This window comes from Thamnophis sirtalis, unplaced genomic scaffold (genome assembly GCF_051295495.1).
Source record: "Thamnophis sirtalis isolate CommonGarterSnake01/CBP01778 unplaced genomic scaffold, rThaSir2_p1.2 scaffold_7, whole genome shotgun sequence".
Classification (NCBI taxonomy): domain Eukaryota; kingdom Metazoa; phylum Chordata; class Lepidosauria; order Squamata; family Natricidae; genus Thamnophis; species Thamnophis sirtalis.
Window position 1 is genome coordinate 27,560,110 of NW_028261387.1, and position 288,358 is coordinate 27,848,467.

Below are 288,358 nucleotides of genomic sequence, written 5' to 3' on the forward strand. Positions count from 1 at the left end.
ATGTATGTATGTGCATGCGTGCAAGAAAAGCAGTGCATGTGTATGTGTGTGTATTTATGTGTATGTGTGTATGTATATATATATGTATGTATGTATGTATGTATGTGTGTGTGTGTGTATATATATGTATACACATACATACATACACACACATACATATACATACATACACATATACATACATACATGCACTGCTTTTCTTTTTTTTGTCATCATCTTCTCTCCTCTTCCTCCTGCCTTCGAGAACTTATTAAATTTATGGTAAACTTATACTACAGTTGTTAGGACTATTCACTTGGTTTGACAACACACATTTGGTTACAAGTACAACATAAAATAATAAAAGACCATAATGTTGTCAATTTTAATGGGAATATAAAACATCTTGAAGAATAAAACCATGTTTACAAAGTAGTGCAAATAATTTTTATACTATTTCTGTACAATTCATTTTCTTTGCACAGACACAAGCATGTATCATACACATTAGAACCTGGTAAGTCTAAAAATATCTGAGACTTACTATTTAAAAGAAAAAAATTAGTAGTGCTTAAAAGTATGTCATCTCAAGCAAATACTTACTGGATAAAAACATATTTCCTCTTAATAAAAAAACATTAGCCTTTTCATTGATTCTAAGTACTGCTTTAGTCAAATAAGATTTGCTTTTAAAATAAAAGCAAATTTCTGTTTTAAAATGTAATCTCTTTATATAAGTAAAATAGCCCATTGTATATATAACCAGAATGTCAATGCATACGTTATACAAGTATGTATTTTGGAATCTAATGAAAATATTCACATAATCAATATAGAGAACACATAGATAAGTTAAATATTCTATATTATGGGAAACAGTACTAGTGACATAAAATCAACTAATTCACTAATTTAAAAAGAGTGAATTTGTAGAATCAATTTAAAAAGATTCCAATTGGTTTCATTTTTGCTTTGCTAACTAAGAAAGAGGTATAAAATTCTGGATTCAATTGCTTTGATCAGTTATTTAAATTAGATTATTCAAAGGAGGTAGATTATATTTTGAAATAAGTGCCGTACCAAAAAGGCAACTCCAAATTCAGTTGCCAAGAATTATTCTAAACTATAAGGATTGTCCCCAGACTTACATTTTATCATCCTCAATATTCAGAAAATAAACTGTAATATCCTAAAAGTTATTTGTTATTGTTGAATGTGGAGAGAAACACGTATTATATGTATATCGAAGTGTGAGGCACCCATTCTGCTAGGCTGCACATTAAAGTCTATGTACAGTTTACAGTCTACATGCATATTTAATTATTTTTAGCAATAATTTCACTAATATCACAGTTGAAAAGTATCACCTGTTATATCAATTCTTATAAAATGAAGCAATTAGGAAGACAGAGCTACAAAATCACAGACATTTGGTAATATTAAACTAGTTTAGGATTACAAGCTAAACATGGCTGAGAGTATTGCTACCATTACAAGTGAGAGCTGATTAACTATTTCTTCCATCCCTAAATATTTGAATTTATCTTGAGGAAATATATTCTAGATCTATTGCAGATGAAGGGGTGAGACATTATATCAAAAGAAAAAGAAGTATTTTTAGGGGCAGCAATAATTATATTTACTGTGCTATCTAATTTGGACTTTTTCCTGATAATACAAATTTTCTATTACATAGATTTTTAAAAAAATTAAAAATGAGTTTGCTTCTTTATGTTTTTGAATCAAGTTACAGTAAAGATGTACAGTAATTCTGAACCAGTAAAAAGCTATGTTTTTCCTGGTTCTTTAACACAAAGATTTGTAAACTGAAATAGTTAAGCAGCAGAACTATACTGGCCAAAACATAACTATCAGACCATTATCTAACTCAACTGTTTAACGCAAACAGCTTTTAATAGTCAGTCATAAATATTTTAAGTTTCTTGCTTCCAGTAAGATGAACTTCCAAGTTTTCAATATTTCTCTACATTCGTGAAATTAGGTACAACTCTATTTACCAATAGTAGTCAGGTTTTGTCTCCACAACACACATTACTGTGACTGAAACATATTTGAGCAAGATTGTGGTCTAGTAAATGTTGGCTAGTACAAGCAATGGAAATGCCTCTGAGAACTACCAAATCCCAAAGAAGAAACAGAATGCAACCAAAGAAGAAAACGCAAGCGACAATCAACAAATATATAAAACACTGAGAACTGTAAACTGGCGGTGGGCAGGGGATGAAATTATTTGACAATACATATAATTGCAATTGTATATGTACTTGTTTGAAAATAAATGCCATTGAATTCATCAAGATTTATTCCTGAGTCATTATACCTGTTGCAATGCTATCAATTTTATTCTGTTTAAAATGAAACAAAAATGTTCCAAGTGACCACTCATTCAGTGACCCCTAGAATTTGCAACAGTGCTAAATGAGTGGCAGTTACAACCAAGTTGTTTGAAGTTCTGATTACTGCAGTGCCCTTGTGGTCACATGATCACAATCTGGGTGCTCGGCAACTGGCTTGGATTTCTTACTGTTGCAGCATTCTGCAGTCATGTAATCACGATACGCAACCTTCCCTACCAGCTTCTTACAAGCAAAGTCTGTGGAAAAGCCAGGGGGGAACCACCCTCATAAAGTAACAGAGTCATATGACATTGCCCTTTATGACATCACTTAACAACAAAAATTCCAGTCCTAATACCCCTCATTAAATGAGGACCACTTGAAGTCAGGCTTGTGGTAGTGTATCTACACAAAATCATTTGATACTGAAGTTATTTGCACAAACCAGTTTTAAAATGCAAAATTAGTAAAACTATCACTACAATTTCAATTATAAATTTGGTGCCCCACAATACAAAAAGCATTATTTAAAAAATCCCAGCTTATAGGCTTCATTTTACTTGAGGTGTATGAGTTCAAGATTGTATTGCATTATAGTTCAATTTCAAATAGAATAATTTCAACCTCTTCCATTGTGTTTAATTTGAACATGTGCATTTCCTTTAAATGGAAAAATTAAATTTACATCTCATCCCTTCAGTAAACACTCATGTGTTTGAAGTTCCTCCTCATATCTTGATCAATATTTGTGTCATGGTTTTTAAAAACTAACCTCCAAAACAAACTCAACCATTAAGAAAAAAAAATCTTTATGAAATAAAATAATGATGAAGTTATTCTAAATCTAATTAGTTTTTGCTGAATGGAAGAAGGGCTTGGGGAGAACGCAACAAGTTTACAGCTATACTGATTAAATCAATTATTTCACTCTACTTTTGGGAATATGGGAGGAACTACTTGCCATGAATCTTGAAGAATATTCATGAGTTTTCCAGTATTTAAAGAATAAACCAATATTAAATAAAAAGAACTGTGTACACCCATTACTAATGAAAACCATTATTAAAAAATAAACTAACTTTAAAGAAAAAGAACTGTGTAGACATATCACTAATGAAAAATATTCTTATTAAAACCAGTGATTAACCTGGAATGAGAATTTTTAAGTAGAACTTTAAATACGGACAGTTTACACATCTTTATATACATACAGTATAATATAGAATGACAACAAATATAATTCCTTTAAGAACTGTGCTTTTAAACATATCCCCAATCTTTTTAGAATCCTAAAGGAAACATTAAATGTTTCTTGTTTCTTATCATCTGGCTAAATTAGGTTTACCAGCATATAGATCCCATTTGTAAAACAGCTGATGTCCTGCATCATAGTTTATTCTTTGTCTGACATTGTAAAACAGGAATAGTAAAATAAATTAAGGACACTTTAGGGCAAACTGTCTTCTATGACCTAATCTGATGATGTAGGTGGTGCTTTAACAGGGAGATTCCTTCGGCTGTTGGTCAGTCGCCGTTGTTGAGCAAGGAAAGACTGTGCAGGTGGGTATGACTGACCATCTCTGTAGGCAGTATTCACACGGAGAAGTCTGGATTCCATTCCTAGTTTATGAAATGCTAAACTCTGGAAGAAAATAGAATAAACTACTTAAATCCATGATGCTCTTCATTCAATCTAAAACAAAGCTAATAACTTTGATGGCTGACTACTACTGTATTGCTAAATAATTCATGCATACATTATTTTCTTTTTTCCCTGGCTTATTGAAGAGATATATTTAATATCTGGCATAGTAAACAGGCATTAAACATGCACAGATAATATGCTATACAATTGATCCACAAATTATTCTGGAATAATTTCCAGAAACAGCTCAGTATCACATTTGGAATATGGCTACTGAAAAATGTATGGCAAATATAGATTCTAGCACTGCAGGAATGGACAGTCTATAAAACTCACAAGTTCTGGCATCCAGCCCACTTCAGATCACACCACCACTCTGGCAACAAAATAGGTAGCACATTTTTTGATATTACACACACACACACACACACCTCTTGCAGGAGACTTAGAGGCCTAAAGACCATTAAGTTGAATGCTCAGTATCTGCTATGGGAGAACAAACAACAATACTGAGGTCAAGAATAGCTGAGAAGATGAATAACATTAAAAATGAAGTAAAATGTTAAGTAAAAATTAAGGCTTTTACTTAGGAGGAAGAATTCAAAGAATTCAAAGCCCTCCAGGGCTTCCAGTAGCTTCTTAAAATTTGCTCCATAGGTTAGGAAATCATATTTGGGGACACACATGAGGACTGCAGGATGTGGATTGCAAAATCTGCTACAGGAGGCTGCCTCCATCAGTAGAATATATTTGGATTCCACCTGTTTACTAAAAACGTTTCCATGTGCACAAATACAGTAACCCACCTGGTTATACCATGCAGATACAATTAACTTTTCTTCATGCTCCTGAATCCTGGATGATTTACACTGACCCTAAAATGAATTTGTAAAATTTATAATGTAAGTAGAAGAAATTATATGACATTCAAAGCACAAAATGATTACTATATGTATAATTTTGTAAAAGAACACATAAGCCTAAAAAAAACAAAAAACATTTTACTGCTTTATATTATCTTCAGTAATGAACCCAGATTTTAATCATATTTCTTCTGGCCTAATTTTGCCAATTTCTTATGGCACCTCTTAGTTCATTAGCAGTGTGTCTCAACCTGGGCAACTTTAAAAGATGTGGACTTCAACTCCCAGAATTCCCCAGCCAGCAAAGAAGAAAAACATATTAAAATTGCTTTTAGTTTTACTGTTTAGTTTAATATTTTGTTCTATTGTCGTAAATTCCCTTAAGTGTTCACAGGACCAGAAAGCAAGCATGCATGTATTTAATAAATATATAAAAACACAGTTGCCTGATGGTAAAATAGGCAGCATATAAATTGAATGAATAAATAAAATACCTCAAGTGTTTCAATTCTTTTGTCTTTTTCTACCAACTGTTTCCTTAGCAACATTATTTCAGTAGATGCCGGCTTTAATTTGGGATCTAAAGTTTTTATGACCTGCAGAAAGAACATACATTATGGTTTACAATGATTCTTATCTAGTTATAAAATCAACTCAGAAATAACATATGCAACAATTACATCAATCAACTAGACTAAAATTTGCTACTCCAACTGAACAAGCCATTTTTATTAAAAACATTTGGAACAATTTTGTACTGCGACTTCTATTCTTTCTTCCAAAATGTTTTTTCAAACACCTAGTCTAGCCTATAGCTTGTCTATTGATTCTATTTCCTTTAATTTACATCAACAAATTTTCTCTGCTTCTCTTGCTTTTATGGGTTCAGTCTAGCTGAGAAAAAGCTTTCTGATGCCTAGCGTATGTGATGTTTATGACATAGTTTGAAGGGATTAAACATTTCTTATTAATCCTTCATCTCAATGGAACACATATAGTGCATATATTCTTTTGATTTAGCAATCAGTGATAGAAGTAAAAATCCAGAGTACAATAGATTTTATTCTATTTCCTTTTTCCAGGATGAGATAAACCTTTCCTGGAAAAGCAAAGTAAGCAAATGTTGGGGGTTGGAGTGTGTTTATTTTGTTTAACTATTTTAGATCACATGGAACAATTGCAAGCCATTTTGCTGTAAGCATCAGGCTTGAAATTGGGAGTGTGAGTTCGAGTCCCGCCTTGGGCATGAAGCCAGCTGAGTGACTGATTCAGTTATTTTTTCTCAGCCCTAGGAAGCGATGGCAAATCATTCCTGAAAAATCTTGCCAAAAAAACTTCAAGGGTTTGTCCAGACAGTCTCCAGGAATCAGACACAATTGAATGGAAGAAAAAAGATTAATTAGACACTGCCACATAATTAACTAAATTAGGAAACTTAAGTATGGAATAGAGAACTAATCTAGCTTTCAAAGAGTAGAAGTGGGAATGGAACAATTTTCCAGTTCAAGGGTTCTTAAATAATTCATTGGTTTATAGAAAATAATACTCACAATTCTTGCTTTTTCTAAATACATCTTATATCTCTCTTCCATTGATTTCATATCTTCATCTTTCTTATGCAAAGCAGCTTCTAATTCTTCTATTTTTTGTGCTATTATTAAAAAAACAATGTAATAATTATTAGAAATAAATATCCAGATCTGGAACAACTGATAACATGTGAATACTGTTAGTTCAGGAGGCCTACATGATCAATAATTAATTGTAATCCATTAAGGTTACATATTGTGATCCCATTAATGCCGATAAAATTTGGATTTTAATAAAAAATCTGAAGGATCAAAAGGTCCTCATTTTGCCTTATAACCAGCTGCCTTCACTGTAGTATTCAGAAATACAGCTCAAACTTATCATACATACTGCATTTAATAAAATATGATGTTCGAGAACAAAGAAAAAAGGGATATATCCTTCCATTTATATACTTGCAATATTTTACCAATATACTGGGTAGTAAAAGACATTGAATAGAGAAAGTTTAATGTCCTCCAAAATTTATATATGCAATAGCAATAAAGTATACCTGCAGTAAAAAAAAATATGAAAGGAGTAACAGATCACTTTACCATTTTGATTTAAATCTGGTTGAAGGTCTGCAAGAAGAGCTTCCTTCTTCTGCAGTTCATCATGGACTTCATTTAATTTCTCCCTGAAAGGATATGGCTTTTTTTAATTAAAAGGCAATTTAATTGACTTACTTTATTTTATATTTTAAAAATTGCATGTTACCTTCTCACCTTACAATTATAAGAAACACTAAAACACAGCATCCCATCACAAAACCAATACAATGCTATTAAAAAACAAATGAAGGTCATAACATAGTTAAGAAGCACATAATTATCCCAACAGCTATGAATTCCTGAACAAACCCAGACTCTCCCTCAAGGTTTTGGAGGATGAGTGCATCCTCCAAGGGGAATCCATCATTATTGAGTTACAAGATCAATATGTCTGGGAAGGCAACAGAGAATACCATATAACAGCAAAAAACACGTTTGTCCATGATCCCCCACTTTACGTGCATATTTTACTACTAATAAAAGCATCATTTTCTTCCAATTCCACAATGGTGTTACAAACCAGAAAGGGGTTAATTAAACAAGTCTTTTAAAATACTTTTTTTCATGTCTGCTCACATGCATACAAACAAATATGAATGTATCACTTACATGTGGGCTGCTATCTTTTGTTTCAATTGACTGGACTGCAAATAATAAATAACAGTGATTAGAAAGTTATTAGATCACATGATATCTCACACACACACACACACACACCCCTAACTTTGATCAATCCCACTGCAGAGCAACATTAAAAACAGTGAGTCTTACTTCATTACATAACTGGAACAGACCATGTTTCAGGGTCTTTATTCAATGTCAGATAAAAACAAGGAAAATTATATTCAAGTCTGTATTTTTCCCACATCCTTATTGCCCTGTGATTTTTAGGAATGGCCATGCCTAAACCATTACATTGATTCCTTTTTTGAAATCTCTGAAGTCGTTCCTGAACTGATTGCTCTCAACATTAAAATATGTCATGTACTTGTGTTTGTGCTTAAGTAAAATGCATGTTTTAATTGCAATTTACACAAAAGCCACAAATAAATATTTATTTTGAATTTAAGATATTCCACATCCAAAGAATGATTAAAAATGTACGTAAAATTATAAACACATTGTCAACTTGCGAAGCATCCCTGCTCTCTAGGTGCCATACAAAAATTTTGCACCAGCTTAACTACTTGTTAATCAAAGTTGTCAATTCCCACTGAAACCAAGCCTGAATATTCCTTTCTTGAGAAAAAATGAACTGACTGTGCATACTTGTATACTTATATTCCTACATGCATTTTTATGCTAGAATTGGCCAGAGGCCATATTTCAAAAGAACAACTCAGGATCAAAATTTAATCAGCCTTAATATGAATCACTATTGGTCAGAATTACTTCTCTGTAAAATGAAGTATCCCATTAACAAAGTTAATTGATTCTTGTATGCATAGACACAAATAATCTTCTAACTGGAATAAATTATACATGTACTGTCACACAGAGGAAAGTCTCATATAGCAAACACCTGCATATTCTTATTCTGTAATAACTTAAAGTAATTACAGAGTACTTGTAACATTTGTTTTATTATGAAATATAGGTGGTCTTCCACTTCCGATGAAAATTGTGGTTGTAGAGTACAATGTCACATAACTGCATTACTTATCAACGGCAATTCTGCCAGTCCTGATTGCCATGGTTAAGTGAGGACTGCAGAGGTCATGAAAACAGAACCTTTTGGAATTCCAACTTCCTGCTGGCTTCCCCACTGACTTCTCTTGTGGGAAGCCAGCAGGGAATAGCATAAATCGCAATCACTTGACTACAGACACACTGCAGTCACAGTCGCAGTTACAATACAAGGGCCCGCTGTAAATACCATCTGTTCAGTACTGTCATAATTTTGAAGTCACTGAACAAATGGACACAATCCAAGAACTATCTGTATATTCCCATGTCATACCTACCCTTTCTCTTTCTGACTTGGACTCTTGCTCCTGCAAGGACTTCTGAAGGTCTTCAATCTGCTGCTGCAGCTCCCCAAAACGCTCCTTGCTCAGTCTATCGTGAAGCATTAAATGTAAGACTATTAATAGAATTCAAGTGTTTAGGCATGAAATCATTGTTCTTGCAAGATTTACATCCATACTCTAGTTGGCAGCAAAAACATCCTAGACTGCCTCTCTGTTGAGGTACTTATCCTTCCTAAATGAATTAAGAGATAATCCTCAGGTTACTGGAATAAATAGAATTGGAATTGCTGTTGCTAAGTAATGCAGTCATGAAGTGCAACATCCTGTGACTGCATTGCTTAGTGACATTCCCAGTTGCTGTTATAACTGTAAGATGAATGAACCTTTAAGCAGAAAGCAGCAGGAATCCCAGGTAAGGACCAAAGGGATGTCTTGGGGGAGGAAAGATGAGGGCTGGTATATGCTGTCCATTAACTGTGGGAGGCCAGAAGGGGTTTTGAGGCCTGGTGCAGACCACATCCAAGTATAAGAAAGAAGCTGCAGGGTAGATACTACGGCACACGTGCAGAAAGCCAAGGGGGCAGGTGGTGCAATGTGATGCAAGCACAGGAAGACCAGGTGGACTTATCAGAGCAACATACAACTTTTTCTGCTGGCTTTCCCATTGATTTTAACTTGTGGGAAGCCAGTCGGAAAAGTCTTAAATAACAGCTATGTAACCATAGGAGACAACCACCATTGGAACTGCGAACTGGTGGCCAAGCAATAGCAATGGCATGACTGCTGGGGCACTGCGACAGTTGGAACTAGTTGTAAGCACAACTCACTCAGTGCCATCACAACTTTGAATGGTTGCTGAATGAATGGTCAGAAAGTAAGGAACACCTGTACTTTGTTATGCAGGAACTGAGAGGAAACCAGAGGGAAGTGCAGCTGAGAGTAGAGATCCACTCAACAAAACTGTCCGGCCCTACGTTTTAAGCAGCTCTCTTCCCCAGTGAATCACAATCTACTTCCTTTTGATAGAGTTCCCTCTTTAGCATTTATAAGCAACTCTAGGAGTAGACTGTGTAGGAAAATCTGCTTTCAATCCAGTTGTACCCATCAGTGTGGAGCCAATCAGTCATTCGTGTGCTTTCTATCGTTCTTCAGTATTTTTCATTCCCCATTCTGTGTCTCTCACCCGTTTTTCGTATTTAGGAAAAAATTAAATACATTTATGTGAAGGAGAATCACCTGTTTTCAGTTTCTAATTCATTTATCATTCGATTTTTTTGTTCCAGTTTCTCTTGAAGCCCTGCAATTTGTTCATTTTCTGATCCTTCTTGTTGCAAATGAAGCATCTTGTTTTCATGCTGAAGCCGGATGAACATGTCTCTGAGATTTAAAATAAAATTTGAAAGCAGACATATTTTGCAAAATACTACATTTTCCTCCAACATTATAAAACATGGTTTGCCATATATTACAATACAATCGGCAATCTATGTGATATTATACACTAAATTCTGCTTGCAGCCCTAGTAATGTGTTAATTTCAGCAGAAAGGCCTAAGAAAGCCTCTTAAAAATAGCAAATAGTACATAGATTATAGACTTCTTCCTCAAAAGCAGCCTCTAACCCCATGATGGCGAACCTATGGCACGCGGGCCAGAGGTGGCATGTAGTGCACTCTCTGTAGAGACGTGAGCCGTCAACCCAGCTCAGCTCCACCACGCATGTGCACACACCTCCCACCGGGCAGCTGGTCTTGTTTTGGAACGCATGCTTGGGGGGCACATGTGGAAGGCGTACGTGTGGGGGGGGGAGGGCAACTGCATGGGGGTCACGTGCATATTGCATTTTGAGGGTTTGGGCGTATGCATGCGCACCCTCATATACACATATGATCCTCTGGATGGGATCTTACCAGCAAACAAAACTATAAAGCTATATAATGAAATCTGTAAAAATCCAGTTTCATTTGTAACCAGAGATACAGGCTTATGTTTATCGCTGTATTTATTATATTGATTCTTTTTAATTGAGAGTATAGATTTTTTTCTAAATTGATTCAAATTAGAAATCCCCGATTTCCAATATTTAGGGTTTTATCTTTGTAAGAATATGGGATTCCTCTATTGTCTAATATTGTATATTACATACATCACATTACAAATAAGATTCACAATTCATTTTACATGCGTTTATCTCTGTTACCTAAATTCCACAGGCAGAATTTCAGCAGCAAGATTTTCATGGCTTTTCATAGTAGATGCACCTGATAGTATAAAACAAAATCATAAGGCTAATTTCCATGGAGTCTAAGCAAAAATGATCCTAAATATTATTTTTTTTGAAGTACCTGTTTGGTTCATATGATCCTGCTGCATTTGTGAATACCTGAGCTCTTCATTGGTCTCTTTCAATGCATCACGCTGAATTATCAATCTCTGAAAATAAAAAGTGATTTGATAATGGTAGATGCATATCTAAATACGTGTGTTAATATTGTATGAGAGCTTTAATTGCTTCTCCACCTGAAAATGACATCCCAGAATAGCTGTTAATAACAGAACATGATTCTGTTGTAGCACACAGAACATCATTCTCAAAAAGAATAAACCAGTTTTCATAATGGGCAGTAACATCTATGATGGCCTAAAACAGTCCTGTTAATCTGACGGCCCACGGGAGACTTCCTGGGAGGAGCTGAGACTTCCTGGGAGGAGCCTACTGGTGGTGGCAGCAAAAAATCAGCTGCCTCCGAATTCCTGGCTACGTACCTGTTTAGAGGATCTTCCATCTGACGTCTTATCAGGTTTTCTTATCCTTCAGGCAAGAAGGAAAGAAGAAACTGTTTTGCTGGCAAATGCTCTTCGATTTTTGCAGCTTTTGTGCTTGCAGGGAAAGGGGGGCTAGCCCAAGGCAGAACGGCTGTCCGTGCTGGGAACTTCAAACTGCCTTGTGCAGGACAAAGTAGGTCTCCCCCACTCTGTTCAAAGTTTTGTTTGATTTAATCTTATCACGAGCTGAATCCGTTTGCGTGGACAATAATTGTTTATCAACATTTTAGCTTCTTTTCTTTTTCTCCTCTGAAAAATTATTTACTTAGAGGCTTTTAAAATGGCGCCGAGCAGGCTGGTTTCTCCAGTAATAACGAACACTTTTTCTTAATTCTCACAAGAATTCAAAACAAAAGAGATTGCTTATCATATGTTTTGGTTTCACAACAGGCCAGCAGAAGCTTTTTAATTAGTTTCATTTCTACAAGAATTTTACTCCTTCATTAACCTTGCTTATCTGGAAGTTAAATGGTGATGAATCTGCTGAACGGTCTTGTTACAATGTTTACTCACTGAAAGTTTTGCCAAGCCTTAAACTTCAAAATAAAAGGGGAACTCAGCCTCTTTACTTAAAACTGCATATTCAGGCAATAGAGTTTTATTAACTGCAGGCAGATAAATTTTGAAATGGCCTCAAAACCAAATATTAACTTGAAGTCGTCACCCTCTACTTCCAGGGGCACATCCTCAGTGCCTGGCACAAAGCTGCAGCCTCCGCTTCCTACGCCCCCTGCTGGGGATGTGTTAACGAAAGAATTTTTCCTGAGTAATCTAAGCGAGGCTCTTAATGCACAGACAATTAAAATGGAAGATAAGTTTAGAGATAATAGAGAGGTGGTAAAGCAGGAGAGAAAAGAGGAAATAAAAGAAATGAAAGAAGAAATTAAAAGTGAAATAAAAGGACTTAAACAGGAGCTGTATGAGAAATTTGATGCTAAGGTTGGTAAAATCAGAGACGATATGCTGAGACTTGTAACTGTATTAACAGAACATATTTCTGGAATGGAAGATACTCTAGAGGTTCTTAATGATGCCAATGCTAACTTGACATTGAAAACAGAGGTGGTGGAACAAAAAGTGGAAAATGCTGAAAAAGAAATTATTATGATACAGTACCGACAAATGGAGTTCGCATTAAGAGTAAGGGGGCTGCGTGAGGAGAAACAGGAGAACCTGAAACAGATCCTATCGGAAGCTTTTGACCGCCTGATGGGGAAACCAGGGACCAACCTAGACTGGCAAATTGACAAAGCTTACTGCGTTAACTCCTGGCTGGCAAAGCAGAAGCAGCTTCCTCGAGACATCGTTATATATTTTACTACAAGAGAGCTTAGAAATATGGTACTGCAAGCGTCTTATAACACTAAGCTTCAAATTGGCGGTCAAGACCTGGCTGTTTTGAAAGAGATACCACCTCAAATGTTAAGAGCCAGGAGAGACTACGCTTTTTTGGTCGAAGAACTCAGAAATCGTCAGATACAGTATAGATGGGATGCACCATTTGGCATCATATTTACATTTGATAAGCAAAGGTACCGCCTCAACTCTGTATGGAAAGCCCGAGATTTTTATTATAATATATTGAAGGCCGGACACCCTGCACCATCTGGACCTAGAGAAAGACCACAAGAAGGACAGGATAGACAGCAAACTACACAACCACCAGACAAGATGGAGCATCTCTCTTCTCTAGAAGTGCAAGGTGCTATGGAACCAAGACCTAGCCGCATGACTACTAGACGTATGGAGAAACAAGCTAAAAAGCAACAGCATCAACAATCATCGGCCATCGATCAAGGAACTACAATAACAAATCTGGAAGCAGTGGGAGGAGCTAGACCTAAGGTTAAACAGGCCATGCAGGAAGCTCTACAAATGCTTCAACCAACCAAAGATGACAACTAAGATTTTAACATGGAATGTCAACGGACTGAATTCTCCACAGAAGAGGAAGAAAATATTTCATTATCTCAAACAGTTTAAGAACGATGTAATTTGTTTGCAAGAAACTCATATCAAGTCAACTGATCAAAAATATTTGATCAACTCAAAACTTGGTCAACATTTTGCAGCTTCTGCTATGGAAAAGAAGAATGGTATAGTTGTATACTTAAGAAAAGATATGAAAGCTGAATTAATAGAAGCAGATCCCTTCGGAAGATATATTGCTTTAGACTTAATCTTAGAAGGGAAAAAGACATTACTTTTGGGAATTTATGCTCCCAATCAACAGCAAGATAGATTCTATAGAAATCTTCATGCTAAATTAGTACAGTGGGACTATAGTTCCTGTATACTATTGGGTGACTGGAATGGAGTGATAGACACTAAGAGAGATAAGAAGATTTCCCGCCTAAATACTAAGATGCGAGCAAAGTTACCCAAATCTTTCTTTGACATTATGGATGATTTTGAATTGAGAGATATTTGGCGAGAAAGAAATGCAGAGGAATATGACTTCACTTTCTTCTCGGACAGGCATCAATCCCTTTCAAGGATTGATTTTATTCTAACCACTAATGATTTGCTTTCTAGGGTCAAGAAAACAAAGATTGCGGCTAGGGTCCTTTCGGATCATAACCCAGTTTGGATGGAGTTGGGAAGGGTAGTGCAGGCAAGAAGGTCTTGGAGATTGAATGAAAACTTATTTAGATATGAAAAGTATATTAATGATTGTAAAAAATTACTATCTGAATATTTTGTTTTGAATATGAATAAGGGTACATCTATGGAATTTGTATGGGATGCAAGCAAAGCGTATATGAGAGGAGTTTTGATGAATATAAATAAAACACATAGAAATAAGCAAGGGTTAAAACGAACAGAACTGGAAGAGGAAATTAAGAGAAAAGAGCTGGAGTTAACAATGAACCCAGACGATACAAAGGTTAAGGAAGCTATTAACATATTAAAATCTCAATTTGACATGTTGATCTCTGACCAGGTAGCTACTAATTTATTATATGCAAAACACAATACTTTTTGTAATGCAAACAAACCTGGCAGATGGTTAGCTTATCAGATTAGGAAAAAAAGGAAATCTGACGGCCCACGGGTTGATTACGGCCCGCAGAGGTCACGCCCACCCCGGCTCCACAAAGGCAAAAAATGTTGTAATACTTCATGTTCCAACCTGCAACGTGATCAAGTTTGATACCCCCGGCCTAAAACAACTTATCATTTACATTGCAGTTTTTCCGAGACTCAACATTCTAAGTAACCCACTTCTTCTGCACCATCCACATAGATATCCTGACTACCCAATATTTTGAAAACTGTATTTCCACCACATTAGTAGAAACCTCACCTCTTTCTCTTTAATTAATGTTTCGTGCTTCTCTTCTAATTGTTTCATTTCAAAAGCTAGTGCATCTGCTCTTTTGGATTCTTCAGAGAGCTTGTTATGAACTTCCTGGCTCTGGTTTAAAAAGAAAATCAATTAATGTTTCAGAACTTGGTAATTTGAAATGAATTCTTCTGTAATATTGGATTTCATTATCTTCATGAGAACCGGTGATCTTTTTCATCATTAGCTGGAAATCAATTTTTCCCCAGTTAAATGGAATATATTCGCTACAAGTAGTCTTTGGCTTACAACAGTTCATTTAGTGACTATCCAATGTTACTACGGCACTGAAAAGAGTGACTTATGACCATTTTTCACACTTGCAACCATTGCAACATCTACATAGTCACATGAACAAAATTTGGATGCTTGACAACTGGTTCATATTTATGACCGTTGCTGTGTCCCAAGGTCATGTGATCACTTTTTGCGACCTTCTGACAGGCAAAGTCCATGGGGAAGCCAGATTAATAACCAAGTTATAACTTAACAATGTCAGTGATTCACTGTGGCAAGATAGACTGCAAAATGGGGCAAAATTCACTTAACAAATATCCGTGTTTAGCAACAGAAATTTTGGGCTCAAAAACTGTTTGTAAGTCAAAAACTACCAGTACTTGATTTTTCTCCTGAAGCATTTCATTTTAGCATACATCATTTAATGCTTAGAAATTCAAGTCATCAGATTCAATTAATAGAACATAGGTCTTATAGAATTATGGCATAGTTTTCATGATTCTACTTTTAATCCAACTAACTGCACAGTTGAAGACATGCCAGTGTTACTGATAACGCTAAATCTACCAGTAAGGCTATCTTACTCATTTCAAACAAAATAAAAGTGAAGTGCTGTTGATATAAACAATAAAAATGTTTGCAAGGACAAGTTAAGGAGGAAGTCACTTTTCATTCTCAGCTTTTTTAGACCTAAAAGTGAAGACTTTTATTCGACTGAAATAGTACTAAGGAAACACAAAAATTCAAACAAGAGGAAATGAAACATTTCTTACCTGCCTTTTGTAAGTTTCCAACTGTGAACGGGCTGCATTTGCTTTCTTTAATTCTTCTTCTAGGCTAACTGTGTTATGCATATACATCATATTTGTTTCCTGAAGTATTTTCACCTGTCTCCGAAAGTCATTCAAATCTTCCAACTTTTTGCGATACACCTCAACCGTCGACTCCAGTTTATTTGTTTTATCAGCAACAGTCCTATAATAACAACATATGCAGTTATTTCAAAAGCATGCTTGAGCCATTACCAGACAATAAAATGCAAATACTTACTTAAGAGAAAAGTAAGATCTTATTTATTAAATATTTTCTCTCAGGTTCAAATTGCCGGCGTGATAAACTAAACAGAAAATAGGACTTTTCAGTTCTATATAATTAAAACTGGAACATCAACTGCAGTCATGAATGACTTCCTACTTTTACTAGGCAATCCATGGTACTTCAGGGTAGGCTTTCCTTTTGAATCAAAGGTCTTCTAGCATGATCAGTTTGAAGGAGGAAAGCCTAAAATAGTCACAGGTCCCGCAGAGAGATCTCATACATTTCAAGAGGCTATCATGAGGGAATATAGAAATACTATGAAAGCTAAAATGCAGCAACACCCAACTGAAATTAGGTTTGTTTAGCAGAGTTAAAATATTCCTTCAATACTTAATTCAAAATTAGTATCTTAGCTAGAGATTGAATGATGACCTTAGTGTATTATTTTATACAACAAATGCTACTAGTTATAAGACATGCAAATAAAAGTAATTTGCAATTTCCATATTAAATATTTGTTATTCTAGAACAATTTTAAGGATTACTTATAAGAACCTATAAGAGAACAAAGTATATTGAGAATATAAAATAAAAACTTTTAAGTGTTGGAAGCACAAGGCTTATTTTACTTGCTGTATTGTTTAGGAAAAAGAACCAAATACCTAGGAAAAAATTGAATAGGGAGCAAACGAACAAAAACAAAGACAGTCAGAACTTAACAGTTTGCTGCCAAATTTCAGTGGCAGAATCTTGGGTGTTCTGAATGTTGCAAAAAAAGGAAGGAAATCTTAATTTATTGTATTATGTCATAATGAAAGCTCTTCCATACTTCACTTAAGTTGATGCATCCCAAACATGTTAGTCTGCCTCCCTTGAAATTCATATCCACTATGCCCTAGTAACCATGAATCCTGAGATGAGAGTATCTGGAAGGCTTTGAGTTGGGCAATAGTCTCCAATTTTGCGAATGTCAGTACTATAAAACACACTATACCCACTTTCTCCTGTAATTAATGCCATTTCTGTAATGACCTCATTGCACCAATGATATAATTTTAAGTAAATGACAATAGCATTTGCAAATAATCCTCTCAATTAAACTATTAAAAACAAGTTTCGCTGCAAAGGGAAACAATATACAATGTATTATTTTGGTCTAGTGGTTAAGGCAACAGGCCAAAAGCCAGGAGACTATGAGTTCTAGTCCTGCATTAGGCATGAAAAGTGGCTGGGTGACTTGGGCCAGAAGCTCTCTCTCAGGAAAGACAGAAAATAAAAATAACAACTGATGGATCTCCTTTTACCGGTCCACAATAGGAAGCTTCCTCACTTATTGCATCACGGAATGGCATGCTGGTTTCACAGCCATGGATAGAAAAACATTACAGAGGGTGGTGAGCACAGCACAAAATATCATGGGCTGTCCAGATTCCACTAGATGAGATCACTAGGGCTTATTGCCTTAGAAGAGTGAGGAAAATTCTCAGGGACACTCACACCCTGGACAGCACTTCTTTACCCTCCTACCATCATGAAGGAGATATAGAAGTATAGCCAGCCGCAAAACAGGCTGAAGAACAATTTATCCGTTGGCTGTCAGACTCCTCTATGCGAAATAACATCCGTAGGATGGACTTGCAGGGGCGGTGCAACGTGTAACATGTTCATACTGGTACAATAGGACTGGATGTCTGTTAATATGGTTTATTGGGTTAGGGATTTTCTGTCTTCACTGTGAGTTGTATTGTGTTGGGGATATGTGCACTGAGGGAGCTCAATCAATCTCATTGTACATATGGTGTGCACTGACAAATAAATAATTATAATGAATGAAGGAAGGAATGAATGAATGTGGGAGAAGGGCAGCAGCTGAAAGAGTTTGGTATATTCTTTGGGAACTCCAAGATGATAGAATACTGCATATTAAAGAGATAAGTAACATAGGGGACTGGATTTATTCAGTATACCTAAGAACATCAATTTCATCCTTCAGAGCCCGGGACTCTTCTGCCAGAGACGTCAGTTCATCATTTCGATGTTGCAGCTCAATCAATTGTTTTTCAAGTTCTTCACAATGAACACGGTAATCGTCTTTTGTAGTTTCAAGCCTTTGCAAAAACAAAATTAATAGAAAGGGATTTACTATCAACTTCCTTAGTATGAAACATTATGGTATCATTCATAAAAGTATATGGAAAAGTTTTAGCACAGAAATTTGTATAATTTCTCGTATGCAGGCATATTGGGGGCAAATGAAATGTAATCTTAAAATTGTAGCTTCTATGTCAGTTTTTACGTCATAGTGTTACCAATAAAGAGAAAGACCGTAAACTGCATTATTAAAAATTAAACATCTATTCTAGAGCAATGAATTTCAACCTTTATAAAACATAAAGCAAACTCAGAATTGGCCCCATAATACAAATTTAGGATATGTAACTACTCAGTAATGACACATTACTCCCATGCTCTGTGGAACAGTCTCCACCTCCCTAAGATCTGGAAGGCACCCATCCTTCTAGTTTTCCAAAAGTTCTTTAAAAGCTGGATTTTCCCCCAGGCATTGAGACATGTTAAGGCTGGAGTCCAAAGATTGTATTCTTGTTTTAAAATATATCTGGGGTTGTGTTTTAGGGAACCCAAAATTGCAAAGGGGGTGGGATGTTGAGTGGGGGGGGGGATATATAGGTATTATTATTTGTTATATTCTTGTCACTGCTTCTGTAAGTTGCCCAAAGTTATGGCAAATAAGATAGGTGATCAGGTAAATTTTTAAAATAAAATTGAAGGTTATAGATCTTAATCATATAGTAATGCAAAATTATGTACATAGTGTCATTAAGATAGAATGAGGTAAGCAAAGGCCCAAAATAAAAGATTACAATAATAAAAAGCAGTATATTACACAAGTGTTGTGACTCAGCAGATTTCTGCTGTGAGTTTTTTCGGGATCAAGATTCATTATGCAGTTGGGAGTGGTTAGAAGCAAGTTTGGAGATAAAAGGACGGATGCTGCCACACCCTAGTCATTGGAGTCATACGTTCCTTCGTGCGTGCCTTGGTTTGTACAACATTGTTTGATCATCAGTCGTGGTTTATGTAAGATTCACTTGGATAAGTGCTCTGTATGTCTGTAACCCTGATTCATAGAGACTTTGGGAAGAAGTGTTTTGCTTTCGTTTTGTTCAAAATGAGTTGCCATAAGAAAGATTTGTTTTCATTACGTTATCTGGTCAAAGACTTGTATTTATGTTATTTTTGGGCTCGAAGCCAGTTTGAACTGTGAACTGATAAAGAAAGACTTCCTTTTAAGTTGCCTGCCTGCGTTTGTTAAGAGCCGTGAGGAGGGGACAGAACACACATGTATTATACTACAGTAGGGGGAAAAAGATGAAATGAATGTAACATCTCATCAATGAGATCTAGTACTGGTAAAAGAGCAAATAATTAATAAACTAGTTTGGGAATGACTTGAGAAAAGCCTCAATGCTTAACCTAATGCTTGAGAATAAAATAGAAAAAGCTTTCTAGGGGACTAAAACTGCAAACTCAGGGCTTTTGTACCAGAGGAGAGGAAATTGACCCCTTGTTGATTTCTGACAGTTACTCAAGATTGCTCATTAAATAAATCAACAACTAAAAATGCTAGGTCGCTACAGATATGGGTTATGACATTAAGGGGTTATACTGCCCTTTTTCTGTAATAAGTCAATTATATAAGATTTGTCTTGGCACTCTCTGAGGGTAGAACCTTGTACTTCATCCCTTGCATAGATCAATAAATGCAGCTCAAGCAGATCGTATGGACTCTACTCAACTGGGAGATGGTATTAGTTAAAAGAATGCTCACATAATAGTCAGTAGGAACAATCCAATGTTTTACACATGTTCATAGCATCATTCCAACACATGGGATGGACTATATTAGTTTTGTAATGATCTCTCTGGAAATTGCACCTACAGAATATGTGCAATCACTGAAGAAAACAATATGAATCTCTCTGGGATACAGATAGATGGGCAAGGCCTTTTCAGGAAATAGTCATAAATGAACAGAATAATATAAGAGAAGGCTGGCCTCTGACAACTCGAAGCCTAATAGACCCATAGCAAGTACTGCAAAAGCTACAATAAAAATCTCAGAAATATGTAACATAGTCAGAATAAAAAATGGGGAATGTACAAAGGCTATACTGTAGTTTTTTGCATCAAGCAGCACTTCAGAAATATTTTCTATTTTGTTTCAGTAAACAACTCAAGATACAACCGTGATAGATAAAATAGCTCAGTTACATTAATTCATACCTGAAATTTTCTTCTTGTAACTGTTCTATTTGTAACTGTGCATGAAAATACTTTTTGGCAACTGCTGTGTTTGTATCATCAAATGAACCATCTAACTGATCCAATCGGTCATTCATTATTTCATTTTCAGACATTAAACTGCATTTTTCTTCTTGAAGGGCAGCCACCTAAAGATCAAAAATCCACTTCAGAATTATAAAGTCACGAAGATCATTGACATTCAAATATTGGCACAAGGGATTTTATCTCAGAAAAAGTAGTAATTAACCCGCAGTCAAATTATCTGCTTCCTAAATTAAAGTGTGCATACATACACACAGATTAGCAGATAAGCACAAAAATGATTGCATTAATGTACAATATACAACTAAATAACATCATGTCCAATTCTTGTTATTTCAGTCTATGTATTTTTCTTGCACTTCTCTCTGTGAATCCACATATAGAACCATCAGCTGCACATCCATCCTCTATCTGCAGCACTTCCGTTCTAAATCAGCAACATCTTAGGACTTATACAATCAAGGTTATCAGTCACAGTAACAAAGCAGAATCAATATGGAAACATCCTCCAGATTATTATACGCAGTGGCGAATAAGGGAAAAACTTCAAAACAGTTTTAAATGATATAAGAGCTGAGCCAAGTAGATTCTGGAATGATCCAGCAAGACATCTTTCCTTCATCTGACATAAGAACACAAGAACTGTCTTGTTGAATCAGATCAAAATCCATTCAGATAAAATTTCCACATTTCTGGAAGCAGAAAAGGGATTAAAAGGGAAAGCATAATTAGAATGTAGAAAAATATTGGTCAGTTTATAAACTGAAGACACAAAAGCAGAGTACTGAGAAATATAATATTTAGTAGTGAATAGTTGTGTAAAAAGCAATTCCAAGAGCCAAAACAAGTAGCATTATGTAAAATTTAGACAGCATCACATCTATAGATCAATGGATAAAAAGATTCATGCATTTTGCAAATATTTCTGAAAATATCATAAGCTAGAAAGCAAGAGCATAACAATACTGTAAGTATATTAACAATCAAAGAAGGATTCTCATATTAACAAAACAGCCCTTAAGTATCTTTTGTAGTGAAAGCCACTATGTTAATTGTAATACAGCAAAACATCACAGAATATTACAAGTTAGTTCACTGATACTTAAAATGCAAAGTACTCTTTGGGTTATGTCTTCCTGAAATAAATATAAACCTACCTTTCTTAAATTCTTGTAAAATATCATGGGACACAGAGACCTTACAAATGAATTTATTAACAATTAGATTAAGCAAGAAGTATGTATATTTTGACTTTCAAATAAATACTCATATTCAATATTGCACAGTGGTATTAAATTATATTGTCAAATGACATTTCAGATTTCCTAAGCTGTAAAAATGAACTGAAATCAATTTTAGGTCTGAATACAGATTCAGAATCATTATATTAATTTATATTAATAACTGTTGTCAGGGACAAGTATTATAGCTTACAATAGATTTATATTTTAAATATTTTTCAAAGTATTCTAAACATTATATATTAAACCTATAGATGAAAAAGCTACAAAATATTATTTCTTAAATCTGCAATAAAACACATTCAAAATAACAGTGAAAGACTGTGGACATTAATTTTATAGAAAAAAGTGCCTAAGTACCAAAAATAACATGACTATCATAACTAATATAAACTATAGGAAAGCAAAACATCACAGAATTTAATCATGGCACAGTAGAAGATTTTTTTTAAGACAATCTGATATTAGGCATTTAAGGTTAATATTAATCGATTACATTTTCTTTAATGAAATGGACTTGGAAAAATGTGGTTACCTGCAAATCTAGTTCTTGACATCTTTGCTTCAATTCTTCTTTTTCTGCTATGACTTCATTAAGTTCTTCCACTGCTCTTTTCAGCTTTAAAAACATTGAGATGATCATTTTCAAACATTTAAAAAAACAAATTCCTAAAGTAAATGTGAAATTTACTTACAGGTATTCGAGGTGGGGGGAAGAATGTTGATTAAGTAGAAGGCAAGTTGGTAATGATCATACCTTCTAAATCAGTGATGGCTAACCTTTTTTTGCTCGGGTGCCGAAAGTGCGTGCTCACACCCATAATTCAATCTCCCACATGCCATCCCCATGCATGCGTGTGCGACCCCCATGCTGCCCCCCTGCCCCGTTTTGGGCCTAGCAAGCCTCAGTGAAGCCTCCAGAGACCAGAAACGGACCATAGGTAGGCCCAGTAGGCGCGTTTTCCGTCCTCCCCAGGCTTCAGAGGCTTTCCTGAAGCCTGGGGGGAGCGAAAACTGCCTCCCCCAGCCCCCCCGGAGGTCCTCCAAAAGCCAGAAACGACTCATTTCTGAACTCCCAATAAGCCCATTTTTCACCCTACCCAAGCTTCAGACGCTTTCCTGAAGCCTGGGAAGGGCATAAATGGCCTCTCCCGGCCCTACAGGGGCCTCTTGAAGACCAAAAATCAGCTGGCTGGCGCGTGCATGTGTGCTGCATCTGACCTAGGGCAACGGCTCGCGTGCCCTCAGACATGGCTCTGCGTGCCACCTATAGGTTTGCCATCACAATTCTAGATAATCAAACCTGTCTCTGTCATACTTTCTTGGTCCTTGGAACCTCTTTCTTATGATCTTTTTGTTCTTTAAAATGATCAAAATATTACTATCTCTCCAAAATGTACTTTTGTTATTAACACCAGCAAAACCTATTTTGATTTTTAAATGCTTTTCTTTTTCTCCTATTTTTATCTTTAAAGAAGATAGGACAGCACTCTAGATTAATAGTTAAACAAAGAAGTAAAATAATGTTTATATAAGAATGCAAATAGTTTATAAAATATATAAACTAGTTTTTTATATAATACATCTATATTCCGTCAAATACTTATCCTACAGAGCTACTAAATATATTTCTAAACCTGTGTTGCTGCAAGATGGAGATTTAGGACTCCCAGCTTCTCTCTGACCTATCTTTCCACCTCACTGCCCCTTCTCTCCTTGTTCCCCCTTCTCTCTGAAATATAAGGTGGGACAAGGCATTGTCATACTGAGATTTGCAGTCACTGCAGTCTCCTATGAAGATATTAACTTAAAATCAACTTATTCCCTTAACAAATACAGTTGCTCTTATTTTTCTTCCTCTCTCTCTCACTGCTGAGCAATCAAACAGAATGTATTGTAATAGATTGAAAAAACCTAGGTGATCTGTATTACAAAACAGAATGTTTCTTCCAGTACTCAAGTCCTATGAGGTTTTGTAGCAACCCAGAAATGAAACAGTAGACACAGTTAAATTCATTAACTAAACTTTCATCAGAAATTACAGGAAAAGATTACTAAAACTGAAAAGATAGTGTTATCAGTTACCTGTTGCTCCACATCACCAGATATATCACTTGGAACAAAGCCCAAAATCTCTTTGCTCATTAACTGCAACAATAAAAAATTAAGGCAAAAATGCATAATTATCCATGGTCTAAAACAGGGTCATAAGAGTGAGAGATAGTATTAAAAGATTAGTTGATATTATTTTCTTTTAAATATATGAAATAATCCACATTCCGTACACATTTCACTTTTTTTTCATACATGGCTTTTCCCTTCCAACTTGATTATACATAACATTACATAATTTAAACTAACATGATATGTACATATGAAAGACTAGAAACTAAATATTTGAGAAAGAATACTAGTTGCCTTATTTCTACCGCAACACTAGGTAACTCCAGCCCCCTCCTTTTTTTTGAAAAAGGAATCAATTCCAATTTTTCTGTTAACTCTTTTTTTCTTACCTCTTGGATAGCAGCCATGACGACGTGCTGAACAGACTCCTCTAGTGTCATTATGACTTGTATATGTTCTACAAAGCAAGAGTTGTTTCCAAATGAGATATCCCACACAACAAATAAAGACCCAGGACATGTTACACATAAATGGAGAGTCTTGTCTTCAGTTCATTTCTGAAGTCCTCTCTGTAGTTGAATCTTAGCTATCTTGCCTTCTGCGGTTCTGTATTACTGTAATCGACTGAAGAGCTTAAACAACATACTTTGCATTGCAGCCAATAATATCCATGTGCTGATGGACGGTATCTGCCAATTGGATAGAATTCTGCTTCCTGATAGGAGAGGGGAGCGCATCAACCAGAAAGACACTGCTGTAAAGTTATACTAAACCATACATTGGTATGGCATGCTAATGCAGCTAAGATTAGCTGGGCTTTTGTTTCTAAACGGGCTTAGTTAATTTTCAAAAGGAATTTACTTTCCAAGAATACATGAAGGATTGCAGTGGGCGTGACTGGACAACATGGCTGTAATCATAAATGTGCAAGCACATCATCTCCCCAAATACTTCAAGTGCAAGCTATCAATCACTTAAATACAGTACTAATGCTTTTCTTGTTGGAATGAACCAGGAGGGGTTCGTTTTGTTTTCCTTGCCTGGCTTTCTCTTGCTTGGGCAAAGATTAGGTGACAATGCATCTTAAAAATATTAACCAGAATTTCCACATTAACAATGTATTTATTTTGCTTCATGTATTACATGCTTTCCAAAAACATGCTTGAGATCACCTTTCAAGCCTAAATATCTAAATATTTAAAAAGTGTAAATGCTACATTTTTTAAAACTTTGCTTCACCCAGAAATGAAAGAGTTAACATTTCGGTTTTGCTGACATAAAAGACAAATTGAGCTGTTTATTCAGAGGAGAATATTTACCTTGCTTCTTTTCACAGTTGACTGCACAGCCTAAAATGAGCTGCAATAATCTGCCAAGCTCTACTGGATTAGAATGTTCAGAGATTTGGTTTAAATCAGGAAGAAGATCTTCTGAGATTTGCTGAGTCAAAAACTGTAGAATTTTTTTTAAAAAGAAGCCCAGAGTTATAATGAAATGTAGGGGTTTGTTGTTGTTGAATTTATATCCCAGCTTTCCTCCTCTGAGGATTTATACCACATGCAGTTATTTTTTCCCCTTTTACAGCAATTACCCTGTCAGGACAGGTTGATTCAAGAGATTGTGCCTTTCCCAAAGTCACCCACAGAGCCTCAATATCTGATAGACTGAGACTCCTTGGTCCTATTTCAACTCTTTACTCAATATATCTCCCTGAAGAAATAAACTGAGTTAGAAGGAGAGTAAACCTTAGTTTTTAGGATTTCTTTTTTAAATTAGAGGGCATTTCTTCATTCATGTTTATACCTTACATGAATGTTACATTTACTGAAATTCGCCAGTAATCAGTACTGCAACTGAACTTTAAAAAAAAAACACTGAATACTGATCATTATAGCATAGCACCTAAAGTTGGAACAGATGGGAAAACAAAAATACTTTCTAAAATATTTTCCTTTTCAAATAAATGCATTTGCTTATAAAGTGTTCATGGAATAAAATACTAGTAATAGAACATCAAAGTTAAATTCATCCACATAGATTTTACATGCATACTAGACATGAAAATAATAGATTAAAATATTCTGTAAACTGAGATTTATAACTAAAATTATAAAGAAGAAATTGCATATTTTACAAATTGTTATGGTTTTTCATACCTCATGATAATAATCCATAATTCCTTGAAGAACTTTCTTCAAATTGCTAGCCTAAAATATTTAAAATGACAATTGAGTGAAAATACACTATTTTCATATATTTGAAAGTTATAATTAACTGAAATGCAGTCTTTACTCAACAAATTTACCTCCTACAAATATAATCACATTAGTTGCACATACCATACCAAATGCAATATACTACTTAAAATACCACATTCTAACAAAATTCACCTCTGCCAAAAGAAAACTTAGCTTTACGGATGTGATAAATCCAAGCAGAGGGAATAAAACCAAAGTAAAAACCAAAATGTAACACAATGCTTTCATAGAGCAAGCAGATGCTTAGCCCTAAAAAAATTTTATCTGCTTTAGAATGGAAAACCTTATTTGATTTATTAGGGAAAATATTGAATTGTTTTCTATTTTGTTAAAACTTTCAAATTAAAACATTCTATGATCTATGGTGTCTTTTTCTCATCTCTTTATTTTTCCCTCAAGCTTGCCTTTCACAAGATGTATAGGAGGTAAAACTATGATGGAAAAATAATGTTAGGTGAAGCCATCTAAGTCACCCTTCAAATAAAATGCTTGCCCAATGTCAATCAGGTATTGGGCCCCTGGATGGGTTGAATTCGTTGATATATTACAGTCAGGGTTCAAGGAAACCTTTGCTATATTTTGTAAAAGGATTTTATATGCTGTTTATAATTGGTGTTTACTATAAACAGCCCATTTATACTAAACAATGTAAATTTATGTACCCAAATGTGAACATAAAACAAAATTCAATAAAAAAAGAAGCAAAATAGCTTTGAATGTACTAGCATGTCTTATATTATCACATAACACAGGTCTGCGACTAAAAAGCTGCTTGATTATTTTCATCTATTTTCCATGTATTTTGGTGTGCTGAAAACAAATAAAATATTGAAAAAACTCCTAGACATCATGATTTGCCACAACATGCAAAATTGTCTTCAAATTTATCATTTTTAAAAAATTTTGGTATTTTTTTATATTATGGGTTTTTAACCAAATTTAAAGTCCAAATTACTATTAATTAATTCACATAAGTGCATTAAGATATAAAATGCCAAAAAAACCTTAAAGGGTTTGTCTGAGTTATGTAAAAAAAATGTAGTACTATAAATCTGATGGTCAGCAATATATACATAAGCTAAGCAAGTTTTAAGTCTGTGCTTCTAATGGTAGAAGGGATTAATCTTTCCTGAAGAATCTAGTGGGAGGGAGACACAGGGCAGATAGCAGCATCTCCAGTCAGTGCAGGGGGCGTGGGCAGCACTGTGACGTCTTGTGTACAGACACAGAGCTACTCTCTCCTGCATGCCACACTTGTGCACAAATCATCATCAGGTTCTTGGTTCTAGGCTGTTCACACTTTTTCATCGCAATTCATGTTAGCTCGTCATTCTTCAACCATTATGTTATGGCTCCGTGAAAGTGTATTAATTCACCAGACAGTTTCTGATTCATCTGTGGTGAATATACAGTGTTGAAGCAACAGCAGAATATTACAGACTTTGTGAAAAAAAAAAACCTCCATACTTTGGACTAAAAATTGGAGATCAAGATAAAGTTTAGACGCCTCATAAAGTGTGCAAATAGTGTGTTGAGGACCTCCGAAACTGGTTCAAGGGTAAGAAAAAATCTTTCCTTTATGGGATTCCTATGGTATGGCGAGAGCAAAAGAACCATAGTAATGACTGTTACTTTTGTTCGTGCGATGTGAAAGGATTTAATTCCAAATGGAAGCATTCCATTTCATACCCCAATCTTCACTCAGCAATTCATCCCATCCCCCATGGCACAGATATACCAGTACCCAAGCCTCCTGCTACCTTGGAAGAGATACCTAGCTCCGATGAAGGTGAAGTCATACCTGAACCAGATGAGTTCTGACTCTCAAGTTCTGACTTTGAAGATGATACAAGACCAAAATTGTTTTCTCAGGAGGAGATGAATGATTTGGTAAGAGACTTGAACCTTCCCAAAAGATGCCGCTGAGTTACTCGGATCAAGGCTGAAAAGCAGGAATTTATTGTTGCCAAGAGTGTCATCTTCATGATTCAGACATCGTGAAAAGGAGTTCGTTCCTTACTTCGCCAAGGAAGACAAGTTGTGTCAGCCTCTGTTTTGCTGCTTGCTTTCGGCTGCCATAGAAACTGGGAGAGGGGGCATTGTATGTGGGTAGGGAAGTGTCGGCACAGGAGTGACTGTAAATAGGAGGTGTTCTCACCATCTATTGCGCATGCTGCAGATAGAGGATTTGCCGCCATGGCCAACTGTCCGGCATACCAGCCTGATGATGCTTTTTGAAGATGTCTCCCACGTGACACCTGTGGGGTGTGCTGATTGAACTATGCGCTGAGGTTACCACGGGGAGGGGGTTGGGTCACATATTGATATCTATGCTTACGTGCCTCAGACCTTGCTTTGCCTAGCTATTATCTACTTATGACAAGTAAAAGTACTCTTAATTCTGCAAAATGGAGTTGAGTGGTTTCTTTCTTGGTTACTGAGTGAAGCAGCCCATAAGAAGTTGGTTTATTGCACCGATGTTGAAGGTCTGATGGGTCAATTTAAAATCCAATATGATTCAGAGCAATGGCGTCTTTTTATAGATTCTTCAAAAAGAAGTCTCAAAGCAGTTTTACTCCACAACGGTTTTTACGCTTCCATACCTGTAGGTCATTCCTTACACTTGAAGGAAACCTACAAGAACTTGGAATTGGTTCTTCGTAAAATTAAATATGAAGACCATGGTTGGCAAGTGTGGGGGGACTTGAAGGTCTTGTGCATGCTGCTCGGGCAACAAGTTGGGTATACCAAATACCCTTGTTTTCTGTGTCTATGGGACAGTTGAGACAGACAAAATCACTGGACCAAGAAGAGTTGGCAGCCGAGGGTGCTAACAGTCGGTGAAAAAAATGTCTTCCGAGAAACTTTGGAAATTGAAAAAAAAATAGCAACTGCCCTCAAAATAAAAGCAATGCAGTTATACTGCATACATGGCTTGGAGGGATCAGTCCACCAGGCCTTCAGTGGTCATAGGAGGGATTGGACTACCCACTTTCTGAAGTGCGAGAGGCGGTAAAGAACCTTCCCCCTTATTGGTACTTCTGGTACCAATGAGGGAGATTTTATTAAATAGTAAAATCCTATTTAATTTCCAAGCTGAACAGGGACAACTGAAGGGCTGGATGTCTGTAAAATGTCCAGGTCTCATCTAGGGGTTTCAGATGCCTTATCAACAGATGTCATGGTTACTACTTGAACCCATAGCCTCAAAATAATACAGCAACCTGATCTATAGGAAAAACAAAAACCCATGCACAATCTGATACTTCTATGTTTACTGTTCATATACTCTCCAAACCAATCTGGGATCTTTCCCAAAGATATAAAGAAGTTTTAACGATACACGTAGCATGTTTCGTCTAGGAACCCTTTGAATCACAAGCAAGAAATATCATATACCGTAATCTAAAATATGTTTATTTGTATTTTTAACTTCAGCATTATAACCTAGGTAAATACTGTATATATTGATAAGATATTCCATTACCTTTATTCTCCAGCTTTCACCAGCATCTTCTTTAATACGTCTTAGCCAAGCTTTGTCAAACCAGGCAGGATCGCTGAAATAAAATCAATCTCTATTAATTTTTTTGGGTGGTGGTGGTGATGAAACTGAATTTCACCGGCCAGCTTCAATCTTGTTTCGCTGCAATAAACAGGAAACAATCATGTCTTATGTAGCAAAGCAAACTGGACTGTATCTAGTGATGTAGTGCTTTGCGGTTTAGGGGATACTTCTGAAAATTGAGTGGTGACAAGCACATGTGACTTTCTACTATATGCACCCCAGAATAGCTATGAAGTGACAATCGCCTTGAAGAGCACTAAAAGGTAAAAGGTAAAGATTCCCTTTGCACATATGTGCTAGTCATTCCCGACTGTAGGGGGTGGTGTTCATCTCCATTTCAAAGTCAAAGAGCCAGCACTGTCTGAAGACATCTTCGTGGTCATGTGGCCGGCATGACTAAATGCCGAAGGCACACGGAACACTGTTACCTTCCCAGCAAAGGTGTTTCCTATTTTTCTACTTGCATTTTTACATGCTTTCGAACTCTAGGTTGGCAGAAGCTGGAGCAAGTAATGGGAGCTCAATCCATTACGCAGCGCTAGGGATCGAACCCAAAAACTGCTGACTTTTCTGATCGACAAGCTCAGCGTCTTAGCCACTGAGACACTGGATCCCTATAAGAGTACTAAAGGAGTATCTTTTCTTCTAACTTGCAATTTAAATTCAACTGCAAGTAGAATCTCCTATTTTCCTCCACAATAAAGAATGTTTCTCCCTAGGAATTTAACCAGCCATGCCCTTCTTCAGGATACAGAACTATAAACTTTAGGAAACTCTAGGAAACTAATTCAATTTTTTCTCCCCTTTCTTTCTATTATGTTCTCAACATACATCCAATATTTTATGGTATTGTAAAGTTAATAACTATGTACAGTTTTTACTGGATAGAATAATAGTCTTCAGGGTTTTCCATATAAGTTTTTAAATATTGTTTTGTACTTTTATAAGTGATCTTAGCATGCTTGTATCTCCTCCATCTTCCCAATCGCCTATGGGGCCCAATTTCTGCAATTGTCATTTTCTCCCTACTTGTTTTCCCATAGAGTAATAGGATAACACATGATATTTTCAATTTGGTAATGCATATTAATTTAATAATTCTTTTAAATAATTAACAGCCTGTCCGAAGTCTTTTTTCATTTAACTGAGTCCATGCTTTAATATAATTTAGATAATTTTAAATTACTCAAAGTTGTCAAACTTCGCAACACACAAAGCCCTTAAAAGTGTTAAATGAATATATGCATCCTCCACAAGTAAAACTAAATATGTAATTACATTATGATTGGCAGAAGGTTCACTTCTAGCTATCGCTCATGTTTTGTTCAAGATTTAGCTCCCTATTTGGCCTGAAAAAGCCCACTTCCAGCTTGCCCACCCAGTATGCTTCAGTATGCCTATGTAATACCTCTCCTTCATGAGATGCACTAGTTGTCAGTCTGTTTCTGGGTACATGTCAAGGTATTGGTTGTTACCTATACAGCTCTACTTGGCATTTAGCATAGTTACCTGATGGATTGCCTGTCTCCATATATCTAGCCAACTGATTCAGCACTGGTACATTCTAGTTCCTTTGATTAAAGAATATCATCTATTGAGAAGAAGTGCACCTTTTCTGTAGCATCATCTATTCGCTGGAATGAAGTGTTCTCCTTATTTTGCTGTTCATTAGAAAAGCTCTTCAACCACACCTTTGATAAGGGAATTGAGATTCCCTGCTTCATTCTATCTGTTCTGTCATTCTTGTCGCTTCTTTTTAATTGTATTGAAATTTCACTGTTGGGAACCAGGTGGCATGTAGGTTCAATAATGAAAAATAATAACAACTTACATTTCATGAAGAACATATGCCAGAGCTACACCATTTGTTAAGTCCTGTACTTCTCTGCAGGATTTAGCAATATTAAATGTCTGCAGCTGGAGGAAAAGAAATCACAAAGTGATTAGGATAGCAAGCAAATAAAAAATAATGTCACCATTATACATAAAAGTAGCCCATCATACTGCGGGTGCGAAGTAGGCTAGCTGAGTGGTCGATTGGCAAATTATATGTAGAATGAATCTTTGCTCAATCAAATTAATAATCTCAATCCATCTTAATAGAACTCAAAGCAAACATTTCATCTGTACAGATATATTAAAAGGGAGGGTACTAAACTTTGTTCAGACTTTGAGCAGATTTATGAACAAGAATTCTTGAAATTTTAATAGTCTCTTGGGCATTTTTGAGACCAGACTTTATATGTGTTAAATGTTTCATTTACAGACTGACAGATAAGGCAGTCATGGCAGACCTATGTGTCTGATAATTTTGATTAAGCTGGAATGAAAGACTATACTTCTGCCAAGTGATTTTTTTTCTCAGAAGAGTAATTTTTCTATTATTAAAAATATTTCCAACAATATTTGAATATCTGAAAGTATTAGGTAGAATCCAATGTTCCACCAAATGATTTTGTGTTTTCATCGTTCCTGCTGTCCTTTCCTACTTTCTTGTTGTAAACAGAGGGATCTGCAGATCCTAAGGAGAAGATTCATCTAAGGACAACTGCGAGAACATTAATCTTCCCTCTTGTATTATGCCAAGAAAATCAGTTTGTACTAGTAGAAATACACTTTCAGCTCATAGTTTTATTCTTTGCCTCACTTAAGAATATTTGGTACTGGATTGCCATCATACTATAAACAGGATCTGAATACTTAGGATGTACATGTATTGTTCCAATACAGGGCACTGAAAGGAACCTGTTCATTACAATCATGCATATGCTATAATATGCTTAGGTGGCAACAGCTATTTCATTTGCACTAATCTGAAAGTATCCAAAGTTCAATATTTTAGTTTCCTCAGCATTCCTATATTCTTATAGTCTGTTTGTTCTTAGGCAACTGAAAATTATTCAGATACCCTTAGTCCTCATTCTAAGCATACTTTCTGATTAAAACTATATGTTCTATAATGCACATGTCTCAGGGGTGGGTTCCTGCCAGTTCTAACCTCTTCTATAGAAGAAGTTCCACAAATCTAGTGCCGTTTAAAACCGGTTCCAGCTCCCTCCTGTCCGTCCACACATCATCAAGATGAAGAGCAAGAGGAGGAATTCGGGAGTTGAAGTCCACAAGTCTTAAAGCTGTCAAGTTTGAACACCCCTGGGTTTTTTTTTCTAAAGGGTTAGGGGTGCAAGGGTCTTGTAACTTGACAGCTTTAAGACTTTCACGCTTCAAATGCCCAGTTTCTAAGCCAACATTTTGGTTGCTAAGCAAGAGAGTTGTTAAGTGAATTTCACCACATTTTACAAGTTGGCCATGCCCACCCGGTCACATAGCCAGCAAGCCACTCCCACAAAGCAGGCGACACCTACATAAGAGGTTCTAAAAAAATTTGAAACCCACCACTGTCATGCCTCTACAGAGAAACAGTAATTATTTACTCTTAATATTTTTTCATGTTATTGGCAGCCACTTTCCTCCAGAGTTTTCAATTTTTAACTCTTAGCAAAAGCATACATTTATACTTAAAAAAAGAAAATATGACAGTATATCTTCTGGAAAGTCTATGAAACATAAATTGACACTATTGGTTTGTTATGATGGTTAATTTATAGCTTTTAGTTTTTTATGGATATCTTATTATATTTGTATTACTGTTTCATTGATTGCCAGAAAATTATTAACTAATTACAGTTTGGGGCAGCAATTTACTTTCTTACTTATATGATGAGACCATGACAAATAGAAGTACACAATCCACACAATTATATACAAAATTTCTGCAGTGGCCTCATAACTGGATGCCCAATTCAGCTATCCAGGTAATTATATTAGATTTGCATTTGCAGCAGGAACAGCAAATGCAAATCTAATATAATAAAGATGTGCAGCTTATACTATTTTCCTGTAAACAGTATTGTTTTTTATTCTATAGGAAAAAAGATTAAGGTTCCCTCCCCCCAAAAAAGTAATTCTGCATAATCAAGAATTACATGCAAGTATTAAGATTGACAAGAAATGGTGGGAAGTTCAAGTGTTAAAAATGTGCACTACCACCTAACTATCTATTAGGATGAAAAAAAATGCAAAGGGATGTAAAGTGACAAAAACTGTTAACAAACCAGTTTTCTACCTTTTCATTATACCTTTTCACACTTGGTTTCCTTTCGTCTAAAACCCAGAAACTCTTTCATACGATACAAAGAAATATTAAAAAACAAAACAAAAACTGGTTATAAACTAATTTGAATGTTTTGGGAACAGCTAAACTAATGTTTTTCAAATTGTGTACCATGGAACATTGGCCTTCTGCAGAAATGAATACAGGTGTTCATTTCAAAATCTTCACTAACTGTCTAATTGCTTGGAAATTAAGAATTTTAGTAATTAAAATTAAATTTAGGAAATTTAAGTAATTGGCTGAGAGAGAACATGGTTTTGTTTTTGGTTTAACCTTAAAAGTATTTTTCTGCTTCATTAGATTTAGAAGCACCAGTCATTTTCATTTATTTCTCTATTATAGGAATTCTAGAGTCTCTTGTGAACTACAAAACCACCATCTGCAGCCCTTGAGTAGTAAATATTCCCTTCTTGTAGAATACTGTCAGATTCTTTTGGGTTCAAAATCCATTTATAATTATAATCAACTCAGTCAGTGGTAGTCCATGAATAAGAAAATCTGACCAATTTAATTTCCAACTATTATCTGAAAAACAAAAAATGAACCTAGTTCCACCAAATGGTTTTGGGTTTAAATCAAATACACTGTTCAAATGCCTATATATTTGTATAAAAAAGATTTTTTGTACTATGTTGTAAAAAAAAAAAGCAGGCAAGGAAACTAATCAGTAAAGTTCCAAATTAAAGTCACAGTTGCTTAATTTGGACTGTATCTTATTTCTGATGGCATGGCAATAAAAATAACTAACTAGTAGCTTTTACTTGCTAAGTTATAAATTACTTATCTCTAACAATATGAAAGTATTTCCATAAAAAAACTATTACTGCTCTGGCACAATGATCACTTTAAATTACTCTTAAAACCTACAGTTAGTCATCAGAGCCCCATCACTGATGTTAAACCTGTCAAATTTTATGTCCTGCATTTGTAAAACAAGTAATAAATCAAATATAATTTCTTCCTCATCACATATAAGAAATAATAAAAAGATAACAAATATGTATATTATACATACATACATGCACATGCACACGCACACATACATTCTTTTTAGAACAGGAATCAGAATATTTTTAATATGTTCCAGTGTGTACACAGAAAAAATGACAATAAAGGTTATCTCATCTTATCTCTTAAATCAAGCTTCTAGTATGCATACTGTAAACCAATTTTTGAAATATTTTTATCTCACTTTTATTATTTTTATAAATAATTCAAGGTGACAAACATATCTAATACTCCTTCCTCTTCTTATTTTCCCCCACAATAGGTGAGTTGGGATGAGCGAGAATGATTGGCTCAAAGCCACACAGCTGACTTTCATGCCTAAAGCAGAACTAGAACTCAGTGTCTCCTATTCTCTAGCCTGGTGCATTAAACAACTAGACCAAACTGGGTCAATGTAAACTTTTTTTTCCATAATAAAAGAGCAAAGGGACAATAATGGCTTATTTATCTAAACATCACCAGTAACTTCATTATTTTAAAAAGACAAAGCAATATTAAGCTGATTACAAGTATTAGATAATAAATGAAACAGAACTGAGTGGAATGCAAGTTACAATAAAGAATTGGGTTATTATTAGATTATTTGAATATTGTTTTAAATATAATATTGTAAATGAGATTTGTGCAGTATGCAAATATTTAATAAGGAAGATTGATAACAACTTTGTTGATTTCTTGATTTTATGTTTTTTAACCACCAACACTATAACTTGTGGAGGGAAAAAAACAATCAAATACCTTGCAATGAAAGTTTTTAAAAAAGTTTCTAATTCCAAAACAAGATAGAACCTGTTTCCGGAAACAGCAGACAGGCACATCCTCTATATACACCCTCAAAAATGCCTGCTTGAATATTCACGTTCTCCATATAAATATTTTCAGTGTCCTTATTTTTAGATCCTGCAGAGTAGTAAAAGTCATCTTAATTCATATAGAATGTATGCATTCCTGTGGTATATAACACAGCTTAACAATTCACTCTTCTGTGGATCCCTGGCAACCTGGACATAAATTGTTTCAACTCCTACCCTCAAAATGACAGTATAGAGTACTGCACACCAAGACAACTCGACACAAGAACAGTTTTTTCCCAAACGCCATCACTCTGCTAAACAAATAATTTCCTCACCACTGTCAAGCCATTCACTAAGGTTGCATTACTATTACTATTAGTCTTCTCATCATTCCTATCACCCATCTCCTCCCACTTATGACTGCAGGACTTGGTCAATAAAGAATTCTATTCTATAAGTCTTCAGGTGCATGTTGTTGGTCTATATTCCATTTCCTACAACAGCTAGTAAAATGTCTCAAAGTTTATTTTCAAAACCAAAGAAAAGCTGAAAGACCTACCCTAAGTTTTCCATTGGCAATGTATTAAAAACCATTAGTGACAGCTTTAAAAAAAAGTAACATTTTCACACAAGCTTTGACAGAACCTGAAAGGATACTGGAAAGCTGCTGTCAGCCTTTAGATTTTTCTCCTGACCCTTTAACAAGTACGTGTCTCTAAAGGAGTCGGGATTCATATCTCTCATATTATCTTCCATGATTTCCTAGCACTGATTCCTAGAAAACTCTGATATGGAAGGAAAACAAGATTCACTCCATATTGATTATTGATTGAAAGGTGGCATTGGAAACCTGTGTGTCTAAAACCGCTCTGACACAGAAGCCCATTTAGGGTTCAAATGTTCCCCCTTTCCCCCTCCCTCCCTCCAAACAGGTTACACTGGAGAATTGCTCACTGGGTATCCCATTGAGAACCATTTTTAAACTTTTATCAACCCACCAAAGGGAAGTTCTCCCTGCAAAGAGGCTCTCAATATAAGCGTAACCTATAGGCGTAAAGTGCACCCCAACGCACCCCGGGCTATTTTCATGCGGAAGGGAGATCAAGGCAGCGTTAAACACTTAGGCCAGAGAGGCGGGTTTGCGGGAAGCCAGATTGCAGCTCCAAGATAGACCGTCCGTGACCGTCTGAACACGGCAACCCACATTGAGTCTGTGAGAAGAGCAAGAGAAAGCGAAGCGAGAGAGGAGCGCGGAGATCTCCATATTGGATTTGCAACTCCGCTCCAGGGCGATATTGCCGTCACCTGTGCAGAACGGCGCCTTCCCACAACACCAGCCCTCCCCAACGTCGGGTGGTTTCCCGACGGCGAGTCCGAAGGGCGCGCGGAACCGGCTCGAGGCGACGAGGAAGAGGGTAAAGGGAGGGGGGAGTGATGGGGGCTCCTGCTCGAATTAGACCAAGAGGCGGGGGGGAGGGTCCCCCTTCCCTCCCCCTGCCCCCCCCCGCCACTTACCCAAAGGATGAGGCTGTCACACAGCAGCTGGTCGGCAGGTTTCCCTTCCATGACGGCGGCCTGTCCGCACGAGATGACAACCGCGGCGGCAGCAACAGCGCCGCCACCAGGATTCCCTACGCAACGCACAATGCGCCAACGCCGAGAACAATGCGCAGGTTACGTGTCAGCGGCGGCCGGTGTTACCTTAATTTTAACCACTCCCCCCCCCTCACCAGCCAAGCATCTAGCCCCTCCCCTCGTCAGGTTTGTCCCTGAGGATTCGTACGGGTGTTTGACGCGGGAGCCAGCCAATTAGGAGTTAGGAAAATCAGGCCGGTACGAGGCTTTATTGGGAAGCTTCCAGTCTCTTTGGAGTCCATCCAAAAGGCGGCTCCCGGGGGACGTTTGCATCGAATAGGAAAGGAGGCAGGAGGGGGGGGGGAGAGAACCTCGCAGGGATTGGCTACGGCGCCCCCTGCAGGATTGATGCGGGAGCGCTTGGTCTTGCGGAGCTCCTAATTTGAGGGGAAGAAGATGAAGCTATTCCATGCTCCTCCCTCGACGATCCTACCAGGCATTCGCCGGAGAGTTGTGGACCGTTCTGTCCATCTGTCCTACCTCCCCTTCCAAGTTTTTTTTTCCTTCTTTGGGACGCTTTTCCCTCTCTCGCACCACCTGATAGAAACCCGATGGATTGCAAACCCAAGCTCGTAGGCTTTTACCTTTTTACCTAGGAGACCTAGGTGGGGAATCCACTTACTTTGGGGACCGTGTTTGGGAGTCTCTTCCTTACCGCTGAGATTAAAAACACTACCTTTCAGCCAGTGGGAAAGCCCCCCTAACAGAACCTCTGTCACCTATTTCTGTTCTGCCACAATTATGATGCCAGCAGGCGTTCCTGTCTGTAGAGTGTGGTTGTGGGCCATGTTAATGAAAGGAATTAGTGGTTCCCTTGGCTTTGTTTCACTTCCTATGGGACATCGCCTGCTGGAGGAAAGCAACTCTAAAGACCCAAGCACCTCTCCCACCAGCCATCAGCACCCAAATCAGCACCCAAGGTTCACATCAGACCAACAATCAAGTAAACAATACCCCAACCAAGAAACTGCCAAAAAAGCCAAAGGCAAACAGCCCAACCAAAGAATCTCTAAGACCATCCCCCACAGACACTGACAGGACGAGCCACCAGAATATAAACTAACATCTAACTGACACTCCTTACTAGCACTGATGATGTTAACCTAGTTTGGATAACAAAACATCTGCAAGAAAACAAGCAAGCTCAGAGAGCACCAAGGACCCCTCAGCTCTAAATCACTATAATGGGATGTGGCAAATTTAGACCGATGTTTAAAACAGCTGGTACAATTTTTGTGTGGATATATCTGCCTTTGGGTCAGTGTTGACTCCTGGCAATAGCTTGGACAGTCCCTGAAGTATACTTGGCAATATTTTTTAAGTGATTTGCCATTTTTTCCTTCCTGAGGCAGAGAGAGAGAAAGTGACAGGTCTGAGGTCATCCAGCTGGCTTTGTGCCTAAATAGAGACTAGAACTCACAGTCTCCCAGTTTCTAGTGTGGTGTTGGAGTACTGCACCAAACTAAGTCGTATACACTGGTGCACATGCACACACATATACATGCAGAGAAACATCAAGTAATAATGTGATGGAGATTTTAATATCAAGTAATTTAGCTTAAGACAAAAACCTTTATTAGGAAATACATACCTTGATTTATTCTATGCCCTTCATTCATTTTTTATTTATTGCTAATGCTATATTTAACCTTGAAGAGAAAGTCAATCAAAATTATTGTAGCATTAATATCTGAAATCATAATGATAGAATATTCAGAATATAGAAACTATACATACATTGTACTAAGGAAATACACTTAATACTTTTCTTATTAAGTGGAGAGTGCATGCTACACACCATTACAAAACACTTAAGTTTACTCTCATTAGGATCTTTACCAGGAGTATAATAAAATATACTGACAACAACCATAAAGATCTATGGAAATTAAATGTCAGTTTAATTAATTATGGAGGAATTTGATCTTTCACAAGTGGGTTTTTTTTCCATTCTACTGAGCTGCCAAAACTAATCCAAGTATTGAGAGTTATTAAGTAACTCAAAACCACACCACATAATACAATACAATACAATAGCAGAGTTGGAAGGGACCTTGGAGGTCTTCTAAGTTCAACCCCCTGCCTAAGCAGGAAACCCTATACTGTTTCAGACAAATGGCTATCCAACATCTTCTTAAAGACTTCCAGTGTTGGGGCATTCACAACTTCTGGAGGCAAGCTGTTCCACTGATTAATTGTTCTAACTGTCAGGAAATTTCTCCTCAGTTCTAAGTTGCTTCTCTCCTTGTTTAGTTTCCACCCATTGCTTCTTGTTCTATTCTCAGGTGCCTTGGAGCAGTGGTCCCCAACCCCCGGTCCGCGGACCGGTGCCGGCCGTGGAGTACCTGGCACCGGGCCACGCAGCGGCCGGGGGCCATGATCGCTGCTGCCTCTTCACCCACACGCGCAGCCTGAGATCAACCCCGGGACTCGAACCCGAGAGCCGCCTCTCCGGTCCAAACCCCACTCCCACCCCGGCCGGCCGCCCGGCCGCCTTGGTAGCCCGTGGAGACGGAGCACGTTCGGTTCGCCGCTACCTGGGGGCGCTGTCCCCATGACGTCACCGGGGAGTCCTCGCCTCCTTCCCTGGCGAGGCTTTCTCCCCGCCAGCCAATCAGAGGCCAGTCCCCGGGCAAGCGGGGACAAGTTGCTGGCCGGTCGAAGCAGAAGCGGGACATTGGAGGGGGAGGAGAGAGAGAGAGAGCGAGAGAGCGAGCGCTGGGCGGGTGGCAGCGCGTTCCACAGCGGACTAGGCGCGCCGCGGGCTGCCAACCCCCCCCCCCCCCACACACACACGTACACACACTGCCTCTCTGGCAATTGGCTGCCCAGGAAGGGAGCGGGGAGCTTTCACAGATAGGAACGTGATGGGGTTTGTTTCCTTCCCCCACTCCTGAGCCCTTTTTTTTTTTTTTTGCTTGCCTTCTGGGGTCTCCGCTGTGGAGCAGCCGAGGTCAGATGGGGAGGCGGGGAGAGAGAGAGAGAGAGAGAGAGAGATGGGCGGGTGGCAGCTGTCTGTGAAACATCTTCCCCTCCCCACCTCCTGGGCAGCCAATTGCCAGAGAGGCACGGTGGGGGGGGGGGTGGGGGGGTGGAAGGAAATAAAAAGAGAAGTTGCCCTTTCATTTTGCAATCTCTCTCTACGACCTTGTTTCATTCTCTTCCCTTTTGTTTCGTCCTCATTTCTCAATCTCAGCAACTTTAACACTTTTGGACTTCAACTCCCCAAATTGCCCAGCCAGCTAGAATAGATAGATAGATGGTGGATAGGTGATTGATAGATAGAGAGGGATGGATGGATGGATGGATGGATGGATAAATAGATAAATAGATAGATAGATAATAGATAGATAGAGGATATATACACATACACGCATACACACATACATACACAGAGAGAGACAGAGACAGAGACAGAGACAGAGATGGATGGATAGATATCACAGAAGTGAGTACACCCCCTCACATTTTATCAATATTTAAGTATATCTTGCAGCAGTTTAGACATTAATGGCTGGGGGCCATGATCGCTGCAGAACAATGCCCCCTCACCCCTGCGCGCGCTCAGCGGGCCACGGTAAAATTATCAAAGGCTGACTGGTCCGCGGTGATAAAAAGGTTGGGGACCACTGCCTTGGAGGATAATTTGACTCCCTCTTCTTTGTGGCAATCCCTGAGATATTGGAACACTGCTATTATGTCTCCCCTAGTCCTTCTTTTCATTAAACTAGACATACCCAGTTCCTGTAACTGTTCTTCATATGTTTTAATCTCAAGTCCCCTAATCATCTTTGTTCTTCTTCTCTGCACTCTTTCTAGAGTCTCCACCAATGTTCCCTCTAATTTTTTTTCAGTGTGAGCGGAAATGTATAGTGTTTGAGCAGCACATTTTCATGCCTGAGCACCTGAATTTTTTTCATAGATGCCACCCAAGACAACAAAATCAGTGTTATTTGAAACTCAATTCTACCATGTAAATATCCATTAAGTAAAGAAATCTCCCTATACAGGTAGTCCTCAATCTACGACCATAATTGAGCCCAAAGGTTCTATTGCTAAGTGAGACATTTGTTAAGTGTGTTTTGCCTCATTTTACAACCTTTCTTGCTACAGTTAAGTGAATCACTGCGGTTAAATCAGTAACCTGGTTAAGTCAATTTGACTTTCCTTCTTGACTTTGCTTGGCAGAAGGTTGCAAAAGGTGAGCCCAGGAGTCCTGCAACCCTCATAAATATGAGGCAGTTGCCAAAGATCCAAATTTTGATCATGTGGCCATGGGGATGCTGCAATGATCATAAGTGTGAAGAACAACTGTAATTCACTTTTTTCAGTGCTGATGTAGCTTTAGTCATTAAGTGAACTGTTGTAAGTTGAGGACTATACTTTCCCCCTTACTATCCAATAGTCTGCAGTGATATTAGCAAGTTATGAATAAATTACCAACTGATGTAGATTAGCAATTGGGGCACTTAAAGAAACAAACAAAGAGGGGAGAGGAGGGAAGGAAGGAAGGAAGGAAGGAAGGAAGGAAGGAAGGAAGGAAGGAAGGAAGGAAGGAAGGAAGGAAGGAAGGAAGAGAGAAGGAGAGAGAGACAGAGACAGAGAGAGACAAAAAAGGAAAGAGGAGAAAGAAAAAAAGGGGAGAGGAGGGTGGGAGGGTAAGAAAAAGAGGCAGAAAAAAGAAAGAGAAAGAGGAAAGGAAGAAAGAAGGAAGGAAGGAAAGAAAAAAGGAAGAAAAAGGAAGAAAGAAAAGAGGAGAGAAGAGAAGGAATAGAAGCCAAAAAGGTAAACAAGGAAAAATAGGGAAAAAACTTTCACTGGAAAACACTATTTTTCCATCAGCGCAAAACTTTCCTAAACAAGGTTAATTTTCTGGATTTTGACTTTCCGCTCCAGGCGGACCAAGAAGCCTTTATTTTCTTTTTCTTTTTGAGAAATAAAATCAAATAAAATCTGCGGAGCACCAGCTCGACTCCCCCTTTCTGCGAAAAAAACCTTGAGCCCCAATGCTCCGAACGCAGAGGCTGGATTCAGACAACATGTGCACACCCGGTGTGGGTTTCCACTTGCTTGTGTGGTGAGCGCCTCCCACCACCTGCATCTCGGAAGCAGAGCCAACTGCGGGGAGCCCAGCCAGCCATGGGAGCTTAGCTGACAAACCGCGACGGAAGCCTGCTTTGCACGTCCCGTGGAGAGTTGGCTGCTGCCGTTGCTGCTGCCGCCGCTTCTTTCCTCAGTAACTTTGATCCAGGAGGGAACGACCTTCCTGTCAATCAGCCATACACCGGGGAGGGAGCCCAATTGTAACCCTAGGCGGCCACATTTCTGTTGGCCAAAGGCCCGCCCTCCTCTGGGTGTCTCCAGGCACTATAATATCCCGGCCCAGCTGACAGAAGCCTCCTAGCTCCCTGCAGACTAAAGTCCATCATGCTAAAGATCACTGCGCGGCAGTTGGAAACTGCTGCACTGTGTTTTGTTGCCCCCTGTGCGGCAGCGCACCCGTGCACCTTAGAGGGAACAGTGGTCTCCACATCTTTTCTACATCGTGGCAACCAAAACTGAATGCAATATTCCAAGTGTAGCCTTACCAAGGCATTATAAAGTGGTATAACACTTCACGTGATCTTGATTCTATCCCTCTTACATAAAATAGTCACTGTCTCTGGGAGATAATGTGAGTCAAATTACTGATATCAGCTATTAGAAGTCCAAATAAGATCAGAATTGATTTAATCCTACTTTTCCATGCGAATTCGACCTCTAGAAAACAAACTTCCACTTAGTATTACTCACCGACTGCTTTTTCTAATTTCTATTTTCTATCCATATTTTAAGATTCATATTAAATCCTAATAATTTTATAAAGGGGCCATGCAAAAGTCATATTGCCCAGAGGCAGAAAATGCATTTAATCCCACTACTTCCATTTAGAAATATTAAGTTTTAGAATTTTTTAAACAGGAGCAACTTTAGAGGAAATTATCTTTGTTTTTATTTTCAGCAATTTTTGTTATCCTCTTTTTAGTTTCATTTTTTGGGTGAAAAGCAGCATTGTATTGCTGGACAATATGTAGCAACTTTATCACACAATCTCATTGACATCTTTTCCAAAATAATCTTAGATAGATAGGTTTAAGGTAGTGGCACAATCTTTCAATCTTTCTTAATTCTCAAGCAAGCAAAAATATTTGGCTATTTATTACTTGGTGGGTAGATAGGCTCGGCTATTATGGCTGCATTCCTCTCATTTCTCCCTAAATAATATAAGGCAGCCAAATTACCAGAGTTTATTTTAACATGGATATTTCAAATTAAACTACTGTAGATCAAATTCAGAATTTCCTCCCCCCTCGCCACTTTCTCTTATAGCAAGCAAGAATTATTATATAGTTGCTTTTTTAAAAGCTTAAATTAGCATTCCAGTCTGGCTATCAACTATTGAAGCTTTTTCATATCCAATAATATACAAAAAGGAACAAACAGTTAGATATGGTGAAATACTGAATGCAGTGGGTGAACTTAAATCTATGCAAGACTTGGAACAGGAAGGGATAAAGATTGGTTTTCATATGTGCAAATACAATCTAAATACAATAAAGATTGTAAAACAGAAGGTTTCTATGATAAAATGACTTGAGCTAGATAAAATTTTGACTGATGAAAAAGTGATTAAAAAATTATATGGACACTTGCTAGAGGTTAAACTAGAGGAAGAACAAGTTAAAGAACCTATGCTAGCTTGGGGGAAAAAATTTGGACATGGGATTGAATTAGAGAAATGGCAGAAATTGTGGTCCCAAACCTATAAAATCACAATGTCAACAGCATATAAGGAAAACTTGTATACAATGTTTTTACAGGTGGCATTTACCCCCTACGAGAATAGCAAGAATGTTCAAGAACAAATCTGAAAAGTGTTGGAAATGTCATCAGATACCAGGCTCATATTAACATATGTTGTGGACTTGCACAGAAGCTAAAAGATATTGGACTAAAATTCACACGTGGTTGGAGAAAATGATACAAAAACATATAGACTTTAAACCAGAGATTTTTTTATTGGGAATTATACCGGAAATATACAACAAAGACTTGGAATATTTGATTGTAAATGTCTTTAACGGCTGCTAGAATTGTATTTGCAAAACATTGGAAAAATGAGAAAATACCAATGCAGAAGGAAGTTATTCGAAAAATAATGGAATGTGCTGAAGTGAGTAAATTGACATTTGAAATTAGAGAACAAGAAGATGAACAATTTTATTAGGTATGGGATTTGTTTTATCAGTGGTTAGAAAAAAAAACATGGAAATGAAAAATGTTGGAGAATTTTTTATACTGTAAGAATAATAGAATGATATAGGTGATATTATAAAGGCATATTATTATTAAATAGACTAAGAGTGATGCAATTATATGAACCCAATACCTAGAATATTTTTTAATGAAGTAATAACAATTATAACTAAACAAATGATGTATGATGATAATAAGGTATCTATGTATATTTGATGAATAATTTGTGATTTTATATACAACTGAAAGTGGTGATTATGGAAAGAATACACAAAAGCCTGTAACCAAAGGGCACACTACATGTAATGTAGATGTAATTGATGAAGGTTTTATGTTTTATGTTTTGTTTGTCTTTGTCTGTATAAAAATAAAAATCTTTTTTTAAAAAAAACTTAAATTAGGGCCAGTGAGAACTGTATTGCACAGGGAATCAAAGTGGATGACACTAAAAGCTACAATCTCCATGCCCAACCTCTTTCATTAAAAAAATAAATAAAATGGATGTAAGCAATATTGAGCTCCTGGAAAACTTGTGTCATATAGAAATATTACAATTCCTACATTTAAGATGTCAGAGAAAACTAGGTTAGAACATATTCCAAACCTCATCACTCTACTTTTACACATACAGGAAACTAAAACACACATGTACACGGGAGCCCTAAAATGTTATGGTACCCAAATTGGCATAGTCTATTAGTAGAGAAATCTAGCTATTGATTAAGTGTGACTTATTTGCTAAAATTTGCAAAAAAAAATTCCTAATATGTTTACTGTATTGGAACTTCCCATGTACAAAAAACATAATCATGATTATCTTAAGTACATCTAGCTCAATAAATTGAAACAACAAATAACAATGTCTTCTGGGTTTTCACCTATTTGAATGTGTAGTCATGTGAAAAATGGCTTCTCCATGTTGGTTTTCTTTTTGTATAATATATGATGACATAGTTTAATAAATCATGTGTTGTTATTCATCTGAGATAGTATTTACCTACTTTTAAGACCTGCTAAGGACCAGATGATTTTTTATTATGTCCTGGATACGTAAAACCATAGAATTCAAAGAGGGTGTACTTTTTTTTGCACATGACTGTGAAAACTCACAAAGGCTTTCTTGTGACTTGGAAGGTTACAAGAATGAATTGTATCCTGCTTGTTCCTTTGGATATAATATAGCAAGTCAGAGCAGTACATTCTGAATCAGTTCTATTATAAACTGATCAAAAATGGTGAAAGAGAACAGAAGTCAAATTAAAAGATTTTGTTGAGTAAAGATATAAGTAGAAATTTTGTATATGTAATATGGTACATTTGATAATCTATAGATAACATTTTTGTGCCGATCTAGATTACAAATAACTTTATTTATATTAATATTACGAAGTGAGGAGAGGCAACATTTTGAAGTCCACAAGTGAATGTGAATGCATTCAAAAATGCTGCTTTGCAAACAGGTTTTCCTATTGATTTTTACTTGAAAAGTCTATGCAGATTTTCAGGTTGTACATCAAATAACAGCCTGAATATATAATCCATTTTTCCAGAATGCCATGGTAGTATTTTGTATCCAAAATGCTACTCGTAATACAAAACCATTACATCATATATTACCATCTTGATTTTGGGGTTTTTTTTAGCCCAAGTTGTATCACACTATGCTTCCCAAGGACTACACCTACTTATCACTGCTCTCATCATAGCTTATGACCAGTTTTTCTAAACGCCTTCAAATGTGTCAGCTGAATATTTTCAAAAATGTGCATACACTAAAAATGTGTCATTCAGCTTGCTTAGTGGAAATGTTAATCCTTTCCCATTAGGTTAGCCTCTTCAAAAAATGAAGTATGCCATGATATTGAATTAAATGCTTTTATTTTTGTAAGTGTTTTTTTATCTTCATCCTACTGTGCAGTAAACTGATGGATATTATGAAAATTGCATATCAATCCACGCCAAATAGTCATTTCACGTGCTTCTGGAAAAGATAGCTAGTTGGCTGGAGGGAAAGTTAATGCACATCAGAACTGCAGTTATTTTCCAGTTCTTCGTATAAAAACACATTAGAGAATTAGCAGTCAATGTACGTTTCTCTTTGCTAGATCACCAATAACCACTGAGACTCCACAGGAGGACTGAGAGAATATATGTTCTTTATTCAGCCCTGATTCTATGAAATAAATCTCATATTTTATGCTCATATTACGTACAATAGTATTAGTAATAGATGGCAGTTCATTGGACCCAAACCACTACTTTATTTATTTGAATAGCAATATGGTAAGGCATTTGTTTCAATATGATTCATAATAACTTATAATATGATTTATTATAATAACAGATATTTTATATGAATTTTGGGGTCTCTTTGGCAAATAAGCAGCTTTTATTCCCAATAAAGGTGAAATTTTTTTCACATTCATATCATATGTCAAGTTACTTTGAAGTCAACGTCTGATCTCTGATTTTGTATCTATATCAAATAAATGAGATGTACTATATAGCTAAAAAAAAAATTGCAATGTGATTGTTTCCTTTAAATATAGACTTCAACCGAAGAAGAGTGCTTAATATTATTAATAATTTACTTTTTTAAAAAGTCATCTAATTTTCATGGGGGATTCACTGGTAATAGTCTATAATTTTATTTGGAAAAGAGTTCATCTGTTTCCAGAAAAGGTAAACCATATCAAGACAAAAGGAAATAACCTGGGATTGGAGGCAAGCTTACCATTCACTGCCTGGTATATTGTGTAGTGCAGTGTTGGGATTAAAAATGTTTTACTACTGGTTCTGTGGGTGTGGCTTAGTGGTTGTGGCAGCGGAAGGATACTGCAAAATCCCCATTCCCTCCCGATCAGCTGGGACTCGGGAGGCAGAGAATAGATGGGGGCAGGGCCGGTCATAGGTGGTATTTACCGATTCTCCAAACTACTCAAAATTTCTGCTACCAGTTCTCCAGAACTGGACAGAACTGCTGAATACCACCTCTGGTTATATCTCTCTATAGTAAACATTTTGTGAATGGGCAAGCAGCCAGATTTGCAGGAGTCTATATGATATACTTTCAAATGTTCACATGTGTTTACTAGTTGTGTGGATATATTATTCAGGGTGTACCAAAAGTTGGTCCCTGTAAGCCAATCACAGTATATTAATTTTATTAATAATTTATTTTCAGATAAAATATTACTATACTTAGGGATATTCAAAAGTCATGTGTCAATCAAGTCAGGAAAAGTTTAGAAAAAAATGACAACCAACTTGAACAGTGGTTAGAGTGCAGTACTGCAGGCTATTTCTGTTGATTGCTGGCTGTCTGCAATTTGGCAGTTCAAATCTCACCAGGCTCAAGGTTGACTCAGCCTTCCATCCTTCTGAAGTAGGTAAAATGAGGACCCAAATTGTTGGGGGCAATAGGCTGACTCTGTAAACCGCTTAGAGAGTGTGGTATATAAGTCTAAGTGTTCTTGCTCTTGCTATTAATGTATGTAATAAATTATCTATGGGGCTTGATTTTTGGTATTCCATTTTTGTATACATACACACATACATATCCTATACACATGCACATGTATACATCATAGCTATCTGTTCTGACAGTTTTGCATAGAATGATAAAGTATCAGTTCTGCAGTAATCACATCTGTTCTGCCATAGTTTGTTGTAAATTCTAATCAAAAGAGAAGCCAAGACTCTATTCAGAGCTACAATTTTAGCAACTGTAAACACAAAAAAGGCTGTGAGGAAAAAAGTGTCATTTTGTACCTCCTCCACTTTGCAAGTGCCAAAAGATAGTAAGAGGAAGTTGTGAAGGATGATATGGTGTGAACTTCCTTCATAAATTCTTTCAGCATTTGCAAAAAACTGGAAGAGGTTTTCCCACAGGTGCCCTTGCATCATTTCCCCACCCCCCAAACTGTGCAAGTATTTGAAGAGGCTACAGAGGGGCTATGAAGCACACTGAACCAAAGCAACACCCTTTATTCTTGGCAGCAAGGTGGTTGAAACCCATTGTGAACTTGTTTTGAGCTGCTGCTCTCAAAATTTCATTGAACCAAAGCATCTCCACAGATGTTCTCATCTGTTTCAATTTGTCTTGCTGACTTAAAATGTTAGATATGGATTGGTTTTTATTTTATTTGATAATGTAATAAAAAAGAACCAATCCATATCTAATCTTTTTAGCTTTGTTGGATACCTTTGACAGGATGGATTTTACCCCACCAGGATGCATTTTTTCCATACAACATGAATAAGAGACTTTTGTTCTTGGGACAGAACTCTGAAACTTCGCAGGAGGACTGGGGGAGAGCAAAGCACTGTAATTGTTCATAATGCCTCAAGCAGTTTATAAAACTTTGCTTTATTGTATCCCAGCTAAGAAGCTCAAGGAAGCTAGCTAAAAACAGGGCTTTAGAATGGATAGACCAAACAGATCTAGTTTCTAGCAGATGTAATCACTTTCTGTTCTTTGGAGAGCTTGGTGCAGGAAGCAACAGGTTGTGCAAACTCTGTTTAAAGAGTACATTTCTCACATGAGAATTGAGAATCGGGGGATGGTTGAAGAACAAGTTGATTTCTTAGATCTATCTTTGCTTGCTGCTGACTCTAAAATCATTCTGAAGCTACACAGACCACCTGAAGGCAAGTAATAAATAACCATTTAATCCATCCTGGGAATAATCAGAAATAGGTAGCCAGATAGCAATAGCACTTAGACTTATATACCACTTCACAGTGCTTTCCAGCACTCTCTAAGTGGTTTAGAGTCAGCATATTGCCCCCAACAATCAGGGACCTCATTTTACCGATCTCGGAAAGATGGAAGGCTGAGTCAACCTTGAGCCTGGTGAGATTTGAACTGCCAAATTGCAGGCAGACGGCAGTCAACAGAAGTAGCTTGCAGTACTGCATTCTAACCACTGCTCCACCATGGCTCTTTGTTACTCTATGGACTTCAAATCTACATTATAAGGTGCATTGATCCTTTTTCAGCAATAATCTTTCCCTGCAAGTAGCCTGTTTGTATTTATATGTATTCTAACTCCCTTGGCAAAGAGAATGAACTATACCTCCACTTTATAATGATGCAATTATTTGGAGATCTAATATCCTTCTTTTGAAGCTCATTTGATAGCATGTCTTCTTATTAAATTTGCAAATATGTCCTTAAAATAGACATGTGCGTTGTTTCTAATTTAATATCTCTTAAGATCTGGAATCTTTCTGAAAACACTAAATCATAGGGGTTTTTTTGTTTTTTTTTTAATAAATTTTTTATTTTCAAACAAACACAAACACACAAAACATATAACATAAAAACCTCTTCAACTGCATACAGTGTGTTGATTGGTTACAAAGTCTTTCTGCGTCCTTTCCATAGTCATCACTTGAGCTTTATAAAAATTCACATATTGTCAATCAAATATCTTTGTATACATTATTATTATACTTCATTTGTTTGATTATCACTATTTTAAACAAGGTATTCTAAATATGTATCCATTTATATTATGATTCATTATATCATCTTCAATATATCCAATAATAAAGAATTTTTATATCCTATTCTAAATCATTCTATTATTTTAATATTGATAACATTCTCTAATAATTTTCAATTCCATGTTTTTTTCCATTATTAGTATCATCAATCTAATATACATTTATACAAATTGCTATAATTGTTAAACATCCGTTAAGCATAGCTATTATTACATCCTTTTTATATGAAACATATTAAATTTGAAGTAAATTTATATTATGGCATTTCATTACATCATCCTGAAATCATCCAATGATTAGTAGTTTTAATGATTTAATTCTTATAAATATGAGGAACAAATAGTTCCACGAGTATTTGGAAATCCTACAAAACCTTGACATTAGTCAAACATGTTAATTATTAACTAAATTAAATGGTCCACCTTAATAAACTATGGGCTGTGACCTTCTATCACAAAACTCTGCTGTCACCCTAACCTAGAGAGAAGAGCAGAAGATTTTTTGGGGAAAAAGTTGTCCCTAGGCATCTACTAAAGTGTGGTAATACATAATTCCTTGTGTGCCTCGTCTGGGACCAGGTAAGTTACCAAGATGATGTGAATTTAAGTTAAAATATGTGTTTTTGTATTTTCTTTTGTATAAGGGGGGGGGATTTTCATTTAAGTATGAAACTAACTTTTCTGTTTTTTTGATATCAGAAAGTAAAGATGGAGCATTTTATAAAAAAATATTAATTTCAATTTTAGTTTAAGTACTGGAGGTCTTATTCATTCTCTGCTAAAATCTTCCCTGAAATTATACAGAAAAAGTGAACACAATTTAACTCTAACTTAGCTGAACTTTATTCAATTTTTATTTATTTCGGGGTGTACTAAGCTGTATCCAAAGGGGAGCTGTTTCAGCTTATAGAAAATAGGTTGATCCTTACTCATTGTGTACTGGCTTGAGAGATCTTGTACAGTATGAGTTACAATACAAAAAGCTGTAACAAGAAAAACCCAAATTGACTACTTCATAGATCTATTGACATGCATTTAAAATCAGGATGTTCTTAGCAGTAGTGAAGTTGGATATCTTGATCTGAGAACAGCAGATCTATGATTTGAGGTACTCCTGAATTTGGAGGTTCTATAGAGCAGCAGATGCAGGCCACGGCCAGAGAGCACTTTGCCAAGATGCCTTTTTGGAGTGAAAAACTGTTATGAGAATAACTCATGCCCTCTTCACTTTACAATTAGGTTACTGAGATTCATTATACATGGGGCTGCCTTTGAAGATAACTCAGAAGCTAAAGTTGGCTCAAATATAGCATAATAAGTTTAACAGTGTAACCCCAATGCTTTCATTTATGTACTGGCCACTCATCTGCTCCCAGGTCCAATTCATTGGTCATGCTCTATGAAGCCCCACACGGCTCAACTCCCAGGAATTGTCAGAACCCCCTTTTTCAACTACTGTTGAGCCCGTCCTGAGGTTTGATTGCTTCTGTATAACAGAAACATGCACAACTAAACTATAACCATAAATATAGAACTTTATTTTGTCATTTCTCCACCTGTCACCCAATAGTTATTCTCCTGTACTATTGTATGCCAGGAAGAAAGACGTATACAATTTGCCCTTCAGTTATTTCTGCTTTTCTTGTCTGGTCTCAGGATTCTTTAATCCTATGTAAGAACACATCAATGTACAATGTTCTTACAATGTAAATCTTAATGTCAAGGCTTGCTCTTGTTATGATTGCATGCTGAATGGGGAGTGTTGGATTTAAGTAAACAAACAAACAAATCCGCACCACAATTTCTAATAACTGGTCTAGTAGAGTATTTTATATGCTTGGCATCGGAAAATTTCCTCTCTAGAGCTCATTGAGGTAAACAGAAAACAAGCCTGAATCTTAAATTCAAACTTTAAGCAGAGAATATATTTTTTAAAGTGTACTTATTTTGTTAATTTAATAGCCTCTAAACCAGAAATCATGGCAAGTAGTATTAGCTCTATCTATGTACCAGTATGTACATGTGCGTGTGAGCACACACATGTGTACATAGATAATATATGAGTGCCAGTGTGGTGTAATAGTGAAAAGCTAAAAGTCAGAAGACTGTGAGTTCTGGTTTTGCCTTAGGCATAAAGCCAGCTGGGTAACTGTGGGCCAGCCACCATATCTCAGCCCTATAAAGGAAGCAATGGCAAACCACTTCCAAAAACCCTGTCAAGAAAACTGCAGGGACTAGTTTAAATAGTCATCAGAAGTGAAGATTGACTTAAAAGCATTTGTACAGAGAGACAGTGTGGGTGAAGGTCAGCTTGCTGACTTAGTCTTTGAGGAGAGATGAAGAGATTTTTCAAGAAGCATGCAAATGCCTCAATGAATCATTAACTCTGTGTAATACCAATTTCTTTTTATAACTCATCTGGGATGCTGGACATAGCGCAAAATAAACAGAGGGCAGCTCCCATGCTTTTTTTAAACCAGACGTCATTTAAAACTACAAATGGGGTCTCGGGTCAAAGATAAGGAAGCAAGGTTTTTTTGACCCGCTCTGTCTGCTGATCGGGAACTGTAAATGTCCACAAACCTGTGTTAAGTTGCTTAAAAAGAATACTCCAGATTCTGTTCGGATTGCACAGTTAAAAGAGTGAACTGTCTCCAACAATATATCAGGTTAGTTAACCAATGATAGACTCTAACAAGTTATTCCTTCAGTATGGAAATAGTTCAAAATGGAAAAAAAAATGTTTCTAATATAATCACTTCTGGTTAATATGAACTATTAAAAGAATACAAATCAAGATTGTGAACACATCTAGGTCCCCACTTTTGCCCAATCTAAAACTATATAATTTATTATAATTTTAAATTTTTAATTTAAAATTTTAATAATGAAATGGGCGATGTCTAAATTTGATAAACAAATGATTTCAGTCAAAATGGGTATTTTTAAATTTCAGAGAGAATGAAATTAGCTATATACTACTAAGTTCTGAAAAAAATTATTTAGAAATATACTCTTGCTATCACCTCATAGCACATTACTTTGTCTACTTGAGATACGTCCTACTGAGGATTGCAGGTATATAAAAACGCGATATAAGCACTTCAAAAACTCTATTCCTAATATCCTTTACCAAAGTGCCACTAATTGTCATTTTTATAGTGGGGGAAAATCCTGCTATATTTATTATATACAGGGAATAATTATATTCCCTATATAGTCAGTTAACTAAATGTAAATGTAATGAATAAATTAATATATTTGCATGCATTGATTTTTTTTTAATTCTGAAGCTGCCAACCTTTTGCTCTTAGCAAGAGTTCCCTTCCCACCAATGTGGTTTTGGTGCCAAAATTATGTAAAAGAGTAAATTTCTGAAGATACAGGATCACAGCCTGAGATATTTAAGTATCTATTTAGACTGAAATTTATTTTAACCTCAGCAGTTGAGCAAATGTGATAACCTTGTGCCTCACTGAACTGGTATAGGATTCTCCATAGACTTCAGAATATGGGAAAGCAGTAAGGATTCACAAGAATGTAGAGTCTTCAATGCATTGGAGAGAATGGGATAATGCATTCGCCTAATTAGTCCTACCCATCTAATAACTGAAACAAAAGAAGTTTGAAGATGATCAAATGCTTAAAGTTATACATTGAAGTTTCATACATTGAAGATGATCAAATTACCAGTTAAACTTCAGTACCTGTGTTGAAAATGCCTAGAAAAATATGCATTCAACAATTGAAAAGATATGTGCAAAATGCAAATGCCATTGCTTTGAAGAAAAATTATCCTTGAGGAGGAGACAAGATGATTTTATGACTGTAGAATAAACTATGAAAGCATGGAAGTGCATGCTATTATATAAATATTCATTGTGCTTATTTGAACTGCATATCTACCTAACCAAATCTGTCTCATCAACAGCCGCTCTTATCAAAATTATATCAAGTATTACTTATTTTATAGAGTTCTCAACTTCAAGAAATGAGTTCTTTGGAAAAGAATTGTGTTCCTTCATCCTCCAAAATAGTAAGTTTACAATATCTCTTAAGCTACATAATACAAAATCCAAAAGATGTGTGCAAAAATCGTAGGTATCAGGAAAGTTTTCAAACTTCTGCTTATTTATCCTTCAGAAGAATTGAATATCACTGAACCCAGAATTTTGTGGCAGTTTAATTAGAAACATATGGTTCCTGTTTTGGTAAGAGATGAAACTTCAAAAAGAAGCAGGATTAGTTTTCCAAACAGAGGCTTGAAATATGATATGCTGAATTTATAAAAACAGAATGACTCCATTAATCAAGTTTTCATGTATTAAAGGGATTGCCTTTAATACACTACTATGCTTCTTTCCCATCCTACCACTTTTAAAAAAAAAATGGTGCTTACATAACCATTTTCAAAGGACACCCACAGTCATATATCAACTACTATGGCAAATTCAGAAATATGTAAAACTAGTAAATGCTCTATTAAGTATTGTACTACTTTTTCATAGTTTTCTAGGGTCAATGCACAATTATTAAAGCCGCTAAAGCATTTCTGGAATTAACTGGAATATCTTTAAACATAGCATTTCCCTCCTCTCTTAGGAACGTCTTCAGCAGTGGCAGCAGTGCTACCCCAGTGATTTGAGTTGTCCTATCTGTCTCCAAACCGCTAATTTCCCTGTAGAAACCAACTGTGGACATTTCTTTTGTGGCAAGTTAATTGGGCTACTACTGTTTCCTCATACATTTTATTTGCAAGACTGTAGTAACATTAATATTACATGAAATTATAGAATTAAACAGTAGAGAGCATATACATTTTGCTAAACAAATGCCCATTTGTGGATGAAATGCTTGTGCAAAAGACAGCTGATAGGGGCCAAAGTTTCCATGAAATAAATCATTACGTAACATTTGTTGGTGATCTATCTCTAAATATGTTCACACTACCAACTTTGAACTAATCTTGATTATCTATTGTAAAAATGCATATACCCATCACTATTTTTATTATGAAAAAAATAAATGAAGCAGCACTTTTACTTCAGCTATTGTATAGTACCACAGACACTTTATAAAGTTTTGCAATGCTCAGGAAGTCTTGTGGACAATTAAACAGGAAATTTATACTTTTGAGACCAAGATACTGTACTTACTTAACATTTCCATTTGAGTCTTTGAGCTGGCAAAAGGCCAACAGAAACAGCTATATCAAACAAAACAAAAACAATTGGCAGTCAAAGCTTTAAGCTAATTTAATAGCAAGACTATGAATACTGTTGCCTTGAGAATTAAGTAAATTAAAAAAACTACCTCCTGCCATCTGAAAAAGGCAAAAAATAAATAAATTAGAAGTATTCCAAATCTCCTAATTTTTGTTATTAAAAACACTCTAGAATTTATCCACACTTTAATGTTTGCTCTGCAGGATACCACATCATGCAATCCTACAGTGTTCAAAAGATGTTTTTTTTTTCTTTAGTTAAGCAAATTTTTCCACAAAGTTTTCCATCATGTAGAAAGTTATTTGTGGGTTTATGCTTAGTAATATTTTGAGAAATTGCATGAACATTTTTGCCAACTGAAGTCAATGTATATATGAAAAAAAGAGTTGTGGTGTCTGGCAACATTAAAACATAACAGTAGCGAATTACCAAATAACTTGTAATTTTATTCTAGCAGAGTGGTGGATTTGCATCTATTTTGATACAGAAAGTAAAATAAATATATAAAGGTTTATAAAGATTAATTTATAAAATGTGTATGGCTACTGACATATACATATTCTCTGCATGGCTTATATTTCTAAGACAATTAAAATAAAATGTTCAAAGTATTTTTAAAGCAATTATTAAAAACAGTGAACACACACTGCATAAAAATCTCATTTGTGTTCAAGGACAGCGTAGAACACCCAGGAAATTTATCCCCAAAGAGCAGTGTAGAATAGGATTGGTGTCAAGATTTTTCATGGCAGAAATTGCTCCCCAAAAGTTTATATCAAGGTGCATATGAAAAAAAAATAGTAGCATTCCTAATGCAGCAAAATAATAGGAAGACAGCTATTTTTCTGATAATGGACACGGTATCAATAATGTAACACTTGCATTTTGCAGTGTCATTCTCATGAGGCTAATATTTATTTTTAATTACTAATAATGTTTCGGGGGGGGGGGGGGCACTAAAAGAAAGAATAGGAACAAACATGATTGAAAGATCCGATGTCACTTTGAAATGTCTGAATCCGCAAATACCCTGCCATGAAAAAGGTTTGCTTTCCCATCCTTCAAATCTGCTATACGGGAAACAAACGCAAACCTTGTCCATTAAGTCTTCAAACAATGTTTAATTTTGTTTTCAAATGTGTAAATGGATTCCATTTAATTACTGGCTGACATGGAATTAAAATTTCAGTGTATTGAGCACCTTACCTACTTCTCTTGAGTTTTTATTGCCTTCTTGAACAGTGTAATTACTCCTTGCTAGGTCATGTAATATAGAAATCACCTTTTGATGTGAACAGCTATAAAGTTGGCTGTGGTGTTTTCCCACTATGCAACGTTTGGCTTACAAAGACATGTCTTCCTTTCCTAGGCTACTGTCTAATTGAATACTGGAAACATGGGTCCTGGCTGAGTGCAATCAACTGTCCACTTTGCAGACAAAAAGTAAGAATTTTCATCTTTTCTTTGAAGTTACAAAAGGAGGTAGAAAAACGCCAAGAATAACTGTCTCATATTTCAGGTTTTCATTCCTTAATATAGATAACAGGATTTCTAATTTCATACTTGTCAGATCAAACAACTATCAATGATTAAACAGTGTATCTGCAATAGATTTTTTGATTTTTTTAACATGGTTGATTGCCTTCAAAGAGCCATTTTAGAGTAATGGTTAAAGTGCTGGCCTAGAATCCAGGAGACTGTGAGTTCTAGTTCCACCTTAGGTAGGAAACCCAGCTGGGTGACTTTGGGCCAGTCTCTCTCTCAGTCCAGCTCACTTCACAGGGTTGTTGTTGTGAGGAAGGAGTATTTTGTAAGTTCAGTTATTGGGTTATTTATAAAAAATAATAAAGGCAGGATAAAAATCTAATAAATAAATAAGTTTGTTCTTTCTCCTTATACTCCAGGGGTCCCCAACCCCTGGCTATTGCCCAGTACCGGGCCACAGCCTGTTGGGAATGGGCTGTGCAAGCAGTGGGCAAACGGGTGAGCACACAAAACTCAATTTGTGCAAGATGTGGGCTGGCGCACTTGCCTGCAAAGCTCCGTTGCACTGAACCATCCCCCCCCCCCACACTACTGCTGTTGCCATTGCCGGTCTGCAGAACCGGAAAGACCACTGTTATACTCTACTGAGCTTCACCTGTTGACTGTGGAGTAAAATCCACAATGGTCTCAGCGTAAAGAAGAAAGCTTGCTAGGGAAGAACTAGACCTCAAAGGGTAAACCCAGAAGCTCAAAGAAATAGCAATCATGAGATGGCCTGCTCTGGGGTCCTGTTGGGATGTTGGCAGGTGGGGACCAGGATAGCCTTTTCTGCTGAGCTGCCCAGCCTTCAGAATATCATTTCCTCAGGTTAGACTAGCTTCAATCAACCCTGCTGGATTCTCATATGGCTGTGAAATCCTGATTTTGTACCCGAGTATTTTTAGTATTTTTTAGTATTTTATTAGGATTTATAGGCCGCCCTTTTCCCTGAGGGGCTCAGGGCGGCTTACAATCATAGGGAAGGGGGTGAAATGCAAAAACAAACAATATGTGAATAAAATAAAATGATAAAAACACAACTTGCATTCAACACTCAACACTCGGGCGGGGTGAAATTGGAAACCTATCCCCAGGCCTGTTGGGATAGCCAGGTCTTAAGGGCTGTGCGGAAGGCCTGGACGGTGGTGAGGGTGCGTATCTCGACGGGGAGGTCGTTCCACAGGGTCGGAGCTGCAACAGAAAAGGCTCTCCTCCGTGTAGTCGCCAGTCGGCATTGACTGGCGGATGGAATTCAGAGGAGGCCCAGATTCTGGAGCATATTCTCAGGATGTGTGATAGAGCCAGTGGTGGGATCCTCCCAGTTTAGTAACCAATTCAGTGATTGTGTGATTTGTTGCGCGCACGTGCTTGTAGTTTGAGGAAATCTTCACTTTCGGGTTTCTTCGGAGGAGTAACACAGTTGATTCGCATGGCATTCTGCTCTGCTGTGCGAATCAGTTAAGAAGATAACGGTAGGAAAATAGCACGGGTGGGCTCATCTGATCATCGGAGCTACCAGTTCACCTGAACTGGTCCGAACCAGTAGAATTCCACCTCTGGACAGAGCCCATATCCAGGCTATGTTGATAGTTGTTTTATAATCCTTAATGGTTGCATGTTTTCATTTTTATATAGTATCCATTTATCTATTTAATTATAAACCATGTAGAGTCATGCAGTGTGTAATGGGTGGCTATTTAAACCCATATAATTAATTAATTGGGTCTTTCTATCTAGCAGAAGACAAACCTACACTTTGGTTCTCAACATCGTGTTTTTCCCCCCCAAGGTTGTTTTTTTGTACACCTGTTCTGAAAACCAGCCTGACAAGAAAAACAAGCGAACTTTCTATGACATCAGAACTTACAACAAACGCTTCTCTGGACAACCTCAGTCTGTAAGTGATAACATTTTCCACATCAAGAAAATTGATCCCATTGACTTACATTGATGAGATGCCATGAGTGAAGTTGTGGTGGCTATTCTCCCAAGGAGAAGTTAGATTACACATATTGTGATTTCTTTTAATGGGGCATTAAGTAGGCGATATGATGGCTGTCATGCCAAAGGAAAACAATCTTTTGGGGTGATCCCAAGTAAGAAGGGTGAAAAGAGTGCTGCCTAATTAATTATTTTGCTTTGTTCAGTTTTAATCCATGGAGTTCAGCAATGGGCAAGTCCCCAGCTGTAAAATTCCTTCACCTAAAATCAGAATAATTCAAATTAATAGTAGGTGCCTAACTTACCCGATCTCTGTGCTTAGTTTATAGATCATCTTTATGACATGCCATTTCTTCTCCCTGTTATGCTAAGAGGAATCTTCACGCTAGCTGCCCTCATGTGGATCTTTCTCTTCAGAGTTGTCGTCTGTTTTTTTGGAACGATCATGTGCACAACCTGCCCACTTGAAGAGACGCTTGAACCTCTCTGTGGAATCTTGCACACAGCTGATAATTTAGCTGTCATTATCTTACTTTTGATTAGCTTTATAAACATTGGCCCTCAAATGGAATCAGAAGGTGCAAACAGGACGATCTCTAGGGAAGAAACCATTACCGTGGCATCATAAGGGAGGGAACTGTATTGTCTCTGAAAAGTCAAAATTAACCAGCCATGACACATTTTAATGGACTAATAGTGGACTTAGTTTGAAAAAGTGATTAAGGGCTAATGTGCTGTATTGAATTGTAAGCAAATAATAGAGAATATATTAGCAGGATGCTCTCATGCTAATAAAGGACTTAAAACCAGTGAGGTCTCTGAGTCTTTAAACAGGCATTGCTGCTGTTTAAAGAATACATTTTAGAGTAGAGAAGACCAAATAGTTGATATATCCCTGATTAGGATATTGATGCTGATAGTTAGGAACAGGCACAGGAATTAGGAAACAGAGGGTACTGAGAAAATAAGTCAGTGGCAATACAGGATAAAGTTTATATCTAAGTCTAGATGTTAGTAGAGTAGAGTAGAGTACAGTAGGACCTCGAAAAGATGGATGGCTAAGTCAACCTTGAGCTGGTAAGATTTGAACTGCAAAATTGCAGGCAGCCAGCAGTCAGCAGAAGTAGCTTGCAGTACTGCATTCTAACCACTGTGCCACCATGGCTCTTATCCAAATACTGAAATATTATTTTGTGGTAGGACATTGAAAAAATAATAGGTTAATAGACCATAAACAAAAAACACATTATCTAGTTAACAATAATAAGAAACCTAGGAGATTATCAGCTGGAACAGGGGAATTTATCTAATATTCTTCTAAACTTTTATTTTTATCTCAAAGAGCTTTGAATAATTAAGCAAATTTCAGATTAAAATGATTAGTTAAAATAACTGAATTGAGATACTAGAAAAAATGTAAATGATCGTTACTAATTTTGATAAGAACAATAACTGCAACACTACAGAGCCAAACCTTGAACAAACAATGCATTTATTAAACCCAGAAATCAAGGACATTAGAAAGAAACTTAAACGAATTCTGCCTTAACTCCATGGATACAAAAAAGATGGATAGGAAAACACAACCAGATTTTTAACAAAAATCAAGATTCTCCAACATTCTGTTTCCTGACTTAGTCTACATTGAAGGACTGACAAATGAGTTTTAAGACATTTAAAATTACACTGATAATGAATTGAAAAAATATGGTGTAAAATTTTACCTAGCAATTCTTCTTTGCAGCAATTTATTCTACAAAGTTCATTAAGAGGTATTTCTTCTTAGTTAACTCTTGATTCTCATAATGTCACATTATGACTCTTGATTTTATTACCAAAAACAACAAGAAGCAACAAGAATGAAATCTTTCTCCAATTTAGTTTTTGATATTAAATAGAAAGCCTGACAAATGAAGGTACATTTACTGTATAAATTTGATATTCTCTTTCCCAAGCTTCAGTTTATTTTCACATAAATTTACAAATTTTAAAAAGTATGCATTTTGCATATTTCATCTATATATTCCCTTTTACACATTTTTGCCTAATACATATTTTTGAAAGCTTTTTAACAGATTATGCAATTCTGAAAAGTGTGAAGGCTGAATGATAGCTGCAATTCTGGTTAAGACACTGATTCAAGAAATGTAGATTTGACAAGTTTGTTTCATGATATCATCTTAATAAAATACATCTCTGTTCATATTCAATAGACTATAAAGTATTTTTAATTTTTACTACAATGTTTCTCATTAATGTAAATAGCTAATCAAAAAAGTCAAAGAAATCAGTCAGACCTCTAATATGAAAGATGATTCTTCTTTATGCTGTCTATGCATTCTGCATGATGGATTTATATTTTCTTTGATCTTCTGCAAGTTTTAGAAACACTTGGTATTTCTTGTCATAAAACCTATGGAAAAAGCATAAAGCCCAACAAATATTTGGCAATATTTATAATCTAAACACTAAGAAGAACGCAATAAGCCCCTTCTATGTTAAACTCAATGAAACAAACAAGAAGTACAGATCAGTACAATATTGCTGTGATGCTGCTCTGATTCAGTTACCGTATTTTTCCATCTATAAGATGTCCCCATGTATAGGACATCTGTCCCTCCCACTTATCCAAAATTCAGAAATCAATATTTTAAACATTAAATAGAAGACATTTATTTTGCAGATTAAGACATTTGCTTACTGGTACTGATATTTATTTTTTTGTTTTCTGACATTTGTATGGGCTCAGAACGCTCCGATATTATCGCTCCCTGTTGCACGTGGGCATTGGCTACACGCTCTCCGCAGCATCACCTGATTTCAGTAGCATAAGACTCATGATTGGAGGGAACCTGTTAGCAATCGGAAGTTTCACTCATGTGGCCAGTTTGCAGAGATAAGGTATTGGCAGTTTTGCAACCATGGTTCTCCTTTTGGCCCCATGTGTATAAGACGCCCCTCCATTTTTAGGTAAATATTTTAAAGAAAAAGTATTGTCTTATAATCAGAAAAATATGATAGATGGGGGCCGTCTGCCTGAAGTTTTTGACAAATTGCTCTAATGAAACACCAAAAAATACCATTGGATTTGCTTTAGATGGGACCTTGGTAATATGTCCGATTCCATTTTATTTTCTACTACAGACTATAAAAGGGTGAGAGAAAGATTTTAGCAACTGTTGGATTGTAGAATTGCAAAGGAATATGAAACTTGTCACTTATTAAATGAGGCACTACAGCAAAATTCTGCCCCCCCCCCCTGGCATTCTTCCTGAAACTGTATAAAATTCTATAGCTACACTAGATAAAGTAATGTAAAAGGAAGCAGCCAGGAATTTTGCAGTAGTTAAATGACCATCACAGATAAGTTGTTTCAACTCTTATTGTATTTATTTAGCAGTTTGAAGGACAATGTCTGAAGTATACCCATTGTCATTCTATAGCAAGCAAATATTTGTTTTTAATGTTACAATGTTGTACAATGTCCTTTTGTCCTTTCAAGCCATTGAGTTTGGACCCCACCATGGTCAATGTAAACACAGAGATGGCATTTGGCTCCACAATTACAATGCTATCTTGACATTTTAAACTCTACCCTCCACTGATTCCTGATGCCCCTGATTCAAAGTGTTTGATTGTAAACCAGCAAAAGGGTCACATTCCTCTAACAAATTATTAATGTATCCAGTCTTATGAAGCACAAACGTATTATGTGGGATTCATTTCAATGATTCTAATCCTCAGGCTCTTATTACTAGAGTCATACATACAATATTTCTGTTATGAGTTATAGACCGAAGTAAGCTAAGAATTGGTCAATCAAGAGACTGAACTATAACTGAGCTAATCTAGGTCATGAATTCTACGGCTTTACAGATCAGGTAAATACATCATCTTGTATTTGCTGGCTACTCATGCAAAGTGATGATTTCACGATCTGCAGTTATTGGGGTTAACAACCACAAAAATCACCAGGATTACTTTCTTTCAGGTTATCATATTTCCAGAGAGTATCTGGTGTGTTTTAAGAATTCTTGTTTCAAAACAGCAGCTACTATAGTTCATATCAAATATCCATTGCATTCAGTGGGAAACTTAATCCAAATGCATTAGAGAGGCTGTGCCACTTTCTAAAAATAGAAGTTACACAATGTGTAAACAAGAAAAAAATCTTTGGCGATTTCAAAAGCAGAGAGTATTGGTTCAAATAATCTAATCTAGGCCCATCCCTTTGTGACCTTTTATTTCCTCATGGCTAATGACCTCGCTCCTTTTGATTTTCCAACTGCAAAAGAAAATTTGTCAGGGTGTCCTGACTGGTAGATTTAAAGTAACTGGAATCTGAATGCATTACAGTAATGAAATTCTCCATTTGTTGAAAAAATGTTTCACTGTCACTTTTTCTGAGACATCTTAAATCTAGATGCATTTTGCCAGAGTTCATTTTGTGTCCACATTCTTATTTCATAAACAGATTAAAGTCACTGAAAATAGCGAGGTAAAAATAGGAGAATTCTATGTAGACTTTATATGTAAAAACCTGCAGATGGCACCAACGCTCTTCTTCAGTAAGTTTCCCTACTGCTTAATATTTGAAGAGACTTTCTTTGAGCCCAAAATAAATTCACTTAAGAAACTTCATGAAAGGAACATTCTCTCAGTGTGTTCTGCCATCTTGTTGGAGGCTGGTAACCCACTTCAGGTTCAATCCTCTGCTTTCCATGTAAGCTGAAAGCAAGAAATATTCTGGGCTCCGAGAGAGGGTCTGATACTTTGAACCACTCATCTTTCATCCTGCCGCCGCTGAATGTATAAACGCAGAGGGCCCTCAGCTCAAAAATACTGTCTTCCAATCAAAGACCACAAAAGAGATGACAAGGATTAAATTCTTCATTTGAAAATATGTGATATTCTTGTTGGGAATTTATGGTGTTTAGGAATCCTAATGGGGGTCCAAATTTGTTTTTTGGGATAGCTTTTCCTCCTAGGCAAAACCAAAGAGTTTGTTGAGCCTTGGCAGGAGGGAAGGAGAACCTAGTCCAGTCTTAGAAAAAAAGTGGAATCTCTTGTATCTAGGAAATTAAGCATGTTAAATAAACAGTATACCAGCAGAATAATTAGAAAAATCATGGAAAGGAAAGTGTCAGGAATTTTCTCCAGAAATCTTGGTTTATTAATTTTACAGGTTACAATGAAGACAGAAGCTCCAAGCAGTTTTGTAAACACAGCCTGTTAGGCATTGCAGAAGTGGAACGGAAGCCCAGATCCCTAAAAACTTTAAAAAGTAGACATTTTCTATTCTCCCATCCCTCTGGAAGGAAAAAAATGGTAGTGAATGCCATCATCCTTGCAATTGTTTTCCTTGGGGGAGCAAGGTTTGGCTTCCTGTGTATGGTGGCAGGCTTGTGCCTTATCATCACCACATCGAGTCCAGAAGATCTGGGCCCTCTCCCCATGCTCTGCTTAATAACCTGTGCATTCACTTTACAAGCACAACTGAAACAGCCAGGTTTGCGGTGTTGAACAAAGTAGTCATGCAGTACCTCACTTAATGACCACGTTAGTAAACGAGTGAAATTCCAGTTATGATCGTAAGTGGAGAACTATCTATATGTGAGTTGATAGATTCTTTCTAGCATCAATAGCTATCACAAAAGACAGTGATTTGAAAAGCAGGGCTTGACCAGCCAGTACTAAATGAAAGTGAAGAAGAGACAAATAACAAAGTTGAGTCGTCTCCTGGTCTCCATTAACTCTTGTGGGCCTTCTCTATTCCATGTCAGGGCCAGGAGTAGAACAGAGAAAGAAGGAAGATTGGAAGGGGGAGGGGGATGTGTTCACAATAGGTAAAGGTAAAGGTTCCCCTTGCACATATGTGCTAGTCTTTCCCAACTCTAGGGGGCAGTGCTCATCTCCGTTTCAAAGCCAAAGAGCCAGCGCTGTCCGAAGACATCTCCATGGTGATGTGGCCGGCATGACTAAATGCTGAAGGTGCACAGAACGCTGTTACCTTCCCACCAAAGGTGGTTTCTATTTTTCTACTTGCATTTTTATGTGTTTTTGAACTGCTAGGTTGGCAGAAGCTGGGACAAGTAACGAGAGCTCACTCCATTACATGGCACTAGGGATTCGAACCGCCGAACTTTCTGATCGACAAGCTCAGCATCTTAGCCACTGAGCCACCGCATCCCTGTGTTCACAATAAGCACTTTAAAAACAGTACACAGTGAGCACCATTAATTCATATGGCCCCACATGAATACAGAAATCCCAGCAATATTTTCCAGTGAAAATCAAAAATAGGGAGAGATTTGCAACAGAGAGGGGGAATTAACTTACTTAACTATTGTCAGTCTCTAAATTCGTCTACTTGCTGCAACATAGATATTGTTAAAAACTGGTGAAATAACAAAGTGCAACTATAGAGAAAGAGAATTAGCTTTCTTTACTCCACAAAAAGCTCTATCGCCACCTCAACAAGTTAGAATGGAGAAATACACATGGGTTTTCTAGCATGATCTGATCACCTGATATATTATTCAGAATAGCATCTACCTTGGTTTTACTATCTTTTTAAAAGCATTTTACACATTAGGTTGCAATCTTTTGGCCACATGTTACCACGTTATATCTTAAAAATGGATATTTAAGAACAAAGGGATAAAAAATTCATTTCCCAGCATAAATAGCTTTATGCAATTTTATAACTCTCTAACAAACAAAACTCACTGAAAAATCCTATTACCTTTTATCCTTGTGGTTTGGCAGCACAATCCGGCCAATTTTCTCCATTTTCTCCATAGCATCCTGTTCAAAGATCAACAGAATACAAATTTGCCTGTTTCAGTTTAACATTCTTGGTTAAAAAAAAAAGCGATAGATGTTTCAGAAATTAAACAGACCACTGACCAGCTTAGACAAGAGCATGTGAAATATAGTTTTTCCCACTCTACAATGGCAAACAGACTACTCAAGTAAGCCAAATATTCTGGAACCATGAAGTAATCTGATTTTTTTTACACCTTTTTTTTAAAAAAACAAACAAACATAGGGACTAATTGAGAATTTGAATAAAATGTGTTGTGGAAATTATTAAAAATAAAGGCTTCTATCCATGTGACTGATAATTTGGAAAATTAATATTTTTGAAATATCTTGACTTCAACCAAATTAAAATACATTTGGCCAAATTTCACTGAAAACAGATTTGGGTTAGTTTTGATTAATTCCTTCTGCTGATTTCAATTCAAGACCTATGGGCTAATTTGTAGCATGCACACATGAAGCTCTTTGTTTTTCAAGAGCTGGACTGCTACTATCTTCTGTTAGTGCCATGAATCCTTTCTCTGCCAAGTGAATGAGGTAATAGTAGTCTTCAAATATATTCTGTTGTTTTAACGAATTAATATGCAGAAAGCATTGGGAATAAGTGGACTATATCTCCATCTGCTCCAACCAACACTGTCATCAATGATTATAGAAAATACAGTCCAAAACCAATTATAAGGCCAGTTTCTTTGTGCCTACCGGACTGTCTACTTCTATAAAATCTACTTTAGGTTCACAGACCTTCAGTGGGGCACCTTTGCTACTTATGCTTTGGATGAGTTTTACATTGAGGGTCAATACTACTATTTTTCCACCAGAGTACTAATTTCTTGTGGAAACAATTACCAATGGAGTTGAGGCTTTCTCCATCCTAATTATAACTTAGATGTAAGCCCAAGACCTTCCTTTTTACTAAGGCCTTTAAGGGACATTTTAATAATGAACTTATCATTTTTTCTTATTTACATATTTTCAAGTCACCCAAGTGTCATTTGAGAAGGCATCAAATATACATTTGTAAAATGAAACAAAAAGTTATAAAAGGTCAAAACAAGAAAAACGGTCAAGCAAAGCCTGGATAATTTATTGCCTTTCTGAACTGGACCGCCATAGTGATGGATGCATGCGTAAAGCTGCATTTGTGAAAGCTGCATGCACACACATGCAAAACCATTCCATCCCTCTGGCCTGACCAACTGTTGCTGATGCTGCATCCGCTGGTCCGCCAAGATGAAACGGTTGGGGAATGCTGATCTAGACAAGTCCCTGGTTCTGTGGGAGCCCCAGACCTGCTCTCCTAAGCAAACCCTGAGATATTTCCATAATATTAAAAGGGATGGAGCTAATCTAATTTTGGGAGGAAGAATGTTCCTGTTGTGTCCCGCCAGCAGATTCGCATAGTGAGGAGGCTGGGGAGGAACATGGGCCAATCCTGGAGTCTGGGGAAGACTCTGATGAGTGTTTTGCATTGGAGGCAGAGATGGGGCTAGAGTCATCTGAAAATTATCAGCTGCCGTCAGAGTCAGAGATCAGTGAGGCAGACGAACAGCTGGAGCCTGTTCCCAGTGTGCGCATGGACAGAGTTGCCATACAAAGGAGACAGCTAAGGAACAAGGGTTGACTTGGGAATAAGGCCACAGATGGCCCCTCCCATAGGGAATAAAACCGGAGTGAAAGGGGAAGGGTGTTTGCAGGAGACAATTAGTTCATTCCTGCATTCTTGCCAAGTATTGCGGCGACTGAAAGATATCAGCCTGGCCACTCTCCAAGACTGATATACGTCAGTAATTGTGAACTATCTTGAAAGACTGTAGGAGAGGAAAGACTTTGCTGGAGAGGAATTTATTGTAAATTAATTAAAGGGGGTTTATTGGGATGAGGACTCAGCTTCATGCTGCTAGGTCAGAACAGTTCCATAAGGCAGGCACCACCGCAGAGAAGACACATCTCCTGGGACCCAACAAATGTAGGCCCTTAGTCGATAAAAACAGCAGCATGCATTCTCTTCCAGATGTAGTGGAATGAGCTGATTATAACCAGGGAAGAACCTCTCCCTCAGATAGCCCAGTCCCATGCCATTCAGGGCTTTAAAGATCAAAACCAGCACCTTGAATTGGACCTGTCAACAAACTGGCAGCTGATGCAGCTTGCAGAGCAAGATGTGACATGCATTGTTCAATGGCCATGCCATTGTGTTTTGTACCAGCTGAAGTTTCTGAATACTTTTCAAGGGCAGACAAGTGTGCCCCAGTTTGTGTTTTACCTGACTTCCGGTCTTTTATTAGAACTCAGTATGTTTTTCATTCTATATCATATATTGAAAAGTAAGCACTTCTGAAATGATTTTGGTTACATCCATGTGACATATATTCTGCACATATGAAAGGGTGAAGTGCCGGTGGCTTGTCTGATTGTGTATTATGATGGTTTTAATTAGAATGTTAGTTGGTTTCATCTTAATAGGAAATCATATCTATGGCTATAATACCCATATCCAGAAATATAAAAATGGAGTTCCTACAAGATGTGTTATTGTATCGCATGTCCTGCACACAATAGACACTATCCCAGAGCCTTAAACAATGAAGCCATCTCAACAATTCTGTTTCTCTGAGATTTGCAAGCCTATTGACATAACCACATTTTGAAGAACTTCTGGACGGCTACCAAGAATGGGACCAATCTCACTTGGGCTCTAATTAGCTGAAGTTTAATTAAGGATAATACATATTTTTTGCAGATATTTGGAAATAGCAAAATACAAGAACATCAGATTCAGGGCCAACAACCCTACTTATCCTCTTTCTTTAGCACATATAGAAGGAATGTATGAAAGAAACCAATATTACAATAATACAATTTCTACTTAGATATTCACATTCTGCCTCTCTATGTCTAGGATGTTTGTTGTATAATTGCTTTCACGATATTATAAAGAGTGTTCAATCTGGCAGGAGTATATGAGAGAACTGACTTTGCAGAAATGTTCATAAACATTTTGCTTAAAGGAGCATACAGCCCACAATTAAGTACATTAAATCACACATCTTAATTTGCTTAAGCCTCAACACTCTCATATGTTGTCATCATTATTCATTCTTAAAGCAGTTACATTTTACTTGTTTAGTATACTAATTCTCTTGCTACTTCCTCAAATTGCTTGGTTTATAGCCCATGCTTCCTTTAGGAGCATCAGACAGTACCTGTAACACTCCCTCCTCCAAATATCTCCCACTACAATTACTGTGTACTTTGAGCTAGTGAGCATCTATGGCTGAGGCTAGATCAAAATCAGGATCTGCCCTTTACCAGTCCAAGTTAACTGATGCACTGATGCATTTAAATATAGTCAGAAATGAAGAAGAGTGAATCAAGCCACAGTGTGACCAGAAGATTTCATTAGCTACTGTCAGTCACAAAGAGTCATTTTAGGGTAAGACATTTGAGAGGGAGGAAAAATCAGGAAGCTAGTAGCACCTTTTCCAACCAATGGATCTGGATCTCCATGATAGCTTTCTATCACCTTAATAACTATAGTATGTTTCATTCATGACATGATAGCAGTGTTCCAATATCTCAGGGGTTGTCAAAAGAAGAAGGGGTCCACCTATTCTCAAAAACACCCAAAGGCAGGACAAGAAGCAATAGATCAAGGAGAGACGCAACCTAGAACTAAAGAAATTCCCTGACAATTAGAACAATTAATCAGTGGAACAATTTGCCTCCAGAAGTTGTGAATGCTCCAACACTGGAAATGTTTAAGAAAAGATTGATCAACCATTTGTCTAAAATGTTATAGTTTGTTGGTCTATAGAGGGGGTTGGTCTAGAAGACCTCCAACATCCCTTCGCTCTACCCACCCATATATATATGATTTACACTTCTGCAATAAATGTTAAAGTTTATTAAGAACAGGGGATAGGACTATATAATTTCCAACATTCCCTCCAATCCTTCCATTATTCTTGCTCCAAAATGGGATTTTTGTGCTGGCTTCACAAACGTTTTGGCCCACCCTGGGAAACACTCCACTGGAATTTAACTACTGTAGTGGTTTCAGAAAAGCACTGTGAAAATTGGCTGCCAGGTTAACTGTATCATTGTTAATGGCAGCTTTCATGTAAGCATTCTCTTTGGAGGTTGAATGCTGTTATTAACATCCATGATGTCGTAAACATTTTTCATTAGTTCCCCACAGATCCAGAAAGCCCCCAAACCCTGCAGTTTAAATATAATGCCTTAATAGTGGAGGGAAGAATACTTTTCATAGACATTATATTTTGCTTTGTGTACTGAAAAAGATACAATGTCCTCAAAACCCAGAAGAAGCATTTCTTTGTAGAATCCCATAACATCTCATACTACGTCCCAAAGAAATAACTATGCATTTGTTGCACTACAAAGCGATCATATGGAAAGGTGTTAAGTGATTAGAAAAGTAAGGAATGTAATGGGGAAAGACCAAAACAGCTAGCAATTCCCTTCTGCAATCCATTTGTTCCTATTTAGATCAGAAGAATCATACAAACTGAAAAATATTCTTCTTAACTTAGGTACTTGTTATTGTTTTTGAGACATCTAGTATTTTCACATAAATAAATGCTTGCAGAAGATTTATTTCAAAGCAGCTACTTACTCACTTAACTTCTAAAGCTGTCCTTTCCTTATTTTTTCAAAAGACGAAAACCATCACACAGTGGATAACAACTCAAAAAGAAAAAAAGAAAAAAATCTAGGAGTGCAGTTAAATTTCTCTCTTTTAGAGAAGAGAAAAAAAGAAAAGAAGCCAGTATCATCCTTAGGATTTCGTTATGGATTCGACCCCTAAAAACAAACAGAACCCTGGAAAGATGAGAGAAGGGCAGATACAGTATTTGCAGGCACACCAAGAAGGATCTAGGCAGTATTGACTGTGTCAGGATTCAAAGTAACATTCCCAACAAAAGAAGACCCTGAGGCTTGAAGTTCCTCAAAGTTCCATTTTATTGGAGATGTCATATTGGCACATCTGGGAAAACCTGAATCTGAGAGTTCCAGTTTTCCCCACCCAAAAGAAAGTCAAAGATCTATCCCCTGCACCTACAAATCCATCACATGGTCCAATCAGTTCACCATCCCAACTAGAGACAACCCCCACTCACTCCCATCCAGGTGCAGGCCGAATGTCCTTGATTCCCAGAGAAAGGAATGTTGTTATGGCTAATCCTCCTCCACTCCGTGCAATCCCCCCTCCCGTTTTCCCAGGCACTAAAGGTGGCAGCCCTGAAGCTCCAACGGTAAAGATGGCTTCCAGGGCTGACAGACTGTTGAAGATTTGCTATTTTCAGGAGAGCCTGGGTTGAAGCTCTTGAAGTGATTTCACAGGAAGGAATCTAAAGACCCACTGATGGAAGAAGACCACCACATGAGACAAAGACCACTCTTTGGAGAGATAAAAAAGCTATCTGGAGAGAAACTATGCCAGGGAGCATAATAACCTCTTACTTCTTAACACTGAGTAGGAAGTAGGGATATAACCTAAGAATTACATCCTTGTATTTACCCAATACTATAAACTCCATAGATAATATAAGTTTCATTAGATACAGTACAGGAAGCTTTACTACAGCAATAGAGAAATGTTTCTCAATCATCCAGGTCATAGTTGTCCCAAATGTTAGTCCCAGTACTTCAGAACTGAATCAGCGCCTTGGAAGAGAAACGAAATGTTTTCAAACAAAAAAACAAGGAAGTCCACTTACCTTTTGGAAAAAGTACCTTTGGGAGCACAATTGAGAAACCGCCCATACATTTTAACTTACTTTAAAATGTATGGGTGGTTGCTTCTAACTCACAGCTGATTCCATTATTCCTTCTATTATTTGTTCCAAGAAAGTAGAAGAGGAAGAATAAATAAATACTTTTTAGAAACTGAAACTAAAGACTTTTCTTGCTTTGTTTACTGAATAAAAGGAGGAAGCATCGCCAATGAGATCTGGTATGCTGTCTTAAATCAAATTCCCAAAGATTTGCAAAATTACATACCTCTTATAATTATAGCTACAATGAGCAATCTTAAACTGTCTGCTTCTTAAAAGGGATGAGATTTTTCAGACACTGTTAACTAATTCTAATGACAAGGTACAACATATATAAAATTACAGAAGGCAGTGACACCCCAGTGCACTGAAGTACAACTTCCCTATGTGAAAATTATGACAACCTATGTTATCTAAAAAGAGTAACATGCTGGATGCAAATATGACAGCATCCTAGGGATCTGTGGCTGGTAGCAGACTGTCAGTAGGTGAAAAGGTCTTTCCCATCATTCTTTCATAACCCATAATTATCAGGGAGAGGAAAAGGGAGAGAGATAAGTAGCATGATTGCTTAACATTTACGCTTTCCTTGTTTTGTTTTTTTCTGGGAAAGGACTGTACCAGATTTCCCGGGACCTGATATGACATTTTATTCATATTGATATGGTTAATGAGGGTGGATTATTGCACAGACAATTCCAGATTCCACATGTCTGGAGTTATAACACTGGTTAGGATGAAAAAAAATGTGGTTAAGCATGTTCTCAAATGGACTAGGATTTTATACGTTTTTCCAAGTAATAATCTTATTGAGAATTTGCTCCTTAGCAGGTTGTCTTACAATCTGGTTGTCAGATAGTTCTGTTCTGCCCTTTGCATTTCACTGGATTTAAAACATTTTCAGTCCCTACTTGCTTACTCTTATTCAAAAATAAGCATTATATAACTGTCTTCTACTATTATTTTGGTTCCAGAGTAAAATACGTTTGTTGTACCTGAGCTTTTTTTCTCATTCCATGTAATTCTCCTACAAGATTTTATGCCACTTTTAGATTTGCTTCTGGGTTTCCCCCCCCCCCTGTTTAAAAAATCTATTTATTATTGTATTTTTGTTCTCTCTCTCTCTCTCTCTCTCTCTCTCTCTCTCTCTCTCTCTCTCTCTCTCTCTCTCTCTCTCTCTCTCTCTCTCTCTCTCTCTCTCTCTCTCTCTCTCTGTGTTTGTAAAGCTATCCTTGAAAATGATGGAAATGCAGAGGTGAAATTACAAAATACATGTACATTATGAAGGAAGTACACCACATCTCTGAAAACTTAAAATGTCTATAGATCCTTTATGAAATCCCAAAGAATAATTATGTAGAATACCAGAAATAGAAAGCTTATATATAGAAGACATTATATCCTCACTTAGGGAGAAGTTAATAGTAAGTAGAAGAAATTCTCATTTCAGCTGGTGCTCAAATAAAAATATACTCAGTTTAATTTATTGGTTTCTAATATATCACCATAATTGTCATGGAATCTTGGAGGTTAACAATAACAAAACATTAACAAATAATTCAAAAGCATTAATACTAATAATCCCTAACAGTGCCAAATGGTGTCTGGAAGAATTCGTTTTTTATCAGCTTCCAGGAGGTCATGAGAATGAAAGTTAACCAGAGTTTAGGAGGAAACTATTTAATAAACCAGAGACCATCAATTGAAAAATGTGGTTTTCAAGCTCTTCCCCCGAGTTTCTGAAAACAGGACTACTTATATATTAGATGTAAAATTACATATTGAATAGAACAATTCCTCTTGGAAAAGGCAATCTTACAAATACCTATGAGCCAACCCATACACAGATAGAACTTTTAAAACTAGAATATTATATTGGATTTGAGGATAGCATATGAACAGTTAAAACAGGCAGATAGGAAGAAGAGAAAGAAGGTGATGCATGAATCAACATGTGTGTGCAATAGAAGTGAGTGAGTTGATGGAAAAAATCAGAGGACTAATGTTTTTTATACATATGCAAAATGGGGGGAATGGATGAAACTTTTTAGATAATAAGACAAATAATTTTTGCAGACACTCACTCACACATACAAAACTGATTACAAAGTAAATTGGGAGAAAAGTTATTTCTGATAAACATTTATAGGATTAACGTAACTTAATAAAAGAAATCAACTTGTTTTCAAGCAGCAGAATAAGCATCAGCTCACAAAGGCTATAGAAACTAGTCTTGTATATAGTTTGTCACATGATCAAGACGTTCACATTTTGGCTTTTATCTTGTTTGTAGGAATATTCCATAAATTATACAAATACAATAAACGCTTTCTTTCACTCACTGATTCACTCACTCACATATTCCAACATGGCTTTTAAAATTATCTCTATTCCCCTTTCCCGTAAAAGTTGTGCTAAAATTCAAATATAAACATTCATGTTTGACCATAATTTGATCATGATTTCTAAAGACAAGGCAACATGCAAGTGAATGGATTTTTCAGACAAAAATAGAGGCTCTGTATAATAAATAAAAGGATGCATTCATAGTTTCAAGTCTTTGTTATAATGTCAAAGCTGAGAAAGATACAAACCAGTAAACAGACTAGTCAGCAATGATGATTAAAACTGCAACAGTCACTTTTCTATATATACAGAAGAAAACTAGCCCAATCAACCATGATTTTTAGATTAAAAGGAGGAAAAAACATGACATTTTTTAAAATGCGTGCCCTAGCTGCTTGCCAGGCCTGTACAAAAGGTTGTAAGAGTATGCGGAGAGAAACTCCGACCAACGGCCCATTCTAGGGGACAAGATGGGTGGGGTGGGGCGGTCCCCTGCGATTATGCCCAGTAATGGCTTGTGATCAGTTACCAGTGTGAAGTGGCGGCCATATAGGTAATGATGGAACTGTTTTACGCCCACTACGGCCGCGAGGGCCTCCTTGTCCAACTGGCTATAATTTCGCTCTGGTTTGGACAAGGTGCGGGAGTAAAAAGCGATGGGTAGTTCGGTTCCATCAGGGTAGGAGTGACTAAGGACGGCTCCAATCCCGTAGGGGGATGCGTCGCAGGCCAGTAGCAGGGGTAGGTGCTCATCATATTGTACTAGCACCGGAGCGTTGGTTAATAGTGCTTTGACAGCCGCGAGCGCTTGTGCTTTGTGGTCTGTCCAGATCCAGGGGGTAGATGTGTCAAGGAGACGGTGCAGAGGTTCTGCAACTGTGGCTTTGTGGGGGATGAATGGGGAGTAGAAGTTAAGAAGGCCCAGAAAAGCCTGGAGCTCTTGTTTGGTGGTGGGAGTGGGGGCGGAAGCGATAGCTTCCACCTTGGAGGGGGTGGGATGGATTCCCTTGGAATCCACCAAAAACCCTAAAAATTCTACTGAAGGCACGCCGAACTTGCACTTAGATCGTTTTAAGTGCAGTCCGGCTGCGCGAAACCTAGAGAGGACGTCCCTTAGCGTGTTGACGAGTCCTGATCGGTCCTTAGCGGCGATCAGGACATCGTCAAAATAAGGGACGACCCCGGGGATGCCGTGGAGCACTCGCTCCATAAGGCCCTGAAAAATTCCTGGTGCGACACTAACCCCGAACTGGAGGCGGCGGCATTTGAACGCGCCTCTGTGCGTAATGATGGTTTGTGTGGTGGCAGATGCCTCGACAACCAGTAGCTGTTGGTAAGCTTGGGCCAGGTCCAGTTTGGCAAAAGTCTGGCCCTGGCCCAAGGAATGCAGGACATGCTGCACTACCGGCACGGGATAAGGGTGGGCTTGCAAGGCCTTGTTGAGCGTGGCCTTATAGTCCGCACACACCCTCAGTGAGCTGTCGGCTTTGAGGGGTAGAACGATGGGTGTCTCCCAGGGGGCGTGGTCAACGGGCTCTAGGACGCCTTGCGCGACGAGCTTGTCGAGCTCGGCATCCAGGGCTAAGGGAACCCGTCTGGCCTTCAAATGGATGGGTGCCACCAAGGGGTCCATATTGAGGGTAATGGGGGCGCCATTGTAGCACCCTAAGGCATCTGAAAAGACGTCATCGTATTCCGCTAGCAGGGACTCCAGGGAGGGGGCTAACTGTAGGGAATTAATGCCAGAAATTCCCAGCCCTAGGGCTCTAAACCAATCCATGCCTAATAATGAGGCTAATGGGGGTTTGACCACTATGATAGGTAAACGACCCTGGAATTTGCGAAAGGACACGGGGAATGTGCTGCAGCCCAAAATAGGGATTGCATGTCTTGATAGTCCTGTAGGAAACAGTTTGCGGGACTCAATTGTGCGAGCCGGAGGGTTGGTATAAGTGCCCTCAAGGTGTCCCATGAGATTATTGTGCGGGCTGAGCCTGTATCAAGCTCCATCGTGCAGGGGCGGCCTGCAAGTAATATGCGGAGGTGCATTTTACCCTGGCTGCCGTAAGATGAAGCAGCAGCCGATTCGGTTTGCCAGTCGGGCATCGTTGGCTCCGGAGTGGACACGGCGTAGCAGGTCATTCGGCCTGAGGAGGATCCCGGGGTCTGTCGGCGGCCGGCAGGAGGTTGATTCGTCATGGGAAGGGTAGACGACATAGAAGAAGGAGGAGGTCTCGGGTTCCGAGGGTCTCCGGCGGATGATTTGCACACATTTGAAATGTGGCCTTTTTTACCGCAACGGCGGCAAGCGGCCATGCGGAAATGGCAAAATGTGCTTGGGTGGTGGCCGCCGCAACTCAAACAACTGCCTCTGTCCCGTAGGGGCTGTGCCCTCATGCGATCAACTGTAGCAGTGGCGTCGGCACAGGGGTCGTTGGACAGAATTTGGCTTTGCACGCTGAGTTGGGCAGCCCTTGCAGTGCAGATGGGGGCAGTCGACGATTGTCTGGGGTTGAATGGCCAGCCATCTCGTACGCTCGGGCCATGTTAACAGCAATTTTCATTGAGAGGACGGACTTCTCCAGGATCTTCCTATGTAGATTTATGTCTGCGAGTCCATAAATAAATTGCTCCAGCAAGGCGTCCTCTAAGTCAGGGAACTCGCAGTTTATAGCGGTTGCCCGCAGTTCTGCGACGTATTGGGCGATTGACTGGCCCTGTCGCTGGATGCATCGCCGGAAGGTTTGTCTGCGAGTGTACTTCGAGGGAGCCGCCTTGTAGTGCAGTTTAAGGCGCTCCATCAGGATGTCGAGGGGTAATGAGTGCACAGGTGCCGGGGCGGCTAATGCACGGGCTGTGGCAAACATTTCTGCCCCGCAGTAATGCAAGAATCTGCTGCGTCTTCTCCCCTCGGGGAGCTCAGACAAGTCATGGGCCATAAGGAAGACCTCGAACCTTTCCAGGAATGCATCCCACGACTCAGCTTCTGGACGAAAGGCAGTGAATACTGAAGATGGTGCCAGAGCTGGCACTACAACGGGGTCCGTTTCCGACATCATCGTCGCCAGTTTTAAATAACGAGGCGAGAGTCGTCATTAAAACAGTAACGTTTTTTTCCGGTTTATTAGTAACAGGTCTTGCAACTTGGAGGATTCAGAACGCGGACAGCTCCTGACCAACTGACAGCTCTTTATATACTTGAGCTGTCAGTTGGCCAGCCAATAGACGACCGGCGCGTCTCCCTCCAGCTGGCGGGTGCGTCGCAGCCAATCGGATGCCGGCTGCTCCAGCCCCTCCTGTCGGCTGGCACGGGAGGACGTAACAGTAAAAATATTGGGTTTCTGTTGTGATGGACTCTTGTGATGAGCCGATTGACAGATAATGGAAGCAATTAGCTTCCTCCCATAATTGGGGCATACCAGGGGTTGTGACACTAAATATATACCTTCTTCCCTGGCTTCAGCTGATAAGGAGGAGAGTCTGTGGCTTAATGGCTAAGATGTCTGCCTAAGATGTAATTAGCCCAGGTTCGAATCCCAGTAAAGGTATGGCTAGCTGATGAGAGCTAAATAGCTTGAAATAGATCTATACTAGTCTCCCTTTATTTATTTATCAGCACAAATACCCCCCCACAGACAGACAGACAGACACACACACATATATATATAAAGTCACAACCCCTGGTATGCCCAAATATGGGAGGAAGATCACTACTTCCATTCTCTGTCCTTCGGCTCATCACAAAAGACCATAATAAGCACAAATATAACATATATATATTCTTGCAGAGGGATGAGCAAGAATCATTGCCAACCATAGTCCACTAAAATTGAGCAGCTAATACGATTAAATAAATAAATATTGAGATCACATTTTCCTCCAAGTAAATATGATACATTAAAAATAAATAATAAATAAAATATGCAAAGATATAACAAATGATAAGCAATTTCTATTGACCATCTATTTCTTTCCTTCCAATAGATCCTCCATTAATGTAATCCTTCATCTAGCACTGCAAACCCTCCCAACTCATTCCATTTCATGTTTGACACGAACATTGCATTTTGTCCAATATAAAAGCACTGTAAAGGTATCACTAAAAAGCCGTTTACCCTTTCCCTGGTCTCATCCTATCCCTAAGCAATGAAAAGAGGGGAAAAGATGAAAAAAAAAGGTTTATTTATTATTACTATTGGCCAGTGAGGAAATAGGCACAAGAGGAGAAAGAATTTATTTATTAAGGATCAGCTACAGAACAAAGCAGCTTTTGGAAGACATCAAATGTGTCAACAACCAATCCAGGGACTGTCCTTTGTGTAAACAGATCTATAGATAGATGGCAGCTGGGTGAAATCAAATGGAGAAAAGGGTCAGTGTAACTGGAGGAAGAGCTTTCTGGCATTCCAGCCATGATGTTACTCATTTATTAAAGAGGCTAAACTTAGAAGCAGAATGAGCCATACTGATTGTCATTCCATCAGTCCTCAGCTGTAAAGCCTGTCTTGTGTCTGTTGCTAATATTAGACTACTGCTTGTTTCACTTGTTTTACTAGGGCCTCCCCCGCAATATCCCACAATGAACAAATAATTAAGTAATTGTATTTAGTGGGCAACTAACACTTTTGCCCGAATTAAAATGGGTCGGATGCCAGTCTGACTGCCCGGCAGTGGGAGGCTCAGCTTACGTGGGCCATGAAAGAAGCCCAAGAGCTTAATTCTCTTTTCAGCTCCCAAGCTTTGCTGGCACAAGGCACAATGTTTCATGTGTGTTGATCTCTGACTCAGCGAAAGCCAGCTTTGCACAGTGAAAGGGACAGGTGTCCTTGAACTGGACTGTGACTCAGAACTGGGAAGGGTTCAACAGCATATGGCAAGGGATTATATTAAAATGTGGGCAACCAATGTCTTTAATCTGTGAAAAAGCAAGAATGGAAAACCACCACGGCACCGTTCTATCCATAGTCATGCACTGTTGTATAAAATTCCCATTGTATTATTTCATATCTGCTAGAATTCCATAAATTTGTTCAATGCTGATAAATCTATTCAGAAAGGTTACTGATTGACCAACGATGGCAATGTGAAACTCAAACTACCATTTACAAGATACCAAAGTATCATGTTAAATTTCTAGTTACATTGTTATCACCCTCCCCCCCAAAAGAACCTCTGTAATAACCAACTGTGGAGGAAGTGAGAAAAGGAAGATCTACATATTTTCTAGTTGATCATTTTATTCAATTGCAAGTGATACATTTAATATTATAAATAGTTTGATCCTACTATCAGAGCTAGCTGGGTAAGAAGAATTTAGGATTATAATGAAATCTCCTTTGAACTGAGTCCCATTCATTGTGAATTCATGGGAAGTTTTCTTTGCAACAATACTAACCAGGTTCAAGCTCCTTTAGTATTTTATTTAAGTACCGGTATTTCAGTATTTTATTTTGTAAGTATTTTAGTATTTTAGATAACCCAATAATGGCTAGGTGTTTTCAGTCTTTTTCTCCCCTTACTTATGGCTCCCTAATAAAATCAGGGAAGACTTCCATTAAGGAATTAATATACAATATATGCTCATTACTGCACATACTGTTCCAAGATGGAACTCTCAATAGCATACAAATTTATTTATTTATTTATTATTTATTTGTTTATTCGTTCATTCATTTATTTTATTAAATATATTTATATGCTGCCCAATCCCGAAGGACTCCGGGCGGCTTACAAAAAATAAGAAAAAAAACACATAACGAGAAAAGAAACAGTTTAAAAACAGCAACACCCTCATACATTCATTCTAATCGGGGCTGGACCTCAACAGTGAGGTCAACAGCCCCAGGCCTGCCAGAACAGCCAAGTTTTTACAGCTTTCCGGAAGGCCATGAGAGCGGGTATGGTCTGGATCTCCGGGGGTAGTTGGTTCCAGAGAATCGGAGCAGCCACAGAGAAGGCTCTCCTCCAAGGGCCCGCCAGCCGACACTGTCTGGCTGACGGCATCTGAAGGAGGCCCAATCTGTGGGATCTTACTGGCCGCTGGGAGGTATGTGGCAGCAGGTGGTCTCGAAGGTACTCTAGCCCTAAGCCATGTAGGGCTTTAAAGGTGATAACCAACACCTTGAATTGAGTCCAGAGACCAATTGGTAGCCAGTGCAGCTCACAGAGGACAGGTGTAACGTGGGTGTACCTCGGCACACCCAAAATCGCTTGTGTGGCCGCATTCTGAACTAACTGCAGTCTCTGAACGCTTTTCAAGGGTAGCCCCATGTAGAGGGCGTTGCAATAATTCAGCCTCGAGGTGACAAGGGCGTGAGTGACCATTTGAAGTGCCTCCCAATCCAAATAGGGCCGCAATTGGTGCACCAGACGAACTTGGGCAAAGGCCCCCCTGGTCACAGCTGACAGATGATGTTCCAGTTTCAGCTGCGAATCCAGGAGGACTCCCAAATTGCAAGCCCTCTCTGAGGGGCGTAAATTTTTACCCCCCAGAGTTAAGGATGGACTGTCCAAGCAGTCCTTCGGGGGCAACATCCAAAGCCACTCAGTCTTATCGGGATGGAGCACAAGTTTGTTCGCCCCCATCCAGATCCTAACAGCCTCCAGGCATCGGCACATCATGTCCACTGCTTCACTGAGCTGGCAAGGGGCAGAAAGATATAATTGAGTATCATCGGCATATTGATGGTACTTTACCACATGCTGTCGCATGATCTCACCCAGCGGCTTCATGTAGATGTTAAATAGGAGGGGGCACAAGACCGAACCCTATGGCACACCACATTTGAGGGGCCTAGGGGTCGACCTTTGCCCCTCGACCAACACCGACTGCGACCTGTAAGAGAGGTAAGAGGAGAACCACCGTAAAACGGTGCCTCTCACTCCCACCTCCCCTAGGCGCCACAGAAGGATACCATGGCCGATGGTATCAAAGGCCGCTGAGAGGTCAAGAAGCACCAGGATAGAGGAATATCCTCTATCCCTGGCCCGCCAGAGATCAGGGCGACCAAAGCGGTTTCCGTTCTGTACCCAGGCCCGAAACCAGACTGAAAGGAGTCTAGATAATCCGTTTCATTCAAGGTCCTTCGGAGTTGAAGCGCCACCACCTTCTCAACAACCTTCCCTAAAAAAGGAAAGTTGGAGACAGGATGATAGTTTTTCAAAATAGCTGGGTCCAGGGAAGGCTTCTTGAGGAGGGGTCTTACCACTGCTTCCTTTAATGGTTGCGGGAAAAACCCTTCCTGCAAAGATGTGTTGGTAATCGTCTGGAGCCAGCCTCGTGTCACCTCTCTGCTGGTCGAAACCAGCCAGGAGGGGCACAGGTCCAGTAAACAGGTGGAGGCACTCATCGCTCCCATGGCCTTGTCCACTTCCTCAGGGATGACAAATTCAAACTCATCCCACAAAATCTGATTAAGACTAGCCCTCGGCATCTCGGCTGGTACTGCCCAAGTGGAGTCCAGGTCTGTCCAAATCTGAGTGATTTTATCCGACAGAAACTGAACGAACTCCTCAGCTCTTCCCTGCAAGGGTTCCCCCGCCTCCTCACCTTTCAGGAGGGAGCAGGTCACCCTAAACAGGGCGGCTGGGCGAGATTCCGCAGATGCAATAAGAGCGGAAAAATGCATACATTTTGCCCCCCGTATTGCCACTAGATAAGTCCTAATAAAGGCTCTTAATAGTGATCAATCAGACTCAGAGTTACTAGCCCTCCAACGTCACTCTAGGCGTCTCTTTTGGCGCTTCATCTCCCGGAGTTCCTCGGTAAACCAAGGTGCCCTCCTGGATCCACTGACGCGGAGAGGCCTCAAAGGCGCAATCTGATCCAATGCTCCAGCCGCCGCAAAGTTCCAGGCAGCGACCAAAGACTCGGCCGGATTGTGGACAAGGGAGTCAGGTATTTCTCCAAGCTCCCTCTGAAATCCCTCTGGGTCCATCAGGCACCTGGGGTGGAACCACTTAATCGGCTCCACCTCCCTGCAATGGGGGAGTAGCGTCCTGAAGTCAAGCCTCAGCAAGGAGTGATCTGACCATAACAAGGACAAGGTCTCTATTCCCCTTAACTCAAGATCATGTCTCCACTGTCCCGAGAGAAATACAAGGTCAAGCGTGTGTCCCGCTCTATGAGTCAGACTTTGAACTACCTGGGTCAAGTCCATGGTTGTCATGGAAGCCACGAACTTCTGTGCCCCATCTGAATGTTCACCATAAGACGGCAGATTAAAGTCCCCCAGTACTATTAGTCTGGGGAACTCCACCGCCAACCCGGCTACTGCCTCTAGCAGCACAGGCAGGGCTGTCGTGACGCAGCTGGGAGGCAGGTACGTCAACAGCAAGCCCAATTGAACCCTTAGGTCCAACTTCAAGAGGAGAGACTCACACCCCACAATCTCTGGGGCAGGGATTCTGCGAGGAACTAACGACCTTCGGACGATAACTGCTACTCCCCACCCCTTTCCCTGGTGTTGTGTTGTGGTTGGTGGAGCACCTGAAACCCATCTGGACACATTTCTGAGATGGGGACTCCTCCCTCTTGGCCTAGCCAGGTTTCGGTTATACATGCCAGGTCTTCCTCCTCATCTAATATTAAATCCCGGACGAGGGGGGCTTTGTTCACAACCGACCTGGCATTTAGCAACAACAACCTGAGACCAGGGCCCTGTACTCCTCTGCCACCAGGTCCTTGAGTTGAGCCTGAGGGGCAGGAACAAGCAATCACTGTAATGTAGCGAGTCCTTCTTCCCCAGTAATGGCTAGCCCTACAGCTCCTGTCATATCTGCCCCTCCCAGTTGTAACCGAAATGCTCCGACATCCCCCCTTCCCCCCCCCACATGGCCCCCATTCTTCCCGGCAAGCCACGTATTCCATTCACATCAGGACGGGAGATGAGTCTGGACCCCCATCCACTTCTGCTTCTGCATTCAGTGGAGGGGACTCCAGGTCGCACTCCCGGTCCTACCATACTCACCAATCAAACACTCTCTTCAGACACACCCCACAATAATTATTAAAATACAATAAATTAAATTAAAAGTGGGCACATTTTCTCTCACATTCATACACCCAACAAACTGGCTAAAAATGTTCCTAAATAGATGCCAATTAAAATAATTTAAGAACGGTAAAAAATTGAATGTCCCAAAAGGGAAAGAGGGGGGGAGGGGAGAGGAGGAGGGGAGGGAGGGGAGCTGAACTGAGATGGAGGCAGATCTGCAACCTGGGTGCCTGGCCAGTCCCCCCATTGTTATCAGCCAAGCCTGGCACTTGGGAGAAAGTAGCTTGAGAGGCAGCACTGAGGCTTCCGATGTTCCAAACAGAGAAGGAAGGGCGAGGTGTCTCAAGGCGGGCTTCAGCGGTTCCAACAGTTTTGTCCCCAAAAAGTCCCTTAACTGCAGCAGGGGAACCTCCAAGCAGGGGGTGTTATCGACTGCTTAGGGGAGAGCTCAGGTCGGTGTTTTCCGGGTCTCCGATACGGGGCTCTCCTCCGCTGCCTCCTGCAGCCTGGCCTGAGACCGGGCCTTCGTCTTAACCCCGCGGGGAAGGTGCTCGGCATGAGTCTGAGGCAGTTAGGGCAGCCAGCGGCAGTTGGGGGGTGAGCTCCTCGTCCTCCTCCTCCGCGGGGGCCTGGAAGCAGCGCAGGAAGCCCAGATAGGCGACCCCCTGCATGGCAGCAGCGGGGACGAAGTGGTGGGCGGGCTCGCTCTAGGACCCAACAGTGGCAGCAGCCCGCCGTTGACTGTGGTCCCAGTGCTCCCTCTCTCTCTCAGTCCCTCGCAAAGCTGGCTCGGCTTCCCAACCAGGGATGACGAGGACGAGGACGACCAGGAGTGAGGGTTAACCACGACAATGGCCCACTGGTTAGTCGTTCTCATTCTCATTGTCGGAAAGTTTTCTCACTTGGCTTTTTCAGCCCTCACAAGGCCTGTGGTGGTAGAGCTCCAGGCAGCCATCTTCCAGCTTCCAGCTCCCTGCTTCCTCCACTGCTTCCCTCTTTAAGTCATACCAGCTAGCATGGTTCATATCAAATACTATGAGAATCTTTTGGAATGCCAACTTTATATCTCTGGAGGTTCTGTGTTTAAAGTCTTCTGCGCCCCATAAGCTGTTTTTCTTTTTATATTGTGAAACTATGCTCTGAGTGTTGTACTGCTTTATCCTATTTTCTTCTTCAGAAATTATAAACAGATATACATATGTCACCCACATGCATTTTTTTACGGCTTCATAGCTGTGAGATGCAAATTATCTCAAACTTGGTAGTAAATTTTTTGTGACTTTTAAAAAAAAACACGAATTCAGTGTATATGATCAAAATACAATATTAGTATTAGGATTTTATTTTCAGTGAATTTCACTTTTTAAACTGTTTATGAAGGAAATTCCATGCAATAAAAAGTCAAAGTAGGAACTATCACATCTTATGTAAGTGAAGTATATAAGTGTGGCCTATCCCTATCCAAATGTAGCAGCAGTCATGATAATGTTGGATTAAAAAACTTCTTCAGATTATAACTTGCTACCTTTAAAAATTAGTAATTCTTCTTAGAATACCACTATATTCAGTGGATGAACCGCTAACCAAGAATACCTTTTTTTCAAATAAATATTCTTCACCTAGCAACTATCAAAATTAAAATATTAATGAAACAATAACTTTATGACCAACCCTCACATTTACGACCTTTGCAGCTCTGTAAAGGAAAGGAAAGCTGAAGTAAGCACAGTTGCAGTTTCACTTAACAATCAAGTTGCTGGATCCAATTGCAATAGATAAATGAGGACTCATTGTATGTGGGAAGAACGCCAGCAGCTGGGAATACCAAACCACAGAAATCTACTGTAATACAAAATATACAGAATTGTTCATGCAGGAATTTTACGACATGCAAAATTATCTTTTGTAAGCTGTAGCTATCCAGTTCTACTTGCCTATGTATAACTTCCTTATCAAACTTTGTATTCATTGATTTAGTAGCCTGAGTATTAAAATCCTTTCCACAATGCACCAAAATATCCATTGTTGTTATTGTTAGTTGCGAAGTCGTGTCCGACCCATCGCCATCCCATGGAGTCCCTCCAGGCCTTCCTGTCCTCTACCATCCTCTGGAGTCCATTTAAGCTCACACCTACTGCTTCAGTGACTCCATCCAGCCACCTCATTCTCTGTCATCCCCTTCTTTTGCCCTCAATCTTTCCCAGCCTTAAGCTCTTCTCCAGTGAATCCTTCCTTCTCATTAGGTGGCTAAAGTATTTGAGTTTCATCTTCAGGATCTGGCCTTCTAAACAACAGTCAGGGTTGATCTCTTCTAGGACTGACCGGTTTGATTGTCTTGCAGTCCAAGGAACTTGCAGGAGTCTTCTCCAGCACCATAGTTCAAAGGCCTCAATTCTTTGGCATTCAGAATATCTGTTCCATCCTTTCAAAAGCAACTCTTCTTGAATAATTGATGTATATCTTCAAAGGCTACAATAATACTTTCTTCTGTTATCACAGAAAATAATAACTTCCCTCCAGAGATACAGCAGAGTTGCTACAATGACTTGATTTATTTTATATGTTAAAGATCTTCTCAATGTAGTAGAAAAATCTCCCAAATTCTACAGACAGAATTCTGAAGCACGTGATTCCTAACAACATGTATTAGCTCCTTCTCTTTCTTTCTTTTTGAAGAAGATAATACAAACAGGTTGGAAATACAATACTAGCCGTAAGTGTTTAATCATGTGTAGTTGGGAGAAAAATAATTTCCCACTGAGCTACATGTATTATCCTGTTCCTTTATCTGCTGAATAAATGTTGAAAAGTTTGTTAATTATTTAAAAATATATTATTTCTAAGTAACTTAGATTTGGGGGTTTCAGTATTTGTAAAAGAAAATAAAAATGTTCCTTCTCCACTAATGTTAAAAACAAAAGCACCTCTCCTACCTATATTTCACAACCTGCCTTGAGACCAAATAAAGCAGGTGTTCAGCAGCCCAAGTGTATCAACAACATACTTAGAACAATTTGAAACAAGATATAACATCAGTGGTGAAATTCTATTTTTTTTCCCTACCAGTTCTGTGGGGGTGGCTGGGTGGGGGTGGGGTGTCATGTGACTGAGTGAGCGTGGCCAATTTTACATCACTCATGGCAACCTACCAAGCCACGCCCACCAAGCCAAGCCCACAGAACTAAGAGAAAAGTTTGGCCGGCCAAGTCTTCCAGCATTCAACCTGGCTGTTTCTCGCTTTTTTCTTCTCCTACAAGATTCTGTTCAAAGATAATACACTAATTTAATTTTTCCAAGGCAGATGAGGGTTAGCAATAGAGAAAAGAAGACAGTAAAGAAATGAGGTGTTCCACTCAAATACTGGATAGATACTTGGTTCTGAAAGCTACTGAATTCTAAATTTTATGAGAAGCTACGACCAAAAGTGCAGAATGAAAGTTTACCCCAGCTATTTTTTGCAACATTCATGGCATACATTTTGCTTTCATTGTCTTCAAATTAAAACATTTCTTCACCATCTGGTGACCGGGTGCTTAAAAAAATCAGTTATTTACTTTATGATCTACAGCTATAGCACTGTTTACATATTAGAAGGTTTTCACAATTCCTTCCATATGTTCATTTACTCTCTCATAAAAATGCTTTCCATTTAGCCCGTTTACAGGAATATACTCTGCTCTGTCAAATATTTAAGCACGAACCACAGTACAGCTCTTCTGAATATCCAGCTGCGATTTTATCATGAGAACCATTTCACAGCCCCTCCCTCACTTTATTACCATAAAAACCCATGAGCATACTGTTACGTTTCCTAACTTTGTGCCCAACAAAACAGTCTAATCATTCATCAGAATTCTGGCTGGAGAATTCTGGGAATTGAAGTCCACAGGTCTTAAGTTGTCAAGGTTGGACACCCCTGCTAAAGGATATGCTGTTCTGCTAAATTTGTACTATTATTATGGCTCACCCCATGTACATTTACATGATTGAATAGGTATAGATGGGAGAACTGATCTTTTTATTTAATTTATATACATTCATTCATGTACATTCATTCATACCTTCATTAATATAGTCCTTATTCCATTTAATATTTTTAACCACTTAAGTATATGTATATTTTTAGGAAGATATATTCTTCAGAAATCAATACTATCTGAATCCACAAACATATTCCTTTACGAACATACTATTTTATACATAGATGACATTAACTAGCTCGGAAAGGAAACAGACATTAGAAAAGAACATTGAACTACCATCACTTTATTTTAAAAAGGCATGAAGCAAGACTATATGATGAGCAAACATTGAACAAAATGTTTCCCCCCCCTAAGTACTTGCATAGGGATTATTCTTTATACCCGGAATGGCGAACCTATGGCACACGTGCCACAGGTGGCACGTGGAGCCATTTGTTAGCACACGTGAGGCGTTGCCCTGTCAGCTGGCCAGCATGCATGTGCGTGCTGGCCAGCTGACTTCAGCCTTCTTTTGAGGCCATTTTTCACCCTCCCCAGGCTCCAGAGCCTTTATAGGAGCCTGGGGAGGGAGAAAACAGTCCCCCGCCCCCCGGACGCTTCAGGAACTTCTCTGAAGCCTCTGGAGCGCAAAAAAACTGACCCTATGGGCGAACCGGAAGTTCAGGAACGGACTTCCAGTTTGCTCGTGGGGCCATTTTTAGCCCTCCGGGGCCTTCAGGGGCCTTCAGGGGTCTTCCATGAAGGCTCTGGAGGGCAAAAAACCACCCTATGAGCAAACCGGAAGTCAATTCTGGTTTGTCCATAGGGCTGTTTTTCATCCTCCGGAGCCTTCAGGGAAGCCTCCTGAAGGTCCCTGAAGATTCAGGAGGACTAAAAATGGCCCTACAGACAAACCAGAAGTGACTTCCGGTTTGCTCGTAAGGTTGCTTTTTGCCCTCCAGAGCCTTCAGGGAAGTCCCCGGAAAGCACCTGAAGCCTGCAGAGGGCTAAAAACGGCCCCACAAACAAAGCAGAAGTCAGTTCCCGAACTTCCGGTTTGCCCGATTTTTTGCACTCCGGAGGCTTCAGGGCCTCCAGGGGGACAGGGGAGGCTGTTTTCGCCCTCCCCAGGCTCCTATAAAGCCTCTGGAGCCTGAGGAGAGCAAAAAAAACATGCCAAAAATGGGGGGAGCACTGGTCATGCGTGCATGCACACTGGGGTCATGCACATTGCATTATGGGTGTGGCATGCTCACGTACGACCCCTTGCACTCCCCCCAAAAAAGGTTCGCCATCACTGCTTTATACTATTTTTGTTCTTTGTATTTTTTGACATGGATTCCACCAGTAAGACTAAAACCAATTTTGTTGTATACATGATGTACAATGACAATAAAGGAAATAACGAAGGAGAATTATGCCCTTTCACAATGGAGGAAATAATCCAAGAATTCTAAGACCTGTGTTGATGATAGTAGCATATGACTAGCCAAGGTATGCTGAGATCCCTTCTATGAAAAAAGAATAATAAATATCTTTCCACTGTGATCTCCAACTTTTTATGAAGTCAGGTAAAATGATGAGAAAAATCAAACAAAGTGGTTCTCTAAGTTCTGGCCTAACAATGTGGCTAGCATGGAGTATTAACAGCCAGTGTGACAAACAAATTAAACAAACTATTAGAACTATCTTTTGGTGTCTTGTAAAAAAATGCAATTTTCTCAATAAATTCATAATGAATTGAGCATCTGATGCTGGATCTCCCATAAATATAAGCCAAAAATGGCTTTATATTCAGCCCATCCATGCAGACAATTCAAAGCTTTCTGCATCTATTGTGAAAACTGATGGAAAAGTAAATGGCATCTTCCCTTGAGGAGGTAATGCCCTGGTAATGGTATGCTGTTTAGTTCTGAATGTTATTATTTTGTTGTTTGTCATTTAATTTACTATATTGAGTTATTTGCAAATCACATAAAATTGTTTTATTGACTGGCATATAAGCCTAAGAAACAAACCAACACACCTCTAACATTCCAGTAGTTACAGACTTGAACTCGGTCATTTGAAACAATAAAATGTATGCAACATTTTCAGAGACAATTATTTTTCCAAGTTATGGCATTCCTCAAACCTATCCAGGCAATACATTATGGCTTATAGGTTTTTCAGAGAAGATTACAAATAGGGAACTTGTCTCTTCTATTTGTGTAACCTTTGTCTCTGAATTTCTACTTGCTTTTTACAGACTTTTGTATTTCTTGTCTCTATTACACACTGCAGAAGATTATGGGAAATCTTCTGAGGTAAAAGGTTTTACACATTGCCTTTATTTCTCTTTTTTTTAAAAACAACAACAACAACATTTGAGACAGGGAAAATGTCCTGGATTACATTAATTATAACCATATAAAACTTGCTTTTAATGCTGAGATCTTCACTTCAACACAGTTTTTGTGGGCACATAGAAGTATTTCAGAATATTGGATGCATCTAGGCTAGAAAAAGGAGAACATTTGAAAGCTGACCAAGTTAGGGCAGTAGAAATTGTGTGAACGTGCAGCATGAAGGATTTTGAATACTGAGAAGATATGACAGGTCTCTCACAAATGCATGCCGTCAGTGGAGTCTGACATTTTGTCCCTTGCAGCCTCATTTAACTTGGTATCAAGTTCCTTAACCCTCAACAGTGAGGAAGAATTCCCTACGCCTAGTATATATCCAAGGTACTTTACAACTGGTGGTTATTACAACAATTGTTTGTGTGTTTGCCAGGTCTCTTTCTTTACATTAGATTTCTGCTATGGAGATATCTGATTTAAATGTATTATTTTAATGCGGAACCCTTTGTCCACCACAGCAAATAATAATAGAAATTGTCTTTCCTGTCCATATCATTTAATTCATATTTGAAAGTAAAGTAAATACAAACTGCAGGTTTCCTCTGATACAAATGATTAATAGATTATTTTATTAACTGTCTTATTACATTTACTGAAGTATCATTACAGAACAAATGAGAAACTATCTCCTCAAAGATTACTGTGTCCTCTTTCAATAAAACCTGCTATTCTACTCCAATATAGATAGTGCAAAAGTGGTTTTCAAAAACTCGGCACTAGAGAGCTCTATTGCCATTCAAGTAGATAAGTATCTATCTAAACATTTACAAGATGGGAACTAATAGTATCACCGTGTAGCTATAAAAATAGCATCAAGGAAAAAGTTATTCATTTGCCATTAGCAGAGGCCCTAACTTAGTGTTTCTCAACCTTGACAACTTTAAAATGAGTGAACTTTACGTCACAAATTCCCTAACTAGCTAAGACTGGTGGAGAATTCTGGGAGTTGAAGTCAACATATCTTAAAGTTGCCAAGGTTGAGAAACACTGCCCTGGGTGAATATAATAATCCTATGACAAGAAGTCATTCAAAATTCTATTTGATCCTGGCATGAGCATTCTACCCTATGCTACATAATTGTTGTCATTTTATGTTCAAATGCTTGGGCATTCTTTCATTCACTGTAGTTAAAGAGTTTTCCAGAAAAAAAGATGCATAATAAAAGATTAGGAAGACAATTAAACAGTGGAACAAAAGAAACCTTTAATGGCACCTTTCTATGAAGGTGTTACCATCATGTTACCACCAGTATTCAAGAGAGAGAATCTCAGTGTGTCTGAGGGTCCAGCAATGGTGGGGAGATTTTATGATGGCCTTATTGACCTTGACACAATGATGGGCTTTGGCCGCTGATCATGTTCACTGTTGTTTTCTATGTGGTTTCTGATTATGTACAGTATCTGTTTCTATATTGGTTTGCAGCTTTTTAATTGGATTGTTGTTTTTAACTGTTGTCAGCTTCTCGGAGTCACTTGGTAGATTAGACCGGTAGCTATAAAAATTGAATGAATGAATGAATGAATGAATGAATGAATGGTTTCAGGGAGACCAAAGTAATATTATATTATTAGACAACCATGTCCTCAAGGGTCATTGTTACAGACATACAAGATTCCTTTTCAAATTCCTCAATGCTTTCAATGGCAGAGCTTCTAACGTACTGGAAAATTTCATAAAAATTCAGGGAGATATTCAGAGATGTCTCTACCTTGAAAGTAGAAGTCCTTTGCTGAATTGTATAGCACTGTCAAATATCAACTATTGATCACAGGAAATGTTTTATGACATTTTGCATTGTGTCATAAATGCTTTATGATAATTTTATATAATAAAATGTTATAATTTAATAAACTGTTTATTATTAAATTTAAATGACAAATTTGATAAGATTTATAAAATTTGCCAAATTTCAATTCCACAGGAGTCATGAGTTCAAGATTTTGGATGCATTCTGTAATTGAGTTCATTTGAGATACCTTGTTCAAAAGATTTTGTCCTATGATGTACCATTTCAGCCAGTTAAAGGTTACAGTTTTAGTAGTATATATAGCTTGCTCTTATACTGTGCCTGTAGCTTTTCAATTTAGCCACTGTCAGAACAGATCGTATAAAGGTCTCTGGTCTAATCCAGAGTGTGCTTGTTATGTTTCATATTAATGTGTTTACTTTCATGGCACCGGTTCTATTGCCAACTTACTGTGATCAGGCACTAATCAAAAAGAAGAAATTTCAGTTGGTATACCGTTAACAGCATGTACACAGATGCGCCCGTGCACGCGCACACACATACACACAGAATCTGCTTACACTAGTTTCACTTTACATTTGTATTTTGTATGTAAAACAGTCGTGAAAACTTCGTACATTTGAAATATTTTAAACTTTTGAGAACTGAGTATACATTTCTGATTTTACAGATGTCTCTGTCATATTTCATAAAAATACAGATCATTCACCTGGGCTAATTTTCATGGCTATAATATGGAAGTATATTAGGTAGACCAGAGGTCCCCAACCTTTCCAGCTTGGTGGACCGGTGGTGGTGGGAGGGAGGTATCCCTCACCTGCCACTTGCATGGCCCAGTTCCAAATGGGCACAGCCCAGTAATAGGCCACAGGCTGGGGGACCCCTGAGGTAGATGGCATCCTATATCATGGAAGAAATACCTGAATAATTTATGCTACATGTTACTAAAACTACTGTTTGGGAATACATTAGTAATAGCTTATATTGGTATCAGGTTGCTCCACAACTGAGCATTCATTCTCAAAAATTTTAAAATACAGCTGAAAGCAGCTGTGTATGTTCATGTCTTCTATTTCCTTATTTTTTTCTCAGCTAGCAGTGGCAGGTGTCACTTGATTTATTACATATGATAGTCTGATTCCTAAAGCTAGAGCAAGACATTAAAAGCAAATGGGGGCCTCTAATGCTTTTATTGCTGTCACATTGTGGAACTTATTGTGAGAAATTCTAGGCCGCTTTAATCACTGAAACCAAGTTTATTTTTCCACTTGAAAGGGTGCGTGTTAATACAATATTTATGTTAAACTTCCAGTGAGATCTAGATGCTAAGTAGGGTGATAGGAAGAGTAGCATCTGAAGAATTTTTAGAACTCAGAGAAAACATAAAAAAACATTTCTTGTGTTAGTAGAAGGCAAACTCCTCTTGATTTTCTTTGTGATACTTTTTAGCATAGTTTTTTTGTATTATCTTGCTTATTCCTAATAAAGACATTACTCAACTATGTATTTCAATTCCATGTAATTTTTGCGGATTTGCATATGTAGAGGATGACTGGCAGTGAAAACTACTACTTTTATACTCTTTTACAGGAAATGAAATTAAGGAATGTCATTCTATTGAGATACATTTTCTGACTCTATCAAGATGTCACTGTTTGAGGCACCTATGTCATATCTTCACATTTTGCAAAGAAAAGAGATGATTAGGAACATAATAAAAATCCCCAAGTAATGCTAAATCAAAATTTCAGTGTGTTAGAATTTCTGAATTGGAGATACGTATTTCAAGCCATTTAATTCTAATCTGTGTTCTTTTTTCATATCTTTCTCTGTTTGACTATATAGCACATACAACTAGTCTGAAGTAAATATCAAGAAAATGAAGAAAAACAATATATTCATTCTGTATTTCAGGGATGAAATGCTTCTAAATGGAATGAATAAATAATATGAATAATTAAAGCTTATAATTTCAATAATTATGTAATAATGATAATTGATAAAGCCAATTTGGTCTAGTGGTTAAGGTATCTGGCTAGAAAGCAGGACACTGTGAGTTCTAGTCCTGCTATGAAAGCTGACTGGGTGACTTTCGGTTAGTCATTCACTCTCAGCCCAACTTATCTCACAGGGTTATTGTTGTGGGGAAAATAGGATGAGTAAGATGTGTTGGGTATGTTCAATGCCTTGAGTTAATTTTAAAAATAATAAAGGTGGAATACAAATAAATAAAATAATGTATTATAATATTTTATAAGTTTCCCCAATATCTGAGAAACATCCCATATTTGTATAATGCAAGTCTGATTTCAGATAATGAAGGAATAATCTACAGATGTCAAAATTTTCATCTGTAATAAATCAATACATACTAAAAATAAAAATGTACATGTTTTTACTCATGTAAACATTTTTTTACAATGAAAGTTATATTAATTTTTTCCTAAGTCGATTTTAAACAACGGTGATAGTTTTTGAAATGAGTTCTTATACATTTTTTTAAACAGGAAATGTTATAGCATATTAAACTAATTGAAGTGGATATAAAAACATTTTATGTTATGTTTTTAGAGAGGAGTTGCTATATAAACTTTACAAAGAAAGAAAAAAAGACAATATATCAGAGCATGTGCATAAATAGCAAATGTAGACCATACAGCCAACCACCAAAGAATTGCTATGAATAATGAAGAAGAAATTATTTTTGGCAATGCAGTCTAGGAGGCAAGCCCTTTCATGGAGTACGGAAAGAACTTTTCTGCACATTCAATTGTTGGGTGGAATAAAATAACTTCCTTTCTTACACTTATTGCAGTGTTTACCTCTTTGTTTCCTTTCCTTCTCAGTGCCATGAACAGAAAGCTGCACAGTTTAATAAAAGCAGCTTGATATTTCCAATGTCAAATTAGCTGTATTGTCTGCTTTGGCCTACTGTTAATCTGGATGTCCAATTTATGGCTGGGGCTGCTATAGCTAGATCATGAGATCATAGAATAATTTTGAAATATGATTTTTTTTATAAAGTAAGCATTTCTTAATGAGCAAACAGTAGTACAGTGAAGGTAGGAACGGATCCGTTGGGACAACAGAAAAACTATGGGCATTATAAAATAAGTACTGACAGAAACAAACTTAGTTTTGCATTCTTACTGGGGCCATTAAAATTATCCTAATGCTTTAAAGTCACACTTAAACTTTTTGTTTAGCAACAGGCTTATGCAGAGGGAACCAAAATCATCCAATCTATTTGTGACAAAGGGCAATGTTAACAGTGAAGATTACCAGATAAGCATTGGAATTTGAGACAATGTTCTCATAAATTCAGTGATCTGCTTGATATCCAATTAATACTAAATAAAGATCATTAAGTTCATACTATCCAACATATTTCAGTTGACTCCTAACAATGTGCCCAAGAAAAAGAAAAACAGTCAGTGGAAGTAGTAACGTCTAAAATTGGTAGATTTACTAACTTTCTGACCTCAATGAGCCACAATTACGGGCAAGAGCTAATGTTACCGCTTTGGTGTGGCTATTATTCTAATTAATACTTATGTTACATTGCCAAAGAAGTGTGTAAACCATACTGTGAGCTTCATCTATTCACCACAGGCTCTGGTCATTTACAACAATGAACATTTAACATTCAACATAAGTGCTGCACCTTATGATTCTTGACGAATGTATCTTGTCTTTTTATGTACACTGAGAGCACGTACACCAAAGACAAATTCCTTGTTTGTCCTATCATACTTGGCCAATAAAAATTTCTATTCTATTCTATTATCAGCTGCTATCATCTCATATAATCTTCTAAGTGAGCTTGTGCAGATTACGTTTTAAATTCAGATACAACATGAATAGATATGGGAATAATATTAATCTTTTGTCCAGTAAATGCAATCCTGCTATTTAATAGAGCTTAAATACCATTTAAATTAAGAGCATTTCTATATGGGACCAATTCCATTCCCTAATTATTCCAAGCTGTTTTGAAGCCAACTATGAGCATCCTGACACTTGCTGACTTAGCTTAACCCAATTATTCAGATCACCATGAACCTGTCAGCACATTACACCAACCAACAGAAGAGCCCAAAGTAAGTTATCATATAGCTTCTGCCACAACAAGATTAAAATCCCATAACTAGCGGGGGAATTAAAACCATTAACATCATCCAATCTTCTACCCACATTTTCAGAAGAGGTGCATATTTACGTTGAGCTGAAAGGGGTTCATCCACAAGTCCTGGCAAAATGAATACAAAACAAACCAGTACATTCATTTTTGCTCTGGTTTCAAATAAGCCCTTATTGAACTAGAAATATAGTCAATTCATTCTGAGTATCTATTGCGGGGAGGGAAAACATATATGACTGCCATTACTTATTTATGTGTGTTTTACCTGGGAATGCAACTATAGTACCCTAGCACAATCACTAGCATTTTGGCATCGCTGCAATTAGCAGTGAATGCTGCTTCAATTAAACCCCAGAAGTGTCTGCCATTTATGTGAATGGACAGTTTGGGGGTTATTTCTGGACTGACACCAAGATGATATATGGACTTGCCCGCAGTTATTCCTCCCTTGCAAATTTCACATCTCCCTGTGCAGAAATTACTTGTTTAAAACATGGTCACAATTTAAAGATTAACTGGAAAAATCAACATACGATATTTTAAAGTGCACTTCAAATATCGTTCCACAAGTGGAGCTGCTACAATATTAATAGTAAAATTATCCACATCATTGAAAATACAGGGAGAAACAAGTAATGGTGACTTTCTTATATACATTACACTCGAAGTAGGAATATTATTCTGTTTCTTATGTTGCCTCTTCAAGGCAATTAATCTTCCTGTTCCCCATGGCTAAATGCCTGATCACATTATAAAAGAGAACAGATATCATTTACCAGCAATGTTCAGCTCATCTTTCCTTTCCCCCTTCTCTTGAAACCTAATCTATGAGAAGTTAGCAGAAAGATTGTAAGTTATTTTCTGCCGATGAATGAAAATCGCTTGGACAAGTATTTTTTTAAGAAATGTATTATCCTTTGAAAAATTGCAGTACCCTATAGGTATTTTGTGGAGATTAGAATGGTTTTGTGAGATAGAATTGTTACAACACTGGAAAAGCAAATTAAAGATCTCAAATATGCTTAATAGATTGATCACTGATTCAACTTAAATGCAATTAAAACCAGTTTTGAATAAACCTATCCAAAATTAGGGAGTAAAATGTGAAAATGGTGAAGCCCAATTCTCAGATTAGTTTTTATTTTCTATAACAAATGTAGGAAAAAGGGGAGAAAATTGGTCAGAATTTAGATAATTTAGGTCTCATACTGAAATCATAGAGGTCTCTTGCTATTTTAGCCAGCTAATAGCAAAAGTGATTTTAATTCTTCCCAGACTCTTTTTATTGTTATATGCAGCTTCTGTAATCATTTTTCAACATATCTTCAGTCATTGCTTTCTCATAGCAAATATTTATGAGTCTGGGAGAAGCAAACGGGCAGATTTGTCATTCAGGGAAAGGATCTGTAGGTTAATTGAAATGCTTTTTCTGAATCTGTTTATTATGCTTGCGATGCTGAAAGAGTCTTTTCAGGCAGTATTTCAGCTGTAACACTTACAAAGTAGCTAGTTGCAACATGATTTTTTTCTATTATGGAAAATAACCACTTTCATTGTATCATTTCCAATAGAGATGGGTAAGATCTTATTTTACTTTCTTTAAAAGATTGATCAAACATTGCAATTTCTTCAGAAGGAATGAATAAGTTTGGGAGAAAATGCAACTGCCAAATGTATCAATCTTCACCAGAAAACCAACTACCTGCCACAGAAGTTTTGGGTTACCCCCAAAGCTACATTATGAATTCAAAACACTTAAATAGATCTACTCAAAGGTTATGTGGAAGCTAGCAAAGTTTTTATACTGTTTGCTTTAGCGATCCGTTTAGTGTAAGATAGTCTTCCGTAAAGGATATTACCTGCCCAATCTTAGAGCCCTCATTTGTAATAAAGAACAGAACATTCAAGGCAGCAAATGCCTTCATGAAGTTAAGCTTGCTGAAGGTTCAGTCTGTTGGCATTAAATCCTCAGATGAAATAACTCTCATGTCCTTTGAAAAAAAGTCTTTAAAAAACCCTAGGCATATCAGACGGCAAGTACAGTGATTACATGTGTTTCCTTACAGAACACTCTGATCTCCCACACTGGCATAGCAAGAGTTCAGATCCCAGATGGGGAATTATTGCAGCGGATTGAGTTTCCAACTCCCAAGCACATGTCTTGGAAGTTTTTCTTCAGCTTGGCTGGAGGGAAGGGCGGCCATGCTTTTCAATTTGCCTGCAATGCAGCACACATAATTAAGGAAGACATGCTCTGGGAAAAGGAGATGGTAAATTTGGAGGAGCTATAAAAGGTTATCTTGCCCTACCTCTTAGGCTTTCGTAATTACATACTTTTTCTAGCCATTCGAAAAATGCCTTTAATTGTAACAGATTAGAAAGGAATTACGTCTGTCTAGAGAATCTGGTCTGCATGCAAAATATGCAGGTTTTGAATAGCTTAAAAACAAGGACCACTGTCTTCCCAGTATGCTTCAAGGAAATTAAACAAAGCCAACCTAATTACTTTAATGTAAATAACCTTTTGTACACACATACCCTTAACTCTTTCAAAGTAAGCAGTGTTATATAGATCATAAGAAATAATGTGCCAAAGAAATAAGAGGTATGAGAGAAGAAAAAAGTAAATCTTGTTTACATAAAACCATTTTTCTTGCAAACCATCCTTGTTTCCAGCACATCCATATACTGCTTCATATTCTGCCACTTGAAATTCAAACTGTTCATCTTAGTCTTTATGAGAATTTTACCAATTCCTCTTCATCTTGAATCATTCTTCTTTCATGCATTTAACTTAGGTTTTTTTATTTACACTTTACTATCTTAATATAAACCTCCTTGGGTCATGTAAAGTAGATATGATTTTTCATATACGCATATAAACCAACAAATACTGTGATTAAATCTTCATTAATTCTTCCTTTAAGATCTTAATAGAGTTTATTCCTATTGATCACTGGTTTTTGTATTCAGTTCACATGCATTGAGCACACATTCACCCTTTAAAACAACCTTCTTTTAAATACCCATTTTATCTGCACTGAACTCACATGCTTCTCCTGATATACATAAGCCTTTATTTTCAAATATCAAAGTGATCAGAGGTATGCTGTTATAGAAAACTCTGTTTCTTTCAACAAATATTCTACATTTCACCATCATTAGGGAAATGATCACCAAGATCACAGGGAAATGATGGTACTGCTGTATATTGCACTAGAGCCGAGGTGGCGCAGTGGTTAGGGTGCAGTACTGCAGGCCACTTCAGCTGACTGTTATCTGCAGTTCAGCGGTTCTAATCTCACCGGCTCAAGGTTGACTCAGCCTTCCATCCTTCCGAGGTGGGTGAAATGAGGACCCAGACTGTGGGGGCGATATGCTGACTCTGTAAACCGCTTAGATAGGGCTGAAAGCCCTATGAAGCGGTATATAAGTCTAACTGCTATTGCTATTGCTATAGTGAGGCCACATTTGGAATACAAGTAAGTCCTTGAATTACAATAGTTCAGTTAGTGACTGTTTGATGATACACTTTGAAACAAGTCCCCATAGCCACATGATTAAAATTCAGACGCCTGGAAACTGACTCATATTTTTGACCGCTGCAGTATCTCAGGGTCATGTTCAATTTTCTGACAATCAAAGTCAATGGAGAAGGTGGATTCACTTAACAACCATTGTACTAATTCAATAGCTGCAGTGATTCACTTAACAACTGTGTCAAGAAAAGTCATAAATTGGGGCAAAACTTACTTAACAAATGTTTCATTTAGCAACAGTAATTTTGGGCTCAGTTGTGATCGTACATTGAGGACTACCTGTACTATGCCCAGTTCTGGTTATCATTATACAAAAAAGCTGATGAGATCCTAGAAAAGAGGGCAGAGAAAAGAAACAAAGATGATGAGGGGTCTGGAAACTAAATTACATGATGAATGGCTGAGAGAAATAGTTTAGCATAACTAAGAAAAGGCTTAGGGGAGACCTGATAGCTGTCTTCCAATACTTGAAAGGCTATCACAGGGAAAAGGAGGTTGATGCATTCTCCATAGCACTTGAAGGCAGGTCAAGAAGCAGTGGGTGTATACTATTCAGAGGAGATCCAACCTGGACAGAAGGGGAAACTTCCTGATAGTGAGAATGATTGCTTGCCTCCTAGAGTTGTGTGGGTATTCCATTGCTGGAGGTTTTCAAGGAAAGTTTGGACAACCTATTTTCCAGGATGGTATAAGGACTGCTGCCATGGAGTGGGGTTCCAGACCTATGATTCTATCTGCATATGCAATCACTAATCAACACTTCTCTAATGCCACTAGTATTTCAAATATATTTATTCATAAATACATTGAGCAACTGACGGGACATCCCACACTCTCATCTTACCTCCCTGCTCCCTACTTTACTTCACTCACTAAATATTCCATTTATTCTCGTATATAATTTACTTGTGAGTAAATCTATGCCACGCTTATCACACCTAGCAAACAAACCTCAGCTCCAGTAAAGGTAAAATGTCCAGTAATTAAAGCCTATTCATTTTCTCAAGTACTTCCTTAAAATAAGCAAATGTGCAATAAAACTTTCTTTCTCACATTTGTACATTTCTCAATGATTTCCTGAGCAGAAAAAAAAAATGTTGTGCACAGCCCCTGCCTAACATAAAAATGCAGTGCGGTTCACAAATTCTGCTTATTGTCACCTCTTGTACCCTTCAGTAAGAAATTCTGCCAAACACCTTCCCAGAAACACTAAACAAGCTAATCTCCTTTCAAATAAGAGAACAAAAGCAGCATTCTTCCTAACATCAGGGACAGATGTGCTCTTCCCAGACACGCTAAAAAAGTCACACAGCCACTTCATAGGCAAGCCACGTCCATATTTTGACATTTCCCATTATATGTTCTACACCTGCAGATGTATCATTTTTCAACATTCTCACAGCTCCTATTCAACATTTTTTCCCTTGGACACTTAACATTAATAGCATTTGTTTCAGTTTTATTCTTTGACATATTACAGTACAAATTCTTTGACATATCATAGCATTTGAGCTTTATTCCCTTTAGTTTTATCCCAAACCATATCAACATTTTTATGTTTAATTACGTTCACTTTCTGGAGGCTCTTCTTTTAGTTCTCTTCATCCACTTTTTTAATTTCTTTCAATATTGCTCTGCGCTTTCACTATCTCTTTTAATCTTAACTATTCATGGGGGGGGGGGAAACTGTGCTCAAAATATTAAAATATATCCTTTGTTTATATTTTAATGTAATTACTGACATTTTAATTCAACTACAATGATTAATATACTTTTTAATAATAGTTATATGTATATCTCCATCTCCAAATAATTTATAGTATCTATAGATAGGATAACTGAATGGTTTTAATTGCAAAACCTCATTTCCAATGTTTTTATTGGAATTAAGGACAGCTCTTGCCATTGCTGAAGCTAACAATAGTATTTTGTACCTAAAGTTTCCTAAAATGAATACAGGTATCCCTCCTTTAGTGACCATAACTGGAACCAGTAACTTGGTCATTACAAGCAAAGTGGTCACTAACTGAAACCACAGCTGTACTTACAATCTTATTTCAGCTTTCCTTTATTTTAAAGACATGCAAAAGTCACAAACGTGGGCACTGGTCACATCGCTGCCATAATATCACATGTGTATTTCCTGCAGTAAACATGTAATATATAAATCTGTTTTCAGTAGGTTCAGTACAAGACTATTATGTTACTTCAGGAATGTATATCAGGGCATAATTTGAAGTCTTTATTCAAATTTAAAGTTACGACTTAGGAAGAAAATTTCTGCTGAGTCTTCCTTCATGTGAACTTCGCATGTGGAAACTTTTCTCTTTTCCCGCTTGCAAATACATGTCCCTCTCCTCTACCCCAGATGTCTAAATTCAGATTACAGGCTGCTTAAAATCAGATGTACAATTTTGGTTGAAAATTCAACTGAACATCTTCAGCACTTTTGAAGATGTTTCACCAACAATGAGACTATTTTTAAAATAAATGTGTAGGATTAGAATGTGTATGTATAACTATACTCTTAACTATTCAGATGCCACATTTAAGTGATGATATAAATTGCCAAAATCTAAAGACTTTGCTTTAAAACTAGAGAATGACAAAAAACCCAAACTAAAAATAAGTTAATTAAACTAATATAAATTAGAATCTGGACTGTTAGGCTAGCATTTCAACTTGCATAGTACTTATTATGCATCTGTATATTATTGTCATTGTTAAATTAAACAATAATAAACTAACATAAAATAATTTACTATTTTGGCATTTCTCAACATTATTCCAGCATTTCTAAAAGATTTTCCTGATTGCTCAATGCATCACTATACAGTATTACATAAATAATCATACTCTGTGGCTCTTAGAAATGATAAGTGATAGTAAAATATTGTAATTCTCAAACTGAATTAATAGAAAAAATAAACAAGCCTGATTTTAACTCCAAAAAATAAGCACCCTTTCAATTCTATCCAAACAGAACATAATGTGCGGTTTCTATCACACTTCTTTAACTATAAACTTGAAAACCTAATTACATAACATATTCATGAGAAAGTGGCATCAAAAACACTAAACTTTCTGGGTCATGTCTTATAAATTGCTGCAGCTATTCTTTAAGTGCCAAGATGACACAATTATTGTTAAGATGGGCACTAAAATTGTGTACAGCAGAGTAATGGGACGTTCCTAAATATAAAGGTACACAGTGATTTAGCATTATATTCCCAAGTAATTAACCTCAGATTCTTGAATAAATTTGATACTTCCATCTGGCTAATTTAGCAAAGAACAGGGGACATGGTACCAGGTTTCATTTATCAGTTGTGGGGGAGGGGATCAGCTTTATAGATAGTATAAACCTTTGCATGGTGGACAATTCCTATTGAACTGGTTATAATAATGCACCCTACTGAATAGGATGGGATGGGATGAGAGGGGAGAAAAGGGGATAATGAGGGAGAAGGGTAACAGATGTCAATTTCTATCATATGTCAAGTAAACAATAAACGCACATGAGGCTAATAAATTTAGCCTGCCTGTGAGAATATTATGTTAGCATAATATTAAATCTGCAAATAATAGAATATTCCCATCATTCCCCCAGGACAGTTGTTCCAGCCAAGAAATTAATACATTGTTCGCTCTATACCATCTCACAAAAGAAAACTTAATAAGCCAGTTGTATCACACACAAAAATTTAAATGCCGGTCCAATTAAAATTATTTGACTGATATTAGAACCAGCCAAGTGTCCATTTACACCCGAGGGTCCTGTAGATACATGCTATCTGTTACCATTATTACATGTGCAGAAAAAAATGCACACATATATATGTGCTATTCTTGTCTGAGTATGCAGTGATATTAAAAATGTTAGGTTGCCTTGCACCTTGTAAGGACAGACATCATCCCGCAGAGGTATTATTCAACCTCTCTTACTCCTAGTTCTCTTTCTTCTTAAGACTTAGTTGAGATATAAAAGGCAGATTGCTCCTATCCCCACCATTTTGATCAAGACACAAGGGCATTGGCATCCCATAATTACTGTACTTTTTGGCATGCCCCACTTTCTTGGGCTAGTCAAACATTCTAGATATTGGGACTGAAATCATTCCACAGAAGGAAGTGTATAAGAGGACTGCTGCAAGATATGCTTTTTTGGTTTCTGATGATAAATTAATAAAGTTAGCATTATTATGTATTTGCTATCTCTTATAGTCAATTGGGCTTTCTCCCAATTAATCTTTCTTAATGTCTCTTGTGTCATACTCAAAATGCAACCAGAATTCATGAGTATCCATGTACAGGTAGTCCTCAACTTACAATCACTTGTTTACCAACTATTACAAGTACAACAGCAGTGAAAAAAGTAACTTATAACCCATACCTGTACTTACAACCATTGTAACATCCCCATGATCACACAATCAAAATTTGGGTGCTTAACAACTGGCATGTATTTCCGATGGTTGCAACATCCTAAGGTCACATGATCACGATTTGCAACTTCTCAGCCAGCTTCCAACAAGCAACGTCAATCTAGGAAACTGGATTTGCTTAATGACCGTGTGATTCATTTAATTGCAGTGGTCTGCTTAACAACCATGGCAAAAAAAGGTTATAAAATCAGGCATGACTCACCTAATGATTGCTTTGCTTAACAACCGAAATTCTGCTCCCAATTGTGGTCATACGTTGAGGGGTACCTGTATCACTTTTTAAAAAAAACTTTCATTTCTTGCCTCCCTTCTAGTCTTTGGGAAGAAGATCATGAAGGCAGGGTAGAAACTAAAAAATAAAATGCAGCAACTCTCTAGAACAGTGATGGCGAACCTTTTCAGCACCCAGTGCCAAAAAGGTCACGTGGAAATGGCGTATACACACTCATCTGGAGAAGCCGAGCTTTCAGGTTCTAGCGTGCATGCATGCCGGACAATCAGCTGGCTGGCATGCATGCACAGTTCAGTTTTCGGCAGCATCACACATGTGAAGGAATTGCACTCTGGAAAAGCTGAACTTCCGGGTTCTGGCACGCATGTGCACCCAGAAATCAGCTGGCTGGCGTGCATGCGCACACCAGTTTTTGGCAATGCCTTGCACATGAAGGACAGCTTATCATCCAGAAACCCGGAAGACAAACAGGCAAGGCTGCATGTGCCAGGCGACATGGCTTCATGTGCCACTTTGGTTTACCTTCACTCTAGAATGAAGGTTTCTTGAGCCTTGCTTGCGTTTTCAGGTTGAGATTAGACTTCCTTAATATTAATCTAACTTGAGACAAAAGGTTTTTGCCCACAAAGATGCGATTAAAGTGAACCTGTTAGGCAAGTCTAGGCAAAGTTTTCTTTCCACCCCACCCCCCTCTCCTGGCACTATCTACATATCTAGACACCTGGATATATAGATTGGATGGATCTGGGTTTTGTTTATGTGCAGCAAAGTCTTGGGTGAATGTCGGAGGCAATGTGAAGGTTTTGCAATTTCCTGCCTAAGTAATTGTTTCCCCGGGCTAACACAGAGGATACTATACCATTGGTTGTGAAAATCATTTTTACTGAACATGCTGTACAGATATTCCCCGACTTATGACACAACTGAGTCCAAAATTTCTGGTGCTAAGTGAGACATTTGTTAAGTGAATTTTGCCCCATTTTACAACCTTTCTCGCCACATTTGTTAAATAATCACTGCAGTTGGTAAATTAGTTACACAATTGTTAGGTGAATATGGCTTCCCCATTGACTTTGCTTGTCAGAGGGTTGCAAAAGGGGATCATCAGCTTTAACTGACATAAATATGAGTCAAGCATCAGAATTTTGATCATATGATCACGGAGGCGCTGCAGTGGTCATGTGAAAAAAGTCAAATCACTTTTTTCAATGCCGTTGTAACTTCGAATGATTATTAAATGATATGTTAAAAGTCAAAGACTACCTGTATTCTTATTCTTCTTCATGGTATGCAAAAGAATATTTTCATTTTCCTCTTTGTTCTGAAGATAACAAACACAATTTCCAAACTCAAATCAAAAACTCCCTTACATAAAAAATAGATTTTTTTAAAAATTCAAGATGATCTTTTTTGAAATTTTTATTTTATTTTAATTGAACAAAAACACACACACACACAAAAAGAATTATCCTTCATTACATCTTGTAGAAAGCGTGTCGATTGGTTACAGATAACGTTCGTGCATTTCTTCTACAGTCATTACTTATAATTCACTTTGTCAAAAATCTTTGTATATCTTACTATCAATGTACCACAATTCTCATTTGACTACAATTATTTGAACATACTTTTGCCTCAAATCATTCATACTTAAAGACACAACCACATAATGGCATTCATTAGCTATTTCAAAAAATCCTCCAATGACACTACACCTTTATAGCATCTTTTAAGTAAAAGTAAATAGATAACATTTTAAAGCCTTCCCCCCCATCCCCCCCAACTCACTGACTAACATTTATTTCTGTTACTTTAGCCAATACCATAGCATGTATATATTGTTAAAAATGACCATTAATATTTCCTTATTATAATTGGCTAAAAATCATTTACTATTTATGCCGCATCTCCTCTCATCAGGGCCCCCACCCCCCAAAAAACCCTTATACCTTTATAACAAGATCTAAATGAAAATTTGTTAATAAAATTTATAGGTCTTTTTCCCAAGTCACAATTCACAATTTATATCCAAATTTCTTTTACTAAATTGTCAATACATGTATATATCATTATGCTGTATCCATTATAATTTCATTATTATTATTTATGGTTAATTGTTAGCGAGTAAACATTTAATAACAATCTAAAACAATCTAGGAGTTACAAAGTTCCTACTTATTAATCACCAATAATAAAAAAAACTAGTTTTTTATTACCAACTTTCATTGTCAACCTATATCTTTCCAGTAACAAAACAGTCTTCTCTCTCTTATCAATTGTAGAGTCAGTCTTCTTTTTGTCTCCTTTATAAGGTTTTTATAGGTTCTCTCCGCATTTTGTTGCTTGAAGGGTCTCTCAGATAATCTCCTTGCCCACCAGTTGCTACTAAAGTTAACTTGTCTTTGTTTGCCAATCTTGCTTCTGAAAAAAATTCTCTTCTTATGTCTATCATCATTAGTATTTTTTTTTCTTCTGTGTCCTGGAATCTGGGGTAGAGCTCCAGTTCGTTGAATTCCCTTTTCCATATTCCCTTTCCATTTTCACCCACATTTGCTCCATTACTAAATTCATCTATTGTCTTATCTTTATCTTCTATATCTTCATTCTCCCCTTTTAATTTGGGGGGCTCCAACCCCATCATCTTTTGCTGTGAGGAAGACTAGTCTTTCCAGCTTCTTCTCAATTCTCCCATATCCTTCCAATAGATTTTGAATTCCAGCCAAGATATTTTGGAATTTTAAGGTTTCCTCATCTAAGTATTGACCCATGTTTCCAAAACAGAAGAGAGAAAGAAGAAGAAAAAACCAATAATGACTGCCAGTCTAGTCTTCTAGGCCTCTCTTAGCTTTTATTTTAAATTGATTTAAACACAATTTTTTTATGCTCTTCAAAGTGGAAGGGTTCTGTCCCCTCTTTCTTTTTCTGCCAAAATAGTTCTCAGAGGCCCCTGTGAAAACAGTTCATACCCTTGTTTTTTTGTCAGTTTCTGTAAACAAGTTGCAAACCCTTCAGCTGCAAAGTTAGTGAAGTCAAATAAAGAGATACGTTGTTTCAGAAAAAAAAAACTCCGACTGGCAGTTAATTTTCATCTTCTGTAGGAAACAAAGTTCTTTAGATTGCTTTTAGTGTGATTTAATAACAAGTAGTAGGAAGAATTGTTAAAATAAAAAGGAAGGTTTTAATCCAGAAGTCAAAAAATAAAGCAAAAAGAAGCAGAAGAAGAAAAAAATCAATCCGCTCACTTTAAGAGGAGAAATGGAGAACGTGACGAGCATTTCAATCCACAAAGTTACAATGACAAAGGACAAAAAAAAAAACCTTTCCACAGCGATCCCATTAGGATTATTTTCGCCGCTCAGTTCTTTTGTTTAAGGATCAATTTGGCTTTAAGGAAACATTTCTTTGGGCAGTCTTTAGCAAAATAGAAAAAAATACCTCACCAGATGGACTCACTTTCTCTTTTCACCTCCTTTCTTCCGGAGCATCCCGACTTCATCAGCCTAGGGGCTGCCTGTCCACCGTGGGCTTGAAGCACTTCCCTTGGGTCTATCAGGGATTTTGCGATATCCCTGAGACCAGCAAGGCTTTGTCTTCCTGATCACTGTCTCTACGGGACAGTTTAGGTCTCAATAGACCCCCCCCTAGCGGCAAAAGTGTGAACGGCAGTCTCAAAGTATCAAGGCCACACTTTGTAATGTCGCAACGTGGCTCCTCCTTCTCAAGATGATCTTTCTTAACTCTGCTCTAAATTATAGGATGACATTGCACGTATAAACCTAGCACAATTCTTTTGGCAACGAATGAAATAAGACAATTAGAACATCTTAAACTAGTTCTCCCTGCTGGTGTGAACTTTCAGAACTTCATCTCTTCCTTTTGCCCAGTTAGCAATTCCCTGATTAAAGGAATAGAAAATAAAACATATCAAGAGCCATTTAGAAAATGCATTAATGCAAGCCAACAAAATGATTCATTAGCTTTACCTTTTCAATACTATGTTTACACAAGATGATTACACCAACTAATTAGTATTTCTTCCTAGTTTATATAAGATAATTTTTTTACATTTTTATAATGAGACGAATAAAGACCTATACCAATTTAATTGAGTCAAGTTAATTTAGTTTCTAAATGTGATCTATAGTTATTAGCATAAAGTATTTATATCTTCATTCCCCTTAAAGGTGTACAACTGAGCAAAAATGAATCAGTAGAAATGGCTAGACAAGAACAGAATTGTTTACATTGGGAAAATATAGGCGAAGTTTATATGTCTTGATTATTCTGAGATTCTGGTTTGGATTTCTGCAACTACTAGAATCTGGGGGAGACAATGTGCACTTCACATTACAATGGAGAACAATTGCTAGGCTTGTGTTGCCCAGGTAGCTAGGTTCAAATAAATATTAGTTTGTTAAACAAACTATATTTGGCTGGGTTTGCAAACATGCTAAGACATAAAACTGGTTTTCCAAGTGTACTGGATTCTTCTTCTTCTTCAGAAGGTCAAAGTTGCTTGCTTCATTTTATCGCTGAGCCGAGACACACAGCTCAGCAATGTGTGTCAATTTCCATTAGCTGAGGATGTCAATTTCCATAGCTGAGGATGATCAAACTAGTCTCTCAATCCTACCCTTATCCTAAAAATACATAAGAAACCACAGACATCAAAGACACGCTATATATCTTCCTGGGTGCCCACCAGAATCCCAGCCCCTCTTTAAATGTGTTAAAAACTTTATCAAAATACTAGCTTCCAGAATTATCTTTATATTCAAGAAAATCCTTTGATTCCACAAAGATCCTGTGGGTGTGCTAAGAAAAATAGAGTAAGGAACTACAGTACACCTCAGTGCATTGTTGGGAAAATGGTCATCTTCTAAAAAGAAAATTAATAAATAAATCAGAAAGATAAAGAAAGGTTAATATCGATGGAGGGGCTAGAATAACTCACTTTGCTATCACTTTGCCTTTTGATGTTCTAGTGTTTTGTGACTAGCAATGGTTCACCATAGCAACCACATTGTACATGGAGAAGAGCATCATAGCAGGGCTGTTTAGCTACGTCTAAAGCAAGGTTTTCCCAATAGGTGAAGGAATGATCTCACTATGCATTGAAATGCCTCAGCAATCTAGTGCGAATGGTTTACAAGCAAAGGCAGTCCTCAGATTATGACTGGACTAGAATTTCCATTGCCAAGTTACGTGGTCATAAAGTGGGATGTCACATGACTGTATCGCTTAACGACAGTAAACCTGGCAGTCCCATTTGCCATTGTAGCCCCTGGAACTGTGTGGGTCATTAGGTAGCAAGAAGCAGGAATCCCAGGCAGGCAGGAACACGGATGTATGTGCAGGTGCTGCAGGGGAGTGGAGGAGATACCACGGTAGGGCACTATGGAGCATTGGTTGGCTGACATGGCCTGCAGGTACGCTGTGGTGAGCACCACAAGTGGGCAAGGGCCACACGGGGCACTAGAGAATGCAGACATGCCAATGAGGCTATGGGCACAAGGATGTGCCAAGGGTGGGGCTGTGGGCCAGAGGGATGTGCCACGTGTTATGGAGTGTTGGCAGGCATACAGCTGCTATATAGTACAAGATCTCATATTTCATAATGGGGTTCCCCAGAAGAAAGGAATTTAGGGGAGCAACTTGCAATCTTCTTTGTCAGTTTTCCCATTGTCTTCCCTAGCAGGAAGCCAGAAGGGAAGGTTGCGAATGGTGATCACATGACTTTGGGATGCTTCAACTCTCATAAGTGGTAGCTGGTTGCCAAGTGCCCAAATTATGATCACGTGACATGGGGGGGGGGTGTCACCTGGAACTTCAGGGACAGGTTGTAAATAACATTCATTCAATGCCATCATAACTTTGAACAGTAACTGAACAAGTGGTTGTAATCCAAGGACTACCAATGCAGATAATCCTTGACTTACAACCATGTATTTTGTGACTGTTCCAAGTTGCAACAGCACTGAAAAAAGGGACCTATGGCCATTTTTCACACTTACAACCATTGTAGCATCCCCATGGTCATGTGATCAAAATCTGACCACTTGACAACTGGCATATATTTATGCCAGTTGCAATGTCCTGCGGTCATGTGATCACCTTTTTCAACCTCTTGATGAGCAAAGTCAATGAGGAAACCAGATTCACTTAACAAATGTGATAAGAAATGTTGAGAAATGTGCAAAACTCACTTAACAACTGTCTCGCTTAGCAACATAAATGTTTGGTTCAATCATAGTGATAAGTTGAAGACCACCTGTACTGGATAAATTTCGGGGAATATCATTTCCTGGAAAAGCTGGAAACATCCACAGAAGAGCAGCATCTGTTCATTTACCAGGTGTCAGAGAAACTCTGCATTTACAACCTATTGTATGCACAGCACAGCTCATAAACTGAAATTTAAAGGGTGATCTGTTTGCTTGCTTATATATACAAGCCAAATTGCCACTGTCACTGAGCATCCTTTCACAGGAGAAAACTATTATTAACTATTTTAAATTATAATAATAGCTTAACAGAAGAGCATCAGTGGTTCACAATGAGGAAAAGATTTATTATTGCAGGACTGATACACTAGCTAGGAAGGATGTTGCCAAGCCATAATTATCTTATTAATACAGAATTGTCATTTAATGTAATTTTGCACTTCAGCTATTTTACACTTTCTAAAAAAAAAAAGGAGCAATATTTCCTCTTCCCTGTAGGTAGGTCTTTCCTATTTTAATTAGCAAAGGCCAGTCCAAGTGAAATCGCAAAGAAAGCTATCATTGGCTTCCATAAGGCAATTGTTCTGATTAATATACAGTAAACAAACAAACTGTATGACTTTTATAAACCCATAAAAATTATGGCCTTGAGTGTAAACTCTGTCAAAAATAGTTATGGTGAGTGATAAAACTGGGAGATTGACAAATAAAGAGTCCCATCCCCTCCCCAAATATATTTCCATTTAAATGCTATGCATTTGACTCATATGACCTAACTGCATTTTGACTCATACGATCCAACTGCATTGTTAAACTAAAAACTGTGCCTCTGTTACACTTTTCAAATTGAAAATAATTCACCTCTACTATATGCTTTTAAAATTCACCCTCCCTTTTTCCTTGTAACATACAGCAGAATAATATTATTTTAATAGCACAATAACAGTGAATACAAAGATTCTTTTCTTCAAGAGGCACCTGGCACCTTGTTTTTCTTTGAAGATGTTTCACTTCCTATCCAAGAAGCTTCTTCAGCTCTGACTAGACGGTGGGGAATGGAAGGATTTATACTCCTTGCAGGCAGGTGGTCATTTGCATTCTTTTATGGAGTCGTTGAGGCCATTGGAGGTTTATGTGTGTCCTCAGGGTAACCTGAGTAGTGCAAATGGACATGGAGCCTTCTTTGAACTGCTGAATGAACTATGTTGTAGACTGATGATAGATGATACCGTATCCTGCCCCCTCTGTTGAGAGAGGGCTGTTCAATTTTGACATAGATGGCCTCTTTGATCCATCTTTCAAACCAGGGGTCCTCTCTGTCCAAAATGTTGACTTTGTTGTCTTCAAAAGAGTGGCCTTTGTCTTTGAAATGCAGATGGATTGCTGAATCTTGTTCTCGTGGGTTTGTTCTCCTATGTTGTGCCATGCATTTTTGAAGTGGTTGCTTTGTTTCCCAAATGCAGTAAGACATGTGCAGATCTGTACATTGGAGAAACAAAACATCCCTCTCTCAACGAGGGGAAAGGATACGATATCTATCTCCAGTCTACAACAGTCGTTTCAATTGTTCCAAGAAGACTACACACCCATTTGCACTACTCAGGTGATCCTAAGGACATAGATAAATCTCCAAGTGGCCTCAATTACTCTTTAAAATAATGCAAATGACCAGCTATCTTCAAGGAATATAAATCCTTCCATTCCCCACCAACCAGTCAGAGCTGAAGAAACTTCTTGGATAAGAAGTGAGACATCTTCAAAGAAAAACAAGAAAGTCCAGTTATCTTCTGAAAAAAAGCACCTTTGGGACAACCATGACTTTGATGACTGAGAATCTCCTTGGACAACAATGAACACAGTTTTCTGTCTCTATTGAGTGTCTTTCCTCTCTTCCCAAGGAGGCATTCTAAAGCTGAACCATACCAGATGTTATGTCCTACCATAACATAACTTTGGTGCTTTTGCTAGGAGAAGCTAGCTGGCTGAAGAATAAGTTAAAGGCAGAAGGATTGGAGATAAAATTTCCTCATTTCTTCATTGGGTGGCAGTGTTACTATTCCCAACCCCACTCTGCAAAGCAGAAAGAGCAGATGAACTTTGAAATCACATTAAAGGTAGAATAATTAAGTCCACCAAAAATATCCCTCTGAAACATATACAGCCATTCAGTCATTTGGTAACAGAAGCTTAATGAAATGACCATGTCTTCTGTAAAATGGAGTTTAATTCACCAGGGAATCCTTACTTCACATTTTTGCTTATTTAATGATTTATTAGATGTTATATCTTTTATCTAGGTACTCCATCTTTAAAAAAATCACTCAATTAATGAAATAATTTCATCTATGAACAATTTTTTAAAAAAGCCTGAAGAACCATAAAATACTTTTAAAAACAAATATTATATTAGTGTCACTTAAATAGGATGAGATGAATTCTAGCAAATAGTATTTGCTTTTTTTTAGTAATAGAAAAATGGAAATATTATACTGGAGACTTGAACAGAATAAACGGCTTTTATTTATTATTGCCTTCTGTTTATCCACTGTCCCACAATTATTCCTTAGAAATCAAGCTGGTAAAGCAATTATAATTGCACCACAACAAACAAACAAATCTCTGCTATGAGTTATTAAAATATTCATCTCTGTGTTCAGTGGGACTTCTTCCTAAGTAAGTGAGGGTCAGACCATTGTCAAAGCAGAAGAAATGTGGTGGTATTCATGAAGCAAATGTAATAGACTATGGGAAATAGTTCTTAATATATAATGTTCTACAAACAAAATTCCTTTTTGTCAGAAGAATAATCCAGAGGAAAAACAATTTAGGAGTCTACCACAGAGAATAAGCACAAACAGAGTATAAGCACAAATTGATTATTAATCATTAATACACTAAAACAACTATAAATCTCCAGGAAATAGATTTTTTTTTAAAATCCACAGAAAGACTAGGATAGTTATTTTCCATTAGTCTATATACTGAGGAACAGAATCTTTTGTACTACCTCTATAAAAATGCTGAACTCAACAAAAAGAATACATTTACTCGCTTCAGTGGTATCAGAATTCTTTGTATTATCATGCCTGGTTGTTACTATTGCCACTTCTGTTTCAACAGCAAATTTAATTGATTTCTCTTTTTGATTGTGACCAATCAACATAATTTAGTACACTGCATGTTCACTCAGTGATATGTGTCAACACTTCATAAATTAGAATGTCTACTAATTTCCCAGTGCAGAATTCAGTATTTGCTAACGATGCCTCAAAACTCTAGCATTAAAAATAAATTTAATTCCAATTCCATGCTGAATTTCTCTGTCTTGAATGACTAGGCCATATTATACAGCACTTGTGTGCTCCGTGTCCTTACTTAACCTTAATCAACCAACCAACCCATAAACAGAAAATTTGGCTAAGAACACTGGCTTTTGCAGTGATCAAAACCTTCATTTTCTCCCCTCCTAAATTATAACGTGCCTGAGGTGGAACAGAGCAAAACAGAGTTCAAGTTGTTGTATTCAACATGAACCTTCTGTGATTACATACCTGTAGGGAAGCAAAGTCTTTAGAAGCACAGACTCCAAGAATAGCAGCACCCATTAGCACAGACTCCACTTCTTGGGCTAGAACAACAGGCATGCCTGAGCAAAGACAACAGATCAGTTAAAGGGCCTGAGGTATGAAGCATGTAAGAAACACCTCTCCCTGAAGTATTAAACAGTTGCTTGTTTTAAAGGCTGATGTGGCTTTTTGGTATGATCTTCTTGGTGTCCCCTAAGCATTAAATGCAAGCCAAATTCAATGTGGAATCAGTCAAGGACAGCATTAAGAAACCTGTAGTGATAAATACTATCTCAGGATGCATAGATTAAATTAGTAGGTTTTCCGTGGTTAAAAAATATTTTGACAAAATACAATTGTTTAAACTTGTGGAGGAACTAAGTTATAAATTGACTTTATAGCTGTCATGCTTTAAATGTATTTTTTAATTTACTTGGTGCTTATGTTTTACATCATTTTAAGTGCCTTCAAACAATGAATGAATTCATCTTGCCCTCTAAACAATATGAAACTTAGGCTTTTAAATGGTCTATGAAATTATCTATTGGTAGCCCGTATAATTGGCTAATGGGTACTTGAATTTAACAGTAATATATTCAGTATTTCCCTGTCTTTTCCTAGAAGAATAGGGGATTGATAAAGGAATGTTAACTATTTTATCAGATAGATTTTAATGAGGGCAAGAAAACCAAGAGCATTTTAGTCAGATGAACTCTGACATCCTATGTCAATCACAGTTCCTACAATCAGGAAAAATTCCTAAGTTGCAGAAAGGCCTCTTTGTCCAACGTTCTGCTTGGCTATTAGATACAGTCAAAGGACCCCAGTTTAAAATTTAATCAGAATTATCTATTAATAGATCTTTAATTTTAGACATCAGAAAGGAGTTCTTGGTTCCAAAGCTATTTGAATTAGATAAGGAAAAAGGTGCACGCTTGATAAAATCACATTGGACAAATAGAAAAGACTGCTGTGGCAACAGCCTGTTGTGCATATCTAGCCCAGGTCAAGACCTTATCATTTGGTTCACTTTTTCTGCTTTCAAGAAATGTAATTACTTAATGCTGATTTTGATCTCAATTCCTGGTTTGATGTTGAAGAGATGCAAATCTAAAAGCAAAATACCCAGAGCTCAAGCTTTAGACTTGATCTAAACCATATTGGTTCCTCTGAAGAAAAAAAGGGCCCATATGGTTCGTGGTTTGCTTTTAATCCCAACCTTTTAGAACTGTAGAAATACATTTTCCACAGGTGAAATATGTATTCTTTTTAACCACAAGATATATCCAAAAATACTCATGCATAAATGACAAGTTAGGTGAATTAGGATCTCCTCTAATAGACGGGTAATTTGCTATAAATGTGATTGACATTTTAACCAGAAAAATGAATCTCCTGACATCTTCTTCCAATTTAAAATGTGCCAATATTATGTATCTTTAGTATTTGAGAAATGGCAAATGCTAGCACACCACGGGATATTATGAATTACTTTGAATCAATAGACATATTAAATCCTACAACACATGGTTTACATGGTTGAGTTACTTGAAAAATTAAAATTATTCATTTACTTTCAACCAGTAATTGAGAAATAATTAATCAGAAAATACAACTGTTATTTCTAGACAGCATCAGAAATATTATTTCACAATACTATGAACCATTTCAATTAGTGTATTTACTTATTTTTATATAGGAACATTGGAATTTGTTTTTGATTTGAATCAGACTAATTCATCAATTTCAGCACAGTTTATAATGATTGCCATGCCTCTCAGAACAATTTAAAAGGATAAATCCTTATAAAATGTAGGCTTTACTATTGTATTTTGGCTCTTCTCAGATTTTTTAAGAGTCAAATGCCCCTTTTTTCACTGAAAATTTTTGATCCATCCTACTTGCATCTAGCTGTGGTTCAGCTTAATGATTTTAACTTTTCCAGTGAAACACTGAGATACTATTAATATTAACCAGGAAAGGTAAAATGTAGAATGGTAGAATCCCAATCTACAGGTACTCCTTGACTTATGATCACAATTGAGCCCCAAATTTCTGTTGCTAAGTAGGACAGTTCTTAAGCGAGCTTTGCTCCATTTTATGACCATTCTTGCCGCAGTTGTTAAATGAGTCACTGCAGTTGTCAAGTTAATTACAGGGTTGTTAAATGAATCTGGCTTCCCCATTGACTTTGCTTGTCAGACAGTCATAAAAGGTGATCACATGATTCCGGGACACTGCAACCATCATAAATATATGTCAGTTGCCAAGCATCTAAATTCTGATTAGATCACCATCGGGATGCTGTAGCAGTCATAACTGCGAAAAACATAAGTCACTTTTTTCAATGCCATTGTAACTTCGAACAGGCACCAAACAAATGGTTATAAATCAAGGGTCTATCTGTATTGGAAAGATTAAGATATGACTTGTTTGCTGATTATTGTTATGAATGTGTGCATAATATTCACCCTGCAATTTCTTCAGCCAAGGAACAGGAATGCTAGACTCAGTTTAGTGCTCATTTCTTTTGCTGTATTCTGAAACTTACCAACGATGTCGGCATGCATTTGGACAAAGAGAGGGTTCTTGCTCAGACCACCACACATAAAGAGAGTGTTGATATGATGCCCTGCGACTTGCATTGTTTCTACAATATGTCTGGTTCCCAACTTAAATCCAACAGAACATAAAGAAATATCAACAAAAAGTGCTACAGATAAAATGGTTCTTCGAAAAGTTGAAAAGCCATTGTTATTTCCACTGATGAGAAAGAAGAGTTTTTAAAAAGCTGAGATCAACAGTGACTATAATGTTGCATTTCTAAGTTTTCTGCTTTTGACATTGAATTGTCCATCTACACCTTCAGATTAATTGTAAGACAGACATTGGCTTATAAGAAAAACATACACAGAAGTATATCCTCTTCCTCATTCACGAATAGTTGAAGAAATGCAGGAATTAACATTGTTTAACATAATAGAAATCATATTTTTATCTCTGTTTTATAACCATGTTAATATGTTTTTGTTTAGAAATCAATTTAGTTATAATAGCTCAGATCAAGAGCACATTTTTCAACTCTAATCTTTAACTTACCTTCTGAAAAAGTAAAATAAAATTAAAACAATAAAAATAAACATTTAAATGGGTTTACAGGATTTTTTTTTGCATTTCCAGCTTATGCAGAGAAACCCTTTGAACACTAACTGTGTATTTAAAATTGGTTTTTGGATTTCAACCGAAAGAAAATAAAAAACCTCAAAAGTAACATTATTGCCAAATCTACCCTTTGCCAAACACATAATGCTAAAGAATTCCCTCAGCATTTAACACTGAACATCTTCTGAAGCATGGCCAAAATTCATTGTAAGATTTACAATGTACTGCAAATGCTTGTACAGACTTCGCCAGCATATTTAAGAAAAGCAGAGTTAAGCTTCAATTGTTTATTTAATCCTGATTAAGTTTCACGGGAATTTTGATTTAAGATAGGCATTTCTGGCAAACTCTTAACATTAGGAAGGGCATCTAATGAAAGGCACAATGCAATTAATGACACACAATATGTTAATTACTATATTAGATGTGGATGATGGGAAATATAATCCAATTCTTCTGGAGATCATCAGACTGAGGAAAACTATCCTATACCCATTACTTTCATTACTAAAGGACAAGTATTCACTTTTAAAAATTGTGTCTTGCTTTGAGATTGTGAATATTTCATTCTTAACTACTGCAATTTTACCACTTGAGAGCACTGTGGATATTGTTCACAATTCCTACAACCCATATTTATCTAGATATCTGAAACATTAATTGAAGTTAATATTTATAATATCTCCACCTTTTCCCCATCTCAAACCTAGTTATTCTGTTTTTCTTCTCTGCAGTATGACACCATTAAAATTATCCTTAATTATCCACTAAATTTGCCTGAACAAGGTGACAACAAAGTTTAAGGTGAAACTAAATCATTTTTTCAGTTAACATCAATGTAATTAATATAGATTCATTATTTTATACATTACTACAGGTAGTCCTCGACTTACAATCACAATTGAGCCCAACATTTCTGTTGTTAAGTGAGACATTTGTAAGTGACTTTATAAACTTTGCCACAGTTGTTAAGTGAATCACTACAGTTGTTGAATTAGTTACACAGCTGTTAAGTGAACCTGGCTTCTACATTGACTTTGCTTGTCAGAAGGTCTCAATAGGGGATCACATGACTCCAGGACACTGCAACTGTCATAAATATGAGTTAGTTGCCAAGCATCTGAATTTTGATCACATGATCATGGGAATGCTACAATGGTTGTAAATGTGAAAAACAGTTATAAGCAACTTTTTTTCAGTCCTGTAACTGAACAAACTGTTGTAAGTCGAAGACTACCTGTATAAGGAAAACTATGCAGACTAAGAGATATGCAAATGTCACTTTCCTGCAAAATCCCTTACTAGAAAGAAAACAGATGAGCTTTTAGAGTAAGTGATATTTAATACATGTGAACAACATGCGGTCTGAGGTTGTATACAGTTGTAAGTTAATATAGTGTGACTGTAATATTTTAATTACTATAAAATAATGATTAATTTCCAAAAATGCCCTTAATCATTAAAAGTAATATTTTCTGAATTTTACAGAAAATAGCAGGCCCTGATCCATCAATTTTCTTTATTGTTTTACAATAACTGCTCCAGGACTAAGTACCAGATCAGTATATCAGTGAGTTATAACCTCCCCCATATCCATTATTGTGTGTTACATTATTGTTGTGACTCAGCAGCAGTCTTCTGTGAGTCTTTTCGGGATGCAAGATTAATTATGCAGCTGGGGCTTGTTAGGGGCATATTCTGGGGATAAAAGGATGGATGGTGCCACGCCCTAGTTGCAGGAGTCAACGTTCCTTGGTTCATTCAACATTGATTGATCATCAGTCGTGGTTTATGTAAGATACACTTGGAAAAGTGCTTTGTTTTCTGTAACCCTAATTCAAGAAGACACTTGGAGAAGTGCATTGCTTGTAAGAGTTTTTGTTTTGTATTCTGTTATCTAGACAGAGATTTTATTTATGTTATTTTTGGGCTCGCAGCCAGTTTGAGCCGAGAACTGATAGAGAGAGTTCCTTTTAAGTTGTTTGCCTGTCGTCTGTTTAACGAGCGGTGAAGGGGAGACAGAACAGATTGACTCCTGCCTGACAAGCCTTCATTTCTGTAATTATGGAGCAGTTGATGGCTGAAAATAGACAAATGGCACAACAAATCGCAATGTTGTCAGACCAAATTACGCAGTTGCAGAGAGCTGTAAGACCTCCCCAGCCAAGGAAGAAGTGCCCAGTAGCCATGCCAGATAAATATGATGGGAGTCTGGCCATGTTTGCCGTGTTTCTGGGACAATGCCAGCTGTTCCTGAGTTTGAGAGCGGAGGACTTTCCCACTGACCGGACGAAGGTGGGATTCATTATCAGTTTGCTCTCAGGCACAGCTGCCCGTTGGGCTACCCCCTTGTTAGTTCAGCAGAGCCCTTTGCTGGATGACTTCCAGGGCTTTTGCCAGTATTTCAAACGGATGTTTGAAGATCCTATCAAGGGGGAAACATCTGCTAGAAGTCTAAAGTCACTGCAGCAGGGGAGAGGTTCATTGCAGGACTATGTGACTGAATTCAGGCTGCGTAGCCAGGATTCCACGTGGAATGAACCAGCTCTAATGGACACGTTCCAGGATGGCTTGTCTGAGGCCTTGCAGGATGAACTGGCGAGGGTGGACAGGCCACCGATGTTCGACTCGTTGGTCCACCTGTGCCTCCGGATAGATGCCCGGCTGCAGAGGCGAAGCCTCGCCGTGTATTCCAGGAGACCACCAGCATGCCGGTTCAGCAAGGGACTGCAGTGGACTGGGAGGAGCCCATGGAGTTGGGTGCTGTCAGACCTCGAGTGTCACGGACAGAGATGGGCAGACGACGTGCTGAGGGATTGTGCTTCTACTGTGGGGATCTTGGACACCTGGCAGGGAGCGGCCCCAAGAAGAGCAGAAGCGTCACGTGGACTGCAGCCGTCCCTCAGCAACGCACTATCATGTCGGACAACCAGCACGTTGGTGCAGCCGTGATACCCCGTTCGCACAAGATAGCGTACATTCAGGGTGTGTGGAGTCCCAGGGCGGAGGCCCTGCCGAGTAGAGAACTCTGACCCTGCGAACTCGCTTCCACCTTGGACTGTTCTACCCGTTGCATCCTGCGCTGCCGTTTGTCATCTAGTGAGCATGCAGTCTCTGATACGGGATGCACAGTGGGATGACAACTGGGTGGAGTGACAAAAGGTGGAAGTGGGGCCGGCGTCCCCATGGACTTTGGAAGGAGATCTTTTGAAGTGTCGGGGCTGGCTCTATTTTCCCGCAGGGCACATCCGTCGACGGGTGCTCACACAGATTCATTGCGCATCTGCGTCAAGACATTGGGGGTTTGTTCGGACGTTGCGCCTGGCCTCCCATCAATTTTGGTGGCCCCATCTGAAAAATGACGTCCGGAGGTGCGTGAAGTCATGTGCCCAGTGTCATTGGGCCAGGTCTACAAGGAGAACTCCGCCGAGATTCCAGCCTTTGTCAACTCCGGTCCCAGCACTGGACTTTGTCTCTAAGTTCCCAGTGGGGTACCAGTGTCTTGGACCGTGTTCTGGGGAGGCCGTCACCAACCCTTCTGGGCCGCACCCCGATCATCGAAACCGGGGGAAGGGCTCTGCGGGAGGGGATTGTGTGGTGGCTCGGCCAAAGCTGGTAGAGGTGCCATCAATCTCCGACAGTAGGGGGGCTGGTGGGTCGGCCTTGCAGAGGGTGGAGGACCCTGGACAGGGTGTTAAGGCTTGGCCGAAGCTGGTAGAGGTGCCATCAACCTCCGACGGTAGGGGGGATGGAGGGTCGGCCTTGTAGAGGGTGGAGGACCCTGGACAGGGTGTTAAGGCTCGGCTGAAGCTGGTAGAGGTGCCATCAACCTCCAACGGTAGGGGGGCTGGTGGGTCGGCCTTGCGGGGTGTGGATGACCCTGGACGAGGTGTCGATGCCATGAAGGGCGGAAGGAAACATGGTGGCCACCGGGTACCTAAGGAGTTCCGATTCAAGGGGGCTATGCCTCCAGAGGTTTGGGATTCATGAAAAAGGCACCAAGGGAAATGGGTGCGGGTCATCTTGTGGACACGTCATTCCAACCGCATCCAGACCATCGGAACCCGGGGAAAGGGCCCTGCAGTGGGGGATAGTGTTGTGACTCAGCAGCAGTCTTCTGTGAGTCTTTTCGGGATGCAAGATTAATTATGCAGCTGGGGCTCATTAGGGGCATATTCTGGGGATAAAAGGACAGATGGTGCCATGCCCTAGTTGCAGGAGTCAACGTTCCTTGGTTCGTTCAACATTGATTGATCATCAGTCGTGGTTTATGTAAGATACACTTGGAAAAGTGCTTTGTTTTCTGTAACCCTGATTCAAGAAGACACTTGGAGAAGTGCATTGCTTGTAAGAGTTTTTGTTTTGTATTCTGTTATCTAGTCAGAGACTTTATTTATGTTATTTTTGGGCTCTCAGCCAGTTTGAGCCGAGAATTGGTAAAGAGAGTTCCTTTTAAGTTGTTTGCCGGTCGTCTGTTTAACGAGCGAGAAGGGGGGACAGAACACATTATATATGCAGTACCTCTGTAAAAATAACACAGGAGGGACCAGCGATTTTAATTTTAAAGCACAATAGAATCTAGCATAAAGAAACACTTGAATAATAATAGATGGATTTCCCAGGATACCCAACTGAGAAATTTCTATCTCATTAGCATAAAATAATACCACAGTGCTTGTTTGGCAAAGAAGTATTTTAGTCTTTCACAAGATAATATTAGTAGTTCTCATTTTCTGAAAAATGATTTGCAATTTTTGTTTAAATCAAAAAGATTGGCATGAAAGTATACCACTGTTGTACTATCAAAGAACAGTATTAATAAGATTAGCAAATATACATTCTAACTATATAAAATTAAACCTGTTTGTGTCCAGGGAAATGTTAAAACTGGGCAAATGGATTTCAAGAAATTGGTCTTTTGCTAAATAGAGTAATATTGTGGAACTCTCTAGCAAAGAACAGAAACTACTTGCCTATGATAAACAAAAGCTCCATAGCAGATTTTATAGAGATCTGTATCTATAGGTTGTATCAATTATAAATGTCCACATATGAGGAAGATGAAGCAAATGACGTCACATGGTGTTGTGACTAATGACAACTACAAAATTCATGATATGACTTGGAATAGACTATATAAGAGCAACAGTGGAAAGTACTACATTATATTGTTGAGACAGGAATTTCGGGAAGAGAGAACATTATTTAGAAGGTGGAATATTACATAAGTTTAAGATTGTGATCACAGGGCTTGTTTAATTGTTTAATTATTTGATTTGATTTCTATAGCCGCCCATCTCAGCAAATGACTCTGGATGGCTTGCAATTCAAAACATATACTACAATTAACATTTTAAAACAATAAAATAGTAATAATAATCAGTAAAATAGTAAAAACATTAAAATGTCTAATTCAAAGTGCATACATAAGCAAGATATCTGGCCTTTAATAATATAACCAGGAGGTGGGGTCCTTGGCACATGTAGTACCCCAGGCTTGGGAGCACCAAGTCAGATCTTTTAAAGCTTTATGGAATGCTAACGGGGTTGGCCTCTTTGAAGAGATGATGTTCCACAGAGCAGAAAAAGCTTGTCTTCTACTGCCTGTCAGTTGACGTTTTTTGACTGACGAGATCTGCAGCATGTCCAACTGATCTAATTGGATGGGTAGAAACTCTTGGAAAAAGGCGATCTCTCAGTTTCCTAGCCATGTAGGGCTTTACCAGCACCTTGAATTGCATCTAGAAATGGTAATCAGCTCATCACATAGGAATGGTATTCCATGTGCCATATATTACGCACCTGTTATGACCCACATGGCTGCATTCAGCACCAATTGAAGTTTCTGAATGGTCTTCAAGGACAGCCCAATGGAGAGTATGATACAGTAATCTAATCTGGTGGTTAAAATGTTGTGAATTACTGTGAGCAGGGCCTCCTGGTCCAGGTATGGGCACAATTGGCACACACCCCAAAAGTGTGCAAAGAACCTCCTAGATATGGCTGCTGCCTGCTCTTTGAGCAGGAGTCATGAGTCCAGAAGGCCCACCCAGACTGTGCACCAGGTCTGTTTGGGGCAGTGCCACTCCATCCAAAACCAAAGATGGAAATCCTTGTATCTGGAGTATCCAAATATCCACAGCCACTCCATTTTGCTAGAGTTGAGTCAGAATCCATTTCATCCCATCCAATCCCCATAAGACATTCATGGCATTATAAAACGGGGCTTTTTTTTTTTTTTGAAACAAACTTTATTTTGAACTGGGTCCAAATTAGTGTAGTTTGATTTTTCAGCAAAAAGCCAATAGCCAGAAATCTATAGTCTATCTAATCCTTGCCATGCACCATATCCTGGAATGTCTTTTTTTTTAAAGTTATTTAGAAATATTATGTATAACGAATATTAGGAAAGTATTGGGAGATCACAGGATCAGCTACCACTCTACTCCACAAGGAAAAGGAAAATCTAATTAATTACTACCTGCTAATAGTATGTGCCTTCACCATTCCCTTTCCTCTTGCCATTTGTTGAATGGGAAAATAAAATGGCCCCTGAAATTACCTCAGCTGTAAAAACTGAACTACTCATATGCAACAGTATCTTGAAAAGTACCGCAAGTGAAATAGGTCTCTTGTCTTTTTATCTCCTAAATTCTTGGCCTGAGGTACAAAAATCTGCTTTTCAGATGTACCAGAAGGCTGTCTCCTACAAATTAATGTACAATAATCAATAATACCAGTAGTCCACACCACTGTTTGTGACATAAGCAAATAATCACTGCATTCCATATCTCTCAAATCAAATGAAATTTTCCCTGTTGAACAGGACAATTTATACGGGATTAACCACAAGGAAGACAGATTGGAGAGGAGACAACATAAATACAAATGTAAGCTCATTTCAAATTTCTCTTCTTTTTGTACTTCCCTCTTTAAAAAATTCAGTTGCCACATATTGATGCCACCATTTGCAGCCACAACAAAAAGAACAAAAGCCACAACGCAAGGGAAAAAAACCCTCAATGCTATTGTATTGTTAATATTAAGCCTTAGATAAATTGTTTCAGTTTCTCCACTCGCAAACAGTCGTAAGAATTTCAACAATCATTTGCTGTAAAAAAAAATTATGACCCCAAGAAAAGAAAGGTTCCCTCAAATCTTAGGGAAAATGTACTCAACTTACCGCAATGGCTTGAACTGTAGCTAGATAAATAAGAGCAAGATCATCAATACTTTGAGACAGTGTCAGTCCCACTACCTGAAGAGAACAAGAACATGTGTTTTTGTATTTACTAATTTCTTTTCCAAGAGAAGATTCTAATAAATTGTATCACAGAAGTAATTTATGGATTTCATTATCACATTGCCTGGTAATAATCTCTATCTTGAATTGCTTGGATTGGATAAATGTAAAAATACAGATCCTTAAAAATGCATTCTTCTTGAGGATTTATTGTTACTTCCAAGTTGGGAAAATAATGCTTCCGAATGCCAGTTGTGAGGCGACAACACAGATACTGGGTAAATAAACTTGCCTTTTTTGTGAATGGGAACTGAAAACTGAGACAGATATAAATTTAATGTGTTTTGAAGGAAATCAGTTAGCATTTCTCTTTGCTTATTTTGTTGCAGTTTAACTTCAAGCACTATGCATTTTCCTATGAAAGCAGTATAAACATAAATCAAAGTCAGCAGTTATCCCAAAAACAAAAGAGTTATTGTCATCTAAAAATCTAAAAAGCATGCCATCTTTAGGTTTTAATATGTGGACCATGAGGTTGAATTCAGTGACTAACAAGTGAACATCACTTTTTTGCTATGTTTTGAGTACTGGAGAGTAAGTACAACAAAAATATTTGAAAATTCATGTACCCTACCTTTACCTTTACCAAATATGGGCCTTATGAGCCACAAATATAGCATTCAACTTTGATGCAGAAAATATTTTTTGTGGAAAGTAGAACATAGAATAAAATAGACTAGGAGGGCTGGAAGGGACCTTGGAGACTTCTAGTCCAACCCCCTGCTTGAGAAGAAGACCATATACCATTCTAGACAAATGGTTGTCCAATCTCCAGAAGTTAGGCATTTGTGAAATGCTTGTAAATGGAAATGCTTGAGTACAGAAAGAAAATGGCAGATGAGGTTTGAATCCATATATTAGTAAGAAATACAGTGGTTCAACAGTTTTATACTGAAATTCATGTTTTTTACCAGGATGAAATTCTCTCTCTTTGTCTAAATCTTCATATGCTCAATAAAGTTTTTCCAATGTTTCACATAGACTTACTATATATACTTCCCACCCTATGTAGTTTCACAAAACAGCCTCTTGTCTCTGTAGACATATCATATTCTTCTATGTCTTTAACTGCATTTTTGCTGTTATATTCAGTAGCAATTATACTTTGTAATTTGCTGCTTATCAAACCTCTGCAAACTTTAGGTAATTCTATAAAATCATATAAGACTGCAAAATTAAATAATAGCAACAAAAGTTTTATATGTATACGTAAAAACATATATTAATGATAATGGAATTACATATAACTTTTGTTTTGTTTTGCTTTTTCATCTTTTTCAATTTGGATGTCAACAATCATTTCGGGAAGACCATTCTGTAGAATTTTCAAATAAAAATGCTAAAAATATTAAAATAAAAATGCTAATTTCATGGTCTTATTTTATACAATTATTCCATATTCACCCTTTTACAACAACTGATTGTTTCTTACCATGCCCTTTAGAGTCAAATCTGCAAGGGGAGATCGGTTGCCATGGAAATCTGGCCAAACATGTAAATCAACAGTGAGCAAACCCACAGGCAAAGATTTCTTAATCAGATCCAGGTGACCATTCAAGTATGTATATACACTTTGAGCTCTGCAAGAAAAACAAGTTAAAAAGGGGGGAGTGAACTGAACTGGGGGAGAAAGGTTATTCTCTGAACATATTGCATGATTTGGACTCCTAATAAGAGATACACAAATTAGGAAAGCCTTGCAATATGAAACTGTAAAGGAATGAAGAAAGAGAATAAGAAAATAAAACTGCACTATAATGCTAAACACAGTTGGCTGTCACCAAGTCTTGTTCAGAATTAGATTCTCAAATTGCAAAAGGTTAACTGAGTCTTAATGACATTTTATATTGATATATATTCAGTAACTATTCTATTAGAAGTTTAAGGACTGCTATCTTTGGGTCCTGAGCTTGTCTTTTGGGGTATTGGCTATTCCTGCCAGCTTAGTGTCATCTGCAAACTTGATGAGTTCCCCTTCTATATCCTCATCTAAGTCGTTTATGACTATATTGAAGAGTACTGGGCCTAAGAAGAATCTTGTGGTACTCCAATGCTTCCCTCCTTCCATGTAGATTGTAGTATCATTAAGGACTACTCATTGAGTACAGTTTGTCAGCCAATTACAAATCCATCTCCTGGTGATGCTGTCTATATCACATTTTTCTAACATATCAAGAAGTAGGTTGTGGTCTTTTTTGAATGCCTTGCTAAAGTTTAAGTATATTATGTACACAGCATTTTGCTGGTCTACTTATTTAGTCACTTTGTGAAAAAATGAAATAAGATTGGTTTGGCATAATCTGTTTTTAACAAACCCATGCTGGCTTTTATTTCTAGATGTTCGCAGATCTGTTTTTTGATGAATTTTCCCACTATTTTCCCAGGTATTAATGTTAGGCTGATTGGTCTGTAGTTTCCTAGCTCTGGTTTTTCTCCTAGGTGCTGCTTGGAGTGTCCAAGCATGTGTTAACTTCAGCTTGCTGCCCAAGGACTGAGTTCAAAGATTGTGTAGCCATGCCTCTTGCTCCCCTCAGAGGCTCAGTTTTAAAAAACTCAGTCGCCCTAAAAGGACGCAGTTGGGGAGCTCCAGTTCTTGAACAGCAAGTTGGACTCTCCAAACAGCTTAGTGTAGCCTCTTTTCTTATTTTTGTGTTTAGAGTGTAGATTAGGAAACATTAGGTTTTCTTATTTTCTCCTTTCAATTGAAAACTTCCTTCCTATAGTCTTCTGAAGCACGGAATAGGCAGCTTGAAGCGCGGCTGCCTTCCGCGACCACCGCAGTTGAGGCACCACCGGGAGGTTCATCAGCTGCCGCTAGAGAGCTCTGGGAGCAGGTAGGTAGGTTAGGGATCCCCCAAAAGCTGTCGGAGGGCTGTTTTTAGCCCCGGAGGCTCTACTGAGCCCTCCAGATTGCCGACAGCTCCCCAGTGCACTCCAAAGCTTGCAGCGGTCATTTTGAAGGAAAAAAAGTGGCACGATTTATTTTTCAAGCTGTTTGAATTGCTGCAGCCTGGTTCCACAGCAGATAGCAGCTGGGAGGGCTTCTTAATATTGGGATTTCGCTCTGGGGCTCCAGGCAGGTCCCCCCTCCCCAGGAAGCCTATTAAGAGCGACTGCAGGGAGTTTGGCTTTTCTCTGGCCATTCCCTGCCTTATTCCAGCGCAGATCTGCAGCGCTTTGGGACTTCCAATTTTGGCACCCAAAAAATTGCTCGCTGTTATTGATCCCTGCCGAGCCCCATTTCCTCAGGATTTGGACTGAATTAAAGGGCCTATTATCCAAAGCTGTATCACATACAGGGAGAAATTACAACCAAGATGTGATAGGGCTGGAAGTCTACCATGGCCAGCAAGTGTGGCTGAAGTCAGGGATCAAACTGAGTCTACCTCTAACAAGCGCAGCAGGCCCAACCCTGCTGCTAAAGGGGACAGTGCAGGATGCTCTGCAAAGGGGAACAGCCCAAAGCCAGGAAGGTCTCAAAGGCTGCAGAAAGGTTGGCTGAGAGGAGACAGAAGGTCCTGGAGAGACAGTTTCAAAAGGCAGTTAGTGCCCAGGCGCAAACTGTTCAAGTCAGGGAACCACCACCAACTCAGGTTCCTGCAGATATCGCCATAGTGGATATTCCACGGGAGGGCTCTCCATCTCTGGTGGACGAAGGGGACTTTAGTTTTTCGCCCAACCCTTCCAGGGGATCCCTCAGGTCTCCTGATTCCTCCCTAGAAGAGGTGGACAGGGAGGAGGCCTGCTCTCTAATGGGGGAGGAGTCTCCCACTTCTGGCCCTATTTCTGGGACCACTCCTGAGTTATCCCAAGCGATTCAGGAGGTGGTTGCATGGGCGATATCACAGGGGATTGCAGATGACATCCAACAGCTGGGTCTCACCTTGCCCCTCCAGAACAAGGCTAAAGCTAGGGTTCAGGCCACAGGAACTCACGCTCAATCCACCGGAGCCTCCTGTCCTGCTTCCTCTGCTGTCAGCAAGATGTCTGAAGATGAGGAGGGTGGAAGGACACCCCTGATCTGTCGGAGGACGAGAATCCAGTCCCCGACGCCCCTGCTTTCTCTGGCTTATTCAAGCCTTCAATGTTTAAGGCCATTCTGCCCAAGGCTAGGGCTTCGTCCATTCAAATGGGACTCCCCTCTCAATCCGACAAGACTGTCACTGAACAGGGTATCAAGGAAACGGTCGGATCAGGGGATCCAGGCGCAGGTCTCTTTAAGGAGACCATCCCCCACAGGAGCTGGTTCTGGCACCACAGCTGTTCCTGGATGTTATCCAGAGACAATGGGCCCAGCCTGGGTCGATGGCTAATCCCAGTGGGGTGGATAAAAAGCTCTACTCTATGGAGAGTGGCATGGAGGATCTCCTGAAGCTTCCTCAAGTAGATGACCCCATAGTAGCGCTAACCTCCAACTCGGTCCTTCCAGCCGACCTATTGGAGGGACTCAAAGCGGAAGACAAGAGGCAGAGAAGGCCTGACATAAGACTCACATGGCCACTGTGTGGGCCTTGAAGGCCTCCTCCTCTTTCTACTTCAGCAGGGCAGCCCTATTTTGGCTCCACAAGCTACTAGCCAACTTCCCTGCCGGAGACACTACATCACGCCACCAAATTTTCCTCTAGGGCTATGGCATCTAATGTGACCACATGCCGTCTACTGTGGCTTCGCCACTGGCAGGCAGAATGGAAGTTGGCCTCAGCCCCTTTCAAGGGTGGTAAGATTTTGGTGAGGCCTTGGACAAACGCAAAATCTTACCAGCAGTTACCGCAAGGGTCATTCCTTTTTTCGTAGACAGCCCTTTTGGAACACTGACTGCCCCTCCACATCTGGGGGATTTACCAGATTCTATCCCCAAACGCAGGACCGCTCTCAAGATAGGACATCCTTCAGGGACAAAACCAGGCAACAGGGTAACCGCAGACCCTTTCGAGGAGGGTTCTCCAACCACTCCTTTCGCAGAACCAAGTAACCGTCACCGGTCACCTCCCATTGAGAGTCGGCTACAGCTCTCCGCCGCCCAGTGAGAGGAGATAACGATGGACGCTTGGGTACTGAACACGATCCGTCATGGCCTTACCTTAGACTTGCTTTCCTCCGCGGACCTTCATCTGCTGCCCCCTCCCACAAGCTACAATTGATGCAGGCAGAGATCCGACATCTACTGGACATAGCGGCCATAAAGCAGATGCCCCGGGGTCAGGAGGGCAGAGGACTTTACTTGATCCTCTTTTTATTTCCCAAAGCCTCGGGAGGGGTGAGAGCCATACTGAACATCAAGAAACTCAACATCCATAGAGTGTACAAGCGCTTCAAGATGCAATCACTCCAGACCATCTTGGGTTGCATCAGGCAGGGCGACTTCCTGACATCAATCGACCTGAAGGAGGCATACCTGCACGTTCCCATTCATCCAGCGCATCGCAAGTTTCTGAGGTTTCAGTTTGCAAACCAGCATTATCAAGACAAGGCTCTTCCCTTCGGCCTATCATCGGCCCCCAGGACGTTCACCAAACTTCCGGCTGCTGTCGCCACACATCTCAGATCTTATCCAGTAAGACTCGTTTGTTATCTGGACAACATCCTGTTGATGTCATTGTCCAGGGAGCAGGCATGTCGAGATCTCAACGTCACCATCCACGCACTACAGCAACACGGTTTCTCCATCAATCTGGAGAAGAGCCACTTGGAGCCTACTTCCAGGATTCAACACCTGGGCACTGTGATCGACTCCAGAACTTCCAGGGTGTTCCTCACACAGGAGCGGAGGGACAGCATCACATCCCTTGTGCATCAGATCAGGAGATCCAGGTCAGCACTTCTAGTGACTCTATCCCAGTTACTGGGGAAGCTGATCTCGTGCATCGCTGTAGTTCCTTAGGCACGGCTGCATGCACAGGATCTTCAGTGGTTCCTTCTTCCCATTCAGCGGCGCTAGGTCAGCAACTCCAAGAGAGTGGTCAGCATTCCCCCAAAGGTGCTCCGGTCGTTCGGGTGGTGGCAATCTTTGGCGCTGACGAGAGGGTCCCTCTTCAAAAAACCAGAGCACCTGGTCATAACAACAGACGCCAGCTTGTATGGCTGGGGCGCCCACCTACAGACACAGGGCAGATGGTTGCAGACAGAGCTCGCGCACAACATAAACTGGCTGGAGCTCAGAGCCGCCAGACTAGCCCTGCACCACTTCCGTTGGTTCGAGGGTTCCCATGTCCTCATACTGACGGACAACATCACCACCAAGGCCTACATCAATCACCAGGGCAGAACTCGATCAACGGTCCTGATGTTGGAGGCAGAGGCTATAGGACAATGGGCGGAGCATCACCTCAAGTCCTTGAGAGCAGACCACATCTCGGGGCAGGACAACATGACAACAGACTGGCTGAGCAGAACGACCATCAGCAACTCGGAATGGCAACTTCATCCATCTCTGTTCTACCAGCTGACCCAGAGATTCAGTCTTCCGACAATTGACCTGTTTGCCAGTCCTGAGAACATTCACCTCCCTCGGTTCTTTTCAAGATTCTAATGCTCCGGTGCGGAAGGGACGGATGCTCTTCGATGCCGCTGGCCTCCCGGACTGTTATATGTGTTCCCGCCCCTCCCACTGATACCTCAGGTGATCAGGAAGATCTTACTGGAGGATGCCGAAGTACTGCTAGTCACCCCACACTGGCCAAGGAGGTCCTGGTTCACCGACCTTGTCAGCCTGTCAGTGACCAAGCACTGGCGCATACCTCAGGAGCAGGTCTCCCTCAGCCAAGGGGCCATACCTCACCCGGACCCTCAATGGCTTCAGGGACCTCCTGAGACAAGACAGCTTTTCTGACAAGATCATTCAAAGCGTCCAGGTTTCCAGGCGACCTTCCACTGTGCAGCTCTATGGGCTATCTTCTCCTCTTGGTGTCAGTCCCATCACATCGATGCCACAGCAGCGATGATCCCACAAATGCTAGACTTCCTACAGAGGGGTTGGACAAGGGCCTTGCCCCCAACACCCTTCGGAGACAGATGATCCAGACCTGTTCCTCTTCGTATCACAGCACACTCCACAAGGAGCGCCACAACTACGGCCACTTGGGCTACTCAAGTGGCTATTGAAGAGATCTGCAGGGTGGCTACTTGGTCCTCGTCGTCACCGTTCATTTGGAATTACAGACTGGACTCCTTTGCCTCTGCAGAAGCTTCATTTGGAAGGAGAGTCTTACAGCGGGTCCTTGCAGCTCCTGCTAACCAGGACATTCCTTCTTCCCACCCTGGGACTACATAGCTTGGGTATGTCCCATGCTTGGACACTCCAAGCAGCACCTAGGAGACTGACCATTGGCTTACCTGAATGGTCATTCTCTAGGCGCTGCAGGAGTGTCCAACCCCGCCCCGGAGTTTTCTGAGGGTGCGTGACCTATCACCTCTATGGCATAGACTTTTCTCCATACAGCATCCTTCTGGGTCTCATACCTTCGTTTTTTAAACTGAGCCTCTGAAAGGAGCAGAGGGCATGGCTACACAATCTTTGAACTCAGTCCTTGGGCAGCAAGCTGAAGTTAACCCATGCTTGGACACTCCTGCAGCACCTAGAGAATGACCATTCAGGTAAGCCAACAGTCATTTCCCCTTTTTTTGAAGATAGGAAGCGCTTTCTTTCATAAAGAAAGAAGTGTACTTTGCAACATCACACAAGAACAAGTCACTTTATATGTGAAATCACATCTAAATACATGTGATTTATATACACAACTTTAACAGAGAGATTAAATGGTGAAATATTCATGCGAGTCAGGATATTTAGCAGGCACAATGCAAATTCCACAGCCTCATCTACTGTAGGCTTGGAGACTATCCAGATAATGTGCATTGGGTTTAATTTCATTAATTTCAAGTAGAACTTAAGTGTGCTTAACTTTCTCCAGTATGCACTCAGAGGCTGAAAGCCAAAGAAAGCAAAACATGCCAAATCTCACTGAAATCAACTGGAACAGCCATCTAGCTTGTAATGCCTGCACTGACATGCCAATGGAACTTGCTCTTGCCACTTTATACATGTCTAAAAACCTTTTGAGCAGCTTTCTAATTTTTATGATTGGTTTTACCTTCTATATCAAAGTATTGAAGGCTTTCCATCTGCAGAGAGATTAGCCAAAATAGCATCTCCATCTAATTATAACTGATTAATCAATCTCTCAGTTCTGGAGGTCTAAATAGTGATATTCATTTAGCCCCAGCAAGTCTATTCAGCCATGCACTAACGAGTTCCCTGTGGGAATTTGGCATGTGTTTACTACTCTGACTTCTGACCTGCTTGCAGCTGTATATTTATATTCTACATTTAAGCATTCAGCTGCACGTTGTTTCAATTAGATATTACCATGTGTTTGCTATTGGATGGTATCATTCAAAATAAAGTACACTTGGAACACATTAAAATAGCTAATTTACTTCATTATTCATATACTTTAAAGTTTTTTTAAAAAAATTATTGTATAATATTAATGTGATGTCTTGTATATGGGGGGAGGGAGAGTCACCGTTTGAAAGTTGTTAACATACTTTCATAGAATTATTTCATTTTCATTTTTGCTGTGTTGCCCAACATAATTGTTCAATGAAAGAGGACAAGAAGAAAGATAATGAAAAGCAGGCTGTAGTGACGTAGCACAAGATTTTAAACAGAGAACATGGGGCAATTCAAATATATTTCACAAGAAGTTATGTCATACAGTTGTAATAGTTCACAAATTCATCTAGAATACACATTAATTAAGTATTCCAAAAATAAACTTTTTCTGGATGAAGGTATTTATTTATTTCAGCCTTTATTATTTTTAGAAACAACTCAAGGCAAGAGCAAACATATCCAACACCTATCTGCCCTATTTTTTCTCCAATAACAACCCTGAGTGGGTTGAGCTGAGAGAGGGACTGGCACCTATCCTCCGCGAGCTGCACTGGTTGCCTATTGGACTCCGGATGCACTTCAAGGTGCTAGTTGTTACTTTTAAAGCCCTGCATGGTATCGGACCTGGGTACTTGAGAGATCGCCTCCTGCCAATTACCTCCCTGCGACCAATTAGATCCCACAGATTAGGCCTCCTCCGGGTTCCATCAGCTAGCCAGTGTCGACTGTCGAACACCTGGGGGAGGGCCTTCTCTGTGGCTGCTCAAGCCCTCTGGAACGATCCCCTCATGGAGATTCGGACCCTTACCACCTTCAGGCTTTCCGCAAAGCCGTCAAGACCTGGCTGTTCCGGCAGGCCTGGGGCTGATGAGTTCCCAACCCCACTCGAATTGTTGTGGCTGTTGTGGTGTTTTAATCTGTTTTTGTATTTTGCTTTTTGTCTTGTTTGTCTTTTTTGTACTACCCCTATCCCCTTTAGTTTGTTAGCCGCCCTGAGTCCCCTTGGGAATAGGGTGGCATACAAGTCTAATAAACTAACTAGTGCTCGCTTCGGCAGCACATATACTAAAATTGGAATGATACAGAGAAGATTAGCATGGCCCCTGCGCAAGGATGACACGCAAATTCGTAAAGCGTTCCATATTTTTTTTTAAAAAAAAAAATCTAATAAACTAACTAACTAACTAACTAACTTACCCAGCTAGCTTCATGGCTAAGGTGGGACTTAAACTCACAGTCTTTTGCTTTCTAGCCTAGTGCCTTCATCAGTATACTGAACTGGATCTTTAGTCAGTTGTTTGAACTTGAGTGAGATTATAAAATGGTTCTGGAAATGTTTTTCAGGTCAAAACAATCCTATGCATTAGCTGAGGCAAATACATCTTTGTGAGGGAGATGGGTGATTTCTAAATTGGATAAATAAATAATTTTTAATGAATTAAACTGAATATAAAGCTATAAACCATGATTAAATGTTCTGTAACATCAATTGGCAAAGCAATACACCCATAGAAATATATAATAATATTTTTAAAGACTTCTATATTACTGGTCTTCAAAAGATATATTAAAGAAAATTAGCAAAAAAATGTAAATTCTTTGGGGGACATGTGCTCAAACAATGAAATCTCATTTGCTGCAAATAAGTGCACAATTTGCAAATAATTGTTTGTGTAAGACTGCTTTTATTTGATCAGTTATTGTGCTAATGTAGCTATTAATTATTTAAATTGCATTAATTTTAAATGTTTTTTTACTTCATTTGTACAATTTTGGCCATTGGGAAAAAAAATAGGGAAAAAAAACTATAGGACAAAAGGGAACGTAGAGAGAAGAATACAAGAATGGTTTCCAATTATGATTATATGGGGGGGGGAGAAACATCTATTATGGTAAATGAAAACAGAAGATATGGTATGACCCTCTGAAATGATTATTTGTGTGTGTGTGTCTCTTTTCTATTTAATATTACGAAAATAAAGAAACAAGGATGGTGTGTGGCCATAAGAATTGGTTGCCCTTATAGCTCAGGGGTGTCAAACTCACTACGTGCGGGCCAGAAGCGTCAAGTGCTGGCCCCATCCCAGCAGTGTAGCGAAGGGGGGGAAAGTTCCAATAGGTCATATGACGAGGCCCTGACGATGCAAGTTTGACAACCCTGATATAGCTTGTCTCAACAAAGTTCTTATTCTCATCTTCTTTTATTCCAGTACTATTTTATCTGGGGATTGCCTGGATTTCAGGTGCTTTATTCAAATCTCTTGTATTTATCTATATGATTCTCTCTATTTAACCCAATTACTTGATGTTCAGAATATATAAACAAATGTCTGTGATATTTATATCCCTCCAGTGATTTTACAAAGACTCCAAGCATTTACAACAAAATAAACATAAAATCCTTAAAGGGGTAAAATCAATGAAACATCACCTCACTATCATCTTTATTAAGTGGCCAACCACATTGTCTTCTTCCCAGGTCTGAGAGAATGTAACTGGTTCAAAGTCACCCAGCTGCCTTTGCGCCTAAGGTGGGACTAGAACTCAGAGTTTCCCACTTTTTAGCTTGGGGCCTTAACCACTATACCAAATTGGTTCTCATAGTGTATAGTATAAAATTAGTGTCCTTATGTAACGTAACATTGTGAAAATCTTTTAACCAGAACTCATCTCTGTCCAGCTTTTAAAAATCACATTTTAATTAAGAATAAACTGAATTTTCTGGTATTATAGGGGAGGATCAATTTATTTTCAGTGTTAGAAGAGAGATCCTGACGTCAAAACTGAAAATTGAAGAGATAATAATCTTCAAACCTAAATATTCTCTCTAACTCATATTTTTAAAAGTCCCCTACTCTGTTACATTAAATTCCCCTCCCTAAAAACCTGCATAATGGTTAACATGCCGGTATGAGGTAATATTTCTTTTCCTTCCTTATTTCCACTTGGTCTTCTCTCTAGAGCAGTAGCCTTTGCACTTGAGTGGAAATAATTTTATTTGGAGCACATATTTAACTGAACTGATCTAATTCATATTTCCCAAACTGCTACATAGATTGGACTTTTAAAAAATATTTCAAGTTTTCAATTCAAAACTTAAATACATATCCTGAATGCATATAAGCACACCGCACATATCTGCTAGTTGAGGGGATACACGGAACAAATTATTTGTTACACAATAGGAAAGTGTATATGTTTGATTAGTCTATAATTAGTCTATAAAAAAATTGAAATTGTTAAGTTAGAAATGAGCTATCATTTCCTAAGTAAAAAAAGTTATTGTGAGAGACTGAAGAATCATTGGTGAGTGGGTTAAAAATAGGAGATCTGTATGGAATGGTTCAAACATATGCCAAATGCTTTTGTATGATTATTAAGGGACTTTCACTGAGTTCTTCCCCTTATGTAAAAGCTAAAAACTTTCTTTTCTGTGAAATAAACAATATTAATATCAGAGTTTATCCCTTCTGATTAGTGCTGAGCACCATTTAGTGGCAAAGAATCAAAGATTCTATTTAATTGTTTGAGAAGGAGGGACTAGGTGACATCACTCATATGAATTTTTAAGTCTCAAACAATTAACTTACCATTATTTATATTATTATAAGAGTTTTGTAACTGTTTCATTGTAAAGTTAATCTTACCAAGAATGGTACCATTATTAAAAGATGAGATTTTGGAAGGAATTTCGCAAAGATAAATGTGTATCTAAGCACTGAAATTAAGCGTGTGAAAACTAGGCTGAACTGTTGTCCAGGCAGTCACAAAAAATATTTTACAATCCTACCATGACTAGAAAAAAATCAACTTCTGTTGATAAAAGTATCTTAGAAATAAACATGTGACTCATTCCTCAGGTGTATTAAAAATGTATGCTACAATAAGGAGGATAAAGAAGTTTGGACAGACATGTAAATATGAGACACAGCTCAACCCACAATCCCAAATGAAGTTGGAAGACTCTGGCTAACTGGTTTTTCTGTATAACAGCCAAAAAGAAATTTCTAAATGGAATAATAAATGAAGAAGAAATAAGGTTTATGACCTGACCTGGCTTCAGATTTTGTTTGTAGTTCTGGGAAAGCAGCATGTCCTTGGACAATATGCTCTATCTTAAGAAAAGAAAATGAAAAAAAATATTGATTTTTGATTGAAGACAGTTTTATATTTTTTGAAATATGATTACCTGGGTGACAGATTTGTTTCAGCAACTATGCACTCTGCCAATAGGCAAAAAAACAAACCCTGAATTGTAACTTGTCATTTTATTAATAAAGTAAGGCCTTACTACAATTAACCCTTACACTGACTTTTCATGCAGTCATTTTCTCTCAGTCCAATCCACTAACAATTTGTTCTGAGGATAAACTGAAGGATGAATCCAAGATTTATTATTTTGGTATCTTACAATAGTTGTTTCACAGAGTTTAAATGGGAACTTCAGGAGGCATACCCCTACATTCTCTAGGCCCGTGATGGCGAATCTATGGCACATGTGCCACAGGTGGTACGCGGAGCCATTTCTTAGGGCATACAAGGCGCTGCCCTGTTAGCTCCAGCATGCATGTGTGCGCTTGCCAGCTGACTTTGGCCTTCTTTTTCGGCCGTTTTTCGCCTTCCAGAGGCTTTCCTGAAGCCTCTGGAAGGTGAAGAAGAACCCACCACGCAAACCGGAAATTTGGGAAATGACTTCCAGTTTGCGCATTGGGCCGTTTTTCCTGAAGGCTCCAGAGGGCGAAAAATGGCCCTACGGGCAACCTGGAAGCATTAGCACTTGAAACGAGTATCTCTGTGAATAAAGTTAAATCTAATTTCTTAAATCCCAAATCACCCAATATTAGTTCATAGGTAATATTATGATCCAATATTAGTTCTAGGTTTGATCCAGATCCAAACTTCAACTTTGCTAATGAATGTATTCATTTACTTGAAAAATGTAAATGCTTCTTTCAGCAGCACATGAAAGACAGCATACAAAAATAAGGTAATAAATATGTGTCTATATTAAGAAGATACAATAGGAGTGTAGTTTCTTTTTTATCTTTCTTTTGCAAATATAATTCAATCCAGAACTGAAATCTATTTCATGGCAACATGAATAAAGCAAATTTGCAGTACTTCCTATGGCACATGAGGGATAAATATAGGTATCACCCTCTCTCCCGTGACTTAGAGAAACTTACTATGGCTCTGCTGTAGATAGTAACATTATTTCAAAGTCTGAGCGGTCACATAAGTTTATAATTCTAACAATTATTATTCAATAATTCTAACCAATAATATAATTAATATAATATAATATAATATAATATAATATAATATAATATAATATAATATAATATAATATAATATAATATAATATAATATAATATAATATAATATAATATAATATAATATAATATAATATAATATAATATAATATAATATAATATAATATAATAATATACTGCATGTTTTCATTTAAGAAATGTGAAGATAATGATATAGCTTAAATATAACTAAAAAGGTAAATGGAAGTAAAAATTAGACCTACCAGTTTCCCTGTTACACTTTGGCCTCCTTCATTTAGCCACAGTCCTGGCACCATTGCTGAACAGTAGGGTCCCCAAACACCAGGGACAAATATAGGGGACTTACTAACCTGAAAAGAAAATTTAAATCTAGTTATGCTAGGTATGCAAAAGTTTAAGCATTACCAAGCTACAGGTTTATGGGTAGAAGCGTAGAAACGTATGTGAACCAGACAGACAATTTCTTGCCTCAAGCAAAGATGCCAAAGGGAAACTAGTGGCAAAGAATGAGAAGAAGATAGAAGCAAGACAGAAATTTAAGAAATTGCTCTAAAATGTACATAATTGTTCTTGAGACTGCAGTATCTTCTCAGTAACAATTGTCAGAGATTTGGGAGATTTCAGTGTTGATAGCAAATGCATGTATGGCAGCATCATGGCTATATTTACAAAATACACAGCTCAATTTGATCAACTGTTGAGATAATCAGGCAATTTAAAAATAAAGAAATTTATCTTTAAGAAGGTGAATTCCATGTACTCAATCATACTTGGCCACTACAGAATATTCCTATTCCTCTTCTTTCCTATTTAGGAAAAGAAAGCAAGGATTTCGGAGTTGTCTATCAACCATGATCATCAACCATCAAGGAGTATTATTCTAATTAAACTAAAAAAAATTAAAATAAAATCTACTGCATTTATATTTGAGATTATGATTACTTCTAAATTTGCACACATGTGTCTGGACCATCATTTGTACACTTTATGGAAATTTCTTACCTCATTTTCTCTCTGCCAATACAACAATAAAGTTTTCCCATTTTTCTCAAAGAACCTTGTTCTCCTGTGTGCCCCCCCTCTCTCTCTGTGATGTTCTGATACTACCCCAAGGATAAAGTACTAATGGGAACAAGAAGGTATAAACCAAATAAGCTATATTTCAATTTTTTACAGGTTACTTGAAGCCCAATTGTTAATGAGACAACTGCAAATCCTCTTTTACAATTATCCAAAAAAAATGAATAAATAAAAGCACATCATGATAACTGGCCACCTTATTTTAGAATTGTGCCAAAATTATTGGACACTTGCAGTTGTTTTTAATCTAGCTCTGGAAAAATATAATTTGCAACACTTCCAGAATACGTGACCTGAAGGTGGAGGAAAACATAAAATCCTTTCTACTCTCTAGAACTCAGAACATAAACACAAAAACTTCCAAAATGTATTTTTCTGAACAACTGCAGGAAGGTCTAAATATTTTATGACCTAACTCATTATTTGCCATATTCCATAAATGATTGGTTCATTGTTCCCAAAGCTACCTGAGTCTTTGCCAATCCTCAAAGGGAAAGTCAAATTAAAAGACTATAATTGGTTCTGCTGGGAAACCATCAGGTTTTGAATATCTGCAGCCCAGCTTGGTATTTTAAAGAATACCCACAATAATTTACCAGGGTATTTCTGTCATTAGCTGATCTTCACTTACCCACTCAGATGTTCGTATCATCTTACCCCTGAAATACCATTTGAATGCATTCCAAAAAACTATCAACAAATCTGCAGAGCAATTAAGATTTGCACATTAGTACATCTTGAGCATAGACAATGGGTGTGGAGCTTTTCCTCTGTACAAGGATTTTCTTTCCTTCTGCCAGAAACTCTACTGGGATCTTTTAAAAATCCTGGAATTTGGCAGAGGGCCACTTCTTCTTTCCAATAGATTTCTCCAGGGTTTTACATGCAAATATATTCTGCAGATTTACTATTCTCACAATTAGTAATGCCTTCCATAGAAGGGATGTCCAAACAGAAAGGGATGTGTTGTGGCCTGGCAGGAGCCGTTGGAGCTGCCACCAGACTCCGACAGCGAGGGGCCCTATGAGTCGGCCCTGGAGGATGTGGAGGACCCTGGACAGGGTTCCGACTCCGAGCAGGGCGCAGAGACTGGTTGGCCACCAGGTGGCGCCTGAGCCTTGGATCAGTGGGGAGGAGACAAGAGAGAGTGATCCAGAAACCAACAGTGAGTTGTTCCCGGATGCACGCTGTCGGAGGGCTACTCGGCATCAAGAACAACTACGTAATTACAGGAGGTAATTACGCTCAGCAGGTCATTAAGCACCTCTCCAGACTATAAAAGAGACTGCTTGTGCCACGCTTGTGCTTCTTGCAGAAGTCAACGCTTGGACTAAAGAGAAACGAACTTGGCAGGCTGGATTGCTGCCAGAGTTTGTTTGCATTGCTGCCAAGGTGTCGGACTTGCTGCCAAGGTCCTTATCTGTTTGTTTATTTGGCTTTCAGCCGCCGAGATTCTGGTCTTGTTATTAAAGGACATTCCATTTTATGCTTGTCTCAGCTTTCGTTACTGGGCGGAGGAGAGGGTCAGAACAGGGATGAATAGCTATTAAATATTAGGGCTGTGCATGTTTCAAATTTTACGAATATAAACGTAAAAACCAGCAATAAAAGATAGCATAGATTGAGCTACATGCAAACGCATGAAATCAGCACCTATGACAACTCTTTAAAGCAGAATCTTTTCCCAAAATTGTAAATCCAAATCTGCCAGGTGAATGAATGCTGAAATACTAAACCAGGCCATATCTAATTTACAACATGTACACTGAGGAACTGATGCACAATGGCATATTTTGTGGCCTGTTTGGGTGCATTTGAGCTCCTCTTTCCATTTTACTTTCAGTAATTCCATCTTTTGAAATACATTATTTTGAGTTAAATACTGAACCAGGTTGATTATTAATCCAAATTTAATTTTAAGAATCACACATGTAAATATTATAGCATTTTAAAATGTATGTGGCTGGCAGGATCTTGAAAGTGCTTTTGTTGAGTATGATACCTTTGTAAATTAATGTAGCAAAAAAAACCCAGTATTTGAACATATTTCCACATCCTTAAATGTTTTAAATGTATCTACATTGTATTTATATTCTAATTTTATTCAATATTTTGTCATCTCGTTCAATATGGCAAAGTCACTTTCAATGCAATTCATTTTTTTAAAAAACATACAATGAAATTGGTGGGAACCATGTGAAATTTCCTGACAGCCAAATACTTTTCTCAGGGACAGGCACAAAGCTCTATTTTATTTTACATATTTATAGCCTATCCACTATGCTGAAGACCTCACAATAAAATATATACCATAAAAAAGAAATGTGAAACAGTAAAACCAAGTCAATAAGCAATAACGTAACTAAAACATATTATTTAAAATAAACAATCATAAATACAACAACAAGAAGCATTATTAAACAAAAAGCATTGTATGGCTGTGATTAAGCTTTGAATGTGAGAATGAAGTTCTTCTTCTAGTATTGAAAGATAGATATCAGTACCATCCAGAAAAGACATCCCAAAGTGGGTGGCCACAATAGAGAACACGCCTCTGACATTAGTCACTTAAGACTTTTTTTCCCTGTAAATCTTAATATTTGAGTAAGTTTACACTGAGAAAGATTCATGCTCAAGTTTCATGGTTTTGAACAATAAAGGACTCTGCCATTCTGATATTTTTTAAGTATGATTGGTAGATAGTGCATAGGCAGGCAATGCGGTTCTTTTAGGACAGATATTATGTTAAATCTAAAAAGAGCTCTGGGTAATAACTTCACTGCTGAATTGTACAATGGATGAAATTTCTGAGTCATATTTAAAGGCATATTGCATTAATCCAATGCAGAACATCAGAGCATCAGTCAAACCAAGCCATTGCTGTTCAAGAAGGATCACAGCAAAGCATAACCAGAAACACACTGGCCAAATGAACTCCAGATTATTGATGTCACTTGGGTCTTGGTGATACAGAAGAAACCTGGAGTACATCTGTGCATCTGTTGCTTCAATTGGGAAGCAGTTTTATACAGACTCACTGCTAATGAATTCTGAGACCCAGAGAGTCAGGACATCATAGCAGATGGAATCAAAGTGGTCAAGACATCCAGAAAGGTTAACATAGAAGAACGCTCGATGTCTTTTCCTGAAAACAGGCCATTTGCTAGCATGGTCAAGAGTATTTGAATGATAAAACCAAGTCTGAAACTCAACTGGAATAGGGAGAGATGATCGGCATTTTCCAAGAATGTATAAAAAATAGAATGAGTCTATTACCCCTTTCTGCTAAATCTTAATAGCCAAATGGACAAGACGGAAACAGGCTGAACATATGCAAACTTTTGAAAACATCTTCAAGCCTGAGAAACTGAAACTGAACTTAAAAACATAAACCAGCCAATTCCCTGTATCTCCTCAAAAAAAGTTGTATCAAATTCTGCACTGATTCAACATGTTTTATCACCGACACCACGGCAATCTTCCAGCACTTGCCTCATATTTTCTTTTCGGTATTAGAAAATCCTATTCTGTCAAGCTTTAAGAAGCTCTTATATTTAAATTGCTGGTATTAGTTAACTGGTAATTAAACATAATTTTGGATTCTTAAAATATGTGAATTAAACATAGTTTTACTCTTCAGGCCTTCAAGTCAAAAATTGTTCTATTATTAAAAAGTAACAAAGGGACATTTAAAAACTGGACAGAAATATGATACATAATTGTTCTATTGACTGAATTTTCATCCTAAATAAGTAATCTCTCTGTGTTATTTACACTTCTCAGTTGTAAGCATTTTCTTTGTTGTACTTTCTTCACTGTTGTTTTTCTTTTGCCTGCAACATGTGCCTTCAATCAAGCTCTTTCTTCCACAGATATTCTTTACAAGTTATAATTTTAAGTTTTCTAGTGTTTTTTAAAAAAGATTTGAATTCTGACATTCATATTTTTCAGTTTTATCTCCCACAATTAGAATGTACTTGGGGGGAGGGGCTTATAATTTTAACAATTTGAAGCACCAAAGGAAAAGGAAACTCTTTCAAATGTATGATGAATTCTCACCCAACAAAAAAATTAACTGTAGTTTTTAAAATAAAGTCCCGCAAAGAGAGGCTTTCCTTCAAAGAAAAGTCATAACACTGATAACAACTGGAAGTGGAAGGGAGGGCTGGCAGCCACAAGTATTTCTAAAAACTCTTCAGATGTAAAAGGAAGGATAATGTGCTCGAAGGAAGACAGACATTCGTTTTTGATTTCAATCCCAACTACATATCAAATGCAAATTTGTTTGTAATGGAAGTACAAATATCTGCCGCATTTGAGCTGAGTAGTTTGAGCAACTTACAAGATAAAGTCTTCTTCAGGCCAAACTGAATTTCTGTAGCTTGGACCTGGATATGGACCTGGTTTAACACAATCATCTTGGGTTTCCTTTTTAACTTCCCAGTCTATCTGACAGCTCTGGAACGGCCAGTGGTCTCCCACTCTAAGCACTAGTGAGGTCCAATCCTGCCCAGCTTTTCAGGTAATAACTGTCATTTGCTATAAATCAGGTCAGTAAAAGCTAAAGAAATCAATTTCATTGACAATAATGTATGCTTATGTACCTAGAAGGTGTGTTTGAGAAACAGCACTGTACATTTTTTTAAAAAAAATTCTATTTTTTTTTTATGCAGGAGGGGGTGCACAGGTAAACCCACCAGTGGCTGGCCAGGTTAGGTGGTCTTAATAGAATGAACCTTATAAATTCATATTAGCTTGGCTTTTCATTCTAGTGCCCTGGGGTTCCAACTTTGACTTGTAGCTTGAGTGAACTTTCTCTCCAACTTCCTCATAAGTATTAAAAATAGTGTTGAACAGTGTGGCAAGACCCTGTAAAGGAGGGGCACAGGAAGCCAGGCGTGGGTGAGAGATAGAACAGAGGTGAAACAGCTAACATTCCAAATGAACTTCTCCTTTTCGAAATGTCATGCTTGTCTCGTGTATGGAAACGCCTTGAGAATGCACAGTGTGGAACACGGCATAAAAGTAGCATCCTGGGCAGAGCCCAGGCAGTTCAGATTTTGGTGTGTGAACACGCTGAACTCGATGCATCAAATAAACCTGTTTCTCTCACCTTCATGGTCTCAAGTCCTGGTCTTTCGTAAGTAGATTACAAACCTCAATCTGCTGCAACATTTTTATGCACTTATACACTGCCTCAAACTTGGGGGCAATTTGTCCATGCGGTACATGAGACCTATCATTTGCAATATTTAAGTTCTTTAATAGGGAGAGGTATTATAAATTTGAGAGTTCAGAGAATACAATGATAAAATAATAGATCAATACAAAATTTTGAAAAATATAAGATTTTTGTAAGGAAAATGTAGCAAGTATACAAAGAGTCTATTTCACATATGGCAGAAAAAACCACCTATTTGTTTCTATGTATTTCATCTTTACTATTGATACTATTATAATCTGTAATACTGATACTGTGTTAATGATCTTTTTGTATCTTATTTCAGTGTAGGGAACACGAGAGTACACAGAATAAATGCAAGAAAGTGGGTTCATTTCACTTGCAGGAGTTTTATTAGGATAATTGTATTATCTACTGTGTTTCCCCGAAAATACGACATGTCCCGATAATAAGGCCAGGCCTGATTTTTGGGGTGGGTGTAAATATACGCCCTCCCCCAAAAATAGCTATTTCATTTTGGGCTAATTAGGAATCGTGCAAATTGGATTAATATGGAACATATTTCTTGCCAAGGAAGGCCTTAAACATGGTTCTGTCAACTAGCTTCGGGATTCAAAGATTGAATGGATGCTAGAAGGCTATATGATGGAGGCACTCTTTGTATACTTTGTCACCATTTTGCCTTCTACCTTTTTAATATTTTAAGTTGTGGTTTTCTAATGGTTTTTATGTATCTTATTTTATTATATATACTTCCCAGAGTTACTACATGAGATGGCAGCTATACAAGTGTGATAAATAAATAGAGTATGTTTATAAATTTTATAAATCAAAGAAATAATAATGTTCACAAAGAATATAAGCAATTATTGAAGAGTGGCTTATTTCATGTTTTCTTTTACAATAAAATATATAATTGAACTGGTGTATGTAGGGGATGCATGCCTTTCAAAGGTATAAGATAAAAATCTAAAAACCTCTCCATCCCTTCTGACTATTATTTTGACCGGAATGACAGCATCCTCAAACATCTGAAGAAAAACAATGTAGTTTTTGTGGTTGTCTGTTCTTCATTTGTAATCCATTTTAAACCACTGAATTAACCAGGGACATATTTCTCTCTTGGTTTGGAATATTTCAACTGTTATGAAGGTTCAATGCTTATAGTAAGATTGAGAAAAGAAAAAAGAGCCATGTGGGAGGACTTAACCTCAATCTACTCCCTCCAAGATTTATACTAATATGTTAGATATGTAAACATTATAGAGCAATCAGAAACAAATGAAATGATGAATCTAGTTTAACCGTATTCAGCTGTGATGCATCTGCCAGAAGGCACAGTTTGTTATGAATAAATCATCTGGATGAGATACAGTCCTCAATTCAACCTTGGTGTGCCCAACCAAAATTCAGTGTCAACTCTTGAGGAGGAGTAAATTGCAAAAGTACTTGAAAACATTGAAAAATGTAAATTATTTCACCTTATAAAGGTATAATTGTATATTTTAAAAAATGACAGTACCAAGAAAGCACTTTCAAGCTGTATCAAGTGATCTTCCCTAGATTATCACAGCTTTATAAAATCAAACAAGTTTAAATTTAGACATATACAAGCAAGCATGGTCTTCTTTTTCTTTCTAAGAAACGCAAATCGTATTTGTGCACAGATAACAAATCACTTTCCAAATAAGATGAAAGCAGTGCTCTAGATTATAATCTATGAAAAACAGGATAGGCAGGAAGAAGAGGAGTTTCTGAGAAGAAAGGACTGTCTGAAAGTGGAAGAATATACAGAGAATAAAAGGCCAAACATAATTTCCCAAAAGCTTTTTGAAACAAACCATCCCTGCACTTATGAAAGTGTGCACCTCCCATTGAATTCTGATTTGTAGGTCTCTCATACTGTCAGTGGTGGATTAAGGCTCACTGGTGCCCTAAGCACTAACAAATCTTGGTGCCCCCCCCCCTCCTTTCTACATACTGTACGGATCTTCATTGGGTTTTTCTTTCTTTCTCAACTTTGTGGTGCCCTCTTGGCCCTGATGCCCTAAGCATGTCCTTAGTCTGCTTAATGGTTCATACACCACTGCATAATGCCATATTTGGGGGGGGGGGGCTTTCCAAATGATTCTTGCTATGTAAAGTTGTGTAGTTTAATATTATATGCAGTAATTATGTTATTGTATTGTTCCCAACATCAAATGGAATTGGCACTGAAGGATACAAAGGGGCATCTTCAGTTGACATGTTCATTGGAAACTATTTCATTAATGCTATCGGTATTTTAAAAAATCTGTATTTATACAAACAATTTATATTTGTTGAAAACTCCTAACTTGGCATTAAAAAAAGGAGTCCTTGCAGATTTTACTCTGCTAGTTGTTGCCAACTGTATGGGGTGGTGCTCATCTTTGTTTCAAGGCCAATGAGCCAGTGCTGTCGCAAGACATTTTTGTCTTGACATCACACAGCACTGTTAACCCCACTGAAGTGGTACCTATATAGCTACTCATATTTGCATGCCTTTGAACTGTTAGCAGGAGCTGGGGTGAGGATGGGGGCTCACCTCATCACATGCCGCTCAGGCCACCCAAACTTGTCATTAATAACACTAACCTAGTAGTTCACATCAACCTGTCTTTCATGATAGAAAACAGCATTATAATTATAAGGCAAAATATTGTACTGAATCTGAAAAAAAAAAAAAAAAAGCTTTTTTCCAGTGCAATCCATAACTGAACTGTTAACTTGAACTGAACTGATATGCAGTTATCCATAATAGTTTTCAATAGCAAACATTATTGTGTTTTCAATAGTTTTCAACAGCAAACACTACTAATAAAGTTATAAAAATCATTCTGGGATGAACTTTCAATGGGACATCATTATTACTAATGAAAATAGGTTCAAATATATTTAAATGTATCTTTGGAAGAATGAATAAAGTCTCTACTTACCATTCTTATTGCAATAATATATCAATAAAAGCACTTCATAAATATTATTTTGCTAGCATGTGAAACTAAGAATAGCGTATGATAGTTTGCATACTTTAGTTTGTTGCATCTCATTTTTGTCACTGGAATATAGACTGATCTTTTCCAATCTGTTGGCCATTGTGCCAGTCTTCAGATCTGCTGAAATAGCTTCCCTAGAGCCTTTATTAGTGCTTCTTATTTCCATTAAAAAGCATGTGCTGATTTGAAATGTTTTACCTGGTCACTAATTAATATAAATCCAAGAGAAAATGTACTTATGTATGCACATAAAAACAGAAGCAGCACCACAGAAATAATAATAAGCTGTCAAATATTTTACAAATTGTTTAAGGATTTGATACAAACCCTTTAAGAACCTTCTTCTGGTGTGAGCTATCACCTCCACATTGTAGATTTCCAGTTTTTACTTTTCTGTTTATACCTTTGAGTAATTGGACAAATATTCCAAACAACTATGCTAAAAGTGTTGTAAATTACACCTGGGTATTCTCTCTTTCCAAAATCATACCCATCAAGATTTTCATAAAACTTTAAATTCATACTTAATCAGGGCATAGATAGTCAAGATTCAGAATTACCCAGATAGGCTAAAATACTGTCAAAACCAATAAAATAACATTTAACAACTGCTTTTCATGATTTTGTGCCATTGGTATATTTGGTAAAACTTATTTACACATCTCTAGATGCAGACTTCACTTCTCCAAAACATAAAAAAAAATCCAGTGGTGGGCCTTATGGAAAGGCCTTGGAGATTTCACGCCAGGTGGATAGCCATTCATGAAATCCATTTAAAATGCTTGCTCAATTAAGTTGTGAGTATATCTAATAACAATACTGTCCAGTTCTTTTCCTGCTTTCTTAAGAGCAGGGTTATTACCATATATGAATTTATATCAAATGTTTCACAGAAGACAAGATCTGTAAATTTTCTTTAATGTTTTGGAGTTTGGCAATTTTGAATAACATTTTTGCTTTGTATTTTAAGGCCCGCAGTTCATTTTTTAAAAAATCATTTCAGTTAATGGCACTGTCTGGATACAGAATAACCTTTGCCCCTCTAATATTTACTATGTCGCCTGCAATGCAATAGAAGCAGAGAGCTTTGATAAATGAACACAAAGGGCTGTCTGGGTATGTTTCTACAGGCAGTCTTGTACTGTGCACTGAAATGGCTTTTTGTACTCCAAAGTAATGCACTATTTACAACAGACATTACTGTACATACAAGCGGCGTTATACTATTCAAAAATTCTACCATGCATATTAGTAACATTTTTGTAGTTGTTATATTAAGATATTTTAAAAACCAAGGTATTCCTTTGTAGAGTACAATTACTCTAGCAACCTAATGTGTTTATTGTTAATACCTTATCTTCATATATATTTTTGGTAAGATTTCAATTTCACTGCATGGGTGTAAAGAAAAGGCAGAAGTGGCAGTGGGAAAATATAGGAAAATTGTAAACATAGGGGATTACAGATTATGCCTGGATTCCTGTTTCATGAACAAGGCAAGTACATGTATATCAAGTCCCATCTGGCAGCTCCCAGTTAGTAATGAAACAAAACAGTACAACTAAGATATAGCTATGTGTTTGACTACTCCTATGTTATGTAGAAATATAAAGGTAGTCATCCATTTACAACCATAATTGGGACCAGAATTTCTATTGCTAGGCAAAATGGTTGTTAAGTGAATTGTGCCTAATTTTACTTCTTTTTTTACCATGGTGTTAAGTGTTGCAATTGTTAAATTAATCACACAGTCGTTTAGTGAATCCACTTAACCTCCCCCCTCCATTGATTTTGCTTGTCAGGAGCCAGTGGGGAGATTGCAAATAGCAGTAGCAGTAGCACTTAGACTTTTATACTGCTTCACAGTGCTTTACAGCCCTCTCTAAGCAGTTTACAGTGTCAGCATATTGCCACCCCACAATCTCATTTTACCGACCTCAGAAGGATGGAAGACTGAGTCAAACTTGAGCCTGTTGAGACTTGAACTGACGAACTGTTGGCAACTGGCAATCAGCAGAAGTAGACTGCAGTACTGCACTCTAACCACTGCGTCACCACGGCTCTTATGGTGATCACATGACCCTGGGATGCTGCAATCATCCAAAATTCATGCCAGTTGTCAAATGCCCAAAATTTGATCATATACTGTATTTTAAGAACACTTTCTCGCCCCCCCCCCACCACCACAAAAAGTGGGTGGAAATGTCTGTGTGTCTTATAGAGCAAATGTTGTCGAAGCCCCGCCCACCTGCCAGACCCCACCCTTCACCTTCTGCCTCCCAGCAATTTTTCATCTTACAGCAAACAGCAAATAGCCTGGTCAGCTTCAGCACAACCTGATTTAGCACAAACAGCTGATTCACAGTTTTATTGACCTCCCGAGGATTGCCACTGCCTCCGTGTGCCTCATTTTCGGCCTCTGCATGTCCTGTTTTCAGCCTCCATGCTTCCCATTTTTGGCTTCCGCACATCCTGTTTTCTGTGTGTCCCGTTCAGCAGCGATCCCCGACAACAACAGCCCCCGTTTGGAACGGGCCAAAAACGGGATGCGTGGAGACTGTAAATGGGGCACATGGAGACGGCCATAGGCAGCAGCGATCCCCACAGCCTGGAACACCTGATCATTGGTATTCTGGGAGGACAAGCCAAACACCAATCAGCTACTCATGCTAAATCAGGCTATGCTGAAGCTGCTGTTTGCTGCAAGGAAGCAAATTACTGGGAGGCAGAGGCAGTTTTTTTTTCTTGTTTTCCTCCCCAAAAGCTAGGTGTGTCTTATAGTTCTGAGCGTCTTATAGTCTGAAAAATACGGTAACCATGTGACAGTTACAGTAACAAATGTGACAGTTGTTAGGGCAATGAATGTTGTGAGTCACTTTTTTCAGTGCCGTTGTAACTTCAAACAGTCACTAAATGAATGGTTGTAAGTTGAAGATTATCAGTACTGCTTTCCTGAGGGGAATCATACAAAGCACAAATGAACTGGATTTGCTACAAAAGGCATATTTATAACTACTTCATCTGCATATACTTAATACAAGATATACTTTGTATATCTAATGCATATTTAATCCTCCATGAGGATTTTCTTTTCAAATGTGTTATTCATGAGAAAAATCTGTGTTAACTTTCCATATTTGGGAACACACACACACACACACACACACACACACACACACACACCAGATTTTTTTTAACAGGAAACAAAATATCTCAGCTAAGTATCAAACCAATTTATTTCTACACTGGTAATGTGATAATATTCATGTATATTTTATATTAAACAAATAACTACAGGATAGTTTAAATTATGCTCTGTCACATCTGAACGTTCATCTATTACTTTAGACAGAATACTGAGAAAAACCAGGATTTGAATAATTGTAGTTTCATGGTTCTGCATTATTTTTATGAGTTTTTTGGGGAGGGGTTATTTTCATTTTCAAGGCAGCACTTCTCACTTCATCCACCATCCACTGTACTAATGTAGTCGGGGACAACAAATTGCTGCTTTTGTGAATTACTGGGTTATGGCCAATTGACTGAAAAATGCTTTGCTCCAGGCATTTGACTCCATACTCTTGGAGATCACACATTTAAACTGCCTAACATAAAAGCTGGTGAACAATACAATGTGAGTAATACAACATGAAAATCTACCATGCAGATTTTGAGTGGGTCCTGGGGAAAACTGCCCACATATACGATCAAATTCAGCAACATGTTGTGATGTGTTTCCTTTCTATGCGGACATTTCCCAGCACAGCCAAGAAATTCGGCTCAATAATGATTTGTGAAGCCTGATGCTTTTGCAATGTGGCATGTTCTGCCATCAAATTGCAGCCAACATATACTAAAACCACTCGCTGGTCTGGCTCCTACTGAGATTACAGAAATCAGCCTGTAGGAACACTTTGAGCCAGCATGCCTCTGCGGTCTCCACCCCAGGATGTTCTGGAAAGACACGTACTGTGCAAGCTCTAGGGCTGAAAACGTGCTCCAGACTCTATTTGTGTAAACAAAGCTGGCAGCTTGGGTGGATATTGTGGAGCAAAAAGAGCACTGTGTGAGACGCTGGGAAATCAACCAAGTCAGAATATGCACAATTGCTTGGAGTTTGTTTTTTAAAAAGATATAAACAAAACTAGGCAAAGGACATCCCTTTGAACTAAACTGAGAACCTTGGGGATATTTATAATACACAAATTCACCCAAGCAATCCCTCGGTTCTTGTATCCTGTTGATCTTTAAGAGGACCTTTTAACAGTCCAAAAGATAAAATCAAAGAAAATTAAGTTACTGCAAGATTTTCAGGCCAAAAGTCATCAGCTCCAAACTGAAAACACAGACTTAATTCAGAAACTGGGTGGAGTGCCTGCACAAATTGCATGATTTAACAATTGTCCTTTTCTGTCTGTGTCAGCATGAACTTTGTAAATGCATGCTTAGAAGAAAACATAAGTATGAGATACAAATAAACAATATTGAAATTAGGAGAGAATGAAAGCTATTTATATGGTTCTAAGAAAAATAATTTAAACTCCATATAACTATCTTTGATTCCTTGAACACAGTATTAGTTGAATACTATTTTTTTTTTTTTGAAAAAAGCAGTGTTTGAACTGGATTGGAAGATTGGAAGGAGGTTTTCTGCTTCTTTTTTATGAGAAAATACCCTTTGCAGGGGGCTGCGGTGGCTCACGTGGTAAGATGCTGAGCCTGCGCTCCGTTGAGGCTGGCAGGTCAATGGCTCGATTCCAATGAGCAAATAAACCATGTAGGGACAGAAAAAGAGCCTCTCCCGATTGCCTACCGGCATTCAGGCAGCCCACAGGTAAAATAGTACCACCCCAAAAAATTCCTTTCACAGAAGCAGCCAGCCACTTCGGTGATCCTTGGCTAATACGTGCCATACGCTAATAATAATAATAATAACCCTATTGCAACATCACAAAATAATTCTATGGCATAAGGGAGTTTTGCAAAGTAAAAATAGAGCACATATTTTGAGGTTCTAACCCGATTCCTCCAGGGAACATATTAGGTCAGATTTTGCCCTCTAAAATCAGACAGAAGTCTCTGAATTTAGAGAGAAATCCAATGTCATAATGTTATCTCCAACCTCAGCATAAGAAACCATCTTTTTTCAATTTTAGGAAAGTACAGTAAGAATAAATCATACCAGTCCTTCATCACAACCTATAGCTCAGTGATGGCGAACCTTTTTCACCTTGGGTGCCAAAAGAACACACCCCCACACTATTGTGTGCGCTTGCGTGCCCACCCCCATAATTTAATGCCCCCTGGCACTGTGCTTCCTGCACATGCGTGCGGGACTGCCCCCCTGCTGCCCTGCGTATGCGTGCAATGTTTTCTCGGAGCCTGGGGAGAGCAAAAACAGCCTCCCCCAGGCCCCAGAGACCCACCGGAGGCCAGAAATGGCCCATTTTCAGACTTCTGGGGGGGCTGGTAGGTACGCTTTTCACCCTCCTCAGACTCCAGAGGCTTTCTAGAAGCCTGGGGAGGGTGAAAACGGCCTTCTCCGCCCCCCTGAAGGCCCTTTGGAGGCCAGAAATGGCACATCTTCTGATTTCCGGTGGGCCCAGTAAGTCCATTTTTGTCTCCCCCTCCCAGGCTCCAAAGGCTTTCTAGGAGCCTGGGGAGGGTGAAAACGGCCTCCCCCGCCTCCCTGGATGCCCTCCGGAGGCCGGAAATAGCCCATTTTCCGACTTCCAGTCGTCCAGATACGTCTGTTTTTTTATCCTCCCCAGGCTCCAGAGGCTTTCTAGGAGCCTGGGAAGGGCACAAAAAAGCCCAACAAGCAAACCATAAGTTCGGGAATAGATTTCTAGGTTGCCCATTGGACCATTTTTCTCCCTCCAAAGGCTTCAGGAGGCCTCCCTGAATCCTCCAGACGGCGAAAAACAGCCCAACACACAAACCAAAAGTTTGTTCCTGAACTTCCAGTTTGCGCATTGGGCGGATTTTCGCCCTCCAGAGGCTTCCCTGAAACTACCAAAAATCAGCTGGCCAGTGCGCACAGGGGCACTGAAGCTTGTGTGCCCTCAGAAATGGCTCTGCATGCCACCTGTGGCAGGCAGGCCATAGGTTCGCCATCACGGCTATAACTAATAAAAATTTAACAACCGGGATCAGTCAAATATACAAATGTTAAATGGAAGAAAGAACAGGAGGGGAGAGCGGGACACAAGTCTCTTTCTGCTTTCAGAATGACAGAGAGTAATTTTGGTCTCCACAAACAGAGCAATCCAGATGGGATCTTTGTTTAGCAATCTTAAATTTCCCTAGTAAACTATAATCAATTTGGGAATGCCTTACATCAATGCATTAAAAAAAACACACCAGAAGATTAATTTTAAGAACTTTCATTGATTAAAAGCCTAATGACTGGGATAAGATGAAAACCCTCCTTTATTTAATTTGCAGAGTTGTTTTTTTTACTAGTTGGTAGAGTACATTATTTAACAAGATTTATTTTCTTTTTTCAAAAAAACCCCTACATATTACAATTTTATAAGGACATAAACTTACCAAAGTCTTCCTATTTATCAGATTAAGAGTTCCAATCTTCAACCCCCCTATTCTTCCACGGCACTTCCCATCTACATTTGTAGGAAAATATGGGAACCCATCAAATTATCTTGAATGCTTTCTTGTTAAGATTCTTTGAAAGAAGCCCATTACTTGACCATTGCACTTTCACCCTGTTTTATGTTGGCTGAATTTCTCCTGACAATTGACTTTTTTGCTTGCCAGAACCACAACAAAGGAAAGCCTTGAATTTTCATTCAGGCCAATCCCCCCACCACTCTATTTCATTCTCTGCTCTGATCATCTCACAAAGATATTATTGTTGCTGGCTGGTTGGGGCTCAGTGCACCTGAAGTAGATCAAAGCCACTGTTTCATGCCAACTTGACCACACAGGTCTCTCTCTCCTACTGCATTAAATTAAACCTGATGATTCATCTCTATTGCCCTCGGGGTCCCTGGATACAAAGGAGAAATGTATAGAAAGACTTTTTAACAAAAACATGGAGGATAATAAACTTACATTTTTATAGACCTAATTAAAAAAAGGCACAGTTAATTTCAACCAACTGCAGCTGCATATATATCTCATTAAAAAGACATATACAATTGCTCTATGTTGTTGGCCCAGTATAAATAGGTACAGATAAAAGGATCCTTCAACCAAAAGCCTTTCAAATATTCACTCCAGATTTGATTCCACCAATACAAAATTGCAATGCTTGTTATAATAAAATAAGGTAGAAGAAACTTACATTTTAAGGATGAAACATATTTACAGCGCAATCCCAAAAGCGTGTTCAGTTATCTCCTATTCAGGTTGTTGTGTATAACATTATGGCCTCAGCTGTGAATTACTTTCATAGGAATTCCGATCATAACAATGTTCCAGTTATGATTGGGGGTAAATAACTGGTATCTATGGATACCAGTGAGCCTCCTGGAATCTACTAGGATTTCCATTAAACTCACTGTCCCACTTGATTTCTTTGAATCATTGTTAATAACAATAAATTAATAGGAACTTGACATGCAGAAAAGTAAGGCATCCATTTTGAACCTCACATTTATTTACACCAGGGGTGTCCAAACGTTTTGCAAGGAGGGCCAGATTTGGTGAGGTGAAAATGTGTGGGGACGACCATTCAGTCTGACATTCTTTGAACCATTAACATTAATGTGCAGTGAAGGAAAATCGCCAGCTGGAGGGGATGAGTGACAGGCTGAGCCGGCAGGGAGAAGAGGCTGCGGGCCACTCAAAATTTGAAAACGGGCTGCAATTGGCCCACGAGCCGGACTTTGGACATGCCTGGTTTACACCAATACTTTCCCAAAGGTCTCACTGAAATTATAAAATTATCCGAAGAAGACTAATAAATGAATGCTGTCTGGCTGCCAGGTTGTAAACTGTGAATCTTTTTTGACAATACATGTAGTCCTCAACTTACAACAATTTGTTTAGTGTCTATTCAAAGTTACAGTGATGCTGAAAAAGTGACTTACATTTGACATTATGATGATTGCAGCATCCCTGTGGTTACGTAATCAGAATTCAGATGTTTGTCAACTGACCCATATTTATGACGGTTGCAGTGTCCCAGGGTCATGTGAGTATCCTTTGCCACCTTCTGATAAGCAAAGTCAATGGGGAAGCTATATTCACTTAACAAACGAGTCACTAATTTAACAACTGCAGTGGTTCATTTAATAATTGTGGCAAGAAAGGTTGGAAAATGGGGCAAAATTCATTTAATAAACATCTCACTTAGCAATAGAAATTTGGATTCAATTGTGGTCATAAGAAAAGGACTATCTGTATTTTGTGAATAAACCCATGCATTCAGAATTCCAACCCTGCACAAGTCCCAAAAATATTGTATCATCACTATTGTTTAATCAAAAGCTTTACTCTGGCTATTTCTTTTCATGGGCAAAAACTCAAATACATACATACATTCTTCATATTATTTTCTAACAATGTTGTAATTCACAGATATATGATCAGACTAATCAGTTTAAAGTCAGCCTGTTCATTTTATAGGCCTTTTTAACTAATAAAAATGAAAGGATTAATTTACATAAATTTATATTACAAATTAATATATTTACTACACTTTTTCCTACATCCTTCGTCCATCTTTTTTTTAAAAAACTGCATGAGTGACAAATGCCCTTTTATTTGGTTTACCTCTGTACATTATTTACATTTGTGATTACCTACTTTCTATTGATAGCCAGACATACAGTATATTATATACATTTATTATATATAACTGAAAATTCCTCTTTAGGCCTTGTTCTTTGAAATTATGTGATTGGATTGTAGAGACCAAAGGACCGATTAATTTAGCCAGATATATTTTTGAATCTATATTGATAATGGGGATCTTTGTGTTTATTAAGCCACTTTACTTTCTAGTTCAAGCTACTGCTGTATTCTGTTACACAAAGTTCCAGCTTGGTGTTCTCCAAAACCTTGGGACATCACTGTGTTGTCCAGGGGTGAGATCCTACCAGTTAAACAAATGGTTCACTTCACACTGCGCGAGCGTGCACACTTTTGAGAATACTTACCTTCCACATTGCTGCTAGGGAGGAAAACAGCTGAAGTGCAGGAATCCACTCTGCCACGCGATTCAGCTGAGAAGATAACGGTTAGTAAAGCGCAGGGGTAGGTGAGCCCACTTGATCATCGGAGCAAGCCAGTTCGCACCCAGATGATTGTCGGAGCTACCAGTTCACCCGAACCGGTCCAAACCAATAGAATCCCATCCCTGGTGTTATCTACCCCATCCTATTTTCCCCCTTATGTAGAAAAGGAAGGAACTCTGGGACAGTCTTAACCCACTAGTCCACATACCCTTCAGCATGTGCCCTTCAGCAAAATGAAGATTATTAATGCTGGAAGTCTTGGACATCCCTGTCTGTTTACATCTGTATTGCTATTGCTTGTTTAGTCCATTCTTTCTTTATATCGTGAGAATTGATCAGGGTAAGCAATTATTGCAGACAGATTCATTTGGGGGCCAATGAATAAATCTGCTAATCATGATGTAGACTTACTGCAAAGTGTCTTATTCTATTTTTAGTAAACATATAGGCAAATTAAGTATGTAAGAAAGATAACAATACTCTGTTTCCCTGAAAAGAAGACCTCCCCAGATAATAAGCCCAACCAGGCTTTTGATTTCAATTGTCTAAAACCTATCATGTTTCTTAAATATTCCAAAAAGCAGAAGAATGATTAGTTTAATTTTTTTTTAAAGGTTTATTTCTTAATTTAAAAAGGGGTTAGGATTAGGATTCTAAACTCAAAATCATTAAAAAAGCTAGATCAGCAAAAGCGATGTTTTTAACATAGATAATGAAATGTTATGTAGCTGCAGAGTATTAAGTCAGTGTTTACCACTGTGTTCAGTTGTATTTCTTGGAAAACATGTAAGTGATTTGGCTTGTCATTTTCTACCCAGTTTTCCTGAAAATAAGACCTCCCCGGATAATAAACCCAATTGGGCTTTTGAGCGCATGCAGTAAAATAAGCCCTCCCCCTAAAATAAGCACTCCCTGAAAATATTGCAAAACAGCAGCAGCCGCCTCCTGCACCTCAAAAATAATAAAACCAAGTGCTTATTTTAGGGTCAAAAGAAAATAAGACCCTGTCTTATTTTTGGGGAAACATGTTGGTTATCAGTTAATTTGTGTTATAATTGAATTTTTAATTATTAGTTTTTATGACTGTCTCTTTTATTGTGTGACATCTGGAGTCATAAATTTGTGAGATAGATAGCTGTATAACTATGATGTATAAACTAATTAATTAATTAATCAATTACCCATACTGACTATTCTGACAATGCAATTAATTCTACTTGGAACAACAAGTCAGCAACCTTAACAATAGCAATTGTTACACAATGCTAATTATCCATTATAGGGTGATATATAACATGTACCGACGAAAACTTCATTCTTTTTTTTTCTACCAAACAACTTTCTTTAAGAGAAATTCATTATGATGATTATGTGCTACCAAGGAAATGTTTAGTGCTGACTCAGTAGTCACTAGATATATTATTAGAGCAACATTCAGTATTTAAATGCTCAAAACATTTTCCCCTTTGTTTCTTGTCAGTATATGTCCTTTCTTGTCAGTATAAGTCCTTGACTTACGACCACAACTAAACCCAAAATTTATGTTGCTAAGTAAGAAATTTGTTAAGAGAGTTTTGCCCCATTTTACGACTTTTCCTGCTACAGCTGTTAAGTGAATCACTGCAGTTGTTAAATTAGTAACATATTTTTGTGTGAACCTGGTTTCCCACCTGACTTTGCTTGTCAGAAAGTCGCAAAAGCGGATTGCATGACCCCAGGACACTGCAATGGCCATAAGTATGAAACAGTTGCCAAGCATCTGAATTTTAATCACATGATCACTAAATGACCTGTTGTAAGTCAAGTATAAGTGTATTTACAAGCCTCAAGTCCAAAACTTCAATGCTACCAACTCTCCTGTTTACTATCTTCATGAGTTTGAGATAGGACCATAAGAAAGGAAAGATGAAAAAGGGATAAGATATCAAAATGATTCCAGATGGATTTATTTGGCCTGGGGTTATTCCAAACTAAGTTCAAAAGAGTTTGAAAGAATTTCTCATCATCACAAAACTATCTACTCAAATTCTCCTTTGCTAGGAACTATAATTCATGCAAAAGCTCATATATCTAAATAGCTGGATCAAAATCATTTTCTTTACAATTAAATACTAAGGTACTAAACCAGTGGTGGTTCCGGATCCACATGGTCGCCCACATGGACACGTGCGGCACACGCATGCAGCACACGTATGCATCGTACCTGCCTGTGACGCCTCCGCAAGCCTCCGTTATGCTCCAGCTGCTTGGCGGAGCATCGCACAGGTGCGGTATGCGCCATGCGCATGCACAGAATCGCCAAAGGCTTAAAGGACAGGTAAGGAGCCCGGGTGGGCGGGTAGGCACTCCAGAGCACCGTACCAGTACCCAGTGCTCCGGGCAGGCTCCAGTACACTCGTACCAGGGCGTACCGCCTGCAACCCACCACTATACTAGACTATTGTTGCAAGTAATATCTTATTATAGCTTTTTTCTTGCATGCAAGCATACACACACACACACACACATATATATGTGACTACAAATACTAGTTTACAAAATTCTAACTTATACCACATATATCATTTATATAAAGATAACAAAATGTTTCCACTATAATTAGTAGAGAATGTGTATACCTAACCATTTTTGCTTCATATACATCAATTTCGTTAAATTTCATCCAATGATTCATAAATAATTTCTAAATGAATAAAAAATGATAGAAAGGCTAGTCACAAAAATTGATTGATTTTAGGCTAAGCAATATTAATTTTAAAAAGAGACACTCTGAGCTGTAATTAAAACTCCAGGGAAAAGCTTTTGCACTAATTCACTGAGAAAAATTATGGAAGCAAAAATGGCTTATCCTGCCTCTTTTGGAGCCATAATCTGTCTCAAAATTTTATAGATCATTAGAGCTCTCAAGAAAGAAAGATTTATTTTGATTAAGTAAGGAGGTGGGAGAGATGAAAGTCTAAAGACACTGAATATTCCATTATAGAGTAGCATCATCAACCCTCATCAAGGGTTACTCAGGGTCCAAGTCACAGATATAATTTCATTATGCCCAGTTAAAGTCAGAGTAGAATAATTTTTAACACTGCTTTTATATTATATGCCCTTTCCATAGTACTGATTGCCTACTATTATTATGGCTGCTTCTTTATTGAAAATTCATGATGATATATAAACCTGTGAAGGTTAACAATAGCTTCAAAATCCTCACAATTCAAAACAGAGTACAACAGAAATTAAAAGCTGTTAAAAGGTTCGTTTTTCATCAGCTAAATATACACAGTTGGTAATTTACTACCATGAACTTACTGCCATGTGGCATGATGATGTCCCACATATTACAGCCAGCCGGGAAGTAATTGGCTGATTTTCACAGGGCAAGTTATGTCCTTTCACGTTGGCTCCAATCATACCTGGTATAAAAATAAAGAAGAAACAAAACTGGCCTTTCAGACAAAACGAAACTTTTAAGTGATATTTGTTGAGAAACCTGCCAAATATTAAAAAAAACAGCCTGTATCTCTATTTTCTTGTCTTTGCAAAATATAGCCAAAAGTTTGCTAAACAATAGGATGAAGCCATAGGATAAGAACATGTAGAATTAAATAAGATTTGTGGATGGACATACCCCAGGTCTATAGGAGATAAAAGTTTCAAATGTGGTGGTAGAAAATGTGTGTATTAGTATGTCTGCAGGATTTCAAAATAAAAAATGATGAGGCAATATACCCGTGTTTCTCTGAAAATAAGATCGGATCTTATATTAACTTTTGCTCCAAAAGGCAAATTAGGGCTTATTTTCCGGTTAGATCTTATTTTCAGGGAAATATGGTACTCAATGCGTCTATCTGGCTGATGATCTCAACTGGGGTTTATTTTGGGTATAGGGCTTATATTGCGAACATCCTGAAAAATCATGCTAGGGCTTATTTTCCAGTTGGGTCTTATTTTCAGGAAAACACAGTAGTAGTAGTAGTAGTAGTAGTAGTAGTAGTACTGAATTCTTGCTTGCCACTTTCCTCCCTTCTAATTTGCATATGCAACCACACTATCAAGCTAAATCATTGGGTGTTTTTGAATTCAGAAAATCAGAAAGTAGACAAAGGGATCTTATTCTTCTTTCATGGAACCAGGACTTTCCCAGTAAAATTACTGAGAGTCCAAAGGAAAATAGCTGTTTATATGAGGTATAGCTGTATTACAAAATATGCTATAATAAAGATGTAGAGAGGTCTGATGGCTTATAGTATAGTGAATATGGCTGCAAGGTAGGAACCAGTTGTTCCTGTGATAAAAAACAATGGTTATTTCAATGTACATCAGGTGCCTTCCAAAGGCATCAAAGGAACAGCTAAGAGAAGAAGCCTGGCACTTAAACCCTGGAGCATAGACCTACATAGTGAATGTGATTTGGGTGTCCTGAAGTGGGCAGATTTCTATGTGAATATGCCTTCACTCTTGTCTGCAATGAACAGACTAATCCTGCTGAGTCAAGTCTATGAACATTCTGCCAAGTACGCTGATTCCTGAATAAGGGATTAAATGTCGGGAGAGCTCAGATTTACAGCTGTATGAAATATAACAGATAGCTTTAAAAGGATATTCTGTGTTATCAAGCTTATATATTTATAAGCTCTTTTTGCACCCTCTATTTCAATTGCTTCAAATACTTTAAAAAAAAACACAGACAATTCTTGGAAGGTACTCTTATCTGTCTCTCAACCATCAGAATTTTATGGAATTTCTAGAATCAGAGGCAATATGTTCCAGTGCAAACCAACTGTTGCGTTCATGCCTTGTTAATGAGTTAGTCCTCCTAACTGGTCACTGTTTGAAGAAAAATGCTGAATTAAATACGTCATTCTAGGCTGAACAGACCCTTCGTTTGTTCTTACTGATTCTGAATTTCAATTTAAGACATGACTACTTCATTTAACTGTAAATAATATCTAAACATTCACTAATGCTTTGATGCTAAACCTTATATTGTTTACTTCTTTAGTTTTTATGTGAACTGACTATGAAAACTGCTGGCAGAAACAAGATGAAATTTTTCTAAATACAGTCTCCACTTCTGAAGGTAATACTATCAACAAAATATAGTTATAATCTTTTTGAATATTCAGACTATGGTTATTAAAAATGCAACTTGCAATCTAGTGAATTTTCTTTGGATAAATTCTAAATAAATAAAATTGGAGGCTGTTCTTAATAGACATACTTAAGGTTTCTCCATACGTCCTATCAAAAGAGGTGGACAGTACATAAACAACAACTAAACTCTTACATTGGTTTCTACTGTTTTTATTACACCTAAGTTATATCTGAATTCGGTCTTAAAATTTCAAGAAACAGTATAGATTCTAAGAAACTCTACATACTGTATAGCTCTACTTTAATTTCAATATTTAATTTAAACCAAAATGCAAATGACTATGAAACAGTATTAAAATGAGTGTTGATCTTTTATAATTATTTTTTTCAGTAACTAAGGAGTAATCAAATCTCAGTGCTGAATTTTGAAAAGGAAAATATCAATAAGATGCTTTTTGTCAATAAGCATGGCATCTTTCACTTCTAAAATAAACACATGCATCTACATTAAATCTCTCTTTTTTTAACATCAAAACATTTTCAAAATGGAATCCTGTTGGATTTTAAGTGAAATGTTTATTAAAATATCCACTGGGTCTTTAGAGACAGATTGTATTTTGAGGTTACTGTGGGCAATTATTTTCATCTCTTGATATTCAAAACCTAAGTTCATGTATGACATGTTAAATCAAGCTGCATCCTTTACTATATGCTGACTTCTATTCCAGTTTCTTTATCAGCTAGTTTGTATTTATGTATATAAACTTCACACAAATTTTGTACAAAAGTAAATGTATCCTTTACTGAGACCCCATATATTAAGAATGAAGCTTTTTATTGATCCTTCAACTAATATTCATTTATAAAGAAGACATTCTTTATCTCCGTCTAAGCAGATAATCACATTCTGCAGATTTGCAATTTCTATTTGAGGAAATTTCCATAGTTTTGTGTACCGTATTTTCACGACCAAAAGCCGCACCGGATTATAAGCCGCAGTATCAATTAACGTTAATTTTTCAAACTTTTTCCACATATAAAGCGCACCGGGTTATAAGCCGCACATTTCCCGACGCTTCTGGACATCTGTTGCAGTCGCGAGGAGCGGCACGAGGGTTCTTGGCGCTCCGGGGGGCGCCGAGGGCGGCTGGGAGGGGCGCGCGGCTTGGTTTCTCCTCCCTGGACGTCGCAGCGGCGGCCCCGGGCGCACCGATCTCTGTGTTTTTCGCATCGGGGCATGCTCTTGCAGCGCGCCCCGATGCGAAAGGCACTGGGATCGGTGAGTTTGGGGCTGCTGCTGCGGCGTCCAGGGAGGGGAGGCCGGGCCACGCGCCTCTCCCAGCTGCTTTCGGTGTTTCCTGGAGCGCCGGGAGCCTTCGTGCCGCTCCTCGCGACTGCAACAGATGTCCAGAAGCGGCTTTTGGGGCTGGTGGGGATTGGATTTCCGGCTCGGTGGCCCCTGTCGCTTCTGGACGTCTGTTGCGGTTGTGGGGAGCCGAGGAGAGTGTGGAGGGGAGCGCGCGACGGTTCTTGGCGCTCCGGGAGGCGGGAGAGGCGCGCGGTTTGATTTCTCCTCCCTGGACGTCGCGGCGGCGGCGGCCCCGGGCGCACCGATCTCTGTGTTTTTCGCATCGGGGCGTGCTGCAAGAGCATGCCCCGATGCGAAGGGTCGGTGCGCTTGGGGCTGCTGCTGCGGCGTCCAGGGAGGAGAGGCCGGGCCGCGCGCCTCTCCCGCTTCCCGGAGCGCCGGGGGCCGTCGCGCGCTCTTCGCGCTCTCCTCGGCTCCTCACAGCTGCGGTGGACGTCCAGAGGCGACAGGGGCTGTCGAGCTGGGGGTCCGGTCCCCATTGGCCCCAGGGGCCGCTTCTGGACATCTATTGCAGTCGCGAGGAGCAAAGCAGCTGGGAGATCTTTTTCCACATATAAAGCGCACCGGGTTATAAGCCGCACTGCCGATTTTGGATCAAATTTTAGGATTTTCAGTGCGGCTTATGGTCGTGAAAATACGGTACTTGTATTTCACAAAGTACAGTGGGGCACTGATTTTTAATAGTAAACTTTTGAGAGGCATTCTTAACAATAACCTAAAGAGACGTCAGCTGTACTCCTAATCATTAGAAAATGAAGCACTAGCACATATTCAACTGAGATAAAACAGAAATGCAAATGCAAAACAGAATTCTTGACTATCGAAATGCAAGCAGACTTCTTATATGCAGCAATTCAGGCTGAAAAATGTGTAATTGCACAAAGAGCCTGTTACACAATGTGTCTTTCTTTAAAAAGGAAAACTAACCAGATTTCAGGTCCTGAAATCAATTCTGTACCAATATTATACACAGCTGGGTACTATCTGTGTAGTAAAAATAGTAGGCAGTTGTATATAGAAATAATTTGCTGAATCTATAAAGCAGCCACCACTGCTTTCCAATCAAAGTAATAGTGGAAAATAAGATAAGAAAAACAAGAACATTTCATTTTTCAAAAATCTACTTGCCCAATGAGAAAACATAGTTGTCCAAGGTTTCTAGCACATTAAATAAATCACTAAACAATTAAATCTCCCTATCCTCTTTCTTGCTTTGTAATTAATTCCCACAGTAATTTCCACAGTGACAAAACAAATGGATCAGAAATAAAGAAGAAATAGTTTTTAAAAACTATCTATCTACTGGTAAGTGGATAAAGAGACAGGGAGGAGGCTATAGATCCACAAAGAATTCTCCCACATTTTCCTTTCAGTTTTGCATTGTTTACAAACATGAGAAACAGTATTTTAAAGCATTTCTTTCTAATGTATGCCTGGAAATTGAACAATTGATCCACTTAAAAGACAGCACCAAATTGACTAAAAAAAGAAGGAATAGCGAATTATTATTTTTTCAAATCAGGTAAAAAAATTTATTTGACTATAAAATGAACAACATGATATGGAATAAATTATTAGACATTAAATGACCGGGGTTAAGAATCTGTACTTTAGACATGAATATCTATAATATGTGGAAACAGACATCTGCTAGTACAACAGGATTTTAACTGTAGGCCAAATCTGCTTCATATGCCAGATCAGATCTGGAGTCATGTGAAGCAACAGAAGGAGGGGAAAAAGCATCAGGTTGTATTCGTACTGGATGCAAGCTGAAGAATATACTGAAATTAAAGTTTATGAGGCAAAAGACACAATGGTACAATCTGTTTTAACCCCGTTATTTCAGTAACACATGTATGTTCTGACAAAGAAAACATTTGCACTGCAGAAAGAATTCACTTTCAATATATTGTAATCAAACAGAAGATAAAAATTTGAATGCTCTTGTTGAGCAATATCACAAGAACAGACAACTGAAGCATTGGGACTGCTCTGAAGAACTATCACGTACTCAGGATATTCTCCCTTTTTTCCTCAATCTGTTATCTATATTATTTAGCACAGCTTATCAATAGTTTACATTTTATGTCTTCTTCTGCAGAAGGTGCCATATAATTAAGAGATTCAAGGTATGCTTTCTGATTATTGTTTTTATGTAGTATATTGTTTTATTGGATATCACTGGACATAGGCTGCCTACAGTCTTTCATGATATCATTAAAAAATTGATGAAATGAAATCAACAAATATTTTCTTAATGTTTTTTTAATGCCTTCCTGGCCATCTGTCTTATTTAATAGATTTTTTTTCATGGTTATCTCTAACCTAGGGGACCCAATTTGGGTGGTCACCAGGACCAGAGGTTTTGTCTTCTGAGCTTTCAGACTCAGCCTGAAGCTCATCTTCAGGAACTTCTCTCTGGCTAGAAGAGAAAATCTCAGTTCAGATCCTATAACATTATCCCGGGACACATATATTTGCTTTCATTTGTGAGAGATAACCTATGCACTTCCACAAATGGACCTGAGGTGGTTTACAATAAAAAAAAACCAACAATTAGCAATCTGTCTGTCTCATCTCCCTAAACTAAAATAGTCCTAGTAGAATAGACATGTTTTCTAGATTTAGAATAGAATAGAATAACAGAGTTGGAAGGGACCTTTGAGGTCTTCTAGTTCAACCCCCTGCTTATGCAGGAAACCCTACACCACTTCAGACAAACATCCTTAAAAACTTCCAGTGTTGGAGCATTCACAATTTCTGGAGGCAAGTTGTTCCACTGATTAATTGTTCTGTCAGGAAATTTCTCCTTAGTTCTAGGTTGCTTCTCTCCTTGATTAGTTTCCACCCATTGCTTCTTGTCCTACCCTCAGGTGCTTTGGAGAATAGCTTGACTCTCTCTTCTTTGTGGCAGCCCCTGAGATATTGGAACACTGCTATCATGTCACCCCTAGTCCTTCTTTTCATTAAACTAGACATACCCAATTCCAGCAATTGTTCTTCATATGTTTTAGCCTCCAGTCCCCTAATCATCATTGTTACTCTTCTCTGCACTCCTTCAAGAGTCTATAATTTTTTACAGGCCAAGAGGTTAATGGCATTCCTTATCTCAAAAGCTAAGATATTCTAAAAAGCTGAGGGGGCCACTTAGAAGTAACACTGATTGATTGCCCATCTCCCTCAGCATGCCGTCCTTCAGAGATCACACAGGGAGGACCAGCCGAATTTGGGCAGAAAAGATAGTTCAGCAGGTACCATATAAAGACAATAGTTAACCCTCTGACTTGGAAGCAATCTGTAATTAGTTCAGTGGACCACAGCACAGGTATAATGCTGCTAACAAATGGTGCCATACGTTGATCAGTTGGAGCTTCTGAGATTTTTTCAGAGGTACTGTAGCTCTATGTAGAATTGGCTGCAACATTTCAGTTAGTTGATCTAACTTAAAATGCAGAGAGATCCTATTCTATGATTCAGGCCTTTACACTCAAGCATCTACATGACAAAACCAACAAATATATAGAATACCTAATCCTCCAGCGTGTGCATCAATAAGAGAGGCAGCTACAGCAATCCCCTTAGACAGACCAAGATCTTCTGCAGCTTCTGCTGTTAATCCATTTCCAACTGGAGTTCCTGGAGGGAGAACTTCATTTCCTAAGCAGAAACAAGGGAGAAACAAAAATCAAAGCACTATAATGCTGAAACAAATCATAGTTCTCTATGTCCCTACATTGAGATAACTTCTTTTTTATTTAGCAGATGTAATACTGCAGTTTATTTTAAAACATACATACATAAGATATTAATCAGGTCAAACGAACCAGGCCAAAGGAACAAGAAGTCTAGGTCAGTGTTTCTCAAAGCCACTATATGTTGAAATATAATATAATAAATATAATATAATATAATGTAAGGTAATATAATGTAATATAATATAATAAATATAATATCATATAATATAGTAGACATATTAAAATCTCAGCAAGCAATTGTGAAAAAATAGTGATAGCAAAAACATCTAATCTGATTTTTAATACAATAAATATTGATAAATGTCACCCTATAAACCAATATTCTCTAGAGGTTCTGTATAACTTTTAAAAGTAGAAAGGGGTCATGAAAGAAAAAAAGGTTAGGAAAGTTTTTTTTTTTAATTGTTATTTTTTGAAATAAATGGATAGCCCACTGGCAAATATCATATTCAAGTTCTCTCAAATATTAATACATGAGGGGGGAAAGTCCCTGCTTTTGTTTTTATTTTTGCTTTTATTTTTTTAAAATCATAAACATGGAGAATTATGTAAAGTACAGTATATTCCCCTATCCTGAAGGGGTCCTGAACCTCTGGCATTTTAGAAAAAGATATAAATTTATTTTTACAATCATATTATCTTGAAAGATCTGAGAGAGCAAGCAAAAATAATATACTCATCCAAATAATTTTGCTAAATATATGGAGGCTTTTCTACCCACACACTACATAGAGTCAGCAAACAAGGAGTGGGAATCATTCATTGAATGCCTCATTTCCAGAGAAGATGGAACCAGCCCAAGCAATGCTAACATCCCCAAAAGTTTGAAATTACCTTGGGTTTACTAGAAAAAAATGTACCTTAAAGTCTGTACAATAGGCAGAATAAGTTTGTCTTCAGGACAAAGAAGAACAAACCTGCTATAAATGTACTAAAAGCAAACTTCTAATTTGGCCATTTTAATATTTTAGGAGTGGTTCTTCAACACAGACACCTAAAAGTAATCTTAACTTGGATATATACAGATGAAACTCAAAAAATTAGAATATCGTGCAAAAGTTCATTTATTTCAGTAATGCAACTTAAAAGGTGAAACTAATATATGAGATAAGACTCATTACATTCAAAGCAAGATAGTTCAAGCCGTGATTTGTCATAATTGTGATGATTATGGCGTACAGCTCATGAAAACCCCAAATCCACTATTTCAGAAAATTAGAATATTACATGCAATCAATAAAACAAGGATTGTACATAGATTGTACATTGGTGCTTTTGGCAAAAGTTGCTCTCATCAGAAAAGAGGACTTTGGACAACTGAGCAACAGGACTTTGGACCACTGTGCTTCATTAAGACCAGGGTCAACACAGCCATCTACCAGGAGATTTTGGAGCACTTCATGCTTCCTTCCGCAGACAATCTTTATGGGGATGCTGACTTCATTTTCCAGCTGCCCACTGCCAAAAGCACCAAAACCTGGTTCAATAACTGTTGGATTACTGTGCTTGATTGGCCAGCAAACTCGTTTGACCTGAATCCCATAGAGAATCTATGGGGATTGCCAAGAGAAAGATGAGAGACATGAGACCGAACAATGCAGTAGAGCTGAAGGCCGCTATTGAAGCATCCTGGTCTTCCATAACACCTCAGCAGTGCCACAGGCTGATGGCTTCCATGCCACGCCGCATTGAGGCAGTAATTGCTGCAAAAGGGGCCCAAACCAAGTACTGAGTACATATGCATGCTTATACTTCTCAGAGGTCCGATATTGTTCTATGTACAATCCTTGTTTTATTGATTGCATGTAATATTCTAATTTTCTGAGATGGTGGATTTGGGGTTTTCATGAGCTGTACGCCATAATCATCACAATTATGACAAATCACGGCTTGAACTATCTTACTTTGCATGTAATGAGTCTTATCTCATATATTAGTTTCACCTTTTAAGTTGCATTACTGAAATAAATGAACTTTTGCACGATATTCTAATTTTTCAAGTTTCAATTGTATATTAAATTAAGGGTTCTCATTCAGTTGTTTGAGACAGAGACTTTCTTTCAGTGAAATCTTTACTTATGCCATCTCTTTTTCATGGCTGACATCTCATTTTTTGAAAAGGCTTCTTTCACACTGTGAAGTGAAAAGCAAGTTTACCAAAGGAAAAAGCTGTCTGAACTGTTTCCTTTTCCTTTATTCTTGCCTAAACTCTGGCTGAGGAATTTGCTTGAGTTGTGTTTTGCTTAAAGAAAACGTAGGTGCTATAATGACCTCCCACCTTCCCAAGCAGTTGCCAAAGTAACCAATTATTTACCAGCAAATCTCTGGTTAAATCATAGGTCCCAAGCTATCTTAATACTTAATAACATGACACCCTTCAATATTCACTTGACTTTAAAAACAACAAAAGAAAAATCCAGCAAAGGGGTCCAGTTGATTCAACCATGAGGTGTCCACTTATTCAATCAATGCTTTTAATTTGTTGTGCAGAACTAGCGCCATTTATGTGGAACTAAAATTGGCTCCATCCCAAAAGAATCTGAAGATGAGAATAGCTCACTTGTTAAGTTAAAAGTGGTGTCTACAAAAAAATTTTTTAGTGTGTTTGTCTTAGTGTAAACCTCACTGACTTTGAGTAACCCTTCCTAGTGAAAATATATAGTAATGGAGCACCATCAAAGTCTTACACTTGGTTTCAATTTATGATTAGATCTGAATTATGTAAAGATGGGCAGTCAAGGACCAGTGTCATCCTCAGTGCCCAGTTTGCAGTTCCTTAAGTTATCTTTACCAAAATGTGGTGGCAAAATAATTGTCAGGCTTGGAAGCCATTTTTTATAGTGGGCCTCAAGGAACTCTAACAATAATAGAATTTTGGGGCATAGTTTTGCTAGTTTTAGAGGTCTTTAAGAGAAGGCCTCTGAGAGACCACTGATATCACAAGCAACATTCTACAAGTATCAAAAAGGGGTGATAAATAAAAGTATTTTTCCCCTAGTTTTTTCCTTAAGCACTTTTTTTAGATCAGCCAAGCATTGATACACTAGTTGCAACAAGAATTAACTGACCAGCTAGTTGCCTGAGCTTCACTTTGTGGGCTGAGAAAGAGTGATTGACCCAAATCACCCAGCCAGCTTCCATGCCTAAGGCAGGATTAGAAATCACAGTCTCCTCGTTTATAGCCTGGTGGCTTAATCACTAGACCACAATGACTCTCGAATAGAAAATAAAATTAGAGCATAGAATAAAAAAACAAAGTACATTTAAATCTACCATATTTTTCAGAGTATAAGGTGAGTATAACATATCTTTTCCCTCAAAAAAGAGGCTGAAAATCTGGGTGCGTCTTATACACTGAATACAGCATTTTTTTGCCTCCCGAAACCCCGCCTCCTTCACCAAAATGGCTGTGCATAGCCTTTAGGAGGCTTCCAGAGTGCTCCTGGGAGCTGCAGAAATGAGCGAAAAACGGGCTGTTTTCTGTTCAATTTTGCACACACCCCCACCAGGAGCATTCTACAAACCTCCTAAAGGCTATTCATGCCTTTTTGGGGGAAAGGGGGCCCATTTTTGCAAACGGGAGTGCAAAAACCTTTTTTTTAAAAAAAATTTCTGTCTTCAAAATCTTGGTGCATCTTATACTCCGAAAAATATGGTAGCTTACACCAATGCCATTCATCATGTTTCTCCATACTTCCCTAGGGGCATTCCCCAAAAGTCAACACTTCTGAGTAAGGAGATGTCCATCATGATCTGATACAAGCTCCACCCTCAACATACATATGTGTGATGTTGCAACACAACTACAAAAGGGGAGACAATATGCTTCACAAGCGAGGACACACATTTCATCTTTTCTACTTTCCCCCTTGTTTCTATACTTCTATGCATCAATATAGATATCATTTTGTTCTATACACTTCTCAACTTTTTCTTTTGAGAAATTTAACTCCACAAGTTTTTCATTCTCAATTATTTCAGTATTTCTGTATGCATTTGCTCCGCAATTTGTCCTAATTCATTCTGTCTATATGACTAAACTATTTCTTACAAGTGAATTAAAAAAAATCACATTCTAAGAATGGATTCATCTTGTTTTATCAAAACTTAGCTATATAATTTTACTTTTTAAAAAAAACCATGAAAATAAAGGGGGAAATTGAGCAGGCAGCCTCTGGGGAATACTGAGCTGAGATTTCTTAGACAATTTTCCTTTCTAAGCAAATGAGCAAATGATCATATTCTATAGCATGGTGTAAATCTCTTAAACACCGCAAGGGAATGTGAATTCAAGCCACAGCTATGTGTCTTGATCCTAGGCTTGTTACAATGAAGTAATCAATTATATGTCAGCTAGATAAATAAATCTATTGCTCCAGCTCATTTAACAAGGAAAGATAGGGAACCCATTAAATACTTGAACTGCAAGATGATTCAGTGCAGAATGAGGTGTTTCTAGATAGACTTTGATTGTTGAAGGCACAAATATCTCTCAGTGGCACAAAGTCCTTTATAAAAAGTGTGCTTTGGTAAAACAACTAATCCATGCTGTAGTAATATTATGACTGGATTATTGCAATGTGTTATTCAAGGGGCTGCTCCTAAAGATGTTCCAGAAACTTTAGTTAATATAAATAAGGCAGTAAGAATACTGTCCAGCCAATGTGATTATATTACTCCAGAATTATGGCATCTATACCAACACAGAGATCACTTCTGATCTCATTTCAAAATTCTACTTTTATTAGTAAATTTACTTATGGATTAAGTTTACAGTATCTAAAGGAATAGCTCTTTCCACATATTTTTACCTTACCCTCAAATCAATTCCTGAGGCTTTGTTATTGGTGCCATAATATAAAATATGAAAAGCTAACAAGAAACATAAGGCTGGTGGCCTTGTAACTCTGAAAACCTTCCCAGAGAACACGTGTGACATCTATTTTGTTATATATTTTTTTAGTATCAAGGACCTACTTATTGTCCAGGCTTTTTATTGTGTAAAAAATTAATATTTATGCTTTTTAATTTACTTCCTTTCTGTTGCTTTATTGCTCATACATTATGAATGTTCCCTGCTTATTTATTTGCCACAGTAAATACAAGATGTTCTCCCCATTACAAATAGTTAGAACAAAACAAGAGAACATATTGTATATATGCTGCTTTCATATTAGCCATATTGTCACTCTTTATCTATTCAGTTAACATGGGTAATTGTAATGCTGGTAATTGTCAGATGACTGTTTGTGTGGGGTTTTTTGTATTGCGCTCCAATATTCTTTTATGAAGACTTATTCTTTTATGAAGTCAAAGCATTTTTGTTATTTTTGCTGAACACACATAAACGTATTTCACCATCCTGACCATAACAGACACACAAAATACTATTGAGGGTTTGTTCTGAATTTATTGATGTATTAAGATCTACCTATTTTGTTACTTGTCAATCATAGCTGGTGGAATAATAATGAAATCTCCTAATTGCTGGATAGGCAACTTAATAATGTCGATCAGTGGATTCTACTTTCTATAGAGAGAAAGACAGTGAAAACTTTAGTTAGGGTTTTCATGGTCAATGACTTCAGAAGCCACATCTAGGACATTGTATATCATATTGTGTCAGAATTATATATGGTTTACTCAGGGTTAAATAAATTTAAGGGTGTGTCACTATTTTTTTAAGCCAGGAGTACTGGTTCACAGTGCAACCCTGGTCCATTTAGCAATGTTGATATTAATCTTTAAAGTCTTAACATCAATTCAAACCTTATATTTATTGTGTGTGATTGTTATAAGTGACAATAGTTTAAAATGTCAATTTCTCATAGAAGATTTATGCCTTGTGTATTTTTAATTGTTAAAACTGTTATAAAAAAAAATTAGCCCAGCAGAGGTTATGTACCCTTGGAAATAAAGATAGTAAATACCAGTCACTTTGCCTGGGCTGCATGTCAGTTTCCAATATTTATTTAATTCTATCTACCTACCCATTGAGCTATCTGGGACACTGAGTAACCAAGCAATATTCTGGTGGGCAGAGTAAGGCACCCAAATATGGGTAAATAAATAGCTTTACAATCACAAGAAGAAGCCTTGGTGTCAAAGCATCAAGGCAGGAGCGGGCACATTCATAAGTCTTGGAAAGGCTGTTCCTTCCTACAAATGGATATTAGAAGATAGTATCTAATTAGTACAGAGCTTTAGTAGAACATGCAACTAGCTGATTTAAGTCTAGAGAAGAACAACTATGGGCTTTCATCCAAAACGGTAAGAGAAATGAAGTTCCTAATAAAGATCTTGCTACAATACAATATGAGAATATGGAATATACAATGCAAATCCTTCTCTTCTACGGTAATTACTTAGGTCACTGTCATCACTGTGTATTTCTTCAAACAATTCAGGTGTTCGGTTATGATCTTAATGACATGAAATCAGGGGTCATGTTTTAAAGACACTTAAGCTGAGCATCCATTGTACCAGAATCCATATCAACTTATTAGTTCTGTCCCTAAGATGTCTACCTTAGAAGATGTCTTTCACCAGACATCTAGATATCTATTCCCAAGGATGAAAACATTCTACCAAGCATATAATTTCCACGCTATCACATGTCCTTGTAGGCGATCTACCCCTCACTTGGAATCTGGGGAGTTGGAACTCCTGCCTCCGCAGAAATAAACTTTTACAAAACTGTTTTTAATTGATGTTTCCAAATCTACGTAGTTTTGGGGTGTGTGATAGCCAACATTGGAGTAACTAACAGCAACAAAAAGATTTTTATTTTAAGAAAAATAACAATCCAAAAATGTTAAGAAATATGTAGCTGCTCATGGTGAGATCTGCTTAAAAAGCTAGCCATCAAAAGAAAAAAGAGAGAAAATGGAAACATGAAAACTAGAACTTTGTGTGTTGATTGTAATGTACCTTCCTTCCTTCTTATACTTTGGTGACTCAGGAAGGTATTCATATGAGACATTTCTAAATATTATTATGTTTCCCAGGATGTCATAAAGAACCTTTCAACGTAAATAATGGCTCTTGCATATTTCTGTCATTTACCTTTCTACTTCTCTATATTTATCAAGAAGTCAATTAAGGCTGAAGCCTAATATCAGCTGTTTGTAGATGCAATGTAACATCTACATTTCATCCATGTCCTCTTTGTGTGAGGGAAGAAAAAAGATTGACTTGCCAGATTTCATCCACCCCCAGCATTTCTTCTTGACACCTGATTTTATTTATATATTAATTTACCTCTGTTATGTTTTTCAAAAACACTGTACTTCATTTATTTTTATTCTTCTTTCTTTATGTGGTCTTATCCAAATAAATAGCAACACCAGAGACCGTGTCTGATCTTGAAAAAAATTAAACTGGTGCACTTGGTTGGGTGATCATAAGAAAACCCAGGGCAAAAGGTTAGAGAGAGAAGTTGGAAATATACCAGAAGGAGGGTGGCAAAACACTTACTGTTTCCAACAGAATTACATGAATATGCTATCTAATTACCAAGAATTGAGCTTGATTCAAGGGGGTGTTTACCAACTAGTTTCTACAGTTTTAATCATAATCTGTTTGAATGATCTTTCTGAACAGAAATACGGGGATCCTCAACTTATGACCACTATTGGAAACGGAACTTTTGTTGCTAAGGAAGGCAGTTGTTAAATTAGTTGCACTCAACTTTATAAGCTCTTTTGCTGTGGTCATTAAACTAATCACATCATCGTTAAGCAATTCTGGCTTTCCCTGTTGAATTTTGTTTATTGGAAGCCAGCCAGAGAGAGGATCAACTTATTTTGCAACGCACCAGAGAGCAAGACAAGAAACAATGGATGGAAAGTAATTCAGAAGAGAAGCAACCTGGAATTAAGGACAATCTTCCTAACAGTGAGAACAATCAACCAGTGGAACATCTTGCCTTCAGATGTTTTAGGTGCTTTGTCATTGGAGATTTTAAAGAAAAGACTGGACAGCCACCTGTCTGAAATGGTATAGGGTGTCCTGCTTGAGCAGGGGATTGATTAGAAGACCTATTCTGATTGAGATTGAGATAGAAAATCACAAATAGTGACCAGGTGACACACACACACCCCAGTCACTGAAACCATCATAAATACATGCTAGTTGCTAAACTACTGGATTTTGATCATATAACCATGGAGAGGTTGTAACAGTCATTAAGTATGAGGACTGGTTGTAAGTAACTTTTTTCAGCACAACTGTAATTTCAAACCGTTGTTAAACAAATGGCCGTTCAGTCCAGGACTATCTGTATATATAAATCTGATACACAAAAAGCAAAGCATGGACGATCAACCAGTATCAACAGGGCTTTTGGTGAGGGGCTTCACTTAATGTCTTCTGGATAGGCTTGCTTGGCTTTGCAAAATGGAGGTTTCTCATTCTGAGGTAAATATAGTTAATCACTGAAGCTCCTGAGGTAGTACTTTAATTTCAACTGTACAGTAGTGTATGTTTTACGGTTGAGCAGTTCCACAAATATCTGAATTCAACTGAATTTTCCAACATAAAAGGAAAATATTGAGTGGTGATGTTGGATGATGCTAAGTGAAAATAAAATATAGAAACTACACATGAATAGAAATCCAGCATATCTTAGTTCTTCAGGAAAAACTAAGCCATACAGTTTGACATCCAATGGTTATTCAAGCAGGCCACTATACAAGCTTTTAAAATTTTATCTGCTCCCTGTTGCATTATTACTGAGCCCCAGAAAGCCTCTCTGAATGATTTGTGTTCCATCTAAAAAGAAGGGAATAAATCACAAGGGAAGAGAATCACCCACTGAACTCTGCACCCATAGAGAATACCAAAATGCTGAACTGGGGCAACTGGAGAAAAAGACAGCTTGAATCTATTTTGCTCTTGCATCCAACAACTTGTTCTCAGATTCTCTGAAGTATACATAGACATTATGAATTACTTGTATGTTGTGCCAATTTTGTATGCATCCAACTACACAAATCTTTGGAATGAAATTGTAGTAGAAAAAAAATCCACCACACATTCCATATTATGTAGTAAGATAAAATGAATTCGAAAATACAAAAACCAAAGTTAGCAATAAAAACTAATGGAATCTACTGCTCACATTTGTTTATTCATTTACAATTTAAATGTAGATTTCTCTTCAAAACACTTAATTATCATTTCTACATCGTATAACTTTTGCTTATTACATGCCATATCCTAGTTTTATTATCTCAAACTATCAATTATATAAAGGAATTTCTTATTTGCACATATAGGTTTAGTAACTTAAAATGGAAAGCACTTTCCTTGTCCTTGAAATGAACAATATAAATATTGTATTCAAACTGTAGCTTGAGCGTCATAAATTATTTAAGCTTAAAAAAAAAAACTCCTCCGCAGGGCAACTTGGCCATTAGGGTGCTCAAATTTCTGCTTAAACATATAAGTAGTATCCTTTTAGCGTGGAAAGAAATAATTGCCAAAAGGTAATTGCTATTAGGATTACAGTTAGGCAGAGGAAGAAAAAATTGAAAGACCAATATTTAAGAGCATCTATAAAATTGCAAAAATAAATGGGGGGGGGGGGTGTGTGTCAAAAACCCCAAGGCTACCACATGAAGAATTTGGGTTTTTTGATCCAGCACTGAAGCTTTCAATTACTTTCTATTGGGACTTACTAGAGCTGTTCAAAATCAAATTCTTCCCCAATTGGCAAGATTATTGATACAGCATTAAACTTTTCAATAAGGAATACCTATGACTATTTCTTTTTAAAAAGGGAAAAACAATAAAAGATATTGAATTATTTTATATTTTAATAATGTTTTAAACTTTCTTTACATATAATAAATAGATTATAAATTGTAATTGGATGCATGAGCTTATATATGATTTTATATTTTGTCAATGACTGGAATCATTAGTTGAAGGAGGATTCAACACAGCAACTCAATATGTCTTTAAATGTTCTAAACCCAGTCTGACAAAGATTTGTCAAAGGAAAAAATATATTTAAAAGGTCATATTTGGGCTAAACTTTCGTTCAAAAGACTTCCATGATTCAATGGTTTCAATACAACCTCTAAGGAAAAATCTGCAAATATCTTCCCTTCCACTATTATGAATGCTCCTTTAACTCTGATAGGCAGAGGAAGAAAAAATTGAAAGACCAATATTTAAGAGCATCTATAAAATTGCAAAAATAAATGGGGGGGTGTCAAAAACCCCAAGGCTATCACATGAAGAATCCAAAATCCACAAAACTGTTGGCTTGAATCTTGGAAACAATTCAAGGAACATGTTAATAAGATGTCAAGTTATTCAGAGAATGCTGGTGTTTCATGAAATACAGTTTAAGAAACACTGTATTAGATGGCATCAGAAAACACAGCCAAAACCTTATGTTCAACTATGAAAGTAACTTGGAGCATTTAAGGAATCCCCGTTTAACAGCCATTGTTTGTACTTTCAACAGACAGGGATTTTTTCCTGTTTCCACTTTTGGAAAATGGAAAAATAGGTGAAGCAGAATAATAGAGTTGAAAGGGACCTTGGAGATCTTCTAGTCCAACCCATGCCAAGGCAGGAAACTGTATACCATTTCAGGCAAATGGTTTTCCAATCTCTTCTTAAAAACCTCCAGTATTGGAGCATCTGCAACTTCTAGAGGCAAATCATTCCACTGATTAATTGTTCAAACTGTCAAGAAATTTCTCCCTAATTCCAGGTTGCTTCTCTCCAAGATTAGTTTCTATCCATTGCTTCTTTTCCTGCCATCAGGTGCCTTGAGAATAGGTTGACCCCTCTTCTTTGTGGTAGCCGATCAAATATTGGAAGACTGCTATCATGTCACCCCATGTCCTTCTTTTCATTAAACTAGACATCAAATTCCTACAACCATGCTTTCATATATTTCAGCCTCCAGTTCCGAAACTGTATATTTTAAGTGAACAAACCCAGAAAGCAGATTCTAACTTATATTCCAAAGAGAGGATAGCCTGACAAAGTGGACTCAACACACAGATCAAGATTCCTTGTGGACAATTTGGACAGAAGTACTTTCTTATGAATAAATCTATCACAATGCCTTTTTAACCAACCTTAAGACCTATCTGCAATTTCTAAGGCAGGAAAGGGAGGAATGTCGTCGATATAGTTTACTTGGAGTTCAGTAAGGCACTTGATAAGGTAGACCATAACCTACTACTAGATAAAGTAGAAGAATGTGGGTTAGACAGCATCACCACCAGATGGATTTGTAACTGGCTGGCCAACCGCACTCAACGTGTAGTCTTCAATGGAACTGCATCTACATGGAGGGAAGTATGCAGTGGAGTACTCCAAGGCTCTGTTTGGGCCCAGTACTCTTCAAATCTTTATTAATGATTTGGATGAGGGAATAAATGGGGAACTCATCAAATTTGCATATGACACCAAACTGGCAGGAATAACCTACACTCCAGAAGATAGACTAAAGATACAGAAGGATCTTGACAAACTTGAACATTGGGCACTATCTAATAAAGTGAAATTCAATCATGAAAAGAGTAAGGTTCTACATTTAGGCAAGAAAAATGAAATGCACAGGTACAATATAGGTGGTACCTTGCTCAACAGTAGTAACTGTGAAAGGGATGTTGGAATCCTAGTGGACAACCATTTAAATATGAGCCAGCAGTGAGCAGCAGCTGCCAAAAAAGCCAACACAGTTCTAGGCTGCATAAACAGAGGGATAGAATCAAGATCACGTGAAGTGATAATACCACTTTATAATGCCTTGGTAAGGCCGCACTTGGAATACTGCATTCAGTTTTGGTCACCACGATGTAGAAAAGATGTGGAGACTCTAGAAAGAGTGCAGAGAAGAGCAACAAAGATGATTAAGGGACTGGAGACTAAAACATATGAAGAACGGTTGCAGGAACTGGGTATGTCTAGTTTAATAGAAAGAAGGACAAGGGGAGACATGAAAGCAGTGTTCCAATATCTCAGGAGTTGCCACAAAGAAGAGGGAGTCAAACTATTCTCCAAGGCACCTGAGGGTAGAATAAGAGGCAATGGGTGGAAACTAATCAAGGAGATAAGCAACTTAGAACTGAGGAGAAATTTCCTGACAGTTAGAACAATTAATCAGTGGACCAGCTTGCCTCCAGAAGTTGTGAATGCCCCAACACTGGAAGTCTTTAAGAAGATGTTGGATAGCCATTTGTCTGAAATGTTATAGGGTTTCCTGCCTAGGCAGTCGGTTGGACTAGAAGACCTCCAAGGTCCCTTCCAAATCTGCTAGTGTATTGTATTGAAATATACAATACAATTCCCTTCACTTTTAGGGCAAAGTGTTCTAAAGCATGAAAGTTTCCTCTTCTCTAACAGAGACTTTACTATATGATGTTACTCTTTATTAGTGGTACAATAAATGAAGAACAGCCTATACAAAAATTTTAATGTAATGTAAATAAAAAAGTAGCATACAAAAGTTATTGAATACAAGAAACCTTCATACATTTATTACCAATATCTTCTGATTTCCATTTATTTTAGGAAATTACACTACAGCTGAAAAATAAAATCTAAATGATTAACTATGAAGGGTATTTTAAAATAAGTAATTTTTTTAAAATGTATGATAATGTTCCCATTCACATCATGGCTGCTTAGCATAGCCATTAAAAGCCCATTAAGTGAACAAGGAAAATTGATTACAATTAGTCTGGAAAAATTTCGCCAAATGAGCATTACAGTCTTAAATGGAAATCCATTTTAAGTACTGTGCAGTTAATGAGATTAACGCTGTCATTAAACTTTGGCTCAAATTGGTAAAATGATTGTACTTGAGTTCACAAAGCATGTTAAATTATATCAGTTTAATCACATTTTTAAAATCCAGATTTTTTTTACTAGAAACAGCAGGAGGTATACTAGTCCAAATCAAATTCCCTTCTGTAGTATGTAGAGTGAGCAATCTGTGATTCACACAATTGTTTTGGAGAGCAACACAGAAGGGTGCATGATGACAAAATGACAAAATAGACTGCATGTCTTTGTTACTTTGTCTTTATGCACATGGTTCTAGTCTTTTTTCTTTCGTTTTTGGATTTTGTATATGCTTCTGTGCATGCGCAAGCACGAGCATGAGCGAATTGGTAGTAAACCGGCTAGCAACCCACCACTGATAATACCTAACACTGGACCGGAACTTGGCTGTAAATTAGAATCATAATGTAGGGTCATGTTTAATGAAAGCCAAGAAAAATATCAATTTATCATGGTTGTACTCCGATTTTCCCTTGAAAATGGTGTACATAGTGGCTAGAAATTCCTTGATTTATCTTTTGACTGACCAAGAGAAAAGACTGGATTAAGATATCAACCATGAGCGATATCCCATAGGGTGGAGCTTTTTAGTGTTTACTGCTCCCTTGACTCTCCTCTGTAGGCATCTCTGTCAACTACCATTTCAAGATTTGAATAGCTTCCTTAAATTTCAGTACTTGAAGATTTTATCCACAGTTAGAATTTGTTTGCTGAAAAAAAGAGGAACAGACCAAATATTCCAATCTCTCAGTGATGAGCTTACCCATTTTGGTAAAACTTGCTGTTCAGTCACAGTTAGTTATCTGTTGTAGGTGCAGAATTGACTATTTGTGACCTTGTAACACACACCAATGGGCCTTCGCTGTGGTAGTTCCTGCCTGAAACTCACAAAACCTTGATAATAAAATGTCCATTTGACATCTGTTTTCGTTTATTTTACCATGAGTAAATATTGAATGCTTTGTTTTGTTTTTCCCCACCACATTTAAATGAATCTAGGTTTACATTGCTTTCTTACAGAGACAGTATAATATAGCAGTTAAGGTACCAAAGTAGGGAGACCTTGGTTTCATTCTGCCCTGAACTACAAAAACTTACATCATGTCTTTGGGTCACTTTCTTTCTCTCTGGTCAACCTCATAGGGTTCTTATGGTGGTGAAAACAGGAGTGAGCTATATTCATACTTCCTTGAGAAAATTTAATGCTTTTAAAATACATTTACTTTTTAGTGATGTACTTACATCACTAAAGATATTAAGCCAGAATAAGTCTTATTACACATGTTAACTCTCTCCCTTTTCTTAATCCAAGCATGACTTATGAGTTACACCTACATCAATTCTTGGGAAAACAAAAGCTAAAAACAGGAAACAAAAAGTTTAACAGATTCTAGTCAGGTACACAGATTTTGTAAAGTAAGTATCTATTATCATAATTTAGACAGAAAGATTCCAGCAATTTTCTACCACAAAATATAGAATACAGTATACAATGTTACAACTGAAGTTGTTTAGGGATACTTTTCTTAAATAAAGTTCCTAAAATACATAATTATAATAGTAAATATAGCTTTCAATTACATTTGAATTGACTCTTATCTAGCCTTAAAATTTCTTACTGAATCCAACAGTTAAAAAGAATTCAATACTGTACATTACCTATTTTTGAATATTTATTTGCCATAAGATCTTCTAATCCAATTGATTTCCAAAAACTATCATCCCAGCCAGTTTCTGAGGAGAATGTCCATTTACATACAAGTGTACACAAAGATCTGTTGAGAAAAAGATACAACCTAATTACAAAATATGATATATTATAATATCATGATATTCTTATTATCAGAATTGATAATCTAGACCCAGATATGAAACAATGATTTCTACAGATTATGTTAGACAAAAATAGAACAAAACCAGCCTCACACTATTGTGATTCAAACTCTGTATTTTCATACATGCATATATCATTATACACATAATAAATAATATATACATATTATAACAACACTGTAATCCTAACTCTAAACTTGCCATTTTCCAACAAAGGATTTTTAAATTATTTATAATTATTAAACTAAAATACATGAAGATGCCTGATTCTATTTACTTTTTTTAATCAATAAAATGGTTCTTGTCCACTACAGATATTACTTAACCTAACAGAACTAGCATTAGCTGCATTATTACCAGTTATCTGCAGCAGAAATTTGTATATCTTTAAGTTTTACACAAAGATCAATAGCATTTCATGACTCTTTGGCTCTGCATCTTTTTTTTTTTTTATTCACATGAGCATCTAAAGACATCCCCTTTAAATGTCTTAAAAATGAGCTTTGTTAAAAGCCCCACTTTATTCTACAAACAATAATAATTCAGAATGTCAGGAGATTTTTGACATCACTATCCTAATTTTTGACAGTCTGATAGCAAATTTCACTATATTGATTCCTGGTATGGAATGAGAATTGTAACAGCCATGCCTGTACTAATAGCTTTCGAGCATAAAAGACAAGTGAAATTAATAAAAACAAAACAAAACCTTATAAAAAGGACAGAATGAGGGGACCCCATATTTCAGTCTTGAGCTAAAAACGTCCTTCTTCATCAGAAAGGACAGAACACTAATCAGTACTATGGCACCATGGCTAACATAAATTAGCACCAGATTTAGTGTCTTAAAAGCTTGAAAAGAATAGGAATAACAATCCTTGTGAGTTAAATATCATACTGTCAGAAAAAGTGGAGCATTAGCATACTTAAAGGTCACAGAATTTAATTGCAATAATTAATTTTTATTGTGCTTCATCTTTACAATGAAGTAAAAAAATGATGGTAGATTATATCCATAAACTACAGATGATGTCTAATACCAATTTATAATGCCTTGGTAAGACCACACTTGGAATACTGCATTCAGTTTTGATTGCCACGATGTAAAAAAGATGTGGAGACTCTAGAAAAAGTGCAGAGAACAGCAACAAAGATGATTAGGGGACTGGAGACTAAAACATATGAAGAACAGTTGCAGGAACTGGGTATGTCTCATTTAATGAAAAGGAAGACTAGGGGTGACATAATAGCAGTGTTCTAATATCTCAGGGGTTGCCACAAAGAAGAGGGAGTCAAACTATTCTCCAAAGCACCTGAGGGTAGAACAAGAAGCAATGAGTAGAAACTAATCAAGGAGAGAAGCAACTTAAAACTGAGGAGAAATTTCCTGACAGTTAAAACAATCAATCATTGGAACAGCTTGCCTCCAGAAGTTGTGAAAGCCCCAATACTGGAAGTCTTTAAGGAAAAGTTGGATAGCCATCTGTCTGAAAGGTATAGGGTTTCCTGCCTAGGCAGGGGTCTGGACAAGAAGACCTCCAAGGTCCCTTCCAACTCAGCTATTGTATTGTATTGTATGTTGCCCATTACCCCAATTTAAAATAACTTTTTTTTAATACTTGTCTTTCTCCAGCTTGCCATTGGAGCTTCATCGTATATATTGTTATTCTAAGTATTGTAAGAATACTTAGAAATTGGGTGCTTATAGAAGTATCAGCTAGTGGTTCCCACATGGTACAAAACTGTCCACCTTAGTTGATAACAAATGAAAAAAACAAAGTGGACAGGAGAGAGAATTTTTTCATTGTGCTATACTTAAAAACAACCAATTTTTTACAAAAAGAGTTTTTCAAAGAATTTGTTCAAATTGTGAAATAGCACTTCTGAAACTGAGATTGTTAGGATGGTCACAGGATCTACCAAATTTCCAGGGAGGAGTTGTTTTGACTCTCTTCCTCCCACTCAAACTCTTTTGGTTTTTGCTCCTCTGGAATGCAGCCCCTCCTTCCTGGGAATCCAGACTACATTCCACCATAGGTTCATTCAATGGTGCTTCGTCTTGACCCTTTCCCCAAACATTACTGGCTATTATGCTATACCAGTGATGGTTAACCTTTTCGGCAATGAGTGCTAAAACTGGAGAATGCATGTGCTGGAGTGCCAGAACCCGGAAGAGAGCAGCTGGCCAGTGTGCATACATGCAGCAGCCAGCTGCTCTTCTGGATTCCAGCATGTGCATGCACGCTGACCAGCTGCTCTTTTCTGGGTTCCAATACGTGCATGCGCACCAGCCAGCTGCTCTCTTATGGGTTCTGGCACGTGCATGCTGGAACCCTGAAGTCTGTCAGAACCCAGAAGAGAGCAGCTGGCTGATGTGCATGTACGCTGGAGCAGCTGGCCAGCACATGCGTACGATGGAACCCAAAGAGCAGCTGGCGACAGCACGTCTGTCCACACAGAGGGCTCTGCGTGCCACCTCTGGCACAGGTGCCATAAATTTGCCATCATAGTGCTATACTGTGAAGCTATGTAAACTTTAGCTACAGTAACGTCATAAAGATTTCACACAAAAAGAACTTTAATCATGATAGGATTGGGCTTATTATGGTCACCAAACCTCAGGAGCACTCAAACAAGAGAAAGGTATGTTAAAAACAAGGAGCACTATCCATTGCAGGAGCAAATTTGAGCCAGATGTATGGCTGCCTAGGTAAAACCAAATCCCCTGGATAGAGAGAAGGGACACAATCACATTTTGGACTCGATTATCCCTATTCCACTGAGCTATCCTTTTAGAACCTAGTAAGAAAATGGGGGATGAAATTAGGCTGGAGGGAACTGAACCAGCCAAGGAAAGGCTCCAAAAATTAAGCTGAGTCGAAGGGAAAGGTACCAAAAATTCTCAGTAAACATCACAAAAGACAGATAAACAGAAGCAGGGGAGACATACCATTGGTAAATATCCAATTTGCAGTGGATGCAATTCCAAATTAACAAAAGAAATCTTAGCAGGCATTCAGTAAAAAAATAAAAAATAAAAAAACTATGAGAATTTTGTCAAGAACTGCCTCTAAATTGATATTTGGAAATTTAATAGCTGCTTCAAATAGATATACGAATGGTAACTTATTTTACACTAATGGAAGCAATCTACAGGCATTTTGTCAGCTAAACTTCAAAACAGTAGTTTTAGAGATATAAATCTTCTATTGCCTTTTAGTAAGAAAATATTGTTCATATATCAACATAAACAATTTATGTTGCTCTTGTTATTTAGATTTATATCCCTTTTATCCAGGAGACAATTCAGGGGAACTCTGTCTTTGTTTTCTTCCAGATTCTTCCAAGCAGAAGGAGTTTCTATTATTCAGAGTGGATAAATTTGATTTTCCGCAGATGGCATCTAACATATATCTCACTATACCACATTGGCATTTACTGTCAAAGTGGCTTTAATGAATACTCAACTTGAAATTGCTTCAAATGAAGAACACACATTTCAAACAATATCAATTTTGTAATCTTTACAGCAAGCAAAGTCAATGGGGAAAGCCAGACTTGATTAACAACCATGTGATTCACTTAACAATGGCAGTGATTCTTTTAACAATCATGGCAAAAAAAGCTTGTAAAATCAGGTGTGGCTCACTTAACAACCGCCTTGATTAGCAATGGAAATCCTGATCCCAAATGTGGTTATAAGTCGAGGATAACATTACCTATATTATACTATAAACTAATAATTATATTATACCATAAATACAGATGTTGTATGTGACTTATCATAAAAAACACGTCTTACACACTGATAATTTCTGTAAAATGGAAGTTGCCTTACAAAAGCTGGAGAAGTACGAAATCATTAAATTAACAGCATTCCCTTCTACATATTAATATACAAAATGCAAATCATGCTCCTCAATTTTCAAACTCCTCTGATTTAAAGATTAACTCTGAATAAATATAACTTTGACTTACTCCATTTTTAAAAACAACAGACCGAATTGTCTTTATTATTTACATCTACCAAAGCTTCAGACTTCATATGGAAGTCCGTAGCAGAGTTTACAAAAGAAACCTCAATAGTCTGTATTCAAAACAAAATGTGTATGTTTTATGAGTTATGTACAACACAGAATGGTCTGGTTTGATTCTAGCATGAATCAAAAGAAGGTCATTTTGAGTGGAACAGATTCAAACATTCTGTGCTGCTTTGGGTGATGTGATTAGAGGTTGTCTTAGCTCTTGTAATTGCAATGATATAGTTTGGATTTTCCTTCCTTGGCCAGCAAAACAGGAAAAATGGGTCCTGTCCTGGTTAAAACTGCCTTAGGTAGAGTAGGGTCAACAAGAAATGGAGTTATATAGCAAAGCAGTAGGGGCTTTTTAGAAACACATGGCAAAAAAGAATGTGATACTGGATCTTACTATTTCCCCCTCACATCATGCTACTGACTGCTTACCTTGAAGATAAGCCACACTTTCTTTTTCTAATAAACTCTTTTAGTAAAGTTAAATTTCATGTCTGTGAGTTTAACTATATACATGCCCTTCAAAACGGATGGAACATAAATACACAAAGTCACTAGTGCAATATTGGTTTGTCCTGCTGATTTTGTGAGGGCACATTTGAGGATTCTGTGATCTTAAGATTCAGGATAGTCTTTATGACTGCAATGGATCTTCTCCGGTAACATTGCACTGCAAACTAGGGCATAGAAAACCTTTGCCAGACCAATTCTAGAATACAGCTTGTCTGCATGGAATCCACACTGTATATCGGACATCAATACAACTGAGCAAGTCCAAAGGTATTTCACGAGAAGAGTCCTCCACTTCTCTGCTCACAATAGAATACTTTATGCCACCAAGCTTGAAACTTTTGGCTTGGACAACCTTGAACTATGCCGCCTACGGTTTGACCTAAGCGCAGTACACAAAATTGTCTGCTACAATATCCTACCTGTCAATGACTATTTCAGCTTCAACTGCAATAATACACGGGCAAACAACTAATACAAACTCATGGTAAACCGCTCCAAACTCGACTGCAGAAAATATGACTTCAGCAACAGAGTGGTCAATGCCTGGAATGTACTACCTGACTTTGTTGTTACATCCTCAAACCCCCATAACTTTAACCTTATACTGTCTACCAGGGACCGAGGTGGCGCAGTGGTTAAATGCAGCACTGCAGGCTACTTCAGCTGACAGCAGTTCTGCAGTTCGGCTGTTCAAATCTCACCGGCTCAGGGTTGACTCAGCCTTCCATCCTTCCGAGGTGGGTAAAATGAGGACCCGGATTGTTGTTGAGGGCAATATGCTGACTCTGTAAACCGCTTAGAGAGAGCTGAAAACCCTATGAAGCGGTATATAAGTTTAACTTAAAAAAAACAAAAAAAAAACCTCACCCCATTCCTAAAAGGTTTGTAAGGAGGCATGTATTAAGCGCATCAGCATGCCTACCATCCCTGTCCTACTGTCCCCACTTATTCGTACCCATTTCCTGTGTTCATGTCCATGTTTATACCTATACTTGTTATCTCGTACATGCTTGACAAACTAACTAAATAAATAAATAAAATAAATCTTTAAAAGAACTTTGAAAGGTCTGTTTATCAGCAAAAAAAAAAAATAGGTAGGCAGTACATATTCCAATTCACTAAGCATAAAAATTGTCGTCGTCTCCTCAAATTCTTTGGTTTGCTTGTATCAGTCATCTCAGGTAAACCAGACATGAAACAGGACTAGATGACTAATTCTAGTTCATTGTAAGGCTACATTGACACAATCCTGCAAGTCTGAAGGCATACACTTCCTAGTCACTTTTAACTGTGTGATCCATTAGGGCAGGTCTTTCCTAATTATTTCTTTCTCTGACTATTAAGTCACTGGGGGCTTCTGACTCTCCTGTCTGATTGTTTCGTGGGCAACATCTCTTCCCCTCTTTCTCTAAGGTCATTCAGACATTTAATTAGAGACTGGCTACTTGAACATTGACTGTTTTAGAGTTAGTTTTAAGTGTAGTTGAAATCATTGGTGGGTTACGGCCGGTACGCCCCAGTACAGGCATACCGGTGCCTGCTGGGAGCACCAGGTACCGTTCCGGTATGGTGCTCTGGAGGGCCCGCCTGCCTGCCCGTTGTCCTTACCTGTATTTGACCCAATGGGCCATTTGCGCATGTGCATGGAGTGTAGGGCGCCTGCGCTATGCTACACCAAGCAGCTGGACCATTGCAGGCGGTGGGTATGCATGTGCAGGCAGCGTGCATGTACGGCCCCATCGCAGTGTACTGGTTGCGACGGGATCCGGAACCCACCACTGGTTGAAATAAGTAAAAAAAGAATAATTCTGAATAGTTTCCTCATTTCCTTCTATGAATTATATTGAGCCTTTTTTATTTATGGGGATATCAGAACACATTTATAATAAAACAGAATACAAATGATGGCAATCAGACAGGAAAATATGTTTTTCCTATATGGTGTAGCTCCTTCCTTCCTTCCTCCCTCCCTCCCTCCATCCATCTCCTTCCTTTAATGTTCTTATTCTACCAGAAAGAAATTGAAACTTTTTCTTGCAAGGCGACAGAAAGAGAAACAAAAGCTATTAAGAAGTAATTTTAAAAAACATAAAGTAAATCTGCAGGAAAATCTTTAAATACAAAGCTGGAAACAGATGCCCCATGTTTCTGTCTGCAAAATAGTTTTAAATATATACAACTTAGATTAATAAAAGGTTTCCTTTAAAAATGTTTTTAAAGAAACCCCATTTGTATTGATGGACAGATTGGAATTAATTTTCTGCCAGGATATCCTCCTGCCTCTGGGGTGGTCCGTGATTTAAAAGGGATGTGGGAGAGTTTAAGAGTTATGATGAAGATTTCAAAAAGTGAACAATTATGGGGACTACAGAAGTCAGAAAGACAATGAAAAAATTATGACAATAAAAATACTAATGGAGGCATTTTAAGAATCAGGAGACAGTAGCCACAATATTAACAATTTCAGTAATAATGTTTGTTTAGACTATGTCTAAAAGATGTTATTTAAAAAATGTAAGATGCAAAAATTTTATCTGAGAAAATTGAGATGGTATCGAAAGTGGATTTACTACTGACAAAAGAAATATTTAGAAGAGGATGTTTCACTGAGTCTACGAAAGAATTTATCTACCTGAGAATTTAAAATTTAAAAGAGAAATACAAATAACAAACGAAGAGAGTGGATATTTTTTTATATTGGATTTACAAGAGAGGCTTGTAAAAAGCCTTTAAAAACTGTATGATGAAACAAATGAGAAATGAAAATAAATCAAATCATATAACAATATTTGAACAAAATAAGTATTGTTAGAAGTTAAAAGAATATAAAGTTGGCCTCCACTGAGTGCTATTGCAGAAGTGGTAGGGGGCCCAGGCCTACCTCCCGTCCTAGAATGATTGATATAAATCGCCTGCTGGATGGAGCAGAGGCTGTAGGAGGGGAAATGGGGTCTACGGGTGCGGGGGTGGGCCGGAGCATTACGGTCACTATGGGGAGAGGCAGGTACGACGGGAACTTCAGGGCTAGCCATTACCGGGGAAGGAGGGTTCACTACGTCACAGAGATCCCTCCTTCCGGCCCTGCTAGTTCCACTCCAGGGACAGATGGCGAGAGTTGTCAGGGCCCTGGTCTCAGGCTGTTATTGCTAAATGCCAGGTCTGTGGTTCACAAAGCTCCCCTCGTCCGGGACCTAATTTTAGACGAGGGGGCAGACCTGGCATGTATTACTGAAACCTGGCTGGGCCCGGAGGGAGGAGTCCCCCTCACTGAAATGTGCCCAGAAGGATTTCAGGTGCTTCATCAGCTGTGACCCCAGGGAAAGGGGTGGAGGAGTGGCTGTCATCGTCCGAAGGTCATTAGTCCCTTGTAGGATCCCTGCTCCAGAGCTTGTCGGGTGTGAGTCCCTGTTGATGAAGTTGGACCTTGGAGGTCAAGTGGGTTTGTTGCTAATGTACCTACCTCCCAACAGCGTTGCAACAGCCCTCCCCTCGCTCCTCGAGTCAGTAGCCGAGCTGGCGGTAGAGTTTCCCAGGCTTATGGTGCTGGGGGATTTCAACCTGCCTACACTCGGTGAACGCTCTGACGGGGCACAGGAGTTCATGGCTTCCATGACAGCCATGGACTTGACCCAAGTAATTCGGGGTTCGACTCATTCAGCGGGTCACACACTTGATCTCGTATTCCTCTCGGAGCAGTGGAGACGTGATCTAGAGTTGAAGGGCATTAAGATCTTGCCCTTGTCATGGTCTGATCACTTCCTACTGAGGCTTGACTTTTGGAAACCAATCCCCCCCTGTAGGGAGGTGGAACCGATTAGGTGGTTCCGCCCCAGGCGCCTGATGGACCCTATGGGATTTCAGACGGCGCTTGGAGAAATACCTGACACTCTCGTCCACAGTCCGGTGGAGTCCTTAGTCGCTGCTTGGAATACAGCGGCGGCGGCAGCTCTAAACCGGATTGCACCTTTGCGATCTCTCCGAGGTAGTGGATCCAGGAGGGCCCCTTGGCTCACCGAGGAATTCCGGGAGATGAAGCACCAAAAGAGACGCCTAGAGCGCCGCTGGAGGGCCAGTAAATCTGAGTCAGACCGAGCACTGATGAGAACCTTTATCAGAGCCTATCTCGTGGCAATACAGGCAGCGAAATGTGCGCATTTTGCCGCCCTTATTGCATACGCTGAATCGCGCCCAGCCGCCTTGTTTAGAATAACCCGCTCCCTCTTGAAAGGGAGGGATGCGGATGACCCTTTACAAGATAGAACTGAGGAATTTGTTCAGTATTTAACGGATAAAGTCGCTCGGATTCGGACAGAGCTGGACTCCAATTGCACGGTACCAGCCGAGGTACCAGGGGAAGGTCTTGAGCGCATTTCATGGATCGAGTTTCAACTTGTCTCTCCTGAGGAAGTGGACAAGGCCATGGGAGCGGTGAGTGCCTCCACTTGTATACAATGATCCCTCTAATTTTTTTTCCGTGTGAGCGGAAAAGTATAGTGTTTGAGCGGCATATTTTCATGCCTGAGCACCTGAATTTTTTTAACAGATGTCACCTAAGACAACAACGAAATCAGTATTATTTGAAACTCAAAGTTATGTTTATTCAAGGGACCCGCTTAATTAAAAGTGTTATATAATATCAGTATCACTTAACAACACTCCTGCTTAGCAACCAAAATGTTGGCTCAGAAAGTCTAGCTTTTGAAGCACGCAAATCTTAAAAGCTATTGTTACAACACCCTCGCACCCCTAACCCTTTAGAAAAAAACCTCTGGGGTCTTCAAACCTGACAGCTTTAAGACTTGTGGACTTCAACTCCCAGAATTCCTCCTCCAGTCATGTTGGCTCAGAAACTCTGACATTGAAGCATGCAAGTGTTAAAGCTGTCAAGTTACAAGATCCTTGCACCTCTAACCCTTTAGGAAAAAAACCTCTGGGGTCTTCAAACCTGACAGCTTAAGACTTGTGGACTTCAACTCCCAGAATTCCTCCTCCAGTCATGTTGGCTGAGAAACTCTGGCAGTGAAGCATGCAAGTCTTAAAGCTGTCAAGTTACAAGATCCTTGCATCCATAACCCTTTAGGGGAAAAAAACACAGGGATCTTCAAACCTGACAGCTTAAGACTTGTGGACTTCAACTCCCAGAATTCCTCCTCCAGTCATGTTGCGGCGACATCAATTGCGTGGATCTGCTCCATCTTCGGATTTTTTCACAGGGGGCAGGGCTGCCGCTGAAGATGCCGACGAACCCCACCACCACCAGAATAACTGCTGCCGCCTCCCCCTCCTCCTCCAAGAGGACCACCACATTTGCTGCCCAGCGCTGCAGCCGAGGTGAAGCCTCCAAAGCTCCTGCAGGCGCCCCTGCCCATTGCAACGGCGGCAGTGCCTCCCCCTCCGCTCGGAGCACCTCAGCTGGGCTCTGGGTTACCCCTGCCGCCGCCTCCACCTCCGCCGTGCTTTTCAGAAACCAGGAGGCCTTTTTTCCTGCTTCTGCCCCCTCCATCGCCTTTCTACTAACTCCCATGGCCTCATGGCTCCTCAAAAGCACGGCAGAGGAGAAAGGGGAAGGGATAGCGTGCGAGCAGCTCAGGTGCTCCGCGTGGAGGGGGTGGCGGGGGTGCTGCTGACAGGAGCTTTGGCGGCTTCATCACAGCCGCGGCGTCGGGCGGCAAATCCAGTGCTGTTAGAGGAGGAGGAGGCAGCAGATATTCTGGTGGCGGCAGGGGCTTTGGGGGGTTACTACAGCCGCAGCGCCGGGCACAAGCGGCTAGGATTAGCCGCCCACAAAGGACCTCCCCGGGCTTACTTTGCTGAACACAGGGGTGACTGATGCTAGTTTGAGCGGCCACGGCCGGCACAAACTACCGTCAGTCGCTCCGTGCTCATAAAAACAAGTCTGGGGAGGTCCTTTGCAGGCGGCCAGTTCTAGCTGCCTGCAAAGGACTTCCCCACGTTTGCTTTGGCAGAAATCACTGCATGGCAGTTAGAAACTGCTGCGTGGGGTTTTCTTGCCACGTGCGCGACCGCGCAGCCGCGCACCGTAGAGGGAACAGTGCTTGTATACTGGACCCGTGCCCCTCCTGGCTGGTCTCAACCAGCAGGGAGGTGACACGTGGCTGGATCCAGACAATTGTTAACACCTCTCTCCGGGAGGGAATTTTCCCGCTCCTCCTAAAGGATGCGATGGTGAGACCCCTCCTGAAGAAACCTTCTCTGGACCCAGCCATTTTGAGTAACTATCGTCCAGTCTCCAACCTGCCCTTTGTAGGGAAGGTTGTTTAGAAAGTGGTGGCCTTTCAACTCCGATGGTCCTTGGATGAAACCGATTATCTGGATTCCTTTCAGTCGGGTTTCAGGCCTGGCTACAGCACGGAAACTGCTTTGGTCGGGCTGACCGATGATCTCTGGCGAGCCAATGATAGGGGTCACCCCTCTATCGTGCTCCTTGACCTCTCAGCGGCCTTCGATACCATCGACCATGGTATCCTTCTGCGACGGTTGCGGGAGGTGGGAGTGGGAGGCACTATCCTTCGGTGGTTCTCCTCCTACCTCTCGGACAGGTCGCAGTCGGTGTTGGTCGGAGGGCAGAGGTCGACCCCAAGGCCCCTCAATTATGGGGTGCCGCAGGGTTTGGTCCTGTCCCCCCTCCTATTTAACATCTACATGAAGCCGCTGGGTGAGATCATACGCCGGCACGGGATTAAATACCATCAATACACGGACGATACGCAGTTGTATCTGTCCGCCCCGTGCCAACTCAGTGAAGTGGTAGAAGTGATGGGCCAGTGCCTGGAGGCTGTCAGGGTCTGGATGGGTATGAACAAGCTTGCACTCAATCCTGACAAGACCGAGTGGCTATTGATGTTCCCTCCCAAAGATTGGCCAATTATTCCATCTCTCAGGCTGGGAGGTGAAATTATACACCCCTCAGAGAGGGTTCGCAATTTGGGAGCCCTCCTGGATCCACAGCTGACTTTAGAACACCATTTGTCGGCTGTAACCAGGGGGACCTTTGCCCAGGTTCGCCTGGTGCACCAATTGCGACCCTACCTGGACTGGGAGGCCCTTCAGATAGTCACTCACACCCTCGTGACCTCAAGACTGGATTACTATAATGTGCTCTACATGGGGCTGCCCTTGAAGAGTGTTAGAAGACTTCAGCTAGTCCAGAACGCAGCCACGCGAGCGATTGTGGGTGCACCCAGGTACACCCACGTTACACCTATCCTCTGGGAGCTGCACTGGCTACTCATTAGTCTCCAAACTCGCTTCAAGGTGCTAGTCGTTACTTATAAAGCCCTACATGGCATCGGACCTGGGTACCTGAGAGACCGCCTCCTGCCAATTACCTCCCAAAGACCAATCAGATCCCATCTGCCAGCCAATGTCGGCTGGCGACCCCCCGGGGGAGACCCTTCTCTGTTGCAGCTCCAGCCCTCTGGAACAAGCTCCCCGTGGAGATCCGGACCCTTACTACTCTCCCGGCCTTCCGCCAAGCCACTAAGACCTGGCTGGTCTGGCAGGTCGGGGGGCTGTTGAAGTATCCAGCCCCACGGTAACTATGAATGTTGTGTATTTTAAATTGTTGTTTTGTCTATTTATCCCCTTCCCCTTTTTATTGTAAGCCGCCCGGAGTCCTTCGGGAGTGGGCGGCATACAAGACCAATAAACTATAACTATAACTATTTAAACAAGGTTAAAATAAAATAAGTTGTTAATTCTGGCTATTCTTCATGGACATTTTGCTGATCCTAGGACTGAAAGAGTATGTTTTAAGGATTTGCTTATATATAAGAGATATGTGATATGGAGATAAACTTTTCTAACTTTAGAGTGTGAAGAATTACTAAATTTGTTGTGATGAACATTGGAAACCATTTCATGTATTTTTTTTCTCTTTATTATATTCTTTCCTCTTTTTTTCTTTCTTTTAGCATGTACATTTTATTCTTTCTCTCTATCCTCTTTTCTTTCTGTAGGTATTAAGTCCCTGTGCATTACTCCAGGGCCATGGGTTCAGCCGTTTAAAACACTGAGCTGATAGCTCAGGTTCGAGAGCTGAGACCTACGCAACAGGATGAGTTCCCGTTATTCGCCTCTTAATCTAGCAGTTTAAAAACAGGCAATGCTAATAAATAGGTACCACTTCAGTGGGAAGCTTGTGGCTTCCCACTTGTAAGAGAGTCTTCCGGACAGAGAGTCTTCCAGCAGCCAGCCCACAACCATAGAGAGCACTCCTAGAGCGGCCGCTGCTGGAAGACTCGGCAGCTGAGTTTGGGAGTTTGGAACCGGAGAAGACGTTATGCTCGGAGCGTGGCGACGGCTGCTGCAGGGAGAGCTGGGCCCGGACATGTTGAGGCTAGGAGGCATGCCTGCTGGGGCAGAACAGGCGCTCACGCAACCCCCTTCTCCAGCCCGGCAGAGCTCCATGCACTGACCTAGGAGGTATCCCTAATGTGCCAAGCCATGGGAGCTGGGGAGCGGGCAGAGCACCACATGGCTTGGTGCCTTAGGGACATCCCCTAGGTCAGTGAATGGCGCTCTGCCCGGCTGGAGAGGGGGTTTACCGGGTGGTTGCTCGTGAGCTTGGTCACCTCATGGCTGCTTCGCCCCTGAGGCTGTTCCCGGCTCTTCGGGAGCCAGTTCGTAAGGGAGCAGCTGCCCGGCAACCCCAAAACAATAAGCCCTCCCCTATAATAAGCCCGAGGCCATATTTTGTAAGTAAAAAGAAAATAAGACCCTGTCATATTTTCGGGAAAACATGGTAGTTTTAAGACTATGTGGAGAACAAATCGTATTTTCATCATATGTATTAGAAATATTGAAAATCCTAAAGGGTTCTCAAATTTTTAAGTAATATGATATATACCAAGCCCAATTTCAAACAAACCTAAGCTGCTCTGTTAGACATGGACATTTTCTCTCTCTCTTATTAGCATACATCCACATTAATTTCTCTGAAAGTAAGTTCATACTGGTTCTGGACTTTTTGCTAATGTTTTGTTAGCAGCTACAGATTCACATGGCAGGGATTTAGTGAACATATACAAGCAACTTCTATGTCAGCCCTAACCCTAACTCTAGCCCTAACCCTAACTCTAACCCTAACCCAAATCTGAAGCTTCTTCCGTTTTCCCCCCAAGTTAAAGTTCATGATCTTGCCCCCACACCCACAAGTCCATCACATGATCCAATCTTCTATTGCCAGGCTGACAGTTCCACCCATCCAGTTCCAGTCAGGTGCAGAGGTACCAAGACAAAGGATGACCTTGGCAATCTAGAAAGCAATTTTATTGTGGCTACTAACATTCTATTCCATACAATCCCCCCTCCCATTTCCCCACTATAGAAACAGCATAGTAGCATAGAAGTGTGGCAGGGCAAAGATCCAAAAGGAACCTGGCTGCAGGCCTGACATTCTATTTGCAAACTAACAAAGGAAACAAAAAATATCACTGTACAGAGAGAACGTGATACAGGTAATATTACTAAGTTAAATTATTAGTACAATTATTACTAACATTAATAGCATTAGGGAGGAAAATAATTTTAATGAGGAAATTGAAATCCTCAGGATACATTATTTAACTTCAGAACCTTAAAATTCAAAACAGCTTCCCTTTAAAAAAAAAATGCACGGCAAGGTGATTCATTTCTAGCAGGAGTCAAAGTGGTTAAGTTCTGGGCCAAATAATTTGAAAAATAATGAGGTAAAAGCCTGATCTCAGAGAGTTTAAAGGAATGTAGACTACCCGGAGGGAGGGAAAGGCACAGCAGTTTAATTTGCTTTTTTCTGCCACCTTTCCAAAGTTCATGTCTAGAATGAAGCTGAACAGCTTTTTTTGAGCTATGGCATTCAGACTTCATGAAAACAGAACACCAGACTTGCATTTCAGTTTTTAAAAAAAGAATTTATCTGACAGTAAATTTTCAGACACAGCTCTCAAAAGTAACAAGATGGATAATGTGAGATACCAACATGTTATATTAACCAATTAATATATGAAAAATACTGACCCACAGCAGTTTCTTTAGCTAAGAAGATATTTCTATTCAGGAATTTCAAGGTATTTCTATATGGGGAATTGGTAAAGGGAGTTTAGTTGTTGAATTAAATTATCCCACTTAGCATTTATCATACATAACAAAGAGGTTTTCGTTTGTTTCAATAACAGCCATGCTGAAGAGGGCAACATTTTACATTGGCTAGGAGTAATTGCTTTTGGCTGAGAGAATTATTCATAGGCCGTTCTGCAGAATCTATAAATGGTAGAATTCCTTTTCATACTGATCATTTCAAAAAAGAAAATGCAGAACCTGTATTCCAGAGCAATTTATGTGGGAGACCTGAGAATTCTGCTTTCAGTATAAATTACTTCAGACTGAGGAGTGAAGGGGGGGGGGGAGAGAGAGAGAGAGAGAGAGAGAGAGAGAGAAAATACATCAAAACAAAAAGAACGTTGGTCCTTAACTGAAAGTTTCTTTTCTGCAGCAAAGGCAGGAGGGGTTACAATCGGGTTAAGTCACAGCCTGATTGGTCCAGAGACTGAGGGAATTTTCTTAAAGTCACCATCCTTCCCTATTGGCTCCCAGTTTCCTCGAGGTCGAATGGAAAAACTGTAATCTTATGTAAGGCAATAACTGGAAAACACATACAGACCATACACACATCCTCCCCAACCCCGACCGCCCCTCGCCGGGCCTATCTGCACTATCTAGGGCGGATGTAGCCCCTCCCGCCTTTGCTGCAGAAAAGAAACATTCAGGTAAGGACCAACGTTCATTTTCCTGCAGCTTGACGGGAGGGGCTACAACAGGGACATACCCAAGCTAAGTCCCTGGGTGGGATGAAGACCCCGGGGGAGGGGAGGTCGCTACCTGCTGAAGGACACGACGCCTGAAAGACGCGTCCGCTGAGGTGAAACGGTCCAAACAGTAGTGTCGAATAAAGGGCGTCGGGGAAGCCCAGGTGACCGCCCCACAGATGTACTCCAGAGGAGCCCTAGTGGCCCACGTGGCCATGGTAGCAGGACTGCTTGTGGAATGGGCCGTGATCTTTTGGGGAGGGGCCCTGCCCAAGGCTAAGTAGGCCTCACTGATGGCTTGTCTCAACTATCTACCAATGGGGGCAGATGAAATCCTAGCACCCAGTGTGCTGGACTGAAAGGATAGAAAGAGAGCTTCTGACCGGCAGAAGGGGCATGTCCGCCTAAGGTAGATACGCAAGGTGCAACGTACATCCAGCTGGTGCCATAGGTGTTCCCTCTCATGAGAAGGAGACAGGCAGAAATTGGGAAGTATGGTTTCCTGCGATCTGTGAAACAGAGTGTTGATCTTTGGGATGAAGGTGGGATCTAATCTAAGGACAACCCTGTCCTGATGGAATTGGCAAAGCTCATCCCTGGATGACAAAGCTCCCAACTCTAATATGCATCGAGCCAAGGTGACTGTGATGAGAAAAACTACCTTCAAAGTGAGGAATATGAGGTAAACAGTCCTCCAAGGCTCGAAGAGGGCTCCCGTGAGGGCCCTGAGTACAGTAGAAAGGTCCCGTGTCAGAAAGCGATACACAGGAGGCAGACGCACGTTTGCTGCCCCTTTGAGGAACCGCTTAACTAAGGGGGCTTGGGACAAGGAGAAACAACCATTCCCTCCCAGGATGGAAGAGAGGGCCGCCACCTGCCTACGTAAGGTGTTATGGGAAAGGCCGATATCCAGGGCGTGTTGGAGAAACTCTAGGACCTGGGCAAGGGACACATGGGCAGGGGAAAGACGAAGTCTTTCACACCAGGAAGGAAACGCCGACCACGTGGAATTATATATTTGTGTGGTCAATGGGTGTCTGGCCGCCTTGATTGTGGAAATGACCTTAGCCAAGAGGTGAGCCCCCCCTTAGGAGGCGCCGCTCAAGTGCCAGGTGGTCAGTTGGAGCCACTGGGGCTCCGGATGCATTAGGACCCCCCGGCACAGGGTGATCTCCTCCTGGGGGATCCTCCATGGGGGAGAGATGGACAGCAGCCGGAGGTCTGCAAACCAAGGCCGCCTCGGCCAATACGGGGTTACTAGGATGATGTGTGCCCTCTCTAATATTACCTTCCTCAGGGTCACTTGGATCAGGGGAAGGGGGGGAAGGCATAAAGGAGCCCTTGAGGCCACGGGCTTCTGAGTGCATCCGTCCTCTCAGCATTGCATGCTGAGAAGTGGGAGAAGAACCGGGGCAGTTGTGTATTGCTTGGACTCACGAACAGTTCCACTAGCGGGCAGCCAAAGTGTTGGCAAATCCTGTGGAAAAGTTCCAGAAGCAGTTGCCACTCCCCGTGACCGACTGTTGCCCGACTCAGCCAGTCAGCCTGATGATTGGCCATACTCGAGATGTGGTCTGAAGAAATCAAGGCCAGGTTCCTTTCTGCCCAGAGGCCAGGCCTCTGAGCCTCCAGCCAGAGATATCTGGAATGAGTCCCCCCTTGTCGATATATGTGTGCCTTCGTGGTCATGTTGTCCATCAAGAGGAGGACATGTTAGCTGGCGATGTATGACCGGAAATAGAAGAGTGCCAGGCGGGCTACCTTCAGTTCCAGCCAATTGATATTGTGGCAAAAATCCGATTTTGTCCAACGGCCCTATGCAATTCTGGAGTCCATCAGGGTCTCCCAGCTGTAAAGGTTCACGTTTGTGGTGATGGTAATGCGATCCAGTTCCCAGATGTTGGAACCGTGATGCAGTGCCGGGGATAACCACCACTTCAGGGACCAGCGGAGGTCTGGGGGCAGTCTGATCAGATGTAAGGAGTTGCTCATCCGATGACGTTGATATGGGATGAGTAGCGACTGCAGTGTCTGAGAGTGTAGCTGTGCCCGAGAGTGTAACCATGCCCACGGTACTATTCCATCTTGCCCAGGAGGCGGGCCAAGGTCAGGATGAAAACTGACCGACTTGCACAGACCTGACGTGTCATCAGGCCCTGGGCCGGGGAAGGAGACCTGTGGCACCTATTGTCATAGAGGGATCTAGAAGCTCCTTGTGATGACTGGTCTCTTTGGACTAACCCTGATGTGATGCCTCTAGATATTGCTGAGGTGATAAGCCTCCTGATGCTCTCAGGTAAGAGGTCTAAATCTTCCAGGTCCTCCTCCGAGGGTCGCGTGGTAGATGGGTCTTGAGGGGCTAGGAGGGAGGGAGGGAGGTAATTCCCGGATCCCCTATCTAAAGGCTCACCACCCCCATCCCTAAATGATCTAGGGGAAATAGGGGGAGAAGGGGAGGCCATCTGCCTGTCACATCTGGCTGGGGAGACTGAAGGGGACGAAGGGCTGAAACCCCTAGGACGAGAGGGAGAGGGGGAAGGAATGGGCCTCACCAGAGACCTGGATCTGTGTGGAGAAGTGGGTTGAACATGGTAAGATAGTTTCTCAGCCCTGGCCACTCTCTTCTTCCAAGGCCTTCTATTTAGGAAGCTCATCTCTCATTGTGGCCCTAGAGGGGCGCTGATCTGCAGAAGGTTTAGAAGTCATCGCCCTAGGCCTCAACCTGACCTGGCCTTCCTCTCTCTCCTCCTCATTGCTCCCCTCAGGGCCCTGCGCCATCCCGGTGCTTGTAGAGGCCATGCGTCACTCACATGCCTGGTCTGCTTGGAAGTCGAACCAGAGCCTTTTCGGCCTCGATATTCGGTTGCGCTGCCGGTTGGAAGAGCTCTTGCCGCTGATCACAATGTAGGCCTTGCAGAGGTTGGCGCCACGAGGTCGCTCCAAAATGGCCACCGCGCCTCATGGCAAAAGGAGAAAGAGGCTGCCTGATAAGGTGCCTCTGAGGTGGAAGCCTCTCGGCGAGTCAGTTAGTAGTGTTGCTCCCACTTGCTTTGGCCGCGTGGCCGCGCTGCTGCACAGACTTCCGAAGCACTCTTAGGAGATGCTTCGGCGAGGCTAGAATGACGTGGCAAGCTTTTAAGGTGCGGCGGCTCCAGGGTGCGTCTGGGATAATCCCGGTGACTCGGCTCGTGTTCCACCGATCTAACGACAATCTTGTCCTTCTGCCTTGTCGCCTTAAGCCTCTAACAATCTCAGCTGTGATGGGAGCTCATCACCCCTGCACACCCAGGAGTTGGACAAGCCCCTTCAGCCCAGAGGCAAGGACCGGGAGCCCTGCCTCCTTATGAGACTGACTAGCAGCCTCAATGGCCGGCAGTCTGATAATTTAGCAATTTAGAGTATCCAATTAATCGAATTAAATAACTATTAAATAACAAATATTAGTATCTCAAGGAGCCAAAAACCAGTGCTTGGGCCAGGAGACTAAGAGGAAACTGGGAGCCAATAGGGAAGGATGGTGACTTTAAGAAAATTCCCTCAGTCTCTGGACCAATCAGGCTGTGACTTAACCCGGCTGTAGCCCCTCCCACCGAGTTGCAGGAAAATCAAAGTATTCATTCCTAAAGTCTCTCTCAACAATCTCATCAAGTACAATTTTCAATTAACAAAAGAATGAGGTGTAGCATTTTAATAAAATTTAATGCATAGTTATTTAGATCATGGGAACAGTTTTCAAATATTTTGAATGCAGCTGCCTCAATCATTGCAATTTACTTGACTTACTGAAGCTAAAATTCACTGAATAACAGTTGGAAGGGACCTTGGAGGTCTTCTAGTTCAACCCCCTGCTCAAGTAGGAAACCCTATGCCATTTCAAACAAATGGTTGTCCAATCTCTTCTTAAAACCCCTGAGTGTTGGATCACCTGCAGCCCCTTGAGGCAAGTGGGAACTATGATTTTGCCTATCCCCTAATTTAGATTATAAATGTGTAAGGATTTGCTTACATGGTAAATTCTATCTCTATCTAGAATAAAATTGCCATTAACTTACTGGGACTGCTCTATTGCTTTAATGGCATTAGATTTCATAATGCCCCAGAGCTGAAATTAAACATTTTATTAAGTAATGCTGATGATATACTGTTATGATGTGAATGCAATCTGACAATGTTTGGATTAATGTGAACTAATCTTGGGGTTGTTTAATCATAATTTATTCAATAAGTTTCAGTTGCTGGACTTGTACAAGGTTGTGTATCAAATCAAAGAAAGCATATTATGATTAAACACCAAAAATAATCACAATCTCTATAAGCACCTTCATTAGAATGACTGCTTTGACAATATAATGTTCTTATTGTTTAGAATGGTTTGTCATTAAAATCTTTAGTATGGCTACTGATGTTAGGTTCCATATACATAGGCTTTGGAGACAGCCGTCAATCATCTCACTCTCAAAAAAATAAAGGTGACAAAGAAGGCCAATAAATGTCAGCAAATTAAAAGGTCTGTCATCTATAAAATGATAGAATAAATAATAATAATAATAATAATAATAATAATAATAATAATAAACTCAAGAACATCTATTAATCGAAGTAAAGAACAAAAATCTACTGAAGGCCCAACAGACGAAACAAGAATACAGAAAAGATGTGATAAAATCAAGAATGGAGAGTTGGCAGAACAAAGCACTGCATGGCCAATTTCTGGAAAAAATAAAAGATAAAGTGGACAGTGAACAAACTTGGTTATGGTTAACAACAGGTACATTAAAGAAAGAAACAGAGTCACTAATCCTGGCTGCGCAAGAACAAGCTATCCGCACAAATGCCATTAAGGCCAAAATCGAAAAATCCTCTGATGATGCCAAATGCAGACTTTGCAAAGAAGCTGACGAAACTGTTGATCACATACTCAGCTGCTGTAAAAAAAATCGCGCAGACTGATTATAAATTGTGGCACAATTCAGTAGCACAAATGATCCACTGGAATTTGTGCAAAAATTATAATATTAAAACAGCAACAAACTGGTGGGAACATCAGCCTGAAAAAGTCACCGAAAATCAGATGGTCAAGATCTTGTGGGATTTTCGCATACAAACAGACAAAATACTGGCGCATAATACACCAGACATCACACTGGTTGAGAAAAATAAGGTCACAATCATAGACATCACAATACCAGGTGATAGCAGGGTAGCTGAGAAGGAACATGAAAAAATCGCAAAATACCAGGACTTAAAAATTGAAATTCAACGACTATGGCACAAACCAGCAGTGGTAATTCCAGTGGTAATTGGCACACTGGGTGCTATTCCAAAAGCACTGGAATTACATTTAAAACAGTTAAAAATTGACAAAATCACCATCAGTCAAATGCAAAAAGCCGCACTGCTTGGATCTGCACGCATATTACGAAAATACGTTACGACATCCTAGGCCCCTGGGTGGGGCCCGACTAGTAACCAATGCCAAATCCGGTGAAACAACTGGCTGCTGTGATACAATTGTATAATAATAATAATAATAATCTGACCTTAGAATCTGCATTTAATAGCAGGCCCTATGCTGACAGTAATAAACAAAAATTTAATCTTCTATTTATTCTCCATTGCTTTTATCCTTCTGTACTACTTTTACCAGAACCTATATCTCAGTTTTAAAGATTAATACATGAGTCTTTAGGAAATGGAGACGAGAATGCCGGTTATTCTGTTGAATAAGGACTTGGCATATTTTACTCACTAATAAAAATAGCGAGAAGCCAAGCCACACAGGGTAAAATCACAGCCTCACAGCCAACAACACACACATTCAATTCCTGACTTCATTTTCCTAAAATAGAAAAGTACATACATTTCTCAAATTTCGTACCAAGCCTTCACATACCCCTAGAACAGCAGGAAATGCAGAGTGCCAATGCTATGCTCAAGGCTGGGGAAGTTAGTCATAGAAAATGAGAAAAAGTGAATTCTTTCATATCACTATATTTCATGTTTTCAAACTAAAATGTACAAGCACTATTCTCTCCCGGTATCATTGAAGGGTCTTTGTTTAATAGTCTAGCTTAAGATGACTTTACTTTATAAAATTAAAGACACCGTGCTTTGGATCAGTGAAACTCCTTCAATTCGGCATGACTTCATGGTTGGCTCAGAGTTCTTTGTGACTGTGGCAGCCAGCCAGCCAGCCAAATACCCATTACAATTTCTGCCTCCATCTCCTCTTTTCAGTGCTGAACTAGTTCATTTGGTTTTCTAAAGTGAAAAGAATGTATGTTTATCAATCAAGAAGTAATGCACTTTTTTTTAAAAAAAGAGCAAATGTATAAATTGTTTCAGATTGCAGATATTAATCCTTAAGGACACCCAATCCAGATGCTTTGACTGAGATAGAACACTGAGGTGCTACTTCAGCTGATTATATAGGAATTAAACACTGCAAAGGGAAAAAATGGAACAGAACAAATCAGAAAATAATGTAGAAAGTATCTCAAAATCTTCCTGCTTTATATATGCTGCAAGACACTGCACCACAATGGTGATTTATAGCTTCATTCCGGGTTTCCAAACCTTGGTCACTTTAAAACAAGTGGACTTCAAATCTCAGAATTCCCCAGTCTGCCTGCTGAATTCTGGGAATTGAAGTCCATATATCTTAAAGCAACTAAGGTTGAGAAACCCTGGTATGATTCTTTGGCAAGTGGCAGTAAAATAAAATGGTGTATTTAAGTTTTATGGGGAAAAAAATTGAGTACCTGTTTTACAGTTTGTACGTAAGATTCAGAAGCTTAATCTTAAAAAGTAAAGGTTCCCCTCGCACATATGTGCTAGTCATTCTCGACTCTAGGGGGTGGTGCTCATCTCCATTTCAAAGCTGAAGAGTCAGCCTATCTGAAGACATCTCCGTAGTCATGTGACCGGCATGACTAAATGCCGAAGATGCACACAATGCTGTTACCTTCCCACCAAAGGTGGTTCCTATTTTTCTACTTGCATTTTTACTGCTTTCGAACTGCTAGGTTGGCAGAAGCTGGGACAAGTAACGGGAGCTCACTCCTTTACGCAGTGCTATGGATTCCAACCGCAGAACTGCCAACCTTTCTGATAGACAAGCTCAGAATGTTAGCCACTGAGCCATCGTGTCTTTAATCTTAAAACATATTTTTAATTCAAAATGACATTTCTTTTGTTATATACTTCAGAGTCTTATCACTTTGTGTAAAGCTGTTGAGTTTGGGATAGGGTACAACTCTATGCATGGTTTAAAAGCTATACTATGTCTATCTACACCAGGTACGTGCAGTCAGGGGAGGCAGAGCCTCACCACTGTCATCATGAAAAGAAAAAAAATGCAAAAGGAAAAAGGCTGAGCTAGTTGCTGCCAGAATCACCATGGATGACTCTGTTTAATGCTTAACTTAAAAAAGCCTCTAAAAAGTGCCCTCTACAGGGGGCGAAAGGAGAACAAGGTGCCTCATCTAGTCTGACTTTATGATCACTCGAGCAGAGCTAAGCAAAGGTTAAAAGCCGAAAAATTCCTGACGTAGATGAGGCACATCGTTCTCCTGCCTCCTGTAGAGCAGTGATCCCCAACCCCCGGTCCACGGACCGGTGCCGGGCCGTGGAGTACCTGGCACCGGCCGCGCAGCGGCCGGGGGCCATGATCGCTGCAGCGGCCGGGGGCCATGATCGCTGCAGCGGCCGGGGGCCATAGTTTCTTTCTGTATGCAAATTAGGGCTAACTGGCACAAGGGGTGTTACTGGACCGCTGGTGGCACTCTGACGTCACCAGCGGCCCACCGCCCCCCTGTGTCCAGCGCCGCCCTTCTCATTCCTTTTCAGCGCTTCAGCGCTGGCCGATTCCTGAAAAAAACCTAAGAGCGCCTGCGCAGCTACGTAGGGCTAGCGTAGACAGTGCTAGTAGCGTAGCCTTGCGTAGGCACAGTTTGTGCTACGCTATCTACGCTAGCCATACTGAACAATCAATGTGTCGTCGCGAACAATGCCCCCCCACCCCTGCGCGCGCTCAGCGGGCCACGGTAAAATTATCAAAGGCTGACTGGTCCGCGGCGATAAAAAGGTTGGGGACCACTGCTGTAGAGGACATTTTTAGAGGCTTTTTAGAGACTCTGGGAGCAACTAGCTCAGTCTGACCTCAGAGCTCATGCCTTTTTCCTTTTACATTTTTTTTCTTTTCATGATGGCAGGCAAGAGCAGAGTTGAAATCCTCTCTGAAACAGCTGGAAAAGGTATGTGTGTGGGGAGGGGGGAGAAATTCAAAAAGTTTGATTGCATGCAGAGCCACATTGCCTTTTCAAAAACACACACCCACACACACAGCTGGATAAAAGTATATAACCCAGCTTCACTGATTACAAGTTTGAAAAGGCAATGTGTCTCCACCTGTAATCAAAGGCTCGGATCGGAAGGCAGCAGGGGAATGGGGGCGGTATGGCAGAGGAGCTGCTTTTAAGCCATTGAAAAATATATCCAATCCAACATCTGTGTTTGTGTTTGTGTTTGTTTGAGAGTGAGTGAGTGAGAGAGGTATCCAACTTCTCTGTGTGCATGTGTCTGTTTGAGAGAGTGGGGAGGGAGGGAGAGAGGGAGGAAGGAGGGAGAGGGAGAAGAAAAAGAATGAAGTAAAACTTTTTCGCAAAGGAGAAAAACAAATGCTGTCGCTTTAAATCGGAACTGAGCATGCCTGGCTGTGGAATTCTGGGAGTTGAAGTCCACAAGTCTAAAAAAATTTGAAACCCCTGTGTCAGTGCCTCACCAGCCATAAACCTCACCGCAAGTCACTGATCTACACTGACCAAGAGTCACAGAATAGAAGCTAATCAGGATCTTCATAAAACTTGAGCAGTTTGGTCAAAGGGAAACACAATAGCTGCTGCTTATCACACAGATCAAAAGAATGCTCCAATGGCATTGTGAGATCTAGAAAAATTACAGGCCAACACCTGCTGCTGAGGCAGATATGTTTTAGTGACAACTCGTGGAAGAAAGGTTATCAGTGGAGGCAAGACAGAGGGGAAAGGTTTTGTTTTCCGAGCTTTCAGACTCGTGCTCTAGCAAAGAGAAGTTGAACAAATGGAAAAGAAAAAGTTTTCAAGATAGGTGAAAAGAGCAAACTGCAAAGAGAAAATTTGATGTACTCAGTGTAAATGAGAAGAAGAAACGAATGGGTTTTTTCTCAATACAGCATCGCTTAGAATCCATCAAGGTGTTGCAATGCTGAGATGAACCAATACCAGAAAATCATTGCATGACATGCACCAGTCCCATTTGATGATACTAATACTAATAAATTAGACCCATCCTGCTTATTCCAGATTAATACTGGCATGAAATTGCCAGTAGGTTTGTACATCGTGGTAGTGGTGATTTTTTTTGGGGGGGGGGTGGATTTTTAATACTGTAAGCTGCCTGAAGTCACCATGCATGACTTGGGCAACTACATAAATTTATTAAATAAATAAACAAATTATATTTTTCCCCAATCAGAAATGAAAAAATTATAGTGTCTTAAAGGAAGCTATCCAGAGGTGGTATTCAGCAGGTTCTGACTAGTTTTGGAGAACTGGTAGTGGAAATTTTGAGTAGTTCGGAGAACCAGTAAATGCCACCTCTGACTGGCCCAGCCCCCATCTATTCTCTGCCTCCCGAATCCCAGCTGATCAGGAGGGAATGGGGATTTTACAATATTCTTCCCCTGCCATGCCCACCAAGCCATGCCCACAGAACCGGTAGTAAAAAAATTTGAATCCCACCAATGAAACTATCATTTCATTTCAAACACCTTTGTCTCCACCACAGAACAACATCAAAGTATCACAAGTGGGGGAGAGCATAAACTGTGTGTAAATTCTTACCATTGAATCTGACTACTCATTTCCCAGCCGATTAAAAAGATTAATTGGGCAGGGCAGCAGGGGCCACACAGTGATACTGTCCCTGGGAAACAGAGGGAAAGAATGCAGTTGCTTAGCCCTCTCTGCTGTATAATGCAGCCTAAGTCTTCCTCTTTCAAAAATCAGTTTACATAAAAGTTAATTATCTCAGCATCTCCTTTTACAATTCCTGCTTTATTTTACTCCTCCCCTCTCAACACACCTAAAAGTTACATAAACAGTATAAAAATACAGAAGATCGGAAATACGTTCTTTCCCCAAAACTCCTAGGAAGAATCCAGCTAGAGACAGAATAGGATTGAATTACAGAATATAACAATGTCCAGGCCTGGATCTTCCAAGAGGATGAGCAGAAATTCTTCAAAGGGGGAATATTTGAAAATTGGATTGCATGCAAGGCCTTGCTTGCTTTAGTCCTGGAAAAGTGGTCTTATGAGAGTTGTGAAACTCAAACTTATGGCTACTATTAAATCTAATTAAAGAATTTTCAATATCTGATGCTAAGGTTAGCCTTTAAGATTACATTCCTAATTTATTGATACTAGATTTATGACATGATTTTAATAAAATCTGGCAATATTAATGCTCAGGTTTACAATGACTGCCTATCATAGCCACAGCAAATTTACTGAAGTTACTTCATTCCAGATTGTGTTTCTCTTATTTCCGTAATATAAAAGATACAGAGCAAAATATCAACTTTTACAATTTAATATATGTACATATATCTTAAACTATAAATGCTGGAATCTTGCTCTTAAAAATGCATGTGTTTTATTTCAAGAATTACGAGCTTGTAAACTCTCAAAAGAAAAAAAAACATTCATTTGTCTTTCTCAAACCCTTGGCTGTTCTCCCTCTAGTTCCAACAGGGGGTGTAAAATCTGGATTTCTTTTTACTTAAATTGGAAAGAGATGTTTTATCCCCTGTGAAATATAATGACCTAGCTGTTGTCTCCAAGAAACTGGTACTGAATTGGTCAAATTCCAGATATGTGAATGTGGAATTAGGGAACCAATAGTAACAACAATTAATTAAGAACTGAAAATGCTCACAGGAACTATTTTGTTCAGGAATGCACAACAGCAAGATAGATTCAAGAACTAATTTAAATTGTATGCAGGTGTATGTACACTGCATACAGTCAACATAAATAAAAGAAAAAGTTGGCTCAAGAAAAGAGATGAGAAAAAACAAAACATGCCATAATATTTTGCATACCTTGCTGTGGCACCTGTTGCTTTCCATGATAAGAAATCCGGAAGATCAAAGAAGTGCCCTGCTTTTTCCCAGCAAGACTCTCGCAAATTCTGATAATTTTTTGTTGGAGATAAAAAGGATAGTTTTAGCTCATATAATTTAAAAACAAATTTAAATCATATGCAGTAGCTAAGACAACACCGGTGTCCCCTCCATCCAAATTTAAGTTTCAGCATTCTGTATAGAATGATAAACTTCTATATATAGAATTTTTTGAGTTTTATTCATGTTTTGTCCTCCGACAAAAGGTATTAACAAGCAAAGCTACAGTCTACTCAAGGATATTTTATATACTACATTTTCAACCTCCGTATATTTATTACTAAACCTCTGCAGCATGTATTACCATTATCTCTATGTTTATATCCATGGATATATTTGTGTGCCCTTTCTATGTACTCTGAGAACCCTGCATCCTGTTCCCAATGGAACTGGATGTCAAACTATATTTCAAGTCATAACTCTATGAATAATAAGCAGGAAAAGAATACCAACTTAATAATGAGTGCAGCTGTTTCTGGCATCTCCCAGTGGTGTCTCTAAAGCAGGGGTCTCCAACCTTGGCAACTTTACGATTTGTGGACTTCAAGTCCCAGAATTCCTCAGCCAGTGCATGCAGTCCACAAGTTATAAAGTTCTCAAGGTTGGAGACCTCTGCTTTAAAGGGCATTTAAGTAGCAAGGCTGCTATATGCACATATAAGCCCCATGGACAACCTCCCACCTCCAGCCAGGCAGAGCGTCACTCACCAAACTAGCAGTATCCCGAAGGTGCCAAGCCATGGAAACCTGGGGGGAGGCAAAGGTGATTGCGTTGCTTGGCGCCTTCGGGATACTGCTAGGTTGGTGAGCAGTGCTGTGCCCAGCTGAAGAGGGGAGTTGCCGGGCGGCTGCTCTCTTGCAAGCGGGCTCCCAAAGAGCCGGGCACAGCCTCATGGGCAAATGGCTGTGTTGCGCTGTTGCAGCAGTGTAACACAACAGCCATGAAGCGACCACGCTCACACGCAGCCACCCAGCAAACCCCCTTTGCAGCCGGGCACAGCACAATTCACTGACCTAGGGGTATCGCCAAGCCGCGTGAGTTCCTGTTCGCCGCCAGCCAGCTCCCGCGGCTTGGTGCCTTCAAAATGCCACTGAATAGCACTCTGCAGGGCTGGAGATGGGGGTTGCACGAGTGGCTGTTCTGCTCTCGCTCACCCACCTCCCAGCCTCGTGATGCATGGCCCAGCTCTCACTACGGAGCCAGGGGACATCCGCTACCGCCGCCATCCCAGCCTGGCTTTTTCCGCGGCTTCCAATCCGAGTCTTTCGGCAGTGGCCACTCTGGGCACACCCTCTATGGTTGTACGCTCTGCAGGCAGCTGGCCCACAATCATAGAGTATGCGCCCAGAGTGGCCACTGCCGAAAGACTCAGGTTGGAAGCCACAGAAAAAGCCAGGCTGGGATGGCAGCAATAGCAGAGGTGCCCTGGCTCCATAATGAGAGCGCCATTCAGTGGCATTTTGAAGGCACCAAGCCGCAGGAGGTGGGCGGCGGAGAACAGGAACTCACGCGGCTTGGCGATACCCCTAGGTCACTGAATGGTGCAGTGCCCGGCTGCAAAGAGGGTTTGCTGGGTGGCTGCTCATGAGTGTGGTCGCTTCATGGCTGTTGTGTTGCGCTGCTGCGACAGCGCAATACAGCCATTCACCCATGAGGCTGTGCCCGGCTCTTTGGGAGCCCGCTCGCAAGTGAGCAGACACCTGGCAACCCCAAAACAATAAACCCTCCCCCCATAATAAAGCCCCAGCCATATTTTGTAGGTAAAAAGAAAATAAGACCCTGTCGTATTTTCGGGAAAACACGGTAACAGTTAGTTGAGCAGATTCTTATGCATAGGCATGATTAGTAATAGGCTAGTTTAATTAGAAAGTCACAATTACTCTATTATTCTGTTGCTCCTGTCACTACTCAACTCACAGAAAACTTCAACAGAATTCAAGAGGGATTGGATTTGGTTCATTTGTGGCTACGAGACTCTAGGCTGATTCCTCTTTTGACTCCGCCCCCAGGTTCTGCCACTCCTTCTATAATTTGTTTCAGAAAGAGAGAACTCAATGGTTCAGTTCTCTATATTTAGCCCCACACATAATAATATTTTCCCTATGATATTTTCCATATCTTGTGCTTTGAATAAAAGTTTGATGTTGCTGAATTTAATAATTTATTTCATGTAGCATCATGGCACTACCACTGTAATTACATGGGTATTTAGAGCCAGTTTAGTTTAGTAGTTAAGGCGCCAACCACAAGACCATGAATTCTAATCCCACTTTAGCCATGAAAGCCAGTTGTCTTGGGACCACGCATTTTCTCTCAGCTCAACCCACCTCACAGGCTGTTGTTGTTATGGGGAAAACAGGAGGATGAAGTAGTATTTGATATGCTCAGTACTTTGAATTTTTTATAAAAATAATAAAAGTGGGATAAAAATAAATAAATAAATGTAGATATAATTATCTATCTAGAATTCTTCAGATCCAATAATTAAACAAATCAATAAGAAAAGGAACAATTTTGTTGCATTTATTTTGTACAATGACAATAAAGGCTAGACAGATAAATTGATATTGATATTACACATACATATACATAAACACACACACACACACAGCCATATTCTGGATAGAAATGAAGTAAGAATTTCCAAGCAAGTGTACTGAAAATCCTGTAAAGAGTTTATTCTTGTTCACTTTTATGGAAGCCAGGACTAAGATGACCAGAGAGTGGTTTCGTGTCAATAGGGTCAAACGTCTAATGTAAAAGGAAAAATAAGTGGACACTATTGCATCTTTCCAAAAGCCACAATAAAAAGATTCGAAAATGAGCCCCTTGAAACACATCCAAATGATTCATTTTACACACCAAAGTGATTTGTCACCACTGTTTAGATCAGAAAAACACACCAGTTTTTGCTATATCTTTCCACACTAAGTTTTACAAAAACCAACCTGATCACACAGGTTATTCTATTACTTGCAATACTCCGCACAATTAACAAGTATATTGAAACTACCCGAATGCAGTTTTCAATAGAGCAAGTCTTTTTCGGTAGCTCCAGATTTATTTGTTATTCACTGGAACCTAAGTATAGTTGGCCTCCTTTTCCCAAATATCTCTTTCTTCATAGAAATCACCATTTATATATTTTTTTTAAAAAAAAAAGAAGAAGAAGAAGAAGAAGAAGAAATGGCTTTTTTGAAAGCACTGGTCAATTCCAAGTAGTTAATCAGCTGCAAATGTAATCATAATAACTTACTCTCCTGTTTTGTTTACAGCAGATGACAATACTTTGACCAACTTCTTACTACAAAATGACAAGCCAAATCACTTACGTATTTCCCAAGAAATACAACTGAGACCAGACCACAGAATACAAGGACCCACAACTTTAACGGCAGGCACTGACTTAATGTTCAGCAGCTACAGAGCATTTCATCATCTATGTTAAAAATATCACTTTTGCTGATGTAGCTTTTTTTTAATGATTTTGACTTTAGCATCCTAATGCTAATCCCTTTTTTAAATTAAGAAATAAACCTTTTTAAAAAATGAAATGAATCATTCTTCTGTTTTTTTGAATATTAAAGAAGCATAATAGGTTTTAGACAATTGAAAATTTAAATCTGTTCTTTCCATTCCCAGAAACTTCATATTTATTTCTGTATAATTATTCATATTCTGCCTCCACTACTGATTTGAGGGGGCTCACAACTTCATAAAATCAATTATTTCAATGGAAAGATACATTCCAAATTACTTAATGCCTTATGATAAAGAATTGTTTTAGCTGCCTTTCTGACTCTCCAAGGGAAGCAAGCTATCGCAAAATGAGAGGACTGCGATTGAAAATTCTTAAGAAGTACGAGTCTATTATATACATAAAGATGGAAGATACACCAATGGAGAAAGATGGTATAGCTTGCAGAAATGACTAAATTGACTTGTTTGACCAAGGACGGAACAAAGAAAGGAAATTTATGGACTTTGTGCTGAAAATGGACAAAAATGAATTGATGATGTTAGAATTTACTAATTAAAAAGGATTGCTTTTGGGAAGAAGCATGCTATGTAATTTGGGAGGGAGGAGATGGTAATTATCATGTTTATATAAGTACTGCAAAGATGGGTAGTCGCTTCTTTAGATATCTTTCTTTTCCTTTTGTTATCTTTTCCTTTTATTTTCCATATCTCTTTTTTCTACTTTTTATTTATGTAGTTTTTTAATCTTACGTAAAACCTGCTTCTAACAATATATATAAAGGGAAACCTATTTTGAGATCCCTATTCTACTAAGATCCCAGGCTGGAGACTACTGGAAGCTTGTCCTCTTGGCCAGCCCATCCTGGATGAGCAGATTCTATACAAAGCAGGAAGCATACATAAGTGTGCATCAGTGGTGGGTTTCAATTTTTTTTAGAACCTATTCTGTGGGCGTGGCTTGGCAGTCATGTGACCGGGCAGGTATGGCTAACTTGACATCACTCATGCACACTCAGTCACATGACCACCACCCCCAAGCCATGTGGCAAAAATCTTTTGAACTCCTATGAAGGGGGGGAGGGGAAAACCTCCCAAAAATAGACAACTGGAGGATTAAGGGCCGAAATTAGGGAGATCAGAGAAGGCAGGACAGAGAGGAATCCAGTAGAAAGCTATCACATGTTGGGGAAAGAACTCTGGGAGATCGGAGGAGGCAAGACATAGGGGAATCCAGTAGAATGCTATCACAAGCTGGGGAAAGAACTTTGGGAGATTGGAGGAGGCAAGACAGAGGGGAATCGAGGAGAAAACTCCTGAGCTTGCCTCTGCTGTCTGGTGGATTGTGCCGCTGGACCTCTCCATGCTTCTCCATTCACCACCTCCACTCCCAGGTATGGAACTTGACACCGAATTGTGCTAGGATAGTGCAGACTGGCGGGGGAGAGTGAGCGATGGAGCAGCTTCCGGATGGGCAGGGTGAGCAAGGAGTGACAGGGTGGGGCAGACAGGCGTTCCGGAAGTTACTTCCGGGTCCATTTCACCATCCGGTTCTCCCGATCCGGTGCGAACCGGCAGAAACCCACCACTGGTGTGCATGCACATACTCACTCATTCAACCCCATTAACACATAGTAACTCAGAACTCATATGACCCCTGTACAACAGGTTGTCTTCAACTTGCGATCACAACTGAGTCCAAAATTTCCATTGATAAGTAAGACAGTTGTTAAGTGAGTTTTCCCCATTTTACAATCTTTACGAGTGAATCTGACTTCCCCGTCAACTTTGTCTGTCAGAAAGTCACAAAAGATGAACCCATGATCCCTGCACACTACAACTTTCATAAATATATGCCAGTTGGAAGACATGACTTGACAGAGATTGGAACTCAAAACCAGAAATATTCCTATTAGGAATTATCAAAGAGGATTTGATATAAAAAGGGTTAATATATTTAACACTACATATCTTAACAGCTGCAAGAATAGTTTATGCCCAGCAATGGAAGAGTGGAAGCATAGCTAAAGAAAGAGAAATAATAAAGAAAATACTTAACTGTGCAGAATGTGATAGAACTGAAGAATAAAGGAGAGACAGAGTATTATGAGATTTGGGATAGATTTTATCAGTGGTTGGATTTAAGGAAGGGAAGTCGGATCAAACAAGCACAAGGATGCAGATTGAAATAAGAGGCAATATAGGTAATACATTATGTCAGTGTTTTTCAACCTTTTTTGTGCAAAGGCACACTTTTTTCATGAAAAAAATCCCGAGGCACACCACCATTAGAAAATGTTAAAAAAATTTAACTCTGTGCCTATATTGACTATATATAAAGTGTTTTTCCCACAGCACACCTTACACTATGTCACGGCACACTAGTGTGCCACGGCACAGTGGTTGAAAAACACTGCATTATGTAACTGTAATTGTAACCATGTAGAAGAGGTTAAGTATGTATATATGGTTAGTAAGTAGTAATGGGTATTGAACACACAAGAGATCTGTGTTATACTCTGTATGGCAGAGAGATCCCCAAGACGGTTTCACCATGTCCAACATTTGTTTTTTTCCTTTTAACAATAAAAGTTTTTCAAAAAACAAACAAACCATGCCAATTGCCAAGCATCCAAATTTTAATCTCGTAACCATTGGGATGCTGCAAGTCATAAGTGTAAAAAGCGACCCTAAGTTGTTTTTTTCAGTGCTGTTGTAACTTTGACCAGTCACTAAACAAACGGTTCTAAATCGAGGACTATCGGTAGTGACCATAAAAATCATTTCCCTTACCTAAGTGTTTAATCATGGCATTCCTCCCTCTTTAGGCTTCTATCTGCCACATAGTAATCCGAACATTTGGAAAAAGAATCGAAACCTGGCTCTCCTATCAAAAGCATGCTGAATCTGAAGCAAATGCAAGCAACTATAACTCCAGAATGACTTAATTCAGTTTATAGTAGTTGCTTTTCAAGGAACCTTCTTTTTATTCATCACCCTCTCAAAAAAAAATGATTCATCAACATGGGGATAGGATCAGGACAACTAAGTGAATATTCCTTAATTGGCAGCAGTTGGCATGTAGAATTACAGCTGAAGGAAGATTTGATGATTATATAATTCTGCTCTTCAGAAGGAATAATTTGTTCAGCACAAATCAAATCACATTCTTAACAGAGAATGTGGGTGAAAGTGGGAGTTGAGGAGAGTAACTGGAAGTGGGCAAAACAGCATTATTCTAAAAATAGTTGCCAGGCACAAGGGCTGCAGGATAAAGCCAGATTGGAAAGAGGGAGAAAAAAATAACATCAACCTGTTTATTTAGCACATATAAAAATAAATTTTAAACTATTATCAACCTACTCCCAGAGCACAAATAGGGGAAAAGAAAACTGAAAGGCTTCAAATGTTGGTTTACCACACCTGGCTATTCAGATATGAATATGGAATATATCACAAATATTGTAATAATTTCTGATGCATCCCCAGGAAAGAAAAATCACACATACTGAACAGTTCAAGGTTAGCCCAAACCATTTAGTTCCCCAAAATAGAGCAGCACATAATGCTCTTCTCTCAAATCCAAAACTAGTAGTTATTTTGGTATTTGAAGCAAAAAAAAACACCTCACAAGTACTTCTTCCCTTCTGCGATTAAAAATACCATAACACTTATAATAAATTAAATAATAATTTACAGTCCCTTTTATAGTACTTAAGATAAGCTGCCAGAGGCAACTGCTTCTGTCTACTTAATGAAAAAGGGAAAGAGAAGCATAAAAAGCTACACATAAAAGGAAGAAGATAGCAGAAATATATCAGGCATTTCAAAGATGAAGAAAGCAGCAATGTGAGATGAAAAAGAATTATTGCATGTAATTGCATTTGATTATTAATTGTCAAGCTATTATACTCTGACCTTTTACCCTGTGGAAAAAACATGGGAAGGAAGATCTCTTTCCTTTCATGTAATAAATGAAGTGCGAATGAAGCTTTTAAAATCAATTTAGAAACATATCTAGTCTAATTAGTAATTCAATCTCTCTAATCTAAACGATCAGAATTATTTAGTCCAGACTGAAGGTGCCTAAAAATTATCCAGCATGTTACAGGCTAAATTGCACCACCATTATAGAAAGAAAATGCAACAAATACTTTTTGGTATAATGCAGTTCAACAGCCAAAGATTAAACATAACAACAAGCAATAAATAGAACTGAAATTCAAGGGCATAGAGAAAGAAAGATGCAAAACATTTACCAATGACATCACTCAGGATAGTCTTCAATATGATTTTTCTAACAGAAACCCTACTGAACGCTTCTGGTTTTGCATAAAAGTCAGAGCAGAAACCCTAGTTTTCTAACTTGGTTCACCCAAATTCTAAGATAGGTAGGGGCAGTGGTAGGAACAATAGACAATCAAAACTTCCAGACTTTAATTTTATATGGTCCAAGAAACTGGAGAGCACAAGATTGCTTAATTCTTAGTGTGAGGAAACAGAGTCTGTTCATCCAATGAGTTACATGAATCAATGAGTGGTTTGGAGTTGTTGGGATTATCTTATTTCTGCATGTTTATTTAAGGCTTATACTTTCTTTGTATTAAAAAAAATGTGAGAGCACACAATGTACTTTACTTTCAAACAAAATATGTCTGTGAGAGTAGGGCAGCTATATGAATCTGTTTAATAAACAAATAAAAGATAGACATTGAGCTAGCTAACAAGACTCATGAAGTTCCATGGAAATAAACAATTAATTATAGATTAGTTTTTTCACAATTAAAGGAAAGAAACAAACTATGTACAGAAAGATATTGTTAGTTTATTTATTACATTCTTAGTAGGAATACAATCTGATCCTGTAGCTTAGAATACTAAGGAAAGCTATCCCTATGAATTACAGAACCTTAGCTGTGGCTTTCTACTACCAATAATGGAAACCAGAGTCTATTCATCCCTGCCATCTGATTTTTTTTCTTTTGTTCTAAATTTGAAGCATGGTAAGAGTTGTGGCCCGGCAGGAGCCGTTGGAGCTGCCACCAGACTCCAACCGCAAGGGGCCCTATGAGTCGGCCCTGGAGGATGTGGAGGACCCTGGACAGGGTTCCGACTCCGAGCAGGGTGCAGAGAGACTGGTTGGCCACCAGGTGGCGCCTGAGACTTGGATCAGTGGGGAGGAGAGAGAGTGATCCAGAAACCAACAATGAGTTGTTCCGGGATGCACGCCGTCGAAGGGCTACTCGGCATCAAGAACAACTACGTAATTACAGGAGGTAATTACGCTCAGCTGATGGTCATTAAGCTCCTCTCCAGACTATAAAAGAGACTGCTTGTGCCACGCCCTTCTTGCAGAAGTCAACGCTTTGACTAAAGAGAAACAAACTTGGCAGGCTGAATTGCTGCCAGAGTTTGTCTGAATTGCTGCCAAGGTTTGTCGGCCTTGCTGCCAAGGTCCTTATCTGTTTGTTTACTTGGCTTTCAGCCACTGAGAATCTGGTCTTGTTATTAAAGGACATTCTTATTAAGCGTGTCTCAGCTTTCGTTACTGGACGGAGGAGGGGGTCAGAACAGGTAAGCATTTTTAAAATTAAGTCATGCCTAATCCAGGCTGTGATTCAGCAATTGTTGGCCCCATTCCCTTTCTTCTTCCACTATGGTGCTAAGTGGCAATACATCTTTTCTGGTAACAAAAGGATGAAATAAGCTGATTTTTCTCAGCAAGTCAGAATTAAGAGATACGGGTAATCCTCAATTTATGACCACAATTAAACCCAAAAGATCTGGTGCTAAACAAGCCAGTTGTTAAATGAATTTTGCCCCATTTTACAACCTTTCTTGCTACAGTTAAGTGAATCACTGCAGTTGTTAACTTAGTAACACAATTGTAAAGTGAATCTGGCTTCCACATTGACTTTGCTTGTCAGAAGGTTGCAAAAGGTGATCACATGACCCCGGGTCACTACCAGCATCCAAATTTTGATCTTGTGACCATGGGGATGCTACAACAGTCATAAGTGTGAAAAACATAAACCATTCTTTTAGGTGCTATTGCAACATTGATCACTAAATAAATGGTTTTAAGTTGAGGACTAGCTGAAAAGATTCAATTTTCTCCTTGAGGCTACTAGCCCAAACATTGAACTTCATCTCTTTACTGTTTCTAGTTACCATTAAGTAGCAGGTATAGAAACCCAAAGCTTTTTTCTAAACCTCTTATAAATTATTCAAATACCACTGAGTGTGAAGCAGATTAAGTGAATTCATATATCATAACAGGATCTTCAAGCAATGCTAATTAACCCCTATTAATATGAATTTTTAATTCTTAGCTTCTGCCAGTTAACTCTTTTGACCTTCAGCAGCTCCAACTAATCCCACTGTACATTAAGAATCAGGAAAAGAGACTTCAGATCTTAGAAACTGGCAGGGAGCAATCTACACTGGCCTTTATTAACAGACAGAAAACATCACTGAGATTAAATATGGAAGCCAGACAAGTGGGACCTATAAAACAATTCAAATGGTAGGGGTTTTTTTTTCCTTTTCATTTGATAGTTGATGTTAAAAGGTTCGGTATCAACCTGTACCTCAAAAAACGTAAATTAACAAAGACATTAGACCAGGGGTGTCAAACCTGACTGCACTGCGGGCTGCATCGTGACATATCAGGATTTTTTTTTTACCTTTACGGAGCTGGGGTGGCCATGGCCTGCGTGGGCCATATCCAGCCCGCAGACTGCCAGTTTGACTGTGGATTAGACTGTGACTGTATGTGCAAACTGACTTCGTATTGTTGAAGGACTGTTTCATACAGGTGAAACAAGTCAAGTTAAATGGAAATTTTAGGGATTACAGGTAGTCCAAAACTTGTCTGTTGTTACAATCATGTATGGTAAACCCAATGACAAACCAATTTTCTGACCTTTTTTGCAGCAGTCATTACATGAAGCATAATGGTTAAGTAAATTGGTGGGTTTTCAGCTAATCCATTATTCACTCTGATGAAAGTAAATGTCAAGTTTTTGCAAAACATTATAAATTGCAGTCATGTGACTGCGGGATGCTGCAAACTTCTGTAAATGTGGACTGGTTGCTCAGCGCCCAAAATACAGTCAGTGCTAACGTATTGGTTCCCTTATGAAAGCCTGCAGCTGTGTCAAATTGGTCAGTTTAATTTAAGTATTGTGAACAGTTGCAGTGTAAGCTCTGCCCCTTTTGTACATGCATTATGATATCACATTCGAAAGAGGTAGAGCTCACAGCATTAGGATGCAATGATCCTTTGTCATTTTCATACAAGCAGCAAGAATCTGCGGATACCCATTAATATTGTTATTGAATATAATACCAGGCATGTAGCACCTAGGTCCCATCACCATAATATGCACTTCTATAATGTACTAAATTTTGTGTTTTGCCACCTCGCAGGAAGGAATAACTACAAAATCCTTATACACCCAAAAATGATAGCAGAATCATTGGGAAAAGGGAGAAAGGTACATTTCTTTATGTCGCTTCTGCAGTACAATTTACTTCTTAGAAGACCAAACAACCAACAGAATGATTAAAAATTCCAATTACAGTATGAATTCTGAAGTGGATGAGATGTTAGTCCTATCATTCTTGATATAAAATATATAGAAGCTAGTGAATATTAATTAACACTTTTATTTTTAGCTATGTATTTTTCTGTCATTATCAAATAGTTTAGGCTTGATCTCAGTCTTCTAAAGATGAATATACAACATGCCAGGTCTTCTAACTGAGAAAATATTAAATATTTTAATCCAATTTAAAAAAAATAACCATCTTGAGAATCATAACTATATTTAGAAGCAGCCAACATAAAAAGCAGGAACCGTTAGAAAATTATTGCAATTTCCTGTTTTAATGTTGTTGTTACTGATAGATATACTTCTATATTTTATTATCTCTTGACATTTGAAGCAGCCTTTCCCAACATGCTTTCCACAGAAGGCTAAGGAAAAGACCAGGTTAGAAACAATGATTGACTAAGTCAGCTGGAGATATTGGCTGGAGCATTAGGAAGAAGCAGATTGAGAACGGTTGATATACAGATTAGAAGATTCAATCTTTCTTGACAAAAATGGCAAAGCCTATTGAATTCTTGAACTCACTTCTTTCATCCATAGCAATTTAGGTGGCTGCATTTCAACTGACATCACTCCACCAACAAAGGACAGCAAATTATGCTGTGTCTCATTGATGCGTTTTACTTGATTAGCTGCACGATGGTCCATCCACATGATGATGTTTCTTTTGTGTTCTCCTTATAAAACAAAAACCAAATCAGTCATTGTTTCCATTAAAATATTTAGTACACACATTCTTCTCTCCAGATACTATCCATAGCAAAGATATGCTTTTTTCATTAGAAACAGGCACCGTACCTATAATTACAATATGTTTAAACAGATCACATAAATAGTCACATGTGACTGCTGTAACTGGGCACAACTACAATTAAGAAAATTCAAATTTGACAGGTGAGCCACCCCTTTTTCTGATTATACAAAAGAAATGTACAGATTCTGCCTTCCTTCTGACTGCATTAGCAATTATAAAAGCTATAATTAAACAGAAAATAGATGTAAAATGGCATCTAAACCAACAGAGTTATGTTCCAGTACTTCTTATCATTAGTTACTGTTTGTCCATTGGCAGCCCTTAGCATATCACTTCAATGTTAGAATCTCCATCTGAGCTCAAAAATCTTTTGGAAGACATTCCTTGGGTTGGTTTTTGTTTTGTTTGTTATTTTGTGTATATGTGTGTGTGTGTGGCTTTCTCCATCTTGATGTCTTTACCGATTTCATTGTTCTTCTAACAGCTTTCTAAAATTCTTTGTTAAAAGATCTTTCCTGAGATTTCTGTGTTTCTTGGCTTCAGGTTCTCTTCTCTTCCTGATAATTTTCATGGATTTTCTAACATCCAGCTTGATTTCTTTTGGTTTTTTCTTTAAATTTGGCATTTTTTCCCACATTCCTCATTAACAATTTCTTTAAGTTCTTGTGCTTTTATAGCAATTCAGGTCTTCATAGTGATTCTTTTTGTTTTCCTTAAAAATTGTTCTGTTTCAAAGTTGGTGATAATACACACACACACAGAGACAATATTCAAAGCTTCTGAGTCAGAATCAGACTCTAAATCATGGCTTATAACAAAAATAGTGGGAATATGATCAATATAGTGAAAAGGTTTTTAAAAATCAATGGATTTGTTTACTTTTTCACATGTCTGTAGTTGGGAAAGGGTGTTGGTACTTACCTGATAGGCCTCTTCTCATAGTGAGGGGGGGGGGAATATCCAGACTGGGTTGATCTTGTCTTCTCATTGATTGGATTGAGTCAGATAAGCTCTTTGGGACACCCCCCTGGCCACCAGGTACTACCCAGTTATTGGCGAAGAACTCTATCTGACTCGTTGCACCATTCTCTCCAGACTCTTATTCCACTTATTAGCTTTTATTGGTTTAAACATCAATATCTATATAACATTCTTTAAACAACGATTTGGATTTGGATTTTGGATTTATTGAACATTTATAGGCCGCCCTTTTCCCTGAGGGGACTCAGGGCGGCTTACAATCACAAAGGAAAGGGAGTGTAGGACAGTGCAAAAAGAAATGTGAACAAAAATAAATTAAATTAAACAATAAAACTCAACATTCACTCAACATTCGGGAGGGGCGAAAATAGACTTAGCCCCAGGCCTGACGGGCTAGCCAGTTCTTGAGGGCTGTGCGGAAGGCCTGGACGGTGGTGAGGGTACGAATCTCCACGGGGAGATTGTTCCATAGTGTCGGAGCCACAACAGAGAAGGCTCTCCTCCGGGTAGTCGCCAGTCGGCACTGACTGGCGGATGGAATACGGAGGCCAACTCTATGCGATCTGATGGGACGCAGGGAGGTAATTGGCAGAAGGCGGTCTCTCAAATAGCCAGATCCACTACCATGGAGCGCTTTATAGGTGGTGAGTAGGACCTTGAAGTGCACCCGGAGATCGACAGGTAGCCAGCACAGCTCGCGGAGGATCGGTGTTATGTGGGCGAACCGTGGTGCGCCCACGATCACTCGCGCGGCCGCATTCTGGACTAGCTGGAGTCTCCGGATGCTCTTCAAGGGCAGCCCCATGTAGAGCACATTACAGTATTCCAGCCTGGAGATCACAAGGGCTCGAGTGACTGTTGTGAGGGCCTCCCGATTCAGGTAGGGCCGCAACTGGCGCACCAGGCGAACCTGGGCAAATGCCCCCCTGGTCACAGCTGAGAGATGGTGGTCAAAAGTCAGCTGTGGGTCCAGAAGGACTCCCAAGTTGCGGGCCCTTCCTGAGGGGTGTAAGTTTTGTCCCCCCAGCCTGAGTGATGGTATGTTGGTCAAATTTTTGGGAGGAAAACACAACAGCCACTCGGTCTTGTCTGGGTTGAGTATCAGCTTGTTTGCTCTCATGCAGTCTTTAACGGCCTCGAGACCCCGGTTCATCACGTCTACCGCTTCATTGAGTTGGCACGGGGCGGACAGATACAACTGTGTATCGTCCGCATATTGGTGATATTTTATCCCGTGCCTTCGGATGATCTCGCCCAGCGGTTTCATGTAAATGTTAAATAGTAGGGGGGATAGGACCAACCCCTGCGGCACCCCATAAGTTAGGGGCCTCAGGGACGATCTCTGACCCCCACCAACACCGACTGCGACCTGTCCGAGAGATAGGAGGAGAACCACTGCGAACATAAGGCTTAGTCACAAAACACTGTCAGGAAGGGGCTGGCTACTCCTCCCCCCACTATGAGAAGAGGCGTATCAGGTAAGTACCAATGCCCTTTCTCCATAGTGAGGGGGAAGGAGTATCCAGACTGGGACGTACCAAAACCTACACGTCCCTAGGGAAGGAGACCCCTGAGGTAACATGCCCACAACTCATGCCTGGTGAGGCGTGGCCCGTGCCCTGTGGACCGCCTGTGACACCCTGTAGCCAAACGAGGCTTCTGCCGAGGCAAAAGAGCCCAATTTATAGTTCCTAACAAAGGGTGAGGGGGAAGCCCATGTGGCTGCCCTGCAGATTTCGGCCAAGGAGGCCTGCGTGACCCAGGCCATGGAGGTGGAATGAGCTGTGACATGACTTGGTGTCTGCAAACCCTGTGATTGGTAAGCAGTGGCAATGCAGGTTCGCAACCACTGCCTATGGTGGTGGAAGTTACCTTGTTTCCTAGAGACCCTGGTTGGAAGGAGACAAACAGGGCTTCGGATTTCCTGCTTGGCCTGGTTCTCCTGAGGTAGATCCTCAGAGCCCTCCTTACGTCCAGAGTGTGCCACTTCTCTAACGGGTGAGAAGGATCTGGACAGAAGTTGGGCAAGATCAGTTCCTGTGCTCAATGGAAACAAGAGCACATCTTGGGGATGAAAGACAGATCCAACCGTAACACCATTCTGTCTTGGTGGAACACACAGAGATCCTCCCTGGTGGACAGCACTTGCAGCTCGGATATCCACCTGGCGGATGTGATGGCCACCAGGAAAGTCACCTTAAGAGTCAGGAACTTAAGAGAAACCGTTCGTAAAGGCTCAAAAGCATCTATTAGAGCAGTGTTTTTCAACCACTGTGCCGCGGCACACTAGTGTGCCGTGACATAGTGTAAGGTGTGCTGTGGGAAAAACACCTGCCTATAGTCAATATAGGCACAGAGTTAAATTTTTTTAACATTTTCTAATGGTGGTGTGCCTCGTGATTTTTTTCATGAAAAAAGTGTGCCTTTGCAGAAAAAGGTTGAAAAACACTGTATTAGAGCGCCCAATACCCTGTGTAAGTCCCAGGAAGGGTATCTATGTACCGTGGGTGGTTTGAGATTGGAAGCCCCCCTTGAGGGATTGCCTGACCATGGGGTGGTGAGTCCAACTCAGGTTCCTGCCACACAGAGAACTGATGAGATGGCTGAAACCTGTCTCCTAATCGTGTTGGGAGCTAACCCTCTGTCCAGGCCCGCTTGGAGGAAGTCCAGAACTTGTGGCACCGTGGCCTGGAGTGGATCGTGCCCCCGGAAGTTACACCCTATGGAAAAGGCCCACCATGTAGAGTCGTAAATGCGCTCCATGGAGGGTCTGCGGGGGGCCTGGATAGTCTGTATCACCTTGGCGGAGAAGAGGTCTTTTCTCAGGATGCTCCGCTCAAGCGCCAAGCGGTCAACTGGAGCCATTGAGGGTCTGGGTGCTCCCGCAACCCCTGGCTGAGGGATATCCTCTCCTGGGGGATTCTCCAGCGCCTCTCCACTGAAAGCGACTGGAGGTCTGCAAACCATGGCCTCCAGGGCCAGTGAGGGGCCAACAGAACCACTTCCGCCCCCTCCCAAAGGATTTTCCGTATGACCCTGGGAATCAGGGGTAAGGGCGGAAAGGAATACAGGAGCCCCCTGGGCCAGGGGCTTCACAGAGCATCCGCCCCTTCTGCCCCCCGTGTCTGGTACCTGGAGAAGAACCTCGGGAGCTGAGCGTTGGGGGGAATGGCGAATAAGTCGACCTCCTGGCATCTGAAGAACTCTGCCAGCTCCTTGAAGATTGCTGCCTGCAGCTTCCGCTCCGAATTGTCCACCTCGGTCTGACTATTGGCTATCTGAGGTGCTTCTGCGATTTCTCATAGTCAGACATCCCATTCTGAGTTTGTGGTGGGTTCTGAAATGGGGACCGGCCTGTCTGACCCTTTTTCCCTGGCTAGAAGTGTGCTATGATTCTATGACTAGGATTAGCTCAGAAATTTTCATGAATGTAGACGCAGATGCAGTTCACTGGTCAGCCACTAGAGTGCATGTAAAGATGAAGTGAGGGAAGCTAAGGCTCACAATAAAGAAAGGCTGACCACAAAGGTAAAAAAATAACAAAAAAGGTATCTTCCAACATGTAAAAAACGAGAAAAGTTAAGGGAACAATTGGTCCATTGCTAGGAGAAAGTGGCCAGAAGGTGACAAGCAGCAGGGGGAAAGCAGAACTATTTAACTCACGTTTGGCATCTGTCTTTACACAAAGGGATAAAACAGTCCAACCTGTCAAACACAGCACCACAAAAATCAGTTTAGGAACACAAGTTGAAATAAGGAAGAAAATGGTAAGTGAGCACCTGTCTACCCTAGACAAGTTCCAATCACCAGGACCGGATGGATTACACCCCAGGGATCTGAAGGAACTGGCAGATGAGATCTCCGAACAACTGAACTATATCTTTCAGAGATCCTGGAGCACCGGGGAACTACCAGAGGATTGCTGATGTGGTTCCCATCTTCAGAAAAGGGAGAAAAACAGATCAAAAGCCAACATGGGTTTGTCAAAAACAGATCATGCCAGACTAATCTTGTTGCATTCTTTGAGGAATGCCGTCGATATAGTTTACTTGGACTTCAGTAAGTCCTTTGATAAGGTAGACCATAAGCTACTACTAGATAAAGTAGAAGAATGTGGGTTAGACAGCATCACACCAGATGGATTTGTAACTGGTTGACCAACTACACTCAACGTGTAGTCCTCAATGGAACTGCATCTACATGGAGGGAAGTATGCAGTGGAGTACCCCAAGGCTCTGTTTTGGGCCCAGTACTCTTCAACATCATCAATGATTTGGATGAGGGTGTTAGGTATGTAAGCTAACAGTTGGATTAGCAATATGTAAGCCATGATAGTAGTACTGTTTCTTTAAGTACTACTGCAAATGTGGTTGGATGCTGTTACCTCAAGCGGCCATAAGCTGGAGCCAGAATAACTGTTAGCACTCTGTTTGTTAAATGCTGATCGGTGGGGGAACTCATCAAATTTGCAGATGATCCCAAGCTGGCAGGAATAGCCAACACCCCAGAATACAGGCTAAAGATACAGAAGGATCTTGATACACTTGAACATTGGGCACTATCTAATAAAATGAAATTCAAAGGAGTAAGGTTCTACATTTAGGAAACAAAAACGAAATGCACAGGTACGGTATGCCTTGCTCAACAGTAGTAACTGTGAAAGGGATCTTGGAGTCCTAGTGGACAACCCTTTAAATATGAGTCAGCTGTGTGCAGCAGCTGCCAAAAAGGCCAACACCGTTCTAGGCTGCATAAACAGAGGAATAGAATCAAGATCACATGAAGTTTTAATATCACTTGGTAAGGCCACACTTGAAATACTGCATTCAGTTTTGGTCACCACAATGTAGAAAGGATGTGGAGACTCTAGAAAGAGTGCAGAGAAGAGCAACAAAGATGATTAGGGGACTGGAGGCTAAAACATATGAAGAACAGTTGCAGGAACTGGGTATGTCTAGTTTAATAGAAAGAAGGACTAGGGGAGACATGAAAGCAGTGTTCCAATATCTCAGGGGTTGCCACAAAGAAGAGGGAGTCAAATTTATCTCCAAGGCACTTGAGTGTAGAACAAGACGCAATGGGTGGAAACTAATCAAGGAGAGAAGCAACTTAGAACTGAGGAGAAATTTCCTAACAGTTAGAACAATTAATCAGTGGAACAAAAGTTGCCTCCAGAAGTTGTGAATGCCCCAACACTGGAAGTCTCTAAGAAGATGTTGGATAGCCATTTGTCTGAAATGGTATAGGGTTTCCTGCCTAGGCAGGGGGTTGGACTAGAAGACCTCCAAGGTCCCTTCCAACTCTGCTATTGTATTGTATAGTATTGTATTGCATTGTATTTTGCTCTTTGCCTAGTCGCCCCACCCTTGGATGGGCCTTCAGGGGTAATCTCTGATTGGAGGCTCTTCTGTCCCTCCAATGGGACTGCCGGCTTTAGAAACAAGGACTTGATTTCTGCCTGTGTCCTCCCAGCTGCAGGGGGCCACCATCTTGGGCCACGTGGGGTCTCTTCTCCCCCTTCTTTCCAAATGGCTCTGCGGGGCAAATACAATAGCCCTGCCCTCAGGACTTTGAAAAAACAGCTTGTGCTACTAAGGGCTGGCGCTCTCCCCCGTGGCCTCCTGCTGTTAACAGCAGATTGCTGAGAGCCTTCTTGCCCCCCCTTCTTTTTCTTCCTTAAAGGGGAAGTTTTTCCTTAAAGGGGAAACCTCAACAAATATCTGAACTTCGTTGCCCTGTCTGGGCTTCTCTGGCTAGTCAGGCACTCAGAAAAGGATCGAATAGGGCTTGCATAAATCGTGATAGCAAGGTTGCCGGAACACAGGATGACAAAGCCGAAGGGAATCCTCACCTGAAGGGAGGGGTCCCCTGCTGCCGTCCTGCCAGATGAAGAGAAACATGGTAATCTTTCCTCAGTTTCCAGGCCCCGTGGGGGGGGGGGTTGTCTTCCTGCTGCTGGCCTTATGGCAGATGCCTCTGCCTTTCATACTTGGAGCTAGGCTTGGAGAGGGAGGGATTGATCCACAGCCTGCCTCTTTAGCCCCCTTGATGGAAATATGCCTCCTTTTGGCCTTTGCTTGCCTCCCCCGCCCTTGGCTAATGCCTCTGTGATGGTCTCTAACCTTTTTAAGGGCTCCTCAGAGCCTCCGGTGGTTGTTGCTGCAGGGCTGAGAGCTCGGCTCCTGCCGACCTCCTCTGAGCTGCTGGGGGCCACCATCTTGGACCACATGGTTTCAAAATGGCCCCCGGCTCCAAATTCAAAAAGCTCCTCTTTGCTGGAGCACATGGAAATGGCTTGTGCCTTTGTAGGCTGCCATGTGGTTTCCGCTGCCGCTGGAGGCTCTCTCGCGCACCTTTCTCTGCCTCCCGCAACTCTTTCTGAGCCTCTCCGGCTCTCACCTTATTCTCTGGTGATCGCTGCCAGTGCAGGCCCTCCGGGGCATTTTAACAAGCCGCGGTTTGTCGCTCAACCCTTGAGGGAAGCAGAGGAGCGCTCCTGCGCCTGTAGAGCCTCTGCGGCAGGGCTTGCCTCCAGGAGGCTTGTGCCCTCTCCTCCTGCTTGCCTGGCAAAGGTCCTCACTGAGTCTCACTCAGTGGCCAGGGCAGCGTGCCACCCCAGGGGGCTTATGGCAGTCCAGTCCTTGAGGAGGAGGCTGTGCGCAGTACAGGGAGGCAAAATTTGTCGGGTCCAAATATTTTTTTTTCCTTTTAATTCTTTGCAATTTGCTGGAGATCCAAAATGATGAACCGTCCATTTTTTTAAGGAGATAAGAATGAAGATACTGTCAAAAAATGTCTCAAATCCCCAAAATAAAGACTCTGCCTTCTTACTGCAGCCCTCATCCTATAAAGAAATGTTTATCTCTTTCTGATTGAGCCAAACCCCCTCTTTGCATTCACACTTTCACTTTCTAGTTCACTTAACTTTTTACTTTAGATAAAACTTGATAATAAATTTCCTTCCATAAAAATATATGAAAATCCTATACACTTAAATACAAATATTTTAATTACATCTATCTGAAAAGTGGATAATTCACTATCAGCCCAATTTATAATTGAATTTATACTGGCTATATTATTATTGCCCAGATTTTATTTTTAAATTATCATTTTATTATTGCAAATTTAGTCATTATTTGAAGATTTTACCTTCAGAGTTGACTGCCAAAGGATGAAAATTGCTATCCAAAACAACAAGGGAGCAGGTAGCATCAAAGCCAAGCCCTCGAATCTGGGAAATATTTATTCCTTGCGTAATTTTCTGTGGAAAAAAACTAAATAAATACATAGCTCACTTTTCTATTCATTGAGGCACACAAAACAGCTAACAATGTATAAAGCTGAAGTTCAAATTAAATTCCTTCGAATCTGAACATACACAGCACTGTACATAGAGAGTATAAACCCTGACACTACATGATTTTCTAAATTACTAATAACAATAACTGTATCAGTTTGGATTGTTGGTTACTTTAATCATTGTTGACTAATTCATTCTTCTTTAAATCCACAGAAAGCTAGAATCCAAGACCACAAAATAAGTGTATTTTCCTTTATATCTAACTGATTATATATTATAATGGAGATATATGAGCTTGCATATATTGGTATATTGGTCAATAATGGGAACAAAACTATTAATCAAATGGTCTATGTAACTTCAGGAAGGGACACGGTGGCTCAGTGGCTCAGACGCTGATCTTGTCAATCAGAAAGGTCAGCAGTTCGGTGGTTCGAATCCCTAGTGCCGCCTAACGGAGTGATCTCAGCTTCTGCCAACCTAGCAGTACAAAAGCATGAAAAAAAGCAAGTAGAAAAATAGGTGGGAAGGTAACAGCGCTCCATGCGCGTTGGGTGGTTAGTCATGCCAGCCACCTGACTATGGAAATGTCTGCGGACAGCGCTGGCTCTTATGCTTTGAAATGGAGATGAGCACCACCCCCTAGAGTCAGGAACAACCAGACATATGTGCAAGGGGAACCTTTACCTTTATATGTAACTTCCAGTATAACAGGTTGATTATTGTGATTGTCAAAAATCCACTTTCAGAAAAATTAAACTGAAGGAAGAACTTCCACGATGTTTTCTTACTAAAAAGCTCATTGATTTGATGAGAGCTCAACCAAAAGTGTTCTCACAATGATTTTCCCAACTGTTTCACTGTGAGATCTGAGGAGAGATCTGTTAATATAAATTGTTATGGATGTAGTGTTCATTTACCTGATGGAATTGAACTGATCTGAAAACAACAACAAATTTAGAACCCAGTTTAAGAAACATTCATCTAATCTGAGTGACAATAGATGTTCCAAGTATCAAACACTTTTCTGATACAGAGAATCCCAGAGTGGGCCTTGAGGGAAATATTCAAAAGCCCTTACAGAAACAAACTTGGCAGACCTATTTCTTAAGGTTTGGTAATATCAGAAGAGACTATTTAGGATATAAGGAGGAATGGAGGAATGGAGACTTGCACGACTGATATCAGCCCTTTAAGGTTCTCCAGATGAGGAAAAACTCTACAAGAAAACTAATGGTCCATCAGTGTCCTTCGGTTACACTTAAAATGCATCCAACTACATTTTAAAAGGTTCCAGTTCTCTGAAAGCCATAATATTAGGCCCAAAGAGCTGAAGGAGAACAGATGAAGGAAATCGGCAACTGGCTCACTGTGTCAACAATGAGGATCAAGAAGCCAACCCCCCCCCCCCCGCCAATTAAAAGACAAATAGAAAAACAAATATTAGTGCCAGTGAAAATTTTCTTTTCAATAATGTCAGTTAGAATCACTCTTACCTTTTATACACTTTGTAAATCAGATTACTAGAGTGTAATAGCAATATATTTAATCTTAAATAGGAAAAGAGAGGGAATATGTGACGAAGAGAAGCTCTCTACTCTTATTTCATTATTCACATAACAATTGTTCTGGCCTCAACCCTCTTAGGACACTCACTCAATAGCATGGCTCATGAATGTTTAAAAAGACTGATCAATACCAAGAAAACAATGAACTGTCCATCCACAAATTATAAGTATCTCATGCATATTTAAAAAGTCAACCTCAGAACATCGGCTGGTTTGGGTCCACATCTTTTTCAGATGTTTAAAACACCTCAATGTCCCCAATATCCATTATTACTTCAGCCCATAGTATCCATATTAAAGAAAAGGAGCCAGAACAGAATAATAACCTTTTATTTTGCATTCATTATTTAATTTTCAGGTTACTTTTCCATTACAATGTGTATACACAAGATACAAACATATGAATGCTTCTTAATCATCTTGAGGAAAATTTATGCATGCTTTTATCTGATCATATGCTCAGACATATAGAATCACTTTAAAAAATTTAAATAAGAATTTGGTATTTTTTCTGCCTTATTGGATGAAAAAAATATAACTTCAAGGTATAAATTTTGCAATAGAAATCCAACATATTTCAAAACTGCCATGAGTTAGAAAAAGATTAAACCTCTCCATGTGCCCCACCTTGCAAATTAATTAATGAATAAATTGCCCAATAAAGTATATCCAAACCAATAACATCTATGCTGTTTTTAATAGAATTTTTTATGTATATTGAAAGGAAATTAAAACCCTGCCAACAACATAAGAGATAAGACATTGAAAGTGAGAAAAAGAATGCAGCTATAATTGACGAAAGACATATTTTGTCAGAAGCTTCTGTTAGTCTTTAAAACATGGCTATCATACAGACAAACATAAACAAAAAAGACAAAATTTTGTGAACTTAACAGTGAAGAGATGCCACATTGCAATCATTTGAAAAGTCAGCCAACTTCTTTCAGATAATTAGATATGATTCCTCAAAGCATGTAGCATACAACAGTCATTCATTCACATTATGTCCCTACCTTTGTGACGATACAACAAGCTGCCCAGATGTCATCAGAGGATTGTTCATAATAGTCAGGTTGTGGTGCCCAAATTTGAATTGGATGGTCTGCATAAGCCACTACTGTGCCAAACTGGTCCACCAAAGCCGCACGGACACTTGATGTGCCAACATCAATTCCAACATAGTAATTTACTGGTCCCGGGTTCTCACTTTGCATTTTGACTAGGCTTCTGGAAAACAGGGAAATATTTGGTATTTGGTATTTGGTATTTATTAATGCTTATAGGCCGCCCTTTTCCCTGAGGGGACTCAGGGCGGCTTACATAAAATAAGGGGGGGGGGGGGGTATACAGACAATAGACACAACAATACAAAGAAGTAAAATAGTAAGCAACATTCATTCATCATTCGGGTGGGGACAGTTATCTTTGTCCCCAGGCCTGACGGGCTAGCCAGGTCTTAAGGGCTGTGCGGAAGGTCTGGACGGTGGTGAGGGTACGAATCTCCACGGGGAGATCGTTCCAAAGGGTCGGAGCTACTACTGAAAAGGCTCTCCTCCGCGTAGTTGCCAGTCGGCACTGACTGGCAGATGGAACTCGGAGGAGGCCTAATCTATGTGATCTAATTGGTCGCAGGGAGGTAATTGGCAGGAGGTGGTCTCTTTGTAAAAGATACCTGATTTAGACAGCCTCACACCTGCACAGCTCTACAGCAAATTCTTAACGTAAGTGTACAATTTGAAATTGATAAAAATTTGGTAATGTTGCCTAGAACATGTATTTAGTTAACCAGTCATTTATTTAAAAAAATCTGTACCACCCAGACCATTCTGGATAGTATATACCCGTGATGGCGAACCTACGACATGTATGTCAGAGATGACACATAGAGCCCTCTCTGTGGACATGCACGCCATCACCAACTGCTCTTCCGGGTTTCATCATGCACATGTGCGCCAGCCAGCTGCTTTCTTCTGGGTTCTGGCACGCACATGTGTGCCAGCCAGCTGGTCTTCGCACAAAGACCAGAATATCAGCAGGGCCCCGCACGTATGCGCACCTGCCAGCTGCTCTCTTCCGGGTTCCAGCTTGCATGCACTCCAGTTTCGTCCCTTGGTGCCAAAAAGGTCAACCATCACGGGTATATACTGTAATAATATAACTCAATATAAAAGCAACATAGTAAACATCTCAATTAGTACAATTAAAACCCATTTAGAGTAAAATAAGCAATGCCCTCCCCAAAGCTTAGACACCAAAATGTTGCGGTTCTGTCACCATATCTGGATGCTATGTGAACCTGGATGCGTAGGACCCAACTCTAGCTCAAATCTACCAAGACCAAATGGTTGTGTTTATTAGGGCAGTGTTTTTCAACCACTGTGCCGCGGCACACTAGTGTGCCGTGACATAGTGTAAGGTGTGCCGTGGGAAAAACACCTGCCTATATTGAATATAGGCACAGAGTTAATTTTTTTTAACATTTTCTAATGGTGGTGTGCCTCGTGATTTTTTTCATGAAAAAAGTGTGCCTTTGCACAAAAAAGGTTGAAAAACACCGTATTAGGGCTCCCTAGACCTGACAATTGTCCATTTTTTTTTTGTGGATGGGACCACACTTCTCCTCTCAACAGTGATATACAATCTTGGGTCTTTTGAATTCTCAGCTCCTGCTCAAAGAGTAGATAGCACTACTGACAAGGAGGCCTTCACATTCTTTCTTCTCTAAAGTCCCTCAAAGATCCAGTTCAAGACTATTAAAGTACCTCCAGCTTGATTTGGGGTTGTGATGTAAACATGAGTATAATCAGCATACTGGTGATACTTGACACCAGATCAAAGGATGATCTCTCCCATTAGTTTCGTGCAGACGTTAAATAATATTTGGACCAAGTTCTGTGAATCACCTTTGAATCGAATCTTTTATCTCACTACTGTTACTACTACTACTACTATTACTACTACTACTGACTAGAACCTGCCCACTCTGGGACTAAACTAATGATAAACTAAACTAGGAACTAAACTAAGGATGAAAGTACATCTAAACCATGCAAGAGAAACACTATTTTGGAAGATTTTGAACAATACATAAGGGTCTAATAAGACTAAGAGGGATACTCTCCCCACATCCAAGTCCTGATGAAGGTAATCCCTAGAGCAATCAATGTCTTTTTTATCCCACATCGGGACTGAAACTCAAAATAATTAATTACAAAGAATTTACTTCTTCTGTTGTTCTTGGTTGCTATCACTTTCTCAACGATCTTTACCACAAAGAAAAAGCTGGAGACACTGAGAGTTAATATACTTGAATTGAGAGATGGCCTCTACAACAGAGAGTCCACTGCTTCTTTCCGAATAACATTCTCCCAGAGATGTTCATCAATTTCCAAATCCCACTACTAGCACATCCCATTGGCTACTTGAATAAGCTATGTAAGTGTTGCACAGATGGCAATGCACTTATTACATACAGGGAACATCCTCAGTTTCTCAAGGTCAAAATAATTCCAGATAACATTACTAATCATTGTCCTATTCACTTTGCCTAACTTTGCCCAAGAAAGTGTGTCTTTGTGTCAAGAATTTCACATAATGTGAAACCATACCACACATAACCTGGGACTTATTATGAACAACTTTATTACCTTTATTACCATATGAAAAAGAAATAAGGGGCACACTCACATTTAAAGTCACACACTGCCTAGGACTGTGATGGCAAACCTATGGCACGCGTGCCACAAGTGGCATGCATAGCCATTTATCAGGGCACGCAAGGCTTCAGCCTTCTTTTGAGGCCATTTTTTGCCCTCTGGAGGCTTCCTTGAAGCATCCGGAGCACGAACAACCAGTCCTATGGGCAAACTGGAAGTTTAGGAGTGTACAAGCAAACCGGAAGTCACTTCCGGATTGCTCGTAGAGTCATTTTTTGCCCTCCGGAGCCTTCAGGGAAGCAATAGCAGTTAGCAATAGCAGTTAGACTTATATACCGCTTCATAGGGCTTTCAGCCCTCTCTAAGCGGTTTACAGAGCCAGCATATCGCCCCCACAGTCTGGGTCCTCATTTTACCCATCTCAGAAGGATGGAAGGCTGAGTCAACCCTGAGCCAGTGAGATTTGAACAGCCGAACTGCAGAACTGCAGTCAGCTGAAGTAGCCTGCAGTGCTGCATTTAACCACTGCACCACCTCGGCTCTGAAGGCTCGGAGGGCTAAAACCAGCCCTATGAGCAAACTGGAAATCTGTTCCTGAACTTCTGGTTTGCCCATAGGACTGGTTTTTCGTGCTCCTGAAGCCTCCGGAGGGTCTCCAGGAAAGCGAGGAAAGCTGTTTTCGCCCTCTCCAGTCTGCTATAAAGCCTCTGGAGCCTGGGGAGGGCGAAAAAAGCACGCCAAAAATGGGGGGGGAGCGCTGGTCGTGCGCATAACATTATGCATGTGGCACACTGTGCACGACCCCCCTGCACTCCCCCCCCACTTTTGGCACGCAAGCCACAAAAGGTTTGCCATCACTAGCCTAGGACATGTCAACTTTGGCCACAGTATACCCTCAGCCAGAAATGTGTCCATTCTTCAATACTAAAGATAATTCTTCTGTAGTACATTGACATGTTTGTAAATGTGATCGTAACACATTTTAAACATCCCTGAAATTATTGCACTGCTAGAAACCTACTTGAGCCTGTTTGTTCACCAAGCAGGTCATTATCAGTTTCACAAACAACAGTTAGCAAGTGGACTATTTTGCAATATAGTTACAATACAGACAAATATAAAATGTAAATATTTACCACTTTTTCACTACTAATTATTAGTTATAGTCAAAACATTGCTGGTATAACAAGCAATCCTACAACGATGAAACGTGGCACTTGGTGTTTTAGCTACTTTTAAAAAAAGCTTGTGACTATGAAAATTAAAAGAAAATTATCTGTACAGAATTTTTGTTAACTCTTCCAGAAATTATTTTTAAAAAGCTCAAAATTAAGTCAAACCTCTGCAGTAGTAGAATTTCTCAGCCCAATATTGCATTTATTTTTACATTTTCCTCTTTACTGTTAAAACAGTTTTTAAAGCTTTCTTTACAAATCCTAGAAGAAGAAAGCTTTACAAACAACTCTTAGTGATCAGAATCATAGTCCATAATAAATATTCATACAGTTCAGCAACAGTAATCTGCAGAGATATTACTCAACCTGTATATATAGCAAAGCACATACTTCCTGCTTTCTCCTTGAATAAATTTTCCAGTTTTCTGGCACCAAACCATGATGACAGAAGCAGAAAATAAATATTATTTGGAAGTCTGTTTCGTTGTTTAAATCCAGAGCATTGTTTAAAGTGAAGAGAAGCAAACACAGGGCTGACCAAACTAGCCAGGGAACAAAAGAATCAAGTTTTTAAAAAGTTTGATTGCTGAATTGACCATGAGATCAATCGGTGATAAAGGGTCTTTCACATTCTCCAAGGACAATTATTAGGATATACTTTCTTAATATTTTTCCTGTCCACTGACTAGCTTGTCAAAATCTTCTCAAATGTTGAATATATCCTCTAAGGTATTTACTGTTTATTTATTATTTATTTATTAATAAAATTTATAGGCCGCCCAATCCCGAAGGACTCCGGGCGGCTTACAAAAAGAAGAGGAAAAGAAATAATAAAAATAAAAAAAGACAGATTTAAAATCACAACACATGCATTCGTTCTGATTGGGACTGGACCTCAACAGTGAGGTCAACAGCCCTAGGCCTGCCGGAATAGCCAGATTTTAATAGCTTTTCTGAAGGCCATGACAGTGGGTAAGGTCCGGATCTCTGGGGGTAGCTCATTCCAAAGGGTCAGAGCAGCCACAGAGAAGGCTCTCCTCTGGGGAGCCGCCAGCCGACATTGTTTGGCTGACGGCATCTGAAGGAGGCCCAATCTGTGTGATCTCACCAGCCGCTGGGAGGTATGTAGCAGAAGCCGGTCTCACAGGTACGCTGGCCCTGAGCCATGTAGGGCTTTAAAGGTAATAACCAACACCTTGAATTGCATCCGAAGACCAATTGGTAGCCAGTGCAGCTCGCGGAGGACAGGCGTAACGTGGGTGTACTGTTCCTTCATTTACTCCCAAATTTACAAATCTCATAATTTTTTCTAATCATTCACCCAAACAGAAGATGGCCTAGAATGGATTCTTGCAGTATGCTGCTCATTACCGCCTTCCAGCTTGTGGCCGCAAGTGTTCAACCACCACTGTATCCAATTAATGGGAACACAGTCCAGCCCACATTTTGTTATCTTCTCTATAAATGTTAAGAAACACTGTCATATATTTTGCTGAAAGTTAGGTACATTATGTCCATTACATTATCACAGCCAATTAAACTCTCAGCTCTTTCAAAAAAAGAAAATAAGTTCAGTTTGACAATTACCTGCTTCTGGCAATGCAATGATGGCTCCTGCCATGTAGCATATTCCTTTCTAAATACAGGTAGTCCTTGACTTCCAACAGTTCATTTAGTGACCTTTTGAAGTCACAACATCACTGAACAAAAGTGACTTATGACCATTTTTTCACACTTACAACCATTGTAACATCCCCACGGCCACGTGATTTACATTCGGATGCTTGACAACTGGCTCACATTTATGACAGTTGTGACCTTCTGACAAAGTCAATGAGGCAACCAGATTCACTAAACCACCGTGTTACTAATTTAACAGCTGCAGTGTAACAGAGGTGACAAGAAAAGTAAAAGGCAAAACTCACTTAACAAACTTCTCAGTTGCCAGCATAAATTTTGGGCTCAATTATGGTCATAAGTTGATGACTACCTGTAGTCACAAATCAGTTGCCTAATAAACCGAATCATAGTTTTTGTAATGGTGTATTCACAGGTGAGCAGTATTCGGGGAGTGGGCAGACCAGGTGGGAAAACATTTGTAGATACCTGCACATTCCTCAATTGCGTGAAAAACACACAACCAGCCCATTGGTTCAACATTGGGACATTGGAAAGGAACTGATGTCCTAATAAACGCAAAAAATAAACTGGCTTCTTAAAAAGAAAGCAATCTAGTTGTAGACATTTTCTGTAATAAAATTTCTTTCCCCTGTAATAAATCCTGTTAAAAGATGATTAAAAGAGAACGATGCTTTTGATAAACTTACTGCCATGAGTCTAACACTCATATCAACAATGCTTATAAGGCCATGTTTTATCATGTGCTTGACTGAAGCCATGGCAGTGGCTTGACTAAAGCCCTCTGGGAAGATCACTGACTGCTGAACAAGTCATCAATGCAACAGTTCAACACTGAACTGCAGCACTAAATTATTGGTGTACAGATCAATAATTGGCTAATGTCAGCAACTGGGTCAAAGTTTGAAACTAGCTATGGCTATTCTTTCCCATCCAACATGTTTCTTGTTACGAGAGATTGTTACCAAACAAATATGGAGGATCCCCAAATAAATTTGTTATTTTTATCCTTTAGTGTGTAGACTACACATTTAAGTGAGGATAACTGAAATTTCCATGCATTCCACATTATCCTTGGACTCTTGATTTATAAGCTGTCAAATGGACAATTACTCTGGTAGACAATAATAATCCTGTGATGGACAGCTATGCCAATTTTATGCAGATGCTCAAGGATGCTTTTAAAAGCATGCCAGAAAGCTAGAGCTAATCAAGAAATTAACAAATTGTAGTCAAGGTAAACATAGTAGGCAGTCACATATAGCAGTCTTTCAACTCTATATGAAAGGTAAAGACTGAAATTAATTAGCTTTAATTATTCAATTTAAAGACCTATCAACTGAATTGCAAGAGGAGCAGGTTTATCAGGGCATGCCAGATATATTAGAGGATTTGCTCCTCTAAATTGGATTTGCTCCTCTAAATTAGATTTGCTCTAGATTTGCTCATTTATGAATATAGATGGTAAACTAGAAGAACTGAAATACACTGGGTGGAATGGAAAAGAAAAGAAATAGCCTTCTTACAACCACTTCTTTGTTCCTAGGCTTTTTAGTCTTCTGGAATTCAGTCTATACAAATTGACCCTACTTACAAATTGACCCTCCTCTTACCACTTGCTACTATCCCCTCTTCAATGAACAGGAAGTGCACTCCTTTGGTTCTACTTTTCAGCTGACATGGTCGCAAACCCCAATTGCTGTTCTTCACTAGTTGAAACTAAACTCCTTTTCAGCATCAGCCTAACTTTCTTTCTGGTGATACCAGCTACTTGCTTGTGTGCTTCCCTGAGGATAATGCTCATTATTCCCTATAGATGTTTCCTTCCTTAAAACTCTTAGCTCAGCTGAAATTTCCTTTGGTCTACAATGGTTTCTTAAGCTGTCCCATTTTTTTTCTTGTGACTGGAGTGTACAATTCTTCACTCAAAAGAAGTGGAGAATGGTTTAGAATATCTTGTTTTTCAGAAATTTCTACTCTTCTGCAATTCCCCTTAACCTCAATACCCCTCTACTTGCTGAGGTGGTCTCTCCTAAAACCAAGTGTGATTGTGTTCTAATTTTTCTTTCTGCAATATTTTGATTCTGAAGAGGACGCAGTCCCCTCCTCCCAAGTTTCTGACTGCTTTTAACCTCCTTTCCCTATTGAATTAGGAATAGTTCTGCAGTTGATAACCTTATCTTCAGCTTTTTGAAGCAAGTAGCAAAATCTATGAGAAAATGACCAGATTGGACCAGAAATGAGCCAACTGCGTTTCACCAATTCTGTTCTGTGAACATAACCAGTGAAATTAGATTTTGGTTCTGAGTTGTCTTGCAAACATATAAACCTGACTATATAAAACATGCTTGACTAGGGGTAACTATGCATGAATCCCGCAAGTGACCCACCGACCTTCCTTCCAAAGAGCAGGTGTAGTTTAATGCTGAAAGGGTGAACCAGACTTGGGAAAAACTCAAATCAACTTGATTCTTAGCCTTGGAGAGCCATTGTGTGATTTTAGACTGGCCTCTCAGTGCAACTTAGGGGTTAGAAGATAGTGTGTTTTGGAGGCAAAACTGGAACTACTTTTGAGCTCCTGCAGGAAAGCCAAGAAAGCAATCTAACAAATGAAACAAAGAAAATGCCCCTGACAAGGGCCTTCATTTCAGTCATCGGTCTGGTTATTATTATTTTTTTCCAGAAAGCCGCGAGGGACTTTGCTCTCTCCTTAATTAACCCTGAGACGGTTCGCTTTACCCATTACTGTATTTTCTCACCTGTTTCCCAAGCTGGGTCATCAGGTGTCCAATTAAAAGCGATTATTTCTGGCATGCAATGGCTCTGCTCTCACTCTACGAGCAGAGGGGGAGGGGGAGAATTTCTACCATACTTCCCCCCCGGGGGCGGCATACACGCGAGGGAAGCCGAGCCAAAGAAAACCACCCGGGTCGCAGGCGGAGGAAGGAGGATCCCAGGACCAGCCCTTCCCCAGCCCAAGAGCGGAGAGGAGGGGTGGGGGGAGAACCTGGCGTTTTTTTTGTCCTCTGCCGAAAGGCCAGGCAATGTACCGCAAGAGGAGGGATTCCTGCAAACAGGACGCTGTTCTGCTACACAACCTCACTATTATTTGCGTTGGAAAGCGAAAGCTTACTTACTTGCCCGAAAGTGAAACACGATCTTAAGCAAGCAAGCAAGCCAGCCAGCAAGCCGTGGTCAAAAGCAACGGGTACCACGCGCTTGAGCTCCCGACAGGGCAATTTCCGGCCTTCTCTGTCGGGAGCCGCCGTGACCGGGGGAAAAAAAAGCCGCACGCCTTTCCTTCCCTTGGCAGGAGGGCATTTGTCAATGCCTTTTTTGATTGGTCTCTTGACCGAGAGCCCCCCCCCCCGGGCTGCCCCACCACTTGCCCCGCGCTCAAATGCATGGGGGGGGGGAGAGAATAAGGCGCCCCTTTCCCGAAAATGCTATTTTTTCCTGGCCGCCGCCGCGGTTCCCCCAACCTCCGTTTCATAACTCTTTGCAAAACGAAAAATAAAATAACGGAGTTAAAAGGCAACTTCGGGGTTTTATAATCCAACCCCTTGCCAAGCAGAAGACCCGATACCATTCCGGACAAATGGCTGTCTTAAAAACCTCCTGTGTTGGAGATTTGGACGAGGAGGGAAGGATGTAATAAAACTTAAGATCTGCCTCCCGCTATGTGTTTCTTTTTAAGCAAAAGTTTTAATCGATTATCTTTTCCTTGGCTTGCCAAGATCTGTCTTTTTTCCCTCTTAACATATCAAGGAAAAAGGCGGAAGGATCTATGCTCTCCCCTTAACAGAGTCCTCCGAGTGAAGTAACACTGAACATATTTTAATTTAGGGAGATCGGTAAGAGCAGCATACAAATAAACGTATTTTTATCTAAGCAAGTATTCCATTGAAAAAAAATTAACGGTAACTAGGTTCACAACAACTTATTATTATGTGGTTAATCTTTGGTGAGATTCACAGTCTTTGGGGCTGGTTGGTAGCTCAACAGCTCGAGTCCTAACCAAGGACCTAGGAACTGTTAAGGTAACGTAGGAGGATATAAGCTGTTCCAAGTAGGGTGGTTTTTTGTAGAATCAGAAGTCAGGTAAATTTAAAATTTCCAAATAGCGAGGTAGCTCCAAGGGCTCCAATTACAATTGGGACAACATATGATTTCTTTTTCCACAGTCGCACAACCTCAATTTGCAAGTCCTGGTATTTTGTGATTTTTTTCTTGCTGTTTATCTTCAATTCGTGCATCTCCAGCTATTGCAATGTCAATGAACCATACTTTTTTTCTTTTCAACTATTGTTATGCCAGGTGTGTTGTGGGCCAAGTGCCTGTCAGTCTGAATTCTGAAGTCCCACAAGATCTTGACTTTCTCATTCTCTAAAACCTTCTCAACCTGATGGTCATAATGGTTTTTGCTGTACTCAAATCAAAACTTTTGGCACAATTTCCAGTGAATGATCTTAGCAACGCGATCATGACGTTTTAGGTAGTCAGTTTGTGAAATTTTGCTGCACCCACTGATCAAGTGGTCGACTGTCTCGTCTTTCTCATTACAGAGGCGACATTTGCTGTTGTTGGTAACGTTGAATTTTTGCCTTTTGACAGTTTGTGGCTAAGACTTGTTCTTGAGCTACCAAAATAAAGCCTTCTTTTTCTTTTTTCAGTGCTCCTGATCTTAACCAGTTCCAAGTAAGCTTTTGGTCAGCTTTGCCTTCAATACTTTTCAAGTATTGGCTATGTATAGCTTTGTTTTTCCAATTTTCAGCTCGCTTCTCAATTACTTCTTTCTTATATTCAGCTTTTGACTTAGTTGTCTTTAAAAGGCCTTCTTTATTTACTTCCTTAATCATTGCTTCTTCACTTTTCTGGATGTAATCATTCAAGCTGTGTTTTTCTTCTTCCACAGTCTGTTTTACTTGTAGGAGTCCTTGACCACCCTCTGCTCCTGGTAGATATAATCGGTCAACATCACTTTTAGGGTACAAAGCATGATTCATTGGCATAAGCTTCCTTGTTTTTCTGTCCAAATTGTCCAATTCCATTTGGGTCCATTCAATTATTCCTGCAGCGTATTGAATCACAGGTATAGCCCAGGTATTTATGGCTTTTATGATGTTTCCTCCATTCAATTTGGACTTTAATATCTTGCGAATTCGTCGAATGTACTTGACTGAAATTAATTCCTTGACTTTATTATGCATTAAGTCAGAGGCCTCTAAAATCCCCAAGTAATTCTAGCCTTCTTCTGGTTCTACTACCTTATCATTTCTTCATTCTCAAGTTCTATTCCATCATCTTCTATGACCTTGCCTGTTTTGGTTGCCATTGTTGCACATTTGTCAATTCCAAACTGCATACCAATGTCTTGGCTAAATTCTTTTGTGCTTTCAATTAATACATTCCGTTCAGCTTTTGTTTTACCAAACAGCTTCAAATCATCCATGTACACCAAGTGCGAAATTTTCAGTTCTTTCTTTGCAAGTTCCTATCCATAGTTCATCTTCGTCAAAATGATTGTCAGTGGTAGCATTGAGAGTATGAAAAGTAGGGGGGAAAGGGAATCGCCCTGGAAAATGCCTCGTTTAATTTCAATTTCACCCAGTACTTCTTCATTAGCTATAAGCTTCGTTTTCCAGAGGTTCATTGAAGTTTCCATGAATTTTTGTATGTTGCTGCTGATTCCAAATATTATTATTATACAATTGTATCACAGCGGCCAATTGTTTCGCCGGATTTGGCATTGGTTACTAGTCGGGCCCCACCCAGGGGCCTAGGACGTTGTAACGTATTTTCGTAATATGCGTGCAGATCCAAGCAGTGCGGCTTTTTGCATTTGACTGATGGTGATTTTGTCAATTTTTAACTGTTTTAAATGTAATTCCAGTGCTTTTGGAATAGCACCCAGTGTGCCAATTACCACTGGAATTACCACTGCTGGTTTGTGCCATAGTCGTTGAATTTCAATTTTTAAGTCCTGGTATTTTGCGATTTTTTCATGTTCCTTCTCAGCGACCCTGCTATCACCTGGTATTGCGATGTCTATGATTGTGACCTTTTTTTTCTCAACCAATGTGATGTCTGGTGTATTATGCGCCAGTATTTTGTCTGTTTGTATGTGAAAATCCCACAAGATCTTGACCATCTGATTTTCGGTGACTTTTTCAGGCTGATGTTCCCACCAGTTTGTTGCTGTTTAATATTATAATTTTTGCACAAATTCCAATGGATCATTTGTGTTACTGAATTGTGCCGCAATTTATAATCAGTCTGCGTGATTTTTTTACAGCAGCTGAGTATGTGATCAACAGTTTCATCAGCTTCTTTGCAAAGTCTGCATTTGGCATCATCAGAGGATTTTTCGATTTTGGCCTTAATGGCATTTGTGCGGATAGCTTGTTCTTGTGCAGCCAGGATTAGTGACTCTGTTTTTTTCTTTAATGTACCTGTTGTTAACCATAACCAAGTTTGTTCACTGTCCACTTTATCTTTTATTTTTTCCAGAAATTGGCCATGCAGTGCTTTGTTCTGCCAACTCTCCATTCTTGATTTTATCACATCTTTTCTGTATTCTTGTTTCGTCTGTTGGGCCTTCAGTAGATTTTTGTTCTTTACTTCAATTAATAGATGTTCTTGACTTTCTTTTAAATAATCAGCCAGTGCATGTTTTTCTTCTTCAACTGTTTGCTTCACTTGTAATAATCCTCTGCCACCTGATTTTCGGGGCAGATACAGTCTATCAGTATCACCACATGGATGTAAACTGTAATATTATTGTTGTTGTTGTTGTTGTTGTTGTTGTTGTTGTTGTTGTTGTTATTTGGTGAGATTCACAGCCTTTGGGGCTTGTTGGTAGCTCAACAGCTCGAGTCCTAACCAAGGACCTAGGAACTGTTAAGGTAACATCGAAGGATATAAGCTGTTCCAAGTGGGGTGGTTTTTTGTAGAATCAGAATGTTCAATTCTGATAAATTTAAAATTTCCAAATAGCGAGGTAGCCCTTTAGGTATTGCTCCAAGGGCTCCAATTACAATCGGGACAACAAACAATTTCTTTTTCCACAGTCGCTCAACTTCAATTTGCAAGTCCCGTACTTTGTGGTGGTGGTGGTGGTGGTGGTGGTGGTGGTGGTGGTGGTGGTGATGATGATGATGATGATGATGATGATGATGATGATTAGTCAGTGTAAAACATATGTACAGCGATATTGAGTACATTAATCAAGGTTTTAGAAGTGTTGAAAAAAAATAGACTGGATGCTCAATTTTATTCTGATTAGGTTCATAAAACACACTAGCTTTGGCATGTTTCCTTGTTTGTGGACTCAGTGAATATTTGTCAATCTAGTAATTAAGCCACTGTTAAGCCATGTCTATGAAACAAACAAAATGTTAAAAAGTTATGATATTTATGTAGTTACTTACCTAGCACATCTAAATTATATTAAAGCAACCAAGATATATTTACAATCCCCAAGGCATGTCACAATTTTTGAGCACCCTTAATGTTTAGAAATTGAAATTTGAAAAATTTGACATGCCATAAAATTATTTATAAACTCTGGTATGTGTGAACCTGGCTAATTACGGTTCATTTTTAAAAATGAGCCATGTCCAGGGTCACAAATACTTCGCCATACAATTATGACTAATAGTAGCAACTCAGAACCAGCCACTTAAGTTAGCATAGTTATAATTCACTGGGTTCATATATCATGGTAATGCATTTCATGTTAAGATTTTCCCAATGGAGAATTCTGAAAACCATCAGTCCTGCACACCCTTCTGTGTTATTTTGTTTGCTCCATATGAAGACATTTAACAGTAATAGAGTTGGAAGGGACCTTGGAGGTTATCTAGTCCAACCCCCTGTTCACACAGGAAACCAGTACTAGGAATTTGAACTGCCGAACTGCCATCATCCAACTTAGAGCTATGGAGGTTTATTTGTTTGTTTTCTGTCTCAAAATACTGGTTTTCAGAGTGGCTTTGAAGACAATTTCAAAAAAAGGCAATTGGTTGACATGTAGTCTTGAGGGAAAGGGTTTCAACCACTCCTGGTTGAAATATCTACATTTCATTTTCCTAAGTTCTTAAGTGGACTTGAAGCATAATCAATTAAAAAGTGATTTGGAAAATATCTCAATGCTCAAATATTACCAGTAGTCAACTTACAATAATTCGTTTAGGGATCATTTGAACTTACAATGGCACTGAATAATTTGACTTATGACCATTTTTTCACACTTACGACCATTGTAGCATTCCCATGATCAAATGATAAAAATTTGCGACCTTCTGACAAGCAAAGTCAATAGGGAAGCCAGATTCACTTAGCAACCATGTTGCTAACTTTAACAACTGCAGTGATTCACTTAGCAGTGGTAAGAAAGGACATAAAAACGGGGCAAAGCTCACTTGACAACTGTCTTGCATAGCAATAGAAATTTTGGGCTCATTGTGGTCATAGGTTGAGGCCTACTTGTACTCAGTGCTATTTAGCACAAAGGCATTTTAGCACCTTTGTGTATGTAACTGCTCAACAGATCAATGGCTCATTGCAATGAGCAATTTTATTGTTATAGAAAAAACAACAACAAACACATTTATTATTTGAATCAGTAATTATGAGGATTTGCACAAAGTACATGTCCTTCTTAGTGTGAATTCTGAACTTAGAGACATATAGAATCAATATGTTTTCTGTGCTGAATAGCATATAGGGTCAGCTGGCTTATATGCTTTCCGATTGGTATTTTAACTTTTCTAAGTGATCTTCCTAGGAAGATTAGCACAGTTACATCGCCTCTCTGCTACTAAAATTTTGAACTGTGAATGAAAGTTCCTTATTTTCCTGCTTTAAAAGTAAAAAAAATTGCCAACAATAAATGTAGTATAAATCATTATTGCTCCAATTTGGCCTGCTGCCTAGTTGACCACTAATGTCATCTAATTTAGTGGGTCTAAATAAGAGGTGGCATCTTTGAAATATTTTCCCTTACTAAGTTAGACCCCATGTGACACTTACTGGAGGAAAATTTATTTGCATAAATCTGTCCTAAAAGGTTCAGTTAATCATATTGCTTCACTAGCAGCTGTAGCTTTTGAAGGCCAGAGACCTGACATGTTGAAGAATGGGGAGAGTCTATAAATATGATGTTTCTTATTAACTATTGCAGCACAAAATACCATTTACAATCAGAATTGAGACATATAATTCTAGGAGCTTTGAAAAGTATTTCCATACTGTGAATGTGTATGTGCTTAGCTGGCTATGCTGTTCCCCTCTGATCTATGCCAATCCTATCAAAATGTTTTCGGACAATTGCTTATATTATTGTTTTATATTTACTTTGCGGAACACAGTCACATAATAGGCAGCGGCAAGTTTGCCATATATCTCTTGAAATCTTTTTTTCTTTATTCAGGTTAAACATTAACTTTGTTTCTCTCCTTGAAAGGTTCCTCCAGTTCAGTTGTAATCTATCACAGATCAGCCTGGCTACCAAAGCATTACCACATAAGTCATCAATTACTTGTGAACTCCTGCTACAAAACAATTTATCTTAGTTGCTGTGGCATTTTTGTGAACATTTTTTTCATTAAAGTTCTTTGCTATATCCCTTCTTTGTCTTCTGCATAGACATCATCTCCTCAAGGAACAATAAAAATTAGATTTGTTTGACCTGTAGTAAAGGGTTCATACAGGGAAAAAGATTTAATTGCTCTGCTTGGTCTTCCAGACAGCTTTTATGCAATAATTCAGGCATCCACACCGTTGTGTTTGTCTAAGGTAGGATGCCTGCATAGTAGGAGTTACCATTCACTACACACCGCCTTAACTCCTCTGGGAAATCACTTGCTGTGAGATAGCATTAATTAAAAACTTGCATCATTGCCATGTCTTGATTTCTAATGACCTGTGCTCTTCTTTTTCATGTCAACGTTTATAGTACAATTAATCCTACAAGAACATCAATAGCGATCTTAATTCACAGACAAAACTTTGTACATAAGAGCTGAGCTTTAAATAGTATGACATTTGAATGTTGCCCTGGATCTGAGCAGACATAATCCTTTGGCTTCCCTTCCTTCTCTTCGCTTCCCATTTCTCCTGTCCTAGATTTCTTCTGTTTACCTCTAAAGTATTCCCAGTTCATCTTCTTACTTCCAAAATCCACCATCTCTGCCTATAGTTTCCCTGGCAGTTCAAACCATATTTTCTTGTAACACACTTGCATGTTTCAAATTTGCCCCACATATTTTTATAATGCCAAAAAAGAGACGAAAGATGGAACAATGAATATAAACCAAACCAAACCAAATATAAACCGCCCGGGTGCCGTTTGGAAGGCGCCGCGACCCAGCTTGGTCAGAGACGTTTGGTGACACCGTTTGGGAGTTTTTACGATCCAGTTCTTTTTACGATCCAGCTGGCTGAGAGAGCCTCGCCCCTCCCCCCCTACTGCTGCTTTGTCTGCCGAACTGCTGCTGTGCCTCTGGTTTGCTGAGGCCATTTTAAAAATGCCGCGGCTCAGCTTTAGAGGACGCCGTGGCCTAGCTGCAGAGGGGGCTTGGTCTCCTCGCGACTACCATTCTGGCTTGGTGACTATGACCATTGCAGGGCTGCTGTTGGCTTGTTAGACCTTGGCTTGCCGATGCAACTGGGAGAACGCTGTGGCTAAGTTCTTTGGAGGACACCGCCCCCCCCGTTTGTTGACTGCTATGACTGCCGCCCTGACTATCTTAATCACTGTTATGCTGATGTTGGCTGCTGCTGGCTTGCTGTTCTATTGGCTCGCCGAAGCCACCCTGAAAACGCCCCGGCTTAGCCGTCTGGTCTGTTTTGTCAGCGTGGACCGGGTGAAGGGGTGGCTAGCCTGGATGGGTGGGTTAGGGCCTAGGATGATCGAGCGGCTAGTCTGTAGCCACCATTATGGCCCTTTTGAACTTTTCCCCCATCCAGTGCCTTTCAATCTACAACAGCCGTCTTTCCATCTTATTGGGCGTGCAAGCCCCCCCCCCGGTTTGCCCTCCTTTGTGGCTGGGGGGTGGCTTTCTTGTTTACCATCTTTACCATCTACCCTAGCTGGCACCTCCAATTACGTTTCATCTTTATGGACTTAGCCCGCTGGACTTTTAGTTCTGCATCTCTCCCCCCGGACTGCGTCTATTACCGTGCTATCATCGTCCACTATTACCTCAGAAACTTTACCCTAGCCATCTTGACTATTATTCTTTCTATACTAGACCTTTAGAGAAAGAGGCCTTTTTAGCTCCCTCATATCGTGCCGGCCTTGGCCGGTTTATTGTGCTGTAGCTCTATGGACTTTATGTCTTTATGTACGGATTGCTCGCTTATTTTATCACCTTTTTTATACCTGCACAATTTTTCTTTGTAAGTAGTGTGGATGTGTATGATTGTAAGCGAATGATCCCACTTTTTTAAATTTGTGTAATTCCTTTTTATATTATATTGTTGTATTTTTAAATCTTTGTGGGGGTGTGAGTGAGTGAGTGTTTGGGTGTGTAAGCGAGATTGGGATGGGAACCGGGTTCCCCCACACTGAGTGCTTCGTAGAAGTGTTGGGGGGATCTGGGCCTACTCCAATCTCAGGATGATGATTCGAAGGGCCTGTCGGGAAATGCGGGGGCTATGGGGGTGGGTGGAGGGACTACGGACACGGGAGTGGGCCGGAGCATTACGGTCTTAACAGGGAGGGGCAGATATGGCGGGGACTTTAGGGCTGGCCATTACCAGGGAAGGAGGGCTCGCTACGTTACAGAGATCCCTCCTTCCGGCCCTATGAGTCCCACTCCAAGGCCAGATGGCGTGAGTAATCAGGACCCTGGTCTCAGGCTGCTGTCGCTAAATGCCAGGTCTGTAGTTCACAAGGCTCCCCTCATCCGGGACCTAATTTTAGACGAGAGGGCAGACCTGGCATGTATTACTGAAACCTGGCTGGGCCCGGAGGGAGGAGTCCCCCTCACTGAAATGTGCCCAGAGGGTTTTCAGGTGCTTCATCAGCCGCAACCCCAGAAAAGGGGTGGCTATTGTTATCCGAGAGTCTCTAGTACCTCGTAGGATCCCTGCTCCGGAGCTTGTCGGGTGTGAGTCCTTGCTGGTGAAGTTGGACCTCAAGGGTCAAGTGGGCTTGCTGTTAACGTACCTGCCTCCCAACAGCGTTGCAGCAGCCCTCCCCTCGCTCCTCGAGTCAGTAGCTGAGCTGGCAATTGAGTTCCCCAGGCTTATGGTTCTGGGGGAATTTCAATTTGCCTTCGCTCGGCGAACACTCTGATGGAGCACAGGAGTTCATGGCTTCCATGACAGCCATGGGCTTGACCCAAGTAATTCGGGGCCCGACTCACTCGGCGGGTCACACGCTCGACCTCGTATTTCTCTCGGAGCAGTGGAGTTGTGATCTTGGTTTGAGGGGTAGCGAGACCTTACCCCTGTCATGGTCGGACCACTACCTACTGAGGCTTGACTTTTGGAGACCAAACCCCCACTGTAGGGAGGAGGAACTGATTAGGTGGTTCCACCCCAGGCGCCTTATGGACCCTTTGGGCTTTCAGACGGAGCTTGGTGTTGTTCCTGATACCCTCACCCGCAGTCCGGCGGAGACTCTGGTTGCTGCCTGGAATTCAGCAGTGGCAGAGGCTCTTAACCGGATTGCGCCTTTACGGCCGATCCGAGGCAGTGGATCCAGGAGGGCTCCTTGGTTTACTGAGGAACTCCAGGAGATGAAGTGCCGAAAGAGACGCCTAGAGCAACGATGGAGATCCAGTAAGTCTGAGTCAGACCGAGCGCTTTTAACATCCAGCATCAGAGTCTACTTCCGGGCAATCAGGACGACAAAAAGAACACACATTGCCTCTCTGATAGCTTCCGCTGAGTCGCGCCCAGCTGCCTTGTTCAGGATAACCTGTTCCCTCCTAAACAGGAGGGATACGAGCGATCCTTTGCAAGGCAGAGCTGAGGACTACATCCAATTCCTCGCGGATAAAGAGCCAAGGTGGCGCAGTGGTTAAATGCAGCACTGCAGGCTACTGCTAGATCAGCAGGTCAGCGGTTCAAATCTCACCGGCTCAGGGTTGACTCAGCCTTCCATCCTTCCGAGGTGGGTAAAATGAGGACCCAGATTGTTGGGGGCAATATGCTGACTCTCTGTAAACCGCTTAGAGAGGCCTGAAAGGCCTATGAAGCGGTATATAAGTCTACTGCTATTGCTATTGCTATTGCTAAAGTTGCTCGGCTTCGGACGGACCTGGACTCCAATTGCGCAGAGCCAGCCGAGGCACCAGGGGAGAATCTGGATGGACATTACTGGATTGATTTTCAAGCTGTTACCCCTGAGGACGTGGACAAGGCCATGGGAGCCGTAAGTGCCTCCACATGTGTGCTGGACCCGTGCCCCTCCTGGCTGGTTGCTAACAGCAGGGAGGTGACACGGGGCTGGATTCAGGCGATTGTTACCGCCTCCCTTCGGGAGGGGTTCTTTCCCCCCACTTTAAAGGCGGCGGTGGTGAGACCCCTTCTGAAGAAGCCATCTTTGGATCCAGCCGTTTTAAACAACTATCATCCAGTCTCCAACCTCCCCTTCGTGGGGAAGGTTGTTGAGAAAGTGGTGGCCTTTCAGCTCCAGCGGTTCTTGGAGGAAACCGATTATCTAGATCCCTTCCAGTCAGGATTTAGGCCTGGCTACAGCACGGAAACCGCTTTGGTCGCGCTGACCGATGATCTCTGGAGAGCCAGGGATGGAGGTTATGTCTCCATCCTAGTGCTCCTTCACCTCTCAGTGGCCTTCGATACCATCGACCATGGTATCCTTCTGCGACGACTGCGGGAGGTGGGGGTGGGAGGCACTGTTCTATGGTGGTTCTCCTCTTACCTCTTGGACAGGTCACAGTCGGTGTTGGTCGGAGGGCAGAGATCGACCCCTAGGCCCCTGACGTATGGGGTACCGCAGGGTTCGGTCCTGTCCCCCCTCCTGGAAACAATGTAACGTAGCTGACAACGAACAAAGTAACGAACTTAACTGACAGCCTTTTATATGCGGCTGTCAAACTGTTAACCAATAGGAAGCTCCCCCAGCTTCCTTGAGCCTGCACACGGGCCAGATTCAACTGTTTCCTTTTTCCCCATTGATTGACAAGTCTTTCTCGAGACTTCAGAACGTAGCAATTTCCAGCTTTTTAATCTAGAAAAGAAGCAAATGAGAAGAAGAGTTACTGAGATGTCTGTATGCACTGACTGGATGAAGTGGACAAGGAGAAATTGTTTCCCCTTCCCAAAAAAAACCTACAGCCAGAAATCAATGAAATTGAACCCTGGAAGAATCAGGATGGGCAAAAAGATGATGATGATGATGATGATGATGATGATGATGATGATGATGATGATGATGATAGATGATAGATGATAGATGATAGATGATAGATGATGATAGATGATAGATGATAATATACTTTATTTATTAAACATGAAACTCAGTCAACTGAATATTCAAAAATGCATCACAAATACCATTGACTGGTGCTAATGGTTGATGTAGCGATGTGGTGCTGGTTATCAGCTTGGTTGTTCACTGAATGGGTTTCATCGTGCAGGGCTGTAATAGCTGGACCAGGGTCCAATCCAACATAACTACTTTCATTTTTTGTTCCTCCTCCAAATTCCCTCCTTTCAGATGCAACCAAAGTCACATTAACCAGTAATTAGGAGAATAACTAAGGGAAATTTCCTCTAAATTTTCATTGTTAAGTTGTCCCACTGATTAATTGTTCTGTTAGGAAATTTCTCCTTAGTTCTAGGTTGAATCTCTCCTTGATTAGTTTCCACCCATTGCTTCTTATCATGCCTTCAGGTGCTCTTCTTTCTGGCAGCCCCTTAGATATTGGAACACTGCTATCATGTCAACCCCTAATTCTTCTTTTCATTAAACAAGACATACCCAATTCCTGCAATGGTTCTTATGTTTTAGCCTCTAGTCCCCTAATCATCTTTGTTGCTCTTCTCTGTACTCTTTCTAAAGTCTCAACATCTTTTTTTATATTGTGGTGACCAAAACTGAATTCAGTATTCCAAGTGTGGTCCTACCAAGACATTATAAAGTGGTATTAATACTTCACATGATCTTGATTTTGTTCCTCTGTTAATGCAACCTAGAACAGCAGCACCCTGTTGGCTCATATTTAAGTGATTGTCTACTAGGACAATCCAAAATCCCTCTTGAGGTTACTACTATTGAGCCATGTATCACCTATTCTGTACCTGTGCATTTGTTTTTTCTTGCTTAAATATAGAGCCTTACTTTTCTCTCCACTGATTTTATTTTGTTAGATAGGGTCCAGTGTTCAAATCCGTCAAGATCCTTTTGTATCTTGAGCTTATCTTTTGAAGTTTTGGCTGTTCCTGCCAGTTTGATGTTGTCTGCAAATTTGATGAGTTCCTCTTGTATCTCCTCCATTAAATCACTGATGAAGATATTGAAAAGTACTTATCTAAGATAGAGCCTTGGGATATCCTACTGTATACTTCCCTCCACTGTAGATGCAGTTCCATTAAGGACTACACTTTGAGTGTGGTTGGCCAGCCAGTTATGAATCCACTTGGTGAGTGATGTATCTTATCAAGTACTAGATTGTACTTTACTTTATCAAACACCTTACTGAAGTCCAAGTAAATTATATCCACAGCATTTTGCTGATCCACTAATTTTATCACTTTGTCAAAGAATGCAAGGTTTGTCTGGCATGATCTGTTTTTGATAAATCCACGTTGGTTTTTAGTTATGACTTTGTTTGCCACTAGGTGTTTGCAGATTCATGGCTTGATTATCTTTTCCAGAATCTTTACAGGTATCAATAATAGGCTGATAGGTCTGTAGTTTCCTGGATCCATTTTTTCCTCTTTTTTTGAAGATAACTATATGGACTTTATCATAAGGAAAGGGCTTAAAATGCATAACCTTCATTGTGACATTTTAAAATGTTTTCTTCAAAATCTACCATTTATAGCTTAGCCTCCTTGATACATAAACTGGTGGATAATTTTATGTAGACTCAAGACTGGTAGTTTACAAAGAGATCAGCAGATGATGTAAAGCAAGATGAAACAAAGAGAAAATTTTAAAAATTGCAGCTGTATCACAATTCCCCAGCTGCCATTACAATCAAAGTGAGTTCTATGGTTCAGAGAGCAGAAAAACAAAATCCAGAATACTGGCTCTTTCATCTGAATATCTCCCTATAAACATACCCACCCACCACTTAAAACTGAAGTAATTCAAGAGATTTATCTTGAAGTAATGCAGTATCTGTGTGTATTATCTTTCAGTCTTGACTGGTTCTCAAGTTTGCTTTCAAAGCCAAGAATTTGAAAGGGGGCGGGGATGAAAGGGATATACAGTATAAATACATTCTTTTGGTAACCTATTTGTCAGTAGTCATCAGTACATCTTCGTTTTTATTGTTTTTAAGCCATGGCCAGTTCTATAAGCAAGGCCTAGGGCAAAGGGATAATGGTAGAGACTTTCTTCATTTGAACTCAACTCCCAGTGACTATATAGATGTACCAATAGAAGAGAATGTATATAGGATTGAACTGTGGAGTATATAGGCATATCAAACTAGTTTTCTTGCCAATAGTGTGGAAGTAACTTGCTTTATACTATATCAACTGTCCAGTTTAGCCTACAATCCTAGATTTCTTGATGGCATCTTACTCAAGTGGTAACTTGACTTGATTTGACTAGGTCCTCTAAGGTTTTTATTTTCTCAGCTGAGGTTGGCTAGCTGTTGTTACCCACCCTTCATAATAATTTCTATCAAAATTTTACTATTTGATGCAGTCGAGACTTTTGTTGTCCATACAATCATTATCTATCTATCTATCTATCTATCTATCTATCTATCTATCTATCTATCTATCTATCATCTATCTATCTATCCATCCATCCATCCATCCATCCATCCATCCATCCATCCATCCATCCACCCACCCACCCACCCACCCATCCATCCATCCATCCAGCTACAGTAGGTACCTTATTCATTATGTGAATTATAAAAAGCAACATATTTTTAGAAAACTTTATTCTGATCATTAGCTATCTTAGAAGTGCCAGAAAGTAGCATCAAGATCCAAATTTAGTATTTAAATTTTGAACTATCTGTAATGGGTTTTCAAAATATACCATTCCAATGTTGCATATACTGCAGGGCTATGCTATATTTTGAAGCTAAATAAAAGCATTCCAAAACACTTCTTTACTTGCTCCAAGAAATTTCTGTACTTGTTAAGTATTCTAGAAACCAGCCTAAACTTTTTGAAAAAAACCAACCAACCATCCATCCAGATTGGAAAGGATGGAAAAGTTGAAGCCATCATTCAAATGAAAACTTTGTAAAATTCCTAGCAAGAGCTAAATGTGCAATGTGTTCAAAAGTAGAAGTTTCTGTTGCTAACAATATTCAAGAAATAACCCAAAAATCTCTCTGAGTGCAAACCTTTCACACCCGTTAAAAATGTCCAAAGATCAGCTAGCTTCTCTAGGAGACATACAAATCCATTCAAGACATTATTAAGAGTAGTTATAAGTGGCAGGTACTTAGAAAAAGAGCACAAAAGAATGAATGAATCCAGCCAGCCATGAGAGAAAAGAAAGAGAAACAGCTGTGTTAAATATTCAACACTGGCTTTAAAAAGAAAGAAATCTGTGTTGCTGCCAAGTTGTCCTTCCCACCTCAGAAAGCATTTGGGGGTTGAAGGAAGTATAAACACATCTTACCATTATATATAATTAACGTCTGAGTCTAGTTGGTATCCAGATGCTAGAATTGGTTGAACTTGATATGCTACCAACAGGTTTTTTTGGGGTGGGGAGAGGGGTGTGTACAAGGGGTCTTTTTAAATGATTCCTTTTGTTATTCAGTATGCTCCTTAAAAAGTTCACGTGGGGAAAAGTGTATCTTTCCATATGGATCATGTCAACTCTATGTTTTTTTCAAAGGGCACTTCATTCATAGACTTTGTTAGGAACTGCAGGACTGTAAAAGGGAGAATAAGACAGAATGGATTTGTGCTATTCTTCTCACACCAAATTTCTCATTTGCAGGATAAAATCTTTCATACAGTAAGAAATTAAGAGGAGCAGGGCTGGATCATGTCAGGATTCTGTTCCCACCATAAACAACCTCCAGTTTCTGGAAAACCTATCAGCAAGACATAGTGTCGTATTGTTTTTCTTTTCATAGATTCCCCAGTAACAGTTGATATTAAGAAGCCGATTGCTCCAATGCCAGAAAAAATATTGGACAATTATGAAAACTCACCATTGATAATCCCCACTTATGAATGGGTCTCCTCTCCTTTTTCCCCCAAAAGCATCCATACTGATAGTCTTCAATAAGGAGTACATTCTATTTTAACTGTTTGGAGCGTGACCCGACAAAAGCGCTAACGTCATAAGCACGCCGACAACACCACGGCGCTAAAACCGCGATGTCAAAAGCGCGCAGACAACAGCGCGCCACAACAGCGCGCCGACAGAAGCGCGATTTAATTTAAGGTAAGGTTTAGGGTTAGGTTTAGGGTTATGTTTAGGTTTAGGGTTAGGTTTAGGTTTAGGGGTAGGTTTAGGGGTAGGTTTAGGGTTACGTTACAGCGCGCTTCTGTCGGCGCGCTTTTGTCGGCGCGCTTTAGGGCTAATTCGACGCTCATTCGTCACGCGGTTTTGTCACCGCGCTTTAGTCACCGCGGTTTAGTCAGGCGCGCTTTTGTTGTGCACGCATTTGTGGTGGAACCGTTTGGAGAAGTGCTTCCTTTGATCAGTCTTGCTTGTCCCGCCACTAAACTTCAAGAATGCAGGATTGCCGGATACTTCTGCTGATTGCCAGCTGCCAGCAATTTGGCAGTTCGATCCTGCCCAGGATGACTCAGCCTTCCATCCTTCCGAGGTGGGTAAAATGAGGACCCAGATTGTTGGAGGCAATATGCTGACTCTGTAAACCCCCTAGAGAGGGATTTAAAAGTACTGTGAAACAGTATATAAGCACTATTGCTCTTATAATTTTTTTTCCTGCAAAAGGTTCTCAACTCTTGATCTTCTGATTATTTTTTCTGTTCTTTTCAGCTTAATACTGTGATTTTTGAGCTAGGATTAGATTTTGCACATCATATTCCAAGCATGATTGCACCCCAGATTTATTATAAAGATATAGCAAGTTTGACGATGTAATTTTCTATTCATTGATTAGGGTCCAGTCTTTTGAGTATCCTGTGAAGCAGAACATGTGGTCACCCATTGTAGTGATGAGTAAGCATCCATGCGCACATTCTGCACTTTTGATGGATGGCCTTGTCATTTATCCCTTGCTCGCAAAGCATTTCTGGAGAAATGGGGAAAGGCTCCATAACAGAACATACATACTGAGGGACATCACAGGGATGTGGGTGATAAGCAAATGTTAATTCTTATTTTTTCCATTAGGACAACAATATCCCTTCACAAGGCCATATCTGAGATGCAATAACCATTTTTTTAACCCTCAAAAATTAGGAGTTGGTCAGGGGGGGAATCAATATCTCCAATTGGAGTACAATGACTTCCTATTCTGATTCGTTTTTATAGAATTTCTTTCTGAAGAAGTATTTTCTCAAACAAAATTCAGCATCTTAGCCACTGAGCCACCGCACCTTATATATCTGCTATTGTACATATTAGATCTTTTGACAGATTCTCCTGATATGAGACTGTAACCATTTTCAACAACACATTTAATAGATGCACAATATGTAAAGTAGACATAAACAAAGGGGTACCAGAGGAAAACATAGGAAAAGTGAGGTATATTTTCTTGAGGCTGTTTATTAGGCCCACATTAGTCACAGTGGAATTTGATTCCTTGCAGTTGAGTTTTGATCAGATGGATGCGCTTTTCATAGTGAACCGTCATAGTGACATTCTACAAAGTGCTGTCAAATACAAGGATGATATTTCGGCGAGCAGTTTTAAATGCTCTTTTATAACCTATCCTCTTAAATAACAGAGAAAATGACATATAGAGATCAGTGAACATTAGCTTTCCAACACCATATTCCTTATTTACTTTTTGCCATGCAACCTTAAGAGACACAGTAGAAGAATTGAGGGAAAAATAAGTATTTACTGTATATCTATGTGCATACAGAGGAATTTTATTTTTTTCACCTGTAAAATAGAGATATTCACAGTTGCCTACAATCAAACTCCCCATGAAGGTTTTCTAATATCCAATGTATATTTCAATTTTGTTCAGATAACCATTAAAACAATATATAGAAAGTAAAGTGAACAGTTAAAAAAAATCCTAGAAGTAGCAGTTCATAAATTGTTTGGAGAGAGAGAGAAGTTCAACTACACGCTAGTCAAACTAATCCCACACCTAAGCAAGTTGCTCAAGCTTCACTGAAAGTGTTTTACGGCAGTCATAAATCTTTTAAAAAGAATTCTTATGATTCCCAAAGAACTCTACAATCTGTAGGGGATGCAGTTTTGAAATTTTTGTGCTGCTTGACTGCAATTTCAAGCCGTGCCTTTCCATCATGCCATGTCAAAAATGAACACTCATGCCGAGCAGTTTATGTCAATTGAGACATCTGCTGCTTATTTGGGTGGCAGATTGGCAAGCCTTTAATATTGTCATATTGATCCAAGAAGACAATAAACAGCCAAGTGGCCATGGAAACCACAGTTTATTCTGTTGCTTTATTCCTTAGTATGGGTGTAAATCTGGCAAACACAGACACGTTGGCAATACTACAGGACAAAGTCTTCTGCTTCTCTAAAGATCAGAAGAAGGCCTGATGAATACAACACTGCTTTCTCCCAAAACACTGTCCTTATATTGCCTTTCTTGGTCTCTTTACTCTTCCAGAAGTGAAAAAAAAGTTCTAGTTTATTGGTTTTCCATCCTTCTGGAGGGTTTGTTGAAGGTGCAAAGAAGGGAAGAGTGAAATCAAGGAGATCCAAATGTGAAGATCTGCAGGAATTATTCCCAAGGGAAGCGGAATGCTGGAGCCCTACATGGTATTGGACCTAGCTACCTGAGAGACCGCCTCCTGCCATTCATCTCCCAATGACCAATAAGATCGCACAGGTTGGGCCTCCTCCGGGTGCCGTCGACCGGACAATGCCGGCTGGCGGCTCCCCAAGGGAGGGCCTTCTCTGTAGCTGCACCAACCTTGTGGAACGAGCTTCCCGCAGAGGTCCGGACCCTTACCACTCTCCCGGCCTTCCATAAAGCAACCAAGACCTGGCTGTTCCGGCAGGCCTGGGGCTGTTGATTAATATCCAGCCCCACTTGATTGAATGGATGATAGATTAATTTTAATAATTGTATTTTTAAATTTTTTATATGTTTTTACTTTTGTTGTGAGCTGTCCAGAGTCCCAAGGGAGTGGGCGGCATACAAATCTTATTAAAGTTGAAAATTGAAAGTTGAAGCATGGAATATATTTGGATTTGTGTGCATGGCACATGCTGTCAATCCCCCCCCCCCAGTTTTTTTCTTTGCATGCTTTGGCAGCTTTGTCCCATATTCCTTGACAAAAGCTCAGTGCAGTGGTATTAAGAAAATCCTATATATTTTGAGTAACTTCCTGGATTCATATTCCATACTCTAGAAAGGAATATGATCTTGCTCAGTATTGTGCATGAAGATTGACAGGAACTCTGTTTCTGATTCAAGTCTTACTCATTCAAAGTAGAAGAACTAGGGATTCAACCTTGGACATTCTGCATGGAAAGTAGGGGATCTACTACTTAGCTACACCCTTTTTCTCTGTCTTGCAAACATTGTTAAATATTGTATAGTTTATAGCAGGGGTGTCACATGACGTATCAGGACTTTTTCCCCCTTTGCTAAACCGGGCAGCAGCAGGGCCAGCATGTCCGCGAGTTTGAAACCTCTGGTCTATAAGGAATATCATTTGTAGTGGGGGGGGGGGGGGAGGAGGTAGGGACAAGTTGGTAGGTTAACTTGGAGCCCAGTATAATGGCTAGAAGCTTAAAGAGTGAAAATTCAAGGAAACTTAGATCTTAAATCAATGTTTGATATAACTCTTGAATTGGTGACAAACAATAAATGAGGCTTAACTAAATGTCTATGTTCCAACTGACAAACCCAACCAAAATAGGCACGGTTGAGACCATTCAATCTCTGAATGCAAAACTTTATTGAGTACATCATTTTGGCACTGACGAGGGCAAAACTTGATCTAGCTAATTCCCACGCAAACTCACATAATTAAAGTATAGGATTCTCACTCCCCCTATTAGTGCAGGTCACATTGTCCAATTGAATGTCTTTGTATTGTTATGAGAAAATAATATGTCTTTGGTTTTGGCAAACACCTGCCGAAGCGTCCTGGACTCTCATGCCTTGTCTTTTCAAGATCTGGAGTCTACATTCCATCTCACCCTCCCCCCCCCCTCCCACGGCTTCATTGGCAAGCTAAGAAGTAATAATGGTTGCAACAGCAATAGCACATGTTGAACTTGACATTAAGATTACATAGAGATGTTCGCATTCAGTCAAAAGGCAGCTCAAGGAATTGCTAGCCATGATCGCCATTTTGGAGGAAAAATAAATGTAAAACATCAAGAAATACAATCCTTGATTTTCATTACCTATCTAATGTCAATCAGTGTGCCTTGCTGCTTATTCCTAGGCTCTGCCCTCTAGGTAATACATACGAATTTGGATACTTTTCAAAGCACTACACTAATTTCCGAGCAACACATGCCAAACTGCCTCAAGCAGTACCTATTAAATGAAGTTTGGCTTCTATTTGTTACTGCCCAATCAACCACACCAAAACCTTTAATTGCTGAAATGTTATGGTATTTTTAAACTCTGGAATTGCTTCACATCAGAGAATATATTTTTAACCAAACTTTTCTTTTCCATATTGCAAATGTGCAACATGTCAGCAATTGCTGGGAGCGTCCAGAAATGGTAAAAACACTTGAAAATCAGGCCAGGTCTTTTGTCTTAAAGAGCCAAAATAGCAAGTACGGTACCTATTTTGCTTCTTATCTTTTAGAACAGGGATGGTGAACCTTTTTCGCCTCGGGTGCAAAAGCACACACGCGCTTGTGTGCCCATCCCCATAATTTAATATACCTCCTACACCGTGCCTCCTATGCATGCGCACGTAACACCCCCTACTGCCCCGTGCATGCGTGCACGGTTTCTTGAAGCCTAGGGAGGGCAAAAACGGCCTGCCCCACCGCCCAGAGATTCTCCGGAGGTTGGAAACGGCCCATTTTCCGACTTCTGGTGGGCCAATAGGTCCTTTTTCCGCCCTCCCCAGGCTCTAGAGGCTTTCTAAAAGCCTGAGGAGGGCAAAAAACAAACCAATACGCAAACTGGAAGCTCGGGAATGGATTTCCGGTTTATCCATTGGGGCGTTTTTCTCCCTCCAGAGGGCAAAAAACAGCCAAAACTCAAGGCCAAAAATCAGCTGGCCAGTTTGCGCATGCACACTGGAGCTGACAGGGCCATGCCTCATGTGCCCTCAGAAATGGCTCGTGCCATCACGGTTCTAGAAGAGCTAGAGCTGTGTCTTTCAACCTTGTTTCAACTCCAGCATGCTGGCAGGGGAATTCTGGGAATTGAAGTCCACAGATTTTAAAATTGGCAAGGTTGAAAAACACCAAACTAGAGGCTAGCTCCTTTGTTTTTGTAAAAAAAAAAAAAAAAGCTAGAAATCTGAGTATTACAGCTCGCAAGTGCCCCAGAGGTGGGTTGCCAATTTTTTTACTACTGGTTTGGGCGCACGCTTAGAACCATTGGGGTGGATGCGCGGAGCCTCCTGCTGCCACTATTACCAGTTTGCCCAATCCAGGCCGAACTGGGAGCAACCCACCTTTGACGTGCCCCATAATGCTAAGTGTTCTAATGACTCACAGTATGAAATTTTTGCCTATAGGGAATGTTGCTGGTATCAATAAGCTAATTAAACAATTCTGTCTCTTTCTCTGGGTTAATATTTTTCTAAGGGCCTCCCAAAGACGTTCGGAGCTATTGTTCAGATACTTGAGGAAAGCTTTTACATTGAATTAAATGTTTGATTTCACTTACAGTGTGAGACTATATGTATATTGGAAAGCTGTATCTTTCGCCTAGAAATATCTGGCAATATCTTACTTTATGCAAAGATGTGCGTTTCACACAAATAAGTTACATGTTTTATTGATCAAGGGTACAGACTGTGCTCCAGCCCCATGCTTCTGCAAGAGCAATCATAAATAATATTCTTGTCAAAACAAGTCCAGAGATACTGTCATCATGAGAAATTACAGGTTTCCTTGATATGAACTCTAATATCTGATTTGGAAATAACATGTGTAGTTCAGTGAGGAGGTATGCAAAAGACTGGAGCGAAAGTAGGGAAGTAATCCATAAAGTAGTAATAGGATTATTTAGTACTGATTTTAGGTCAGATTCACATGCTAAACCCTAAATGAAGTGTTAGTCTTCATAGAGTACATCATATACATTATTTATTATTTTGATTTTTACAGCCAGCCAAATTCATCAGAAATTCTGAGTACTTTTTGTCGCAGTTGTTAAATGAAACACCGCAGTTGTTAAGTGAATCATGCAGTTGTTAAGTGAGTCTGGCTTCTCCCATTGACTTTGCTTGTCAGAAGGCAGCTGGGAAGGTTACAAATGGTGACATAATCCAGGGTTAAAGTATTGCAAGACCAGGGCTCTTCAGTTCTCTGGGAGGGAAGATATTAAGATAAGTAAAACTGTAAATCCCACTTTTATCTCATTCCTTGAAATATGAAATCAAAAATTGTATACTGAAGTAAATACAATATTAAGGCTGCCCGAATCAATGATAATTTTGACGTTGTACTTTCCTATCCCTTATCAAAAGAATTTGAATAATACATTATGTTTATTTTATTTTATTTTATTTTATTTTATTTTATTTATATGCCGCCCTTTTCCCCCGAAGGGGACTCATAGTTATATAGTGACCGTAATGAATTCCTTTATCATTTGAGATCAAAATAATCTATTCTGGGTTTTTTGGAATACCCTAGCCTAGAATATTTAAATGGTGCCCATTTGATGATTGCCGTATTACAGCCATGCTTAAATAGCTGAAGTTTCTCACGGGAATGCCGAGTAAGGAAATGTTTTGGAGAAGGAAATAAAATAGCAGTCCTGTAAAATAATGCTGTAGGCAAAGGGATAAACAGCAAGAGAAATTTTCTGCCCTAAGTTCCCTTTAACAGTTGCTCAATCCATTTAAATTCTCACCACCAAAATCAGTCCCAACAAGAAATTGATGCAATACATGTAAATAATCCCTAGGCTCGGAACAGTATTGCACGAACAGTGTGCTTGCCCTCTACAATTGAATCAACTTGTGGCAATATTAAAGAAGGTATATTTAGGAGCTTCCCAGCTTTGTTGAGCATTCACAATGCATGTTAAAATTAGAATATTTCGGAATTGTCTTTAGGTTTCCTGATCTTTTGCTAGTTTAGGGCTTGCTTCAAAATGGCAACCAATCACAGGTTGGCCAATAGTTGAATATTCTGCTTCCTGAGCTTCTGTGGAACTGACTTAATATCCTTCATCAGCCCTCCCCAAATAATTTACAGTTATCTGGGGTGGTGGCAAGGGAAGACTCATTGTAAGTGTGTAAACAGTTGCATTGGAAAGCCTCAAACATATTCTGAGTGTACATATGCTGATCGTGGTGAGAAGCTAGAGTCAAAACGCAAACGGTGGACTATGGAGATAACTTGGCATCTGAAAGCCCACTCTCTGAATAGTTGTGGCAAGAGATTACTAATCTTGGAGGTTGAGAAGTGAAGATCATTTCCAGAAAACACAAACAGCCAGAAACTGAACGTTCCCTAAACAAGATGTTAAATTTCTAGAGAAGTTGTGGAAGTGAAAGAAAGAAAATTGGCATGGAAACCAGGCATGGCTGAACTTCCAAAAGGAACACTAATGATGCTGGTGCATTTTAAAGCAAACCCACTTTTTCTTCAGAAAGCCTCAGAAAACCTTTTGGTCCTACGGAGAGAGAAAGAAAAACTCTGACAGAATTGCCATCTTGCAGCACAGCAGGCAGTCGTATTTTCAGCACCTGGTATTCAGTTAGATTGCAAAGCAGTTTTTTCAAATCTACAATCTGCAAACCTGTTGATATATTGTATAGATACTGTATATTCTTAGGTATATTTTTTTATACATCAGCTCATGTTGTCAAGATATATTCACCACAAAACATAGATAATCGATAAAAGTATGTATTTGTCATTGGCAGTTTATGAGAAAGAGAAATTATTTTCATATAAGAAAGGTATATGGCAGTGATAGCTAACCTTTTCTGGACCGAGTGCCCAAAGCACGTGTGCCCGAAGACCCAAAATGCAATGTGCCACCCTGCCACACATGTACACCACTTCCACACATGCACGTGCAAATTCCCACACACGTTCACACATGCAGGTGTATCCTCGCACATGCGCCCCACACGTGTGTGGGTGTGTCCAAAAGCATGCCCAGCCCCCCACCAATGCACTGTGACCCCCCCTTCACTCCACCATCACGCATGTGTGGCAGAGACATGCACATATGTGCATCGGAGCTGAACTGGGGCGACGGCTCACGTGCCATCAGAGAGGGTGCTGCATGCCACCTCTGGCACGCATGCCATAGATTTGCCACCACGGGTATATGGCAAGAACCAGTTTGGTGTAGTGGTTAAGGCACCAGACTAGAAGACTATGAGCGCACAAAACCAACTATGTAATCTTGCCTGTCACTTTATCTCTGCCCTAGGAAAGAGGCAATGGCAAACCACTTTCCAAGAAAACTGCAGTCCACACAGTTGCCAGGACAAGATGACTCAAAGGTACCAAAAAAAGGGTTATATTTATATAGTATTTTTCCGAATTATTCCACATTGGATTTTCATGTTTAAATTTACTAGAAGAGCAAGAATTAGCAATTTTTTTTGAATACTTAGAATTTCGTGAAAGTCCTAAATTTTGAACTGTATAATATTTATCGCTTAAAGCTTTAACCCAGCTTCTTAGGCTTGTTGTTATGTCAGCAAGCACAGCACTCAACAATTACTGACAGCAGGTTGTCCAACTGTTCCTAGACAGTCTGTGTAAAACCATCACCTCCTCTTTGGCTTCTGCTCTGCTGACATCTGTTGCAGAAAGGGAGTTCACCACACCCTTGTGTTAGCATGCAAACACTCAAATCCCAAGAGAAAGATTATTAAAGGGAGGGACCGCAGCCTTTTAAATTCCTAGGCATTTTTTTCCTCATTTTTTTTTTAGTCTGAAGGTCAACAACAAAAACAAAAGTCACACTGCAGCCCAGAGAATGAAATATACTTCAGCTCTGGGGATAAAGAAATTTCTTCCTGGAAAACCAATTTGTCTTTCAGCTCAGGTCACGGATGATGTCTCGCTGCAAAGTGCATGTTTTACATGCAAGAAGCCCCTTTAATATTTAATATTCTAACTTTAAATATTTCAAGATCAGGCTGGAAGAGAAGCTCTGTCAGTCAGACTTGACAGCAGTGATCAAAATAGATTAAAGTTAGATATCTTGTTTCTGGAGGATCACATGCAGCCCTCAAAGCAATTCCAACCAATTTTGCTGAAAGCTCAGTGGTCTGATTTCTATCATTGCCAGGCTGCAAACACAGGAAAACAGTAGAGTACAGCTCAACTTACAACCATACATTTAATGACTATTTGAAATTACAGGAAGTCCTCGGCTTACGACCAGAATTGAGCCCAAAATTTCTGTCACTTAGTGGGACATTTGCTAAGTGAATTTTGCCCCATTTTACAACATCCCTTGCCACATTTGTTAAGTGAACCACTGCAGTTGTTAATTTAGTAACAGGGATGTTAAGTGAATCTGGCTTTTCCCCTTGACTTTGCTTATCAGAAGCTCTTAAAAGGGGATCACGCGACTCCAGAAGGACACTGCAGCCATCATAAATATGAGACACTTGCCAAGCATCTGAATTTTGATCACAACCACGGGGATGCCACAATGCTCTCAGGTGTGAAAAGTGGTCTTAAATCACTTTTTTCAGTTCCGTTGTAACTTTGAATGGTCACTAAACGAGTTATTGTAAGTCAAGGACTACCTGTACAAAGGCATTGAAAAAAGTGACTTATAACCAGCCCTCACGCTTGTGAACATTCAAAAAATTTTGGAACCTCTTCTGTAGGTGTGGCCTGCTTTCCGGGTCCACTGGTGGAACCTCTTTTAACCGGTTTGGTAGATTTGACGAACCGGTTCCACCGAATAGGTGCGAACTGGTAGGAATCCACCTCTGCAGTACCCCCACAGTCAAGTGATCAAAATTCGAACGCGTGGCAACTGGCACGAGGATTACAGTATCCCAGAGTCATGTGATCGCCATTTGGAGACTTCCTAGACACTTGTCAATAAAGCCAGATTTGCTTAATAACCAGACGATTTATTTAACAACCACGGTGATTGGCTTAAGAACCATGGCCAAAAAAAAGCTGGTAAAAATCAGCCATGACTCATTTAACAACCACCCTACTTAGCAATGAAAATTCTTGTCTGAATTGTAATTGTAAATCAAGGATTGCCTATATACCCAAGGAATAGGCTATATACATTCTTAGAAACAAGGATACATCTAAAACTGTGCAGCAAAACCTAGAAAATCCCAGCCCATTTAGTTGTGGCCCTAAAGAAATGCTAAATATGGAACTGGTCACTAAATGGTTGCCTACCTCTGTCTGTTTCAGGATGAGGCAGCTCCAGTGATAGGATTCAACATTTTTTACTACCAGTTCTCTGGCCGTGGCGCGGCTTGGTGGCCGTGACTTGGTGGGCATGGCAGGGAAAGGATACTGCAAAATACCCATTCCCTCCCCACTCCTGGGGGAAAGATATTGCAAAATCTCAATTTCTACACCGCTCCAGGGCAAAGATACTGTAAAATTCACATTCCCTCTACACCCCACTAACCTGCTTTCCAGCTCCGTTCTCCTAAGCAGGGCAACAGAAGAAGACCCAGCCGATCAGCTGGGACACAGATCAACTGGAACTTGAGAGGTGGCGAATAGATGGGGGCGGAGTCAGCCAGAGGTGGTATTTGCCGGTTCTCTGAACTACTCAAAATTTCTGCTACCAGTCAGAACTGGCTGAATACCACACTTGGGCTGCAGCTCCCTATACATTTTCATATATAACCATTTCATAATTGTTGTTTTACTATACGAATGCTAGAACCAACATGTGAATTCTAAGATGTCCTACAAGTGGGGGAAGGAGCAGAATCACACTATGCTTCATCAACAACTCTATTACAAAATAGCAACAATGACACAGAAAGTCACACATGCAGTGTCCAACAAGAATCCAAAAGGATGTAAGTAAAACTCTTCCCCTTTAGCAGTGTAACTAATTGTGATTTCCTGCCCTACACATTTATACATGAGCACCATGGAGCTGCAAAAATCCTGATATTGGGGAAAGAGTAACCCAACCAGTTTGGCTCGCCCTAAAATTTTAGTCAATGTATTCACCGGAGATCTCTAAGCTAAGATCTCAATCAGGCTCAGGCTTCCCCATCCAATTTTTCTCCTACCTTTCAAGCCTGTTTCCTGCTGTTTGTCAAATGAATCATGTAAGCTTGCCAAATAACTGTTGTGAAAATGCCTTTGCATTGCACACACTGTTGATGTTCAGCATTAGTGAGGAAGGAAAAAGACAGGTACAACCTTTCCAGCCTGGAAATCCCATGGCAAAAGCCCTGCCTCTTAAAATTATGCAGCCTGTAAAACTGGCTCTCCTGGACAGAGAATGTGGTGGGACCATTCAGGAGTGTTAATAGCAGTAGCAAATATCTTAATTTTGTAAAAAATGAGAGTGGTTTTAAAGCGTCTTATTTAAAGCATTTAACAACTACAAACTCTTAACAAACACAGACAGCCAAGATAGGTAGGTAGGTAGGTAAGTAGCAGGGGTGGGTTCCTGCCAGTTCTAACCTCTTCTATAGAAGAGGTTCCACAAATCTACAGTGCAGTTTAGAACCGGTTCCAGCTCCCTCCCCCCGCCCGTCCACACATCATCAAGATGAAGAACGAGAGGAGGAATTTTGGGAGTTGAAGTCCACAAGTCTTAAAGCTATCAAGTTTGAACACCCCTGGTTTTTTTTTTCCTAAAGGGTTAGGAGTGCAAGGGTCTTGTAACTTGACAGCTTTAAGACTTGCGTGCTTCAAATGCCAGTTTCTGGGCCAACATTTTGGTTGCTAAGCAAGAGCGTTGTTAAGTGAGTTTCACCACATTTTACAAGTTGACCACGCCCACCCAGTCACATGGCTGGCAAGCCACTCCCACCTGGTCACATGGCCAGCAAGCCACTCCCACACAGCAGGCCATCCCTACAGAAAAGGTTCTAAAAATGTTTGAAACCCACCACTGGTATGTAGGTAGGTAGGTATTTTATATATATTTCGGCTCATCCTAGGAGCCATCCAGGCAGAAAGCCATTTTTAATTTATTTATTTTTTATGTTGCATTTGTTACATTATATATATATATATATATATATATATATATATATATATATATATATATATATATATATATATATATATATATATATATATATATATATATATATATATATATATATATATATATATATATATATATATATGTGTGTGTTTTTTATTTGTGCTGATAAATAAATAAAGGAAGACTAGTATAGATCTATTTCAAGCTATTTAGCTCTCATCAGCTAGCCATATCCTTACTGGGATTCGAACCTGTGCTCTATTGCCTCCCAGGCAGGGAGTTAATTATCAGCACAAATAAAAAACACAAATATAACAAAGGCAACAGTAAAAATATTGGGTTTCTGTCTGGATGGACTCTTGTGACGAGCCTAATGACAGAGAGTGGAAGTGTGACCTTCCTCCCACACTTGGGCATACCAGGGGTTGTGACTTTAAGTATATATATATATATATATATATATATACACATATATACACACATACACACACACACACACACACACACACACACACACACACACACGTATATATATATATATATATATATATATATATATATATATATATATATATATATATATATATATATATATATATATATATATATAATGTTTTATTTGTGCTGATAAATAAATAAAGGGAGACTAGTATAGATCTATTTCAAGCTATTTAGCTCTCATCAGCTAGCCATACCCTTACTGGGATTCGAACCTGTGCAGTAAGAGCTAAATAGCTTGAAATAGATCTATACTAGTCTCCCTTTATTTATTTATCAGCACAAATAAAACACAAATATAACAAACGCAACAGTAAAAATATTGGGTTTCTGTCGTGATGGACTCTTGTGACGAGCCGATTGACAGATGATGGAAGCATTTAGCTTCCTCCCATAATTGGGGCTTACCAGGGGTTGTGACACTAAATATATACCTTCTTCCCTGGCTTCAGCTGATAAGGAGGAGACCTGTGGCATAATGGCTAAGACGTTTGCCTAAGATGCAACACAGCACAGGTTCGAATCCCAGTAAGGGTATGGCTAGCTGATGAGAGCTAAATAGCTTGAAATAGATCTATACTAGTCTCCCTTTATTTATTTATCAGCACAAATAAAACACAAATATAACAAAAGCAACAGTAAAAATATTGGGTTTCTGTCGTGATGGACTCTTGTGACGAGCCGATTGACAGATGATGGAAGCACACTGCATATAGGTAGTCCTCCCTTATCAACCTCAATTGGGCAGGCAACTCCATTGCTAAGCAACACAATTACAAAGGGAGGCATCATGTGATAGCACCCAACTTACATTCAGTTCCAGCTGCATTCATTAAGTGAATCAAGCAGCCATCAAGTGAGATATCACTGACCATGAATTGTGACTTTCTGCCATTGACTTTGTGTTGTGGCCTGCCAGCAGCCAGCGAAGCTGGCAGCAGATTTGGACAGTGAGGAGGTTGGGGAGGAACATGGGCCAGTCCTGGAGTCTGGAGAAAACTCTGATGAGGGCTCTGTGTCGGAAGCAGAGCGGGGGCCAGAGCCATATGTCAGTTATCAGCTGCCTTCAGAGTCAGACATCAGCGAGGCAGACAAACAGCTGGAGCCTGTTTCCAGTGTGTGCATGTGTAGAGTTGCCAGATGAAGGGAACAGCTAAAGAACAGGAGTCAACTTGGAAATAAGGCCACAGGTGGACAATGAATGGCCCTTCCCAGAGGAAATGAAATAGGAGTGAAAGGAGAGTGGAGTTTGCATGAGACAATTAGTTTGCTCAATTGGTTCGTGACTCTCCGAGACTCCTTGCCAAGTTTGGCAGCTATCGGCCTGCCAGCTCTCCAAGCCAGATAAGGTCTATGACTGTAAAACCTCCCTTGAAAGGCTTTGCTGGATGTGAATGAGTAGAATTCACAGTAAATTAATAAAAGGAGTTTTTGCCGGGACAAGGAGTTTGCTTCATGCTCTTGGGAAACCTAGGTCGGAACACTTTGCTTGTCAGAAACCAACTGTGAAGGTTGCAAATAGTGATCCCATGACTGTTGCACCAGGGGTCACATACCTAAATTATGTGACCACAGGGGTGCTAGGACAGGTCACGAAGGTCCGGTCGTAACTTTCCTTTTTCAGTGCCTTAATTTTGAAAAGTCACTCAATGAGCAGTCTGTAAGCAAGGACCACCTGTAGACACATGCACATACACATATATTCATTGTCTACAGTCAGCCTTTGACTTATACTTGGCCATTTAATGTTAATTTGAAATTATAATAGATTTTTAAAAGGCTACTTATGATCGATTCTTGAAGTTATGATTGATGTCCCTCCTCTGTGGTCACATAATTGCAAGCAGATCACATTTATGACTGGTTGCTGTGACCTACAGTTATGTGACTGCAATTTATGACCTTTTTTGTTTTGTTTTCCAGTTTCCAGCGCTTTTGGCCAGTTTCTACGAAAAAAGCCCATTTGGAAGAATTGATTTGCTTAATGACCATGGTGACTCGTTTGACAACCATAATAAAAACAGTCACAAACTTGAGCACAGTCAAGTGGCATCTTGACCTACAACCAGTGACTTGCGGTGAGGTTTATGGCTGGTGAGGCACTGACACAGGGGTTTCAATTTTTTTTAGACTTGTGGACTTCAACTCCCAGAATTCCACAGCCAGGCATGCTCAGTTCCGATTTAAAGCGACAGCATTTGTTTTTCTCCTTTGCGAAAAAGTTTTCCTTCATTTTTTTCTTCTTCCTCCCCTTCCTCCCTCTCTCCCTCCCTTCCCCCTCTCTCAAACAGACACATGACACAGAGAAGTTGGATCCCTCTCTCACTCACTCAATCTCAAACAAACACAAACACAAAAGTTGGATTGAATATATTTTCCAATGGCTGGAAAGCAGCTCCTCTGCCATACCCCCCGCTGCCTTCCAATCCAAGCCTTTGATTGCAGGTGGAGCCACGTTGCCTTTTCAAACTTGTAATCAGTGAAGCTGGGCTTATATGCTTTTATTCAGGTGTGTGTGTTTGTGTGCGTGTGCGTGTAAAGGCAACGTAGCTCTGCATGCAATCAAACTACACTTGAAAATGAAGTTTGAATTTCTCCCTCTCCCTCCGACCCACACGTGTACCTTTTCCAGCTGTTTCAGAGAGGATTTCAACTCTGCTCTTGCCTGCCATCATGAAAAGGAAAAAAAATGTAAAAGGAAAAAGGCAAAAGCTGAGATCAGGCTGAGCTAGTTGCTGCCAAAGTCACTGTGTGGACTGTTAACTGTTTTAAAAAGCCTCTTAAAATGCCCTCTACTGGAGGCAGGAGAACAAAGTGCCTCATTACGTCAGGAATTTATCGGCTTTTAACCCTTACTTAGCTCTGCTCGAGTGATCATAAAGTCAGATTAGATGAGGCATCTCATTCGCCTGCCTCCTCCTGTAGAGGGCACTTTTTTAGAGGCTTTTTTAAACAGTTAAGCACTAAGCTGAGTCATCCACTGTGACTCTGGCAGCAACTAGCTCAGCCTTTTTCCTTTTACATTTTTTTTTCTTTTCATGATGACAGTGGTGAGGCTCTGCCTCCCCTGACTGCACATACCTGCTTACAACCAAATTCCTGGCTCCATTGCGTTCCTAAGTCAAGGACTACTTAGGTATGCAGTAGATTTATTTTCTTTTCTTGCCACGACCAGATTTATTTATTTATTTATTTATTTATTTATTTATTTATTTGTTTGTTTGTTTGTTTATTTATTTATTTATTTATTTATTTATATGCCACCTTTATTATTTTTTGCAAATAACTCAAGGCAGCAAGGTTATCCAACATACCTTCCTCCTCCTATTTTCTCCATAACAACAACCCTGTGGATTGGGCTGAGAGAGAGAGAGAGAGATTGGCCTAAAGTCACCCAGCTGGCTTTCATGACTAAGCAGGACCAGGGGTGAGATTCAGCTGGTTCAGACTCGTTCGGACGAACCAGATGTTAATTTTAATCTGGTTCACCGAACCGATAGTTCTGACGACTGGCTGGCTCCACCCCACCCCATGCTGCTCCTCCCAGGAGTCTCCATGCAGCCCATTTTGGATGCTAGGTAAGTGCAGGGCCCGTGCGGAGGATGTGGGTGGGCGAAAAACGGGCCTACCGGAAGTCCGGAAACAGACTCGTTTCCGGCCTCCGGAGGGCCTCTGGAGCACAGGGGAGGTTACTTTTGCCCTCCTGGACGCTCAAGGAAAGCCTCCGGAGTCTGAGGAGGGTGAAAACATGCCCCCTCCTCACCGTGGTGCAGGAAGCAGACTAGGCCATGCCCCCATAGCCACGCCCACCCAGCAACAGGGCAGAAAACTGGTTGCTAAAATTTTTTAATCCCACCCCTGGCAAGGACTGGAACTCAGAGTTTCTTGCTTCAAATTTTCCTGGGAAGCAAAAAGAGACGAATGACAAGCCTGTGAGATTCAATATCATAACAGCTGGTAGATTGGCAAATCATCATTAAAATGTTATTGGTTGGGTCTGTTTGGGTAAAACACTATCAGGCTGTAAATTCACCTCTGGAGGAAAAGCATGTGCTTGCCGGTATATGCCAGGGAGGTTTCTGGGAATTAAGCTCTGCTCCAAAACTATTCCAGTTATTCCTATGACTCAGCTGCTGAAATCTTTTTGTGGTCACATGGTGGAGTGCTGAATCAGCCTCTGTTCAAGCAGCACTGGATATAGGAAAGAGATATCTCATTAGAGAAGAAAGCTACTTTCTCTTATTTTTGCATTAAAATAATCTCTTGTTTAAGATTGGGGGGGATTTTTAGGGGAAGAAAATTGTCTACAGGTAAGAAAGTAGACAGCTAAGCCATTATCACTTGGATTCAAGACGTTAATTTCCAGAAGAAAAATCGACTTTATGGGTAGTCCTTAACTTGAGCCAAAAAATGTATGTTGCTAAGTGAGAAATTTGTTAAGTGAATTTTTCCCGATTTTACAACTTTTCTCCCCACGTTTGTTAAGTGAATCACTGCAATTGTTAAATTAGTAACACAGTTGTTAAGAAAACAGGGGGTTGGACTAGAAGACCTCCAAGGTCACTTCAACTCTGTTGTTCTTATTCTATCCTTAAGGGCCTTAAAGATTTTATGAGGATGAAAGCCAGCATCGGATTATTGTATATGCACTTGTGCCATGAAAATACAGGTAGTCCTCGACTTACAACTATTCACTTAACGACTGTTTGAAGTTACGACGTCACTGAAAAAAGTGACTTACAATCATTTTTCACATTTGTGACAATTGCAGCATCCCCATGGTCACATGATTTACATTCGGATGCTGGACAACTGACTCACATTTATGATGTTTGCAGCAGTATCCCAGGGTCACATGATCCCCTATTTACGACCTTTTGACAAGCAAAGTTAATGGGGAATCCAGATTCACTTAACAACCATGTATCTAATTTAATAATTGCAGTGATTCACTTAACAAACATGGCGAGAAAAGTCGTAAAATGGGGCAAAATTCACTTAAGATTTTCTGTGATTCACTCAACAATCATAAAATGGGGCAACACTCACTTAACCAATATCTCACTTAGCGACAGAAATTTAGGGCTCAACTGTGATCATAAGTCGAGGAATACCTGCATAGACTAGTGTTTCTCCAACTTGGCCATTTTAAGATGCATGGACTTCAACTCCCAGAATTCCCCAGCTAACCACTCAGGATAACAAGTCCTGACATCTTGACAGTACCTGAAGAAAACTGTCCTGGAAACATGTGGGCACCATATCATGGTAAGCTTTACAGATTAAAACCAGAGCTTTGAATTCTATTCATAAACCAACTGCAAGTCAATGCAATATACCCAGTATTAGTTCTAAATGGTTGTAAAGGCTCCCAGCCACTAGCAGATCTATTGTTGCATTTCCAGGCTATCTTCCAATATCTAATATGTTCAGGGGTGGGCTTCAAAATTTTTAGCAATGGGTTCTCTGCCCAGTTGGTGTGTGGGTGGGGCCATGGTGGGCGTGGTCTAGTTGGCCTCCTGCACTACGGCGGGACATTTTTGCTCTTTCTGGGCTCCTGTTTCTGGACTTCCAGAACTTCCGGGAGGCCTGATTTTCACTCTCCCTGGGCTCCGGAAACCCTCCAGAGGCCAGAAATGGCCCCATTTCTGGTCTTCTGGAACTCCCGGGAGGTGCATTTTTCGCCTTCCCTGAGCCTCTGCACAAACCCTGTACTTACCTGGCATCCCAAACAGGCCATGTGGAGACTCCTGGGACGGAAGGGGTGGGCGGGGCCAGCCTGGGGTGGGATTTGTGGATTCGCCGAACTGGGCAGATCCTTGCAAACCCGCAACAGTTCACCCCTGAATATGTTCCAATATCTCAGGAGTTGCTACAAAGAAGAGGGAGTCAAGCTATTCTCCAAAGCAAGACAAGAAGCAACGGATGGTAACTAATCAAGGAGAGAAGCAACCTAGAACTGAGAAGAAATTTCCTGACAGAATAATTAATCGATGGAAAAACTTGCCTCCAGAAATTGTGAATGCTCCAACACTGGAATTTTTTAAGAAGAGGCTGAACAGGCATTTGTCAGAAATGAAATATGGTTTCCTGCCAGGTCCAAGGTCACTTCCAACTATTCTATTATATTCTATCTTATTCTTATTCTACTCTCACTTACAGCACTGAAGAGAGTGCATTGGCTCAGTGAAGATGGGATAGAAATCATTTTTAGGACCACTTCTGTGCCTACAGAGAACTGGTGACTGGGCTTTATCAGTTAAACCTGGTTAATATCTTCTAAATGGCAACCTGAGAAAATTCTGAAACTGAAGATCTGTTGTAACCCTGTTGTGGTCTTCTGATATTAATTTCTCATGAGATTGCAACAGAGATAAGCCTGGGTTGAACCCCAACCCTGCATTGAAATGCAGTGCCATTTAAGAAGAGAATGCATATTAGGACCAACTGTGCCAACAGTGTTGCATTCTTGCATCTAAATGAGCTTATTCTAAACCAGTGTTTCTGAACTTTGGCACCTTTGATATGTATGAACTTCAACTCCCAAAATTCCTCAGCCAGCATGCTGCGGCACTCTGGGAGCTGAAGTTCACATGTCTGAAAGTTGCTAAGGTTGATCAGTGCTCTAAACCAGTGATTCCCAAACTTGGCAACTTTAAGACTTGTGGACTTCAACTCAGCCAGCAGGAGAATTCTGGGAGTTGAAGTCCACAAGTCTTAAAGTTGCCAAGTTTGGGAACCACTGCTCTAAACCATACCAATCTGTTTCTGTCCCAAAGGTGCTTTTCCAGGAGGCAACAGGACTTTCTTGCTTTATTTCTTTTGAAAAACAAAAGAAAAACAAAAAGAAAAGACAAAACAAATGTTGGAAGAAATGTCCTTCTGGGTTCAGTTCCAAGTGGGGAAAAAGACACTGGAAACATGGAGGCTGCTTGGAAAGATGGTTTAATGGTGAACAGGACTACATGGTTTGAGCTCCTGAACAGAACAGGGGGATCACATGCTTCAAGATGTTGGTTGAAGAAGAAAAGAGAAAGAATGGGCTTGCTGATGGTTCCCGGGTTTTTTATACTCTCTATTTGGCCCCACCTCTCTATTTCCTGACAACCAATCAAAAATGTATTCTGATTGGTTGTCAGACTCCCCGGGGGGAAGAGGGTTGTCTTAGCTAACTTTGTAGGTTGTGTGCCTTTTTGAGTCCCAAGCTTAGTTGAGTTCCCAGATGCCATGTGGTGAGTTTCTGTAGAAGGCTAATCCTACCTTTGTTATGTAGACTAGCTCAGGCTTTTTTCAATGGCCCATTAACAAAGGTGAGGGCTATTAAGAGTGAGTCTGTTTCCTGCCTAAAACATGTTTCTCCATTTCTTATCTAGGGAAATATTCTGCCTTTTCAATATTTCCCAGGATATTTCATTTTTGTAGGAGAGCGGTGGTGCTAACTTCCTACACAAGAAAGTCCAGTTGCCTCCTGAAAAAGCACCTTTGGGACATCCATGACCTGGATGACTGAGCATCTCTTCTTCTTGTGCCATATCTGTCATCGGATGTTGGTGATCATGTTGGCGATCCTGAGAATCTCTACAGATTTTTAATCTGTTTCTGGTTATCATGTGTAAACTTCACTTCATCATTCATCATGCACATTATATCCTACCATTTCTGAAGAAATTGCAGCTAGCCCTTGACTTACAACAGTTCATTTAGTGAGTTTTCAAAGTTACGTCATTTAAAAAAGCATCCCCAAGATCATGTGATCAAAATTGGCAACTGGCTCATGTTTATGACGGTCACAGTGTCCCTGGGTCATGCGATCACCTTTTGCGACCTTCTGACAAGCAAAGTCAATGGGGAAACCAGATGCACTTAACAAATGTGCTACTAACGTAACTGCAAGTGATTCACTTAATAACTGTGTCAAGAAAGATCATAAAATGGGTCAAAATCACTTGACAAATGTCTCACTTAGCAACAGAAAGTGTGGGCTCAATTATGGTTGTAAGTTGTACATGTATGGCTTGATCAACAAATAAGGGTTAAATATCCTGATTTAATGTTAGGTGTAAATGACATTAATTTTGTTTAAAACTGCTGAGTAACACAGAATGGAGATTTGCCATATGTTATTAAAACATTAATTACATAGATTCTGCTCTTTGTGCAATTACAAAATTATTATTTCTGAATTCAAATGACAGTAATTATCAAAGCAGCCAGAATATTTTTAGGTTATCTATGCTAAAACTGACTGTAGGGGGGTGGGTGGGTTTGAGGCTATTATCTCAACTGTTTTGTTTTTTAAGATTGCATATAAATACAATAAAAATAATGGCATTTATTTCAACTGCTCTGGCATATTAAAACAAACCGCAAGGCACTGGAAAAATTGCGATGTGTGAAACTGCCTGGGAAAATTAGGGGATTTCCATCCCTTCCTGCTGGGAAAAAAAAGTAACATAGCTTTAGAGGAGGGGAAAATGAAAAGCAAAGTATTTCAAACTCCCTTAAAGTAGCGGTCTCTCATTATGAAGGCCATTGACAAACGTAGTAAGAAAAGCGGCGCTCTTGTGGAAATGTTAACCGTGCTTTCATTTTAAATAAGACAGTTAATGAATGCAGCTCGGTTATTGCAAGGAAGAGAGAGAGGCGGGGGGGGAACTCCGGGGTGGGAAAACAAAACAGTTAGGGGGAGGCGTTCAGCCTGGATATAAACACGAGTCGACAAGCGTGACAAAATGCAGAAAGGGACGGAAGAGGGACACGCATACTCTGTTTGGAGGCTGGATCCTGAGTTAGGTGGCTTTCCCGCCTCGCCCGGCTCAGGGACGGATCCCGATACTTGCCCAGAGTCGTTTCGCCTCCTATTCCGTTCTCTCCCAGACCAGCACGGCGGCGCTGGAGTTCCTATCTGGGGCTGCTCTGTTAGCTCACCCGCAGGAATCCGAGGAAGCCACGAAAGGCGTTCAATTGTTAGACTTGGATTGGCGAGTTATTTCTCATTTAGTTGGTCTTCCCGGCGGTGCTGACTGAGTAGGACTGAAATCTGCTTGGCCCTGGAAAGTATAAACGGCTGGCCTTCAGAATATCAGAGTTGGAAGGGACCTTGGAGGGCATTTACTCCAATCCCTGCTCAAATAGGAAAGCCTAGACTGGGCATCTGTGGCAACTTTTACAACCTGTGGACTAAGATAGATGCATAGGTAGGTAGGTAGGTAGGTAGGTAGGTAGGTAGGTAGGTAGGTAGGTAGGTAGGTATAGACAGACAGACAGATGGATGGATGGATGGATGGATGGATAGAGAGAGAGAGAGATGAGAAAGATTTCTTTTTTAATTTTAGAGGAAGAATCCTTCCAGTGAGGTCATAGCTCAAATTTTCTCAGATGTACTTGAGAACCCATCATTTAGCTAGATCAATCTTCTCATTAACTCAGAGCTGTCCAATCTTGGCAACTTTTAAGACTTGTGGACTTCAACTCCCAGAATTCCTCAGCCAGCACTGCAACAGCACAGTAACATCTTCCTCTCTATTGCTCAGAAGTGAAGCCAAGAATCCATCCATCCATCCATCCATCCATCCATCCATCCATCCATCCATCCATCCATCCATCCATCCATCCATCTATCTTACAGCATTTGGAACCTTTTGGCTTCACTTCTGAGCAATAGAGAGCAAGATGTTACTGTGCTGTTGAGGAATTCTGGGAATTGAGGTCCACGAGTCTTAAAAATTGCAAAAGTTGGAGAAACCCAAGTTAAGGAGAAGCTTGATCTAGCTAATGTTGGGTTCTGAAGTGCAACTCAAGTTCTGAGAAAGCTTGACCTATGATCTCACTGGAAGGATCCTGTAGAATTAAAAAAGAAATCTTTTTCAGACATATTTTTTCTTTCCTTTGAGAATAATTGCCATTGAATGCAATCTATACTACATACAATAATACAATAGCAGAGTTGGAAGGGACCTTGGAGGTCTTCTAGTCCAACCCCCTGCCTAGGCAGGAAGCCCTATACCATTTCAGACAAATGACTATCTAACATCTTCCTAAAGACTTCCAGTGTTGGGGCATTCACAACTTCTGGAGGCAAGCTGTTCCACTGAGCCAAGCTGTTCATCTTCCCCAGATAAGCCTGTTGAGAAGGTTTAAGATATAGTTAGGCATCTTCCTTCTTGGGATTGCTTCTCACATCTTGATATATGAGTTGGAGAAAGGCCGCTCTTATTTTTCTCTTGTCATTATTTGAGAATCTTCACACTTAGAAAGTGTCAAAGCTCCCAAATCATAGATCAGAATCAGATAAAGTTGAGAGGAGGAGCTGACATCGCAACGACATGACATGTGATCTTGGAGCTCCAAGATCGCAGTTGATACTTTTGCCACTGGACGGTCCTTTTGGACCTAAACCATCCCGAAGAGATGATGACAGGGAAGAGTACGTCCTGCTGATCTCAGGGACACCGCAAAGTCCCTGATTGATCCAGGAGAATCTCTTTTTGCCGGCGACAGAAGCGCAGCCATTGAAGCTGCTGAAGTTGGGACAGCTCCGGAACGGGAGGAAAACGGAAAGAGAAAGTGTGTCCATCTGGTGAGGAAATCTTATTATAAAAGTGACTACTCTCAAAAAAATTAAAGCTAAATTAAATTTGAAAACAGAAGAGAACAAGCGGCGAAATCAAGCTAAATTAGATAGTGTGTTATCCATTTTTTTTAAAAAAAAGTTCTTTTACGGATGGAACTTTTGCAAATGTTTCCTATTCTTTAAATTGAACGGATTAGTTTTTCTTCTACGACTTTTTATATTCTTTTTTTTATACCTATGGATTAAAATCTTTTTCCTTATTTTTATAATGCTGGATTGGATGGTTTTTTTTTTTTTTTTTTTGCTGCATTTAAGAATTTTGTTTTCTTTAAGCCTGGAATATAAAGAAGATATAAAAGGAAAACAAAGAGGGCTGTAATAACAAAGGGAAAGGAAGTAACTCTGCCACTTGGAGCCTGGAGGCTTGGAAAGCTTGGAAATATTACCTATTCTTTTTTCTCTTTGATCATTTGATTTTGCATTTCAAGGTTCCTCAGCTTGTTTACAGAGAGTGATAGTGAGAAGAGCATGGGTTGTTTATACAGGTGCTTTTTGGGAGCTTCATTAGCAGCTGGAGTGGAGTGAAAACAAAGCCTTGTCTTGAAAGATTATAAATGAACTTGCTTTAAATTTAATAAAAAGTTTTGAATGCCAGTGGCAGTGTTTACAAGTTGGAAGAATGGCACAACATGAAAAAGAAACCTTAACATTGCAAAATATTATGTTTGAAATTGAAAAATTATTAGAAGTAACAGAGAAAATTGAGAAGAGATTGGAGAACATAGATCCTAGAACATTAATTTTTGATGGAAAAATTGAGGATATTCATCAAATGAAGAAAATGGAGGTCAGAGTTCTAAAAACTGAAGGAAAAAATAAACAAATAGACAAGAAAATTGATACTGACAGTGAACTGAGCATGATTGGAAATGGAACGAGTGGAATATGGAAAGGGGAGATAGATGGATTGGCGCTCTACCCCAGATCTCAAAGTATAGAAGAAGAAAAGAGAGAAGAATTGATGGAACTAAGGAGAGAAATTTTGTCAGAAGCACTAGTGATAACCAAAGATAAGCTGATCAAAGAAGCAGATGGAGGGTTTCGAGCTTATACAAGATATGCAATAAGCAATAAGTTGCGAAGAGAAGTCCATACAAAACTTACTAAGGAAATAACCAGAATACTAATGCCACAAATGGCAAGAGACATAAGTCTGCACTATTGCTGGAAAGACACAGGTTGATGTAATGAAAGCTTATAATAAAAAATTAAATCAAATTTAGAGCATTATGTATAAAATGAAATGATAATGGATACAGTTAAATAATTGATTGATAATTATTAGATAGATAGATAGATAGATAGATAGATAGATAGATAGATAGATACAGACACAGACACACACACACACATATATTGGTTTGATAAGAGGAAATTTGATATAAATTGCAAATGGTGACTACGAAAAGAGGTTTAAAAACTCTGTTATTAAATATAACCAATTTTTATATAGAACATGTTATAAAGATGTAATGTTACTGGATGATATTGGGAAGAGCTAATGGAATGCCATTATGTGGTTTTGCTTTAAATTTGGAATATTTTATATAAAAGGACATAAAAACAATTATAGTCAAATGAAGGTTGAGATATGATGATAGTAATATATATAAATATACTTCATTTAAAATATATGATTTGATATGAATTGTAGGTGATGACTGTGGAAGGGATGCATGGAAGTTTTTGTAACCAATTGACACACTTTCTACAATTTGCAATGGAAGATGGTTTTGGGTGTGTGTTTTTTCTGTTTGTGTTTATTCAAAAATAAAAATAAAATCTTTACAAAAAAAAAAGGAATCAGATAAAGTTTTTGAATTAGAACCGAGAAAGTCAGACCCATCTACTCTGTTGTGTTAATGCCAATCTGTTCTGAATTATCCCAGGATGCTCTGGAATTTGGACTTTGTCTGAATCTAGAGCACGGCCCTACTTGAGAATATCAGTAGGACACTAGCATGGAATATATCCAAGTGGATCACTTCAAGCCAGGATCGTTCCAATTCGAGTTTAGAAGAACAATTTTTGCAGCTGTTGAAAACTTTTTGGAGCTTGATTCTGTTTTATGACTTTCCTTTTGGCAGGGAAATGTGAATTGCATGAAGCAAGACTTGTGTGTCAGTCACTGGACACATATATGTAACTCTCATTTTCAAATGTGTACATCTCACCTTATCTTTATTTCACCCCTAGCAAGTATAAAAATGTCCTAATTAGAAAATAGCTTTTAATTTGCAGGAAGAAAAGTGATTGCTCTTCACAAAGTTGATTTCTTACAAGTGTATCGGGGTGGGTTCCTGCCAGTTCTAACTTCTTCTATAGAAAAGGTTCCACAAATCTACCATGCCGTTTAGAACCGGTTCCAGCTCCCTCCCCTCCCACCCATCCGCACCACGCTTGCCCCGCCTGCCGCTCACTGATTGGCTGGCTCACCAATCACCCCGCCCGCCTCTAAGAGTCCTATCTAAATCTTAAAGTCTTAAAGCTGTGAAGTTTGAACATCCCTGGGTTTTTTTTTCTAAAGGGTTAGGGGTGCAAGGGTCTTGTAACTTGACAGCTTTAAGACTTGCACACTTCAATGTCAGAGTTCCTGAGCCAACATGACTGGAGGAGGAATTCTGGGAGTTGAAGTCCACAAGTCTTAAAGCTGTTACGCTTGAACACCCCTGGGGTTTTTTTTCTAAACGGTTAGGGGTGCAAGGGTCTTGTAACTTGACAGATTTAAGACTTGCGTGCTTCAAATGCCAGAGTTTCTGAGCCAACATGTTGGTTGCTAAGCAAGAGTGTTGTTAAGTGAGTTTACCACATTTTACAAGCTGGTCACGCCCACTCAATCACATGACTTCCAAGCCACTCCCACTCAATAACATGGCTGGCAAGCCACTCCCATCCGGTCACATGCCAGCAAGCCACTCCCACAAAGCAGGCCACACCTACAGAAGAGGTTCTAAAAATTTTGAAACTCACCACTGAAGTGTATGTTAACTTTCCTGTCATACACAAACACTTTTTCATAATTCACAACAATCTGATTGGGGTATATTTGGGTGAGAGACCGTGAGGGACCACAGATTATACAAAGTTAGGGGTATGACTTTTATTTTTAATCACTATACACATAAACAAATTCAAATTCTTGTGCATGATCTAAAGTGGGGAAATACCTTGCTTCAATTCTTGCTCATTTCTTTAAACTTTCTCACTATCAAATATCTAAATCAAAGTGCAAAATATAAAAATTCAGTGAATAGCCCGTTGAATTAGTTCAGTAATTTTCATTGAACTAAGAAACATGATTTTCTTCGCTAGATTCATAGTAGATCTTATCAATGCCTTTTAACCCTCAACAACTAATTAGAACATCTTTATATTGTTCATAACGCTCCTGGTTTAGTTTAATGCTAAGACGTAGAAGAGAAACTGGATATAAAGATTAAAAAAATGGCTAAGTTGCCTCATTGTCTAGAAGTTGAAAAAAAGAAAATCAAATGGTCTTTGGAAAAGGTCTTCTAAAATTTTGGTTCAGTAGTAAAATTTTCAGAGTAATTCTAGTCTTTCATATTCCCCTACCATCTTTTTGCAAAAAGAATGAACAAATATGCTCAGACCTAATCATATTTAAGTATATTGCATATGTTTTCTTCATACTAAGGTAAGATTGTACATGTATAGAAATGTATACATAGAAGTATTTTTAAAAATGAAGGTAGAAAACTTTGAACTATATTTTTACAGATCTAATGCTGCTGTGTGCTACATCAGCTAGCTAATATTCCAAGGTACTTAACAATTCAACTAATTAAATCCTGGAAAAGATACAAGTCCCTGTTTTGTGAGTGTGACCCTTAGATCCCTCCCATTGCCTAAACAAGCTTAGTAAACTGGAGCCCAGTGGGCATTTGAACACTGGGACACTAAAATCCAGTGCTGCATTTACTGCTTGATTTGACAGCTTCCTGTTTTTGTTAATTTAAGATTTACTGTAGAGTGTTGTCACTTTTAACAGTCCTGAAAGTGATTTAAGATTCCCATTGTTGTACAGCATATTCAGGGAATCTGGCTCTTGGAAAATAAAAGGTCATCCTGATAAACAGGTGATATTGTGACCTGGTCGCTCCTTTGCTATGGATCTAATACTCAGTGATCAAAGTATCCACTTGTCCTTTGATATATTTGTATTAAAAGCCACATTAAGGCAATCCAAAAAGCTCATTTGGGAGTTGGCTGCAGATTTTCTCTGTTCTCTCTAACATCAAATCAAGCGCTCTGCTGGCATACAGAAATGAGGAAAAGCTGTTGCTAGGCGTATTGGCAGTGTTTGGGTCCAGCCGATAAACTTTGCTTCAACTTTGACATTTCACTTTTCTTTGGTGACTCATGGATGGCTACAATGCTCCCACGATTCAAGAACTGCAGGAAGCAAGCTTCCAAGTCAGAAAATAAAGCACAGCAAGATTTTTTCCCCCCCTGACACATGAAGGGAGAGCAGCAGTGGTGGGTTCTGGATCCCATTGTAACCAGTATGGTTGCAACGGGGCCCAGCGTCCACCACATGAACGCGTGCAGCGCGCACAAGTATCCCTACCTCATGCGACACCTCCATGATGCTCCAGCTGCTTGGTGGAGCATCGTGCAGGAACAGTGTGCTCTGTGCGCGGGAGCACCAAACAGCTCAAATTCAGGTAAGGAGCTTGAGTGGGTGGGCCCTCCGGAACACTGTACCGAAACGGTACCTGGTGCTCCGGGCAGGCACCAATATGCCCGTACCGGGACGTACCGCCTGCAACCCACCACTGGGGAGCAGGATCCAGAATTACCTGGAATTACATGAACATTAAAAGGAGATAGCACAAAAACAATCCATCTGGACCGATGACATAGGCATAGTCCAGGTCACCCTTTATTCATTGCAAAGTATGCAAGCTGAAGCATGGGGCATCCTTTCAGAAGATTTTGAAGTATAAGTCCAGCCTCTTTCACCATTATCTCCAATGGCTAGAGCTGTAAGGAGTTAAGGGCTAAGGGACCTGAAAATTATTTCCATCAGAACTTAGTGATTGCATGACATGCTAAATTGGATCTTGGATAGAATCGTACTTCATGAGAACAGCCATAGCCAATCAGCTTTGGAGTCAAGGTTTATTTTAACCCCAAAGGTTTAGTGTTACTTTGGGTAGAACTAACCTCTCACCTACCCTTCTCTACATTAGTACAAAAACAATTGCTACAACAGTTCTCTGCTCCAAAAAACAACAACCAATGCTTCTCTGGGAATATCCTCTTTCCAACTGCTTCCTTATCAGCATCCAGAAGTGAAAAGAGGCAGGTGAAGATTTGTCTCCTCAAATTCTAGCACTTGATGGTTCCAAACCTGATTGCACCATTGCTATTTTCTTCCCCTAATACTTTGGATAGAGTAAATAATGGAACGAAGGGACACTCTTGTCAGTGTTGTGGAAATAATAATTGCCCAATATTTCTTTGTTTCCCATCCATTGTCCAAATTAACCAGACAACTGGGAAATGCTCAGTGTTTACTTTGCAACTGCAAATCATAAATACTTGATCAAATGTTTATGTCCATGTGAATTTATCCATGCAGTATGGCTGCAGTAGTATTATTTAACCTTATTATTGCCTTTACTCCCCCTCTTATTGGTAAAAATATTGTTCTGTTTCTTTGCATGTACCCTGTGAGCTTCTGCACTGGAGACAAATTCCTTTTGTGTTTAATCATATTTGGCCGAGTAATGTATTTAATTCAACTAGCCTATAATCCGGCATTGCCTGGGTATTTATTTATAGAGGGGAAATATCTGGACCAAATGTAATTTCTAATGTTGGATTTTCTGCCTTACCAGAGAGAGCCCCCTTGTGAAGTACCATGAAGTCATTATCATGGCAACTCCACTGTGCTGCACAGTAGAAGCCATTTTACAGCAATACAGTAGAAGCCATTTTAAGGCACAACAGGCTGAATCTTAACAGAACACACACACACACACACACACACACACACACACACACACCAGAGGTGGGTTCCTGCCAGTTCGCACCAGTTCGGTAGAAACGGTTCGTCACATCTACCGAACCAGTTAGAAGATGTTCCACCAGTGGACCTGGAAAGCAGGCCACACCTACAGAAGAGGATCCAAAAAATTTTGAAACCCACCACTGACACACACACACACACACACAGTCTCATTAGCAAAAAGCTGAGTGAAGGACCCCTAATTTAAAGTTGCCTAAACTCTTAATGCCAAAGAATATGCAAGTACAGTGACGCCATGGTTTCCATGATCAATTCAGAGTATCAGGAGAAATAACTGTTTTCACTATTGGTCTTCACTTTCAAGGCTCCCTTTAATTGTTGTGCCTTTGTTTTTACATTTTCCAGAACTTAATTAATATTCTATTTAAAGTTATACTATCTAATGCTATCTTTAAATAATCTCCAATATTGCAGTGGCTGTGTTTTTTCGGAAAAATGGCACATGTCATGTCTGGTACATGTCTGGTTGCCTGCCATGGGTTTAAAGTGATGAATATTTACCCTAAAATGACAGAAGACTAAGTTAGCTATGCCACACAAACATATTATCTATAAATTTTCTAAATAGCTAATATACACCTGAAATAAAACAAAAATAAGAGCTTTCCCCCCATGCTAAATATCTTGTTTCATATGAATCTGTGTTGTGTTCAATTGTGTTTTTTTAAATGAACCATAATTGGCTGTACATGTCTTTTTATCTGAGATATTATGTTTAACCCCCTGTGCCATGCCATGATGTTCATTTTTAAAAGTTTTTCTCATCCACATGGCCCTTAAAATCTAAGTAAAACAAACAAACAAACTTTCTTTGAAGTCAGTAGAAGCTTGCTTTTCCCCTGAACTCTAATGGCACATGGCGAAAAGGAGGCCCTGCATTGAAATCATATAGAAGGAAATTTTTACTCCCTGTTTGTTGTGGTCCTCACCTACAACAATCTGCAAGAGTGACTGTAAAAACATTTTTTAAAAGGATATTAAGTTGCATCCTATGTATTTAATTCTGTGGTGAGCTAGATAAATAGAACAATGCCGTTTAGATCCTGGCCTATGACAGCTGTTTGGAAGGAAGCCCAGAACAGCTGAGGAACGGAAAGATAAGGAGGAGGCTTTACAGTACAGGAGACAGAAAGTTTCTGAAGGAGGAGAATCCCTATCAAAGCACAGGGGAAAAAGAAAAAAAAACCTCTTGGCAGAAACGAGGCAACACATTAAGCTAATATTGGATTGGCTCAGTTTGTTGTGTGAATCAGGCAATCAGGCTGCCTCAGGCTATTGGGGTTTAGTAAACCATGGGAAAGCATACTGTAGAAACACATCCTCTGAAAAGGGCTCATTTTGCTTTGAGGAGGGATACATAATCTTTAATCCAACCCTATGGTAAATTAAGGTTTCTTAGTTGAAGAACAGAGACTGGGAAGGATTTCAAACCATCTGAGCATTCTCTGAAGTAGGGAGGGGGGTGGTTGTTTTGTAAGGCCAGCAAATTTATATGTAGGTTGGGGTTATAAACATTATAGAGATCAAATGGAACACTAGCGAGTTGCATCACATTCAGCCCAAACCACAATGGTTGGGTTCACACTAAACTAAAAACAAATAAGTTAAATTACAGCTTGGTGAAATCAGTGAACCTAGGGAGAGTCTAAAGCAGTGCTTCCCAAACTTTTTTTTGGCCATGCCCCACCTAAGCATCTTTAAAACCCTGATCACACCCCTCCCCCTACATATAATTCTTACTTTACTCAAAAAGTAAACTCTACTCATGTGGAGGAAGCCTAAAAGGCCAATAACTTGGTTTAAACAAGGTTCAAATAGCCCCCATTAAAAATCAAATTGCCCCCCTCTGGGGCATGGGCCCCACATTGGGAACCACTGGTCTAGAAAGAAAACACATTAGAGAGCTTGCTTGGATTAAATCAGTCATTCAGAGATCCTTACCATATTGTCTCTTTAACATTGTTTGTATATAAATGTTAATTTACTAAATGCTGGTATATCTTCAGTAATTATCATCAAGGAAATCAAAGTTGCTGTCACCTGAAGCATTTCACTAATCAGAGGAATGAGTTTACCACTGCAAGTAGTCCTCACTTGATAAGTGCCTTGTTTAGTGACAATTCAAAATTATGATAGTGCTGAAAAAGCTACAACTTCTCCTTGCACTTACGACTTTCGCAGTATTCTTGCAATCATGCGACTAAGATTCATGTGTGTTACAACCTGGATGTGTTTGATAGCCTTAGGTTTCAGTTTTTCCCCCCATATCTATTTTCTCAATGCCATGGAGAAGTATATAAATATTTACTGTTGGCTTGTTTTTTTTTACTTGTAGAGGTAGTACATCTAACACACACACACACACACACACACACACACACACACACACACACACACACACACCACACACACTTTTACCTTTCCAACTCTATAAAATCCTTTTTCAAGATTCAATGCTAAGAACTCTAAGTATAAGGCTACAATGTATTTATCAGAGGTCTTATTATACTAGCAGGTTTTTTCTTCAATTGCATTTTGCAGTGATCCCCAACATAAACTTTAAACAAATGATTAGAGTGTAGGTGGGAGAAGTAGGCATACTGATACGTTAGCATTTGTTTATGTGGTCTTCAGATTCAGTGGCACTACCCATAATCCTATCCTTACTTACACAGGATCAGATTTGGCATTTTAAGTTTGTTTCCCAGTGTTGAAATCTTCTTTTACAGCAGCCCAACTAGTAAAAGGAGAAAAGTTCAGGGAACACGAATACCCTGCTGTCTTGAAATTATATCTGTAAGCATCAGGATAGTGAAAATGGGTTGGCCTATTGTTAGGACTGAGCATGGAGAAATCCACAATCCTATACTCATCCTGATCTTCCAGTAAGAGTAAAACTTAATATTTTCTACATTGTCTAGTCCAGTAGTACTCAATCTTCCCAATGCCGCGACCCTTTAATACAGTTCCTCATGTTGTGGTGACCCCCCCCCCCACCATAGAGGAGTGGTGTCTCAGTTCCTAAGACCATTAAAAATATGTGTTTTCTGATGGTTTTAGGCGACCCCTGTGAAAGGATTGTTCGACCCCCAAAGGGATCACGACCCACAGGTTGAGAACCGCTGGTCTAGTCAAACTAAATAGGAATAAGAAGTTCCTAGCATATCTCAAAGTAAGTTCTAGAAATATTTAAACAGTGAAAGTGGAAGGTATGTCATTTTTCCCTCTGTATTTGACTGAATGTTGGCAGGTTCAGAATTGACTACATAATTAAAAATTGAAAAACAGTTGCAAAATTGTTCCAAGGATGTGTCTCGATGAATCATCAACTCCTACTTATAGATATATTTTTGTGTAAGAATGATTTTCTCTGAGTATTAATTGGCTGTAGGAAATTTAGGCCTTTAGGAATAGAGAAATAGGCCTGAATTTTCTGAAGATGACCTATTTGAGTTCACTATGTTTACCTTTGCAAGACTTGGTGTTATCAGAAATACCACACCAATCTGGGCTAAGAAGTTTAGAAGACATGGAGGTTTATATACAGCTGCCTAAAAAAGTGTCTTTGGAGAAGCTCTCTTGTGGTACTTCCCTTGATAACTGATAACAATCAAAATAACTATCTAATTTCAGTGGCTGGATCAGAGGTGGTATTCAGAAGGTTCTGACCAGTTCTGGAGAATCATAGCATAAATTTTGAGTAGTTCAGAGAACCGGTAAATACCACCTCTGACTGACCCTGCCCCCATCTATTCGCTGCCTCCCGAGTCCCAGCTGATTGGGAGGGAATGGAGATTTTACAGAATCCTTCCCCTGCCACGCCTACCAAGCCACACCCACCAAGTCCACCAAGCCACGCCCACAGTAAAAAAGTAGTAGTAGTAAAAAAAAAAAAAATGAATCCCACCACTGGGCTGGATGCTCTATTAGGCCCAAACAAATCACAAAAAGTTGGGCATACTTTTGAACTTTTTCAAGCAAATGTTTTTTTAAAAAATTGTTAAAAAAAATAAATGGAATCTACTTTTTGCATTCTATCTCAGAACTGTGCCCAACTAAATCTGTAGGAAGGATCCCACAAATTATGTTTCATTATTTAAAGTAATTTCTGTGTTTTGATTTAGAATTATTTGCAGGTAGTCCTTGACTTACAACCATTTGTTTAGTGTCCTTTCAAAGTTGCAGCAGCACTGAAAAATGTGAGTTATGACTGCTTTTACACTTATGACCATTGCAGCATCCCCATGATCATGTGATCAAAATCTAGGTTCTTAGCAACTGGCAGGTGCGTATGACTGTTGCACTATCCCAGGGTCATGTGATCACTACTTGTAACCTTTCCAGTTGGCTTTGGACAAGTAAAGTCAATGTGGTAAGCCAGATTCACGTAACAATCCCACAATTCATTTAACAACTGCAATGAATTGCTTAACTGCGGCAAAAAAGGTCCCTAATAAATATATCACCAGCTATGTCTTTTAGATTTCCTCCCTCCTCATATACGTAGATATAATAGCTTTGAATGATCTCATTGACTTGATAATCAAAAGCAGTGAGGGATCAATCTCTTGGCTAGATATTTCTAAAAGATCTTTTCTCCAAGGTAAAAGAAAACAAAATACACATGCAAGAAATCTTAGAAAGTACATTTTGCAAAGAATGTTTATCTAGCAGTGATTAAAGAGTTTCTTACTTAAAGGGAAAAGGAAATATACTGTAAAGGAGCTTATTTTTGAAGGCTGCAGCTTATAACCTGGAAGCACTGTTTGTTTCTATGTTGGGTGGCAACACTTGGCTTTGACTTTGAACTTTAAACAGGTATTATTAAGGTGTCCTATAAATAGAAGACATATAGTGGAGAAATTTCTGGAGGGAGAAAAAGGGACAGGGGCCAAAAGAAAAGAAGGCTTTTTGCTATAAATCAATGCTATAAAGGAAAAAGAAAAATGACATATTGCCCCTCCGTTTATTATAAAATGACAATATAAATCCACCACCAAGTCATCATGACTTTGAAAAAGTACAAATAAAATCCCACA

The 288,358-nt window shown here is 39.4% G+C and overlaps 3 protein-coding genes and 1 non-coding gene across 7 annotated transcripts; 2 read left to right on the top strand and 2 right to left on the bottom strand.

Annotated features, from left to right (window-relative positions):
• Positions 1-350: 350 nt before the first annotated feature.
• Positions 351-37,590, bottom strand: HOOK1 (hook microtubule tethering protein 1). The gene is made up of 22 exons (XM_014068583.2): positions 37,431-37,590; positions 31,774-31,859; positions 29,862-29,934; positions 26,273-26,323; positions 25,436-25,568; positions 24,506-24,573; positions 24,078-24,140; positions 22,528-22,611; positions 20,689-20,855; positions 18,351-18,491; positions 16,119-16,320; positions 15,070-15,180; positions 11,282-11,369; positions 11,137-11,197; positions 10,174-10,314; positions 8,932-9,025; positions 7,577-7,611; positions 6,971-7,053; positions 6,395-6,495; positions 5,339-5,440; positions 4,788-4,856; positions 351-3,978 (listed from the first exon to the last, which is right to left on the bottom strand). The coding sequence occupies exons 1-22, from the start codon at positions 37,479-37,481 to the stop codon at positions 3,808-3,810; spliced, it is 2,175 nt and encodes a 724-aa protein (XP_013924058.1). The 5' UTR covers positions 37,482-37,590; the 3' UTR covers positions 351-3,807.
• Positions 37,591-54,333: 16,743 nt separating this feature from the next.
• LOC106550647 (E3 ubiquitin-protein ligase RNF170-like) lies at positions 54,334-60,528 on the top strand. The gene is made up of 5 exons (XM_014068585.2): positions 54,334-54,392; positions 54,959-55,067; positions 56,951-57,024; positions 58,895-59,002; positions 59,369-60,528. Exons 1-5 carry the CDS (start codon positions 54,348-54,350, stop codon positions 59,672-59,674), a joined length of 642 nt encoding a protein of 213 aa, XP_013924060.2. The 5' UTR covers positions 54,334-54,347; the 3' UTR covers positions 59,675-60,528.
• On the bottom strand, positions 60,518-238,762 carry FGGY (FGGY carbohydrate kinase domain containing). 4 transcript variants are annotated; one of them, XM_087719587.1, is made up of 16 exons: positions 238,654-238,762; positions 230,061-230,274; positions 227,329-227,440; positions 218,967-219,118; positions 207,268-207,356; positions 180,603-180,718; positions 165,901-166,029; positions 159,216-159,319; positions 137,670-137,777; positions 136,187-136,248; positions 125,171-125,318; positions 123,619-123,693; positions 115,825-115,945; positions 113,259-113,353; positions 65,792-65,853; positions 60,518-61,459 (listed from the first exon to the last, which is right to left on the bottom strand). In XM_087719587.1, the coding sequence occupies exons 2-16, from the start codon at positions 230,259-230,261 to the stop codon at positions 61,378-61,380; spliced, it is 1,656 nt and encodes a 551-aa protein (XP_087575713.1). In that variant the 5' UTR covers positions 230,262-230,274; positions 238,654-238,762; the 3' UTR covers positions 60,518-61,377. The 4 variants fall into 4 exon arrangements, with proteins under 4 accessions (XP_087575713.1, XP_087575714.1, XP_087575716.1 ...); XM_087719588.1 differs by lacking the exons at positions 113,259-113,353; positions 115,825-115,945; XM_087719590.1 differs by lacking the exons at positions 227,329-227,440; positions 238,654-238,762 and having other exon boundaries at positions 230,061-230,171.
• LOC148044579 (U6 spliceosomal RNA) lies at positions 133,175-133,281 on the top strand. Its single transcript, XR_015697444.1, has one exon. It is a non-coding gene; the product is annotated as a U6 spliceosomal RNA (small nuclear RNA).
• Positions 238,763-288,358: the final 49,596 nt, after the last annotated feature.

Excerpts from the sequence above, each read along its gene's own strand:
- HOOK1 (XM_014068583.2), bottom strand. The coding sequence starts at position 37,481 with ATGGAAGGGAAACCTGCCGACCAGCTGCTGTGTGACAGCCTCATCCTT. Across the intron at positions 24,141-24,505 it reads TCATGGCTGCTATCCAAGAG|TTAATGAGCAAAGAGATTTT; the intron begins GTAAGAAAAAAA and ends TTATTGTTGCAG. Across the intron at positions 18,492-20,688 it reads TTACAAGAAGAAAATTTCAG|GCTTGAAACTACAAAAGACG; the intron begins GTATGAATTAAT and ends GTTTTTGCAAAG.
- FGGY (XM_087719587.1), bottom strand. The coding sequence starts at position 230,261 with ATGCAAAGTGAGAACCCGGGACCAGTAAATTACTATGTTGGAATTGAT. Across the intron at positions 227,441-230,060 it reads CTTGTTGTATCGTCACAAAG|AAAATTACGCAAGGAATAAA; the intron begins GTAGGGACATAA and ends TTTTTTCCACAG. Across the intron at positions 159,320-165,900 it reads TGCACACGCTGGAGGATTAG|GTATGATTGGAGCCAACGTG; the intron begins GTATTCTATATA and ends TTTTTATACCAG.
- LOC106550647 (XM_014068585.2), top strand. The coding sequence starts at position 54,348 with ATGAGTTCTTTGGAAAAGAATTGTGTTCCTTCATCCTCCAAAATA. Across the intron at positions 54,393-54,958 it reads TTCCTTCATCCTCCAAAATA|GAACGTCTTCAGCAGTGGCA; the intron begins GTAAGTTTACAA and ends CTCCTCTCTTAG. Across the intron at positions 55,068-56,950 it reads CTGTGGACATTTCTTTTGTG|GCTACTGTCTAATTGAATAC; the intron begins GCAAGTTAATTG and ends TTCCTTTCCTAG.